Raw genomic sequence first — 288358 nt, forward strand, 5'->3', positions numbered from 1 at the left:
CCAGCTGTGACCAAAGGGCTTTAGGGGAGGTCTCAGTGTTCCAACTGCTGGAGGTGGGAGGACACGCACTCATTTTGGGCAGGGGTTTTCACTGACCTCTAGTGGTTCTGTCTGATTATAACAGGAAATAATGACTCAATGTCAAAAAATTTGTAAGAAATGGTAAGGCATATCTTTTTTGTGGGACTGAGGTTTGAACTCAGGGCTTTGTACTTGTACAGCAGGTGTTCTACTGCTTAAGCCACACTTCCAGTGTTTTGCTCTGGTTATTTTGGAGATGGGGTCTTATGAACTATTTGCCTGGACTGGCCTTCAACTGCAATCCTCCTGATCTCTGCCTCCCAATTAGCTAGGATTACAGGTGTGAACCACCAGTTCTTGACTGGTATGGCATTTTTGTACTTTGTACTGGGATTATCTCACACCAACAAGAATCTTTGCTTGCTGAATGAACTATTACTTAAATGCATTTGGTGGAACAAACTTTCTTAAAGTTGGTCCACAAAAAACAGTGCTGCTGTTGTTGGGTGGTCGAGCTTGATGTTGAGAAGAACTGAGTAGCACAGTAAGCTGGGATTCTCGAACTGGGCTAAGACCTCGATTACAACATCTTTGATCTGTTTTCCTTCTGAGAGGAACAAGGCTGCAAATGTCTTGGTTTCTACGCCACCTCTGTCTGCAATTTCTGAGAACAAAAAAGTGTAGAAGCACTTAAAAATCAGAACGGATTTCTCAGTGTGAACACATTTCTTTCTGAAGTTAAGTCAAATCTCTCTAGTGAACAGGATTATACTTTTGAAAGAAGCAGATGAAAGAAACATGACAGCTCAAGTTTTAGATCCTATTTTGTTCTTAACATCTGAAGCAAAAGTACTTGGATTAGTCCACCCTTACTAGGCCTTTGCCAAACAGCTGAGAAAAAAATGCTGTATGTCTATTTTCAGGCCACTTAATTTTCAAACAATAATAATAAGATTGAATTTTGTGATTAAAAGCATTAAAATTTTTTATTTAATAAAAGATTATCGTTTAGTGGGGAACAGGGCTTCAAGAGAGCAAAGCAAAAGTGAAAAAGGGACACTGTCTCTTTAAAGACAGAACAGAGACTGCACTGATGCTAGTGACACAGAAACCCATCCGGGAGAATCTCTGGTGTCATGTTTTGTCCTGTTTGTCAGGTATTCATTTCCCAAATAAGTCCACTCTAAAGAGGGGAAAAAAGGAGATACTAAAATACAAATTTAGGACTGGGTATGGTGGTTCCTGCCTGTAATCCCAGCTACTCAGAAGTCAGAAATGGGGAAGATCATGGTCCCAGGCCAGCCTGAGCAAAAAGCAGTAGACCCTGTTTGAAAAATAACTAAAGCAAAAAAAAAAAGAAAAAGGGCTGAGGGGGCATGCCTTGAGTGGCAAGGGGCCTGTTGTGTGAGGACCTGAGTTCAAACCCCAGTTCCACCAAAAAAAAAAAAGAAAAATAGAAAAGCCAGTTCAAGGTGACAAAGGCAAAGATATTCTCACCTGAAGTTTTGTTTCAGTCTCTTCTGTCAAAGAGAATGATTACCAGGCTTCAGGGATAGAATATAACCATAGTTAAGAGGAAATAAAAACCCAAAGCTTTAAAACATATTCCTACGTATGCATATAAGTATTCCCAAATATGGAAGTATATGTAATCACAAGAATATTCATGACACAGTTGACATCAAAAGTGTCCTCAAATAGGGCATGGAGTAAATAAGTTACATCTTATAAAACAGAACATTATTATGAAGCCATCAAAATATTTAAAAACTGTAGCGTTCATGCCTTAAAGAGCAAGAAGTGGGTGGCTGGTGGAGGTGGACAAAATTTCACCCTTCCTGCTCCAATACACATACGTGTGTATATGATGTTGAAAAGAGCTAAGTAGCACAGTAAGCTAAGATTCCAAAACCCGGGGCTAAGACCTTGCTTGTACATCTTTGAAGCCATTTTCCTTCTGAGAGAAATGCGACCATGAATGAAAGGGTCTCTATGGCTTCCTCTGTCTGTAGGAGGCTTCAAACCTCCATCCTCCTGATCTCCGCCTCCCGAGTAGCTAGGATTACAGGTATGAAATCCTGTAAGCCACCAGTGTCTAGAAAAAATCTTTTTTGTGGGCCTGGGATTTGAACTCCGGGCTTCATCCTTACAAAGCAGGTGCTCTACCACTTGAACCACACCTCCAGTCCTGTTTGTTTTCTTGATGACTGACATTCTGTCTTGGGTGAGATGGATTCCCTGTGTCGTTTTGATTTTCATTTCCTCTGTGGCTAAAGATGCTCAACATTTTTTCATGTATTAATTGGCTTCATACTTCTTTTGGTAATTATTTGTTCTTTTGGTGTTAAATTTTTGGAGCTCTTTATGAATTCTGGATGTTAATCCCTTGTCCAATGAATAAGTGGCAAGGGTTTTCTACCATCTTGTAAGTTTTCTCTTGATTCTGGTGATTGTTTCCTTTTTACAGAAGCTTTTAGATTTGATACAATCCCATTTGTCAATTCTTGGTTTTATTTCCTGAGCAACTGGAGTCCTATTTAGAAAGATGTTACCTATGCCTATGTCTTCAGGGTCTTCACCTATATTTCCTTGGGTGGTTTCAAAGCTTCAAGCCTTACAGTAAGGTCTTTGATCCATTTTGAATTGACTTTTGTGCAGGGTTAGATACAGCAGTCTAGTTTTAGTCTTCTACATGTGGATGTCCAGTTTTCCCAACACCATTGTTGAAGAAGCTGCCTTTTCTCCAACATACAGGGAGCCTTTGTATAAAAAAAAATCAGATGACTATAGCTGTGTGGGCTTATTTCTGAATTTTTTATTCTATTGATCTACATCTCTTTTTGTGCCAGTACTGTTCTGTTTTGTTATTCGGCTATATGGTATAATTTGAAGTCAGATATTATGATACCTTGAACATTGCTCTTTTTGCTCAGGATTGCGTTAGATGTTCAGAGGCTTTTGTGCTTCCATATGAATTTTAGATTTGATTTCTCTATTTCTGTGAAAAATGACATTGGAATTTTTATGATGGCATTGAATATGTAGCTTGCTTTTGATAGTGTAGCAATTTTCACAATATTAATTATGCTGATCCATGAACATGAGAGGTTTTTCCATCTTTTAGTGTCTTCTTTAAGTTCTTTCTTTAGTGTTTCATAGTTTTCAGTGTAAGAGGTCTTTCACCTCCTTTGTTAGGTTTATTCCTTGGTATTTAGTTTTTTTTGAGGGTTTGGTGAATGGGATTGTTTTCCTGATTTCTTTCTCTACCTGTTCATTATTGGTATATTGCAAATTTTTAATTTTGATTTTGTGCCCTGCTACTTTGCCAAGAAAAGCATTTATCAGATCTAGGAGTTTTTTTGGTGGAGTCATTAGGGTCTTTTAAGTATAGGATTATGTTATCTGCAGACAAGGATAATTTGACTTCTTCTGTCCTTTTTGTATCCCTCTTATTTCTTCCTCTTGCTTTATTGCTCCAGCTTAGGTATTCTAGTACTATATTGAATGGTAGTAGTACTAACTGAATGAGACCCTTGTCTCATTCCTGACTTTTGAGGAATAGATTTCAGTTTTCCTTGTCTAGTATAGGTTTGTCATACTTAGACTTTATTATGTTGAAATATGTTTCTTCTATTCCTAGTTGTTTCAGAGCATTTTTCATGAACAATGTTAAATTTTGTCAAAGGCTTATTTTTTTTTTGCATCTATTGAGATGTTCATGTGATTTGTGTCTTTATTCTGTTTATGTGCTGTATTACATTTATTGATTTGTATAGGTTAAACCATCCTATATCCCTGGAATGAAACCAGCTTGATCATGGTATATGATCTTTTAATGTGTTGCTGAGTTTGTTTTGCAAGTATTTTACTGCAACTTTTTTTGTTTTTATTCATCAAGGAAATTGATCTATGATTTTCTTTTTTTGTCATGTTCTTACCTGGTTTTGGTATCAGGTTGATACTGTCTTCATAGAATGAGTTTGGTAGTGCTCCTTCCCTTTCTATTTTAGATTTGAGGAGCCTTGGTGTTAGTTTTTCTTTAAAGACCATCTAGAATACATCTGGTCCTGGGCTTTTCTTTGTTGGGTGCTTCAATTTCATTGCTTATTATAGATTTGTTTAGGTGGTTTATATCTTCCTGGTTCAATTACGATATGTCATATGCATCTAGAAATTATTCTTCTAAGTTTTCCAGTTTACTAGAATATAAGTTTTTGAAGTATTCACTAATGATCCTCTGAATTTCATTTTGTTGCAATATCCCCTTACTTTAATTTTATTAATTTGGGTCCTCCCCCTCTTTATTTTGGTTATTTTGGCTAAGAGTTTGTCAATATTATTTTTTTGTTTAATTCTTGTCTTGTTCTTTCAGTCTTTATTTTCTTAATTTCTGCTCTGCTCTTTTATTTTTTCTGCCTACTGCTTTTGGGTTGTTCATGTTTTTTACCACTCTTTCCTTCTTTTTGGCAGTACTGGGGTTTGAATTCAGCGCCCTGTGCTTGCTAGGCAGGCACCCTACCACTTGAGCCAAACCCCAACATTTTTTTTTAAGAGCTTGAGGTGCATTGTTAGGTTATTTACTTGAGATTGCTCTGATTTTTTTTGTGTGTGTTTTCTATTTTTAGTTTATTTTATTCATATGTGCAGTTCTGATTTTTTAAGAAAGGCACACATGGCTATAAACTTCCCTCTTAGCACCGTCTTTTCTGTGCCCCAAAGGTTCTGGTAAATTGTATTTTCATTTTTGATTCTAGAATTTAAAAATTTTCCCTTTGCTTATTAGATAATGCACTGATAATTCAAGAGTGACTTGTTCAGTCTTCATGTTGGAGTAAGTTCCATGGGCTGCTGAAAAGAATGTGTTTTCTGTGGCTGTTGGTTGGAATATTGTGTGTCTGTGAAGTCCATTTGATCTATAGTGTCATTTAATTCTGAACTTTCCTTAGTGATATTTTGTTGGGATGATATGCCTTTTGGTGAGAGTGGGGTATTAAATTATCCACCATTATTGTTTTGGGGTCTATTTATCTTTATGTCCAGTAGTGTTTGTGTTATGTAATTAGGTGAACCAATGCTCTGTGCATATGTGTTTACAATTATTATCTCCTCCTGTCAATTATTCCCTTTATCAATGTGAAGTGACCTTCTTTGTCTCATCTGATTAACTTTGGCTTGAAGCCTGCTTTATGACATGCGAATATGGCTACTCCTGCTTGTCTTCAGGCTCCATTTGCTTAGAAAATCTTTTTCCATCTTTTCATTCTAAGTGTACATTTGTCTTGGCCAGAGAGGTGTTTCTTGTAGACAACAAATGGTTGGGCTTGCACTGTTTCTGACAAGAAGCTGGCCATTATTCTTATCTTCATTCCTCTTTGTATAATGTCTTCACACCACTCCCAAGCTGGTTCAATTTTAATCACCACTTTGAAACAACATGTGATATGAAAACCTAACAGTTTTCTTAATTAGTGTTTGTTAAACTTTTTGGTTCTGTGGGCTTATGGTTTCTGGCAAAACCCTGGCCACCACATCTTTAAATGGCTTTTGCTCCCCATCTGCATTCATAGGTCAGGTTGCTCAAGGTTGTCACACAGCTTTGGATGCACTATTCACCTTTTTTTTTTTCAGCTATTTTTTGTTCTCTACTTCATTTTGGATACAGTTTTTAGTGTTGTCTTCAAGTACACTATTTTTTCTTCTGCTCTGACCTACTAATTCCACTGAGCATGTCCTTTCAGAAATTGTAATTTCCATTTCTTGATGTCTGAATTGTTTTTTATACTACTCACTTCTCCACTTAACATACTTAAATCTTACTTTTTTGAACATATGTAGTAATGATAATTGTTTTAATGTCCTTTACCATCTCTGCAATTTCTGTGTACCAATTAATAACCCCCTCTTCATCATGAATTGTATTTTCCTGCATACAGGAAAAGGTTATCTTGCATGCAGGATAACCTTGAATGGATGCTAGATATGGCATTACCTTGTTGCATGAAGTACATTTTGTATTCTTAAAAATGTTCTTGAGCTTTACTCTGGGATATAAAGTTACTTACAAACATTAATGCCTCTAGATATTCCTTTGGTAAGCAGGACCAAGGCAGTATTAAATCTAGGGCTACTGAGCTCCCATTACTGGGGCAAACTCTTTTCTCACCACCTCATGGTTTTTCTACTAGTGGCTGGTTGGAGCAGGTGCTACTCTTGCATAAAAGTTGATTATTCCCTCTAATACTTTCATGTTCCTCTGACTGGCCTCAGGTAAGTTTTTCAGTGCATGGGCTGATCTCTGCAGACTCTGTCTTTGCCTTTCTACTCTCTCAGTTCTTTTTTTTAATTTTTAATTTTTTTATTATTCATATGTGCATACAATGCTTTGGTCATTTCTCCCCCCTGCCCCCACCCCCTCCCTTACCACCCACTCCACCCCCTCCCTCTCCCCCCCTCGATACCTGGCAGAAACTATCTTGCCCTTATCTCTAATTTTGTTGAAGAGAGAGTATAAGCAGTAATAGGAAGGAACACAGGTTTTTGCTAGTTGAGATAAGGATAGCTATACAGGGAGTTGACTCACATTAATTTCCTGTGCATGTGTGTTACCTTCTAGGTTAATTCTTTTTGATCTAACCTTTTCTCTAGTTCCTGGTCCCCTTTTCCTATTGGCCTCAGTTGCTTTTAAGGTATCTGCTTTAGTTTCTCTGCGTTAAGGGCAACAAATGCTAATTTTTTAGGTGTCTTACCTATCCTCATATCTCCCTTGTGTGCACTGGCTTTTATCTTGTGATCAAAGTTCAATCCCCTTGTTGTGTGTGCCCTTGATCTAATGTCCTGATAAGGGAGAATGCCAGGCTTCACTAGGGCTCCATGCCACAGTGGGTATTTTCTCAAGGTAGGAAGCTGGGTCAATCATAGGACTCACTGCATTTCATGGACTGATATAAAACATTGCTTTCATTTTGACAAGTGTATTACACTGTTATTTCATATATCTTGCCTCTTCATTTCTTTGGGGGGGCCTGGTATTTGTTATTCCATGTCAGATGAAAGCAGAAGTCTTGATATACATGTTGAAAACCTGAATCAGGAAGCTTCCTCTGCCATCCTGATCTCTTTTATAGCTCACAAGTCCCACTCATGCTACCTTGATTCATTTTTGAAATGTCCCTCAAATATAGTCCTTTTCACTCTTTTCCACTGTGTTAACCACTCCTACTGAGCTACTTCACGCATTTTTTCTTTTTTACTAATAACCCCTGGAAGGATCTTCCTGACTAGTCTTAAGCTAGTCTCTAAATTTCTATTAGATGCAGTTTTTTTAAAACTGTTTCCCTAGAACTTAGAATCTGATGTATATTCACACTCAATGAGCTTGCTGAACCAATGAATTATTCTTTAATACTGATGAATGGGGTACTTAGCTTTAAAAAATCTTGGTGAGCCAGGCACCAGTGGCTCACACCTGTAATCCTAGCTACTTGGGAGGCTGAGGGAGGATCACACTTCAAGGCCAGCCCAGGCAAATAATTCAAGACTCCATCTCTAAAATAACCAGAGCAAAATGGACTGGAGCTAAGGCTCAAGCAGTACAGTGTCTGCTTTGCAAGCATGAAGCCCTGAGTTCAAAACCCCAGTATTACCAAAAACAACAAAAAAACCCCAAAATCTTATTGCTCTCCTCTCTACATCCATTAAGCTTAAGCTGAGGTTCCAATTTGTGCTTTGGATAATCTTTTATTTACCTATGTGAACTGGGCTACTGCCTAGAACTTGTGGCTCATTCCTAACTCGTGTCGTACAGCTATTACTAACTTTACTTGTTCTCACATGTCCCTTCCATTTGGAGGGTTTTCATTCTAAGAGGTTTCCTTTTTGGTGTCCATACAGAGCTCACTCTTTCCTGAATTTCCATACTATCCATCGTCTTTTTTTTTCTGAACACTTTATATCTGACAGTGTCTTTTTAGTTGTGCACATTCTGTCCTCCCAAATGGAACAAAATCTTGGGAAGGTAGGAATTCTCTTTTACAATACCCTTATATATCTTAAGATACAGTAGTACCTTGATAGATGTTTAAAAAGGAAGGCAGAGATCATTGTGATTACTTTATACAGGCTGACAGAATCACTTATTTATAGCAAACTGGTGCTTCACTTGCCACATTAGTTTTGTTGTTCCCAATGTGAAATGGTACTTTTGGTGAAAAATCACCTCATAATAAAGCCCTTTAGGTCTTAAATCAAATTATACCTTACAGACTATAACTGGGTCAAGGTTCTGGGGTATACCTTATTATTTTTATCAAACAAAATACTGTGGCCCAGTTTCTACAAAATAATTGTTTTAATATAAGGGATGTCATATGAAATAGTATTTCCACAGAAGCCAAGGAAATCCTGATTTCATGTAGCCAGTGAATATAAACTGGTATTTATTTATGCAAACATATTTAAAATTTCTCTAAGTCTTCAAAAATATTTATGTTGTCATAAACACATAAAATGGGAAATATAAAGTGAATACCAAGATTTCATTTTTGTTCACAAGAAATATTGAAGTAAAATTCTTTTCTACAAAACAGAAGAGTTGACCAGAGTGAAAAAACATAAACATCAGCTTCTACTTTGGAAACAGCATGAAGTCTATTTTTTAAAAAAGTATTTCAATGACTGGAATTACTATAAAAAGATTTAAGTTTTCTTATCATAATGACATCTTAGAAACCTACACAGCTTTATTCCTTGTCAACTAAATTTGGAACACAGAAAATAAACTCCCCATACAGAATACTTTTATTCTAGAAAACAGGTAATTCACATTCTGATAAAGAGAAAAAGACAAGTGCTTTATTATGAGAACTGTTCAAGTAAAATTTCAGTGTGCACCAGTGAAAGTGAATAAAGATTTGCATCAATCATTTTGAATGAACACTAGGTTAAAAAGGGGCTACACAGTTTTTTTTTTTCCCCAAACACCACCCTTTGCTAAGGCAAGAATACACTTCATTTTAGAACAGAATGTTACAGAAGAACGCTACATCACAGTACAGTACAGAATGTAAAATCAACTTAGTCTGGAAGCCATTATGGAATGGCATATCCCTACACTTAGAGCTTTCCAACACAGGTTAGAGTTACAGCATTTATCACAGCTTTATTTTTCTTTAAACTGATAAAATTTGAATACACTTTCTATTTCTTAGGAGTGTGCAGATGGGGCCCATATGTTGATATTACAGTAATTACAACATTAAATAACATTGCACAGTCAACCTCCAAGGCTAATTCAGTATAAAATAACAAGTATTAAAATGTACCTTCACTAGTGGGCTTTACATAGCATGTATCAATAATTATGAAAGGAAAGTAGGCGAATGCCCAATTACAAAGCTGCACATTATAGGCATGATGTAGAATAAATACAAGAAATCTGGAAAGATACTTAAAACAAATGGGCTATATGGGAACAAACACGTAAGCATAAACCAATAGTAAACTGTCATAAATAGTATGTTTGCTCACAAGTCTTTTAAGTACTTACAGATATTACAGTGGCAGGGGTGGATAAAGAGACCGGAGGAGAATGAGGCAAATGCTCCCAATGCCAGTGAGTTCCTGAGGTGGCATTATTTCTTAACTGATGTATTGATCAACACTGTAAAGATGAGTTTGTGCTATGAAACAGTCCCAATATTGTATTTCCACAGTTGTAGTATTCTGAAGGCGCAAACCTAAGTGACAGTTTACATTATAACAGCCAGATGAAATATTAATTCTTTTCAATTTTGCTGCTACAATCAGCAGTGGGTCAGAAAACATTTCAAAGCTCAAAAGAAACCTGGTACATTTTTAATTTTTCTCTCAGTATTTCTTAATTAGCTCAAGGCAAAGCTATTATTTATTTTCACAAACCTTATTTTAAAAAGTCTAAGTGCTAACACTGTAAACATTTTGTATCTTCTCAACTAAACCTTGTATGATGACAAGGCTAAGAGCAAAGATAAGCAGGGTTAATTCTGTGTATAATAAACCTGATCTATTTATCAGCTTCTTGTTTAAATTTAAATATGATTTAAAATAATTTTATAAAGTTCATGCTACAATTGTAAAGAATATTTCTGTGCATTTTTAATCCTGGACACAATTTTCAAAATTGCATGATGAAGGTAAGAATTTAAAAAACCCACCAGAATGTAAATAACAGGGAAAAAGATTTTCAACTCAAAACATTAAATGTACATTTATGTGCAGAAATCTAGACAACTATACAAATTTTAAGCAATCATATTTTATTATACAACTCTATGAACAGAAAATGAACAGAAATACACAATATACTTACCTGTACATGTGAACCTACTTTTTTAAGCTACAGATATTTATCATAGTTCATACTGACTTCAATTTTACAGTTCATAACTATGTATAACCTTATTGCATTAAGGGCAAATTCTACACGAGGAGATTCACAGGCGGACCACATTAGGCTTCACCAGTACATTCGAAAACTGCGCCTCATATATGGGTGTATCTTCCCTGATCCTGTAAATTTAGATATATTTACAGCTTAAGCTCATTTGCTATTTTGGATGCAATGTTCTTGAAGGCAATTGACGTTCCAGATATTCGCTTGAAACGAACCCCATTAAGTGACAGCCGTGGCAATTTGCAGACTTCCATCTCCCATTGCACAAGGCTATCCTGTCTGGCATCTCCGTGGACACAGAAAAGCAAAAACCTCTCTTTTTGTTCATAATCACAGTTATTTGCATCTAACACTTTCCGGATTTCTCTCATCATGTCATTAGGGTCCATTGAACTAGTGGTCTTCATACTCCACGTGAACCGCAAAGAACGCGGCTTGGACTCTTTGCTCTCTTCCTTGTCTCTTTCTTTTGGTTCCCCTGATGTAGTTCTGGAAGAAGAGGGCACAGGGAAAGAATGAAAACAAAAACTCCATTCAGCAAAGAAATCAAGCATAAAATCTGAGTGATCATAATTCAGTGCCCAATGAAAGTACCCCCAAATAGACACAAAGACTTATGTTATCTTGCTGTGGCAAAAACAGACCTAAAGATGTGATCTGTTTTGACTTTCAAGTTATCTTTAGTTTAAAGTAGCATATTTTCTTAAATGCTTCTGTTTGTAGGAAATGAATAGAAGCTGGAAGTAAAGAACCTAGTACTTTTTTTAGTTCCTTACATATTTCCCTGTTCCCGTGTGCAAAAATACTCTTTATTTTCTACACACACACACACACCAGGTACTATTAGTAGTATGCCTGTAAAACACAGTTTTGAAATACAAAGAAAAAAAATTCCCTTTTCTGTCCTTTTTCAGCAGAAAGAATGCAATGACTATACAGGGAAAGAAAATTGTTTTTAGCTGATAATGATGAGAAAGGCGGTGCGTGCAATGCAGTCTATATAAAGAAGACACATTACTGATATGCTCTTGATGTTCTCCAATAGTTTTCCATTTCACTAAATACATTCTTAAAATAGTCTACAGGGCTGCACATGAACTCCCCTTCAACTTCTACTCCCACCCTCATCTCCTATTATTTACCTCCTCGCTCACTCCTACTGGGACACACAGGCCTCCATGCCATTCCCTGACCACACTGGTATGGTCTTGTCTCCAAGAACAGGCAGCCCCTCTGCCAGGAATGACTTCCCCTCACATGGCTGCAGAGCTGTTACTTTGTTCAAATTTCTCCTTACTTCTTCATGAAGCCTGCCCTGACCATCCTCCTGCACTAACTCCTCTTTTAGCATGGCCAACCCCATTTACTGTAGTCTATATTTTTCCTATATGCATGACATTTTAATATGTTCTTTAACCCATTTAATAGGTTTATTATTTATAACCTGAATCTGTAACTAGATTGTAAGCTCCAGTAGCACTGTCTATTTCATTTCCTGACTTGTCTCAGGCAGTTACAACTATGCTGGGCACATAATAGATGATCAATATATATTTGTTAAGTGAATCTCACTAAATTTTGCTTATGTAGGTATCTCACAAATAATACAGAACCAGAAAACCTACTTCAAATAATCATAAGGTAAAATTAATAATTATTCATGATACAGAATTCCATATAATTAAGTTTATTGAGCAATTATCCAAATATAGATACATGTTGCAATTTTAACTTATAAATCTATCTCACTTATCTGTAACTTAAGAAAGAAATTATATCCGGAAGTATTTTTGGCAGTATGGGGATTTGAACTTGTGAGGCAGGTGCTCTACCACTTGAACCTCACCTTCAGCCAAGAAAGCAGTTTACACAGTTTAAACAGAGTATGTAATCTATAATATTAATACCTTCTATTAAGATACATAAACATTTTACACAACTACTGTAATGTGTGTGTAAAAAAAAATATATATATATATTTTTGTGGTACTGGGGTTTGAACTCAAGACTTGTGCTTGCTAGGCAGATATTTCTACCACTTGAGCCACACCTCCAGCCATGTAATGTAGATGTATACATTTACATGTATACAACTTAAAAAAATATTGTCCCTTTCACTCTTAGGTATCTGAGATCCCAAAGCTCTTATCAACTATGCAAACTTGAAAAAATAGAAAGGAGTAAGAAGCAAAATATGTGTGGAAAGAAGCATTAAATATGTGTGGAAAATATTTATTTCATTGTCTTCTCTATTTTTTCTTTTTTTCTCACTGCAAAAAAGAAAGCCATTGCATAATAGGCCTACTTGGGCTGGCAGAGCCAATCAGAGTATTTACCAGGACCATACATATGACTCCTGTTCTGTTACGGAATCAGCTCCCTGGAGATCACTTGACTGAGTACTCATTTTAAAGGCAGAATTGATGGCAAGGAAATTTAAATTACTTTTCTAAGATTATAAGGAATTGAAAAGTGAAGACTATAAACCAAATATTCAGTTTTCCTTCCATTTGACCTTAAGATAATAGGCAGATACCATATGTTTTTTACATATAGCTCACAGGTGGTACCACTGGTAATGTTAACAGTAGGAAGCTCCCTGAAGTGCTGATATTGTAGAATACCAGCCAACATTGAGAACTTCCTGGATGCAGGAGCTGTTCAAAGTGCCTAATCATATTATTCACTCATTTACCCTTCCAACAACCTTACAAGGCAGTCAGGATGAGGAAATGTAGCCACAAAGAACTGAAGTCACGTCCCCCAAGTCACACAAGTCAGTGGCTAATCACAGCTCCAACATACTGGATCACACCTTCTCTCTGAAGTGACAGAACCTTATTAGAACTGGTGTGATCCCACCTGTGCTTATCATTGCTTCTTCATCTGTAAAACGGTATTTTTTTAGCTGGTTGTTGTGCGGATTAAATGGCTGGCAAGTACTTAATAGATAGTAGGTATTCAGTAAGTCTTTGTTCAAACGCAAAAAAGAAAACAAAATCCAACAATAATTAAGCAAAAGGAAAGGAAAAATGCCTTGCAAACATTTCTAAAAGATTAGTTATTAAATTCTTGTGTTAATAAAATTAGGTAGCCATTACAAGGACAAAAGTGCATGCAGATATACTCCAATATTATTTGTGGTTACTTGTGACACTATATAATAGTTAATGTGTCAGAGGGAAATTTTTTAGAAATACAGGATGAGAAGAAAGGAAGGAGCTCAAAAGTAAAGACTAAATGAGGGAGGGGCTAAAAAGTACTCCATGTTTATTTAACAGGCAGGAAGAAGTTAAAAATATTTGCCTTGCCTCCCCTTTTGGCTCCCTATTATGGTAACTGAGGTACCTAATCCTGCAAAGGAACATGTTACTAATCATTAGTAAACATAAATACAGCACAGTCTGTAAAGAAGACTCTCTGGGAATGCTAAATAGAGTCTCCCCAAAGTTACTTATGTTTTATATTTTGAATAATTTAACAAGTAGAGATTAAATCAGAGGCTTATGTTCAGCTGGTCAAAAATAATTCCTGAATAAAGCCAAACACTTTTCGTATGTGGAATACTTGTTGATTTGAGAGTTACATTGCACCCATAATATTTGAGTTTGCTCAAAGTAATTTAATGTCTTTAGTTCAAAGATTTCTCCAAACTTATAAAATATGAATGTAAGTAAGTACTAACTTGTATATTAGGTGGTCCCCAGGGCAATGCAGATACTGCTGGTGAAAACTTGTTAGAAACAGAAATAAATTCTCATCCCTTGTCCCCAGTGAATGAGAAATCGTGGGGAGAAACCTTTCATCAAGTCCTCCTTGTGACTCTGATAGTGCTTGAGCTTGAGCTCCATTACCAGCAAGAATACCCACGTAGTATTAATGTCAAAATCCCATAGAGCATGCAAGGATAGAGGTTTTTTTTTTTTTTGTGATACTGGGGCTTGAACTCCAGGTCTTCACCTTGAGCCACTCTACCAGCCCTAATTTTGTGAAGGGTTCTTTGAGATAGGGTCTCACCAACTATTTGCCCAGGCTGGTTTTGAACCGTGATCTCCTGATGTCTGCCTCCTGAGTAGATAGGATTACAGGCGTGAGCCACGGGCGCCTGGCTCAGGATAGAATTTTAAAATGTGGCTTAAGATTCAATATTCAACTGATATATTACCAATATCAAATATTTTTACATGCTTAGCTACCTCAATGTTCTGTGCTATTTGACTTAAGATTAATTTTAGTTACACCATATTATTGAGAAAAGGAACAGTACATGTTAATCTACTAATTTTTCTGCTATAACGTATCTTACAGAACATTATTTCTTTAACAAGTAAACAATTCAAAGAAATGTCAGGTAACTTAATGTTAGAAAAACACACACCAATATAAAGATTTACAGCCTATGTAGTTACGAGTTCTACTCATGATCATTCAGTGTTAGAAGTACTCTAATGCATGTTTCTCTCAGAGTCCCAGCAGTCAAGGATTAACAGTGGCTCCTCACCTTGAGGTGTCAGTTCTGCCACTGGCTTCGCCTTCACTTGGATCCCTCAAAACAAAGCAAAGGTGGAGATTTAATGATAAAAGTGAAAATGTATATAAAGAAAATCTTTGTCTAAAATGATTTTGAAGTTAACCTGTTGAATAACTTGTATCATGACAGTTCTGTATTACTAGTCAACTGGTCTAATCTATTTCTGTTTTTCATCATAACCACATTACTATCATTTATTGGCTACTGGGTATTGTCAAGAAGAGATACCAAATGAAAATTTAGGATTTTTTTTACAAAGTCTTCCAATTTGTATTTAATGTGGTAATTTATCTTTTGGTTTAATTTAGTATAAGCTAAGGTTAAAACTATTTAATAATTATTAACAGTAAGATTAAACTTCGTATTTCTTACTACATATGATTCTAGTAGTTGCTCAATTGAGAAAATATATAAATTAATCTTGTAATTAAAATAAATACAAATTTTTAAATAATCAATGTACTTCAGCAGTTATGCTAACAGTTCATGCACAGTAAGTCAATATCCTGTTTGAGCAAGTGAGTCTAAAAACATGGACTCAATCTTATACAAAACCATTAATCATAGGGCTAACCACCTGTGAAATAAACTCAGGAAAATACTGCTTGTGTTAAAGGTAATTAGTATTTTTAGTCTTCCAAAATTTTAAAAGGTAATTAAATACATACATAGGAGTTACAAATCAATTTAAAAATACTAATAGTTTGTGACAGAGAGGAAAATACTTTTAAATAGCTAGGAAAGTCACCAACTTGAACTTATAATGTTTTAGCCATTCTAGAAACATTTATAGAATAAAATCACTCTTACTTCAAATTAATAAAGCACTTCTACACAGCAAGCCCTGAAACTGGACTAGTTATTAAAAATAAGAGTATCTCATGTCTCTTGGGACCTTTTTTGATAAACAAATTGCATAAAAACCATTTTTCTGTCAAAACTGAAAAGGATAATAAAGTGTTTTCTCATATTCAAATGGAGTTTCTTAAATTTCTATTTTTAATAACTGACATTTCCATTGGGAAGCATAATAAACATTTAATGCCATCTATACATACCTATTTTTATCATAGCAAACTGAAATAAGCAGCCCTTTCCTGCAGGTTCAAAATGAAATGCACATTCTCAGTTACATGTGGACGCCATGCTAGACTACAAAGAGGGGCAGCGCTCCACTCAGCAAGACAGACAGCGACGCTGCTGGGTCCTGCTGCTAAGATAAAAGACAATGTCTTTTCTATGAAGGGACATAGTTCTCACTGGTCTTTTCTGCCCTATTCATATTTTGCCTTACAACACACTATTTATAGACAAATACTCCACTGTGGCTGAACCTCAAGCATTAGAAGTGAAATCTTTTAAAACCTCTACTTTCTCTGCTATAGTTAGTTGAAACCGCATCAGTGCCAGTACGAACAATGGAAGAATTTTTGCTACTTGGCAATTGTTTCAAATAGCTTTTAAGTCTGCTTTAAGTAATCCTGTTGGGAGGCAGATACAGAAGGTGCAGTTGACTTTCTAACAATTAAAACTTAAAAACAAATACCTTACATATATTCAGCTGAACAAAAAGGTTATCCCTTACATAAGAATAAGCTACAATTAGAAATTATAAAGCTTGGTACAGACTCTTCTAAGTAGGTAGGTATTTATGGCAGAGGATTCCAAGGAGAATGAATACAAGTACAAGATCTTGGAGCAGGTGTGCCCAGTATGCTTGAGGACAGTGAGGTGCTTGCATGGCAATGTGTAACCAGCAAGGAAGGGGAAGAATGAGAGAAGAGGGCAGAGCAGGAATGGGCAGCCAGACTACATAGGGCTTCATAGGCCACTGTAAGGGCTTTGAATTGTATTCTGAGTGAGATGAAAGCTAGTTGAGGGTCTTCTGTCCCTCCACCTTTGTGTTGGTGCTGGGGATCAAACCCAGGGCCTCACACATACTCAGCAAGCACTCTACCACTGAGCTACAATGCATACTTAACTGATGGCTTTAAATTGAGATGTGATTGATCAGACTTGCATTGCTGAAAACAGAATCGAAGGACAAGGACAGAAGCTAGGAGACCTGCTTGGAGGTGAAGCATTAATGGTGGTTTAGGTTATGAAGGCAGTGGTAGGAGCAATGGAAGCAGTAACTCTGGAGATACTGTGAACACACAGCCAACACAATGAGCAAATGGCTTTGATGTGCAGTAAGAGAAAAAGCAACTGGAAAGATGGTATTGTCATTTCTTAAAAGGGTGAAGAATGAGGAAGGGACATGTTTTGGGGAGGGGAGCAGGAGTTGAACTTTAGACACATTTTTTGAGAATGTGGAGAGGCTGACCAGGCAAATGGATCATGGATCTATGGGGCTGCAGTTGTGGGAACAGATGTGGCATAAAGATATACACTTGGAAGCTGTTAATGTTCCATGAGCTCACCAAGAGTGCAGAAAACCAGAAGAGAGAACATGTGCCCTGCCCTGTCTGATATTTAGAGGTCAGGGAGAAAGGCAAGGGAATATGAAAAGAACCAGGAAAGTAATCTGAGAAGGGGCAGCTAGTTTGTGAGGCAGGAAAAAAACCCAAGTGAAGTGAGGAAAATGTTTCAGCTGCGAGAAATATTTCAATAAAATAAGTAGCTCACAGGAAGGCAGGATTGCACCAGTCTCACTCACTGCTCTATCACTTGCCCCTAGTGAAATGCCTTGCACATAGCAGGTCTCCAAATATTTACTAAATGACAATAGGGCAATCCTCATCTGAAATTTCCAACAGATCAGCTCTTAGGCACTTCTTGCTCTGACATTCTGTTTCTTGACTTCATGTCTACGGTATTCTTTATGATGTTTCCTCTAGAATCTAAATTTTTATTGCAAGATAAAGAAAAATATTTTGCACAATGACTACTGCACAATTAGCAATTAAGAACTGAACTCAAAATCATTTATGTTTATTGAGGAGAAAGTACTGGCTTTAAAAAATAGCCTTATGTAGTCGGCCAAATTCCAGAAGTAGAAAGTACTGATAATGAGCAGTACCCTGCAAATGGTCAGCCAATACTGTCCTCTTAACTTTCCTGCTGCCTCATTCCTGTTGGTGAGCTTTAGGTCTTTCTCTAACAAGGTTTCATGCTGCACAATAATTGTCCAAATAGCACAAAAAATCATTGACAGATATGGTAAGAAACTATTCTGAATTCAAGGACTTAAAATTTTGAATTCAGCTGTGTGATCCTAGACAAAAGAATCTATGAACTGAGTCCATAAATATCTCTACAAGGCAGGAGACTAAAGCTGCTGCATCTCTTTTCCACAGCCACTCTGTGAAATCCCAGGAACACCAAAGATTAAAAGTTAATACCCTTTGCAAGTATAATAAATTCTTACCCACACATCATTTAAGGCTTAGCTATGATGAAACACGGTATACAGCCCCTAGACAGAACAGCTATGCCTTCCTCTGGATTCTTTTGGCATGTTGTATACACTTTTTTTTTTAAAGGCCAATCCTGCTTTGCAACAAAGCTAGTTGTTCACATATCTGCTGTTCCAGGACTCCAAGCTCTTGGAGGGCACAGATGCCATCTTATTCACCTTTACATCCCACTCTGTACCTAGCACAGTGCTTTTACATAACGGGGCTCAAGCAGGCGTTACGTGGGATGTGGTAACTGGTCAGATTTATAACAGCCTGTTCTGTGTTCTGCACCTGTTTACTTTTAGGTAGCACAACAGTACTGTTTCATTAGATCAGAATTTTATTATAGATGTATTCATTTTGCGATTATTATATTTTGATGTCAAGTAGTCAAGTATTTATGAGGTTAAATTACCTAAGTAATCTATGTGTTTCTAGACTTTTTATACAAAAAGTAAAAAGGTAAATGATATACATATATGTGAACAACTTAAAAGTATTTTAAGGTAAATATTATTTGAAATATATATGCAACCTTACATTTAATTCCTGTCTCTAAGTAAAAGCTTTTAAACAGGAGATAGTTTTTTGTTAAGACACATTTTTGAGGTCAAATTTCTGTTCTTTCTACTCTATTTTTACAGACATTTTAAATTCTCATTTTGTCCAGTTCTCTTTCTTGCTTTTAAGGCCAAAGACTTTATGTCTAGTTGGATTTTTTCCTCAAACTTCTATAAAAGAGCACTCAAATGAAGTTACGAAATTATTTTGGAAGAAACACTGAGATTAATGAAAAAAATTGTGTCCTTTATAATTCCTAGAGGAAACAAAACATGGTGGGAGGTTGGTACTAACCTGCGAACGAATTTGGATGTGATTTTGCTTATTATACCAGTTGATGTCCCCCTTCTGGTATGTGCAAATGCACCAGTTTCATGGGATGGTGAAGCAGGTGGCCCATTATAAGCAGCACTGCGTCGCTCCCGGAGTTGTTCCCCATGAAAAGTGCTGCGGCTTGAGCTCCCTCGGGGAAAACGAGTCCGGTCTGGAGTGGTGGCACTAATGCTATGAGCAGATGGGGAAGCAGCAGGCACTCTCTGGGTTGTACTGTTGGGACAGATTAAGACGTCTATTCAGAATAATTAACAGGGAAAGCTTTCACTCATGCTAAAAACTGGGGGAAAGTAGCTATGAACTACTTCCTTCAGTCCAGTTTTATTTGTTCACATTAGAGATGAGACACATGAGGTAACATTATCATTACAGAACGACAAAATTTGGTCACTAAAGATTAAGAAATTATTGAAACAGAGACACAAAGACAAATACTTTTCACTGTCAGGAATGCCCAACCAGGGTGCTGCATATATATATCTACAGTTTTTAAAAAATTTATTTGGTGGTGGTGTACTGGAGTTTTGAACTCAGGGCCTCATGCTTGCTAGGCAAGTACTCAACCACTTGAGCCCCACAGCTTCAGTCCCACAACTAAAGGTTGCGTATATTTTATACCATAGAATTTGAAAATCTGACATCTAAAATGCTCCAAAATGTAAAACTTTTTGAGTGCTGACATTATGCCACAAAATTTCATAGCTGACCTCATGTGACAGGTCTCAGTCAAAATGAAGGCACACTGAAAATATTGTATAAAATCACCTTCAGGCTGTAAGGTATACAAGAAACATATATGAATTTTATGTTTAAAATTAGGCCACATCCCCAAGATATCTCATTATGCAGATGCAATTATTAAAAAAATGTGAGAAAGGCAGAAATCCAAAATGCATCTGTTAAGAATTTCAGATAAGGGATATTAAGTTTAAGTTCTCTAAAACTACTTAATAATGTGGAATTTTATCATTTATCAAAAAGCCTTTGAATAAAATGATTTCCTATTTCTAACTCAGGCTCCACTGATGGCACAGTGCTACATGGTACTACCAATCTGATGAATATAACTTAATTATCAAAGGATTAAAATGCTCAGATGTTTTGAATTGAGAAATTCTAAAACATAAATACTAGAAAAACAGACATATAATTTTATACCTGAATAGGCTCTGAGTTCATCTGTTTGATTGATAATAACAGCAAGTAACTGGCAGGAGCTACAGGTCTCAACTCCTAGTCTAGTGTTTATTTTTGTGTGTTTATGTAGCAAAACCCTCAGTTTACTTAAATGATAAATTAGGCAGCAATACTTTAATGGATTTTAAATAAAAAACTCCTCTAGAAAATGATTTAAATTATAAAGCAACATTGTTGGTAACAGCTAAAGTACATCACAAGTGTATATTACAATTCCATATTTCCTCTGCCACAAACACTGAATCTTTTTAGAAAGCTTTAAAAAAAAAAGACGCGGTTTGAACTCAGGGCCTTGTATTTGCTAGGCAGCCACTCTACCCGTCTTGTTTTAAGACAGTCTCTCACTATTCAGGCTACCTTTGAACTCATGATCCTCCTCCTCCTCCATCTGTCCTGAGTGCTGGGATTACAGCTATGAACCACCATGCCAGCTCAGAAGCTCTTAATGTGATGGTGACTATCATATGTTTTCAAATGGCACTATATTTTCTAAAACAACAAAGAAAATAAAATGTAACCAGGATGTTACCTAGGCCGGTAAGCTTCAGAGCTGTCTTTAATGGTTGGCAGTGTAACTTTAATAGGATGACCAGAAGTGGACATAGACTTCTGGTGGCGGGGTCGAGCTGAGGGGACAGCAGAGGCCACAGCAGAGCCTGTAGAAGATACACTACTCGCAGACATCTCTGTAAGACTTTCAATATAAAAGACACAAAGTACGGTTTACTAACATTTAAGAAATACTTTTAAAAACCTGAAATAACTAATACTTTTCATTGCTAAAAGACCTGACACAAAGTAACACTCATGGCATTAATAGTAACAGAACAATTCATATTCTTGTTGAAGGTACACAGGGAGAAATCATCCCTATTTTCCATTGAAAAGATCTCACATATGCTTGTTCTATATATGTGAATCTAAGAAAGTTTGAAATTATTTTTGTGGATGTGTGACATTTTCAGATAAGACGATTATGACGGGAGATGCTATTCATTTCCTCCAAATCGCAGTTTAGTGTGATGTGATGGTGTGGTGCACTGTCCTAAATTATTTATATACTAAGAATCTATAATTATACTAAAATTACTATTTAGAAACATGATCAAAATACTTAGTTAATATCATGAAGCAAAGATTAACTGTTACACACTTAAGGAGCTATGTGTAGATAAGCATGTAGTATAGGAAAAACATCAAGTCAGAAATCAACTTTCAACCATCTACCCTACAGGATCTATTTTCAAGGAAGGTGCATTTGTCTTCATATGCCTTACAATAACAATTATTTTATATGCTTATTGAGAAGAAATAAATGTGAAAATGGTCTGTCTACTCCACTGAAATGATGAGAGGTGAAACTAAGAATAGAATTTTATTAAAACAGGTTCCATATTCTTTTGAGCTATATTGAATAGTCCTTTCAACTCATGAATAAAAGTTAAATTTCTTAAAATAATATGATATATCATTATTTAAAATAAATACTTTAAGAACTTCATGGTTCTGACTGATCATTTGCGATGGCTACATTAGAGGAAGGAAACTACTAAGCCTTTATTATTTGGAAAGGGGAAAGGGAAGGAGGAAAGGAAGAAGCAGCAGGCACATAAGAGAGTAAGATTCAATTATGAGGATCAGATTAGGACTACAGTGAAATATTCACTATCATATTTTATTCAGAAATTCACCTCGTGCTTTCCCTAAATACGTTCTACCCTTCCATCCTGGTACAAAAGAGAAATGCCTTAGTGAAAAAGTTTGGGATGCGATCTTACTGTTTTGTATTTCCTTTCCTCTGACTTATTTTTCTAAAGGCACTTCAGCAAGAGCACTGACACAGAACAAAGGTATTAGTACTTGGCACCATGACCATCACCTGCTGTCTCTTCCATTCTGCAACGCTGTGTACCGATCAGTGGTCCTTTCACAGACATATGTATTCCTTCTTGCCATGCTGCCTCCAGGATATGCATTGTTCTTTAAGAAGGAAAAAAAGTAATTTTAAAATTCCAGATATAGCTTTAGAAAGTCAAAGAAATTGACTTTCTTAAGCTGCTAATGATTTGAAAAAAATTCAGAACAGAATTTTAATTGACAAGAATTTTATATTAACAAGATCTACTCTCCCTTTCTTTCTCATATTTAGATTTTAAGAGTAAAAGGCAAAACATAAAAACAAACTCAGCATAGTTGTAGCTTAGAGTTATGTAGCAGCAGCCAGCAGCCACTGAGAAGCAACAAAAAGGGGCTTCTGTTCAGCACCCTTTGTGAGCTGGCGGTGGAAAAAGGACAGAGGGCTGGTAAAGTCACGCAGAGTGCTCAGGGGCGCTCAGAGCGAGTCAATTCCACACCAAGACACCCTCAGGAACGGGGCTCGCAGCAGTGAAGCCTCTTCTATCAACTCTCACCTAAGTTTTGGATGAACTAATTGTTTTTCATGCATTTTACTTCATAAAGAGTCCTAAATTTTCTTACAAAGAGTAATGCTACTGTCAAAATGGCAGCAGTAATGGTTGTGGATGATGAGCACGAAACAGATAACTAACCAACAAATGTTACTTACCCTTAATCTACTGAATGTTTAACTCAGGACTCTCCTCATTGCTGTCTATAAATTCTCAGTGTTAAATATCACCTGCTGATATCACCCTTACATCAACGAATGAGACTAATGTCAAATAAAACTGTCAACAGAATAATGTATAAACAAGAGCTTTAAAAACGTCAGCTGTTATAAATAATGAACACACTATTGAACTATTACCTACGGAATTATCTATGCACATTGTGAGTATGGTTTCTTTTCCTTTGGAAAGTAAGAAGACTTATATTATTTGAGTGGATTAGATATTTTTTATTATACTCCATTTTAAGCAATAGACTCAGATAAAAAATATTCATTTGATAATTCAACATTTTATATGGATTATAAGTGCTCAAGTTCCTTCTACCTGAGAAACTGCCTCAAAGAAAAAGAATCAAAACAGGTATTTTGGCTTTAAAGCAGGAGGTATACAAATTTTTCTGTAAAGAGACAGATAATGAACATTTTAAGGTTACAGGCTATATGATCAATGTAACCGGCAGTCAGAGAAACACAAATTTTTAAAAAAGAGTATTTGTTTTTGCTCTTCAGATTGGCAAAAATTTTAAAGATGGATAAAATCCAATTGTTGGTGAGCTTGCAGAAAAATAATTACTCTGTAAATTACCCCACCATTTGGAAGATTGTTCTGGTGGCATCTACTAAAAATTTTAATGTGTGTGTTGCAAGGAAACAGACAGCAGCTATTAGGACACATCAGAGCTGGCGCTTAGGTGAGGCGCATGGGAGTGAGGACAGGGCCTGCACAGACTCAAGGCAACTGTGACAGAGACTGAGGGGCACAATGTGTCTGACTCTGCAGCTGAGTTTAAAAAGAAGTCATACAGACCCAGAGATTGAACTTCTGAGAATGCGTTTAACAGAAATACAGTAATATAAAAAACATACAAGGATGAATATTCTGGGAAATGTAAAACTCTGAACACCATACCAAAAGAAAGGTTGAATAAATTATAATATAATAAATTGATACAACTCTCTGTCAATGCTGATGAAATAGTGTGCACTATTAAAAAGATCTGCATATTCTGATTTAGGACCCTATACCATCATGAGTATAAAAACTAAAATGTAATAGATATGTAGGACCTCATTTTTATAAAAAGAAAAATAATCCTAACGTTCATTGATGTTTCCTTTAACAAAGGAAGACCTATTTAAGAATACAACCCAAAACATTAGCCCTAATTATTTTAAGACTTGAGAGTAGAAGGTAATGGATAGGAAAGAGACGACTATTAATTTTACTTTGGAAACTTCTGAACTGCTAAAATTAAGCAAAATATATTACTTTGGTTTTTCTAGTTACTGGAATTAAAACAGTAAACAAAAAAATTCTAGTATTAAGTAGCTAAGAACAGAATTTCTCCACCAGAATCTTTTGGCTTATATTTTAAAAACATGATGAAAAATAAGTGTAGCATAATTAGTCTTTAATGCTTTAAATTTTCTGCCCTCTTTAAATTAATAAATATGGCCCAAACACACACTCTGCATGTCAGCATAATGACTCTGAGGAAGCTGCTGTTCTGAGCTGTGGTAGATTATAAACATGAGGAGACAAGGATCATATGGGAAACAACAAGATGGCATCTAACCAAGGACTAAATAACCTGACACAGCAATGGGGAAGGGTGGCAAGATGTGGAGTAGTCAGTCCTTCAGGAGACAGGACTTGAAGTGATCTGTGGCAATGAGGTTAGGTAAGAGCACTACACAAAAAACAGGAAAAACTGCATGTGTCCACAGCAAACTAAGACCAATCTAAGTTTGGTCTTAGCAAACTAAGACACAGGATAACACAAGGGATTGGCAGAAATATGGAACCAAACTTTTTCTTTCTGCTATGTGGGGGATGACACTAGAAGCTGTCCTCTAGCTGACAGGGAAATAATGGCTGCCTTGGAAAATTACTTTAAAAAAATTAAACCCTTTTATAATTAAATCACTTCCAAGCAAATCAGTTGGGAGGTAAGCAATTATATTCACTAACTTTTGAGGTGGTTATACACATCTATTTCATAGACTGGGAAGAGATAATCTAATTACACAATTTTAAAAAGGCATGGTTTCAATTAACTAAATAAAACAGGCATTAGGGCATTTAGCCCACTTGTGATAAAATACTCTGGGCTTTTGGTACATCGTTTCATGTTTTCTATTTAAAGTCCTCCCCTCCTTACCCTGCTTCGCATATGCTAGATCAAGTTATTTTTTCTTTCTGTTGGCTTAAAAGTTATAATTCTATTTTTTGTTCTTATATTGTTCACCCTTAAGTTCCTGAACTCATGTTTGTTTACCACTGCTGATTTCCTAAACTTAAGCACATGCTTTCCTTTAATCTCTATTCCCATCCTTATCCCCTGGACACTATAGAATTTTGGTTCTCCCTTATTTTGTGTGTGTGTGTGTGTGTGTGTGTGTGTATGTGTGTGTGTGTGTGTGTGTGTGTGTGTGTGTGTGTACATGTTACTACATATATACTTTAATAAGTGATTTGACTACCTTCAACTCCCATATATTTTATTTTTTATTAGGATATATTATTATACAGGGGGGATTCGAAGTGACAATTCCAATCAGACTTATATATGTACATTATTTACATTTCCCCCATCATCTCTCCCCCTCAGCCCCCTCCCTACTCCACCCAAAGCAGCTGCAAGAGGTTTTTCAGTTGTTTCATACAGGTATATAAAGTCCATCAACCATATACTGTCACCTTAATCACCTTCATTCCCCCTTCCACTAGTACACTGTCCCCCACCCTTGGCACACACTGTGACTATTTTACAGTCCTGGTTTTTATTATTAATATTTTAAGATGACGTTCAAAGGGGTGTCTCAATGTATGCCCACTGTGGGTGTGCTTTACTTTGGGCAGTTTAATCCCTTTGATTGCTCTTCCTTAGCCCTTTACCTCCCATCCTGTTTTTCAACACTCTCAGTACACACGCTTATATCCTCTACCTTCACATCTTATGTGTTATTACTGATGCCCTATCATTCTCTTTTCCTTTCCCTCTTTCCACAAGTTCCATAGAGTATTTCCACTGTTAAAAACATGTTCTACTTCTGAGTAGAAGTAGATCATGCTTCTGAGTAGTAAATGATCATACTTGTTTTTGTGTACATGTTTATCTATCTTTGGATCTATCTTTCACGCATGAGAGAAAACATCCAGCTATTGTGCTTCTGATCCTGGCTAACTTCACTTAACATGGTGTTCTCCAATTGCATCCATTTACCTTCAAACCACATGGCATTATTCTTTGTGGCTGAGTAAAACTCCATTGTGTATATATACCACAATTTCATGATCCATTGATCAGTTGTAGGGCATCTGAGTTTTTTCCATAGCTTGGCTATTGTGAACAGTGCTGCTATGAACATTGGTGTACAGGTGTCTCTACTGTATCCTGTCTTACATTCTTTTGGGTAGATGCCCAGGAGCAGTATCACTGGGTCATATGGCAGTTTTATCTCTAGTTTTTTGAGAAATCACCATACTGCTTTCCATAGTGGTTGTATTAATTTCCTTTCCCACCAGCAGTGTGTGTGGGTTCCTGTTTCACCACATCCTCGCCAGCATTTGTTGATGTTATTGCCCTTGATTATAGCCATTTCTCACTGGGATGAGATGAAATCTAAGTGTTGTTGCTTAGATTTGCATCTCTTAGTGTTGAGTCTCTTTTATAACAAAGAAGTTGAACACTTCTTCATGTATTTACTGGCCATTTGTACCTCTTCCTTTGAGAATTCCCTGTGTAATTCATGGGCCTGTTTCTTCATTGGGATGCTGATTCTTTGGGGACTGAGTTTTTTTTTTTTTTTTGCCCCAGGGGAAAGCGCAAACGCAGTCCCCCACTACCACAAATTATGCAGTTGAGTTTCTCACATTTGGGGAAATTGCAGGAGTCAGCACATCCGGAGTGCAATGGATAAGCCTTGCCCTGGGAAAACCACTTTCGTGATCATGGTATTGCCCCTGCCAGGTAAGTATGGGGACCGAGTTTTTTGAGCTCCCTGTAGATTATGGATATTAGTCCCTTTTCAGATGAGCAGATAGCAAAGATTTTCTCCCATTCTGTAGGCTGTCTCTTAAGTCTGATGGCTATTTCCTTTGCTGTGCAGAAGCTCTTTAGGTTGATGTAGTCCCATTTATTCATTGTTTCTCTTAGATGCTGAGCCTTCTGAGTTCTATTTAGGAAGTCATTACCTGTACCTATCTGTTCCAGTGTATTTCCTACTGCTTCCTGGAGTTGTTTCAAAGTTTCTGGCCTTATATTAAGGTCTTTGATCCACTCTGAGTTGATTTTGGTATAGGGTGAAAGACAGGGATCTAGTTTGCCCAGCAGTATTTGTTGAAGAGGCTGTCTTTTCTTCACTATGTGAACTGGGCTCCTTTGTTGAAGATCAGTTGGCTACAGATAAATGGTTTTATGGTCTAGATCTTCTATTCTGAGCTGTGGGTCTTCCTGTCTGTTTTTGTGCCAATACCATGCTGTTTTTATTGTTATGGCTCTGTAGTATAGTTTGAAGTTGGGTATTGTGACTTACAGCATTGGACTTTTTGCTCAGAATTGCTTTGGCTATTCAAGGTTCTTTGTTTCCATATGTATTTCAGGATTGATTTTTCTATTTCTGTGCAGAACATCATTGGAATTTTGATAGGGACTGCACTGAACATGTAGATTACTATTGGTAATATGGCCATTTTCACAAAGTTGATTCTACCGATCCACAAGCACGGAAGGTCTTTCCATCTTATGACGTCTTCTTTGTATCTCTCTTCAGTGGTTTACAGTTGTCATTAAAAAGGTCTTTGGTTTCTTTTGTTAAATTTATTCTAAGGTGCTTTATTGTTTTTGAAGCTTATTGTAAATGGGATTGTTTCCCTAATTTCTTTTTCAGTCTGTGTGTTGTTGGTATATAGAAAGGCTACTGATTTCTATATGTTAATTTTGTATCCTGCTACTTTGCCAAAAGAGTTTATGATTTCTAACATTTTTTGGTGGAGTTTTTGGGGTGTCTTAGGTATAGGATCATGTCATCTGCAAATAGGGACAGTTTGACTTATTCCTTCCCTATTTGAATCCCTTTTATTTCTTGCTCCTGTCTTATTGCTCTGGATAGGAATTCTAAAACTATATTGAATAGGAGTGGAGAAAATGAACAGCCCTGTCTTGTTCCTGACTTCAAGGGGAACAGTTTCTGTTGTTCTCTATTTAGTATGATGTTGGCTCTAGGTTTGTCATATATAGCCTTTATTGTGTTGAGGAAAATTCCTTTGATTCCTAGTTTCTTCAGAGCTTTTATTATGAAAGGTTGTTGGATTTTGCCAAAGGCTTTTTTCTGCGTCTATTGAGGGGATCATGTGGTTTTTGTCCTTGCTTCTTTTTATACACTGTATTATGTTTATGGATTTATGTATGTTGAACCATCCTTGCATCCCTGGAATGAAACTGACTTGGAAATGGTGTTATGATTTTTTTGATGTGTTGTTGGGTTCTGTTTGCCAGTATTTTGTTGAGAATCTTTGCATCTATATTCATTAAAGATATTGGTCCATAATTCTCTTTTCTGGTTATGTCTTTATTGGGTTTTGGACTGAATGTAATGCTGGCTTCATACAATGAGTTTGGTAGTGTTCCTTCTCTTTCTATTTCCTGGAAAAGTTTGAGGATTGTTGGTGTTAGTTCTTCCTTAAAGGTTTGGTAAATTTGGCCATGAATTCATCAGGTCCTGAGCTCTTCTTTGTAGGGAGATTCTTTATTACTGCTTCAATTTCACTGCATGTTATAGGATTATTTAGGTGGTTAATATCTTCTTGGTTCAATTTTGGTTAGATATATACATCTAGGAATTTATCCATTTCATCTGGATTTTCCAGTTTACTCGAAAATAAGTTTTCAAAGTACTCTCTAATGATTCTCTGGATTTTGTTAGTACTTGTGGTTATGTCCCCTTTTTCATCTCTGATTTCATTAATTTGGATCATCTTCCTCCTCCATTTTGTCATGTTGGCTAAGGGTTTGTCAATCTTGTTAATCTTTTCAAAGGACCAACTTTCTGTTTCATTGATTCTTTGTATAGTTTGTTTGGTTTCAATCTCATTGATCTCAGCACTGATCTTATTTTTTCTGTCTGCTGGTTTTGGGTTTGGTTTGTTTTTTTTCCCTAGGAGTTTAAGGTATATCATTAGATTGTTTATTTGAGAAGTCTGTTTTTTTTTTAATGTAGACACTTATAGCTATAAACTTTCCCCTTAGCATGGCCTTTGCTGTGTCCCACAGATTCTTGTAGATTGTATTTTAGGAACTTTTTGATTTCTTCTCTTATTACTTTGGTCACCCATTGGTTTTTCAGCAGTGTACTGTTCAGTCTCCATGTGTTTGAATATTTCCTGGGGTTTCTTTGGTTGCTGAGATCTAGTTTTATTCTGATGAGATCTGATATGATGCAGGGGTTTATTTTGATTTTCTTGAATTTGTTGAGACTTGCTTTATGTCCTAAAATATGATCTATTTTGTAGAAAGTTCCATGAGCTGCAGAAAAGAATGTGTATTGCCTAGTTGTTGGGTGAAATACTCTGTAGGTATCAACCATGTCTATTTGGTCTAGTGTGTGGAGTAGCTCTGAAGTTTCTTTGTTAATCTTTTGTCTGGATGACCTATCTATTTGTGACAGTGAGGTATTTAAGTCACCCACTACCAATGTATTAGCATCTATCTGTGTTCTTAGGCCATTACAGTTTTTTTTTTTTAAATGTAGATGGGTGCCTCTGTGTTTGGTGCATATATGATAAGGATTAATATTTCCTCTTGATGAATTGTTCCTTTAATTAATATGAAGTGACTTTCATTGTTTCTTCTATTAATTTTAGTCTGAAGTCTACTTTGTCAGATATGAGAATGACTACTCCTGCCAGGTTATGAGGTTCATTTGCTTGGAAAAATTTTTCTACCCTTTGACTCTAAGTCAGTGTTTATTTTTTTCAGTGAGATGAGTTTCTTGTAAGCAACATATGGTTGGGTCTTGTTTTTTTTTTAACCCAATTTGCTATTCTATGTCTTTTGATTGGGGCATTGAGGTAATTTACATTCAATGTTAAAACTGAGAGGTGCCTGTTGTTTCTAGTCATTTTTATTGCTCTGTTGTTTAGTTTTACCTATTCCTTGTTTATTGATCTGCTTGCTCAAAAGGGTTTATTCTTTCTTGAGTCTTCCTGTCTCACTCTACTTTTTTCTTCTATATGTAAAAGTCCTTTAAGTATCTTCTGTAGTGTTGGCTCAGTAGTAGAAAATTCCTTTAGTTTTTCTTTGTTGTGGATGGTTTTGATTTCTCCTTTAATTAGGAAGGATAGTTTTGCTGGTAGACTAGTCTAGGTTAACAGCTGCTTTCTTTCAGGGCTGAATGATGTCTTTTCATGACCTTCTTGCACTTAGAATCTGAGTTGAGAAATCTCTTATTCTAATGTGTTTACCTTTATATGTAACTTGTCTGTTTTGCAGCTTTCAGAATTCTTTCTTTGTTCTGTATGTTGAGTGTTCTGATTATGATATGTCTGCGGTGTTTCCTTTTTGGTCCTGATGGTTTGGTGTTTTGTAAACTTCCTGCACCTGGGTGATTCTTTCTTGAGGTTAGGGAATTTTTCAGCTATTATTCTATTGAACAGGTTGTCAATGCCTTTACACTTCTTCTACACCCATGATTCATAGGTTTGGTCTTTTCATAGTGTCCCAGGTATCTTGCATGTTCCATTTGTATTTTCTTAGCATTCTTTCATGGTCTTTCTAATTCTTCTACTTTGTCTTCCGTTCCTAATACTCTATTTTCAACTTGTTCCACTCTGTTCACCAAGCCTTTGATTGAGATATTTATTTGGGATATTGAGTTATTTATTTTGGATTATTTTTAAGGTTTCCCTATCTTTATTGATTTCCTCTTTCATGTCTTGGAGTTCCTGCTCTTTGATGGGGTCACAGGGGCTATCCTGCAGTCACAGTGGGGATCTCTGGGTCTCTGTGCACTAGGGTGGCAGACCTCCTAGCATCAGCAGAGTAGCAAGGTGCCACTCAGTGGAGGGGCTGGGATTGCAGCTCTTGGACAGGAGAGATGTGGCTGTCTTGCAGGGAGGCGCAGTGTTAAATGCTAGGCATTTGTGTACCTTGTGGAAACAGGGCTTCTGGTGCCACCTGCAGAGTAGCAGGTTATAGCTTTCCTCCCCTCAGTGGGGAATCTGCTGTTCTTGGTCTTTGACAGAGAAGCGAGGGCTCTCTTGTTGTCAGGGACAGTGGGTGAGTGTTGGGCCTCCGTGGCCTGTGGGGTGGGAAGCCTTCTGGTACCAGCAGAATAGCAAAACCTGGAGCCTGGGGTTCACTAAGGTGTGTGGTAGCAGGCTCTTGGCACTGAGTAGCAAGTTGAGGGTGCCCTTGGGGCAGCAAAGCCAGTGGGCTTGAATCATCTGATGCCCACAAGGCAGTGGAGGCCCTGGGGTCTACTTGCATTGGGGCATGGGATTCCAGGAGCCACGGCAGCTGCTGCAGGCACGGAGGCCCAAGTCTGCAGGCAGCGAGAGCCCTAAGGACTGCTTGGTGGCACTAGGGCACCAGGAGACACCACAGCTCCTGCTGGCTTGGGGGAACCAAGCCTGCAGGCAGCAGGAGTTCTGGGGCCTGATTGCTGGCATGGGCTTCTGGGAGCTCAGTTTAGTGGCGCTGCTGCCAGCTTGGGAAAAACCAAGCCTGCTAGCAGTGGGAGTTCTGGTCCTATTGCCAGCGTGGGGGAATGAAGCCTGCTGGCTTGTACCTTCTGTTACCCATGGAGCAGTGGGAGCCATGGGTCCTGCTTACACAGGAGAGCCAGTTTCCCTGGTATTTTTGAGTGAAGGTAGCAGGTCATGTAGCGGGAGGGAGCACGAAGCTCCGAGTTCCGGTGTGGGCCAGGAAGCAGAACTTACTGCTGGGCACACAGAGTAATGGAGCCTGGAGCCAGGGAGACTTCAGGGATAGGGGATCCTGAGAATGAGCTGCGAGTCATTCTTCCCATTCTTCCTGTGGTTAGTTGCTTCTCTCTTTGCAGATTTGGAGAGGGCTTTGCTTCTTGCTGGTTATGGGACCCCATGGGTGCTTTTTGGGGTCCTCTGATCTTCCTTTTTCAGGGTAGTTAGTCACCGCTAGGTATTGTGATGTCAACAATCCACCATCTTGCTCCTTGCCCCCAACTCCCATATGTTTTATAGCAACTCCCATATGTTTTATAGATTTATCTCTCTTCCTGAAAGAATACTTCCTTAAATGAAATGGTTATTTTCAAATCCTCATGTGGAACTAAGAATATGGTTATCAGAATTCACATTTAAATGGCAATTTTACTAGATGTAAACTTGTAGGACCAAAGTGCTTTTCTTTAAATGCTTAAAAAATATCACTCAATTATCTTTTGCCATCCATGTTACTGTTGAGGAATCTGATGTCAATCTAATTTTATTCCTCTTAAGGTCATCTGTTCTCCCACTGGTAGCTTTTAAAAATTTTTTTACTTTGTTTTTGGAGTCTACACATTCCACTTTAATGAGTCCAGGGGTGGGTTTTCCCTCTGGCTTGTGTTTGCCATTCTGAGTCTTCTCTCTCTTTCTCTTATTATCATTTCTTTGAATATTTCCTCCCCTTCATTTGCTCCTTTTTCTTTTAAAACACCTATTATTTAAATGTTACCAACTCTACTCTATCTTTCAATCTGTTTTTTTTTCTACTTTCTCTCTCTTTATTCTTTCCTGCTGCCTTACAGAAGAGCCTAACAACCATCCATTGTATGGTTTCTATAGTGACTAACAGGAGGTAACTTCATAAATTTATTATTAACTAAGTCTGCCCTCATCGAGCAGTTTATTTGTAAATGTAAAATTAAATGCATCAATATAACAAGTCAATATTTCAAATGGGAAAAATGGAACTGGACAGTTTAATGTACCATTTTATGGTAAGACTGTTACTTTAAGAATTCTTTTTTTTTGGTTTTTTTCTTAAACACTTTGTGCATTTTTTATGTTCTTCAAATTATTAATTGCTCCGAAACACTTAAAAAGACAAAAGGTAAAGGTGTTACAAAAAATTGTGACAACAAATCAGTTCAAAAAATTGCAACATATCAGAATATTTACTCACACTTGGAATAGTTGAAGATTTTTTCCTCTCTGGACCCACAAGAGGGCTTGTAGTCATCTCGCTTTTTGATCCAACCATAGTACTGCCAAGTTTACGAGTTACATCTTTGTCCCACTCCTCTTTCTGTTCACTTTCCACACTGTTAGCCTGGGGTCTTTTGGTATAGGATACAGCAGGGGGAATGGATGGACCAGCTGTAATTCAAAAAAATAGCACAATCAACTGAAAAACAACTGATACTTTCTCATCACAAAACTGTATTAATATCCCTATTTACATGTTTTATGCTCTGAGCTAAGATTAAACTATTTGATTACAAAAATCAGGTCAGTCTCTGCAGAGATCACGCTTATCATTCAATAATGTGAGTCTGTGAGAACTGGATGTGGGGAGCATATGGGGGTGTAGGGGCACACGGAGATGTGAACTCATGCCTAACACACAGGTTTGGGCAGAACCAGTCTGTCTTTTCACTTATTAGACTTGTTCCCCCACCATGATCACTAAAACGTCGCTGCTTCTGGTTGGCTGAGATGCTTCGCTGGACCTTCAGGTGAGCAGGGGACTGAAGAGTGCTGTTGTTTAGGTCACTACTGGGCCGGGACCTCTGACACAAATTTCCACTGGATAGCGACTCACCGCCTTCAAACTGCAAGAAGAAGAAAGACCACCAGGATGTTTAAACAAACAAAATGTACTCTCAATTTTCTGAATGATTCAAAGCTATACAATGAGTAATCAGAACTAAAAACCAGGTAATTTTAGATACACAACTTCAGGTTGGCAAGAAGTGAGGGAACTGGGTGTAATGTGCTCCCCTGAGTACTTGTAATATTCTGCTATTTTGTACAAATCTGTAGTTTTGTCAAAACACCAAAGAACAGCTACAAATTATTGGATAATAATTATATACTAGACATTGTCCTAAGCTTTTTATATATATTTTTTGTCTAACCATTACAACACAACAAACCTACCATGCATTAACCTGCACTTTAGAGGTGGAAAAACTGAGGTTAAGACTCAAGGACATCACTGGGATACACAATTAGGATAAAATCTAAAATTGTAAACACACACATAGTTGTGTATATACTCAAGTACATGCTTGCATATAAACAAATAAGAACTCTGTATTAAAATACTACATTTGCATATTTTATGCTCTGAACTAAGATTGTTTTGCTTATTCTGTCTACATTTACAAACAAAATTTGCTTTATCAGCTCTGATCAAGAAATCACATCTCACACTTAAAACTAAGCATAGTAAACTGGGGTTGATACACCACCCCTCTCTCTGTAATACAAAAGTTGTTTATTGCCAGCAAACTTGTGACTCAATCTCTGGCATTTAATGGGAAATCCAAATTCACATATTGGTGGTGACACTAATAACAAATAGCAGACTAGGCCTGATGATGGCAGTTGCAGTTATAACAGATATTAGCTAAGAGAGCACATAGTAAACTGTCAGCCATTATTCTAAGAATGTTACAGGCATGAATTTATTTAGCCCTTTCAATGACCCTAAGAGATAAGTACTACTATTATCCTCATTATATAGATAAGGAAACTGAGGCACAAAAATTAAATACATAGCTAGCTGGCTGTGTTGGGTGGAGGAGGGGCAGTGAACCCTGTACTAAAACTCATGCTCTTACCATTTACAGCAGCTTCATTAGTTTATATCAAATTCAATTCCTACTTCATTTTAACTCATGGGGATGGGCTATATGTTTATAAAATTAGTGCTTTATTTGTATTTAAATTAATAGGAAAATTAAAGATCTCAGGAGTGAAATTTAAAATCTAAGTAGAAATAGTTAAAAGATGTTAGAAATAACCACTTGTGTCATTCCCACTTAAAATTCTCGTGATTTGGCTTCTTTGATACCACCTTTCCAGGTATCAGTGCTCCCACTGAAGATTCCTCTCCTCCACTATGATAGTTCTCCTCCTACTACATAGTTCATTGACAGGATTAGATGAATTAATACCTATAAAGCCCTTGGAACAGGTCCAAGACTTCTAAATGTGTTAATTCTATTCGAGTCTTTCCCTCCAAATACAGAACTTTATATTCAAATATCTAGTAGATAGTGCCATCCCAAAGGAACCTCCAATTTAACCATCCCAAATTGAACTTCCCATCTTCCCCCTGAAATCCACACCTTTCCTACCTGGCAAATGCAATGCATACAAAAGGCATCCATGCAAGAAGCCTGAGGAACTCTTATCCTGTGTTGCAGCTGGTCACCAAGTACTATTTACTCTCCATCTTACACATCACATAGAACACCTTGGTGGCTCATGTGTCCTCCTGTAAGCTCCCTGAGTGTCCATTACATATACCACACTGCACCTTACTGTCGGCTGCTTAGCTCTATTCTGAGGGCTCCTTGAGAGGACAGACTCCTTTGTTTTTCTGCTCACAGTACTTAGCATGGTTTCTGATATAAGAAAGGTTCAATAATTGTCAGCTGACATGTCCTGCTTCACTCATAGTTACTGCTCACAAATAACTTCAGCCTTTTCTATGAAGCAGCTTGCCACAGCAGATGTTTAATTTTCAACAAACTATCAATGTTGTGGTCTCTATTTCTCCTCTCAATTTATACTGTTTATAATAACCTTTCTCAAAGGATCATTACTTTTATGGTTTGCCATTTGTACACAGTTATTTCCTGAGTCTATCTCCTTATCATGGATCTCTCCTGGCCTTGAGCATTCCCAACTGAATGCATGAAAGCTACTAGACTCCACAAGGCAAAATATCATGAAACAACCTTTCCCTGGGTTCTCACTTATATAAATCATTTCAGATTTACATTTTTTTTTTTTTTTTTTGCAATACTGGGGTTGGGCCTTAGGGTCTTCTACCTGCTTTACTGCTTAAGCCATTGCCCAGCTCTTTTTGGCTTTATTGTTTTTGGGGTGTAGGGTCTTACGGTTTTTGCACCGGCAGGCCTCTGAAAGTGATCCTTCTACTTATAGCTAGTTGGGATCACAGGTGCATATCAACACACCTAGCTTTATTGTTGAGACGGGGTTCTTGTTAATTTTTTGCCTGGACTGGCCTCGAACTGAGATCCTTCCAACTTTCACCTCTTGAGTAACTGGGATTATAGCTGTGAGCCACCATGCCTGGCCTACAATTTGTTTATATGCAGTTATTTCCTTTGGTTTCAGGCATTGTCTTTTCCGCACACTCAGAATAGTCATATTGCCTTTGGCAGGGACACTGCACTTGGATGCACAAGCTGTGCACTGCATAACTCTGGGGAGACCATTCTCAAAGACAGGACTATGAGTGGAAGCTTGAGAGCCATGCAGAGCTGCAGGCCTGTACTTCCCTAAAATCTCTCTAGTACCCAGAAATGAAATTATTTTATACTTTAGCACCATGATTTTTGAATTCTAATAAATAAGAATGTTAGGATCTTTTGTTTTTTTGTGATTTTTTTTTTTTTAACTTGGGGCTTCATGCTTGCAAACAGGCGCTCTACTGCTTGAGCTGCACCTCCAGTCCATTTTGCTCTGGATATTTTTTGGAGATGTGGTTTCACAAACTATTTGTCCAAGCTAGCCTCCAACTGCAATCCTCCTGATCTCAGCCTCTCAAGTAGCTGGATTACAAGTGTAAGTCACCAGGGCCTGGCTGTATTTTAAATTTTTTTTGATATCACAAAGAATAGAATACATTTACTAACATATCTTATACTTAGCTGTCATTGAACTCAAGAAGTAATTCACATTAATCAAAAAAGGTAAAAAACTTACTTCAGGTGGTTTTCTACCCAGAAGAATATAAGTAGCCATAACTTCATCATATTTCTGATTTATTAAGGCATCATTTATTTCGTCTCGTATAAAACCCATGGTGATCATAATGTCTAGGAAAAAATGCAAATTTTCTGAAAATGGGTTTATTTTCATAAATAAATCAGCAAAAATGGGCAAGTATGCCAAAACTGTATGTGAAAACTAAGTCTTAAAGCTTAAAGTATAGTTTTAACTTTAAAAACTTCTGGATTATTAACCAACTGGTATATTTTCACAGATACTATAAATTCATAATGTATCATGAATCATATATGCATGGGTCCACTCAATTTCTCATTGCCTAGTCCACTCCTGAGCTGACTTTGTCCAGTGAGAGACTGTGTCAGTCTGAGTCGCAAATCTCTCTTCTCTCTTTCTGTTGCTGTCTCTCTCAACTCATCCTCAGTTACACATGGAATGGTCTCTCTCATCTTAACAATTTCTGCTTTCTTTCTGATCTGCAGTAGATCAATTCTTCCTTGAAAGCCTTGATTCCCATAACTATACTTCTGATCATGTTCTTAATGCTCTCCCCTGCCATGCTGTCCTCAACTGGATAGGTGCCCAGTTGAGATAACTCAGTTGTGATGACTTTGGGTGGGGACAGAGAAATGAAGAGAAATAACTGGATACAGAGTGCTGTCTGAAGAAGAACAGTAGCAGTACTAGGGGACAGAGAGGATGGAAAGTGGAAAACAGAAAGGGAGAGTACTTTTAATTCAGTGCTTCTAAATTTGTGGTAAAAATACAAGCTATATTTACTGAGACTCATCAGTCTGATCAGTGCTAATAGTAATATCAGCCATTGGGAGGGATTTTGGAAAGGTAAGAATTATGTTTATATACACTAATTTTTATATTAGCTACCAACAATTGAACTCGAACTACTGAGAACAAAGCAAGAAACTTGAAATTTTTAATGTTTTGTGTTTATCATTAAGATGATAATGCAAATATTTTTCAAATAAAAATTATTCCTATTTCTATTTTAAAACACTATTTTGATAAACTAAAAGATTCTTACTTGTAGTCTATGGTGGCATCTCTCAAGATATTTAAATACTTACCTATTCTTTTGATATCACTGAAATCTGGTTCAGGCTCAGTATATGGCTTTAGTTCTTCTTCTTCATGGCCAACATTCATCCATCGATCTTTCATTATTTGCTAGGAAATAAACTTTACATTATGTCTGGCAAACCATATTTCAGTAAACGTGAAATCTATTGGTTCAATCAACAAGAATCATGTGACACTTTCAACTAAAGTTACTGTGCCTAGTTTCATTAGAAGTTTAAGTCATGTGGGACTTTGAGATACACACGCAATGTCTTATGAAAACTGACTTTCATCTATTACTCACCATAAGTAATGATTCAAAATAGTCTTTTCCCCATATTCTCTTAAAAGGAATATTTTCAAATTGGAAAGTTTTAACATAGAACCTACTGATTTTATCCTTTGCTTCACATGTTTTTACACTTAATATCAATGAAAAGATTACAATTTTTTTCTGGTCTCCTACTAAATACTTGCCTGTATTTTAAAATTACCACTTATAAAACATTAGGAAAGATGAGATCATGGGGACTGGAAATCAGGGTTAGTTAATCTGTACTAATGTTAGTTAGTACAGATAACTCAAAAATTATGTAAAGGAACAGTGGTTAAAATTTAAGTCCAGAATCAAAAGTTAGGTAAAAATAAGGGTAAAAACAGGTGTTGCTATGAATTGTCAGAGTCAGATTTAAGCTGAGGCTGTGGAGTAACAGCCAGTACTAGACTATTAAAAGACAATCTAGTGGGAGTTACCAATGGAAAGAAAGGAAATATTTGTAAACCATGTACTGATTTAGGGGTCAACATCTAGAAAAATGTAAAGAACCCCTACAACTCAATAACATAAAAACAACCTTATTTTAAAAATGGGCAAAGAAATTAAGTATTTCTCCAAAGCAGAGATACAAACATCTTGCTTACACAAATATTAATCATCAAGGAAGATCAAAACCACAATCAGATATACCTTCACATCGTTTAGAATAGCCACTATTAAAAACTCCAACAATGAAAGTGTTGGTAAGGATGTAGAGTAATTGGAACCTTGAGTACCACTGTTGGGATTGTAAAAATGATTCAGCTTCTATGGAAAAAAGTATAAAGGTTCCTCAAAAAGTTAATAGAACTACCATATGATCCAGTAATCCCATTCCTGGATATTTATCCAACAGAACTAAAAATAGGATATCCAACAGATATTTGCACACATGTAGCATTAGCCCCAATACCCAAGATGTGGAAGTAACTTAAATGCCCACTGACAGATGAATGCACAAAGAGAATGCAAAGGAATGTTACTTAACCTTATAGAAGAGATTGTGCCACATGCCACAACATGGATGAACCATAAGGACATGATGCAAAGTACATACGGTATTTACAACAGTCAACTCAGAGAATCATAAAGTAGAATGTTGGTTGCTAGCGGCTGAGAGGAAGATATAAGCAAGCTGTTTAATGGGATTAGTTTTAGTCACAAGATGATAAAGTCCTGAAGAGCTATTTTATAACAATGTGCATAATTAACCATACTATAATATACATACAAAGACTGTTAAGAAGGTAAATTTGAATTATATGTAAAAAAAGGACAACCTTGTGGGAGAATTATTAGATTCACAGATTCATAGTCAGACAATGGGGAACTGAGAGTGAGGGATTCATGGGTAAAATTACCATGCATATGATGGAAAATCAAAACTTTAATATTTAAGGAGAAAATCTGAATAATTCTGTATTAATTAAAAATTATCAACTTTTTATTACTATAGAACATTAGATTTTCATTCTATTGTACTGTATATTATTTTTCTTTAAGTCCTAAAAAATACATCCTCTAACTCTATGCTTTATTTCCCTTCTAATTAGGAAAATGACCTTTTGAAGTTGACTCCTTGCTTACCTAGGCACCTTCTCCTCATTTATTCATATTGCCCAAAGTCAATCCCTGGAAGACAAGAACTCCAGAGCAGATTCCATACAACTGGGATCTATAAGAATAGTACTGCACTGGGTGATTTTTCTAAAAGTCTTGGTCATGTGATACATATTTAAATTAAAATTTATAGATAATTCACATATTTAAAAATATATTTATGCAGACCCATAACTCTTAAAAGATTGCCACTAACTTGGTTTCTTACAACCCCTCTGAGCAATGATAAAATAAAAGTATACTCACTATAAAATTTAAAATAATAATCCTACCTATAACTTTTTAGTAGCTATTCATCAATAAAGAACAAGTGTTGGGGAGGTTGCACACCAGAAAAAAAAAAAAGAACAAAGCAGAGTTGCAAATTTTGGCCACATAATTTCCCCCAGATCCTTCCTGTTCTTGATCTCTTTTCTCTCAAACAGTATGTGTGAAAGAAGCTTAGGCAAGAATCAGGCACTAGCATTAACAGAAATAAAATTTTGTTGTTGGCAGAATTTCCTAGTCTTCCTTTACCTGTGGCTCACTTTCCATAGTCACTCACAGTCCAGAAATATGAAATAGAATCCTCCAGAAATAATTCATAAGTTTTAAGTTTGCTTGAATTCAAGCACTAGGATACTCCAATAGTCAACAGAATATCCTAGACAGCTAGGTGGCTAGCATATGGGTAGTATATATAGTGTGGATGAGCTGGACAAATGGATGACTCATACTCCACTAGGACAAAACAGGACAGCATGAGATTACAACAGAATGTACTCTGAACGACTTGTTGGGGCTCAACTGTGAAGGCTGACAGTGACCTAATGCTACCTTGTTATGCTTATGTTACTCATTTCACTTCATCTTCTCAGAAGGCATTGTATCATCTCATGTCCTATCATCACAATAAGGGTGAGTACAACACAGTAAGATATTTTGAAAGAGAAAAGAAGAAAAGAGAAGAGCAGAGGGGAGAGAGAGATTATTTATTATATTACATTATAAGTATTCTATTCTATTCTATTAGAATAGAATATTAGTTATTGTTAATCTCTTACTGGAATCAATTTATAAATTCAACTTTATTATAGGTATGTATGTGCAGGGAAAAATGGTATATATAGGGTTTGTTACTTTTTGAGGCTATAGGCATCTACTGTTTCTGTACATAAAAACTCTCAGAGATTAAGGATGGTTACTGGGTACATGCAATAGCCCCTTGCATTTACCAAGCTCTAATTCAGCCCATCCAGTCCTGAACCCCTTTATTCACAACTACAGCTAGACTGCACAAGCATAGTAGCTAAGAAAAGCATTTGGAGGTAGTAGTGCAAGTGACATTTCAAAAATGGAAACCTTTGAACATACAAAACAAGTACACAGAGAATCCCACTCTTCCACACACAAACAAAGGAATCTAACTGTCCTTTTATCAATAGGTGAGTTTTCAATGAGTAGAACCCTTTGGGCATTTGCTGTTATTATGAGGAACTACACTAAGCAAAAATGAAAAATAACAAACATGAGGTAGATACCACTATTCCTGGTTCTTCAAATCAACTAAGATTAGTCCTTAGTGATGTTTTCAAATTTATGATTACAATGTTAAGAGTTTCAAAATAATATGTAATAGAATGAGATTTATAAATAGTGGATCCTATGTGGAAAATTAGGTTCAGGAAGAAAAAGAAAAGGTTAATAATGAAGAATTGGAAGGGAGGCAAAAGAACTTGAGGACCAAGGAGAAGAAATGATAGGTGTACAAAGGCTTTCAACAAAGTCAGCAAGGTGTCTGGGGACCCACAAGTTCAATATGACTGGACAGTAGGGTATGAGATACCAGGGAAGTGGAGCAAGGCGAGACAGAAAATTAATAGGGATCAAGCCGGGATGGTTTCCTTCAGGTATTGGGTGACCTTTAAAGGATCTGATTTTAAAAGGTCTCTCCAGTCAGGGTATGGAGAGTAGACTGGGGGCCTCAAGACTGAAGGAACATAAATCAACTGAGAGGGTTTAGCTGGACTCTAAGAGAAGTCATGACACCTGGAATTAAAGGGAGGCAGTGGCAACATAAAAATAAAGACATTTTCAATGTCTGTCATGTAAAACTTAACAAAACTTTGTGACTGGAAATAGGCAGAGAAGTAGAAATGGAAAGTAGTGCCCAAGTTTCTGAATCAGGCAAATGAATAGGGATACTATTCAATGAGAAACCAAATGGGAAGAGAAACTGGACTGGGTGGGGAAAGATGTAACTGTTTTGAACAAGTTGTCTGAGGTATTATATGGGATATTCAAATAGACATGTTTTGTAAACTCTCTGATATTCTGTTATGAAGCTCAAGAGAAATGTGGGCTAGAGATCAGGATTTGGGAATCATTAGACTATAGATGATGACACAAGACGTGGGGGTGAGTGGATTCTTCAGGAAGAATGACAAAAGTAGGAATGAACAGAAGAGGACCTCAAGGAACACCAATGTTTAATGGTTAAAAGAAACGTAACCCAGAGAGCAAACGGAGAAGAAAACTTGCAGCATGACATGGAGGGCAAGGAAGGAGCTTTTCACAGAGGAGGAAATGGTGCTCTGTCAAACATGTCCAAATGGCCAAATAAGGTGATGACCGGCCAACACAGATAACTCTACTGAGTGACATTTCAGCAGAGTACTGACATTAGGAACTAGATGGTAATACGAATGGAGGCAAATGGATAGGCAAGGAATGGGTGACAGAAAATGCAAGTATGTTTCAAAAAGTCTGTCTAGAAATGGAAAAACAAGAAGGCAGCAATGAAAGGGAACTGCAGGGTTGAGGATGCCCTTTCTAAGTGAAAGATATATAAGCAGGCTGAAAGGATTCAGTAGAGAGGTATGGATGATACAGAAGACAGAGGAGAACTGAGGTCTGGGACACAAGAAAACATATCTCTCAACCACAACAGGGCAGCAGCAGGGCGACATGACTGGTGATAGTAATATTAAAGGGAAGGGAGCATGAAAGGAAAGCGAGTTTATATCCACTGGTTTCTGTTTTCTTAGTAAAGCGAAAGGCCAGAATATCTGTCTAGTTGGCAAAATTCCTCTTTATCTTTGTATAACCACATAAATCCTGGGCCCCCTTTTTTTACTCTAACAGCACCTACAATTTAATGCAGCTTGTCATTATTTAAATCTTTCACTTGTCAATCTTCTACCTCCATCATTAGACCATAAACCTAAACAAAGAATGACCAAAGAATGATATGATAATATTGCACATCTAGCACCTAAAAGTAACTAGCACTTATGTGCTTGATACATATTTATAGACTGAATGTATAAAACCTTGTCTGAATCATTCATCTGTCCTACTTCTGTGTTCCTATGGAACTCTGTTATATCCTATTGTTACTATTACACTCTACCTTTTCTTACAGCTAGTTGTCCATAGGTTTATCTCCTTCACTATACTGAAAGTCAAAGACTGTCCCTTGTATTGTCTTTTTGAGCAAAAATGTTTGTTGTTTCTGAACAGGGCAATTAAAACAAAACAAAGCTGCTGCAGGAGCCCAGGGTAAGACAGAATGCCGAGATCAGCAGCAAAAAGACACCTTAGGAAGCTGTTAAAACATGCAGGAGAGACAACAGCGGACTGACCTGGATATGTGTAAATGAAAGAAAGAAAACAGAACAGCATCAATAGCACTTGATGACAAATGCAGCGATAAGAAAAGGCAATTGGACAGCTACCAGTAATATTTTCCTTCCTCATTTGTCTAGCAAATGGGAATCACCAAGAGTCTCCTTAGCAGTTTGTCTCACAATAGTTTCATTTCAAAGCAGAATAACAATAATCTGAGAGCTAGGTGTGGTGGAGCACATTAGCAATCTCAGCACTCAGAGGCAGAAGCAGGAGTCATGGGCTATATAGTGAGATCCTGTCTCACAAAACCAAGGGATAGGGGCATAGCTTAGTGGTAGAGGGCTTGTCTAGCATACGCAGCCCCTAGTTTCTATCCTCAGTACTGCAAAAAATTAAAAAATAAAAATCTACATATGAAAGGGAAAGATGAGAAGGAAGAAGATTAAAGGAATATGTGTTTTTAACTCTTAATTCTAAAGCTAAAGGTCTTTCTTTTCCAAGATCAAGGCTCGAAAGAAACAAAATACAGATAGATGAAAGAAAACAGAGATACTGAAGTACCTGTCCTAGGCTAAGTGAACCTTACCCTGCACAAAATTCTTTCATAGTAACCACAAGAATTAACATTAAAAGTCATAAAATAAATGTCCATAGGAGACAGAGATACTGTGTAACAGGAGAGTTCATGTACCCTGGTCTGGTGGTCACAAGCAGGGCATAAGGAACTAGGCCAACATACTCCAGTAGACATAGGAACCAGCCAGATAAACTAACCTGCTTCGGATATCATTTCAGGTTACCTCATGAGAAATGAAAACAACTAATTCCAAACTTAGGAAGGTTTACTCTTGTCAACTGCCAAAGAACACAAATGACTATTTGCTGACTGTAACAGAGTGATACTAACTAAATAATTGCTTCAGATGCGTTATACAGAATTAACTGTGGGAAATAAACACCCTATACTCAGGTGCACATTTTAAAAACTATGGAATTTGCGATGGCCAGGTGGAAATAATTTTACAAAAGTGGTTTCAACCTTCATAAAGTACAACATATATTCGAATTTATACTTAGATAGCTTTCCCTTTCTCTTTTAAAATTAGGCTACATTCATTATACAGGGGAGGACTCATAGTGACAATTCTGATTAGACTTATACTAATTAGTTACACTGCCCCCATCATTTCTCCCCCAGCCCCATCTTTCCTTTCCTTTTAAAAAAGGTTATTATTGATTTTTGCTTTACCATCCCTTATACTGTACAGAAATAAATGAGACTTTAAAGATTATATTAACACCTGAAAAGTGTTAAAAGTCAAAATAAACACTTTTTGTGGGTAGGCCAAAGATGACAGAGAGAGTGGAACAGAGATTTACTTCAAGCTCAAATTTTGCATTAGTTTGGAAAGTAATACAGTCCATCTTGGCTAAGAACTGGAAAAGTGAGGTCTGGAGATGTAGCTCAGTGGAAGGGCACTTGCCTAGCTGGTGTGAGGCCCTAGGTTAAATCCCCAGCAGTCTCCCCTACAGGAAACCCTCAAGAAAACAAAAACTGGAAAAAATTGAACAACATGTATACAGAAGGGAAAATAGAAAGGATTTTGTTTCTTTCTATTTAAAAAACCTAGACATAAATCCAATAAATCAGGTGGAGGGAAATTCCAGTATAAAACACAAATCCTTTCAAAGTCATATATGATACTGTCCCTCCCACTATTAGTGTAATTAGGAAGAGCTGACAGCATTCAATGTGCAACCTGCAAAGTTTACTTAACTGACTGTTTAGATCTAGAAACAACTATAGGTCAAGCAAGTAGAATGTGAAACTATCTCATTAACTTTATTTTTATGAAGTATAAATAAGATATAAAAGTCTTTAAGAAATTGTTTAATAAAATATACAGGTCAGGAATAGAAGGTGTGTAAGTTGAATAAGCTTAATAAGACATTAAGCAGCCGTAAAGATACTCTAAATAAAACTTCAATGTTAGCAAAGTAATAGTGAGGAATGATTAGAGGTTATTCTAATCAATAATTCGTGATATTCAAAATAACACTGAGAAGAAATATGAAAGTTCCATTTTTAAAAAAGTATGGGAATCAACAGGGGAAATGTTTCATATCAAAATGTACAAAAGCTAATACAAAGCTATAGAACTGATTAATCAGACTCTTTTAGACAAGTAGTTATGAGACATTGAATGCCTACACATGAAGAAGCACAGTCAACCTATAATTAAAAATACACAACTTTATCAATACAAGAAATGCAAGTTAAAGCGATTATAACTATATTACTAACATAAAGGCATCAAATACTAGCACTTATTATGTTCAATACTGGATCAAGCATAGAGAACAGACACATTCAAAATCCTTGGGTCATACCCATCTTTCGGTGAAGACAGTAAGAGCTATCAGACTGTTTCTGCCCTTTGACACAGTAATTCCACTCTGGATAATTTACTAAGCATATATCTCAACAGGAAAAATAAAGCATACCACATTATTTTTTTAACAAAGGTAATGGAAACAACTGTGCAATAAGCAGGAATTAGTTTAATAAATTATGACATATAGCCCAAGAAGAATGACACAGCTATTATAAAGAAGGAGCTCATTCTTATGATAAAGAAGTACACACCACAAACTTTTACTAATGGATAAAAAGTTATTTTCATATATCAAAGAAAAATATTTGAAAACAGATTTTTTTAAATTTGCAGATTTTTTCACAATAAAGCTGGTATGAAAAATAAAGACAATCTAATATAGTTTTTGAAGTCATTGATACTTCAAGGAAAGTTTCTCAAGGTTTAATAAATCCTTTTTAAAAAAAATGGAATCAGGTTTCCCTGGAAAGTCATTTCTGGCAATCATGAAGCAGGCCAATTTATATATAGTTAAAATCTGCACTATTGTGATAGTATTTCCATTATAAATTCATGGTTCTGTGACTGAAAAACTTATTTCTGATAATGGGAACAGAAAGGTTCCAGACTATATTCAAATACATCAACTTGAACTTCTGAAGACTGAATGTCTTTTAAATGTCTAATCACTCTTGGTTCTGATTATTGGTGTATATTAATTATACAAAATAATGGGTTTCATTGTGGTAATATCAAATGTTTTTATTAAAACATAATAATTTGGCTTTTTAATTCAACTCAAAGTACCATAACACTTTAATCCTTAGCATTTTTTTTTCAGGCCCTGGTTTTATGTGCCTTTAATATTTTTTTCCCCCCTTTCCTTTGTGTTCATTAAACAAGAAAAAAAATTTTGTAAGCTTACTTTTTGTAGCTTTTTGTTTGCCCTTTATATTTATCATGTTTTTAATTTCTTCTCTGAGGAGAAATTCTCTGAATCTGTGTCCTCCAATTCAACTCAGTGCCTTTTGAGGCCACTGTGGCCATAGACAGCCCTGCTGTTATCTCTGGCAACCCTCAGCATTTTGATGTTAAGGTTGGAAGACTAAATATTTGGCTACTATAAACTAATCATACACTAATCATCTTTAAAAAAAGAAGGACACACACATTTGTAAGCTCTATTATCCCCAAATAATTTTTGTGTGTTCCTTTTAGTTTGCCATTTAGCTGAGCTGCTGCTTCAACTCTGTGCATCTGTCACACTCAGGTAAAGTAGGTTCCTAAGATAAAAATGGGTAGAGAAGCAGGAATAAGAGAGATTTATGTTCTCTAAAGTTCTAGAGTTTTAGAACTGAGAGTCAATAATACTAACTTTTAAACTATTTCACATAATTTTCTATGAATGATGGTTGAAAACAAGCTTAGAAGAGCAATGATATAAAAATGGGATTTTTTACTTCAGATGTATTAACCTTTCTTTCACCCACAAAAACCTTAAGCCTAGAACTAATCACTCTAAACAATTCAGTAAGTAAGTGATCCACTACTATGAAGCATTTAAAATAATTTCCCTTTAGCACTCACCACCCTTGACTTCCATTAAAACATATTTTACCTTTTGGCAAAAAATATTTGTGGAAATAAAATTACAAAGCCCAGACTAACCTGACAGCTCTGTATATGAGGATGATTCACTATAAGGCTGTCTCCTAACCAGCATAAGGTCCATGCCAAAAAGCCCCATTGCTATACTAAAAAAGTACAGTTAAATGAGGTTAATTCTCTGAATTTCCTATCCTCCCAATTAAGGTAAATAAAAGGAGACAAAAAAGCCCAAGTACATAATGCCTGCTGAATCCCTGAAATTACCTTAGAACAGTCCAAAATATCATTCTTAAAGACAGATGGACAAAATACTTGAGAAATGATTTATCCTAATTGTAGTATCAGAAGGAAAAAAAATGAATGTCTTGTTATATGGACTTCTGATATTATTTGGCTGTACAAAAGCACATATGAAATGTGTGTAGGCAACATAGCAGCGTATTAAGAAATAAAAACACCCATTTCCAGTATGTTCTACTTAAATATTAGTAAATTTTCTGCATTGATGTTGAGAGGTTTCTACTACAATTTTTGACATCAGATACTAATCTCAAATATAGTTTGAGTATGCACTGGATCAGAATTGTCACAATCTTTTTTCATGCTTGAAATATTTGTTGAGTCCTTCCTAAGATCAGGTTTTTGTTTTGGACCAAGTACTATCTGACATAGGCTAGGTTTTCCTCCTTCTCCAATTAAAAGTCAATTTTATCCCTATTTTTGTGTAATTTTAATTTAATACTTTCAGAAATAAGCCTTTAGAGAAACCTACCATAACAAATTTTGAATAAAGACTCTTTCCCTACGTCAAAACAAAAGGTAAATTAGATGATATGGCAATTTTCCTAAGGAGACATAAGAAACTAGTGGTCTAGTGCTTCTAGAATACCTTAATTATTAAACTTTAAATATGGAGTACCAAAAAAGTCACTTACTTCCAAGCTGCCTCTCTTTACTGGATTCAGCACTAGTAACTTCTTCAGAAGGTTTTCACAGTCTGTGGACATGTAGAAGGGAATACGATACTTCCCTCGTAAGACTCGCTCTCGCAGTTCCTTAAAAGGAAAGCAAGCCCTTAAAACTAGTTTGTGCGATTATCATGTCTGGAGATAAAAACATTGACATCAAGTCTAGCTGATACCTTTAAGTTCTGTCCATCAAAAGGCAAGGAGCCACTGACTAACGTATAGAGAATGACACCGAGACTCCACACATCCACTTCAGGCCCATCATACTTCTTTCCTTGGAAAAGCTCAGGAGCAGCATATGGTGGGCTTCCACAAAATGTGTCCAACTTGTTCCCAACTGTGAATTCATTACTAAAACCAAAGTCAGCAATTTTAATATTCATATCAGCATCAAGGAGAAGGTTTTCAGCCTGAGAGGAAAATAATAAAAAGGACAATGTAAAAAGCCTACATAAAATAAAAAACCTTCATTGTATTTATTTCAGATCCCATACTTGTCTCATTTTAAATGTAGTATGAAATTTAAAGCCCAGCATGGTACCTCAATGAGTAGCTGCTAAAATGACATCTATATAAGACTGAATTTTAACACTAGAAAAGGAAAGCTCTCATTTATATGCATATGTGCAACTATGTTTAAAACCCATTTCCTTCCACAGGTTATTTTAAATCCACTTTCATAATTAGAAACATCTTGGAACTATACCTTAATAAGACCTGTTCTAAAGAATACAAGTCAATATAACTATTTCACCTTGGACTTAAACCAAATTTACCCAAAGGAGTTCTATTTTTAACAGGACAAGGGTCAACGGTATATCTAAAATGTCTGCCAGTCAGGGTTCTAGGACTACTGTATTCATTCCTTTGTCCTCTCTTAACATGCCTTTTGTAAATGGAAGCAGTTTAATAAAGGACTTGCTTTCGTACATGTTTGTTTGTTTGTTTCAAATTCCATATTTCAGTTGATGAATAGATTAACAAAGTCATAGATTACTTTATAAATGTGTTTCACCAAAATAAAAACCAGAAAAAGGAGTAAAATTTCACCAAAATGAAAACCAGAAAAACTTCTGCTCTATCCTTAGAGGATTCAGTAATCATCAGAGCCTGGTACTCTGCCCATCACATCTCTCTTTCCTGACCCATACCCCTTTCCTTCTTTTTTTTAAAAATAGTATACTAGCTTAGGATATTTGTTTTCATTTTGTCTTGGAAAATGGAAAAACAGCTAGCACCCAAAAGTATGTAATAAAAAATGAGGCATCACTGGAGTGACACATGCCTGTAATCCCAGCACTCAAGAGGCTGAGGCAGGAAGATCTTGAGTTCCAGGCCAGCCTGGGCTATATGATGGGACTCTGCCTCAAAATAAATTGCAAAACAATAACTAACAAATAAACAAAAGTGTTATCATGAGGGAAGTGATCTTGTTCAAAGTGGACTCTATACATATATGTAATCATCACCCTTGTAATATTAATTAATGCTAATAAAAATTTCTAAAAAGTGTGTTTTATGACATAAATATTATAAAAGCAAGTAAGTTTGGGATATTTATATTAGATCATAACATTTACTGGCTATGTGATTATGTGACCAAAAGATGATTTTCTGAAGTAAGGGCCTGGACTTTTCCATTTCTCTAGAACTGTCTGGATGGAGACCAAAGTACCAACATAGCCTCAGAAGAGAGGTCTCCTTCCAGGAGTGTATAGGAAAACTCTACTTGACTAGAAGGAAAACACACATGTTGGAACATGGATTTATTGGCAGATTTTTTGTTTTGGTTTGTGGGACTGGGGTTTGAACTCAGGGCTTTGCATTTGCAAAACAGGTACTCTACCACTTGAGTCACACCTCTAGTCCATTTTGCTCTGGTTTATTTTGAAGATGTGAGTCTTGTGAACTACTTGCCCAGGTTGGCATGAATCACAATCCTCCTGATCGCAGCCTCTCAAACAGCTAGGATTACAGGTGCGAGCCAATGGCATCCTGATGGCAGATTTGTTTTTATACAAGAAATAAGATCATAAGCTGGGAGTCAAACACAGAAGCAGGGAAACAGTCCTCCTCTTTCTGTTGTGTGGAAGTGATTTCCTTAAAATACCCAAGGGAAAAAACTGAGAAATAGAAACATTTGTAACAGTAGAAAATTTGTAGACTCAGAAAAGTGGAGCCAAAATACAGGATTAGACTTTTGACAACTATTCAGAACAGTATATTCAAATACAATTCAAATTGATAAAGTGAAAATGGCAGACTCCTAGGAAAAGAAAAATGTAAGTTAGATTTGGAAGAAGGAAGAGAAAAGGAAATAAAAAGACTGAAACATTTAAGCACAGGGAATTTCTATCCTTACTTTTTCCTAAACTTTTTTGACCACAACCATTTTTTTGACTATCATAGATTTTTTTAAATTCCAAAGTATGGTACTTTATACTCATCACATATATTTAGTGTTCACAAAAACATTCATAAGCTTTTGTTATTTTGAACTCTAATGCAGACAATGAACACTAACTCTTATATCAGGCAAACATGGATCTGTACCCTGACCTTGCTTCTATCTGAATGGGACCTTGGGCATTTTAGTTTGGGACAAAGTTATACAATTATCTATTTAAAATAAGCTAGTTAAGTTTAGGGTGAAAGGCTGGAAGAAGATTTACCAAGCCAATGGCCCTCGAAAACAGGCAGGAGTAGCAATATTTGTATCAGACAAAGTAGACTTCAAACCTACATTGGTCAAACAACATAAATAAGGATACTTCATACTAATAAATGGGGAAATACATCAAAAGGAAACAACAATTATCAACCTATATGTACCCAATGTCAGTGCACCCAATTTCATCGAAGATACACTAAAGGACTTAAAAGTACATATAGACTCCAACACAATGGTAGTGGGAGACTTTAATACCCCTCTATCACCAACAGATAGGTCATCAAAAAAAAATCAACAAAGAAATCCTAGAATTAAATGATACCATAAACCAAATGGACCTAACTGATGCCTACAGAATATTTCATCCAACAATGATGAAATACATTCTTCTCATCAGCCCATGGAACTTTCTCCAAAATAGATCATATCTTAGGGCACAAATATAAGAAAACAGAAATAACCTCCTGTATTCTATCTGATCACAATACATTAAAACTACAACTCAACAACAAAAACAACAAAAAGCAACAGCAGAAAACATGCAAAAAACTGGAAGCTGAATAACACACTGCTCAACAATCAGGTCACAGAGGAAATAAGAGAGGAAATCAAAAGGTTCCTGGAAGCTAATGAAAATGAAAACACCACCTTCCAGAACCTATGGGACACAGCCTCTTAGGCCGTCCTAAGAGGAAAGTTTATGGGCAAATTTCAAGATAATTATGACCAACCAAAACTGAACAAAGAGGATATTAACCACCTAAACAGATCTATAACATGAATGAAACTGAAGGAGCAATAGTCTCCCAAAAAAGAAAAGTCCAGGACCTGATGGATTCTCAGCTGCGTTTTACCAGACCTTCAAAGAAGAACTAATGCCAACACTACTTAAACTTTTCCACAAAATAGAAAGGCAAGGAACACTGCCGAACTTATTCTAGGAAGCCAGCATTATAATCATCCCAAAACTGGACAAGGACAAAAAGGAAAACTACAGGCTAATCTCCTGAGTGAACATTGATGGAAAAGTCCTCAATAAAATAATGGCAAACTGAATCCAACAACATATCAGAAAGATCATTCACCATGACCAAGTCGGCTTCATCCCAGGGATGCTGGGATGGTTCGACATATGCAAATCTGTAAGTCTAATACAGCACATTAATAGAAGCAAAGACAAAAGCCACTTGATCATCTCAACAGATCCAGAAAAATCCTTTGGTAAGATTCAACACCACTTCATGATAAAAGCGCTAAGAAAACTAGAAATAGAAGGAATGTACTTCAACATTATATAGGCTATATATGACAAACCTATAGCCAACATCATACTTAATGGGGAAAAACTCAAACCATTTCCCCTAAAGTCAGGAATGAGACAAGGATACCCACTCTCTCCATTCCTATTCAACATAGTACTGGAATTCCTAGCCAGAGCAATAAGATAAGAAGAAGAAATAAAAGGAATAAAATAGGTAAAGAAATAGTCAAAGTATCTCTATTTGCAGATGACAGGATCCTATATCTCAAAGACCAAAAAACTCCCAGACGCCATAAACAGCTTTCAGCAATGTAGCAGGATACAAAATCAACTTACAAAAAGTCAGTAGCCTCTCTATACATCAACATGAACAAACGAAGAAAGAATATATGAAAACAATTCCATTTACAATAGCCTCAAAAAATACCTAGGAATAGACTTAACAAAGGATGTAAATGACCTCTACAAGGGGAACTACAAACCACTGAAGAAAGAGATCGAGAAAGACCACAGAAGATGGAAAGATTTCCCATGCTCATGGATTGGTAGCATCAACATAGCAAAAATGACTATACTACCAAAAGTACTCTACATGTTCAATGAAATTCCCATCAAAATCCCAATGACATTCACCACGGAGATAGAAAAATCTATGCCAAAGTTTATTTGGAAACAAAACATCACGATTAGCCACAAGGCAATACTGAGCAAAAAGAGCAATGCTGGAGGTATCACAACACCTGACTTCAAACTACAGAGCCATAGCAATAAAAACAGCATTGTACTGGCACAAAAACAGATATGAAGACCACTGGAACAGAATAGAGGACCCAGATATGAATCCACACAGCTATGCCCGCCTTATTTTTGACAAAGGTGCCAAAAACTACAATGTAGAATAGAAAGCCTCTTCAACAAATGTTGCTGGGAAAAGTGGTTATCTGCCTGCAGAAAACTGAAATTAGATTCATGCCTGTCACCCTATACTACTATCGACTCAAAGTGGATTAAGGACCTCAGTATCAAACCCAAAACTTTGCAGGTAGTACACAAAAGAGCAGGGAATACCCTGGAAACAATAGTTATAGGTAAGCATTTCCTCAGTAGAACCCCAGCAGCCCAGCAACTAAGAGAAAGGATGGACAAATGGGACTACATGAAATTAAAAAGCTTCTGCACAATGAAAGAAATGGTCTCTAAACTGAAGAGACCACCCAGAGAGCAGGAGAAAATATTTGCTGGCTGTACATCAGACAAAGGATTGATAACCAGAATATACAAAAAACTAAACTCCCCCCCAAATTAATGAACCAATAAAGAAGTGGCTAACTGAACTAAACAGAACTTCTTCAAAGGAAGAAGTCCAAGTGGCCAAAAAAACACATGAAAAAATGTTCAACATCCCTGGCCATAAAGGCAATGCAAATCAAAACCATACTAAGATTCCATCTTACTCCTGTTAGAATAGCTATTATCAAGAATACCACCAACAACAAATGTTGGCAAGGATGTGGGGAAAAAGGAACCCTCATACACTGCTGGTGGGAATGTAAACTAGTACAACCGCTTTGAAAAACAATATGGAGGCTTCTTGAAAAACTAAACATAGATCTGCCATATGATCCAGCAATATCATTCCTAGGAATATACCTAAAGGAATGTGACTCAGGATATTACAAAGACACGTGCACACCCATGTTTATTGCAGCACTATTCACAATAGCCAAGCTATGGAAACAGCCAAGATGCCCCACTATCGATGAATGGATTAAAAAAATGTGTTATTTATACACAATGGAATTTTACTCAGCCACAAAGAAGAGAGAAATTTTGTCATTTGCAAGTAAATGGGTGGAACTGGAGAACATCATATTAAGTGAAGTTAGCCAGGCTCAGCAGGCCAAAAATAGTATGTTCTCCCTCATATGCAGATTATAGAACTAAAACAAATGCAGCAATATATTGTACATGGTCACACACTAAGGGGAGGCCATGAATGGGAGGAATAGGGAAAGGGAAGGGAACCTAAAACTTGAATATGGTTGATATGCTCACTGTCCACAAGTGAATATAGTAATCTTAAACTGGCACAGGTCACATGGGAAGGCAACTAGAAAGCAGTGAAGAGGACTGGTAGAGATGAACCAATATGGGTTGTAATATACATATGCATGTTAATAACAGGAATCTCTCTGTATATCTCTCTTTATCTCAAACTAGCGAAAATTATGTCTTTCTTATTATCTCCTGTGTTTTCTCAGGAGAAGAAGAAGGCAGAACAGGTTCTTCCCAGAAGCTGGAGGGGAAGGGGGGAAGGGGGGAACGGGGAGGTGGGGGTAAGAGGAGGAGGTGGCCCAAACCATGTATACACATGTAAGTAAATGTAAAAATGATAAAATAAAATAAAGAAAAAAATAAGCTAGTTAAATTTTGAATCCAATCCTCTATCCTTTGATGCTAAATAACTTCATGGCCATATTTTCTTCATTTGCTCAATACAAATATTGTCTTTCATAAACTTGCTATAATAATTATATAAAAACTGATTTCTTATTACAATGCCTGGAACAGTTAGGTAACCAAAGAGATGATTCTAATTTTATTATTAAATATCTTAGCAATTAATACTTGTATTATAAAATCAGTAGCTTACCTTAAGATCACGGTGAACAATGCACTTTTGATGACAATATTGTACGGCAGATACAATCTGAAATAAGTATTTGGATAAAAAAGTGTTATTTTATGGTAAAAACACTGTAATTTTCCCACAATTATCACCTCCAATTTAGATAAACTACTAACACATATTTCAAAGTAGTATTTAGTAACTTCTTTAACCCTTTAATTCAGAAATCTATCATTTTAAAGTGATGAAACTTTTGCTCTTGAGTACAAAATGTATGGAAAAGTAATATTAACTTGCTAAAACATACATTTTGTCAAGAGCCCAGGAAGATTTTGTATGGTGGTTATATTTCTCTGTTTACATGGTTAAAAGTATACAATTTGTAATTTTGGCCAAATGATTTATAACAATGCTGAAATAAGCTTTGGGACACATAAATTAGTATTTCATTTTAAAAAGTAAAACTCTATTTTAGGAATTACATCAAATTTGTTCAAGGTATGTTCCCTCAATTTACTAAGAACTTATCAATGAGATATTTAATAATATCTCAGATTTATTTATTCAAATATAAGGAAATAGGGAAAAATTTTAATTTTAAAAGGAAACCAAAATAATAAAAAGAAAACAGGAAAGATGAAATTTAATCTTACACTAGTCACAAATTCTGTCAAGCAAAGTATTCTACACCTGTAATTGCCTTTGGTATGCAATCATAACTTTTAACCACTGCATAGGGCTCTTAGGGGACAAGGGTCAAACAGGGAAGAACTCTACAGTATAAATGCCAAAACTATAAATGAGAAATAGATTATAAAGAATTCTATGGTACTTCTTTATTACAAAAAACACAGAAATGGAAAGAATCTGATAGCAATTGATAAAGGGTTATTTTGCATATAAAATTATATCTGATGTCTAAGAGTATGACCATTTTAATGCACCGAAGAACATCTAATTTGCTGGATTCAGTTAAATGTAAACACAGTTTGAAGGCTGAAGTCGGTGAGTCATTTACAAATAGAGGCAGAAATGAGATTTTTAAAGTCTAAAGGTGCTAATGAAGATGACCATGCTAACAGGAATATGGCTGAATAAAAAGACTTCAAAGTGAGTGAAACTGATAATTCAGTATTAGAAAATCATTTAATATATATTAAAATGGTTCAAAGACAAAGAAGATGTGGAGTCAAAACAAAATCAGCATGTAATGAATAACACATAATGCAATTACATTCATTTCATTGAAGTCAGTTTATTGAGTACCTGCTATATGCAAGAGAATGTGCTGGCTGCTAGGGAAGTATGAAAATGAACACTACATGGACTTTGCCCTTAATGAGCTTACATGTGATGAAGAAGGGAAAATGTACATGTGAGTAACTATAGTGTAAGGTAGAACATAGAAGCAGAGATACAAAGAAGTGAGAGCATCTTAAAGTATAAAGAGTAATTTTAGTTGGAAATGCTTCCCAGATGAGGTGCTATTTGATCCAAACCATCCTTGAAGGATGAGAATATTTTAAAATCTCAAGATTTTAGTATGGAGCAGAGGTAAGATGGTAAAATGCACTAATGATGAGGGAACACAATGTATTTGAAAAGTTGATGAGAAAATGGTGACAGTGGGAAACAAACTTTTTTTTGGGGGGGAGTATCAATGATTGATCCTAGGGTCCTATGTGGTAAACATACTCTTTTACCACTAAAGTATATCCCCAGCCTATGAGTTAAACCTTGATAGGTTGGTAAAAGTTCGTGAATTCCAAACAAGCAAGTACTACAGAATCGCTAAATGTTTTTGGGCAGGATGACTGTGAAGGCTTATAATCATTTTGAAGTATGAATTCATAAAACACAGCAGAGCCTAACCACAAATATTTGTAATATTAGATATTTCAAGCAATATGCTCAAAATTCTAATACCCAACTTTCACTTATGTTTATTAGTGACAAGACATATATTTCCATGTATATTCTATTGAATATACTAGTAGATAAGTGATAGTTTGTTCACATGACAGGTGATAGAAATTTGCTGGTAATATTATCTTTTACAAGTCACACACATATGATATAGTGAAGGTGTTTACAGGTAATGATTTGATTATCAAACATAATCAGAGGCCATGCATTTCATATCAGACAGAATGGTCTTGATGAAAGCAATTCTACACATATTCCTAGAATCAAAAATTACCTAAGCCTTAAAGCTCTAATGGTAGAAAGATAAAAAGAATGCTCTATATTAAGCATGCCTTTTCCCTCACAGAGAATGACCTCTGAGTAGCATTCACATATAGTAGCTCATATACTACCAGACTTGCCAAGCAGTGTGTAATTTCTGCCATGAAAGAAGTTTTGGCTTCAGACACCCCAAGAATCCCTACCCACAAGCCCAAGTTTTACTGCATTATCCTATGGCTAGACTCTCCTATCTCAAAACATTCTGTACTGCCGTAAACAGGATGTAGGCAACTTCTCTCTATGATCCTTGAGGACAAAATTTACAACCAGCCCCGCTCTCACCTTAAGGCTACAAATGTCAGTATTTTTTGCTAAGGTACAGTGGCTGGGGTTACTTTGTGATTACTTTATAAGTGGGGCAGGAATTCCTAAGCTTTAAGTAGTAGCCTTGATCTTAGAATCAATACTGTGACTTTTTTTTTTTTTACAGCTTCTCATATCTTATGAGATGCAGAGGCAATGGTGTAGGCAGTAGTTGCTAAAATGGCCTTAAACTGTTGTATTGTCTTTGCTTCGTAAACCTAATAGCAGGGTCAAGGGCATGTATCTGTATATTCTTGCTAGTATAGTATATTCTTTCACTGTTAATTATTTTAAATCTCCCTCTCTCTCAGCAGTACTCAGGGAGTTGTACTTGCTCAGCAGTTGCTCCACTACTTAAGCCATGCCCCAGCCCCAGAATTTCTTTAATGCAAGAATCAGTATTAATGTTCATAGAAGAGATATTTTGAGCCATTTTAAAATGAAAATTCAAGTTTCTAATATAGTAAGGTGTCTGCTAAAACCTTACTTCTGTGCATTTTATGATTTATAATTTCTACAGTAATTTATAAAGTATGCTTATTTTAATTATTTCAATACTAAAAATTAAAAATAAAGGCCTAGATGAGCTAAGTTACTTTTTTTCTTACCATTTTTATAACAAGTCACATTGAAGTTGAACTGAAAATATGAATATCTTACCATAGTCTTCTGTCACATTTCCAAGGTTCCTTGACTACAAGGCTAAATAAAATTAACCATACTCTTAAGTATATAAAATAAGTTTTAATACCAACATATCTTTAATTGTAAAAGAAAACAATACAGTAATTTCTTGTAACAATACATATATATGATATATAAGTAAAGCTAATAATCTTTGATAACTGATATTGGATTCAGGTGTCAAAGGATTAAGTATTTCTTTTCCATTTCAGTCTGGTATTTCCAAGACACAAAGAGTTAAACAAGGTGAGTCTCACTTATAAAAATTTACTATTTATGACCATATAAAATAACCATCTGCAACTATTTTAAATTTAAATTCAGGAAAAATAGGCTTCTTCTCCAGGAATTTCCCATTCTTAAAAAAATATGAGAAAATAGGAATTTTTCTTTTGAAAATGCCATGTACTCTTGAAGTCCACTTAGGGATACTGTACATTGTATACCACTAAAATATCAGCAAAATAAATTGAAAACTACTTCCATACCTGCCTAAATTTTGCACGGGCCTCTTTTTCTTTCATTCTTCCGTGGGCAACTAAGTAATCAAATACTTCACCTGAATCAGAAAGGTAAAGCAGGTAGTAAAACATACACAGATTTTTGGTTAACAGTATATGCAACTGTCAAGTTTTTGCCTTGTTTTTTAAAGAAACTTTGGCCCACTATTTTCTGCTGTATGTATGTAAGCCACAAACTAATACATGAATACAGAAAAAAGAAAAAATTGCATATAGAAGTGAGTATCTGCAGCAATTTATGTTTTAGCAAAACTCTAAAAATAAATCATAAAAATAACCAGGAAAACTTGTTTTCTGCATTCAAATATTACATAAAAATACAGTCAACTCTTTATTATCCACTCTTATAAAGAGAAACTAGAACATGGGGATCAAAAATTACATTTAGCTTTGTATTGGGGCCTCCATTAAAAAAAAAACACAGTTGTATTATAATGAATCTGTCCTGGACTCTTGATCAAATCCCATTTCACACTGACTTCTTTCTTTCCTTCCTATATTCTGAGTATGCTTATTCTTGCTCTACTTATAATACTTTGAAAGTTAACTACAAATTATACAGAAATAAGTCATTCTTCTATGCATCTGCTACCCCAAATGAACTGCAAACCACCTGAGCAGCATGGTCATAACTGTGTTTTATTTGTATCTTCATCTCCATAACAGAACATAAAAGTGGATAGGTAATAAATACATGTTGAAATAATGTAAAAATAGCTAGAAGTTGTAGACATTTCCTATTGGATCCATTACTTTATATGTCTACAGGTTTTTAAATTTCTCTAGTCAGTAATAGTTTAGAAAAAATATTTAGTTACAATCTTAAAAATAAAATATTATCTCAATGTAAGGGAGAAATTTATTTTCTGTGCCCTTATAATTTACATCACAAAGATAGATATGTATATTAAAAACCCACAAAATGGTTTAAAAAGCTCACAGTCAACTAGTTATGAACTAAAGCTTTAGAATCAGTCCAATTTTCCTTTGAGTACCTATTGAAAGACATTATAAGATGACTTTTTTGGGGGAGGGTACTGTGGGGGTTTTAGCTCAGAGCTTCACATTTACTAGGTTTGAGCCATGCCCCTAGCCCTTTTTGCTCTGGTTATTTTGGAGGTAGATCTTGCTTTTTGCCCAGACCATCCCAGACTGTGATCATCCTATTTTTTTCAACTGAGATGGGGTCTTACAAACTTTTTTGCCTAGGTTGACATGGAATAGTGATCCTCTTGATCTCGACCTCCCACATATCTTGGAATAACAGGCACAGGCAACTGTAACCAAATATTGGTTGAGATAGGAATCTCACTAACTTTTTGCCTTGGCTGGCTTCGAACTGCAGTTCTTCAGATCTCAAGCCTCCTAAGTAGCTAAGATTACAGGTGTGAGTCAGCAGTGCCCAGCTAAGAAGTTTTTAAAACTCCATTAAGACTCACTTTTTACCTAGTGTCTACTTACATGGCTGTTGTGAAGATTAAACGAAACAATGCATGTGCTTGGCACAGCAACTAGCATATAGTAAGCACTCAATAAATGATATATTTGTACTTAGGTATACAGATATATTACATATATAAATATGCAATATCAATCTGAGAATATAAGCAAAGTATTAAAAATCAAATATGCAATGGATGTATGCGAGATGAAACTAATACATCTACAATGCTGAGTAGTAATACAGCATCAAGCATATGTTAAGTGATTAAATGGGATGATGAAAACAGAAATGAATGGATGCTCTAGTTGACTCATCAGAGCAGTTAATTCTAGATACATGTTAATAGCTGCTAACTCCATTTAACCTGCCATAGTAGTTAATTCTAGAAATGTGAGTTTAGGCTAGGTAAGATATATGTAAGGGTTTAAAACTGTGTATCTGTTCTGAGATTACACCTAGAATGTGCAGACTCCAGATATTTTCATGACTCAGTCCTTCACTTGTGCTTATTGTTTGTGTATGGTTTCTTTCCCCAACTACAATGTAATCTGGAGGGTAGAGACTTTATCTTTGTTCACCTGTGCATTTCCTGGTAAGCATTTAATATTGTTTGCATGAATGAAAGAAGTAAACATGCCATAACTTTTAATTGGTTCTTTTTGATTAAACATGGCTGAAAAATCATAAAGGATTTCCCTGACTTTCTAATAACTGCAGATTAGTGAACAGAATCAGCTGTTCAACTCCTGGCTAAAGTGGCAGGTATGGTGTCTGACCCACAGTTCCCCTTAATGCAAGATTTCTAGTGTATGTATCACATTCAATCTTGAACTATATAGAAATATCAAAGGAAATTTACTGTTTTATTTTCTAGAGTCACCTTCCTATTTTTGGATTAAAAAGGTGAAAAAATGATTTCAGATTTACTGCCACAGAGCCATGGTGGGTTTTTTTTTATTACTATTATTACAGAATCACTGATTGACAAGACCCAAAGAAAACCAACTGCCAGGAGCTAGAACTGAATGGGAACCAGCTGGTTTGGGCTTTAAAAATATATATAAATCTTGAATCTTCTTCTCTACTTCTCTATACTACTTTCTTCTGCCTCTCTCAACTATGCTATTGAAGCAGAGCAGTGATGACTCTGTGCTGGTCCTCTAGCCATCTCTCCCCTTCTTTAGCACCAATAGAGAGTTGACTGTACTCGCCATCAATTGTTAAATCAGTTCATATATTAATATTAACACAGCCTTGAGGTGGAACTTTATGAAAGGTGAAAGGTGCCCACAGATTTTCAGTTGTCTGTAATTTCTAAACTTTAGATCAATAAAACAAACAAAAAAGAGTCTAACTAGATGAAAATTAACATTGAGGATTTCCATCCTGACAGATTGGTATGGAAATTTAACTAACAGATAGAAAAATAAATAGTTTATTATGCGGTATTCTCAAGTTTATTAGTTTTATTATAAGCCTACATTTTATCCAAATTTACACAGCTATATAAATATAATTTTAAAAATTCAATAATGAACATTAATGATCCAGGCTTTTGGATCACGTCAAAAAACCTACATTGAAATATTTTCAGGGTAAAAAAAGTTTTGCAAAGGATGAATTTATTAAAACATTTAATCTGCATAAACAACTGAAGAAATAACTACATATTCAATATTTAAAGTAAAATTTTTAGAACTCTGGGGAGAAACCTTATAAAATATATAGTTTAGATGCTATAGACTGAATAAATCCTCTTTATTCCAGTTTACATAATATCTTTATCACCATAAAAAAATCTATAAACTTTATTAGTTAAAAGGGCTCAATATTAAATTCAACACTTTTTCTATTAATAAAAAGTTAATAAAATTAGCCAAATCATTTCAGCTGCCTTATTTCTTTTTCATTGGTGAAATTCTCTGACCCTTTAGAGTATTTTTAAGTATTCTTTTAAACTTTTAAAAGATCTATTTCCATAAATTTAAAATACCTTTTTGAGAAGTCCTAACGGAATAATAATTTTGAGTCAACAGATCTTTAAGAGAAAGCATAGAAGATGAAAGTGGTTTTCTATTACATATCAGTATTTAAAATCATTCCTATCATTCAAAATATACATATATCCTACTACAAATGTACCTTGTTATATTTTTGTTAACTCAGTCCTCTAATTTTATATCATTAATTTACAACACATAAATGTCATAATGAACCATTAGGCATTATTGATTCTATGTCTCATCAAAGAGAACATTCCAAAACTGCTCATTCTTACCCCCACTTGCATATTCCATGACTAAATAGAGGGTCTTCTCTGTTTCAATAACTTCAAACAATTTCACTAAAAAAGAAATGAGAGATATAACTCTACACTCATTAGCATAGAATGGACATGCTTCAACAGTAAATCTTAGGCAGCAGTAAGCCAAGGGAAAATGTGAAAATTTGCTAAAAAATGATTAATAATAATTTTAAATTAAAAAGAATTATTACTGCTATAGAAGAAAACTACTTACCACCTACCACAAATTTGGAACCAATTTTTGAGTTAAAAAATATTTCTGAGATTAAAAAATCATCAACTTTTTAAAAAGAGAAATCTTAAAATCAAAAAAATAGAATTTTAGTCAAAGCTTAAAATGAGACTTCAGAAATAAGGAATAACAAAGTGTTAAATAATTTTTGGCATAGAAACATACATATATATTATGCTGAGGGAAATCAGAACTTACTGAATGAAACAGGCTTGCTAAAATTGTAATCAACTCTTTACTTCCTTTAAAATGCAAATAGTTGTCTTGTCTAGAAACTATGATCAAACTCAAATGCGTATTATTAAAATATCAAATCCTTTTTAATAAATAGTTAACTAGTATATAACCTCTACAGAGAGATACAAGAAATTAATTAAAATTAAAAATCCTTTTTAATAAATAGTTAACTAGTATATAACCTCTACAGGAGATACAAGAAATTTATCTGTATGAATAACTCCAAATTGTATCAGCCATTTTAGTAGAAATAGAAAAGTAGAAAACAGAAATGTGTAGCCATCGGTTAACTTCCTTATAATCTGTTTTTACCCAAAGCATCGTTTTCTCGAAAGTAGAACTTTCTTCAGTTTATATAAGGTATTCTTAAAATTGTATCCTTTCCCATACCTTCAAATTAAAGCAGATACTTTGTTACTAACTATATATACATATATATATGTATATATAAATGTCATACCTATATTAGGATGATTCAGTATCTTCATTATTCGTACTTCTCGAAACAACTGTTAAAAAAAAAAAAAACAATACTCAAGCAAAGAGTCAATTAAGATACTCATCTGAAAAGAGTCAGCTGCTTACAAGACCCTGTAGGATTCTGGCAATGAACCTCCCGGTAGATTTGTTTCTCAGCCCCAATCCTGCACAACAAGCTATGTAACTTAGACCAATACAATTAAATTCACAGAAACTGGGTTTCTAAAAGAATTTCGACTAGGTGAATTCAAATGGTTCTGTGCCTGTGTAGTGTGGGAACTGCTGTATATAATAAAACTTACACTTTACTCAACAACTCTTTATAACTAGAGACAAAAGAAAAGCACTGTGGCAATGCAACTGAATGATATTCATCAGAAACAATGCTCCTTGGGGTCCAGTTCTTTAAAGCCATCTTTTTTGGCTGATCAGATATTTTACTGAAAGATTTGGGAGCATTTTTGGATAGATCTGTAGAATAATTATTAAATAAAAACAGCTGGGTATGGTGGTTCATGCCTATAATCTTAGCACTTTAGAGGTTGAGGCAGGAGGAGTGTGAGTTTGAGGCCAGCTTGGGTTACATAGCAAGACCCTATTTCAAAACACTAGAAATAACAAGTCACTTAAAACAAGAATGTTAAAATTCCTTTCCTTCTAATTTTTAACATGGCACATACACAGTTTTCAAAAGCATGATCTGACATTTTTCCCCTTTATATTATCTTTGAGTAGGTGTTAAGATTCAAAATCAAGCAATTTGTTTAAGAAGAAAGAAGAACCAAGAATTGGTGGTATTCCATAAAGTACATATTAAGATATGTATTTTATTAGAATAAAATCTAAAATTAGTTTTTCCTGAGGCCAAAGATATATAAATGGCCAAAAAGAAGATGGAAAGATGCTCAATATTACTAATTGTTAGGGAAACACAAATTAAATCCACAATGAGATACCACTGCCCACCCATTAGGATGACCACTACCAAACAAAACAAGTGTTGGATGTGGTGCAAATAGAACCCTTTGGCACTGTTGATGGGAATGTCAAATGATAAAGCTTCTATTGGAGGTTATTGTTTGATGGTAGAGTTTCAGTTTGAGAAGATGAAAAAAGTTCTTGAAACAAACTGTGTTGTTTGCACCACTGAACGCCACAAAACTACTATTTTAACAATTTTGTTGAAACAATAAATTTTATGTTATGTATATTTTTCCAATGGTAAAAGGCACTTAAAGGTAAAAGGCTAAGCTATCCTCAATAATTCCTATATGAGATCCAGGAAGAATACGTCTGTATGTATGTACATATATACATTTGTATAAATTTTTACAAAGCCTGTAACACTTAAAACTTAATTAAAAATTACACACCAGTAAGTGGAATATAAAGGCAAATCCATTCACGGTTAAGACAGTACCTTTCCATAACTGTGAAGTATATTGTTGGTTTAAATTTGGGACAAAGAGCACAGAGCTTCACATCCCAGTGGCCTTCAGCACACTTGGGATCTCTTCCCCTGACTCTAACAGTGCATCTTCTCAACTGTCTACTTGCTGTTTTCCTTCCTGCTACCTTGCTGGCTGCACAGTCTTCCACAAGATCCTCTCCCCTGCACCTGAGTCTTTACACGGAGCTCCTCAGCATTCAGCAGCATTCAGTGCTTAGTCCCTTGTCTTCTTGTTCCTCATGCTCTTCCTGGGTGCTTTATCATGGCTTCAAATATCATTAGTATGCTGCTGACAACTTAAATTTCTCATCCAAATTACTTTTTGTCCTAAAGTTTATGTATAAGTACCTACTCATATTTTCACTTGACTGTCTCACAGGAGTTCAAACCCAACACTTGATTTCTCACACCAAATGGGGTTTTATCAATGCCACTTGAAAAAAATCCATAATCTTTAACATGTACAATCAAACCCTAAAAATCAAGATTCTGTTTGCCCCTTCATCCTCATCTCAGGACACTCTTACTCCCAGATGGACTGCACTCCAGCCATCAGCATCTCCCTCAGTTTCTTGAACCCACTGAGGTCCTTACCAACTCAGGTCCTGGAACAATCTGTCCCTCTGACAGGAATGAATGTTCTTCTCCCCACCATTTTTAGGGTTATAAAATATTTCAAATCTGTTGAAAAGTACAAAAACCAATGTAGAGCCTCTGAATCTACCTCCAAGGTTAAACAGATGTTAATATTTTGTATTATGATACTACATTTGCATCCTTTCTATTTTTAAGAAAATTATGAATTTTTAGTTAATTTATTAACCCTTACAAACATAAGGAGAAACTCACCCCACCTCTTTTTCTTCCTTCTTATCCTAGAGATAATCATTACTTTTTATACATACATACATATATATATGTGTGTATATGTTATATGTATGTAGCAATACATACATGGAATCATATTGAGTATATCTTTCTAATTTTCTTTCATTTGATATCCTGTGTAGAGATTTAATCCATATAGATATAGATCTGGTTTATCTATCTTAATTGCTGAGCTAACATGTTACATGAAGAACCACAGTTTACCAATGATGCAAACAGTAACATTGCTGACGAGTTCCCTAGGTACATACCTAGAATAATTGTTTGATAGTGACTACATACATCTTTTTGCTTGTTTGTTTGTTTCCTTTTTTGTGTGTGGTACTGGGAATTGAACTCAGAGCCTCACGCTATTTATCTTCAATTTTATTAGGTGTTGCCAAATTGCTACCCCCATCCTTGCCCCATTCTTCACTTGAAGGCCTAGCACTGAAGAACTATTGATTGCCTATCTGTGTCTAGACTGCTGTACCTCCAGCTGTACCACAGCCCTAAATAATGACTCATTTGAGCTCCAAGTAATTGATGGTTTACTGATTTCTCTGACAAAGGGAGGTGGCTTCCATCCCAGAAGGTCCCATGGTGTTTTGGACTCCTCACCTCCTAAACAGGGCTAAGAGGTTTAGAAAAACAGCTATTTGCATGGATCAAAGACCTTAATATAAGGCCTGAAACTGTGAAACTACTGCAGGAAAGAGTAAGGAATACACCGGAATATATAGGCAATATGTATATATATGTACATATGTTGGCAATAACCTCTGAAATAGAACCCTAATGGCTCAGCAATTAAGAGAAAGAAGTGACAAATGGGACCATATGAAACTAAAAAGCTTCTAAGATAGCCAAGGAATGGGAGAAAAGTTTTGCCAGCTATACATCTAACAAGGGATTAATAATCAGATTTTACAGGGAGCTCAAAAAACTAAACTCCCAAAGAATCAATGATCCAATGGAGAAATGGGCACATGAACTGCACAGAAATTTTTCAAAGGAAGAAATCAAATGACCAAAAACACATGAAGAACTGTACAACATCACTGGCCATAAAGGAAATGTAAATCAAAACCACAGTAAGATTCTACTTCACTCCTGTTAGAACGTCTATTATCAAGAACACCACAAATGTTGGTGAGGTGCAAGGAAAAAGGAACTTATATGTTGGTGGGAATGTGAGTTAGTACAACCACTATGGAAAGCAGTATGGAGGCTCCCCCCAAAATTAAAAATAGAACTGCCATATGACCCAGCAATACCACTGCTAAGCATATATCCAAAGGAACTTAAGAGACAGTAAAGACAAAATTGCACACCCATGTTTATTGCACCATTATTCACAATGTCAAGCTATGGAAATAGCCAAAGATGCCCTACAACTGATGAATGCATTAAGAAGATGTGGTACATACATACAATGGGATATTATTCAGCCATAAAGAAGAATGAAATTTTGTCATTTGCAGGTAAATGGATGGAAATGGAGAACATCATGTTAAGTGAAGTAAGCCAGGTTCAGAAAGACAAAGGTTGCATCTTTTCTCTCATATGTAGAAAACAGATCTAAATACAAACCCAGCATTATCATATATATCATATACAGATATATATGATATGTATTTGTATATATAGAACATGCTTCCAAAAGTAAGATTGTTAGAAGAGACTAAGGGAAGAGGAAAAGAATGATAGGGAGTGAATGATATTGAAGCCCATCATGTCTATGTAGGAACAAAACACAGTAGAATACACTGAAAACTGTTGAATACAGGGTGGGGGAAAAATTTAAAAAGAGTAATAGAGAGGGTATGATTAACTAAAAGTACAATATATTAAAATTAAGATGCCAAGGCAAAACCCCACCGAACAATGAAGGACAGAAATGTAATATAGGTCATGTTAAGGAGAGAGTAACAGGCAAAGGGAAAGGGTAAGCAAAAAGAGTAAAGGAGGATAGTTATGATTGAGATATTTTCTACACATGTATGAATGTGGAACATTGAAACTTGTCTAAGTCATTTTAAGAAGAGAAGCAGGGAAAGAGGGAGAGTAATAGAGGGGATGAACCAAGTTGGGACACAATATATGTATATATGGAAATATCACAATGAAAGTCTCTGCAAAATATTTAAGATTAAAAAGAACCATAGTTATGTAGTTCAGCTACAGATGGGGAATCCAAGGCCCAAAGAGGTAAAGTGACTTGCTCAAAGTCAGTCAACTTGTGTGAATTTGAATGCTCATGTATGATGATTCCTAACCCACTACTCTTTGTACTATGCAATTCTGAAAAATAAATATGATTGTCTTCTTTGACTTTAAAAAACTGGATCCTAATGCAGATAATGGGCTTTAGGTGATAATAATGTATCACTGTAGACTGATCAACTGTGATAAACATACCTTTCTGGTGCAAGATGTTTATAGTAGGAATGGTTGTGCATGTTTCAGGGGAGAGGGTACATGTATACTCTACTTTCTGTTCAATTTGCTGTGAACATAAAACTAAAGTGTATTATTTAAAAAAAGAAAAAAGAAATGTTAACTCTCATACTACCAAAAAAACCAAACAAACAACTATTTGCATGCTACTTGGCTCTTGTCAAAATTGACTACCTGAAACACAGAGGAATACCCACATTCACTGACCAAATTGCTTTCCTTAGGTATCCAAAGCAGGAAAAGGTGAGGAAGGCAACAGCAGAAGGTTTATACACACACACACACACGCCCTACTTTATTTTTTAGAGTAGTTTTAGGTTCACAGCCCCTTCCAAACATGTAAAGTCTCCCATCTCCATCAAATCCTGAACCAGAGTGGTATGTATGTTATTATTAATGAACCTGCATTGACAAACCATTACTACTCAAAGCCTCTACTTCACATTAAGGTTCACTCTTGGTGTTATACATTCTAAGAGTTTGGAGGAGTGTGTAAAACAGGTAGCACTATTTTTAGCACTGTGCTAAAAATACACTATGCTCCACTTTTCTCCTCCCTAAGCCCTTTGTTTCACTGTCTCCATAGCTATAGCTTTGCCTTTTCCAGAGTGTCATATACTTGGAATCATATAGTAGGTAGCCTTTTCAGACAAGCTTCTTTCACTTAGTAGTATGCATCTAAGGTTTCTGTGTGTCTTTTTGTGGCTTGATAACTCGTTTCCTCTCAGTGCTGAGTAATATTCCGCAGTCTAAATGTACCACATTTTATTTACCTATCCACCTACTAAAAAGTAACTTGGTTGCTTCCAAGTTTTGCCAATTATGAATAAAGCAGATGTGTGCAGGTCTCTGTATGAACACAAAATCCTTTGGTAAATACCAAGGAGCACAACTGCTGGGTCATACAGTAAGAGTATGTTTAGTTTTGTAGGAAACTGCCAAGCTGTCTCCTATAGTGACTATGCCGTTTTACATTTCCACCAGTAATGAATGAATTACTCTACATTCTCACTAGCATTTGGTGCTGTCCATGTTTGGGTTTTCACCACTTTAATAGGTGTGTAGTAGTAATTCATTGTTTTAATTTCATTTCCCTGATGACATGTGAGGTGAGACATCTTTTTGTATATTTATTTGTCATCTATGTAATTTCTTCAATGAACTGTCTGTTTAGAAAATCATTTGCCCATATTTTAATCACTGGTTCATTTTCAATAGTTCTAAGTCAATTTTTGAGGCACCTGTCCCAATCCTCAACATCACCAGATGCCTGTGGATAGTGAGGAGCATGGAATATATGTCAGATATCCTGTTGATTCTTATTTGCCACATGAGAGAATGGGTCCATACACTGGGTAGACCTGGAGGCTCTAGGCAGAGGGAGCCAGAAGTCACAGGTCCTCACTTCCTCACTTCTTGGAAGTCTCAGGGAGGCAAGGTCTTCAGTCTGAGTGGTATATCCTCAAGCCTGCAGAAGAGAAGTGCCTGGAGTCTGGGCGGTATCCAGAGTGAAGGGCTGAGGGGATCACCCACCCTAAGACAGAGGGAATGCCATCCCTGCCTGGGGCTTCCTAGGACTGACTTTGGGAGTGAAGCTTTATGGGGTCCCCTGTGCTCTGGGTGAGTAGTCTCCTCACAAAGCACTCAAGGTTTTTACAATGGCTTCTTACTCCACCTGGGCCTCATTTCTTACCTACTTGATGTCCCCCTCAGATTAAGGCTCTCATCTCCCTGAAAAACCCAAAGAGGAGGTGAGGGGAAGCTCATCAGGTGTCCATTGCCCATGGACTCCCAGGGTTGAAGTTAGGGGAAGTACTCCATGAGTTAGGTTTTCAGAGGATCTAGACTTCTGTTTTCTACCTCTTTTTTCTTACTATGGCACATGAGCAGATAAAATGTACATATAAGATCAAACATATTAGGGAAGAGGAAGGGGATAAGGAGCAGGGGATCAGGGGAAAAAGGATAATGGAAGTGAATATGATCAAAACATGTCATATACATGTAGGAAAATGTCATAATGCAGCTCATTATTCTGTACTATATGTGTGTATATAGTACACATATAAATAAGTAAATAAATGTACATATATATATACACACACATATATACATTTTGGTTGGACTGGGGTTTGATATCAGGGCCTCAAGCTTGCTAGGCAGATGCTCTACCACTTGAACTATTCCTTCAGCCCTTGTATAATTAATATATGCTTTAAAAAAAAAAACGCAAGCTTCACAAATCTGGTGATTGATTCTCCAGTCCCCTACACTGAACCTCTACCCCAAATCCCAAAAATGTGTTATAAGCATGAATAGTTCTTATTTTGGCTTTCTACATACCTATGCTATACAGATTTGAAAGTTTGTAAACTTTTAATTAATACAAGTAACATGTAAGTTTCAATGGCATTATCACTATTATGTACTTCTAACAGAAATATCCTGATATCAGATCTTGCTCTCCAATACTTACATGGAAATGAATTAATATCCTGCTTTCTTCATCTATTCTTTCTTTCTTATTAAAATTCTATTTATCTGATCAGTTGTAGGAAACAGTTACAAAACACAACTCACAAGCACTGGAGCAGAGCAGAAGTCTTCATAACTGGCCTCCATCTGCCAGAGCCCTTGCTCTACAGTCCCTCTGTAGAACACATGAGTGACATCTCTGTACCCAAAATGTGCACAGCTGGTGGTGCCACATCTTTACATTATGCTGCTTACCAAAGATTACCTAGGACCATAACATGCTTGCCAGTTCTAACTGCAAACAGGTAATTTAACTAATGTATTAGTTAAACTGAGTGACAAATCACACCCTAGCAACTCCTAACAACACACATTTATCATTTCAAGGTTTCCGTGGCTTACTATTCTACTCTGATTAAAATCATACAAGACTAAAATTAAGGTACTATCCAGTTGTATTCTCATCTGAAGCTGTACTAAGGAATAATTTTCTTCCAAGCTAACCCAAGTTATTGGCAGAATGCATCTCCTTTTAGCTGTAGGTTCCTGATGTCAGCAAGAGACCATCCTTTCCTCTACAGAAAGATAAAGATTCTGGTTCTTGCCAAATGGGCTTTGCCAACATGGTCATTTACTTTCTGAAGTCAGCACTGATAATCTCTAGAATATCTAGTAGCAAGAAGGGCTTATTATAACATAATACAATCATGGGAGTGAAATCCCATGACCTTTCCCCTATTTATTGGTTAGAAACAAGTCACAGGTCTTGCTTGAAAGGATTATACAAAGGTGTGAACACCAGGAAGCACAGGTTACTGGGGGTTGCCTTAGAGTCTGTCTAACACAATTAAATTTTACATAACCAATGAGTAACAAGTTTGTTGAATGGGATTCTTTGAAAATATCAGATAAAAATTTCTAATGAAATTACCATTCCAACTTGGAGTGACTGAAATAAATGTAAAAGGTTAAAATTCAATCTAGGATTCTGCCTCAGATTGCTTCCTGAGTGTCATTACATTCTCCTTTCATGAATTCAGATAAAACTGGAAAGAGTAGCAAATGTACTATGAATTTATGAATGTGATTTGTGCAAGATAAACAGGGAGAATTCCAATCAGCAGACACATAAAATTGTAAAATACTAAGGACAACACTGCCATGTGGGTAATACTAACTAATTTTAATGAAATTATTGGCAAATTTAGTAGTGTTCTCTTAGCGCTAAACTGGCTTTGACATCTCAAAACTAAATGAAACAGACCAGTGTCTCGTGGTAGCCCCATGTTTGAGAATAACTTACCTGAAGGGATACAATTAGCTGATTAGCTGCATGTCCTTCAGGCACTCCTCCATAAGCAATGATTTTTTTGTTTATTTAGTTGTATTCTAAGCTGGGCTTTTGAGCAATGCTGTGTTCATGAGTTTAGTACCTGACTGGTATCTAGAATTTAGATATTTCATTCTAGCAAGAACAAAGAACTGGGGATAAAATTAAAATAATCTTGTGAAAATTGAGGTATCCAACAAAAAAAGTACCTAAACAGAAGGCCACATCCCATTTATCTGGAGATGAATCACAGGAAATAGTTATATATGGTCTCATCAGAAAGTAATATTTTATTCCAGTTAAAACAAAATGCACAGTCATTGGGGTTCCTCCATCTCAAAGATGTCTTAAACATACTGTTCTAGTCTTAGTTTCCTTTCCTCCAGCAGTTTTTGACAACAAGTGAGAACAACCATCACAAGTGAGAACATAAAGGTGTGTGTGAGTTGTGAGTATATTGGCTAAAAATGATGGTTACTGCTGGAAGAAGTGATGAGGATGTTTCATATGGCACGTTGATTAAGAATAATGAAATGCCAAAATTCTGCCCCACCAACCATCCCTCCACTCAAAGAAAACTTAAATTATCAGCTGGATTTGGGTCACTGTTAAGGACTGAACTGTGTGCCCCCAAATTCCTATGTTGTGCTAACCCCCATTGTGATTGTTCTTGGAGACAGGGCCTTTAAGGAGATAATTAAGATTAAATGAAAATGCCAGTATGAGTGGCATCCTCATAAGAGGAAGAGATACCAGAGATGAAGTGCAATAGAGAAAAGGAGAAAGGCCTCAGGAGAAGCTAACCCTTCTAATACACCTTTATCTTAGACTTTTCAGCCTTCAGAACAATGACAAAAGTTCTGTACTTTAAGTTGCCCAGTTTGTGGTATTTTGTTTGACTTTTTTTTTTTTTGTATTGTGAGACAGGGGCTCACTATGTAGCCCAGGATGGCTTACAACTGTTTTTTTTTAATGGTACTGGGGTGTGAACTCAGGGTTTTCCGCTTGCTAGGCAAGTCCTCTACTGCTTAAGCAACAACTCCAGCCCTGCAGTTATTTGTTTGTTTGTTTGTTTATTTATTTATGGACACTCAAGCAGACTAATATATTAACCTTCCAAATCTAGAGGATTCTGACCAGTTGAACAGAAGCACATGGCTTCAGCAAAGGTCTGAGATGATTCTTCTTAGCCCCAATAAAACCTTTTTATTTTCCAGTTGGCGACAAAGAAGACATGGGAACTAATGTCACTCTTCTCTGAATGAACTGTGTAAGTCAGAGGGAGCATGAAGAGGAGATGGTGAGCCATACGCACACACCAGTGATCTTCTAACCCAGAGTGGATCCTGACCAGCAAGGGTGCCAATCTTAACACTGCTTGTCCTTCCTGAGGAAGGTGGGGAGGGCTGAGTGGCAAAGCAGAGTAGAGCATTTAAAACATGATAAGAAGTGTTTCCCCAAATGGAGAGTTACTGTTAAAATGGTCAATTACTGCATGTGTCTGTGTTGAAAGCTTAAGTAAGGAAAACATAAGTGCTTACAAGTGTATCAGTCCCACATTAGTATTTGAGTTTCTGATTCTAATTTTTCGTTACATTTTTTCTTTCTTATTTTCAATCTGGTTGTTTTGATGCTTCTAGCATGCATAAAATTTAGTAAGAATGTTCTGAGTTCACTAATCCCTCTCAAACTTATTGTTTGAGGTTTTTCTATGAGCGGGAACTTGAAGCCAAACTTTGTTAAAATTGTGTCCTATGAGGAACACACTGAGTGGGCTCGAGATGGGTCTTAGACGACTAAAAGGCAAGGCTTTTCTATTTAGACTCTACGACAGCTATGGTTCACGGCCCTTACGTCTTCCTTCAGGGTTCTTGGCTTTGTTCCACAGAAGTGAAGTAGCAAACAATCTTCAATTTTATGGAGAGATATTTGCTTTTCAATTTTGTCCTTCCTGATTAGGGCTGAGGTAAGGATTAACTAAGCCCCATTAGTGTCAATCAATATTTGCCTCAGCTATGATTATTTTTCTTTTCTCTTTTCAATTACTTTCTGTTTCTTCCTATCTCTTTCATTCCTTCTGTCTACTATTCTTTCTTTAATGGTGGGAAAACCTATTATATTTAGAACTAGTCGACTGGACGTGGATTAGTTAATTGTCACTCTAGTTATACTCAAAGCATCAGAGCCACGGGCTAGTCAAATGCACATCACCTCCTCCCCACCAGAACTGTTCACCATGTTGCCGACAGCCGTATCAGTTTCACTGAACTTCCTTATAGCTTGCTTATCTTGAGCCAGATGGAGGATGACTTGTACAAATGGAGAACTAGAAAAAGGCAGTATTCAAGCTGTCCCAATGGGAGAGCTCTTCCAGGCTGTCTTCAGAGTCACAGTAAGTGAGCCTTGTACAAGGAGGGTGACATGCAGATCTTCTTGTGCCTTTCAGCACAGTTTTTTTGGTCTTTCAAGTATTTTGCTCCGATTAGGGTTTTAGGAGGGATAGGAGGCCTTCTTTGCCTTCATTGCAGTCTTTGTAACAATTCTATCTATATCTGTGGCAGCAGTTTACCTGCCCATTAATGTGAGCATGGGCACTACCTTCACCCTCCATGTGATATTCAGTTCCTAGAGACTGCCAGTCCTCATCCAGATTCCTGCAGAGGTGTCAATCAGCCACTGATGTGACTATGCTAACAGAGCCCTATAGATTAAACCTTTAGCTTTTTAATTTCTAGGATTATCTTGTCACCCTTTTTTTGTCTTCAAACATCTTACTGGAACATTAAATATTATATAATACATTGTTAATTTCTTAAGTTCTTCACATAAAATAGTAGCACAGAAAAAGACATCTAAATATAATTAAACAAATATATATTCAATTCACTCCTAAACATGAGAATATATAGTCAGTTGTTCATTAGAATGAAATAGAAATAAATACTTTTTAAATAGTAAGCTGTGCCAGTTTCCCAAGTTTTGTCTTCATAGATTGTGAGATTCTTATTTTTTATGGACTGGTATCAATTTTGTATTACTTGAATCTCTCTTATGGTCTTGAACAACTTTGGGTACAAGTTGCTGCTCTGAAAACGCAACTGTTTAAGATAGGAAATTAAACAATTTCAGAAAGAAGATATTAGCTTACAAATATATTTGAAAAGACAGTGATCTCATTACTAATCATGAAAACTCAGGTTAAAACTAGATAAACTTTACATCCATAAAGTTGGCAAAAATAAAAGAAATATGAAAACTTAAGCAAATGGAGTAAAAGAAAATCTCACAAAGTATTGGCAGAAGCAAAAACAGTACAGCCACCTTGGAAAAACAATGTGACATTATTAGATAATGATGAGAACAGGCATGCCTTTCAACCAAGTACTTCCATTTGGTAAGAGATAAGTTCTCTACACCTCTGCACAGGAAAACATACACAATAATGATTATTACAATACTGTGGTATCAAAAAACAGAAAGCTAACTAACTAGAAATACAAAATGAAACACAAACACAGAATGATCTGAAATGCACCAACAGGATATTGGATAAACTGTAGGATATTAATGGAAGAAAGGACAACTGAATGTTGCCAACTACCTCACAATGGAATGTAAAAGTAGTAGTGAAAATAAGTAATAATCTAGACTATAAAACTAACACGAATACAACTATAACACAATATTAAATGAAAAAAACAAGTTACAGAAAGAGGGTTAAAAATAAATATATAGTATTTTCTATACAGGCACATGTAAAGTATTTTTAAAAAATCAAAATGGGACTAAGAAAGAGCCAATTCAGAATAGTAGTTGTTTCTAGGAAGAGACAGGGATGGAAACAAGAAAATGCACACAGGGCTTAGGCTGCATCTTTAAGGTTTTACATTTTTTTAAAGAAAAAGATTGGAAATGAAACACTTTAGTAAAACAAATAAACTTTGTGAGAAAGTCATCTTTTAATGAAAAAGACATTTGGAAATCCTTAACCAAAGATTAAAATTAGGCTACTTCACTGTATCAATAAACTTCCCAACTTGGGAAAAAATAGAAGCCGGATTCTCAAAATAAATAAATGAGGCCATGACTTTTTTTTTTTTCCAAGTACTGGAGTTTGAACTCAGGGCAGGCAACCTACCACCTGAACCACATCCCCATCCCTTTTTGCTCTGGTTGTTTTGGAGATACTGTCTTACTTTATGCCCAAGCTGGCCCGGACTGTGATCTTCCTATTTTACAGTTCCTCCACACCAGTGGGATGACAGGTGCACACCACAGTGCCTAGCTATTGGTTGAGATGAGGTCTCACAAATTTTTTGACTGGCTGGCTTGAAACTGAGATCTTCCTGATCTCAGCCTTCCACGTAGCTAGGATTACAGTGTGAGCCACCAGCACTGGGCCTCTCAAGTCACACACCCCACCTCTTTTGTTCATACACATTTTTTTGAGATAGGGTCTCTACTAACTGCCCTGGAATGACCTTGAACTTGCAATCCTTCTACTTCTAACTCCAGGGTAGTTAGGATTACAGATGTGCACCATTACATCTGGCTGAGGTCATGACTTCTGAAATAGTCAGATGGTTAGGCTAAAATTCATAGATGATTTAAAGATTCCTAGCTTCTTTTTCTTCAAGAGAAAATTCTTCCATAGTAAATCTTAAATAGTTTCATAAGAATGCAGAAATGAATGTATGCTTTTAGTCAATAAAAGCCAAGAAATTAGAATAGAGGTTTTAAGAGTCAGAGGCAAAATACTGAAATAAAATCAAAACAAAGAATAAAATGGAAGGAAGGAAGGAAGGAAGGAAGGAAGGAAGGAGGGAAGGAAGGAAGGAAGGCAGGGAGGGAGGGAGGGAGGAAGGAAGGGGAGGAAGGGGAAAGGGGAGGGAAGGGGAAGGGGAACGGAGGAATCCAGCATGTACCTGCAATCCTAGCTACTCAGGAGGCAGAGATCAGGAGGATCATGGTTCAAAGCCAGCCCAGTCAAATAGTTCATAAGAGACCCTATCTCAAAAAACCCAACACAAAACAGGACTGGCAGAGTGGCTCAAGTGGTAGAACATCTGCCTAGCAAGCCTAGTATGTGTGAGGCCCTGGGTTCAAATCCTGGTACCACCACAAAAAAAAAAAACCAAACTAATATGAAAATAGAAAAATGAAACCTGTTGAAACTATTCTAAGAAGGGGGGCGGATAAAGAAGAATGATGGAGGGGGTGAATTTGACGAAGATATATTGTAAGCATTTTTATAAATGTCACAATGTATCCCTAACACTACAATAATATAATAATAATAAAAAACTAAGCAAACAGAAAAGAAACTAATACCAAACCAAAACAATGAGCTCTCAATTATGAGCACTTGATTGTAAGGGGGGTAAGGGAATTTAACAGTGTTGTGGAGAACACGAAAAATGTTCCTGATGAAGTGACTTCAGCTGAAATGTGAGGGTTGAGTGAGGACTAATTATGTGAAGAAGGGGAGCTAGCTTTACGCAGAGGGTGAGGTGAACAGAAAGTCTGAACCAGAGAAGGTGAAAGTAAGTCACAGAGGCTGGAGGAATGGTCATGAGGAAATGTGGGGAAGAGCTGTGGAACTGGTGATCTGGGAAGAGGATAGAGCCTTATGTACCATGTTAGTGAATTTGACTTTTAGACTACTAAAAATGGAACAACTTCTAAAAGCTTAAAGAAAGGATGGCATATTCAGAGATGTGCTTTGTATCTAACTTTTTAAACTCTGTGTATGTGCGCACATGGAGGCATGTGCACAAGCACATTTGGAAGGATGTAAAGTGAATGCAGAAAGACCAATTCAAAGGCAATGAGGATAGTCCACCAGAGAGATAGTAGAAGCTGTGTCTACAGTGGTCACGATGAAAAAAAGATGAAAGAGCAGCCATCCTCAAAAGATACATAAAAATAAAAAAGCATTCGAGGATGGATTAGATGGTGAGCATGAAAGTGAGGGAGAAGTCAAGGATGATTCTAATGGTTTCTGGCTTGCACAGCTTTGGGACAGTGCCATTCACTGAGAGAGGACACCTGCACAGGTGGAATTACAGGCATGTATCATCATGCCTGACCCTTGTTTTTATTTTCATTACAAGCTTTGCCACTCAGGAAAACACTGAGCCATTTTTGTGAACTGGGAGTAGAAAATGTAAATCAACAAGCAATAATAATTAACCTTACATTTGAAACTTATTAATTATTAAAAAACTGTTTCATTGTTTTGCTTTTCCCTCAACATTACAAGGTTGCCCTAAAACAGCCCCAGGGATCACCAGTATGAGCCACACACCATTCTCAAAAAACATGCATATTCAAGTTATAGAAATAGCCAAGATGCCCCAATACTGACGAATGGATCAAGAAAATGTGGTATCTATACACAATGGAATTTTATGCAGCCACGAAAAAGAACGAAATGTTATCATTCACTGGTAAATGGATGGAATTGGAGAACATCATTCTGAGTGAGGTTAGCCTGGCCCAAAAGACCAAAAATCGTATGTTCTCCCTCATATGCGGACATTAGATCAAGGGCAAACACAACAAGGGGATTGAACTTTGATCACAAGATAAAAGAGAGAGCACACAAGGGAGATATGAGGATAGGTAAGACACCTAAATATTAGTTAGCATTTGTTGCCCTCAATGCAGAGAAACTAAAGCAGATACCTTAAAAGCAACTGAGACCAATAGGAGAAGGGGACCAGGAACTAGAGAAAAGGTTAGATCAAGAAGAATTAACCTAGAAGGTAACACACATGCACAGGAAATTAATGTGAGTCAATTCCCTGTATAGCTATCCTTATCTCAACTAGCAAAAACCCTTGTTCCTTCCTATTATTGCTTATACTCTCTCTTCAACAAAATTAGAGATAAGGGAAAATAGTTTCTGCTGGGTATCGAGGGGGTGGGGGGAGAGGGAGGGGGTGGGATGGGTGGTAAGGGAGGGGGTGGGGGCAGGGGGGAGAAATGACCAAAGCATTGTATGCACATATGAATAACAAAAAAAAAAAAAAAAAAGAAGTCCACAGAAAGAAAAGTGGTGTTGAAAATGACCTGTACACTCATCTTCTCAAGTTCAAAATTTGGTAGGGTCAAATTGTAATTTCTATATGTGAATAAAGTCTGTGAAAGTCAGGTTTAGAGAAAGACTCATAGAATCAGGCTCATGATCAAATGAATTTAGGAATATGATACTTTCTTTGCTTTGGAACTTCAAAGTCACTCCTTGTGAGAGTCCCTCTGTTAACTATTAACATATTGAAGCAGGGAGTATTACTACCAAGCTAGGAAGAGGGGAGAGCAGGCATGTTGAGGCCCCAGAGTTAAACCCTTAAGTGTCCCTTCCTCAGCATCAGACACTGTTGCTCTGTGGGGCACCGTTTCAGTGTCAGTGTGGCTCTCAAGCTTGGGCATATTTGGTACCTTCTGAATGTTGGTTGTCATTTTAACTTTGTGTCTAATAGTGTGCTTTTCTGAACTATTTCAAAGCATTTTTTGTACATTTATGAGTGTTTATTCTTCACTCTTGAATCATTATTGTTTTGAAAATCACAATTTCTCCTTGCAATTAAAAAAAAAACCTGAAAAACATGCATATTAGATGAGTGAGACTAATGCTTCAAAAAAAGTAGGAATAAATGTAGAATCTACCTCAATACTGAACAGAACTATGAATATCCATCAAATTGAAATACATTAATTTAAAATATGTGGTACAAATAATAGCATGTTATGTGAATAATTTTGAAGATAGGTAACAATTCCAAAAACCAAACTGTTTTTAGAACTTTATATTTTAGCAGTTTTAAACAGTTGGCATCTCAAATTTAGATTCTTATTATTGATGTTGGCAAAGGAAGGCAGTAATTCCTATACATATAATACGTGTATAAGAGGATAAGAGGGGGACCAGCTTAAATTCAGATTATACCAGAAAAAGACTTAGCCAAACACTTCTGAAGATGAGATTAAAATGCATTCTTAGTATCCTTATCAGTTCCTGCCTTTTAGGCACACCTAAGATAATGAGGCATATTTTACCATTTTTTAAGTACCTTTTGGACAAAACTGGCAATGCTAAGGAAAACAGAATGCATTTCATTTCACTACCTACTTTTCAAGATATGACTGGCTGGAAGATGCTACTAACCAAATGGGTAAGGCCAAACATGGAATGTTCTATAATAATGAGAACTAATCAAACCATGATCTGTTTTCTTCTCCCAAAACTTTTAAGAGAAAGCAAATCTATGAATATAAATGCAAATTATTTAAACAATAACAACATATACATGGTGTACTAGTTACATTTAATGAACCTTATCTTTGCATTTATTTTGTACCTTTCTTTATCTGTTTGGAAAAGCAACCCTTATCAGCAAAGACTGGTAACATCTTTAACAAACATCAAAAGGCAAATCTCTTAGCTACCCAGATAAACAAAGCAACATTCAGTTTCATGTTCACATATTTCAACACACAAACTGTGGTTACAGGGTTTTCTCTGGGCCCTTTGGGACAGAGCACAGGTTACAATTTATCAGGGTAATCAAATGCTTATTCTAGGAAAAGTAGAAAAGCAAGGTTGGCTATGGACAGGAACCCTCAGTTCAGTTAGGCAGGGTGTGTGTTTAAGATTCCTCTTTTTTGGGGAGCTGGCACTCAGGTTTGAACTCAGGGCCCTCATGCTTGCTAGGCAGGTGTTCTATCAAGTGACAGAGTCATTCCACCAACCGAGGTTATGGGTTTTAAAGTGTTCTAGCACATGAGTGAGTAAAATTCTGTCCCACTGTGGCTCCAGCCCCATAAAAAATAATGGGCATCTTTGGATAATTCATCAGCTGGGGGAGAATGTCTTTTAGTTATAGTGTCACACAAATGCATCATGATTAGCTAAAAGACTGATACTGGAGGGAGTTTCTCCCAAAAGAAATCCATATTATCTTATATTCACAGGAAAAGAAGAATCCAGAAAACATTTCATGTTCTCACTAAGCAGAAATATCAATGCTATGAATAGTTTTGTTAGTCCTCAAATTTAAAGGGAATCTTATATAAGCACAGAGATAGATCTGTAAGGAGAAATAAACAAAAACATACTGAGTTACCTGGCACTGAGCCAAGAGGGAAGAAAGTTCTGATATCACAAACACAAATTTTTTTTTTTAAGATCTAAAGCAGTCATTTTTAATGATTAAGCTTATCAAATAAATTAAAAGCACTTAATAGAAATTATGCTGCTTATACAGTTTTGCATTTTTAGTCTTGCTACTAGGGTATTATTGAGATGTAAATTCTAATGAAAATTTCACTATGCAAATTCATTTTTTTTCTTCTACATTTTCTTACCATAATCAGGTTAACTCAAGATTTTTTTCCCTCATTTTTTAAACTGTTGTGTCTTATTTTGCATAATATGTCAGTTAATTTCAATTAGCTAGAACTTGTTTAATAGAATAATTTTTTTAAATTATTCATTTATTCACATGTGCATACATTGTTGGGGTCATTTCTCCCCCATTCCCCTCCCCTCCCTCTCCCCCTCCCCCCTCACATCCAGGCAGATCCCTGTTCTGCCCTTATCACTAATTTTGTTGAAGAAAAGACATAAGCATAAAAAGGAAGACAAAGCATTTTTGCTAGTTGAGTTAAGGATAGCTATACAGAAATATAAAATTTTAATGTAATGTTAGAATTGTGGCAAGTATAGTCAAACATACCAGACTAAAATTTTTCTTATGAGATTCTCATTTATGTCACATTTACATATGTGATTATGATCTGGTTACATTCTAATAAAATCATAATGTATATTACTTCACTATATACACTTAGCATATGTGACTTAAATGCTAAATTACTTGCTTCATTTTTAAAGTACTAAAAATGTGTATCTCAGAAGTTTTTCCCATTGAAGTAATTAATGCAGTAACAAGAAATGATTTTGATTTACCAAGACAATCCCCATCCTAACTGCTTTTCTCCCCATGCTGTTTTATTCTTCTCCCTTACAAGAAATATTTACTGTGAGCTATCTTGTGAAAGAAGGACAAAGAGCCAACTGAAGAAAACCTACATGTGGACAATATTAACTCATAACTAGATTTTTAACTAAAAAGAATCCTATGTACTTAAAATGATGCAATACTTTATTCTACTGAATTGATAGACAAATTCCTTTCATATGGTGCATACATCCTGATAAAATCTACGCAAATATTCCAAAATCAGAAATTCCAAATCTGAAACAGTTCTGGTCCCAAGCATTTTGGGTAAAAGATACTAAACTTAAAGTTGACATTCTTCAAACAACTTCTTCATTAGTCATAAACATTACATGTTATTTCATGTCTTTTCTTTATATATTGATAAAATGTAGCATTGTACCTAATAAATTCAGATGACTGCCTTTGTAGAACATTACATAGTAACAATAAACTCACACTTAAATTACTTATTAATTAAATACCTTTTGTAGACTGGTAGGATTTAGCTGAGTTTTGTCTATTATTTTCACAGCAACCTAAAAAAAAGAGAACCGTTATTTGAGGTACATATTCCAATGAATAAAAACTTAACCAAGAAAGCATCTTTTGTTCCATTCCTGATCATGTACTATTGAGATCTACTGAAGTGCTCCCACGAGTGGCAGGTAAAATTTGGGTAATTTGGCAGCCTTACAGCACACTCAATTGACCCGTCTTTAACCTATCTGATTCTGTGTCAGTGAAATGAAGCCTTTGCTATTTCTTCAAAATTTCCTCTTTTAATATAAAAAATAATTCTGTATTTTACTCACGATCTTGATAAGCAACAAATGTAAGGAAGAATGCATTCTAAACTTGCAGTTCATGTGAATAAAATGTGCAGGTAGAAATTGGATACCCAAGCTTACTTATAACAAACTAACAAAAGGTATTTTAATATTCTTGAAGGCTCTTACTAGTGTAGTCTGTGACTGAACAGTTCCTGGGGGCAGTGAGGGGGGCAGAATGGATAGAAAGGGCTAAATGATAATAATAATACATACAGAACAAGTGAAAACTTATTAAAAGATGTTTTTATGGTTGAGATTATTAAAAAATAATGTACTAATCAGATCCTAGTACAAAATGTTGGATATTTATGTCTTTAACTACAATGTACAAACATAAATTTACAATGCACATATGCGCAAATATATAAATTTTTACTATGTAAATACAATTGTTTAAAACACACAAGATACACAGGAGGCAGAGATGGAAGTATATGCTCCATTCATATCTGTGCCTACTAGGTTGCAACCACCATTTATTCCATAAGGAAACTTACCACAAAATTCTGGAGGGGTCAAGGCAAATATTAAAACACTTACCTCTCTACCAGTTAGAACATGTCTAGCCAATTTCACTTTGGCAAAGTTTCCCTTTCCTATAGTTTTTTGTAAGCGGTAATTTCCAATGTGAGGCTGTTCATCTGTTGCTGACGTCATGGAGTTTCTACTCCGGGGGATGTTCTGTCTGCTGCTTGATTTGGTAGGCTGAATGTGTGCTTCAGTGTATCCATCCACAGATGTGTGCTAAGAAACAGGTTACAAGATTTCACAGTTAATCATGTTCAAGCAGACATTATCAGTTCATCTTCAGTGCTTCTTGGCACTACAATTTAAAAATTTCAGCACTCTATAATTTCTCCTTAATTTTAACTCCCTTTACCAGGGGGTACAACACAGAAAATGAAATGTTCTCCATAGTTTTATGCTTTTAAAATGTAAATGGGTAATTAGGTGGATACTCCAGACATCACTAATCTGAAAGGGTATTACCCTTTCAGATTGAGTGACAGGGTAGTCCAGGATTGCTTCTTCAGAAGAACAGAATGTCTTTACCGCCAAGACAAAAAAACCTCATAAGTGTTGTTCATTTCTCTAAGCTAGCCTAGCCACTTGGGCTGATCACTTTATGTTCTCCTATATTTGCTGGGCATATAAATGCACCAAGTGACAAACCTGCTTCAAGTATACCTCTAATCAATTCCTGCCCAACCAATGGTCATGTGAGAGGGATATACAGCATTCCACCTCATTCCTACTTAGCGCTGTTCTTGAGGCAAAGGAATGCCTTTCTCTGGTAGTCTCACACTAGCCTACAATCGCACCTGATGTTGGAGCCTGTTCACTCGTGGGCTCAGCCCCTGCACTCTTTTGGTCCAGCTGCCTTATCAGCTCCTACTCCTCTTGCTCTAACTGCTCCCGCTTCCGTCTTGTTTTGTATGCATTCCACCACACATAAAATCTCTAGTAGTTTTTCTTTTAAAATGGAATAATACATAGTAAACATAACATAGCTGTTTACAAACATTCTCTGGCTTCGTTAAAAATAGCAGAAGATGAGCTGTAGGTGTGGCTCAAGTGTTAGAGTGTCTGCCTACCAAGCACAATACCCTGAGTTCAAACCCCAGTACCACCAAATTAACTAATTAAATAATTAAAAATTGAAGACAAGTAGAATAAATTAGCAAAAGAAGGGACATCTTTCATTTGCAAAGTAATTCAGTCTCATGTCCTAACCTATACGAGCAAAAGTCTATCTAAAATAGTTTGGTCAGAAATTAAAGATGAATGAACCTATTTACCAGTTATATGCAAAGCTTGATTCATGTTCATTTGTATTTATTACTTCTGGTATATAATTTTTTTTACTTTGTTTTAATTCAGCTCAGGATTAAGTGTTTTCTCTGGATCTTGGCCTCACTATGAATTAGATGCACTTTTTGGTGTATTCTCAGAACAACCTGCACTGCCATTTAATGTGGCCTCCACTCCATTGTTATTATCATTGTGCACTTACTTGTCTGTCATTAGCCCTGTACCATGAATAATTTTGGGGAAAGGATGTTTTCTTTTCATTTTTATATGCTCACCACATTGCATAGTGACAGGTACATAGGAAAGTTTCAATAAATCAATAGTTCTCAAAGTATTATCCCTGAACCAGCATCATCCGGAAACTTGTCAGAAATGCAAATTCCTCAATCCTGCTCCAGATTTAGTGGCTAAGAAACTTTGTGGGTAGGATGCAGCAATCTGTTTTAGCAAGATATCCAGGTAATTCTGGTGCAGGTCAAAGTTTGAGAGCTATGCAATCAATAATGTAAGAAGGAGGTAAATATGAAGCTGTTCACTGACTCTTGGAGGTTTCTATTGTCTGGGTAACAAGAGATTTACATTTTAGTTAGTTTCTAAGAGTTAACAGACTGCTATGATATTTTCCACAAACAATCCTTTTCTATCTGAACTTGCTCTAAGAGAGCTGACTTGTCATTTTCAAGATTTAATATGAATGTCTCCTCTTCCTAAAAAGCTTTCAATGTCTTTTCACAAAGCACAGTTGATTATTCCTCTCTTCTGTTACTACCTTTATCTCCAGTAAATACTTCTATTATTGGACTACCACACAACTTTCTAAATATTTGTCCAAGGTCCATTTTTGCAGGAAATCTAAAGCTCATGAAGCCCCATATTAACTAGACACCAAAAAGCCCCCTCAATCTGAGCATATTAACTGAATTGAAGAGGTTTAAGAGCCTCATACTCTTGGCACCCTTACAGAATGACTTCTGAGGAATGATTCCTTGCTATTCAGATCTATAATGTGTACAGCAGCAGTATGAGTTAAGGTAATTGAGATGTAACCTGCTCCTAATGCTGGTTGTAGGTTAAATCCTGATACTAAACTAACCTGTGACAGACTGCATTATTAGTTACAAATCTCTACACCTTTTGCCAGGTTACAACTTTTCAGTGCTCTGCTATGTGGGTAGGGCACAGCTCACCACTCTTTGGGTTTGTCATGCGTCTGAGTTGGAAGTAACACTGTGCAAGACACAAGCAAGTCTTCAAGAGACTTTGCTATGTTTTAGCTTGCTGTCACCACCTACACAAGAACTTTTCCAGGATACCAGGAGGAGGAGCCCACATTAAATAACCTGACTCCCAGCTAGCCCTCTGACTTACGAGAAATAATAAATGGCTATTGATTTAGGGCACTAAGCATTGGGATATTTGTTATGCAGCAATGTCACCTAATACGTAAATGTACTGTTATTTTTAATTAATTAATTTTTTCAGTGCTGGGGGCCGAACCCAGGAACTTGAGTGTACTAGGCAAGTGCTTGCTCTACCAATGAGCTATCTGCCTAGCTTCCATTACTATTTTTAAATTACAAAGTAAATTTAAGGGAAATACTTATGAAAACTTGGGGAAAAAAAGAGGCATGTATATAATGAATTCCCTAAGAAGAAACCCTTCATTATAAGTAAGCTGTAAAGGGGCAGAACCCTTGGCTATTTTGAATCCTTAGCACCAAGTAGTGTAATAGAGGGATGAGCAAAAGATTTTGGAGAATATACTACCCATGGACTCAAGAACTGTATTTGGTCAATCCCAAATGTAATGTATAACATTTGGGGAAGCAGGATTTAGTTGTTTCAAGTTGATTTTTTATTTAAAAATATCCAGCTCTCAACATTAAATATGGTTCTTATATGAATTATCCAACTTATACAGAAACAATTATATGAGTCTCAAAGGACAAATCATAATATACAGCACATATTTTATACTATATAGTTGTAACTATAAGACATTCATTGAAACAAAACATTTCAAAACATTTTCTCTTTCCTTAGGATTGCCACAGCAATAAGGGTAAGGGGAGAGGTCTGGGCTAGAAATATTAATCTGCAGTAATTCTTTGGTAAAAGAAGCATTTCATACTCAGTTTCCCTTAGATACATCTAAGTTGTAAAAATTAAATTACTTTAATTTATGCTCTTTTCTTTGATGTATGTGTACTCAGACAACAAAACCCTACCTAATCTTGTTCCTTCTAACATTGTTTTAAGTTGAAGGTACTGAGTATCTAACAAGATGGCAAACCAAACACATACCAGAGGATAAAGAAATCTTTTAATTCTCAAAATAGAGTCAGATTTTCTATTTTGTGAAGATTACTGGCCACACTTGAAATGATGATACTGCCCAAAAGAAATAGTAACAAGAGAAAGAAAATACTGCAAAATATACAAGAGTGAATAGACATGGCTCATCAGCCTCTACTGTGGTGCAATCACACCAATTACATGAAGTCACATCAAAAGTTATTCAAATATTGAATGTAAGCTGTGACGTTTTATGACAGCCATTAGAGTATCTGCTTAGTGACTGAATATTCAAGTGCTCCTGAAGAGGGAGACTGCCTGGTATCAGACCTGAAAGTAGGGCTGTCACAGCTCTGCCCCCAGGACTCAACAATATACCAATTTTGCCCCACCTCAGCCACTCTTTAGTCAAATGACATCAACACCAATACAGCCCCTGGCAACTTAGAAACAATAACAAATCTTTCATTTTTCAAAGTTATTCTAGTAAGAGTACAGAAGTTCTGCTTCAATAACAGATGAATGCCTTGTATCTGACTAAAACCCCAGAGCAGATAAAAATATATAATCTCTAAACAAAACACTTAAAAACAATTCTTTGAAGGCCCTGAAAAGCCACAGATAGCAGGCAAAATCTGGAAAGAAGTTGAGGATGTAAGAACGGAAATTTTACAGGGTAAAATTGTTTTCTGAGACAGGGTCTTGCAATGTAGCTGAGGGTACCCTCAAACTTCTGATTCTCCTGCCTCAGCTTTCTGAGTATCGGATTACCAATGTGTACACCATGCCCAGTAAAAATGCATTTTTTACAGTTTCCATCCTGGGGCAAACCACGGTCCACCTAGTTCCAAATAACTTCAATTCAAGCAGAAACCAACAGTTTTACTAGCTAAAGGAGTCTGGGGCTGGAGCTGAAGACTCACAGTGGTTGGAAAGTGAGAGAAAATCTTAAGAAAAATAAGTCACAAACAACTGTATTTTTTGTACCAATTACAAGTGTCCTGAACTTCTGAAGCAGATACAATCAACAGAACCTCCAAGACACATGTCAAAAGGAGACATGTTAAAAGGTTAAGGAGAAAAATGGAGGAAATTCAGGCTGCTGCACACTACCCAGGAAACTGAACTTGAAGTGTGAGAAAAAGTTTGAAACAGCAAATGCAACTTAAAAATTTTCATCCAATGAAAACAGTCCTTACAAAAGCAAGAAAAACAAAGACAATTTTAGGGAAACAAGAACTAAAAGAATTTGTTGCCAGCATACATACACTGTAAGAAATACTAAAAAAAAGTGACAGTCAGGGTAAACAAAATCTATACAAAGGAATAAAGAGCTATAGATATAGCAAATATGTGGGTAAATACAAAAGAGTACATAGTTTCCCCCACCTCTCAATTTGCTTAAAAGATACTTACCCATGAAAGAAAAGCATTTTAACACCCCACATTGAACTCAAAAAAAGTACTGTATGTGAAAACAAATGTACAGAGGTCAGAGGAATTATAAGACTATTACACTCGTTCCAAACTGCTATAATATTAACTCTGTAGACTGTAATAAGCTGTAGATGAATTCTGTAATGTCTATCACTCTTAATAATGGAAAAGATGTACCAAATACAAAGGGATAGGTAAAAAGTAAGAAAAGATTTAAAATGGCACACCAAGAAAATGTTTGGTTAACTCAAAAACAGACAATAGAAGTGATCGATACCAATAACACCAACAGAAAATGGGACAAAAGAAAAAGAGCCAAATCCAAACATATCAATAACTGTATTTGATATAAATAACTAAAATTCAGAAAAGGGTTTAATGTAAATAGTCTAAAAAATTTTGAAACCAAGAGATTCTCAAATGAATTTTTAAATTAAAAAACCCCATCCTAACAAAATAATTACAGAAAATTTCCCAAATCTAGAAAAATCTATGCCATACAGATGCAAGAGGCCTCCAGAACACCAAACACACCAGACCAAAATAGAACTACTCCCCGGCATATTATCATTAAAACAAATACAGAGACTCAAGAAAGAATATTGAAGGCTGTAAGAGAGAAAAAACAAATAACATACAAAGGTAAACCCATCAAAATCAGAGCCGACTTCTCAACAGAAACATTAAAAGCAAGAAGAGCATGGGGTGAGGTCTTCTGGGCATTGAATGAAAATAACGTCAACCCTAGAATACTCTATCGAGCAAAACTATCATTCAAAATAGATGGAGCAATAAAAGTCTTCCATGATAAGCAGAAACTAAAACAATATGTGACCACAAAGCCACCACTACAAAAGATTCTTCAGGGGATTCTACACACAGAAAGTGAAACACAACATAACCATGAAAGGGCAGGCAGCACCAAACTACAGGAAAAGAAAAAGCAAGAAAGTAGAGAGTAACATTGATTTAGCTACACACAATCAAAACCTCAAACAACTAAGACAACTAAGGGACAGGAATTCCCATACCTATCAGTACTAACACTTCATGTTAATGGACTTAATTCCCCCATCAAAAGGCACCTTTTGATGAACTGGATTAAAAAGGAAGATCCAACAATTTGTGCTTTGCTTACAGGAGACCCATCTCACTGACAGAAATAAGCATAGGCTTAGGATGACAGGCTGGAAGAAGATTTACCAAGCCAATGGCCCCCGAAAACAGGCAGGAGTAGCAATATTTAACTCGGACAAAGTAGACTTCAAACCTACATTGATCAAACAAGATAAAGAAGGACATTCCATACTAATAAAAGGGGAAATAGACCAAAAGGAAATAACAATTATCAACCTATATGCACCCAATGTCAATGCACCCAATTTCATCAAACATACCATGAAGGACCTAAAGCATATATTAACTCCAACACAGTGGCCGTGGGAGACTTTAACACCCCATTATCATCAATATATAGGTCATCCAAACAAAAAATCAATAAAGAAATCCTAGATCTAAAATATACCATAGATCAAATGGACCTAGTTGATGTCTACAGAACATTCCATCCAACTTCTACACAATATACATTCTTCTCAGCAGCCCATGGAACCTTCTCCAAAATAGATCATATCCTAGGGCCTAAAGTGAGCCTCAGAAAACATAAGAAAATAGAAATTATACCATGCATTCTATCTGATCACAATGCAATAGAACTAGAACTCAACAACAAAAATAAAAACAAAACATGAACACAGCTACAAACTGAATAATTAATTGCTTAATGAACAATGGATCATTGATGAAATAAAAGAGGAAATAAAAAGTTCCTGTAAGTCAATGAAAATGAAAACACAACCTACCAGAACCTATGTGACACAGCAAAGGCAGTCCTCAGAGGAAAGTTTATAGCCATGAGTGCATATATTAAAAAGACTGAAAGATCCCAAATCAATGACCTAATGATACATCTCAAACTCCTAGAAAAACAAGAACAAGCAAATCCCAAAACAAACAGGAGAGAAATAATAAAAATAAGAGCTGAAATCAATGAAATAGAAACCAAAAAAACCATACAAAGAATTAATGAAACAAAAAGTTGGTTCTTTGAAAAAATAAACAAGATCAACAGACCCCTGGCAAACCTGACTAAAATGAGGAGAGAAAAAACCCAAATTAGTAGAATCAGGAATGCAAAAGGGAAGATAACAACAAACACCATGGAAGTCCAGGAAACCATCAGAGACTACTTCAAGAACCTATATTCAAATAAATTCAAAAATCTTAAAGAAATGGACAGATTTCTAGATACATATGATCATCCAAAACTGAACCAAGAGCATATTAATCACCTGAATAGATCTATAACACAAAATGAAATTGAAGCAGCAATCAAGAGTCTCCCTAAAAAAGAAAAGTCCAGGATCTGATGGATTCTCTGCTGAATTCTATCAGACTTTTAAAGAAGAACTGATAACAACCCTCCTTAAACTGTTCCACGAAATAGAAAGAGAAGGAAAACTGCCTAACACATTTTATGAAGCCAGTATTACATGTATCCCAAAACCAGGCAAAGACACCTCCAAAAAGGAGAACTATAGGCCAATCTCCTTAATGAACATTGATGCAAAAATCCTCAATAAAATAATAGCAAACCAAATTCAACAACACATCAAAAAGATCATTCACCACAACCAAGTAGGGTTCATCCCAGGAATGCAGGAGTGGTTCAACATACAAAAATCAATAAACGTAATAAACCACATTAACAGAAGCAAAGACAAAAACCTCTTGATAAGATCTAACACCATTTCATGATAAAAGCTCTAAGAAAACTAGGAATAGAAGGAAAGTACTTCAACATCATAAAAAAAGCTATATATGACAAACCTACAGCCAGCATTATACTTAACGGCGAAAAACTGAAAGCATTCCCTCTAAAATCAGGAACTAGACAAGGATGCCCACTATCTTCACTCCTATTCAACATAGTACTGGAATTCTTAGTCAGAGCAATTAGGCAAGAAGAAGGAATAAAAGGAATACAAATACGTAAAGAAACAGTCAAAATATCCCTATTTGCAGATGGTATGATTCTATACCTTAAAGACCCAAAAAACTCTACTCAAAAGCTCCTAGATACCATCAATAGCTATAGCAAGGTAGCAGGATATAAAATCAACATAGAAAAATCATTAGCATTTCTATACATTAATAATGAACAAACTGAGAAAGAATATATGCAAACCATTCCATTTACAATAGCCTCAAAAAAAAAATCAAATACCTAGGTGTAAACTTAACAAAGGATGTGAACGACCTCTACAAGGAAAACTATAAACTTCTGAAGAAAGAGACTGAGGAAGACTATGGAAAGTTGAGAGATCTCCCATGCTCATGGATTGGTAGAATCAACATAGTAAAAATGTCTATACTCCCAAAAGTAATCTACATGTTTAATGCCATTCCCATCAAAATCCCAATGACATTCATTAAAAAGATTGAAAAATCTACCGTTAAATTTATATGGAAACACAAGAGGCCACGAATAGCCAAGGCAATACTCAGTAAAAAGAACAACACTGGAGGTATCACGATATCCGACTTCAAACTATATTACAAAGCAGTAACAATAAAAACAGCATGGTACTGGCACAAAAACAGACATGAAGACCAGTGGAACAGAATAGAGGACCCAGATATGAAGCCACACAACTATAACCAACTTGTCTTTGACAAAGGCACTACAAATATACAATGGAGAAAAGACAGTCTCTTCAACAAAAACTGCTGGGAAAACTGGTTTTCAGTCTGCAAAAAACTGAAACTAGATCCATGTTTATCACCCTATACCAGTATTAACCCAAAATGGATCAAGGACTTTAATATCAGACCCCAAACTCTAAAGTTGGTACAGGAAAGAGTAGGAAATACTCTGGAATTAATAGGTATAGGCAAGAACTTTCTCAATGGAACCGCAGCAGCACAGCAACTAAAAGATGGCATAGATAAATGGGACTTCATAAAACTAAAACGCTTTTGTTCAACAAAAGAAATGGTCTCTAAACTGAAGAGACCACCCACAGAGTGGGAGAAAATATTTGCCAGCTATACATCAGACAAAGGACTGATAACCAGAATATATAGGGAACTCAAAAAACTAAATTCTCCCAAAATTAATGAACCAATAAAGAAATAGGCAAGTGAACTAAACAGAACTTTCTCAAAAGAAGAAATTCAAATGGCCAAAAAAACACATGAAAAAATGTTCACCATCCCTAGCAATAAAGGAAATGCAAATTAAAACCACACTAAGATTCCACTTCACCCATTAGAACAGCCATGATTAGCAACACCACTAACAACAGGTGTTGGCGAGGATGCAGGGAAAAAGGAACCCTCTTACACTGCTGGTGGGAATGTAAACTAGTACAACCACTCTGGAAAAAAATTTGGAGGCTACTTAAAAAGCTAAACATTGATCTACCATATGATCCAGCAATACCACTCTTGGGGATATACCCAAAAGACTGTGACACAGGTTACTCCAGAGGCATCTGCATACCCATGTTTACTGCCGCACTATTCACAATAGGCAAGTTATAGAAACAGCCAACATGCCCCACTAGTGACGAACGGATCAAGAAAATGTGGTATTTATACACAATGGAATTTTATGCAGCCATGAAGAAGAATGAAATGTTATCATTCGCAGATAAATGGGTGGAATTGGAGAACATCATTCTGAGTGAGGTCAGCCTGGCCCAAAATCGTATGTTCTCCCTCATATGCGGTCATTAGATCAAGGGCAAACACAACAAGGGATTAGACTGTGATCACATGATAAAGTGAGAACACACAAGGGAGATATGAGGATAGGTAAGACATCCCAAAAACTAGATAGCATTTGTTGCCCTTAACGCAGAGAAACTAAAGCAGATACCTTAAAAGCAACTGAGGCCAATAGGAAAAGGGGACCAGGAAGTAGAGAAAAGGTTCGTTTGAAAAGAATTAACTTAGAAGGTAACACACATGTACAGGAAATCAATGTGAGTCAACTCCTGTATAGCTATCCTTATCTCAACTAGCAAAAACCCTTGTTCCTTCCTATTATTGCTAATACTCTCTCTTCAACAAAATTAGAGATAAGGGCAGAATAGTTTCTGCCCAGTAGCGAGGGGTAAGGGGAGGGTAAGAGAGGGGGCGGGGGGAAGGGGGGAGAAATGACCCAAACAATGTATGCACATATGAATAAAAAAAAAAAAAACCCATCCTCAGGATACCTCTCATCTACACCACCCAAATTCTATCTGTAGCTGTTACAGTTCTTGAAGACTTACTTGATTTTTCTAGCCAACACAAGTGACTTCATTTCTGAAATCTGTCAAGCTATTATTATTAAAGTTTTAGTAATAAATGTTTTATTTAGTAAAATAAATAAATAAAAACCAAATATATGCTGTTACTAAGAGACACATTTTCTGTAACAAGACATAGATTGTAAATAATATGCTAAAAAAGATATGCTATGCAAACTGTAAACACAAGACAGCTGGAAAAGCTGTAATACCAGGCAGGACAGACTTCAACACAAAGATTACACAAAGGTAATCTTCACATTTCACAATGACACAAGGCCATCAGGAAGACATAACAATCCTATATATGTGCCTAATAACTGGGCTTCAGTAAGCAAACACTGACAGAAAAAAGAAACAAACACAGATCTATAACCAAGACTGGAGATTTTAAAATCACTCAACAGATGAAGGAACAACTATACATGAAAAAACCAGTAAGGATCCTGAGAATCCAAACAACACTATCAATTTAAGGAAGGTTAGATTTCTAGAAGCACATGGCTTTACAGACTCCAAGTCACGGATTCCTTTGACTCTGCACATAGACATTATTTTAGCTCTCTTTAGCATGCTACCTTGGCTTTTTTCCTCCCCAGAAGAGAACTTAAAGAGCAAATCGAGACTGGTAACATCATTTATAGTAATCAATGCCTATGTCATAAGAATCCAAGCAAAAATATACCCAAATTTGGTTGTCAAAATTATTTCTCTCATCTGGTATGCTTCCTTTATAACATTATGATAATCATATAATGCCTCCCTCTTTTACACATTTTAGTGCTTCAAGGAAAATTTTCATTTTTAATAGTACAATAGTGGGTGGTGTCACTGAAAATAGTTTATGAGTGTGAAAAATTTTAAACAGCCAGAAAGCAATATTTATTGAGAATGGAAGACCTATGATTCTCCTCTTCTGTGTTCCTACAGCATATAGTAGTTTTTTAAAAAATATTTAAAAACTTCCAATGCAACTATTTTTTTAACACCCATTCCTATAAAACCATGAGTTTTTAAGTTGTCAAGTACTATTATCTTTTACATTTCTTTCTAATTCAACAAGTGAGTACTACATGAATGGACCCACTAAGTATGTTATCTTTTATTATACGTACTCCACCGAAATCCTTTCAGAAATTGACCAATAATTATTTTATTTGATTCCTGAAACTCAACAGAACTGGGTTGGACTGTAGCTCAGTGGTAGAACACTTGTATAGCATGCAGCCTGGGCTATGAGCAAATTCCAGGTTGGTGTGGGTTACACAGCGAGACCCTGTTTCAAAAAAAAGTCAACAAATTTAACATTCAAATAGAAAAAAATTATTTTAAATATTATATAGTTAGTGAGATAGTCATATACCTATTGCCAGAAGTATAAAACACAAAAACTAAAGCTTACCAATGAAAAATAAGCTATTATAAAATGACATTAAAACCTGACAGTTACCATACTATGTACTACATAAAGAGAAGCTGCATACTATGGCAATCTTGCCTGTCCTTAATGAGTAAGTATATAGTTTTCCAAACTTTCATATTACAAGTAAGTAGTCTTTTACCTGATATGTTTTAAGGAACCAGAAATGGATTTGATTTTAAAACCTAAATAGTATACCAATAAGAAAAGTGGCCAGTATAGTTTATTTACAGAGAGAGCCACAGGACCTAAAGAAACTCTTAGCTGGTATGACTCAACAACATATTAAGGAATTATTACAGAAAGTTAGCTGCAAGAGACAGGAAACATCCTTAATCAGTTCTAATCTGAGAGAATTCTTTTGTTAACACTTAAGTCATCTCATATTCAGCTTAGACATTCCCTTCCCCCAAGCCCCCATGGAAAAGCTTACATCAGGTCAGAGCATCTACCTCTCCACCTAAGTCAGGCTCAATGAACATTTTTGGTCTTTCTACTGTTATTTTTAGCAATGCACTGCCCCAAATTTAAAATTAATTTTTAAAAAATGGTATAGACACATGCTCAAAAATGTCAAGTAACTCTTATCCATAAGCTATTAATAACAAAAATTAGCCCTTTCCAAACTTCAAGCCCATTCCCCAGAACTTTTTCCTTTAGCTTTTTATTCTAATATTTGCTTAGATATTTCTAGGCAAAATACTTCATAAATAACTCATCAGTTTTACACCTTCTCTGAATTTTCTACTATGGTCATCTAAGATTAAGATATGTTATCCCTCCCCTTCCCTTCCTCTTATCCTCCTAATGCAATATAATCATTACTTGGCATAAGGATTTTGAGAAGCATCCATGTTTTGCATGTATTATTAGTCCAATCCTTTTTGTTACTGAATAGTATTCCATTGTATGGAAACTTCACAATTTTTTTACAGTTAAAAAGTATTGTGATTTATTACAAAGTATTTTGTGTTCACATCATTATGACTTGTAAGTTCTAATTCACTAGTAGCCAAGTAGTATATTATTAGGCTTCTTATTAAACTTTCTTTTCATCAATTTCATTGTGGTATAATTAACATACCAAATTTAGATATATACCTAGATGAAAGGTGATAAATATTTTCACATAAAACACTTCAACAATTAATATGTAAAACATCTTCACCATCCCCAAAAGTTACCTTCTTTGCTGTCAATGACATCTTCTTTCAGATCTGATTTTAAGATACTTTTGCCCCTTCTGCACTGGTGCACATACATTATCCCATATACACTGCTTCATACCTGTCTTCTTTTACTTGACAAAATGATTTTCAGATGCATCCATGTTTTGCATGTATTATTAGTCCATTCCTTTTTGTTACTGAATAGTATTTCATCATATGGAAACCTCACAATTTTTTTTTATCCATTCCATCAGCTGGATAGTTTTCTAGCTTTTTTTTTCTCCCCCCTCAACTCCCTTCAGTGCTGGGGATTGAACCCAGGGTCTTCTACATGCCAGGCAAATACTCTAGGAAGAAAGGGAGGGAGAAAGGAGGAGGGAGGGAGGAAGACAACTTCAGTAGAATAGAAGCCCTCCCTCAAGAAAGGCCTCACCTTCCCTCAGTCCCCTCTGTACCATGCTCTTCTGGTGACAGTGGAAAGTGCTCCTCTCCTCTCTGAGACCATGGGTGCCATGCATCTTCCTCTCACCATTTAAGAATAATCTGAACTCTTAAGATGCCCTGCCTTCTGGACCATCAGCAGTTTTTCTCTGAAATAGATCACTTCACTTGCCTCTAGTGCAGCCAAATAATAATAATGATAATAATAATAACAACAACAGGAGGGAAGCTGGGTGCAGTGGCTCATGCCTATAATCCTAGCTACTCAGGAGGGAGAGATCAGAAGACCACAGTTGGAGCCAGCCCAGGCAAAAAGTTCATGAGACACCAGCTTAACCAATAAAAGCTGGGTTTGGTGGTGCTTACACTAGAAGCATAAATAGGAGGATCATATTCCAGGCCAGTCCAGGCATATACATTAGATCTTATTCAAAAAATAACTAAAGCAAAAAGGGCTGGGAGCTTTGCTTAAGTGCCTAGCAAGCATGAGGCCCTGAGTTCAACCTTCAGTGGGGGCAGGGGGTGTAATTATCATCTCTCTTCCAAAAAAGCAACAGGTTCAAATAGTTTCATGGAAAAACCATTTCTAACATTCAAAGAAAAAAGTTTCCATGCCATATGATGTATTCTGGAGCACACAAAAAAAAGGGAGCCAGCATGGTAGTACACTCTATAATCCCAGCACTTGGGAGGCTAAGACAAAAGGATTGTGAGTTCTAGGCCAGCCCAGGCTACATAGCAAGAACCTGTCTCAAAAAAAGCAAGCAAATAGCTGGGCATGGTAGCACATCCCTGTAATCCTGGTTACTAGGGAGGCTGAGGCCAGAGGATGACAGATTGGGACTAGGCTGTATAAAGTTAGTAAAAGCCTATCTCAGAAACAAAATAAAAACAAGAGGATTAGGGACATGGCTCAAGTAGTAGAGCATATGCACAATCCCCACTATTACAAGAAAAAGGTGTGGGGGGGTGTGGAGGGCGGGGGGGACTTCCCAATTCATTTAATGAGAGTATTTTGATAGAAGAGATATGTACCACTAAGGTATACCCTCTAGCTTTTTACTATTTTGAGTAAAGCTTCCATGAATATTTCTGCAGACAGGTATTTTCATTTTTATATTTGTATAAAAATATATTTTCATTTTTCTTGGCTAAAAAAGTATGAAATTTCTGGGCCATGTGATAAACATTATTCTTGTTAAATTTTTAATTTTCTCCTAAAGCTAGTAACTGCATCAAATTTCTTCTGTTTGCTTAGTTTCCTCTGAGCTTATATCAAAAACTTTATCTTGAGACATCTCTTTCACATAAGTGCTAGACTCATGTTTTCTGAGTGAAATGTGGCTATTTGACTAAGTTCTGGCCAATGAGATATAAACATAAGTACTATGTGAGTCTCTAGAAACAGCTAACACACTTGTTCTTTCTTGTTACTTATTTCTGGGAGGTTTCCTTTCTGAGAGTTATCCCCAAAGTCTAGAATCGGAGCTGAAAAAAGAAGTACTCAATGAACATTTGCACTTGTGGGGAAGAAGAGATTACCTTTATTTATTCATGGTGGTACTGGGGTTTGAACTCAGGGCCTCATGCTTGCTAGGCAGGCACTCTTACTACTTGAATCCGTGTGCCAATGCTTTTTTAAAATTTTAACTTTTATTATTGTTCATTCATTTATTCATATGTGCATACACTGTTTGGGTCATCTCTCCCCTCTACATCCCCACCCTCTCCCTCTCCCCAGTACTCCCCCTTGCTTCCAGGGAGAACCTGTTCTGCCCTCTTCTCCAATTTTGTTGAAGAGAAGACATAAGCAATAATAAGAAAGACATAGCATTTTTGCTAGTTTGAGATAAAGATAGCTATACAGAGAGATTCCTAGCACTGCTTCCATGCATGTGTGTATTGAAACCCACATTGGTTCATCTCTACCAGACCTCTTCAGTACTTCCTGGTCATCTTCCCATAGTGGCCTGTGTCAGTTTAAGATTACTTTATTTGCTCCTCTACAGTAGGTATATCAAACACTTTCAAGTTTTAGGTTTCCCACTTTACCCTATTCCTCCTGTACACATTCTCCCCTTAGTGTGTGACTCATATCCAATAACATTACTGCATTTGCTTTAGGTCTAGAGTCTACATATGAGGGAGAACATATGATTTTTGGCCTGCTGAGCTTGGCTAACTTCTGTTAAGAGGATGTTCTCCAGTTCCATCCATTACGTGCGAATCAGAAGACTTCACCCTTCTTTGTGGCTGAGTAAAATTCCATTGTGTATAAATAGTACATTTTCTTAATCCATACGTTGGTAGTGGGGCATCTTGGCTGTTTCAATAGCTTGGCTATTGTGAATAGTGCTGCAATAAACATGAGTATGCAGGTCTCTTTGGAATAACCTGAGTCGCATTCCTTCAGGTATATCCTTAGGAGTGGTATTGCTGGATCATATGGCAGATCTATGTTTAGTTTTTCAAGAAGCCTCCATTTTGTTTTTCAAAGTGGTTGTACTAGCTTACATTCCCACCAGCAGTGTATGAAGGTACCTCCTACCCCCCACCCCCGCCCCGTATCCTCACCAACTTTTGTTGTTAGTGGTATTCTTGATGATAGCTATTCTAACAGGAGTGAGGTGGAATCTTAGTGTGGTTTTGACTTGCGTTTCCTTTATGGTCAGGGATGGGAGAGCCTTTTTTCATGTGTTTTTTTGCCAGCCCTTTTTTGTGATGGGCTTTTTTCAACAGGGGATCTCCTGAACTATCTGCCCGGGCTGGCTTCAAACTGCGATCCTCCTGATCTCTTAGTAGCTAGGATTACAGGTGTGAGCCACCAGTACACAGAAAAGGGATTACCTTTAAAGTTCAAAATGACCATAGTTATGCTCCAATGGCATTCTGTTAACAGACTGCACAAAGTCGGAGCCATCCCTTTTTGTCATTCTATTTTCATATTAATACTGCTATTCCTAATTTTGATTTGCCTGCCATATCTTCTCCTGTCATTTAGTTCCCATCTTTATTTTACATTTTGCTTTAGGTCACATACCTCAATTTCACTAGGCAATTAATCTCAATCTTGAAAGCAAATAATCTCAATCATTTAAAAATTGAGTTTAACATATTACATTCATTGTAATTACTGAAATATTTGGACTCATTTCTGTATTTTGTTTTATGTTTTAAGTTGTTTTTTCTCTTTTCTTTCTTTTTTCTTTATTCATTGGATTTTCTTTGTTCCTTTTTCTACCTTTTGTTTCTATGTGATTGATGATTATTTCAACATTTTTAGGGAAGAAAGTCAAACTGCAGCGGGCTGAGAAAAAGTAGGAAGTAGGGACATGGGAGAAGCTACACAGATAACACCCCTGAGCAGTATGCCTTTGAAGAAGCAATGGTATGGCAGCTGGGAAAAAAGAGGGGGTTCAAAGTGAGGGATGTTACTACATGTTTGCTTCTCCTAAGAAGGGAGAGACTTGAGTATGTTTACAGTATGATGCAGTGGAGAAAAAGAGGTTGAAGAGACAGAGAAGGTAAGCAAGTTCCTGGGAAGGTAGAAAGTGAAAAGATTCAGAATCGTGATGAAGAGATTGCCCATAAACTAGGAGAAAGACATCTCTTCTGTAACAAGCAGAAAGAAGGAAAAATCAGGTCTAGGTATAAAAAGTGCATACATTTGACTGTGGGAAGTTGAGGAAATTTCGATCTGCTAGTTCCTTCTTTCCCTATATGGATGGAGGTAAGGTTACCTGCTAAGAGTGGGGACAGGCCAAGAGTAGAAAAGTCTTGAAATAAGCTCTTAGAGAGAGGGAAAATGAGTTAACCAAAGAAGTCAAACAAGGCTGCTAAGCAGGGTTGATACTCTAGCTGAACCTGATGATAATGAATTTACTGCAGCTCTAATCTATCAAGTTATATTATTTCCTTCAGTAATACACAGATACCCACAGGCAGTGACAGGATTTCATCTTGTACTGAAGTTTGTTAAAGAGTACCAACAAAGAGAAAGTAGCCAAATATGTATAGTTACTGGAATAATGGATGACAAAATCTATGCTGATTAGGAAAGAATGTGAAGACAAAACAAGAAAGGGGACAGTACAGTGGGATGTCCAATGAGAACAAGAGTTGTAAGACTGGTTGAGAAAGCAGTTAAAAAGCCAGGTGCTTAAGGGAGAGGTAGGGGTATGGGCTTAAGAGAAGGGCAGCAGGTCAGGATTCTACCACTAACAATGCTTGTTAAAAAAAACAAGAAATGTTCTAGATTTTTTGCGGGTTTTTAAAACACACGCACGCTCTACCTTATGAACGTCACAGCCACATTACTGGAAATTACTCTAAGTTTGCATGATTTTCACTGGCCATACATTTAGGATAACGTATTACATTACTACATTTCCCTTTCGTAGAGATTCACTTTCTTCAGTTTGTCAAATTTTCAGATTGAAGAAGTGGGTGACATATTTTCTGAATCTCTGCAGTTATTAATTTTTCTTCATTTTAACTTCACATATAAGCAATAATATAGTTGAACATAGAGTACATACAAAGGAACACTTTTCCACTTATTTCTGGATTTTTTTCTGGATGGCTGATCTTTAACAGAAACGACTTACTGATAACTAGAATATCATCACAACTAAATTGTGACCTATGAATGCTAAAACAATAAAAGAAGAATTTATAAACTTTCCAGGTGACAAAATTTTTACAAAACATTGTCTAAAGAATAGAACCAAATGCACAGGAAAATTCATGATACTTTAATGTAAAAGTCTGTGTTTCATTTCAATGGGGGAAATTATTTAACAACCGATACTGGCACAATCAGAAACAAAGTTGGATCCCTAGGAGTGAAGTATTATTCCTCACATCAAAACAAATATACAGTGGGTTAAGGATAGAAATGTAAAAATAAAAATACAAAAATGAAGAAACCCTATAAGTAACTATTAGAGGAACTAAATAGCCAGAATTGGTTTTGTTGTTGTTGTTTGTCTCTGCTTGGAAATGCCTAAGTATTTTGAAATAAACAGAAGTAAAAAAAATTTGATAAATTTAACATCATAAAACTTAAAAAACACTGGGATTTTTGTTGTTGTTGTTGTTTACTTGTTGATACAGGGTCTAGAGATATAGCTAAGGCTGGCCTCAAACTCACAATCCTCCTCTATCTCAACATCCCGAGTGCGACAGTTATAAGCATGCACCATCATGGTCAGCTCTGGGTGTCTTTTTGCTTTGCTTTTTTTTTTAACTCCTTAAATTAAAGTAAAAGGATAAACAATAAACTGAGAGAAATATTTGTAACACGTATCAGGCAAATGATTTATTTTTAATACTAAAACCTTCAACAAATCAATATAAAGGAAACACTGTGAAAATGAGAATGAGTAAAGGATATGTACAAATAATTTACAGAAAAGAACATAGACATCACTTAAACATACGAAGACAGTCAATCATAACAAGGAAAATACAAATTAAAGCTACAATAAAATACTATTTTTCTTCTAATAGATAGCATTAGTTGATGAAGTGACAGTATAATTAGGTGCACTCATTTATCACTGGTCAGATTGATAAATTGATGCAAATTTTATGTAGGGCAATTAGAAGAAAGTTGGGCAAGGAACATGACTCAGTGGAAGAGCACACACTTAGCATGCACAAGGTTCAATCCCCAATACCCATCCCTCCCAGAAAAATTCGTTCTATCCTTGAATTAAAAATTTTACTTCCAGTAATTTACATTACAGACACAGTCACAGCTCAGATGAGCCTAAAGATGAATGCATACAGATAGTTACTACAGCACTGTTTGTAATAGCAAAAGATACAAACAAGCATAAATGTTATCAATAGGGAACTGGTTATGTATGTATGTATCTTTGTAAATGCATGTATATGTGTGCACAAATCATTGCACATGCTTCGATAAGCACAGAATATATCCAGAAGGTTACAAAAGAGACAAAAGTTTAAGTATTGATTCCTAGGGAGGGGAGCTAGGAGACAGGGAATACAAGAACACTTTTTTTTCTGATGTATCTTTCAAAATATGTATAATGTTGTTCTGAAAGCACATATATTAACTAATCAATGTAATGAAAAAAGTGATTTTAAAAAAACAAAGAGAAAACCAGTATTTACTAAGGTCCACTATATTCTACACATTGTGTTAGACATGCTGAATTATTTATCCAAATTCAATCCAATAATTAGTTACTTTATTTGGATTCAAATTCCAAAGTCAGAGGCAGCTGGAAATATGTTCTTAAAAATTAAAATTTGACCAAGTATGGTGGTGTACATCTGTAATACTAGAACTAGGGAAGCTAAGGCACAAGGATAGCAAGTTCAAGGCCAGCCTGGGTTATATAATGAGTTTCGGGCCAACCTAGGCTACAATAGTGAAAACTTGTCTCACCCCCTACCTCCAAAATTAAGAATTTGAAGTACAGCTTTGGGGGCAAATGATAGAATGCTAACTCATTTGCATTAACTTCCTTAGAACTCAAAATCTTAATATTAAGTTGGGGAAAAACAAGACCCGGTGTAATGAAGAATGTGACTCATTCTTCAAATTCTAAGTTGAATAAAAAGTGATAGGGGAATAGTTTGCAAGAATTCTCACAAATAACTCCTGAGTAGGAGAAAGGATAATGAGGTACACAGACAGACCACAGGAGAAATGAAGCAGGCTAACTGGGATCCCAAAAGAAGAACCACTTGGTAAGATCATCTTATTTTGTTCCAATTCAACTTCCTAACTAGTACAAAGGAATGCAAGTCTGCCCCTCTGGATAAAAATAATGGCCAGGAGCATTTCTCTATGGTCTAGATGTGACTTAACATTTAATGAAACATACCTTAACTGAGATTTCTGGGGCCTTCTATTCCAACCACCACAGTCTCTTTCTAGCCCCTTACCACTCTTCATTTTCATCAAGTTGCTGAAAAACAGAAAAGAGACTAGGTCTCTTTAACACTTACATTCGCTGTCAGTTCAAGTTCTGTTTCCCCTTAATGAGGAGGTAAATCAAGGAGAATCCACCCACACCATTCTTGAGCAAAAAGTAAATCTAAACTAAATTCCTAATTCAAGGGATGAATTGCATAGAAAATATTCCAACCTGGTACCTGTACATGGACACTGAGTGGTGGAGAGAGAGAAGACTGGATGAAAAAATCATCATGGAAGAAGAATTACTTCAGGAAACAAATACTTTAGATAAACCTTCTTTACAACATATACAAACTGTTTGTTTGTATTTGCAAAGACACTAGAAAGATAAGCTGAAAAACTAATGAAAATGGTTACCTGTAGGGGAGTGAGGGAACTGGATGAGAGACAGAAGTCAGACTTCCCTGAATGCCCCTTGTGTATTGCTTCAACTTAGAAACCCTATAAATGTTTCAAACATTCTAATAATAAAATAAAAACTAAAGAAAAAAAATAAGATAAAGCAAATTAAATAGATATCAAATTGGTATAATCAGAAGGAAAAAATATTTTAAGTAACTTTGAAACTGTATTTTAAATGTACTAGTAGAATATATTTTTAGGCAAAGAAAACTTATTCAGTAGCCTTATTAGTGGTATTATTATTTTGAGACTATATTTTTGTGTGCATGTGTATAGATATGTATATAGGTAAGATAAAGCAAATAATTATACCATGATATAAAAACTGTTAGTATAAAGTAAAAATCCTGTGATATTAAATTGGAAGTACAAATGAGTATGTGTTTTTTTTTTTTTTTTTTGGTACTGGGAAGGCCTCACGCTTGCTAAACAAGTGCTCTACCACTTGAACAAAATGTTCATTTTCTACTTATAATGACCTGTAAAACACTAGGATAACTAAGGTAGACAACAATTAATTGCACATTACAAACTAGCTAACAGAGGATTTTGAATATTCTCTACTCAAAGAAATTACAAATGTTTAAGATATTGGATATATCAATTACCATCATATGATCATACATACATATATACATATATATACACACATATATATAGAAATATCAAACTATACCTAATAATAAAGAAATCAGTATGTCTAAAAATTTAAACATATTTTTAAAAAATATTTCCTGACTTATGAAAAAGGCTAGAAACACAACATAGTAATGACACCACTCTCTTTAGAGAAATGGTTGATTTCAAGACTAGGGGCAGGAGGGGGCATGAGATGCATAAGATCAACCTGGAACATCTTGTGCCGGGAGCAGTAACACAAGAGTCAGCCTGAAAGGTCTCCCAATATCATTCTGCTAGTTATAAAACAACAAATCTTGGATTAAAACCCAGGAGTGTACTTCCAGGATTCATACTCTTAACGTCTATTCTAGACTACCTCTCACACAGAGAAATTAAATAAAAAGGGGAAAAGGAGATGAAAACCAGAGAGCAGAATAGAAGTAAAATATCTTCTTGACTTACATGCATCTTTCAACAGGTGATTCTTCCTCTGTACTTTAAACACTCTTTTTTTGGCTTTCATGTTTTCTTTCTGTCTGATCTCAGCTTCTTAGACCTTGCTTGCTTCCCTTCTCCCTAGACTCCTGCTACTGAAGGATTCTAGGGACTTAGACTTTGGTATCCTTGTTTTCTCTGTCCACACTACACCAACTGCCTTGGTGACCTCACTCAGTCTCAAAGCTTTAAATAACATATGCAGACAATTTCCAAAATTCTATCTCCGCCCATCTCTTTTGAATTCTAGGCTGTTACATCTAGCTGCCATCTTGACATCTCCAACTTAGATATTTGTCAATATCTCAACCTTACCAGATCTCAACTTCAAGTCCCAACTTTATCTCCATCCCAAACTCTCCCTTTCTTCTCATTCTACATTCAATCTGCCAGGAAATCCTATTCGTTTTACCTTAAAAATATACCCACAAACTAGCCACTTTCACTATCCCTACTGCTACCATCCCCATCTGAGCTACCTGGATTATTGCACTGGCCTCTTTCTTAACAGGGCACCTTGCCTCTCACCATTTCCCTCTCCTCAGTTTATTCTTTTTTTTTTTTTGGTGGGAATGGGGTTTGAATTTGGGGCTTCACACAAAGCAGGCACTCTACTGCTTAAGCCACACCTTGAGTCCCTTTTTGCTTTAGTTATTTTGAGGACAGGGTCTCTTGAGCTACTTGCTCAGGCTGGCATGGAACCATAATCCTCCTGATGTCAGCCTCCAAGTAGCTAAGATTACAGTAGTGAGCCACTGGTGCCTGGCTCCTCAGTTTATTCTTAACACAACAGACAGTATTTCTTTAAAGCATGTATCATGACATTCTTCTGTTAAAAATTCTGAATCAGATCCCATTTTACTCAGTATAAAATCAAAGTCCAAAGCCAATAAATTAGACCCATCAAAATCCAGCTTCTTAAACCTTCTATCCTATCCTCTCAGGAAGTTGAAGCAGGAGGATTCCTTGAGCCCAGGAGTTTGAGTCCAGCCTGGACAACATTGTTACACTTTATTTCAAAACAAAAATTAAAAACCAAAACACCAAAATCTGGCCCCTATTACCTCTCTGATCTAATTTACTATTGTTCCCTTCTCACTTTGCTCCAGCCAAACTTGTCTCCGTGTCTTCAAACATGTCTGGCACCCTTATCCAAAAGGACATTAGCTCTAGCTGTTCCCTTTGCCTAGATTGTTCTTCTCTAAAGGGTCCATCTATCCAACTCTCAGCCCCTTCACGGCTTTCCTCAAATCTCACCTTCGCAGTAAGGCTTACCCTGAACTAGCTAATACCGTAACTTCCCCTGTGTCTTACTGATTTATTGTTTGCTAGTGTTCACCAATGTCCCTCATGCTCCTAACAACAGAGATACTTGTTTCATTTACTGTTGCATCCCTGATGCCTGAGAAAGTGAAAACGAAGACGCATTAAAAAGGTTCAAATAATTTAACAAAACTAAGAATATCTATTGTATTACTGAGCATAAACGGGTGACACTAACCTATTAAAGAGAGAGATTTCTAAATTCAACTATATGATACCTGTTAGAGACTCATCTAAAACAAATGGAGAAGTAATAGAATGGTTGAGGCCAGCTCCAGCAGGGAGTTTGTGAGACTCCATCTCAATCAATAACTGGGCATGGTGGCACGCACCATCCCAAGCTACACTAGAGGATGGAGGATCACAGTCTCAGGTAAGCCTGGGTAAAAGAGTTTGTGAGACTCCCCCTACCCCTCCTCCCCAATTTCAACTGAAAAAAGCTGCACATGGTGGCATATGCCTGTCATCCCCGCAATGGCAGAAAGCTTAAAACAAGAGGATCACAGCCCAGACCAGCCTGGGCATAAAGCAAGACTCTTACCTCAAAAATAACCCAGAGCAAAAAGGGCTGGAGGCATGGCTCAAGCAGCAGAGTGCCTACCTAGCAAGCTTGAAGCCCTGAGTTCAAAATTCAGTACTCCCCCACTCCCCAAAAAAACCAAGTGTTTAAAAAAAGTATTTTAAAGTTAGGCAGACCTAGGATTAAATAGTGCTATTCCACTTAGTTGTGTGATCTTTGGGAAGTTCTCTCTCTGAACCTTGGTTTACTAATCTATAAAACAGTGACTATATATCAAAGCATTTTTAATGAGAATTATATTTATATGAAAGATAACATTTCACAGTGTCTAGCACATGCTCAACACTGGACCCATTATAATTAACATTCCTGTCTATGCCAAAATGGGGCAAATGTCCTTTAACATCTCCTTCCCGTCTCCCTTCCTACCTCTCTCCCCTCTTACTGGTATTGGGTATTGGGTTTGAACTCAGTTTCATGTGCTTTTTAGGAACCACTCTACCACTTGAGCCACACACCCAGCCCTGTTTTGCTTTAGTGCTTTTTGGGTAGGGTCTCACTTTTGTCTGGGGCTGGCTAGGGCCTCCCAAGTAGCTGGGATTAGAGACATGAGCCCTTGTACCTGACCTTAATATTTCTGATGTCAGAAAAAGTCCTAATCAGAGTTGATTTAAAATAAAGGAGAAAACCAAAGTAGCATAGCAATCTAGCTTCTAAATAATCTATTCAGATTTCTAAAGATACCAGAAGAAGACTTTTATGCTAAAAGGATTATTATATAGCTGGTAACTGTCCTATGTTTTTCCTTTTCTCTGAGGCAAAACACAAATCCTTATTATGTCCTATATGAGGCTTCTTAAGTATTTACTCTATGAGCCAGAAACTTTAAAAAATTTAGCCTACAAATAAACTAGAGAAAAGGTTAGATCAAAAAGAATTAACCTAGAAGGTAACACACACGCACAGAAAATTAATGTGAGTCAACTCCCTGTATAGCTATCCTTATCTCAACCAGCAAAAACACTTGTTCCTTCCTATTATTGCTTATACTCTCTCTTCAACAAAATTAGAGATAAGGGCAAAACAGTTTCTGCTGGGAACTGAGGGGGTGGGGGGGCGAGGGAGGGGGCGGAGTGGGTGGTAAGGGAGGGGATGGGGGCAGGGGGGAGAAATGACCCAAGCCTTGTATGCACATATGTATAATAAAACAATAAAAACAATAAAAAAAATAAATTAAATTATTCCATATAATAATAGTATGCTTGAATATTTATATTTTAAAAATAAAACAGATATTTAAGTTTAAAATAAAAAAAAAAGAATGGATTCCTTTATACTCCAATTTTAAATTCTTACACAGGATTCTAAAAAAAAAAAAAATTTAGCCTACAAATAAACTCCCACACATGCAAATGTAAAATGATATACAAATAAGTCAGACTTATTCACTACAACAAAATATTTATAATTACAAAAGGCCAAAAACAACCTAAATAGCCATTAGGAAGAAACTTGGTTAAACATACCCATAGATTAGCTCTTAAAAAAATAAGATCTTTAGTGATATGGAATCTCTAAAACATATTCTTCAAGGAAACAAATCAAGGGAATAAAATATCATATGCTGCCATTTGTGTAAGGGATATCTACATTTTCTTGTATAGTCATCCCTTGTTATCTACGTGGAGAATGATTCCAGAACCCTCTGCAGATACCAAAGCCAGTGGATGTTCACGTTGTTTTGTAGCAGGGAGGAGGCCCCCCACCCCCAAAAGAAACAAGCAATTCTGTGTTCTGATAATGTAGCAGGGGGAGGATATGGCATAACAGGAAATAAAACTTAAAAATCAAAATGGGAAGGTCGGGGTGGGGGTGGGTAAAGTAGCCAACAGTTACATGCAACCATATACGAGCTAAACCTTGCTTTTTGCTTCTATAACCAGCCTTTGGATGTGAATCTGCTGAGCTGCTGCTGCACACTAATAAATATTGCTTCCTGAATAGACTTGGTGTCCTGTGTCTCTGTTTGAGATTCCCGTAATACCTTGTCAGAAGGACTTGGCATCCCAAGCTCGTTGGGAGAGCGTCCCACCAGATGCCAGAGGACCTGCTGATCCAATAGGACTTCACCTCTCCTGTTACACAAAGGAACCAGAGAAGGCTCAAGAACCAATTGGGAGCCCCGCCCGTCAGACTGGTAAGAACCTGGGTTTGAGTAATAGGCCTGCCTTAAGGAGGCAGAAAGGGAGACTGACCACCTCCCAGAAGACACCTAGTAATCCTGTCTGGGGTGAAACGATGTCTCTCAGGTTTAGGGAGCAGGGCAAAAGTGTGTGACACCTCTGGGAATGAGGAAGGTTGAGCACCTACCAGGTTTTCTCACCAGCAAGACAGCAGGATGAGGAACAACCCAAGTAAAAATAAAACACTTTGGGTAAAATACAAGAAACCTCCAGTACTGGGTGGGGTGGGGTGAGGCGGAGTGGGGAGGGGAGTTGAGCTCTTCCCAGGAAATAGACACAACCAAGGTTAAGGGACAGGTAATTCAGTTCCAAAGAGGAAGACTCACAAGAGAACACGTCCACCATTCCACTGGAAAGCCCGCTAGTTATGGTTTAAAAAGGTTTTTCTAAGACAGCACCCTAATTTTGTGTGTGTGTGTGTGTGTGTGTGTGTGTGTGTATGTGAATTTGTTTACAGCACTGGGCAAAATTTAATTTGTTCCTGGAATTCCAGCTCTTCTTATGTGTGTTTAAATTGACATTTTTTTCTGGCATGCTTAATCTATAAAACTTGTGTGTGTGTGTGTGTGTGTGTGAGCAAGCATCTTCAAAATGGCTCTTTAACTACTGTTATAAAGTTAATGTGATATTCAAGGTAACAAAAAAGATTTCTGCTATGAACTGCTTAAGTGTTTTACATAGGAATATGTAAAAATCTTGAGGATGGTTCTTATTACAGAGTCAATGTTACTCTGTTCTACTGCTACTTTAAAGAAAACCAGTTTTCAAAATTTATTTCAATCAGGTCTCACTAGGATGCAGGCATTCAGGGGTTAACACTCTGGCTCAGACCAGAGGAGAAAAAAGAAAAAAAGTGGGAGGGGGACCCACAAATCTTAAAATTTGTGTAGTTAAAAAATGACCTTAGTCTGTTTCATTCTGCCATAAGTAAAGTCAGGGATTTAATTCTCCCTTATAATTAGGCCCTTATACATGGATCTATTAACAAATGGGCCTTCTATAAATTGTTTTTATACAAAAATTATTTTAAGGTTGCTTTATTTCTGGGGTTTTTTTTCATACAAATATAAGGCTCTAAATTTAAAGGGTTTATGAGTTATTTTCAACAAGTAACAAAAACATACATATAAGGAATTAAGGATATGGTTTTTAAAAATAAAAAGTTTTTAAAACAGTATTTTAAAAAATACTTCTAAATAAAAATAAGGATAAAGACAAGCTCCCCCAAAAGATACAAAATAAGTTGACATAAAGGTACAGAGTAAGTTGTCATAAAAAGATGGTGCTTACAAATGCTTCGGTAAGTGATAAAGTTGACTAAAATCCAGTTATATTAAAGGTTTTGTTAGGTCAAAATTTAATGTACTGATGTTAAACTAAAACTTAATTCTCTAAGCTCATAACAAGGCTATCTTAAAAATATTATATTGTTCTTGATAACATTTATTAAAAAACTGTCCTAAAAATGGTTTTTGTTTTGTGAAGATAGCTGTCAGGAATTTTTGGTGCTACAGGTTAATCCACAAATTTATCAAGACAACAAGAGTTTATTAAAACATAGAGAGGCAAGAGGCAGCTGAGCACAGGGAGTGCTGCTGCACTGATATGAGCGTTGAGACAGATTTACTTATGTAAAGCAAAGTAAAACAAAACAACAACAAAGCCAAAGTGCACCCTCCAGATAGGATAAAGGAAAGAAAAAAAAAAAAACAACTCAAAAAGGAACACTACACTAGAGGTCAAGACCTCCAGTTTTGATTGGAGTCAACAGAGTTGAGATGTTAGTCCTACTCCTTCCACATGTCAGGCAGAGGGAATTTTTAGCTTAGGATGGCCAGATTGGCCCAGTTATGGCCAGATTGGCCCAGTTATTTTAGGGGGGGCTCCATGGTCTACAGGTTGGTGGGATCCTGCTGTTATGTCATGAGCCAACTGTTAGTGTCAACAATTGGGATATGATTCCTTATAAACATCTGAGCCATGATTCTTGGCCATTAGGTTTCCTAACTCCACACTTGGTCCCCATAAATACTTACTGTGTTCTCTGCTGATTGTTGTCAGGGTTTTGACTACTGAGGTAACTGAGTCATAACTAAATAAAAGTTCATTTGAAAGTTGGTTTATGTAAAATTTTCTAGATGACTCATGGTTAAACAACTATTGTCTTGAGTGATTCTAATGCAGCTGATACCCTACATGTGTCTGTAACTGGGCTGTTTATGGTCACTGACACTGCCTCCACCTCCCCCAACTGATGAGAAAATCTAAGGCTTTACTTCAAGAGCAACAACTAAACTAACGTATTTATGTAACCTCTATAGAGCTGTAATGCTGGTGCTGGTTCCAACATATATCAAGCCTTCTAAAACATAAAATTTAGATAAACATAGTAACAAAAAGTTAATGGTACTGATATACTGTTCTGTTAGTTGCTAAATAGTCCATCAAAATTTTAACCATGGCTCTTTTAAGTTTTTGTCATTTCAGCTCAGATTCTTCTGGGGCATTTATAATCAAGTCCATAAAAAATGACTCTAATAAGTACTTACGTGTCAACTAGGTTAGCTTTTTATTAGATTTTGTTTTGCACTGTTCATGTCTAGAAGCCCACTGCCTAAGAGCCACTTCTTCTAAGCCTCTTTGTTGCTTAAATTTGGCCAAAAGGGTCTAGTTGGCATTGACTCCCACCTGATCTGCTTGTTACTGCCCCTCTCCCCATGTGGGACCAAAACCAACCAAACAAAAAAAACCCAGGAAACAACAAATCCTCACAATAAGAAAAGAAAATAACCAATTGAGAAAGATCTTCAGTCTATGGCCATACCACCCTGAATACACCCAATCTCATTTGGTCTCAGAAGCTAAGCAGGGTCGGGCCTGGTTAGTACTTGGATTGGAGAAAGATCTTCAGAGGGGACTGCTCAGAGACAAGCAGTTTAGAGACAAGGGGGGAATGTGTCAAAGTTCAAATGGAGTCATTCGTGCCAGATCTCTCAAAAATAACCAAAGCCAAGAGGACTGAGTAAATGGTTCTTATACATGTGTGGCTATCTGGCATTAAAGCCCTTCCAGACACAAACTCGTATTTTTTAGACAGGGTCTTCTACTTAAGTAGAGACAAAAGGACTATTTTTACTGGCTCTAAACATGTCCTTTAATACTTAAAGATGGTGGCTTTAACTTTTTAAAAACAAAACATTTTCTTGGGCATATATACTGATAATACATTGTTGCCATGGTAATTCTACTCATTAAAAAAAAAAAAAGATACAATCTGGGTAAAAGAATAAAGCCCCATGTGAGAGGCCCTTTTGTTTTTATCTTGTCTATCCCCACTGCAGTTAAAGTAGCAAAAATTGCTCCCTGGATCCACCATAGTGGGGTAAAGCCAGCCTCTCCTGAGTAGGAGTGCATCCCTAACCCAGTCTCACCATGCAAGATCACTCTCCAGAAGCCTGCGGCCCTTCCTCAGCTGGACCATGCTTCCCAGGAGACAACACGGGACCATGAGCAAAGGGACAACAGCCCTGCTCTAGTCACTCTGGAAGCTGACTAATCTATGCACAGTGGAAGCTTGATCATGGGATGCACACCTGCTCTCCTCTACAACCTTTTGGGTTGGCCCTTGCAAGGTTTCCCCCATGTACTAGTGTTACAAAAGAGCCACTGTTGGGACCTCCACACAGCCATACTTTGTATCATTCCCCCACCAGCAGGTCGGGTCTTACATTGGCTCATATACTCCCCAGGTCTGCGAGGTTGCTGGTAAGCAATGCTGGTAAGCAATACTAAAAGTACCAGAGTGAAAAAACAATACAGACTACATCTGTCATGAAAAGCGGGGCAATGGGTCTTGTCTTGGGAGCAAGTTTGACGTTACCCTGCCTGGTTCCCCTGGTATTGCAGTCCATCAGGCCATTATAGGGGCCACTATAGAGAGAAACACAGCTGCCCATGTAATGTGCTATAAAAATACAAACCCCTAAATCAAGATGATGCTCTTTGACCATAGGTGGGTCCAATCACCGGGGAATAATGTAGCAGGGAGGAAAGCCAAAAAAAAAAAGAAAGAAAGAAAAAAGAAAAGAAAAGAAAGAAACAAGGCTGAGGGAGATAAAACTAAAAAATCTAAACATGAAGAAGGTCACGTAGCACTGGAGGTGAAGCAGCAACCATATATGGGTTAAACCTTGCTTCCTGCTTCTGTAACCTGCTTGCAAGGGTGTGTAAGGTGAGACCCCTTTATTCTTGGGGCTCGGCCTTTGGATGTGAGTCTGCTGAGCCGCTGACAGCACGCTCATAAATACTGCTTCCTGAAAAGCCTTGGTGTCCCGTGTCTCTGTTCAAGATTCCCATAACAGTTTATATAAAAGAGTAAAGTATTTGCATATAACCTGTGCACACCCTCCCATATACTTCAAATCATCAGTAGATTACTTATAATACCTAATACATTGTTAATACCGTGTAAATAAGCTATTATACTGTTATTGTCCAGGAAATAATAACAAGAAAACAAATCTGTAGGTGTTCAGTGCAGATGCATTTTTTAAAAAAAATTCTCCACTGGCATTTGGTTGAATACAAGAGTGCATAAACCACAGATACAGAGGGAAGGTATATACACAAAATACCTCTTCCCAACAACTCTAGATTGGGGAAAAAAACTTTTCATTGGGTTACCTTTTTGAGCATTTAAATTTTTCACCTATTTGAATATATTGGCTGTCACAAAAAAATAACTAAATAAAATATAAGACTGTTAGGTAGTTGGTTTCTATCGACTAAGTACTTACTTTCTAGGCAAATCTAGTAGATTATGCTTGAATTTATTCACTAAATGCTAATTGAATAATTATAGTATACTGACATTTTAGTCTTCAATTTCATGATTTATTTATTAATGACTGTTGTCATTAGGGAACTACATACATGCACATGCAAATCACATTTATTAAGCCTGGCAAGGACAGAACATCTATGTCCACTCATATTATCATCTCCTTTTAAAAATAAAACCAAAAGATCCTAGCAATGACTTTCTCTCAGTAAACTGCTTGATCATTAACAGTTGAAGCACAAATAAATGTCTTTTGGTCTGCAGATGGAGAGCCAAACCAGAAAACTTTAGTGGAGATACAGTGAAATGGTTCAACTCAGTAATAGTCATTAATAGATCACTCAAGACTAATTAGCACATATTTATGTTGGTAGTGGTGGTTCTCTCCCACTCTGTCTAAACTACTGTAAGCAGAATACTGTCAACTACATATAATCCCTAAAAACAGGAGTAATGTTATTATTGGACAGGTATTCCTGTCTAATAACAATAACCACAAGAGTGATCATTTGCTCAAACTGTCAATATCTTCTGTGTTGAGTGTTTTTAAACATAATTTTATTTAATCCTCATTCTAAACTTGAGATACTGAAACCTTATCCAATTTAAACACGAGCTATCAGAAGCCTGAAAGTAAAATAAAATGTCAGTGGTCACACAGCTAGTAAACAGCAGTTCCAGGAGCTAATCCCAGATTATTCTCACTATAAAAAGCCTATGCTCTTCACCAGAATGCTAAACTACCTCCCAAGCCTTCCTCCTATCCCAACATTAACAGTTAGACATTCTGAAACGAATTGGTCAGGACTTCTTTCATAGTTGAGTATCCACAGAGAACACAAATTTTATCAGCTTTCTTCCATGTGATAAGTTTTGTAGGGCAGGCTCTGCCCCTGTTGTCAGAGGCTCATGGTTGCTCAGCCTTACGAATAACTTAAAGCAATATGGTGAGAGGAAGAGATGGGGGGAAAATGACCCAAATAATGTATGCACATGTGAATACATTAATAATAATAATAAAAGATCTGATAGAGTTCTTCAACGCGTTGTTACAGTTTACATCTAGAATGTCTTCCAAAGGCAGGGATGATGGTTTGGTGAAGGGGGCGCTCCCTCCCTTGCTGGAGCAAGGTTTTCTCTCTTGCACCTTGGTCATTATTGGACTTAACTGGGCTTAACTGGGGGTGCGACTGGAGATTCAGAAAAGACAAAGGATAGACAGACAGAAAGTTGGGGTGAGCTGCGTTGTACACTCGGCTGGAGATGCACAATCCTTATTGCTTCTTTTCTCTATCTTGATTCTTTAAGGCCTTATTCCTCACAGTTCTTTAAAACCTTGCTTAAACCTCTTTCCTTAGCTCGCACTGTCCTATGTTTGCTCCTAGCTTATCTTTAGCTTAATTGCTCTTAAAGTCTTTTGCCCCCAGGCTTGCACAGTTCCGTCTCTCTTTAGCTTTCTCTTAAAGCCTCGGTGCTCACACTTGCAACCCAGCACAACCTCCAAATGCATAACCTTTAAAGTCTCGGTCCTTAGACTCTCACTGTCCCGTGTTCCCTTTGGCTTTTCTTTAGCTTTAGCTTTCCTAAGGCCTATGTATGAAGTTTTCTCAGCTTTGCTTTCTGAAGCCTATGTTAAAGTTCTCCATGCAGACTTTCTATCAATCCCTCTTTAGCATTTTCCCTTCAACAATTCTTTTCCCTTCAGCAATTTTTCCCTTCAGTAATTCTTTACCCTTCCAAAAGCTTCTTCCCAATATTCAAAGGCAAAAAGCCTCCCAAAGCAAAAAGCCAAAAGCCAAGCAGAAAGTCCAAAAGCCTGAAGTAAAGTCCCAAAAGGCAAAAGCCCCTCTTCCTCCTTCAGGGGTCTTTTATAGCAGCACAAGGAGACACAAGGAGGGGTGTGACATTATAACAGGAGAAACTTCCATTCCTGCTTCTCTGAACACAATTTAGGAGACAAAGCTGTTCTACGTTTCCCTGTTTAGTGGCCGGGGGCTGTGCCTATCTCAGTCTATAGGTAAAAGCAATTAACTGCATCTCACCTTGCTTGTGTCCAGTTCTCACAGCCTTAAATCTGCTCCCTATAGTTTGGTCCCCAGTTGGTGGCACTAGTGAGAGGTGGTGGAAATGAGGAAGTGGGGCCTACTTAGATGAAGTAGGTCATACTGGGACTCTAAAGGACATACTGGGACTCTGGTCCCTTCTGCTCTCTTTTTGTTTCTTGGCTGCCATGAGGTATGCAGCTTTTCTCCACCATACCCTTTCCACCATGATGCTCTACCTCACCACAGGCCCGGAAACTACAGTGACCACAGACTGAAACTGTGAGCCAAAATAAAACTCTCCTTCTTTAAGTTGATTAAAAGCTGACTAACAACACAAGCATGGACAAGGAAAAATCCTACTGTTATCTCTGACTGGCTGCCATAACATGGACAGTTTCCTCTGGTTGCATCTACAACCACAGCATTTGGGAGTCTGTACCTACCGCCCCACTCCCAGTTACACCTCACTGCCCCACATGTCCCTGTCTGTAGTAGATCCAACACCAGAGACTCACCAAGGGCACAGAACAGTGCCAATCCTCACATACAAGGACATAGTCACACCTCGCATTTTACTCTGTTCCTCCAAAACAATAAAAACAACTTCAATAACTGGAGATTATGGACTACTTTACCAAAGCAAATATTAAAGTGGAATTCTCTGGATTTTTACCATAGGGATATTGGTAGCTATCTGAAGAATTGCCATATTTCAGCATGATCTGAAATAAGTTGTTAACTGATCAAAGATACTCATGGGCTCCAAGTGACGGTCACTGATGAGAATTTAAGTCATCTAAATTATAGCTTAAATGTACAGTAAGAGAGAAATGAAAAAATACCTGATGGGTATGATTAAAATATGGTTATTTCCTCCTTAAGTTCTATTCATTTTTCACACCTTCTATTCTATTCTTAATGAAGAGCTGTTGCAAACAATGCCTGACTGACTTATAAAAGGATTATGGTATGCACTTGGGATTTTATAAACTTTTGCATAAAATAGGTAGCTTTGTAATGTCTTCAAGTACAAAATAAGTAGGCATGCCTCTCAAAAAAATAGAATGAGGGAAAAAAGGAGAAATGTAAGAGGACAAGAAAAAAAAAGAAGAATAAATTATACTGGAAAATTACTTCTTTGGTGCTTGAATAAACTGCCTTAAAGAATCAGAATAAGATGAAGCTCCTAAACTTCAATATCATATTGTTTAGACTAACAAATAAACAAATACTAATTGACAAATTATACTTGCTGAAGGAATAAGCATGATTATATGAATGGCCCCAAATAATAAAGGTTAGTGGAAGAAACACAAACACAGGTTCTTTATGATATAGTAATTAATAAGATACATATTTTTCTGTCAGCTGGAGTTGGTTCCCAGCATTAAACAATTATTCTCAGGCCACGTGGGTTATAACTTTTAGATCTTCTTTTACGAACCTGTACCATAAGAGACCTATTTAAATAACATATATAGGAAACAATCTGCACATACATTTGGCTTGTACCTTCTTAGCCATCCTTTCTACAGTTAAAGATAACTATGTATCTCCAAAGGGCACAAAGAGTGCTGACTCATTTGACCCCACCAAGCAAATACCTAGGCATGAGATTCCCAGCCTACAGCAGGTTCTCATGTGTGGAACGAATAATTGAATACCCCAAAACATAAATACTTATGACTAGATTTTGCAGTGCAATATCTCATAATCATCAGATCATACACAGCCTTTAATTAATAAATATCATTTCAATCCAAGCCACAAGAAGAAATTACAGATGAAACAAACAAAACGAAAACTTCTCAATTATTTGTATTAAATGAAAAGCATAGAAAACACAGAAATTAAATCCACAGGTTATTTAAAAGCCCTTTAATGCAATGGTTTCTACTCTGACTCTCATTAAACAATGTTTTTAATGAGTAAGTAATGTTTTTTAATGAGTTGCCATTTTTCTTGGCAACCCTTCTCTTTCCCCTGCTATCCTCTAATAAGAGTGCTGATTTACAATGAAATGCCCAAAAGGAAGAAAACACAATAAAGAGGCTCTCTGGGTATAAAATCAGTTGTTTTGTTTTTTTAACATGGACAGGATGTAGGATTTATTTGGTGAGCATGATCAAGGAGGGAGCAGCACAGTAGAAACCTTCATGAGTACAGAGCCCACCACATGACCAGAGACCACAATTAGATATATGTTTGACTCCACAGCAATCTAGGATAAGCCATTTCTCAGCTACCATATCTTCAAATTCATTTGCATTAAACTTGCTAAAGTTCTACTTCTTTGAGATATGGATGTGGAGGCCAAGGAACTTGAATTTGGCTATGTGTGGGGCCACAATCACATGTTGCTTTTTCTGCAGCTTAGTGCAGATGGACATGATTACTGGCCAACATGAACCCTGGCCACTATGCCCTGGTGCTTACCAAAGCATTCCAAATACCTGTCTGGAGACACAAGGGACAGCATGAGATCAGAGGCAAGAACATCCACTGGAAAACTCTGTCTCCAAGGTCCCACTGGGCAACCCATACAAGTAATAGGATGCATGCACTGCCAAGGAAGCTGCTGTTTATTGTCACCACACATCAGCTGATTATCAGCTTTTTGAAGTAAAAAATGGATGGGTTGAGATAAAATATTTCCATCAAAATATGTTTTGATTATTCATTTCCATAGACTCTAGCTTAAGAGAAATGGGTCTGGTATTCAGCCATCTAGTTGAATTTGGTTCTGCAACTTTTTAGGTGTGTGGCCTTGGATAAATAATTTAATCTAGGTATTCCTAGGTTACCACAAGTGGAAATGTACAACAATGCCAACTTCAAATAGCGTGAGCTAAACTGCCATCCAAGTGCAAAGCACTAGTCTTTTCTAACCACCTTTTTTTTCCTTTCTTTTTTATTTATTTATTTATTTATTTTTTTGTGGTGTTGGGGCTTGAACTCAGGTCCTACACCTTGAGCCACTCCACCAGCCATTTTTTGTGCTGAGTTTTTTCGAGATGGGATCTCATGAACTATTTGCCTGGGCTGGCTTTGAAACATGACCCTTCTGATCTCTGCCTCCTGAGTAGACAGGATTATAGGCATGAGCCACTGGTGCCCAGCAAACACTTCCTATGTCAGAGCCATAAACAGAAATATGAGAACACAGAGGCTCTGACCATCATTTTTAAAAGAGCCTCCCAACAGCTTCTCTTTACCCTTTAACTCTTGATTGTTTTCACATAACTTTAGCACTATCTTATTTTTATGACTTAACTCTGTAAGAATAAAACACTTGTCTACATCCCTAATGCCAAGGAACAATGCCCAATACATGTAAGTAGAAACTCAAGTATTTGTTGAGAACATTGTAAGGATTTTTCACTTCAAGACTAGGAGTTGGCATTAGGATAGATTATTTCATTGAAGTTCACCTCAGACATTTATTGAAGCCCATGATAATAACTACACTCGGTAGATATAGCAATTAAAGACAGTTACAGTCAGCTAAGAGACTGTGTCTTAGTTTAGTGCCTACATTGGGCCAAGCCATCTACTTCACTGCAGCATGAAGAGGAATATAAAAATGTACAGAATGTTACTGAGTTGAGGGAATGCAGGAATTTGTAAAGGATCCTGAGCATTTAATGGAAATCTTCATAAATTACATGATTCTTTGGAAATCTTTAAATTCCTTAGCTCATGTGACTAAGACATTATATCTTACCTATTTTTTTTTTTTTGTCAGTACTAAGATTTGCACTTGCTAGGCAGGTGTTCCACCACATGAGCTGCCCCACCAGCCTAAGTTTATTTTCTTTTTCTGGTTTTCTTTTCTTTCTTTTCAGTTGTAGGGTTTGAATTCAGGGCCTCACACGTGCTAGGAAGGTGCTTTACAGTTGAGCCTTGCCCCACAGCCCTTAGCTATTTTTGTCAATAATAACACCAAAGGTAAACTAGTTACCATCTAGGTTCTCGCATAAGCAAGCTAAGTATCTCCAAAACAATACCAAGAAGGTGGAAGTTTACACAGGTCCTCAGCAATAGAAGAAGAATATATTTGTGTGGATGGTATTAAGCTGTCCTTTTAAGTAATCTGATAGTTCATGGTGAGTTTTTACCTATTTAACAAACAAAAACTTGACAATGCCATCCCACAGCCAAAAGATTTTTATTTTATTTATTTTTTACAAATCTTATAGTTCATTCCAAAATCTAGAGCATACACAAGTAAAAAGGATACAACAGCTACCTGTCCAAACTCCAAATGCAGAATATTTCTTCATATACCCAAGCCTAATTTTCTTTAACCTAGTAGTCCAACAGATCTTAATTATAACTCACACAGCATGTGTTTGAAAATGGCATGGACCTTTCCAGAAAGTGCTTAAATCTTGTCATGTATTACTAAAAACACTATTATCAAACTATACTTGACTATGTTTTTTCTAACTTTTCACCTTCATATATACCCCCTCTAAATGAATCTTGTCATCAAGAAGCTGAGAGCATTTTTGAATGGTTAGCAAAATTTAATGTTTATTAAGCATCAAACATTAAGTTAAGAGCATACAAGTGGAGAAATATTTAATTAAGACAATCAACTAGGTCCCCCAAATAGTTGGTGACATTCCATACATACAGCTCAGCATGAAAGACGCACTGCCCCAGGCCAGAGCAGTCAAAAATTCAGGGAATCCACTTCCCCCTGCTCTCAGACTGGAGCTGCAGAATCCCAAGGGGGCCAGACCACCAGCATTTCTCTTTTTTCCCCCAACTCCAGTTTTATGTTGCAGAACGTCCATTCCAGGTAAGAGCATCTGAAAGCCTAGAGCTACCATTTCTCTACCCTCCATTCATATAGCAGAAGCCCTACTTCAGGAATGAGAGTCATGGACCCAAACACCCTGATCCCTACTCCTCTGTGGCAGAGAGGCCATGCCAGGAAAGGCAAGCTGAGAAGGCCACGGGCAGCCTGCTCATCCAGCAAAGCTGTCACACAAGAAAAGTGGGCCTATGTCCCTGACCCCAGCCCAGGATCAGTAAAATAGAAGTTTTCCTAGGGGTGTGAAACAGGATATAAGGACTAAAACCTTAGCATCTCCCCTCAAAGTGATGATCAAATGTGGAAGAGAGGAAGGTGACAGCATTTAGAGTATTTAGTTGATGTGTTTAACTCATGTCCACCGTATATTACACTGGAATATTCAAAGCTTTCTCAGTCTCAAAACCTCCAATTCACAGTGCCTTCCATTTTCACTGCTATTCATCTCTTCACCCATTTCCTTATTCATTATATGTATGCCAGAATCCTTATAATAACCACTTCCTTGCAAACATCTCTAACTCCCCTGCTTTTTACTCCTGCCTTTCATATTTGCTTGGCAAATTGCTACCATTCTGAACCCTATTCTGCTATAGCACATCTGCACCTGAAAGCTCAATACTGTAAGGCACATATACAAATCAATTACCTAACTTCATTTTACTTTTGACCACAAATCCCAAACAAGAACTCAACACCACTTTATAATCCTCTGCACTTGAAGTATGCCCACTTTATCCTTCTCTAAAACTTCCATTTCATGCGCTCTCTTTTCTAACATCCTCTAACATCTCCCCTTGCCAAATGATGTCTTTGCAGTCTAGTTCATTAATAACCCAGAAAATATTACAGAGCCACTCAGTCAGCAAACCACATCAAAACTACAGCCTACCCAGAACCTCCATATTTTTGGCCTCCATGAAATGTCCCTGCTATTATCAAAATCTGGGGAGTGCGGTGCTGCAGACACGAAGAGAATAAGGAATTGCTGATTTTTTTGGCAAAGATTAACTGGTGACCTTGATGAGCCTAATTGGGAATGGTGGAGACAAACCTGTTAAGAGTGGGCTGAGCACACTCTGAGAAGTGATGATAGCAACTTACAAACAACTCCAAAAATTTCTTTAAAAAACATATAGGCAAGCAGACATACAGGCCATAGTTGGAAGGGAACATGTAGTCCCTTAGGAGAATTTTCTCTTTCAACATGACATATAGGGGCATATTTATATGCTACTAGATAAAGTCCATTTGAGAGGGGGCAATTGGTGATGCAGGTAAGACTAAGTGCAAGAGCAAAAGCCCTTGAAAAGGTGAGAATGGCTGAGATCCTTAGCATGGGAGGTGGTGCCAAAGCTGAATACTGACTATACACACTCATTTGTTCTAAATACACATGCAATACAAATGTATGCACCTCTATTCACATAGAGACTTTTGCTATTTTTTAGGAGGAGGGGTATACTATATATTCAGATGCATTTCACTTGCCAAAATTATTTTGAACACTGCCCAAAATTTACAGCAAAAAAATCCTGTGTGTTATCTAAACAAAAGTTGCACAATATGACTTCCTTGTGTGAATAGTTATCAAAAGTCACCTCCTCTAAAGTACACATTTGTTAATAATTTGATGAAAAAGATCTCAACTCCTCAGAAACCAGGAATACCTTCATCATGTGTTGGTCACACACAGTTGCATTTTAATCCTAGTTAGGCTGCTACGTTGTACAACTCCAGGGCAAACCTGTCATATTTTTATCTACATGAATGGTAACCCCCTGGACTTATATAAATGCAGTCACTCCATGCCCCTGATCACCTCTGTTCCACATGGGTAAACTGAAGTAGTAACTGATACAACAAAACATAAGTAACAAGATCAGTTTGAAAAGCTAAGTTATCCATAGTCAGGGCCAGGCATGATGGTTCAATCCTCTAATCCCAGCTACCTGAGAGGCAGAGATTGGGAGGATCACATTTTGAGGCCAACCCCAGGCAAAATGTTTGTGAAACACCCATCTCAACCAGTGAGCTGGGTATAATGGCACGCATCTGTAATCTCAGCTATGCAAGAGGCTTAGGTAGGAGGACTGTGGTCTGATGTGCATGATGCCCCTGGGCAAAACTCATGAGATCTTATTTTTCATGAGATCATGAAAAATAATAAAGCAAAAAGGGTTGGGGGGAGTAGAACAAAAAGTGCTAAGGGCCTGCCTAGTAAGTACAAGGTTCTGACTTCAAACCATAGTACTACTCATCCCCAAATTATACATTAATCCATATGAATAGTAATAACTTCTTTGTACTCAGCGTAACTGTGGTAGTTACTTGTACTGTCAATTTAGCTAAGCTGTGAGTTCCCTTCCCTACATGATTCCGTGTTGTCACTTGCCACAAGTGAAATGTGTGTAAGACTTGGAAGACAAGCATTATGCTGTAAGTTTAGGTCAGGTGCTTTTGCAGCCCACACTGTGACTTAAATAAAAACGTAGAGTTACACCCCCTTAAACAACTCTCAGACTTGAATTATGCCAAAGATCCAGTGTTCCTTGAATGAAGTGGAGGGGAGGGTATCCTTGAACAAGGATACTACTATATACCTCAAAATGTATATTATAAAATTTCCTCCTGGCTTTCCCAAAAAGGAATGTGACAACTTACTAGGATGATTATGCATTAGGGATGTAAGGGACCTAAAAAGTCCTTATGTTCTACCAGTTAGAAAAGAGACTTATGGAAAAAATCAGTATCGATGAACTCTCAGACCAGATCTAGTTCACAGTGAAACCAGTGGTTCCCCAAACCCAACCTGTGTTACTTCTCCAGTTCTGGAACACACAAGTAGAACACACATACTTATCACTTACCAGAAGCCATACAATCATCCCTGGCCTATGAATTAAGGGCTTTTATATAAGGAAAGGGTAGTAGAAGCCATTAGAACTTCTAGGGCTTACCAAAAGAGTACATCAAAAGCAGTATTGGCAGTATTGGGAGACTGCAGATCAGTGCCACCATGAAGAGTTTAACAGATGCAGGGATGATAATTCCTACCACATCTTCATCCCACTCACCTATATGGTTTTTGCAGAAGACAGATGAATCTTGTATAATATGCTATCAAAACCTAATCAGCTGGTAATTCCCATGACAACTGCTATCATAGATGTGGTTTCCTTCCTGGATCAAATTAACACATCCCCTGGCACTTAATACACAGCTAGGTGAATGCTCCTCCTCCAGAAACCCCCACCCATACCTGTTAGTAAAGAACATATTAAGCAGTTTGTTACTTCATTCATTATTTTACTTCAGGGCTATTTCAAAGCTCTAGCCTTATTGTACAATTTGGACCAGGGTTACTCAATCTCAGCACTGCAGACATTTTGAGCCAGATCATTCTTTCTTACAGGAGATTGTTTTGTGTATAATAGGATGTTTAACAGTATCTTTGGCCTCTGCCCACTAGCTGCCAACAGTTCCCCAACCCCCACTTGTAATAGCCAAAAATGTCTCCAGACACTGGCAAATGTCTCCTGGGAGATAAAACTGTCCCACAACTGAGAACCACTTATTTATTCCACAGAGACTTTAATCACTTCTCCTTTTATAGGAAATCACAATAGTCCATTATGTTGATGATACTATGCTGACTGGACCTGGTGAGCAGGAAGCTGTGATCATCTAGACTCTCTGATGAGACACAAGTATGCCAGAGGGAGGGGAAATATACCCCACAAAACTTCAGGGGCCTGTCTCCTCAATGAAATTTCTAAAAGTCCAGCGGTCTTGCACATATTGAAATATGTCTTTCTTGGATGAAAAACAAAGTGCGACCTCTGGGCCCTTACAGTCTTAAGAAAGAGACATCCTGTTGGTTGGTTTTTGAAGGTAATAAAACTTAATTACCATTAGAAGTAATTAAAAAGCCTGTCAGTTTTGAATGAGGACTAAAACAACATTCTGTGAATAAGAGTCACAGGAACAAGGGACAGACTATACTCTAAAGAGAGAAAGAGAGGAAGAGCACTGAAGACAATGAAAATCACAAGACAGCTGAAAAGCATGGAAAAACAGAAAGGCTACCCACAGGAAAATAAGAAACAGTCACAGCTCCAAGTCACAACCACAGGATGTCAGTCAGCCCTAGTGACAACAGATTGGCAGTTTTAGCCTCAGGATAAGTCCACAGGTCTCACAGCCTTAAATCTACTGTGGGGATTTGGTGTGACAGTCCTGTGTAGCAAGCCAGCACTGGAGGGGAAAAAAATCTGTTTGTCATTCCCCACATCTCAGAGTTATAGCCAGGCACGATCTTGAAAGAAGGCCAATTATTTGAGACTAAGATACTCTGGGGACCTGAAAACAAGGAACATTCACAAGTCATGGATCCTGGGGACACCTGCCACAGTGCAGGAGATAGCCATGAGAAGCAATCATGGAAAGAGGAGGGTTGGACACAGACCTGCAAAGTTTAAGCAGCAGGGAACTCAGGCTGGGGAGCACATGGCAGTTCACAGCCCCATCTTCTCTTACAAGGAGTAAGTCCCAGTGCTTGTGGATCATTAGTGAGACTAAGAGCTATGAGTCCAAGCCCACTTGAGTGTGTGTGTGTGTGTATGTGTGTGTGTGTGTGTGTGTCTGTCTGTCTGTCTGTCTGTCTGGTTTATTGCCAGGCAGGCTAGGAGAATAAACAAATGATAAGAAGGAAAAAATTAAGAATTACTAAGTCAGTAAACCATCAAACCTCGAAGATGAAGAAAGGAAAAGTTAGTACATAGCTCTCAATAATAGCCTCAATACAAATGATCTTACCTCTCCAACTAAAAGACGTAGACGGGCTGAATGAAAAAAAAAAACCACAATAATTCAACTGTTTGCTATCTACAAGAAACTCACTTCACTGGCAAAGACACAAATAGACTGAAAAAATTAATGAACAGAAAATGATATTCAAAACAAATGGCATCCAAAAACAAGCAAGAGTAGCTATACTCATATTTGACAAAGCAGATTTCAAGCCAAAATTAGTCAGAAGGGACACAGAAGGTCACTACATGTTAATAAATGAAACAATGCACCAGAAGATATAAAGACTGTAAATACATTGGCATCAAACTTTGGTGCCCCAAATTCATGAAACAGTTATTATTGACATACAAGGATAGATAAGTCTAGAAACAATAATAGTGTATGACTTCCTTACCTACTCTTATCAAAAGCTGTATCACCTAGACAAAGTGAACAAAAAAAAAAAAAAAAACAACAAAGAAACTTCAGAGATAAACTGCACTAGAGATCAAATGGACTTAACAGACAACTGCAGAATATTTCACTTAAGAGTTGCAAAATACACATTTTCCTCAGCAGCCCCCTCCCAAATAGATAATATTTTAGGCCATAAAGCAAAACTTAATAAATACCAAAAAATTCAAATATTTTCTTGTACCTTATATCATAAAGGAATGAAATTAGAAATCAACAGTAAGAGAAACTACTAAAACTACACAAACATATGGAGACTGAACAACACACTTGAATGATCAGTGGATCATTAAAGAAATCAGGGAGGAAATTAAGAAATGCTTACAACCAAATGAAAATACAACTTATCAGAACATTTGGGAATACAGCAAAGGCAGTTCTAAGAGGGAAGTCTAGAGCTATGAGTGCCTATATTAAAAAATTAGAGATCTCAAGTGAATAACCTAATTATGCACTTCAACGTCTTATAGAGAAACAAAAGATGCCAACTCCCAACTTAGTAGACGTAAGGAAATAATAAAGATTGGGGCAGAAATTTGGTTTGTTGGAGAGATAAACAATACTGACAAACCCTTAGAACAGACTAACCAAAAGAAAGAGACAAGACCCATATTAAAGAAATTAGAGATGGAAAGGTGAATATTATAACAGATATCATTCAAATCCAGAAAATCATAAGCAAGTATTTTGAAAACTTGTATTCCAATTAATTGGAAATCTGTAAGAAATGGATAAATTTCTAGACACACATGACCTACCAAAACTGAACTAAGAAAACAGATCTATAATGGGCAATGAAATTGAACTAGAAATGAAGAATTTCCCAACAAGGAAAAGCCCAGGAGTGGATAGATTCACTGCTGAATTCTACCAGACCTTTAAAAAAGAATATACACCAATACTTCTCAAACTATTCTATAAAATAGAAAAGAATGTTTTCAAACTCATTCTATGAGGCCAAAATTACCCTGATACCAAAACTGGATAAGGACACATCAAAAAAGAAAACTACAGACCAATTTTCCTGATGAACTTAGATGCAAAAAATCCTCAATAAAATGCTTGCAAACAGAATTGAAAGGACCGTACATCATAATCAAGTTGGCTTCATTTTGGGGATGCAAGGATTGTTTGATATATGCTAACCAGTAAGTGTAATACAGCTCAAAAACAGAATAATGAACAAAAATCACATGGTAATCTTGATACAGAAAGAGACTGACAAAAATTCAACTTCCTTTCATGATAAAAAGTTCTGAAGAAACTAGAAATAGAAAGATCAGGGCTGAGCATAATAAAGGTTATATATGACAAACCTATGGTCAACATTGTAACATTATACTGTATGAGGAAAAACTGAAAACATTTCCTCTAAAAGCAGGAACAAGAAAAGGGTGTTCACTTTCTCCACTCTTATTTAATACAGTGCTTGAATTCTTAGTTTGAGAAATAAAAGGGACATAAACAGGAAAGGAAGAACTCAACTCATCCCTATGTGCAGACAATACCTTAAAAGATCTTAAAGGACACCCAAAGGAATATAAGTCAGCATACAATAGAGATACCTGCACACTCATGTTTACTGCAGCACTATTCATAATAGCCAAGTTATGGAATCAGCCAAGGTGCTCATAAACTGATGGATAGATAAGAAAATGTGGTATATATACACAGTGAAGTTTTAGTCAGCTATGAATCAGAATGACATTAGGTTATTTGTAAGAGATAGAAGGAATTGGAGATCAACATATTAAAAGAAATAAGCCAGCTTCCGAAAGACAATATTGAATGTTTTTGCTCATACAGGAACCTAGAATATATATATATATATATATATATATATATATATATATATATATACACACACACACACATATATATATATTTTTTTTAAAGACATGAACATAGAAGGGGGATTATATGGAAGAGCAAGGGGACCTGTAAGAGAGGACAACAGAGGGCTTGGGAGGGAGTGAATATGTACACCATACACATGCATGAAAAAGTCATTATTTTGTACAATTAATATATACTAATTAAAAAGACAAAAAGTAAAGCAAAAAACAAAAGATAAAACAGAGACTGCAACAGGCCTAGGCTATCATGGAAGAAGCTCTGCCACCTGAACACAGAAGACTCAATGGTGCTTCAAATGAGTGTGTATGGGACAGAAATCCAGTTTTGAGCCTTTGCCAGGGTCTTCTATTGCATCACAGCACAAACCTTCAGAATTCTGGAGCAAAGGTATGCCATCCTTTACACTCTTCTGGACAAACAGTACTGAGGTATGAGCCATAACCCCCAAAAACACAATCCCAAATGCCATAACCCAGAATGTTGAAATACTGAAAGATCAAAACCCCTAAAGTCTAAATTTCCTAAAGATCAAAACCCCAGTAATATAAGTCTTGAAAAGATACTTTAAAAAATTTTATAAGACATTTACTTATATATAAAGGCAAATTATTTGAGAAACATCTAAAAAATAACATTTCATAGACCACAATACACAAAAAATAGACAATATTAACATATGTATTTTTACAAACATAAAAATTCTAGCATACTAAAGGCAGTTTCAAAGGTATAACAGTATGAGTAGATGAATCATATTCTAAAGAAGTAGGTCAAAAAAGCAAAGTGTATAAATACATCACTATGATTGGTAACTGTGATATAAAGCTTTATAATTAGATTCATTTGAAATACTGTGACAGGCAACCTGCTTCTTTTGATGAGATCTATCAAAACCCACAATGGGTCATTACCACATATGCAGTTGCTCAAAGAGCTGAGATCTCAGGAAATTTTATTTTTACAGATGTAGATGTACAAAAAAGGATATCTCTTCATTTCTTGAGAAAGTGTCAACGTTTTATGTACACACCCAGTGCTTATACAAAGCTAACATTGTGAAATGTCATATTTGCAAAAAATGTATGAAACAATTTAGAATTCCAGGAAACTCTTTATACAATCTATAACTCCAGCACTGGAAATGATATGAAGATGAACTAATAGCATAGCATCTTGTAAAAAATATAATCCTGACAAATGTAAAAAAAACTACAAAGAGAAAACAAAAGCTAAAAAGAACCTTGAGCTGGGGCCATGGCTTAAATGGTAGAGTGCCTGCATTGTAAGCACAGGGCCCTGATTTCAAACCCCAGTGCTCAAATAAAACAACAATAACAACAAAAACTCAAAAAACAAACGTTGACATAATGAAAAAGTATATTACAGGAATCAATTATGGGCAACTGCAGAGGTGGCCCACAGAGCTGACTGGTTTTCACAATCATTAACTATATCTTAAAGTGTTGCATTTAGCTGAATAATAGCTTTTTCTTTCATTTTAGAGGCAGATACTACATTCACAGATCCTCAAATACTACATTCCATTCATTTTTTACATGGCACTATTCTTTTGAAATTCTTTTGTGATTCCATATACAACAAAATGGGCAGCCCCTATTAAATTTTCCCATCTTCTCTGCCACCTTCTGAGTTGTTTTAGGTACTGGGAAATCCATTTGACATATACTCATATACAGACCACAAATTTGGTGGGAATGATACTGATGACCAAGCAACACCACTTGTGTGTCTTTTTATTATTTTTCAACCAGTCAGTAACTATGTTATCTTCTTCAAGACATATGTGGCTTTAATTCATTAAATGCTCATGAATTTCATTAGCTGAAAGGAATGCCAAGGCAGAAAAATGATACATATTTATAGTGCACCAGGTTTATAGGCATTCATTCCACCTAGCTTAATGCAACTATCCTACACACAACAAATTTTTTTCTGCTATCAGACTCTAATAAAGACTGAACAGATGACCATAGGCTGCCAAGTTACCATCCAACATGAGCTTCCCATTATGACCTAGGTGTTGTCTGACTCATTAAGCCAAAAACCTGAGCATTGTAGCAACAGTCCACTGACAAATGGAAGTGGTATGTATTAGATAAGCCTTGAGTGGGTCCTGAAGGCATGTGTTGTTAGATGAGATGCTCCTGACCTACTCTCATGCTATCCTACTGCATTCCTTACTGTCAAAATCCATACTTGTGGCCTCACTGGGAGTTTTCCTATGATCAAGCGATGAAAGAAGAAAAATTTAAACCTTGTTTACAGTTAGTTTTGCACATCCACTAATACCACCCAGAAGTAGCTAGGTAGAACACTGTAGGCACACACAGAGGGAGAATAGTGAAAAAATAATTCTCCAGTGACCAGAACTTTGAGCAGTGCACTTGGTTGTTTAATTTCAGAGAGAATGTGAAGTATGTACCTATAGGAATTCAGGTTGGTGCTTATACCTTGGCTGAATGATAAAGGACTTAGAACATTAAAATTATTTGGAAATTAATGACAAAGAAGTATGCAAATAAATCTCTCTGAATGAGTGTACCATGTGCAGACAGTTGTGCCCTATGTGAACTGGTACTCAACATAGAAGACTTATGCTGTTTCTTATAAGCCAGCCTCCTCAGCCATATTAGCAGGGATAAGGGTTATATGTAGGCCCAACAAGATGGAGTAACATTCACCAAGGCTAATCTGTCAAATGTACATATAACAATACTGAGTTCTCAGAATGGCACCATTCCTGGGGTGAGGTGGGGGAGTGCTAACCAGTAACCTTGTGGGATGTTGGTCACAATGAACTGCTTTCATCACTGAAGGGACAGTGTTTTGTCTATTCTCATTTTTTATTCTCACTGGAGTAGACACTTGTACATATGAATTTGCCTTCTCTGTCCACAATACTTTCCAAAACCTCCACTGATAGACTTATGGGATAAAGTTTCCCATCATGATACGTTTTCACTATCATGGTATTCCATATAATATAGTTTCTAAGCAAGGAATGCATTTTATTGCAAAAGAAGCATGAAAATGGGCTCCTGCTTGGAGAATTCAGCACTCTTACTATATTCCCCAATACTCTGATGCAGCTGGCTTCATCAGCACTGGAATGGCCTTCTGAAGATTTGTCACAGTGCCAGTTGAGTGACAACACCTTGCAGAGCTGGAGTAACATCTTCCAGGATGTAATATGCACCCTAAACTAGTGACTAATACATGGTTCTATTTCTCCCACAGCCAGGATTCACTATTACCCTTATAGATCCACTAGTGAAAATTCTTTTCTAGTCTCGAAACTTTGGGTTTTGCTGTTTCTAGGAGACTTGGTATCTAGAGAGGGGTGCTTCTAGCAAGTGTCAAAGTAATGGTCCATTAAATTGCAAGTTGTGCTGGGTGCCGGTGGCTCATGGCTGTAGTCCTACCTACTCAGGAAGCAGAGATCAAGAGGATCATGGTTCAAAGTCAGCCCAGGCAAATAGTTCCACGAGACCCTATCTTGAAAAAAACCTTCACAAAAAAAGGACTGATGGAGTGGCTCAAGGTGTAGGCCCTGAGTTAAATTCCCAATACTGCAATAAATAAATAAACTGCAAGTTGAGATTTCTTCATGACAGTGAATCAATAGGCAAATAACGTTACTGTACTGTCTGGGGTGACTGATCCTGACTATCAAGGGAAAAAAATGGATCACTATTACATAATGACTGTAAAGAGGAGTGTGTCTAAAATGCAGGAGCTCCTCTGGGGCACCTTTCTTACTCTCATGTCCTGAGTTAAACCAACAGAAAATTACACTGACCCAATATAGGCAAGACTTCTGATGGCCCACATTCCAGAGGAATGAAGGTTTGGGTTACTTCACCAAGCAAGAAACTATAATCAGTTGAAGTATTTGCTGACGTGAAAGGGAGTATGGAATTAGTAGTGGAAGAAGGTAATTAGAAATACCATTTATGACCACGTGACCAGCTGCAGAAACAAGGTCTTCAATACCTAAGAGCACTTCTTCTTATTTTGTTAGGACTATATTTGGGTACATAATAGCTAATTCTTCTCTTCCTTTTCATTCTCCTTCCCATTACCCTATCATCCAAAAATTAAGTGATAACTTTTTAATGTTAACATTTAAGTTACAGCACATAAAAAGGAGAATGTGACTGAGGAGAGAAATGAACATCACCCAAAAATGGATAAAGAGATTCTGTATCTTCTTCTTTTGCAGAGAGAATTAGTTTGGTTTTGGTATACCTAGGATAGCTTCCATGTTAGGCAAAAAAATAATTTTTCTATTATATTATTTGGAAGTTAAACATAGTTAAGAGAAGTATGGATACATTCCATACTTTAAGGGACAATCAAGCTAATAAAAGATGGGCTGTCGTTTCCCAGAATTCCCTTCTCCCTGTCCTGGGTGAGAGTTGGTCACAAGAGAAATGTGCACAAGACTTAGAAGGCAGAAATGAGAATAGTGGCCACTTATGTCCTGTGAAGGTCAGTGCAGGGCCAGCCACAGCTGCAGCTCATATCTGACATAGCTGATGTGCTGGCACATCTTATGGGAACAGAGCAGTAGCCAGGCCCACAGTGCTTTCAGTTCCAACTGGATCACCTGCTCTAGCTGTTCTGAATCCTAGTCAACGTGCCTGGGTAAACTTCTAATAAAGGGTACCAGACCATTCTGCAGATCACTTATCTTACAATATGGAAAGCAGTGAAACAGGAGTTCCGGTTTGTCCCTGCAGATTCTAATTTGTACTTCCTCTCCTTCACATTACATTCATCCTTCCTTTCTGTCTACTGACCCTACAGATTTCAGCCACTTAATGCCAAACTCTGAAGCAGCAACCACACACACTGTTGCTCAACCAGTCCCCACAACTGTGGAAATATAATCTCTCAGTAAAAGCCTTATTCTGTATAGGACTCTGCTTCCCTGCCTGAACCTTTGAAGCAATACTAAGTTAAAATGGCAATGATGTTACTTTTAAAAGGTAGTTGAACATGGACTTGTGAACATGGACTTGTATTTCTAATTTAAGTCACTATTATGTAAATTTGACTAAGGTGAAATTAATTCATCTGAATAAAAAATACCTATCAAGCAATATTTTCAGAAAGTTAAGAGAAACAGCTTTCCTTAAAGAGAAGCACAACAAATATGGGATACAAATAATATCATAATTCCTCCAAAACTTTGCTCATTACTTTATTACCCATAATTTCTAAGGGAAAATGTAAGTATTGTAATTCAGAAAAGACAACAATAGAAAAAAATTAGATTCTAGCCTACAAAATGACATTATCGAAATTATCTTTAATCTGTAACTTCCTGACTTAAGACTTCTCTTCATATTTGGGCTCAGTAAAACCAATGCAGTCTTAAGAGAGAGACTTCATTAGAAGTTTAAAGTAGTAGTCAATTCAAATATACTTAGACTCAGTCTCAAGAATGAAGGTATTAGCATGAAAAAAATGGTAAGAATGGGAAAAAAGGGAAAGACCCCCCCCACACACATATAAGTTTGTGCATTTTCATCACTGGGGGTAAGAAGAAGATATTCTGATCAGCAACAGTGAATTTTTTTCTTTACCTTGGTTTTGATTCCTTCTTTCTTAGAAGAAATGCTTACTATTGCAAAGTACATTAAATAAACCCAATGACTTAAACCTGGCAACTACCTAGCTAGATATTGATTATCCTCATTTTAGATAAGGAAACATGCCCAAAGTTATATACTTTATAAATGGATGAAACGGGAATAAATCCCATGGACGTCTGGTCTATAAAGTTGGGGCTCTTAAACATTATACAATACCACAGGTATATCAATTGCCACAGAAGACATCATGTCACTGAAGAATTACCCCCTCTATATTGTTCTCTAATTTCCTGTTCATCAAGCCAACTGTAGATAATTCAGTTTCCAACCTGCTCTCTTACACTTAACGTAAGCACCTACTAAACATTAAATTACTACATTGTAAATTTAATGTATTTCCTTGACATGAAAAGAAATAGAGTATAAGCCTGTAAATTAAAATACAGAAAATTTTTTAAATGAAGATCCTATATAATCCAGTAATCCTAATACAGACTTAAAACCCTGGCATATTTACATCTTCCAATATTTATCTAAGTATAATAATACCATCAGCACCTAGCATTTACGTAACTTCTACTAGGTGCCAGATCCTACAAGGTAGGCACTTTTGTAATTCAGAAGGAAGGAAGGGAAGGAGGGAGGGAGGGAGGAAAGGAAGGAAAGGAAGAAAGGAAGGAAAAGGAACCTGAAGCAAAATGAAGTTAAGCAGTTTCACAAGGTCACAAATGATAGACAGAACTGGGACCTGAACCCAGGGTCTGGCTTAAGAGCCTATGCTCCTAACCAATCAGTTACAGAAAGTCATTTACTCCCTCCCATTCCTCACACAACCTGGCCTTTTGTTTAGAAGCAGACACAGAGTCGCTGAGGCTGGGTTTTTATTTTAGAAGCACTCCTCCTTACAATACTCCACTACCCTCCAAAAAGGTACTCCGAGAAGGCCTTCACTGCAGCTTGCCAGAAGACATCATAAGCTAATGCAACTGAATTCCCAGAGAACAAAAGAAAACATCTGCCTAAATTATATCTAAAAATATGATACTAAATTATTTTCCAAATTTCCTACTTTCATTCCCACAAGTATAAAAGTGTTATTAAAAAAAAAAACTCATGCCAGAAGTTACAATAGATATTTGTTCTTTAAATCATTACATTTGATTTAACACTCTGGTAATGAAGCTTTATTCTAAGACCTTCAGTTCAGTTATATTAAATAAATCTAACCAAATCCAATAATTATTCCCTAACATAATTTAAGGTAATAGTCTTATGAACTTAAATGTCAATACACTTTCTAAATTATTTTTGAAGTGCATTGAAATTTTAGCCGATGACTTTAACTTATAAACATGAACACAGGATGAGGAATCTCTTATCCACATTATAATATACCTTATAAGTTCACAAACATGACCAAAATTTAGAAAGAAAATATTGTGACTACTTAGGACCATTTCACATTTTAAAAATACTTCATTATTTCCAGAAAGTGAGTGAATCTTAATTCTATATATTTACTAGACATCCACTAAATTGCTACTATGTGCACAGCACTGTGCTAAAATACTGCAGGAAGGGGAATATATTTTACTTACACATTCTTGGTATTTTAAATTCAGCACAGCAAGCAGTTCTGCAAATTCCAGGCACCACTGCTTGCTTGATAGGGCAATCAGTAAGAGTTCTTGGTCTCAAGGAGTTTTCAGTATTAATATGTGGGACAGGCTTAAGAAAACCATAGTACGGTTTTAAAATGCTGCCATAAAGTTCATACAAAACAAATGAAATATGGATTCTGAAAGAAAGATGAGTAAAGTCCCCTCCTTGACATACTCTTTCCTTACTTTGGTTTTTCTCACCTCCTGGAGAAGAAGGTAGGAGAAAAGGTGGAAGTGATCGACCATTAGGGACCAACTTTATTACAGACATTCCTCCTTAGGATCCATGTTGGGCACTGGTAGCTGAGGGTTTATTAGAGAGCGAGGGTGTAGCTCAGAGGTAGAACATTCGCCTACCATGTGTCAGGCCCTGGATTCCACCCCTAGAATCAATTCCTCAAGTTTATCAAGTGGCCACCGGTGCATACTTTCTTTCCTTCTCATTTATATTTAAGCAGTAAACAGAAGGAATTTATAGCTTCCAGAGGCACTAATGGCATGATTTAGTAATGTTACTCACTTAATAAATAATTTCTGTGAAGTATGCAAGACAGTTTATCAGTACCAAAATGAGATGCACCAGTAAGAGTCACAAAGAGGAAAGGTTAAGTGACTTATCCAAGATAAACTAGATAGCAACTTATTAGCATCATCGTTTTCTCATTTCTATCCCTAGGCTCTTGCTCTTTTCAGTGTTACAAACAGGTTGGAAATCATTAAAAAGCAATAATACTCCTCTTAAAGTAACTGAAATTAAGAGATAGTAATACAAAGATAAATCTTGATCAGAATAAAGCAGTAGCTAAAGAGTCTTCCATTGCAGCCCACTATATTTACCACTGATTAAAACCACAAAAATAAACGCCATTAAAGGACAATGAATTGCCAATTCTAGCATTTGCTATATCCTTCTCCTAGCTCCTACAGAGAAACTCTACTTTCTGGTCTACTAAGTGATGGTTTGATGGTTATCATGGGTTTCTCTAACCTTATTCTCAGTACATACCACCACCGTGATATGTATACAGGATTTCATCATGAAATGTGAACTTTTTCTTAACCACTGTCATAGAAAAATTTTATTCTGACACTTGTTAAAACAGCAAGGAAGACTTTATTCAACACTATTGTAATAGGGGTATTATAATAAGAGAGACCAGGTTCAATTCCGAATATGGCAAAGACAGATGGGAATTTATAGGCAAGGAACACTGTGAGGAGGGGCAGTAGAGTGAAAATTACTAAGGAGAGACACTAAAGGTGAGGGATGGAAACTGGGTGAGGTGTCGAGGGTAGTCAGATACCAAGTGTGGTATCTCATACCTCACCAAAATGAATTAGAAAGATCCTCTGCCAAGACTGGGGTGTGCAGGGCCAGCAAGGACAGGATAGATAGAAGACCAAGATCAAGGCCTAGATGAGAAGAAAGCTCGGGAGAGCCTAACTATAATTTAGTCAAGAGTCTCTGTCACTACCGCTGGCACCTCCCCTTTACCAAACCCTTCTTCCAGTATACCAAATAAACTGTTTATAAATGCTGTGTTAATAGCTCTTTGACAAAGCAGACCACTGAATTTAAAACTCGGAATGTTTCTAAAACATGCAGACTCAGAGTCTGCTTAATCCTCCAAGGGCTACAGCAGACCCCAGGACCAATTCTTGCTAAGGCAGGCAGAGCTGTGCCTACTCTCCTGTAGTCCTCTTACTAAATGTTGCCCTTCTTCAACTTCACTTGGGACCTTCATGAATATTGCTTCTTCCCACCAACTCAACTTTCTGCACAGCAGATTGGTAAAGGAGTCCTTCTCTTTCAAGCCTTAGTCTACGTCTTGAGTATCCCATCTTGCCTCCCCTACCTTCATTGTTCAGTGTTCTGATCAGTCAGATGACAAGGAACTGTAACACTACTGCATTCATCTCTATGTCTATCTCCCTCTTCAGGCTCTGAATCACTCAGAGCAGGGAACAGGTTTCATTTGCCTTTGTACCCCTATCGTCTTCAACTGTAATCAAACAAACAGAAAGGAAATAAAAGTAAACCTCTTTTCAAGTTGTGAAAGCTGCACTGTGGATCCCAGAAGGAAAGGTAGCCATACTAGGCCTGTTAGCATATCCTTTAACAGCAGGTCACCAAAATTTTGGACTGCTTCTCAGCTTGTTTACTCCCCATACTAAACTAATAAGGTGGTCAAAACAGTATTAAGTAATACTGTCTCAGAAGGAAGAGTCAGCCCATAACCAAAGCACCATACACTGGACTTCTTTTTTGCTGCATCTCCCCTCTTCTGATATGGTCATCCAAATAAAGCTGGGAAAAACCTGAAATTCCTTATTAGCCCCTTCCATCTTAGACCTACAGACAATTCCAAGCCAAACAATTTCCTAGAATTTTCTTTGACTATGCCCAGTGACAAAAGCATTGATTTATCATGACTCACTGTACTTTATAGCCAACACCTTTGTGATCCTCTTTACCTTTTAATCAAAAGATGAGCCTTATTAAATTGTAATCATCATCATCATCACATAAACCAGTGTCTTCCAAAGTCTAGTCAGTGGATGCCTGCATTACAAGGTTCAGGGAAACAGAGATTCCTGAACCTTACTCTAGAGGAATTGTATACAAACATGTGATAGGTGGAAGAGGTTAGGTAATGTAAATTTGAAACAATTTCCCTGATAAACTCACTTATTTGAGAATAAGTGAATAAAATAAACCTTGATTTATTAAATCACTAGTACCAAAAATATAGCAAATACTATACTAGGTAATACAGGATATATAGAAGCAATGCTGGAAGCACTGTGTGGCCTCAAAGTATTTTCAATTTAGTTAGGAAGAAAAGTTTTATATAAAAAATTACATTACAATGCCAAATTCTGTGGTATAGAATAATCTCTAAACTTTAGACCAAGTACCTCTATATTTAAACATGTTAATTATGAACTCTCCATAGGAATCTGACATAAATTACATATGAATTTGCTTATAAATAAATTATACACATTAAAAAGCAATATTATAACTTTTCAGTGATTGGTGAAACATTAATATTACGTAATTTGAAATGACTATTTCTTAATGTTTGAAATCTTGGCCTAATGAATTGTGTTTCAGAAAATTAAAGGACTGATTTTATGTTCAGTTTATGTTGATACTTGATTCAATGATTGTCATGGCTAAAGAAGGCACCTCACACAAGTGGAGGTTAGCAGATCATCTCAATTATACATTGAAGTATGATGTTCCTATTTTAATCCATCTATCAACTATGTGAAATTTTTTGTAAAAGTTATACTAGAAAAATTCTACCTTTCCTGATGACAATCAGCTGTTCTTGAAAACTAATCATTTTAATAATTATAACAAACAACAAATGATTTCCAAAATCAATTCAGATTTTTGAAATGGAAGACAAATAAACAGAAAATTGTGCACATTTTTTAAGTGGAGGTATGAGAATCTCAGAAATGATACACTGTTTAGGGTAATAAAATCACATTTTACTTAATTTGAAATTTTTGAGCATCTATTTTCAAAATGCGTATTTCAGTCTTTCTGGGGTAATCAAGATATTAGAGGGACCCTCTGGGGGAAACACTTTTTAGTGCATTGTGAAACTGAAAGTAAGAGAAATAGCTAAAGCAAAGCAAAAGCAAACAAACAAACACCAAAAACAAAGAAACAAATACCAGCTGAAAGTGACCACAAAAGCCAAGAGTTGCTCTGGGATCAAATTCTAAACCTTGGAAGCACTACAAGGTAAGAGAGCTCAACTCAGAGCTACACCATTGAGCCAGGATCACCACAGCTTACTAAATTGTCCCAGTAAAGATGTTCCCAGTAGTAGGAAACATAAATCCTCTTTGCAGGAAGTCAACCTCAAATTAGACCCCCAAATTTCAAACAGACAAAATTAGGCAAATGGGAGTTCACCATCAAAGATTAGCACAAAAAAGGAACCACAATGAGAGAAAGTGGTGGGTACAAATGATAAATTAAGCCTCCAGGAACTTCAGATAATAGAATTACCAGAACAGTGTAAGTAACTATATTAAATGTTTAAGAAAATTAAAATGAAATCATATGAAAAAGGCAAAGACCAAAAGATTATTTTAAAGACATAATGGTTTGAGGAAAATCTTAGAGAACTTTTAACAATCAAAAAAGAATTGATGAAAATAAAAATTCAACAGAGGGGAAGAAGAGTGGAGCATATTTTCAATGATCCAATTTGGGGGCAGAACTGCAGGACGGACTGGGTTTGGATGCTGACAGAACCTGGCATATACTCTAAATGCCACCACAAAAATCAGTGAAACACACCAAAGAAAACAAGAAAGAGAAGTACAGACAAAAGAACAAGACAAACAATAAAATTAACAAAATGGCAATAAGTTTTGCAGTATCAATAATTACATTAAATGCAAAGGATTAAACACCCCAATCAAAAGAGAGTGATTAAATAAAAGATAATATTCAACTAAATGCTATCTATAAAAGATTCATTTTAGATTTAAGGACATATGCATGCTGAAAGTGAAAGGACAGAAAAAGATACTCCATGCAACAGTAAGTGAAAGAGTACAGCTAGTCCTATTTATATCAGATAAAACAGAGTTTAAGTAAAAAACTGTCACAAAAGATAAATGACATCACATAATGACGAAAGGGTTACAATTCATAAGGAAGATATAACAATTATAAACATATATGCACATAAAACAGAGTACCTAAATATATAAAGCAAGCATCGACAAAGCCAAAGGCAGGAATAGACAACAACACAATAGTAACAGATTTCAATACTCTATATTTGATAATGAATAGGTCATCCAGACAGAAGATCATTAAGTAAACAGAAGGACCTGAACAACGCTATAGATCAAACCTAACAGACAACAGAGAAAACATTTCATACACAGAATAATAGAATATGAATTCTGCTCCAGTACACAGAGAACATTATTCCTGACAGATAACATGTTTTGTCTCACACACACACACACACAAATATTAACAAATTAAAGATTGAAATCATACCAAGTATCTTTTCCAGCTACAATGGAATGAAACTAAAAATAGATGGCAGAAGGAAAACTGAAAAATCTACAAATATGTTGAAATTAAACACACTCTTGAACAACCAATGGCTCAAAGAAGGAATCAAATGTGAAATTAGAAAATATCTAATTTGTGTTTTGAAAACAAAAACACAACATACCAAAACTTATGAGTTGTATGAAAGTAGTACTAAGAAGGAAGTTTATAAGTACTTCATTTTAAAACATCTGTATTAAAAAGAAAGAACTCAAATGAATAACTTAATCTATACCTCAAGAACTAAAAATTGAAGAAACTAAGCCCAAAGTAACAAAAAGAAGGAAATAATAAAGATTAGAGCAAAAACAGAGAATGGAAAGTAGAAAAAAACTGAGGGCTTTCTTTTAAGATCAATAAAAATTAACAAACCTTTACCTAGACTAAGAAAAAACAGAGAAGGTGCAAATAAATACAATCAGAAATCAAACAAGAGATATTATAATTGATAAGAGAGAAATAAAAGGATTATAAAAGACACTACCATGAATAATTATATGCCAATAAATTTGATGCCATAGTAGAAATGGATAAATGCCTACAAGCATAACCTTTTTAATGTTAGTTCATACTGCTGATAAAACATTCTTTCTGAGTGTGTCTATGAGAGTATTTCTAGAAGAGCTCTCACTTCTATTAGTAGATTGAATAAAGAATACTTCCTCATCAATTTGGCCAACACCAGCCAATCCACTGACAGTCCAAACAGAACAAAAAGGCAAAGGGAAGAGAGAATGTTCTCTCTCTTCTTGAATTTGGACATTTATGTTTTCCTGCTGGTGAACAAGGGAGTTCCAGTTCTCCAAACTCTAAACTTGTAATAAATTATGCCACCAGCTTTCCTGGCTCTCTGAGTAGCAGAGATTCTCTAGCAAACATATTGATGAAATTCTCAACCTCCATAATTTAATGAGCCAATTCCTACAATTAATTTTCACTTATATATCTCTTTATTGGTTACATTTCTCTGGATAACCCCAATAAACCTACCAAGACTGAATTATAAATATAAAATCTAAATACACAAATAACTAGAAACCCCCGAAATAAACCATGCAAATATGACAAAATTATTTTCATCAAGGGTATCAAGAAAACACAATAGAGAAAACAGTCTCCTCAACAAATGGCCTTGGGAAAATGGAATATATAAACACAAAAGAATAAAACTGGACTCTTATCTTACACAAAATCAACTCAAAATAAAGACTTAAATGTAAAACCTGAACTATAGAACTACTAGAAGAAACCAGGAGAAAAGCTTCATGACAATGTCTTGGCAACAATTTCTTGGATATAACACTAAAAGCTCAGGCAACCAAAGAGAAAATAAATGAGGAAGACCACATCAAGTTAAAAGCTTCTGTACAGCTAAGAAAACAAAAGAGTAAAATCGCATCCTACAGAAAAGAAGAAAATATTTGCAAACCATATATATGATGAGTTAATATCAAAAATATATAGGAACACCCACATTTCAATAGCAAATAAAAAATCTGATTTAAAAATGTGCAAAGGACTGAAACAGACATTTCTCCAAAGATGACAAACAAATGGGTAACAGGTATATGAAAAGATGGTCAACATCACTAATCATGAGGGAAAAGCAAATCAAAACCACAATGTAGTATCACTTAACATCTGTTACAATGGCTATTATAAATAAAAAATAACAAAATACCAAGAGTTGACAGAACTTTTAAGTCAATGTGGGAATCTGAAACCCTGTGCACTACTGTTGAAAATGTAAAATGGCACAGCTGCTTTGGAAAACAATATACAGGTTCCTCAACAAATTAAAATATATAACCCAGCAATTCCAATTTTTGGTATTCATCCAAAAGGATAGAAATCAGGATCTCTAAGAGATATTTGCCCTCTCATGCTCACTGCAGCATTATTTACAATAGCTAAGAAGTATAAACAATCCAAATTTCATCAATACATGATTGGATAAACAAAATGTGGTACATGAATATTATTCATGCATAAAGAAGAAAGGAATACTCTCATATATTAACACTTGAAGAAACCTTGAGAATACTATGCTAAAATGAAATAAGCCAGCCACAAAAGGATAAATACTATATGACTCCACCTACATTAGATATCTAAAGTAGTCAAAATCATCAAAGCAGAAAGTAATAATGATGGTTGCCAGAGGCTGATAGGAAGGGGAAATGGAAAGTTACTGTTCAACAGTGTACGGTTTCAGTCATGCAATGTGAAAAATTTCTAGACATCTGTTGTGTAACACTGTACCTACAGTTAACAATACAGTACTACACACCTAAGATTTAAGAGGACCAATCTGATGTGATGTATTTTTCACAACACTAAAAAAATTCAACAGATGGACTGAGAGAGATTTAAATACAAATGAAAGAAGACAGATTAAACATTATCTCACAGAATACTGTAGTGCAAACTGCACTACAAAAAAAAAAAACGACACAGGAAAAACAAGAACGAGAGGTTAAGACATATGGAGGACAGAATGAGAAATTGTTTAACATCTAATCAGAGTGCCAGAAACACTAGAGAGAATGGAGGGAAGCAAGATTCAAAGAGACAAGGGCTGGAGCATTTCCAGAACTGATGAAAAGGATAAATCCAGGGGATGATATGATCAAAGCATTTCATAAGCATGTATGAAAACAGAATAATGAAGACCATTAAAAGTTGTTTTAAAAGGGGAGGTGAGCAAGAGTAAGAGATGGGTGAATTTGATCAAAATAAATTGTATTTTCATATCACAGTGAAATCCTTTTGTACAATTGATATATGGTAATAAAAAAAGTATTGAGAAATAAAAATAAATAAAATGCTATTCATAGTCAATTATGCATTTGTGAGTCAAAAATATGAACTGAACGTGGTGGCTCACACCTACAATCTTAGCTACTTGGGAGCCACAGATCAGGTAACACTTGAAGGCCAGCTGGGGCAAAAAGTCAGCACAATCCCATCTCAACCAATAAAAATGTGGGTGTAGTGTTGGAAGCCTGTCATCCCAGCCACATGGGAGGCAGGAATAGGATTGTGGTCCAGGCCAATCCAGGCATAAAAGTGAGACCCTATCTCAAAAATAAATAAAGCAAAATGGACTGAAGGCATAGCTCAAGTGGTAGAATGCCTACCCAGCAAGTGCAATGGTGAGTTCAAACTCTAGGACCAAAAAAAAAAAAAAAAAAAAAGATGAATCCACAGAAGATAGATCTAAGTAAATTATACAGCTCATCATTTAAAGACAATGAGCTAGTCAGAAAAATTAAGGTGAAGTTAAAGCATATGGAGGAGTTAAGATGTAACATAACTTAAAAGTACAAAAAAGAAAAACACTAGAGATACCAAAAGCAAGGAAATAACCAAAAAGATAATAGTTAAAGAAGTTATGAAATATGAACTCACAAAAGAGAAAGCAGACAGGATGAAAAGAAACCCACATCTAAATGCAGTACAGTGGAACTAAAACAAGGACAAAATAAACAAGAGACAAAAACATCATCTGCCAGTTTGCAGACGACTTTTGAACAAAATCAATGGAGTCATTAGACAATGGAATACTATCTTCTGAAAACTTGTTTTCAGATTTTTAAGTTTATGACTGACAACCCTTCGCCAAAAGAAACTTTATTTTGTTTTTTGAAACAGGGTGTCACTAGGCAGCCCATACTGGCCTTGAACTCAATCATCTTGCCTCAGCCTCCTGAGTGCTGAGATTACAGGCACTGACTTCATCAAAAAAAGGTAAAAAAAAAATGACTTTCAAAATAAAAGTGTCAGATGGAAAAAGAAATAATAATAATAGTTACTATTACACATAGATCAGAGAGAAGTGATAGATGGTAAAGATATTTCTTTTCCTGATGGACTGTTCTGAACATCCACTTTGGAGACCACTAGGAGAGAGCACAATGCTGACTGCAACCTCAGGAGTCTTGTTAAAACCACAAGGTAAGTCACAATTTACTTGTAAGTTTGGGATAAGGAGAAAGGACAGGGCACTCCAGACAGAGGAAATAGTAAAGTTTCAGAAAAAAAGAGTTAAGGAACACACACATTGTTCGTCCTCTCATAAAGTATATTATATCACTGGGTATGTTCTTTTAAAATCTCTAAGCCAAAAACAAAACATGCAAACTACCTATAGAAGCAACAGCATCAGGACAGTTAACAGTGGCAGGTGTGAGAGATTGCTTATAACCTTGGGGCAGGTCACTTAACTTTGTGAAGGCTCTGGCCTTAAGTTGTAATGTCTACCCTTGCGTATGTCACTAACACGTTTTGATGATAAATGAAACAATTCAAAGGAGAATGTGATAGGCATTTATCTCTTATACACTAACAGTCACTGAGGTAGGCAACTGGCAATACAGACAAAGCCAGCTGGCAATAGAGTGTGGCACTATGGTACTGTGGCATGTGAGGGATGCACAGGACACTGAGCTAAGCTGAGGCAGTGGCAGATGTATGCTGTCCTCTTGCCTTTCCACTCTATTAACGATAATTCACACTGGACAAACCACTGATGGCAACCTTACTTAACTCAAGTACTTGCGATAGGTATCACCACAGAGTTCAGATCTATCAAGACTCACCAAGAGTTGTTTTTTTTTTTTAAAGGTTTTTGAACCTAACCAAATTCAATTTTAGAACATCTCAAGAAGCAGTTAGTCAACTTTTTCATGTTGATCATAATTTCACCACAAAAAGCTTGCCAGGCCACTGTTGATACATAAAACAATAACCACAATTTTTCCAAAACATTAATTATTTTTATTTCATTGAAAAGCATTTAGAGAAATAGTAATATATTATCTATATCCATGAGTAATCTAACAGAAGAAAAAAGAGACCTTTCAAGTAAGTATTCTTTTTCTGAACTTATCGCTTACAACATAAAATCAAACACATTTTGTAAAGAGTCTATAATCTGCAACATGTCTTTTCTACTTCACTACCAAGTCTTTATTACCTAAAAGTTAATCATTGGTTGTTCTGTTGTATTTAGCCTATGTACAAGGCACACACAAATCCTTTATCAAAGAAAAATACTCCTGAAAAAATACACACAGAATATTCTCAAAGAAAAGTAATTCTTTCTCACTCCACTAAACACAGCAGTAATATAAAAGAGATCAGAGCTATACCATTCTCCTTTTGAATTTTAAATTTATCCTGAATATGTACTAGTGGCACTGGAAAGAGTATATATTCCCAAGGACACAAAATCCAAATATATTGTAGGCATGTGGTATGAATAAAAATTTTTACATTAATTGCAAATGTCAAATACCAAGGTATTTTTTAATTATATTTATTGATTTTAATGTCTAAGAGTAATAAAGTGAATTAAGTTACTGTCTTTGTATTCCAAAAGACCTAGAAGTCTTTAATCATACAAACATAAATTTTTCCCATGTATTTGTTAAAATGCCACTTAAAAAAATGTACTGCCATACCGGCAGTGACAGATGAGCTAACGAGCAGGTTACTTCACTGCATAGATGAGAGGTAAGTAAGAATGAATAATGCCATGGACTACTAACCAGAGAGGAAAGACAGAGTTCAATAGTAATTTGATAGCCACCAGTGGTGGCCCCTTTGATAAACACCTGCAACACTTATAAATCAATTTAGCCCTATTTACACTGCCTCCTACTGTACATTTGGGATTACATTTATCTCTTCTGTAAACTCTTTGAGGTGAGAAGCCTTGTCTTAAATACTCCTGCATCCCCTTCCAGCTCAAAAACAGAGTTGAATGCATTCTTGTTGATAATTAACAATCATAATATGATAGCTACTTTCCATGACAATTAGGAGGTAATTAGGATATGGGTAACGTAAGCTAAATGGAGACACAGTTGTGACCAACACAGTAAGGAACAAGACCATAAAAGTGACTTTGAAATAACAGGTTCAGAAAAAGCAAATAAGTTTATCCAGCATAATCATTTTCAGAAGGTGCCCATAACAAATTTATCACGCTACTATCATTTAGCTTTAAAACCTTTTTGTTGTTGTTGTTGTGGTTTGGTCTGACATGTGATGCTGCATTTTGTACTATTCCTTGAAGCATATTTCTGTAATACTATCTTATGTCTGTGTACTGTATCTTAATTCACACAAGTAGAAGAACTGTACTATTCAAAATCCAAGACAAAATAAAAACAATGTATTCTTCCACTCCTGGGTTAACACACACAGAATTTTGCTAATAAAAACAAAGGTCATTATCTGTTTTACTTTTCATTCACACTCCTGAAAGACAGGAATTTTTTTTAGAATTCCTGTCAGAAAAATCCTGTACCAACCAACTCGGCTTATCATCAACTTTAACAAAATTCTTCATCTTTTTCTCTGACCTTTTTCAAACACTCAACCAAAATTATGCACCAATTATATTTTTTGAACAACAGTTATGATGCAATTAAAGTTCTAACGTATGGTAGTGGCAGCCTTACAGTATCTTTATCTGTTTAAACGCATGACACAGGAGAGGACAAAAGCATACTCAAACATCTTTCCGGGTCTTCTAACAATGGTTTCTTACTAGAATTTCTTCTCCTCATAAATAATTATATTAATTTTCTGCACTCTCCTACTCTCCAAGATTAAATAAGATGTTTCTACCCCATTCAACCTTTCAAGAAGTGAGCTTGTGTGTCCTCTCTCTCCTATCTTTTGTCTAACAACACCAAAGCACTTCATTATTTTTATTTTACCAGCCCTATGAAGTCAATGGTACATCAAGCACGGGAGGGCTGATGAGTTAACCAGACAACCAGAGAGCTCTGGACAGCCAAGCAAAATTTAGCACCCATCTAGATCTTTAAAACTAGTCAGAAAATTAGTCAAGACCCTGTGAGGCCTTGGGGTCCCTTTACAGGTCATGGAGATTTTTTTTATTTTTTTAAATACTGATGCACAAAAAAAAAAAACCTTTCCCACAAAGGAACCTGCGCACACACACACACACAACTGTACTTTTCAGAAGGTGGAAATGCAACTGATCTGGTTCCTTTTCAGTTTGCAAGAGTTCAAACACCAGGGACATCTGCATCTTGATAAAAACTCGAGGGCAATTTGATCAGACACAGAAAATCCTTCCCTTCAAACAAACGCACCTTGTGTCACTTGAAGAGGAGGAGAGAGATTTGAAGTAAAACCTGCCCTGAATCATTACCACTGACTGGAGGAAGAGAAGAAGAAGGCGGGGATAGGGGGGAGGGGGCGCCTTGGAACATTATGCTCTAATCTCAGGACCCCCAGAAACTGCTGGTGAAATTCTTCTACACAGTCTGTACTGAAGAGTGTCACAGCAGTATAAACTCCTACATTCACGCGCCGTCCTTCCCCCTTTGGTGCCCATGACCCAAAATGTGAACACCCCGTTACAAAAAGCAAAGTCATGGGGCAATGCGGGGCGGGGGGGTGCAAAGGATTGAAAGCAAGACACAGGTAAGAGGGAGCTAGCTCGTGGGCTCCGGGAAAGCCACGGCCACATGCACTCGGGCGGGGACAGGAATAAAGCGATCCTGAGCCCACTGTGCCACCTCCCCTGCCCTCCATCACTCCATCGTCCCCAGGAGGACCACCTCCGAGCAGAGGGCGCCCCTTACCGTCCCCACCTGCACCCTGGCGGGGAAGGGAGCCAAATGGGTTTGGAATGAGCCGGGGCTGAGCAGTGGGTGAGGGTGGAAACCCTGCGGCGGGAGGACCCTAGCTAGACCCGGCCACGGGGGTGGGGGCTGCAGTCACTCACATTCTCAGTGTCCCGCTCGTTCACCGTCGGCAATGGCGTCCGGGCCGACATCTTGTGCGGGCGCCGGGGTCGGGCCGGGGTCTCGCGGGTCGGGCTGGGGCGCGGGCCCCGGAGGGCGCGGACGTGAGCACAAGGCCGAGCCGGGCCGGGCGGCAACGGCAGGCCGCGGCGCGGTGCAACAAGCGGCCCGGCGGGGGCGACGGGGACGAGGACGCGGAGGAAGGGGAGGGGGAGTCGCTTCCCGCGGCGGCGCCGCCGGGGGGACGCGGGCCGGAGCGAAGGCGGTTGCCCCGCGCGGGCCAGCAGGAGGCGGAGGGCTAGGGGTGCGGCGTCGGGGCCCCGCTAGGCTGCCTGAGCCATGGCTGAAGGTGAACCCAGTCGGCGCCTCAAATCACTGCCAGGCTCGTCCCGGAGCCGCGGCCCTGACAGCGCCGCCCGCGCCGCGCTCCGCGCCCCGCCTCAGGTGTGCGGCGCCGCCCGGCCCCGCCGCATCCACGCGCCCGGGCCCAGCAGCAGCAGCAGCAGCAGCAGCGGCAGAGGCGGCGGCGGCGCCCCGACTCCGGCGCGCGCGTCCCGGTCGGCCCGCGCGGTCCGCGCCGCCGCCGCGCCTCAGCCTGACGAGCCGCCCGAGCCGGCTGCGCGCGGAGCGGCGGGCGCGGCACGCAGCGCCCAGAGGCTCTTGGCGGCCGCCGCCGGGTGGGCGGGCGCCAGCCGAGGGGCCTCCATTCATTCCCTCATTAGGATGCGGGCCGCCCCCTCCCCGGCCGCGCGCTCCGCCCGCCCGCACCGCCAGGGGTTATTTTTGTTTCTCGCCCCGCCCGCCGGGTTTACGGTCGGCCGGGAGCCTCTGCTGCCTTAGTTTTTATTCCTCTTCGAGGTTTGCGGGCTGGGGAGACGGGGAGCCGATGCAAATAAGTGCCCCCCCACCTCTGTCTCTGTGTCTTTCTGTGTGTTTCTCTCTCTCTCTCTCTCTCTCTCTCTCTCCCCCTCCCTCCCTTTCTCCATCCCTCCCTTCTTTTTCTGCCCCCTCTCTCTTCTCTCTGTTCTTTCTCTGCTTTCCTTTTCTCTCTCTCTAGATCCCTTGTTCTCTCTCCCTCCCTTTCTCTTCTCTTCTTTCTCTGCTTTCCTCTTCTCTCTCTCTCTCTATCTCTCCCTATTCTTTTTCTGCCTCCCTCCCTTTCTTGTCTCTCTCGTCTCTCTCTCGTCTCTCTCTCCCTCCCTCCCTTTGTCCATCCCTCCCTTCCTCTTCATTTTCTGCCCCCTCTCTCTTCTCTATTCTTTCTCTGCTTTCCTCTTCTCTCTTTCGCTCCTTTTTTCTCCCTCCCTCCCTTTCTCTTCTCTCTCTTCTTTCTCTGCTTTCCTCTTCTCTCTCTGCTTTCTCTCTCTGCTGTCTCCTCTCTCCCCCCCTCCCCTCCCATCCTACACCTTTTCTCTCGGGACTCTTTCTATTCTTAAATTCTCCCCCGCCCCCATTGTTCGACTCCTGGCTTCCCCTGAGCCCTCTTTCAGTCCACTTTCACGGAGCCTTTGGGTTCAGGGTCACCCTCACAGTTGGACAAAGGGCACAAAGGCCCCCGAAAAGCCAGCACTCTTGGAGGGACAACAGAAGAACCCTTTAACGCGAGGAGCTCAGTCCCCGACGGCGCGTCCTGCCTTGCGAATGAACAGGTGGACGAGGTCCCCGCACCCGCAGCACCCCGGGAGTGGGTGAGACCCTGGAATCACGACTTCTGCCGTCCGAGCGTCACTTCCTGGGACACGAGGAAGTGCCACTTAGGCGAGCTTGTTTAGGGAGGGCAGAGAGCTGCCTTTGATTTGGCTCCTGTCCTATCCCTTCCAAGTGGCTTCCTCATCCTTCCATCCACCTGCCACTCGCGTCCTACAGACATCCTGCATGTAGTGAGTGCATTGTTCCAGAACACATTAGCCCTTTAGTAAGCAGTGCTGCTGTCCCCAAGCTTAATTCAAGAGCTTGCAATTTGCACACTCAGCCTCTAGGACAAAAGCCTTACCATCTTTCTATTTCTCTTTTTTCCAGTATTTCTTTTTCACATCCTTTCATGGATGCACAGGAAGCTAAAAGGAGCAATAGGCGAGGATAGATGCGTTTTATTGAGCAACTTTCATAAGACTCCAGTGGGACTCTTAATGATGGTGGGAAAATCCTCCTCTCTCCTGAATTCATCCATTCGAAAGAAGAAATCCTGCACCGGGTGGTTTTTATCCTGACTCATTAAAGGTTGTTTCTGAAAAGTTAACACTTGACCCTTAAAGCATGGGCCCCAGAACCTAAAAGTAGCAAACAAATCCCTAAGAAAATAAAAATTCTCACTCAGTGAACAGTCACTCCTAGAACACCATCTGTGTGTTTATTTCTCTAGCATTTTATATTGTAAACACCTCTGAGTTTCACAAAGCAAATGAAAATCACAAGACCCCTTTGGTGGTCATTGCCACTGCTCAAATAGCATTCAGGCTTTGGAACTGCAAGGCTGCCTCTTGAATTATGGAGTGTCACGTTTTTGTAGTCCTTCTTCAGAGATCCTGAATCACCAAGACATATTGAAGTCCAACTCAAACTGGCACTTTTCTGGTAACTGGAGCCACTGCTGCCTACAGGGGCTGGTCACACAGTGTCCATTGACCACTACTGCCATGCCAGAGTGCCTTAAACCTTACATTACAATAGCACCTGTGTTAACCTGAGAATAAACAAGTTTCTCTGAAAAGGAGGTTCACCTCTGGAATATGAATCATTTCTTCAGCTGGTAGCTTGGCTTGCACTCTTCGAAATGTATTCGCACTCTCCGCTATTTCTTAATCCTGTGGTGCCCCTGGTAGACATATTTATTTCTATTTTACAAAATTCTTCTGAGTTAACCTTTTCAAGATCATGGATATGTCAGGTTAATGCGATACAGAAGATAACAGAACTATGTGCTAGTGTTCAGTTTGCACCAGTCATGAGACCCAGAAGCCCACCCCTGTAAGGCATGAAGTTTAGAGACAGAGCTCAAAGAAAAGCCTGGATTCTAACACAGTGGTTTCCACGTGTCTGACTCTCATAGCAGTATTGGCCACACTGTGCTCATATATTGAACTTTTCTGAGCGTTATATAATAATATGAAGGGATACTTATCTTTTAAGTCAATGCCCCAAACAATTTTATAACAATGGAAATGCATTCAAAGGAAATCATTATTGTGTAACTCAAATCCATAATTCTGCCTAACAAAATAGTCAAGAAACAACTATATCTAAAGAAAATTGGGCATTCAAACAATCCTATTAATACAGTCTTAGACTTGGTATATGATGAAAATGTACTTTGCATAGGTTAAAAAAAACTCTGTTTAAAAAAAAAAGTTATGTACCCTTATGTGATTTCCCTGAAAATGGCACTGGGCAGTATTGTGATGGAATCAAAACTATCTAGTCCCTAACGAAAATGCTCATAAACAAAATGTTCCTGGGTAACTTCTCATGGCAGTGACTACGGAGAAATGATAAGAGGAATATTTTAAGGCTTTGAGTAATTTTCTCTAGGGTTATCAACCAAAAACAGCATTGTCTATCATCATCTGTATGATGGAATACTTTTTAAAAACTATACTATCCAGCAGATAGGCATAAGCTACCTGTGGCTCTTGAGCATTTCAAATGTTGCTTGAATGTTTGATTTACTTTTCAATAATTTAAACTCAAAAGCTGATTTATTTTGAAAATCTTATGTTGTTTGAAAAAAACAAAACAGAATCTACCTTTACAACTGTATATTTTCTAAAATCTAATACAGACCAAATATGTCTAAAGAAAATTTATCACTGACTTAGTGTCTGTCTTGAAAGTACAAAGCACAAAACAGATTTTCAAAGACTTAGTAGAGAAAAAAGAATGTGAGATATGTCACCAATAAATACTCCAGATTAAAATGCTACTATTTTGATATACTGAGCTAAATAAAATATATTAAAATTAATTTCAACTTTCTTTTTCTTATTTTTTTCAAGTGTAAATCCTAAAATTAAAAAAATGAACTTACAGCATATGTCTGTTAGATAACATTTCACTATGAGGTTAGATTGAGAATAAAGATGTTTAGTTCCTGAAAAATCAAAGGCCTTGATTAGAAGTTATTAATAATTTGTTCTGTGGAAGAGTGGTACCCAACAGACATTTACTAGGAACCACTCTACCACATGCCAAGCTGTGCTGTTCAAAGAGAATATTCTTCACCTGGTGATTACCAGCATTAGCTTACAATCTTTCTAAAGAGCTAAGTGGAAAACATATTGAAATCATACAAATGAATATTAACAGACAGCAGTCATTTGTAAGCAAAGACTATCAAACGAGACCAATGCCGCTGTTAACAGGAAATTCCCAAAATTCACATTTACTATATTGTGTGCTTTATGCTCATCTAGTGTCTAGTAGACTTGGCCAGTCAATAGCTATTTATTGAGAGCATACTTAGTTTCAGGTAACATAGGCTTTTTTTCTTTTTTTAGTGTTACTGGGGTTTGAACTCAGGGCCCCACACCAGGTGTTTGAGCCAAGCCTCCAGTCCCTTTTTGCTTCAGGCATTTTTCATATAGGGTCTCATGTTTTCGCTTAAGATGGGCCTCAAACCACAATCCTCCTACCTACTTGTTCTGCATAGCTGGTATCACAGGAAGCTTGTTTGTTAACTTTTTGCCTGGACTGGCTTTGAACTGTGATACTTCCATTGTCTACCTTCCAATTAGCTGGGATTATAGGAGTGAACTACTATACCCAGCACTATAGACCATTTGTAATTTTGTATTGAACCATTCAAGGAAAGTACAGAATAGGCAGTTCTGTATGGTAACAGAGTGGACCCAGCTAAGAGAAACATGGTTGATGCACATCAGGGAAGAACCCCATTTCCTTTCATAAATAAACTAGGTCCTGATTACATTCTTGTGGTTAGTTAGAACACATTTTTTATTGTGTGTCAACATACACTACTCAAAATGTGGACTCACTGAAATTTACAGGGGTCCCAAGAGAAAAAGATATATTTTGCAAGCTAAAAGGCTGCTGCCTCTTGCATAGTATATAAGGTCATAGAGGATAGAAAAGTCCTTGTAATTATTTAAATGACACTAGTCTTCATAGCCATCAGTAGATACAGAGACATGCCAGCCGAAGAGTCAGCTCAATGTGCTTTTTATACTGTCCCACTCAGCATTCACTAACACAGTCTATGTCCAGGTGACATGAACTGTCTTCCATTCTCCACAAGTTCTCTAGGCTCAGCAGTCTTGGTCTGTTAGGAGCTCCCAGCCCTTGGTGTCATCTGTTCTCTCTTCCTTGAATATCCTGATTCCTCCCTCCCCTTGCCCCTTTACCTCAGAGTTCTTTAAAAGTCTTCTTCTGGAAGCCTTCCCTTACACCCTTCTTCTTTTTTTTTTTTTCTTATTGGACTGGTGTTTGAACTCGGGCTTCACACTTGCAAAGCAGGCACTCTACCACTGAGCCATATCCTCAGTTCATTTTGCTGTGGTTATGTTCAAGACAGAATATCACAAACTATTTGCCCAGGCTGACCTCGAACTGCAATCCTACTATCTCAGCCTCCCAAGTAGCTAGGAATAAAGGAGTGAGCCATTGGCGCCCCACAAACAGTAGTTGTATGTGTGTGTGTGTGTGTGTGTGTGTGTGTGTGATTGGTGGTATGGGATTTGAACTCAGGGCAGGTGCTCTATCACTTGAGCCATGCCTCCAACCCCTGACACACCTATTCTTCCCACATCCACAGAGCTAAAACACGCCCCATGCACTAGCTCTGTACCTTGGATATTCTTCTACTGTTGTTCTCCTTGAACTCTGTACTGACTGGTCCTCTACCCACTCTGTGATAGGTAATAAGTCTTTTTTTCTAGGGCTTAGCATAGCACTAGCAATTTACTAATTGCCCAGTTTCCTAAATGACCTTTATTGACTTGTTCCGTGTTGTAGTCTCCCACCCTTCCATGTTGTCTTGAATTTCTAAGAAGTATCATGTGAGAATTGAAAACATATTATAAAAGAATAAAGTTCACAACCAGTGGGTAGGAGTAGATAAGAATTTACACAACATATAGAATATCTTCCCAATAAATGTTATTATCTGGATAGAAAAGTGACTCTGTTCTGTCTCCTACAGAGAAGTAGCCTAACATAGTGCTGCAAATTTTACTACTTTGTAATTTTATTGTGTTCATTCATTTTATCCACACAGAGTAATTGCTAATCACTGACATTTCAACAAAACAGTCTTTTAAGAGTATAGCTATATAAATGAAGATGAACTGACAGCAAGCATTTGGTCAGGGAAAAGCCCTTTAAAAGAATGCTGAACAATTTAAAATGGAAATACATGACAAGGGCATACTAGAAGTAAATAGAACTGGTAGATCAATCCCAGAGAGTAGTCATCAAAAACTGAGTGGCTTGGGCTGGGGATATAGCCTTGTGGTACAGCACTTGCATAGAGTCTCTGGTATGAGCCCCAGCACCAAACACACATACACAGTTGGGTGACTCCTCCTAAGCAAAAAGCATTCAACAGACTGAGCATCACAGTATCACTTGGCAGTGCAAAATAGGGACAGAAAAACAAAGGACAAGGCATATGGAAGTGACATTTGGTGATGAGTTACATACCGGTCTTTAGCAATGCTGGAAAAATGCAGGTGAAAATCAACATGAATAGCCTCATCTTCAAATAAAGGGAAAATGGTTGCACACATTCATGAATTTATAGGCGTGAATACACTACATTATTATAGCTTCTAAACTGTAGTTTTGTACTGTCACATCAAAAGCAAAACAATCCTTTGAAAGTCCCATGGTAGCCACCCAAAGGAGGTTGGTTATCTTTCATTTGGCATTTGTGACTACAAATGGAACATAACGTATTACAATACCCCCTTGAAACAGCCTTGCAGTTTGAACGTTTGATTTCCTGGATAACATACTGAGTGAACTGCTCCCTCATATTTTTATACAAATTTTCCTGCTATGAAATATCATCTTTGTAGTTTCCTGTCATAAACTTAGTTTATTCAAATTATTTTTTCTATGTTAAAAATTGCATCTCTTACGTTTTGATGGTTTTCTTCCTTTCCCATATAAATATTGACACTATTTGTTAGTGTGCTTTTCATTCATTTGTTTAAAGTATTAAGCCCTGCCAATGTGAGACACTACTCTTCAGAAGGAACAGAAGAGGAAATCAACAAAAATCCCCCCACGTGAACTTCTCATTTTCATAGGCTCTTTCGATGTCTAGACACTTCCAAACCTGAGACTCCCATAGTGTAAATAACATCTTATGTTATGAATTAATCATTTTTGCTTTTCACAAACACAAGCACCCACGTTAAATTTTTTTAATTAATGAAATGCTGTAGTTAGATCTTTTCTCCAGTTCAAATGTACCTGCAATTGTTTTCTCTCTTAATAGTCTGGCCTTTTTCCAATAAGCTTTGGTATAAACAGCTTTAACTGGTTCCACCAGTCGCTTGGGTAGTTTAAAACCATAATAAAGAAGACTTCCTGAGCCAGTGACTTATATTTGATCTACATTTTGTAATATTACCCCAGTTTTATTAGATTGACCAGTATACTTACTACATTTCTTCATTATGAACTGCTTTATCTTTAATCACTGGTAGTTTTCTTCCTATTTCTGTTAGTTCCAGATAAAACCCTTATTAGTTTAGTTCAGTAAGAATCATACAGTAAATTAGAGATTATGTTTATAGCCATTTTAGCGGTACTTTTTTTCAGATAAAGGAACAGTTCTTCCGTAACCACCCTGGAAAAGTTAAACCTCCTATTATTCACTTTAGTATGAAGTAGTGTATTCCACTTTTCCTCCATGGCTCTTATAATAATGACACAGGAGGCACAGGAAGTGTTCTGTCTGGCCCTGAATCTCCGGTGCCTATACTTTCTAGCACATGGGAATTCCTTGATTAGAGGAAAGAATAGTAGATTTAATCATTTTCTGGAAGTTGAACATGTTTTTCAGATCCTAGACTTCTTTCAGATTACCTAGTATATTGACAAGTATAAATGAAGAACCCTTAATCTTTCCAAAAGAGCCCTCCAGAGTCACCTATTGATCGTTTGCCAGCCATTGCTTAAGAGCTCACTCGCCAAGGCTCCCAGAGTAACTTTTCCACTTTCGCCAGTATCTTCCTTTGCTAGCTCTAAAACAAGGATTGAAAGTCCTGTAGTTATAGAAGTCTCTTTTTGAAAGCATTAAAATTGTAGTCTATGCATCTCAGAGGGTTGCCATGGTTACACATGTGAAAATGTATTGCCTTTGATATATATATATGTGTGTATATCGGGTTACAGAAATATATATATATATTCAATATATATATACATATTTTGAATTCAGGGTTTTTTGCTTTCTAGGCAAGTTCTGCACCACTTCAGTAACACACCTAGCCTTTTTTGCACTGATTATTTTTGAGATGGAGTATCACTTTTTACCCCCACCACAATGAACTGTGAGTCTCCTATTTGTGCTTTTTACAATAGCTATGAGGACAGACATATGCTACCATGCCCAACTTTTTCTGTTGAGACAGAGTCTAGCGAACTTTTTGCCTGGGCAGAACTGGAAACATGATCTCTTGGATCTTAACCTCCTGAGTAGCTAGGATTACAGGTGTGAGCCATGGGCGCCTGGCTCCTCTGTAATATTTTTAACCATTCTTTTTCTATTTCTTTAAATCCAATAAAATTCTTAATGCAAGCCACAGTTGATTGCATACCTCCTTATTTGCTCAGGTCTAGTCTAAGAGAAACTAGATATAATACATGATCCTAACACGTTGAATTAATTTTTACATAAATATGATAAAACTTACATAACAAAAACTGAGCTGAACCTTTAAAATTGATCATTCTGAGGAAGTATGTATTTCTATATATGATATTCTCAGTGATGGAATGCTCTTAGGAACTCCTCTTTTGCAAGTGCCTCTTGACCTGTAGCATAATCTCATGTATTCTCAGTGGTGGAAGATCTTTGTCTTTTAACAATTAACTTTTAATGAAGAGTCATTCAGACACATCTTTGGTGAGTTCCATGGATGGTTAAGTTGCATGACCCCACATTAGATCAAGAAACAGGAATAGTGTGAACAATTCCTCAATCTGGATGACTCTTTAAAGAAACATTTAAAACATTAAAAAGAGATTACCTCTTTTCTAGCATAACTCTAAAAAAGTGACCATTGTAGGAAGAGAACTCACTTCTAATCACTTCTGCATTTGGTCCTATGGCTCATCCACCTGTGGAAAATCCATCTTAATAGAGTGACATGAAAAATTAAAGAACAAAATGTAATGTTAATTGCTAAGAACCCAAAGAGCACTAGACACAAAGGAGGGTGAAGAGAAGGCTTCAGAGGGGAACATCAAGTTATATCATCTTCATTGACAGCTGATGTTTATGTGGGTTTTGTCAAGTCTTTTATTACCTTACCTCTAGCCACCCAGAAGTCATATGAACATACAAAAATTCTTAGTCCATTCCCCTCAAATTTATGTGGTCAGTCCTGCTTGTGGGGTTGTTCTGAATTTAAGCAAATCAGTACACATAGAATGTATAAAATGGTTCCAGGTAGAATAATTAGCTGTCAGTGTTGTTAGTTATTCTTGTTGCTCATTATTATTACTACTGTTATTATATTATTAGTCATGCTGCATGACTTCAGAGCATGGGAAAAGAAAGCAGGTGATGGCCTCAGTCCATGGAAGCTTCACTAATCTCATAGCCACCAGCCCAAGGACGGTAAGTAGTGAAAGACAAGATGTGTCCTAAATGCTGTCATCAGTTTTAATGACCATCTATCTCAGAAGAATAAATGTGGGCTATTTCTATTAAGTACCAAAACAGCATGGCAATAAAAGCAGCCAGCAAATGCTAAGCTTTGTGCTACAATCACATACCATTTTCTACCATGTGCAAAGTCCTGGGTTCAGTCTCCAGCACTGTTAAAAAAAAAGAATCACACAAAAATAGAAGGTTCCTATTCTGAACACTTCCTGAGTGCCCCGCAGTTTGGGTTTATCATCTTACTTAATCCCCTCAGCAATCCTAGGGCAGTTGCTCAAAGTCACACAAACTTAAGGAATTGGACTCCACCACACCCTGATGCTACTAGAGGGATTTGTCCCTGCTCTCAAGGAGCATGAAACCTAGTGAGACCAAACGCCTATGAATGATACCTAAAGTACTCACCACCAGGACACAAGCACACACACACACACTCATACTCACACACAGTCACAACCCCCTGAGACAAAAGTACCACCAAAGCAAAATAATGGCTTAGAAATATAGAGTTAAAATACATAGATTGAGGCCACAAGGAGACAATTTGAGTCAGAGTTATATAGGGCTTGTTAGAAAAGACTTTCTGGGGGAGAAGAACTTTAAGACATGTTTTAAAAGACAAAAAGGACAAATGTACATGTAGCGAATCAGCATTCTCTGAAGAAAATGTGACAGGCAGAGACATGGAGGCGCAAATGAGCACTCAGCAGACAGGAGACAATAAGGAGCTCTCCTTGACCAGAACAGAGCTTTAAGTAGTCCAGAAGGATAGACCATTCATGAGAAAAAACATTTAAGGACTCCTTCCTAAGTGGAACATCACTACTGGCTGTAGAACCAGTAAGTGTCAACTGAGATGGCTTTAAAGTGACTCGGACGAGGTGGGATGTGCTGGGATGTAGCTCAGTGGTAAAGTGCTTGTCTAGTATGCACAAGGCCCTGAGTTTAATCCCCAGAACCACAAAAAAATTAATTCATTTTTCAAAATGATACTGGGAACCAGCATTTGCTCTTTTCACTTCCTGAATTATTTTCTCCGAATGGGGACTGTTTAATTCTCCTTGTCTTTGAGTGTCTCTTTGTTCTAGCAGCATTCACTCTCTTGAGTCTGTAGATACCAGTTTCAAAAAAAAAAAATAGTCATCACAAACTTTCTATTTTCTCAAGTTCAGAATACAATCTTTATTTATAAGTTGAAATATGTTATTGTGTATTTTCTGACATTCTTTCCCAACAAAGGACCACAACTATTTGTAGGGAAAGAATATTTTGTAGTTCAACATGTTGAAACTTGTTTTTATAAGATACTTTAATGTATTACCAAAGAAATATGTTTGCTTTGCTTTGCTGTCTGTTATTTTTACAGACCACTATTTGTGAGTCTAAGAGCTTTAAACAATAAACTAACACAATCCCAGCCCCCCAGCCTCTCCTCTGGGGGAGGAAGTGGGGTCTGGATGTTAAACTGTACCAGATGATAGAATCATGGGAACTCTCAGTTTCATGGTTTTCATATGTTTTGGTTATGTTCATTTGCTGTGCCTCAGTTTCTTTACCTATTAAATGGAGATGGCCATTCTTACTTCATACCAAATTGTTTTGAAAATATGTTCAGATCCCCAGGGAAGTATAAACACAGGTTTGAGAGTAGTTACTTCCTCCTATTGATGATAAAAATATAAGATCTATGTGAAATAATAAGAGAATTTCCCAGAATTGATCATTCGCCTCAAACCTCTCAGATAGTGGCCAAAAATTCACAGAAACATTGCATTAGTTTATATATGGCCCATTTCTGAGGGAGAGACTCATAGCTCTCGTCCTTGAATGACTTTCTTAGGCTTCTAAACATATACAAGTTGTTCTAGAATAGTGCTTTTCAAACTGCTGAAGGGCCAACTTTTCTCCTCCCAAATTTTAAATCTTTCAAAGACTAATACTTTTTTATACCGTGCACTAACAATTAAGTTATTTTAAAAATGTAATGTAAACATACCAAATAAAGAAAATTGATTATTAGATTCAACAGACAAAGGCTGACCGTCTAGCTTACTGGTAGAGTGCTTGCCTAGTATGGACAGGCCCTGGGTTCCATCTCTGGCAATGCAAAAAAAAATTGTTTAAAAGATTCAATAGACAAAAAAATTACTCTGTCAAATTCCATAGATTTCTAAACACTATCAATGTGTTTTCGGTCCATCACTGAATAGCAGTGAATGATTCAGGTTAGGCACAGGTGTGTGGACTGACTGTGAGTAGCACTGCACTGAAGCACCCTCCTGAGTTCTTTCCCATCATTTCTTGTATGTCCTCTCCCTGATCATAGGACTCTGCACAGGGCAGTCTGCATGCCTGGGGCACAGGTAATGCTGGGAGATTTAGAAATGTCTTCTCTTCTCTCTGCACCTACAACATCTTCTCTGTTTTGTCTCCATTTCAAGGCCAGAAAGGAATCTGAGTAGTTCTTTTACCACTGGGAATAGGCACAGCCTTCTTGTAAGTAGGCTAAATAGAAACAGATGTACCCTATGATGGTTAGACTTACGATTTTTCAACTTTATGATGACACAAAGTGATGCACATTCAGTAGAAACCGTACCTTAATAGGCACTAACCATTCATTAATAGTGAGTACTCAAATGACCATTTTGTTTTCACAAAATGTAGTACAATAAATTACATGAGATAGTCAATGTTTTATTCTAAAATATGCTTTGTGCTAGATGATTTTTGCCCAACTGTAGGCTCATATAAGTGTTCTGAGCATCTTTTAGGTAGACTAGGCTAAACTATGCTGTTAAGTAAGTTAGACGCATTAATGCATTTTCAACCTAAAGCATTTCAATCAATGCATGATGGGTTTATCAGGATGTAATACCATATCATGTTGAGGATCACCCATATTCTAGATCTGCCCAAACAAGTCCAAAATTGTATACCACTTCTGGGTTTTCTAGTGGGAATTCCTGAGGCCTGCTGTGACTATTTGCTAAACATATCCAAGTGGAATGCCAGGACCTCAACACCCCAATGCCTAGTCCAGAGACTGGGAGACCAAGAGTCAGGGACTACAAAAGTACACTTGTCCTTCCTTCCAACCTTTCTTTGACCTCTGCTGCCCCTATTAATGATACTGGCCTCCTCAAGCACAACTTCCAAGCAGAACAGCTATCCTTCCTTATCATCTGGCAAGATTTCTTTCTACTGACTGCATTCCTGTGATTTCAGATAAACAGAAAATAAAGAAGAACAACCAATGGTGTCTTTATTTATGACTTTAAAAGAAAAAAATACTTCCTGAAACTTCAATAAAATTCATTTATCCTCTTCTCTCCCAACTCTTGTCCCATGATGTAATGGTATAATGAACTTGCCTGCTCTTAGCTACTGCTTCTACATAGAACTATCATTAAATTACGGATTACTTATCTGGAAACTGAAAGAGGAGATAGAGAAGCCCTCTGAAAAGTATAAGAAACAGTGCATTTTGTGATTTTTTTTCTGTAAAATGAGCTCTTAGTTTTAGTCAGATCTTCAAAAGAGCTCCATTTCTTTAACGAGTTCAAAACCTCTACTTTAAGCAATCCAAAATGGAAGAGTAGCTTTCTTTCTGTATTCTTACCCTTAGTTTTCCTCCATATTAGACTCAAGCCTTATTTTTCTCTTCATCTAGACACTATGTTTTTAAAATTATATTTCTGATTCATACCATGAATCATTATAGGCTTTCAAAAATTGAATTAGAATAGAATGAAATACTCACTAGTGTCTTCTGATACTAAAAGTAAGCACTATTTCCTATGACTTTTGTCATGTGTATGTACAGGGTCTTGCTATAAACTAGATTTCTTATCTGGGTTGTGGCCAAAAAAGGTTGAAAGCTATTGATGTAGAACTTGAGTTTGCAGACTTGAGTGCATACAAAAATCACCAAGACAGTGAATTAGAATGCAGTTCCCAGGCCCTGCTCAAAGAACTTGCCGATTGGAAACCTGCATGTGTACAGCTCCTCCTGATGGGATGCAGGAAGTCTATGACCACATGGGGCAGAACACTCACCTTGAAGCACCAACTGAGAGCATAGGCTCAGGAGTTGCACAGACCAGAATGGAAAGACCAACTCAGGTGCATCTAGGATGCTGGCAACTTACTCTGTGAGCCCCATTTTCCTTATCTGCAAAATGGTATGGGGTGTCCTACCATACGGAGTAGTTGAAAGCATTACAAGAAATAGCCTGTGTGCAAAGCCAGTTACATAATTTGTGGGGCACAGTACAAAATGAAAATGAATGAACACTTGTTCAAAACTTACTCTGAAATTCAAGGTGGCAACAGCAGAATTTAAACCGAGTGCAGAGATCTGCTGAGCCCAGTGTACTGTCCACCTGCATAAGTGCACACCCATGAAGCCAGTCTTGTGAGCAAAAAGCATCTAACTCAGTGTTTAACGTATACAAAGTGCTCAAAAAGGCAGTTTTGCCTACCAAGAGCATAGATAAGTAAAATATGAGGCAGTCTATGCACACGCATTTTAAACAAAAGCACTCAACTATAAATAGACCAAGGTATTAGTAACAGTTGAAGCTAACTATTATGACGCTGATCTGAGCTGACTTGAACTTTCTTAATTAGAATCAGGGAGGCTGTGTTGTACAGTGGTTCTCTGAAAGAAGAGTCATTATGCAGGAACAGCTACTGAATTGTTTCCACCGTGCCCAATACTGGCCACTCCCACCAGTGCCCTTCAGTGGGGGTCATAGTGCTGCCCCCTTCCCCATTCCCCTCTATTAAAACCTCCTAGGAACTTCTCAGTAGACTGGTGAAAGCCCACCCTCTCTCTCAATCAGTACAAGTTAAATAAAGCACTTACAAGATTTGAGAATAACTCTCTGAACTTAATGTGAAGAGGAAATCAAGTATTACTATTTTTTTTCCTTTTTCTTTTATTATTCATATGTGCACACAAGGCTTGGGTCATTTCTCCCCCCTGCCCCCACCCCCTCCCTTACCACCCACTCCACCCCCTCCCTCTCCCCCTCAATACCCAGCAAAAATTATTTTGCCCTTATTTCTAATTTTGTTGTAGAGAGAGTATAAGCCATAATAGGAAGGAACAAGGGTTTTTGCTGGTTGAGACAAGGATAGCTATACAGGGCATTGACTCACATTGATTTCCTGTGCGTGGGTGTTACCTTCTAGGTTAATTCTTTTTGATCTCACCTTTTCTCTAGTTCCTGGTCCCCTTTTCCTATTGGCCTCAGTTGCTTTTAAGGTATCTGCTTTAGTTTCTCTGCGTTAAGGGCAACAAATGCTAGCTAGTTTTTTAGGTGTCTTACCTATCCTCACCCCTCCCTTGTGTGCTCTCGCTTTATCATGTGCTCATAGTCCAATCCCCTTGTTGTGTTTGCCCTTGATCTAATGTCCACATATGAGGGAGAACATACGATTTTTGGTCTTTTGGGCCAGGCTAACCTCACTCAGAATGATGTTCTCCAATTCCATCCATTTACCAGCGAATGATAACACTTCGTTCTTCTTCATGGCTGCATAAAATTCCATTGTGTATAGATACCACATTTTCTTAATCCATTCGTCAGTGGTGGGGCATCTTGGCTGTTTCCATAACTTGGCTATTGTGAATAGTGCCGCAATAAACATGGGTGTGCAGGTGCCTCTGGAGTAACCTGTGTCACAGTCTTTTGGGTATATCCCCAAGAGTGGTATTACTGGATCAAATGGTAGATCAATGTCTAGCTTTTTAAGTAGCCTCCAAATTTTGGAAATCAAGTATTATTAACACTAGTACAGAGATATAAAACAACTCATAGGAAAACTCACTTATAATCCCCAGGCAACTTATCTACATGCTGCAGTTGCTACTTCTATGTCCCCAACTCTCTAAAGTGTATTCCCACCAAAACCATTCAGTGTTAGCCAAGGCAATACTCAGTCAAAAGAACAATGCAGGAGGTATCACAATACCTGACTTCAAACTATATTACAAAGCAATAACAATAAAAACAGCATGGTACTGGCACAAAAACAGACATGAAGACCAGTGGAACAGAATAGAGGACCCAGATATGAAGCCACACAACTATAACCAACTTGTCTTTGACAAAGGAGCTAAAAACATACGATGGAGAAATAGCAGCTTCTTCAACAAAAACTGCTGGGAAAACTGGTTAGCAGTCTGCAAAAAACTGAAACTAGATCCGTGTATATCACCCTATTCCAATATTAACTCAAAATGGATCAAGGATCTTAATACAGACCACAAACTCCAAAGTTGACACAAGAAAGAGTAGGAAATACTCTGGAGTTAGTAGGTATAGGTAAGAACTTTCTCAACGAAACCCCAGCAGCACAGCAACTAAGAGATAGCATAGATAAATAGGACCTCATAAAGCTAAAAAGCTTCTGTTCATCAAAAGAAATGGTCTCTAAAGTGAAGAGAACACCCACAGAGTGGGAGAAAATATTTGCCAACTATACATCAGACAAAGGACTGATAACCAGAATATACAGGGAACTTAAAAAACTAAATTATCCCAAAACTAATGAACCAATAAAGAAATGGGCACGTGAACTAAACAGAACTTTCCCAAAAGAAGAAATTCAAATGGCCGAAAAACACATGAAAAAATGCTCATGATCTCTAGCAATAAAGGAAATGCAAATTAAAACCACACTAAGATTCCACCTCACCCCTGTTAGAACAGCCATCATCAGCAACACCAGTAACAACAGGTGTTGGCGAGGATGCGGGGAAAAAGGAACCCTCTTACACTGTTGGTGGGAATGTAAACTAGTACAACCACTCTGGAGAAAAATTTGGAGGCTACTTAAAAAGCTAAACATTGATCTACCATTTGATCCAGCAATACCACTCTTGGGGATGTACCCAAAAGACTGTGACACAGGTTACTCCAGAGGCACCTGCACACCCATGTTTATTGCGGCACTATTCACAATAGCCAAGTTATGGAAACAGCCAAGATGCCCCACCACCGACGAATGGATTAAGAAAATGTGGTATCTATACACAATGGAATTTTATGCAGCCATGAAGAAGAACGAAATGTTATCATTCGCTGGTAAATGGATGGAATTGGAGAACATCATTCTGAGTGAGGTTAGCCTGGCCCAAAAGACCAAAAATCGTATGTTCTCCCTCATATGTGGACATTAGATCAAGGGCAAACACAACAAGGGGATTGGACTATGAGCACATGATAAAAGCGAGAGCACACAAGGGAGGGGTGAGGATAGGTAAGACACCTAAAAAACTAGCTAGCATTTGTTGCCCTTAACGCAGAGAAACTAAAGCAGATACCTTAAAAGCAACTGAGGGCAATAGGAAAAGGGGACCAGGAACTAGAGAAAAGGTAATCAAAAAGAATTAACCTAGAAGGTAACACACACGCACAGGAAATCAATGCGAGTCAACTCTCTGTATAGCTATCCTTATCTCAACCAGCAAAAACTCTTGTTCCTTCCTATTATTGCTTATACTCTCTCTACAGCAAAATTAGAAATAAGGGCAAAAAAGTTTCTGCTGGGTATTGAAGGGGTGGGGGGGAGAGGGAGGGGCGGAGTGGGTGGTAAGGGAGGGGGTGGGGGCAGGGGGGAGAAATGACCCAAGCCTTGTATGCACATATGAATAATAAAATAAAAAAAAGACCATTCAGTGTTGATCTAATCTCAATGTAATTAAATATATTTCTACTTTACCTTTAAAAGGGCTTAAATGTTGCATCTATGCACTTGACAATGGCTCTTACTCTTGATGTTTCATCTTGTTGCAGTATCCTAGAACAAGCCTTTGGAGTTTTCTAAAGTTTATCCTTACATACATACATGCACTTATATCACCTAACATGCACTGTTCTATTTTATAGTTATTTCTATACTGTCCTCTACTGCTCTTACTAGATTTGCTCTTTCCTGGTCCAGGGAGCAGGAACTGTGAGTAGTTCTTTGATGCATGTCCTATCAGCAACTAAACTTGTTCCACCCTTCGTTTGCTTAGTAATAGTGGATGGGGTTTACAGCCTACCCTTAGTATGTTTCAACATCAGTTCAAATTTCTCTCTTTCTGCTTACTGTATGCCTAGGTTGCAGAGTGCAGTTCCAATCATCTGGTAATTGCAAAAGCAAATGCCCACCAACACTTGGTACATAAAACAAATTTGACAGTTTTCAATTCTTGGGTTCCTATCAGAAAATATTTGCCTGGGGGGAGGGGGATGTAACCCAGTGGTAGAGTGCCTGCTTATCATATGTGAGGCCCTGGGTTCAATTCCCAGCACTGTGAAAGAAAGGAAAATAAGAAAGGAGGGAAGGAAGGAAGGAAGGAAGGAAGGAAGGAAGGAAGGAAGGAAGGAAGGAAGGAAGGAAGGAAGGAAGGAAGGAAGGAAAGGAAGGAGGGAGGGAAGGAGGGAGGGAGGAAACCATAAAGGAAGGAGGGAGGAAGGGGGGGAATATTTGCCTGGAATAAGGTTGAGATATACAGGAATTCTATTTATTCCACTGAGTAACAAGGTAAGTAACACTAAAGTTTAAAAGTACTTTAAGTACCTTAAATCATTCTTATATGACTTTTTTTATGTTTTAATACCTGGGACTATTTCTCTGTATATCAATCTAGCAACAGGCTTAAGAATAGCGTATCAATCAATGGAACATGCTAGGTCTTGTTCCAATACACTATCATGAGAACTAATTTTCAACTTCAGGCATCTGAAAGTTGAGTGGAGGATACTGTCTATGAAATTAGCAATAAATCAAAGAGTGTTAATATTGTATAACTGACTATAAATTTCAGAGGTGGTTATAAAGTTACCAAATGAATATGGACATGAATGACTAAAAGAAGGCTTCATAGGAGATGGGCCTAGGTCTTCAGCTTTGGAGGAGAAAAAGGTTTGGATGAATAGAAGGGAAATAGGGAAGACAGTTGGGAGAAATTATTAATAGTAAATGAAGCAAATCTGACTTCAGAATATATAAATGATTAGTAAGAATATCAGCCTTTCTACAGATAGAAGTTTACATGTGGAAATGGCAGGTACCAGAGTCTGCATATTTAGTTAAGCCTGGAACATGAAAGGACTTTGAACTTAATCCTATATGCAATAGAACATAATTGCAAATTTTTTTCAAGGAAGTGATGGAGAGCTTGTCATTGGTTCATATGATGATTTGGAAGGATGAGGACTAAGGGGTGGTCAGAGAGATACAGGTTTCACTGTGATCTATATGCGACATTATAAGAAGAAACTGTGCGTCTATAGATGTAGTAGAGTAGAGGGGAAAGAAGGCAAGTATTTTGGGTATTATGGCTTAGATCTCTTTTTTCATTATTCATATGTGCATACATTGTTTGAGCCATTTCTCCCCCCTCCCGTCCCCTGCCCCCTCCGTCTTCCCCTCACCCCCTTGCTTCCAGGCAGAACCTGTTTTGCCCTTTTCTCCAATTTTGTTGAAGAGACGACATAAGCAATAATAAGAAAGACATAGCATTTTTGCTAGTTGACATAAGGATAGCTATACAGAGAGATTCCATGCACAAGTGTATTACATCCCGAATTGATTCATCTCTACCTGACCTCTTCACTACTTCCTGGTCACCTTCCCATATCGACCTCTGTCATTTTAAGGTTACTGTATTAGCTTCTTTGCAGTGGGGACATCAAACACGTTCAAATTTGGGGTTTCCTACCTATCCCCATTCCTCCCATATGTGCTCTCCCCTTAGTGTGAGACCCAAGTCCAACAACATTGCTGCATTTGCTCTAGATGTAAAGTCCACATATGAGGGAGAACGTATGATTTTTGGTCTCTGAGCCTGGGTAACCTTGCTCAGAATGATGTTCTCCAGTTCCATCCATTTACTTGTGAATGATAAGATTTCATTCTTCTTCATGGCTGAGTAAAATTCCATGGTGTACAAATACCACATTTTCTTGATCCATTCATCAGTAGTGGGGCATCTTGGTTGTTTCTATAACTTGGCTATTGTGAATGGTGCTGCAATAAACATGGGTGCAGGTGTCTCTGGAGTAACCTGAGTCATATTCCTCTGAGTATATACATCCCTAGGAGTGGGATTGCTGGATCATATGGCAGATGTATGTTTAGTTTTTTAAGAAGTATGGCTTAGATCTTAATGTTTCCCAAAAGTTTGCCTGTTGAAGGCTTTGTCCCCAACCTGTGGCACTATTGGAGGTGGTGGAACTTTTAAGAGATAGGGTCTAGTTGGAGGAAGTAAGTCATGGTATATGTGCCCTTGGTGAGGATATTTGGACCCTGGACCCTTCGCTCTTGCTCTCTTTGCTTTGTGGCCACCATGCACTCCCCATCATGATGTGTTGCCTTGCCACGGGTCCAAAGAGACATGGTTAAGTGTTCATAGATTGAACTGTTGAAACCATGAACCAAAATAAACTTTTCCTCATTTAAGTTGCTTATTGTGTATATTTTGTCATGGTGGTAGAAAGCTGGATAACACTGGGAATTACTGAAAAGGCTTAATTCAATCCATAAGTATACACTGAGTAACAGTTAAACACAAGAGCTTTTGCCATACCTAGGGAAATCAATGGTGGATAAGATACTCATGGCCCTGACGCCCCAGAGTTTGCCTTCTAGTGAAGATGGCAGATAATTACAGAAGTACTCTGTACAATTTCATGGGTACTCTGATAAGAAAAGTGGGAATTATTCTCCATGGACATGTACACAATGATTTCCAACCCAAGAGCAAGAGCAAAGAGTCGGGGAAGATACCTAAATACAGTGACAGCTAGCATAAGTGGACAGAGTCAAAGAAAGAAAAGTATTTTGTGCATGCAATAAAATGGAAAAAAAGATATCACAAATACAATACATAAAACAGAAAGCAAACATACCTTAGAACTCTCGACCTTCAAAACATTTCTTCTCAGCAAATGGCAGAGCCTTGGATTTAAGTCTTCTTTTAGAGATAAAAAAGCTGGTCAGGTTTGAATTCTCATTTTTTTTTAATCTTCAAACTGGGAATATAGTTTTAAAGTGTAGGAGGAAGGTGTCAAGATCCTTGCTTTAGGCAGCTTCCAGCTGAAACAAGAGCATGCTACACTTCAAAATATGTATAGGGCCAAAAAAGCTTTGGAGAGCAAAACATGCTTATCTTTTGTACCTGCAGTCATATCACATTATCTGCTTAAGTTAATAAAATTGCCTCTCCATTTACAAAGATCCACTTAAAAGGGCAAAGAGGAAGACAAGAGCACCATCCAGTGCATTCATGAGCTTCATGATAGAGGTCAGGTAGAGCTCACAAAACAAGTTGATACATCACTGGCAATGATGACAACCTCCTTTAATAAAGGGAATACAGGAAGAGAATCAGAGGGGGAGGTTAACAGATCAGTTGTTAACACAATGAATTTGATGTCCCTGTGGGAGAATCTGGAGGTGAATCTGGAGCTCAGAGGAGAAGACAAGATACCCTGTATGGACACTTTCTTTAAAAAGAGAAAAAGATCCAAAGAAAATACTGGAAAATTTTAACATCTCCGAAGTCTTATTAGTGGAAAAATAGGAGTTTGAATCCTCTACAGAACCATCTTCTTGAGCTAATGTTTTTACAGGACTATCTTTTTATTAAGTGAAATATCCTAAACAAAGAATGTTAAGGAAATCATTTAACAAGTACATCTGTCAATCAACAGCACTCCTGAGCCTTTAAATCAACTTACCCAAAGACCTGCAGGGATCCCAAAAGCCTGCAGGCAATAAAATCTGTTCCCCCACCTCTGATTCTCATCCCATTTCTCTATCTCCTTTCCATTTTGTCATTCTCTTCACTCTACCTTACCTTTCCTTTCTTCTTGACCATTACATCATCATCATTATTCACTAAACATCTTAGAAGATACTACCTTTCCCTGCCACAAAATTAAGTTCACCATGTCTTCTTCTGTATCATCCCGGTTTCCCATAGCCCACAATGGCTCCTTAGAATAGTATAACTGACCTCCACAAAACTCCTTCCTCCCTCCTACCCTAAAGACAATCAGCCTCCAAAAACAATTTATGAGTGAGGTAGTCTCTCTTTGTTGAGGTTTTGCTCCCATAATTTCAGTTACTTGTGGTCAGCTGTGGCATTATGTCATCTCACATTGGGGCTGGGGATGTTGCTCTGGTTATTTTGTGTATGCTTAACATGTACATGGCCTGAGTTTAATCCCCAGCACTACAAATAAATAAATATCTAAAAAGAAAAGTGAGTACAGTACAATCAGATTTTGTGAGAGGGAGAAACCACAGTCATACAATTTTTTACCGTATATTGCTATAATTGTTCTAATTTATTATTAGATATTCTTATTGTGCCTTTGTCATACATTGAACTTTATCATAGGATGTATATCTAGGAAAAATGTGGTCATGTAGGGATGGTACTATTTGCTGCGGTTTCAGACATCCATTAGGGGGTTTAGAATGTATCTGTCACAGATATGAGGGAAGTGATGTACCAACAATATTTCCAATAGAAAACAGTACCCCTAGACCAATCAAGTATCATTATGCAGCTGTTTTGCTGTGCTCTCCATGCTGAGCTGTCTTACAATTCTCCTCAACTCCCACTTTCCTCTTTTGCTTCAAACCTACATTGAAGTCACTTTTTTGTGGTCTTAAGAGATCAAACATTATTGTTCATGGTTGAATCCCTCAACAATGAAAAACTTGGGATAAAGATTTTAATCCCCAATAGCCAGAAACAATGTGACCTAGGAACACTGGATTTGGAGTTCTACATTTTCAAAATTTATTAGCATATGACTGTTGTACAGGAGGATACATTGTGATATTTATATATGTGCTTACAATATATCATAGTTAGAGTTACCCCCTCCATCATTCTCCCTCTTCCCCTCTCTCTCCCTCTTCTTAAACAATTTCAACAGGTTTCATTCTTCTATTTTCACATATGGATACAAAATACACCCACCATATTCAGCCTCCTTCACCCTTTCCTCATGCCCGCCCCTTCTACTGGTACTTACCCTCAAAAAAGACTTATTTGACCCTCCTGCCCATCATTTTTTAAAGTGTATATTGATACACATTTCAGGCCTGTATATATTGTGCTTTAACTAAATTAACTCCCCCTGTTACTTACTCATTCTCTACCACCATGCTCCCTAATAGTCAATAGCTTACTCTACAGTACATTATATTATATTCATATGTCAATGGGTTGTTTCAATATTTTTCATGCTATAACATTTTCTTTCCTTCTCCTGCCTTCTGTAGTCCCCTCAGACAGATTAACGAATACACTTTTGTGCTCTCTCTCACTATACATATGTATGTATATATAAGATCATATACGTATCTATGTATACACTTAGTTTATAGGTCTAGCTTCCACATATGAAGGAAAACACACAACTTTTGACCTTTTGAACCTGGCTTACTTCACTTAACATGAAGTTGGAGTTCTATATTTTAATCCCCATTTACCTTTTAAGTTATTTTTCCTAACTCTCCATCCTAACTACACTTGAAATCCAACCCCTTTCTAAAATCTTCTCAGGCTACTATAATCTTATTACTTCTCTTTTCCCAACCACTTTAGCATTACTATTAAATCAACACTGCAAGAATTAATCTAATCTTATACTTACTTGTGATTAAGTTATTTCGTGAAGACTTTTTCATCCTTTTCTAGTCCTGGCGTGGTGTGAACCAAATTACAGTTTGGTTGAAATAAATATGAATCTATGCTCATAGCCATGTTGAGGATGGAGAGAAGAAAAGTGGAACATGATAGAGGCCAGCTAAAATGCCAGAATGCTTTTATGTGGGCACCAGGCTATGACAAGACAATTGCTTAGTTCCCACTAGCCTGCCCTTGCATTTCACTGCTACCACACAACTACAGTGTCAATTACACATATTCTAGGTCATCTAATCCTTAGAAAGGACATGGACCGGAACACAGTAAGGGCAGGGTAGTGCACCTAGGCACATCCTCTCTGCAGTTGCCTTAAAAATTCAATGTTCCTGCTTTTACAATACATCTCCCCAAGAGATTCTCATTCCTCACAGCAGAAAAGGTCATAAAACATGCAAGTAGCCATATCTTCTGCCTAATAAAGTTTATTTTAATAATTTCCCCGAGGCTTCAAGATAACTTCAATGAGAATAAGTGTGAATTTAAGTAAAAGACTAGGAATTGTAGATGGTCCAGCTGACTGTTCAGGATGGGGTGAGGAAAGGAATTTATGTAAGTAGAATAGATAGCTGTTGGTTGATTAGATTAGATAGATAAATAGATAGATGATAGATACATAGATGATAGACAGATAAACACATAGTATAATTCATTGACCATGCACCAGGTACTATGTTAAGTCTGTTACAAAGATTATCCCATGGGATGGATATACTATTACTCCCTATTTTAGAGATGATGAAACTGAGGATAATAGACATTAAGTAATTTGCTTATGGTCAACGCCTGGAATCGGGATTTGATAGACTCTTTCACTCCAGAGTCCACATTCCTGACTCAATGCTTATTTTTCTCCTAGATGTAAAGAGGAAATTCAAGAGGCCTGAACCTTTTCTATATGCTGTAGTTTGAATTTGGAATGTCTCTTAAAGGCCTATATGTTGAAGATGTGGTCCCCAGTGTGGCACTGTTGGAGCCTTTAGGAGGTGGAGCCAAACGGGAGCTCTTATGTCATTGGGGAACATGCCCTTGAAGGGAATTATGGGATACTGGTCTCTTCCTCTTCCTCTCTCTTTGGCATTCCAGCCATGAGAAGAATGGTTTTACTATCATATACTATCACCATTATGTGTTGCTTCACCATGAGCTCAAGAGCAATGAGGCCAACTGATCACAGACTGGAACCTTTAAAACTAGGAGGCAAAATGAACCATTTATTATTTTTTTATTATTTAAGGTATTTTTTTACAGTAACAGAAAGTCAACTAACATACTGCATTTTTACTTAGCTCTTTGTCATTGTTTTCTGCTTCCTTTCCTTTCCTTCCCTTCTCATCCACCCCTAATACTTATACACACATATTCAAGGGGCTAATTTCATTTTCTTCCTCAAAAACCTCTGCTCAAATAGAGGGGAGTAATCTGATCAAAGTACAACATATACATGTTGGAAATACCACAGTGAAACCCTTTTGTACCATTACTGCACTCTAATTTAAAATATCTCCGCTCAAAGACTGCCTTCTCTAGGAATCTGTCTCTGACCTCTCCCACCTGGAAGTCTCTTGTCCATGTACATTCAATGCAAGTCTTTGTCATAGAAGTCATTATTTGTTTGTTGGTGGTATTGAGGTTTGAACTCAGGGCCTCATGTTTGCTAGGTAAGCACTCTGTCACCCGAGCCATTCAACCAGTCCCTGCCATAGAATTCATTACACTGTCCTATAAACTTTGATTTTCTTGTCATTGCCCCCTATTGAATGGCATGTGTCTTAGGAAATTGTGAGCATGCCATCTTTGTAGAGTACAGTCTGTCTCATGGCACTGAAAAGACACTTAGTATTTTCTCATAATGAATTAGTAAATAAACCATGGCAGCATAGAGCCTGTAAGTCTGAGGGAAGGACCCTCATCCCTACCTCAGGGAGATGCTGGCTGAAGCCTGCTCACAACACATTTCCGAAGTGTGAACAAGGATAGCCTGTGGAAAAGCCCAGGACCATCAGAAATGTCCCCAAGTTGCAAACCCTTATGGTTTCTAGGGTAGAAGACCTCAGAGAACAATTGTTCTTGCTTGCCATTTCGAATATAAAAAACATCACTAGATTCCCAGGAGTGGCTGCAATTGACAGTCACCATGGGGAGCAGCTCTTCTCTGAGTTTCCTTGCTTGCCAGAGGGGTCCAAGGACAGAAAGTGCTGAGGCAGGAGTGTGACCTTGCTTTTCACTATGCTCTTGCATATGATTTTCTTGCTATGTATTTTTTTTAGAGTGAGAGATTATAGTCCAAGGTCACATGTGTGACTTTGCAAGATGCAGAACTCAGCTTTTCTGCCTCTGGGATGATTACCTTCCTACCAGCTGACTCCAACTTTGCCTTCAAAATAAGCTCAAGACCCACCTCCTCCAAGAAGCCTTCAAAGGCCAGCTTCCCCCAACCCATCTAAATGATTTCCTTCGTGTTCTTATTGCTATGTGTATGTGTTGCTATAGTGCTTATCATCCTGGTCAGGGGAGGGGATGATGAGTTTGTCTATTTTCTACCAGGTTGAGAGCTGTAGAGGGTCAGAACCATGTCACACAAATGAACCCTTATGTGGCTTCTCTCCCTGTTTCTTCCTGGTGGCAGTGGTGGTGGAGGTGGTAGTGATCAGGAGATATCCTTTGATGTCCTTCTGTGTTCTAATGATGATCTGTATTTCAAGTGAGGCCTGTGTTTGTGTGTCCCACTGCTATAGGCAACAGGGAGAAAGACTAGTGTGGCTTTACCATGTTAATATGAATATTCACAGTAAAGGCAGCCTAAATAAATTCCAAGAGTGTGCCCAGTTCCAAAAATCTGAAATGTCATTCCATCTGATGCCACCTTCCTTTCTCCATTCTGTACAAAACCCTGTTCCTGCCTCCACCCCTCCCACTGGTCAACCAACATTAGAGAAAATGGGATTGTTCTGAACTGATCAGCTATTAGATGGCCGGTATAAACACTACCTGGGACTTACAAATGGTTGGGAGGATTCAAAGCTGCATCCAGCTGCTATCCTGGGATGACGAATCACAGGGAGAAGATGCCGAAACAACCATTATAGATTTTCCCGGCAGTAGCTTTCAACAGACTGGAATCGCAATGATAATTGGTGCATCCGTCATAGAGGTCACTGGTGAGTAGGAGAAAGCTCTCTGGCTCTCTATAATAGCAGTCTCTGCCTGAACAAGATAATAACCTTGAGTATGTAGCTCAAAAGATGAATTCACATGGGGAGAAAGTCTAGAAACACTTCTAAATAGCAGCTGATGGCCTTTCAGAAACAAGTGCTAAAGTGAGAGGGAAAGAGTTCTCTTTCAAAGATTCTTTGCTACCAATTAAGGTAGCCAAGTAACTGCACCCATGTTTTTTTTCAGGAAATAAACTTTGTAAATTAACAAATAAGCCAGAGTCATTGGTGGATATTTTCAGTAATGAACATATGTTTCTTAGTGAAGTAGAGAGAGGAGAGGTTTTAGCTTCTCTTTCTTGGCTGCAAACAATCTTAAAAGACACTGTTAAATAATAAATGTCCATTAACTAGTCTTGAAATAATTGAATTTAAGCCAATTTTATGATCATATAGAACCGCATTTTACATCAAAGTGCAGCAAGATAAAATAATGCAGACATTAACTGATAGCAACGGGAGGCTTAGGAGAAGAAATCGTTTTCAGAGCAGCCAAAGACCTGTGGTGTCCCCTAAATAAGGTTTCACCAGACTGTGGCCGCAATCTCCACCAATTTCCCACCAAGAGATGAGCCAAGAACCTGATCTTAAAGGTGAAAAATGCTCAAAATGTCACTCTTAAAAGGCAAACTTGTGACCTGATGGAGAATACTCCACCACAAATGTAGGTAAGTTTTTCCAATTGGGTATTTATCACCCCAGAAGGTAGAGGGAATCTGCTAATATTTATCAGCCCTCTAGAGAGGTCAGGAAAGTGAGCTGTAGAGATGCAGGGTATCATTTTCTCACTGACAGGCTGCTTGCATCTTCTCTTTGCAAGTGACCTACCATGTTTATCATAGTTTCCTGAGTTTTCATTTAGCTATCAAAGTTTTCAATACACTGATGGAGCTTCAAATGAAGAACTAGATAGGGAAGCCTATCCTTTACCTTCACCTCTGTCCTCCAAGGAAAGCCGGAGGGAGGGGAGAGAGACAGAGAGAGAGAGAGAGAGAGAGAGAGAGAGAGAGAGAAAGATTTTCTCAAAATAAGGAATTTATATTACAGGTATTCAGTAATAGAGTGTGTATCATTTTTTAGAAGAAACAAGGAGAAACTAGCATGCCATAATACCACAGTCCTACATAAAGCATTTAAAACGAAGGGCTTATGGCAGGCATCCCAAACAGGAGCGAAGTTTAACAGCATTGACTGCCTTGGCAATACTCTGCTGGGTGTAGAGTGCTGTCTGCTACCTGATGCTCTATCTTAATGCATTGCACTAGGGCAAGTGCTCCCTGAGTGTCTTGTTAGGCACATGATAAAGGTACATTTTATGCAAAGGGCACAAATGCTTTGAAAGAAAATACACTCCTTACTTTAATGAGGATGGTCTTTCACCTTGGTCAATAATTTTGAACTTTCAGAAGCAATTAGGGAAGGTGGATGACCAACTAGGGGCCAAACCAAGAAAATCAAATCTGTCAGTAACTTTCCAGTTAAATGACCTCCTTACCCCTACAGACTTAAAAAAAAGGATGTATAGACTTATCAGCTGTGAATGTGCACTCCTAATACTTACTATAATTTCAAGAAAGAGGTTTTAAATAATAACAGCAAAGCACTGATAAACTGATAAATGAACAATTTGTCCAGCAATACTTATAAAGCAGCAATACCAATGAGTAGGATTTAGACTGTGTGTATGAGTTGATGAGAAAAGGGAATGGAAACACTTTCCCACTTTACCTCCTGTGTTAGTCAGCTTTCCATCACTATAGCAAAATACCTGAGACAAACAACTGATAAAGAAAAAAGATTTATTTTGGCCAAGTTTTGGAGGTTCCTGTCCTTGATTAGTTGTCACTGTTGCTTTGGGCCTGTGGTGAGGCAGCACATCATGGCGGGAGTGCATGGCAGAGCACAACCACTAACTTCGTGAGCCAGGGAATAGAGAAGAGAGAAGAAAGGGTCCAGGGCCCCATAACCCCCTCCAGTGGCATGTCCCAATGACCTCTCACCAGGTCCCACCTCTTAAAGGTCCCATCACTTCCCACTAGTGCCACCCTAGGGACCACACCTTCAACAGATGGACCTTTGAGGGGCACTCCAAACCATAGCAGCCCCTCAGTCCTCTGTGTGCCTCTGCTACTTACCACCATGCTGGATATAAAAGGGAAGGGAAGGAGCAGGTTGCACCTGACCAGCACTTCTCCCTCCAAGTCCAGCCGTAGTCCCCATGCTGCATTGTCTGTGTTTGGAAGAGCTAAAATGATTGTAAGCAGTCAACAGACCAGCAATTCTTTCTTTACAGCAGCATAACTGGAGAAAGCTGTGAGCTTTCCTAAGCTCTCCTTCAGTGAACTGCTGCTGACAACAGGTTTAAATTCACACAGTCGTGGTTTCTGCACAGGGAGACCAACTTGGACTTTCAGCTCCCAGTCTTCTCAGATCTGTTGCCCAAGGAGTTCTCAGGATGGTTATTTGATTTAACTGAGGAGATTTTTCAAAATACAGTTTCCTGAGCTTCTTTACTGCATAGATTTGGTTCAGTATACTTTGAAAAGCGGAAACTACAATACTTACATCAGGTTAGGAACAACTAACTATCCAGGAAGGTATCAGACTTCAGTAACAAGTGACCCAGGGCCAGGTATAGTGGCTCACACCTATAGTCCCACCTACTTGGGATGAGGAAATAGGAGAAGCCTGGGCAAAAAGTGAGACTCTATCTCAAATAACAAGTCAGGTATGGTGGTGCACATCTGTAATTCAAGCTACACAAGAGGCAGAGGAAGGAGGATCACAGTCCAAGGATGGACTTTGGCAAAAACACATGAGACCTTATGTGGAAAATAACTAAAGAAAAAAGGTCTGGGAGCATGGCTCAAAGGGTAAACTATTTCTTTAACAGGCATGAGGCCCTGGTTCAATTCCCAGTACTGTTGGAAGAAAAAAAAAAAGTGACCAGAGCTATGAGTGAGTCAGTATATGCTGGGCTACTGGGGTGGCTGGATCAGTGGACATAACTAGGATGGGGAGAGTCACTTATTTACCTTAGTATCTCAGTCTTCACATCTGTAAAATGGAGATAGTAATAGCATCTTCCTCACGGAATTGCCATGGGCATTCAATGGATCAGAACCTGGAGTCTGTGTATTCTTGAGAAATATTAACTGCTATTATCTTTCTTTGACTTGAAAGCTGCCTAAGCAGAAATTAGAGAATTCTAGAAGGCTGTTGATGGGCCAGTGCGAAAAGGGGCTGGGGAAAGTACAAAGGAAGTAAGTTTCTTGCTCCTCTAAAAGTCCAGAGAAGATGGATGCTCTCCTGTGGTCAGTCTTTGAGGATTAGTTTCTTGTTTTATCTTACTTCAAAAGGATTAACTTAATGTAGGATCACTTAGCATCTATAACTTATCAATTTATGTCACCCAAAGCAACCACCATTTACTCAATGGGAAAAAAGAGAAAAGGAAAATATCTTATCAGTAATTAATATTTTACTCAGAAGCCCTAGCTTAAGAACATTCTTAACAAAAGTATAAAATTCTCAGTATTAATGTTCAAGATCTGACTTACAGCTCAGATAGGGCAGTGTTCTGGTTTGGATGTGGTTTTAGTGTGTCCCCTCCAAGGATTCCTGTGTTGCAGCTTTGGTCCTTAGTGTGGTGGTGTTGAGGTGGTAGGACCTTTAGAATATAGAGCCTAGAGGGAGATGGTTAGGCTATTGGGAGCACTGCCTTTGGATGGGATTAAGGTAGTTTTCATGAGACCCCAGTTAGATCCGGAGAGAGTGAGCTGTTATTAAAAATAATAAGGATGACCTCTGAATCTCTCTCTGGCTTCCTGTCATGCTGTGGAATCTCTCCCTCTCTCACGTGCTCCATTATGATGTGATGTAGCCAAGGTGGCCCTCTCCAAAACTATGAGCTTAATGAACCTTTTTTTCTTCATAAAGTATCCAGGGTCTCAAGTATTTTGTTTATAGCAGTGGAAACAGACTAATACAGGCAATGTGTTTGTATTACAGAGTGTATTACTCTGCAACAAATAGCCACAAACCTAGTGGCTTTTAACAACACAACACCTATCTATTATCTCATAGTTTCTGTGGACTAAGAATCCAGGTGCAGCCTGTTTGAGACCTCTGCTTCAAAATGTCTTGTAGGCTACAATCAAGATGTGTGTCAAAGCTGGGGTCTTATATGAAGATTCAACCAAAGAAGGTTGTTGGTCAGATTCAGTTCCTTGTCGGCTCTCCTCTGTCCTTACCATTTGGACCTCTTCATCATGGCAATTTTCTTATTAGAGCAAGCAAGAAAGCAGGCCTGAAGTCACTACGTCATGTAACATCTTCTCACTTTTGGCATTCTCCATTGGCTAGAAATAAGTCACAAATCTCCCTTCAGTGCACTGAAGGGGAAGGGATTATACAAGGCATGAATACAGGAAGAAGGATCACTGAGGTCCATCTTAGAGTTGGCTTGACACAGGCAGCAGCTCTCAAATGGAGTTCCCTGAAACATGACTGTCGTAGCTTCAGAACACTAACTGATACTCTAGAAAATTTAGTCAGTAATTGTTTTCATCTACATGTTCGTAGAGAGATGCAAAATGTACTTTTATATAATGGCATAAATATTATGTGACAATCTCCTATACCCAGGAAGACTTTCCTTAGAAGACTACTATTTGATATAAGAATGCAGTCTTTGCCCTCTACAGGAATACATAAATAGCATTGATATCAGGCTGATCCATATAATTTACTCAATGATTGCTGCTGTATGTTATATATTTTGTCTTACAATTTCAACATAAATTAAAATTTAATGTTTCTTTTACATTACATATTTATACTATACAATCCCATTCTCCACAGATCTGTGACTCAAAGAAGGATGTTTACACATAAAAAAAGTCTTGAGATTCTCAAACTGTGTTTCAATCAAATAAGCAAAAGTTGATCCAATAACCTCATCAACGAGAAAGTTAAATCTTTGCCTTATAAAAATGCCTGGGAGTTAACTGTCCAAAGTGAAACAATGAATTATTGTGGCATAATCTAAGTTAAGAGTACTAAGATTTTGCAAAACACAATTTGTGCTCTTTTTTTTTCCCTTCAACTTGTCTTTTCAACATGGAAATTCTCATAGTAGTTTGCAATGAAAGGAAAATGTAGAATAGACTTAATGTTGTACTTCACATTTTGATTTTGGCTTAAAAATATCACTCCCAAAATTAAGATCTATGAAAAAGGACACAAAAATTCTGTTAATTGACCATTTTTGATGTCATATTTTATATAACATGTAAAATAAGATTTTATGTTACCTTTAAAAATATTCCATTCATATAATTTTTGTTTAAATAAAACTTTAGGAAAAGGACAATAAGTATTAAACCTTCAATAGTGTATCTTTTCATTTTCATTAAAACAACATTTTAATGAGTAGTCTATTTTTAATTTAGTGGTATTAATGGAATTTAAGATGATTAGACATTGGGAAGAACTACAAGAAGGTCAAAAATGACAAAGAAAAGAATGACACAGAAACATGGAAGTAGAGAGAGAGGTTGTCTGCGTTTTGGAAACACAGGTAAGGGGACAAGAAGTGGCGTCTGTGAACAGGGTAGGCTGGTATTGAGAAGGGTGGAAAAGCCACTTTTTTTCTTGTGCTCTGTAGTAGAATTCTCTCCTCCACTGTTTCCTCAAGATAACATTACAGAATCATCATAACTAATCTGTAAGGTTTTTGAGTCCACATCTGTGTTTCTTCTGTATGTGTTGAGGTGGGCCTTCCCAGGGGCACTCAGAGGTGCCTGCTTAGCACAGCTTTCTCTGTCCTGTACTAATTCTGACAGTTCTCCCAATTCCATAATAGGAAATCCATTCTATAGAGCACTAACATGCAAGGTAGATTTTGCCCAGTTTCACAGTGGAGATAAAGGAACTATTTCTTTCACATCATGGATGACCTTGTCACAGTTTCTCTTGTGTCATGACTCCCCATATTCCTTTCCAGTCTGTGAACTGCCAGGTCCGCTTGTCCCTGATTTTTTAAATCTCCCTTTCCCTCTTTCTCCCACTGATATACTTTCCAAGTCCTCCAGGTCTTCATAACTACACGTACATAACTACACCTAAGCTCACCATCCCACACGGCAAACCACATACTCTCCCTAGACACCCAAGGAGGGCTATGTATAAATGCTTTTTACTGATAGGTGAAGTTCAAGAAAATAAAAAAGAAAAGTGATCCCATTTTAATCATTCATGATAGTGATTGTTTTATCTGTCATTTTTTTGGCATGAATATAAACCAAGTCCCTACTACATTTCTGGACCATCTGTCAATGCTCTATCAGTGCATTCTAATTTTAAAGAGGCTTTGTTTCAAAATAGTTTGGGAAATTTTGCAGGAAGATGTATGGCCTGGCAGTGGCACCCCTAATTCCAAATTAGACAGGAGGGTCCAGGCACAAAGCCCTAGTTAAGGGGAGAGGCTGGAAGTTTATCCACTAAGTGTTTGTTGTTTTCCTACCAAGAGCCAAACACTGAGCTGGGTATTGGGGCTGCAGTGGGAAACAAACTGGACAAGGTCTTTGTCCTCATGAAGTTGGTCATCTGTTGGAGGTGGCAAACAATTAAATAAGCAACTTGAACGTCGTGTGCTAGTGGCAGGAGAGGTGCAGACTAGAAAAGGATAGTATTTCAAAATTCCCTAACCCATTGATTCATTTATCCAGGATAACTAGAGAAGGAAAGATATTTTTTAAAATTATTTTTATTAGCATACATTAATTGTATGAAATAATGGGTTTTATTATGACATTTTTATACAGTTATATAATGTACTTTGATCAGGAAGGAGGCAGACATAACAGCAAGAGCAGAGGTGAGAAAGTAGAGAAAACATGAGCAGTTTGAGGGATGTCAAGAAAGGAACTTAGGCTGTGAGTGGTGGTTCATGCCTGTAATCCCAGCACTTGGAACCTAAGGCAGGAGGGTTGAGAATTCAAAGTCAGCCTGGGCTACACAACAAGGCCTATCTCAAAAAGAAACAGTTCAAAAAAAGAAGAAAAGAAGAAACAAAGAGGCAGGAAGGAAGAAAGGAAAGAAGGAAGGAAGAAGAGATGGAGGGACAGGGGAAGCAGGGAAGGAGAGAGGGAAGAAGGAAAAGAAAGGAACTCATGTGGACTGGCACATGGAATCTGGGAGGAGGAGGGCAGGTATAGCCCAGGAGGCTGGAGAGGAAAGAGGAAGGTTCCACATTTGGCTCCCATGTCCTCAGGCTTCTAACCTTCAGCAAGGCATCCAGTTTCCTTCTTGTCCTTACGCACAGTCCCAGCTTGCAGCTGGACTGCATTTCTTTCTCCCTGGAGGAAGCCAGAGTCTCTGCACCAGGTAACTCTGCAGCATCACAAAGGCTCCCCTCAGCCTCTGACCCCAACCCTCTGAAGTTGGAACTTGAGGTCAAGCTAGAGTTTCACTTTGTCCCTCACCTTAGATTGTCTATGAGAAAAAGTTTAACAAAATCTAGCTTTTAACTGATATAAATAATCTTACTTTAAGAACTTTTTGAAGAACTTCTTGACCCACCTTCACAATAATAGTAGCATGTTGGTACATTATAAATTGTGTTTGATATCCTTTTCCTGAAATCTGAATATTACACATTTTGGAGACAACTATAATACATACATCAATTATTAATTAATTAACTGATTGAATAACTGATAATAGCCATGTCCAGGAGTTACATAAATAAGAAAATAGCTCTCCAAAGTGCATGCAGTCAGGGGAACATGTGAAGGAACACTATCCAGTCCTGTGACAAGAGATGTAAGGACATTATTAGAACCCAGTCCAAGAGAATGGGGTTAAGACAGTGAGGAGCTGGGTAAAGCTCCCTGAGGAGGCATTGGTTCATATCAGAGGAAATTATTTGTATTTGCCCTTTCCCTCTTTTCCCCTATTGCCTGATTATTGCTATTCACCCAGGCTTTCCAGGACTGTGTGCCCATTTATCAAACCAATGTAGTAACTAGGTAAAAAGACTCCCCAGTGAAAGCACACTGGACATAGAAGTCTTGAGTTTGAAGGATGAGAGTTTGCTCCTGATTATAACAGACTTCTCTGTCTCAAGTTCCTCCTCACTGTCATGGCTCTCCCTAACTGGGCCACCATCTGGCCATGGGTGTCTCCTCTAATCAGTAGGCAACTAGATGTTCCTCCCCAGCACTCCCCTCCCTGAATTAATGATTAGCTGACAGAATATGTAATTAGAAAAGACTCACAGAAAGAAATGGAGCAGAGATCAGTAGATACAGAACTTAGAGACATGGAAAGGAAGTCCACACAAATTACAGAAGAGAGAAGTGCCATTTCAAGCATCATGGGTCCTAAATTTCTCCACTGATTTTTTTTTTAAACTTGGCATCCTACTGGAAACAGACAACAAATACTTGGGGTTGTCAGGTAGAACCAAATGTTGCATTTTTCTACTTATACACCTTGCAGTGAATACCCAAGGGCCCACAATGTTGACTAGGAAATCTGAGTGTTGAATAGGAAAATCTGTATATTACAGGTAGACTTAGTTATTAGTTATCTTTTCCATGTGTTTTTTTAATTTATAGGATTCCTACTATGTGCCGTGTATTTTGGATTCAGAATATGAACAAGGTCAGTCTAGTAATGGAACCAGCCAAGTGCAGTACAATGATTAGAGCACAGTCTGTTAGAGAAAACGCAGTCATCACACAGAGCAGGGGCATATCTGCCATGCAGAACCCCACCCTAGCACTTCATGCAACACCTGATGTGTAAAAGAATCTCATTAAGTACATGCTAAATGACACGTACAAGTGTCAAATGCACATCGTGCTATGATAGCATGGGAACAGGACACATAATTCGACAGAGTTGAGGGTGAGGAATGTCCAGCTGAGTTTGGTGTCCAGTTTAGAGTGTCACCATTCTGCCCAATGGTGTGATTTTTCTGCAGCTCTGAGTGGAATCGTTGAAAGATTTTGATGATTAAAAAAATAGGTTCCAGAAGGCAAAATATATAGGAGTAGGAAAGCAATGAGAATGACTGGAATAATTAACCATGGAGTCTATGATGGATAGGAAAGGAGGGAGCTCAAAGGGCACAAAAAATAGAGTGGTCCAAGCACCAGAGATCTCACTGAAGTTTGAAGACTAGAGAGCCAAGAAAGGAATGAGGAAGTAGTGACAAGACTGGCATGTTGATATAGATAAGATTAGGATATTGACGTTTAAAATTTCAGAAGTGCCACTGTGCAGGGAAATATTAATCTCTAGTGGGGATGCTGAAGTGGAATGGAGGCCACTGAATTAGAGAAGATCAAAGCAATCTGTAATGCTTAGGTAGTGTTTGGGTTCTATTTGCTGTGCTATGCAGTGGCAGGCATAGCGCTGGAGTGAATAGCCAAAAGTCAAAGACCTCAATGGATCAGTCAGTGACAGGCACATTGTTAAGTGACAGCATTAGGAAGTGGTAGCCCAAATGAGATGAGTTTCCAAGGTGAGCCTTAGCCAGAATTCTTCCAGAAAGGAGAGTCTGAGTCAATGGCTTGAATGTAATTAATTGATTTGGGGATAAGATCCAAAGAAATAGGAGTGAGGGATGGAGGAGGGAGAAAAAGCCAATGTAATCACCACTATGGCTGAAAAGGGCTCTATACTGATTTCAGAGACTTCTGAGAATCTGTGTAGAGTGAACCTCAGAATGGATCCATTTTCTTCTTCCCCCATTAGGTGGGGGCGGGTTGCCTTGTAGAGTGTGAACTCCTCTTCTGGTAGCTGCAGCAGCATTGCCAGGCAGGTTTCTGCAAGGATCTACTTAAGGCCTCTCAGAAGCCCCAGGTAGAAATCAAATGATAAGACAGTGTAGCTGAGGTAATATGATGCCAGGTTTATACCTGCCTGGGACTGCTTGTCATGGCAGGAAATGTTGTAAAAGGTGGGCAGAGAAAATGTGAGGTAGGGCACAAGAAGTGTCTGCTACAAAGGAGTCATTGTCAGTAGATGAGAGCAAATAAAAAGCCAATGCTGATCATATATATATGTATATATGTGCGTGTGTGTATGTATATATGTATGTATGTACATATATATATAGTCAGAGACAGAACGAAATTGTATTAGTGAGTCTGTCTGAGGGAGCTATGAGAGGTGGGAGAGAGAAAGAAAATGTTAGAGAATGGAAAATATTGAAACAACCCATTATATATGAATATAATATAATGTACTGTACTGTAAGCTGTTGAATATTAGGGGAGCATGGTGATAGAGAATGAGTACGTAACAGGGGAAGGGAGTTAATTTGATTAAAGAATGATATATACAGATCTGAAGTACCAAGGTGAACTCCCCTTGGGCTATCAATATACACTCAATTTAAAAAAATGAAGGGCAGGAGGGAAAAATAAGTCTTTTCTAGAGGTGGGTACCAGCGGGAGAGGAGAGGACAGAGGAAGAGGGGAATGAGGGTGAATATGGTGGATGTATTTTGTATCCACATATGAAAATAGACATGAAACCTGTCGAAGTTGTTCTGAGAAGGGGAAGAGGAAAGAAGGCTGAGAATGATGGAACAGGTAAATCCAACTAAGATATGGTGTAAGCACATATGTAAATATCACAATGTATCCCCCTGTACAACTTTTATATGCTAATAAAATTATTTTGAAGAAGCCAGTGTTGCTGTGTGTGGCATGTTGCATGTGGCTATGTTTCCAGTGTTTAGGAGGCAGAGGCGAGAGGATCATCTGTTGGAGGCCAGCCTGGGCTACATAGTGAGACCCTCTTCACAAAACTAAAACCAAACAAGCAAAAACAGTGTACAACTGGGCATCAAGGGTACTGCAAGTGAGTGGCATTAGTGACCAAAGGTCCAGTTATAGCTTTACCTAGGACTCCTAAAGAATGTGAGTAAAAAGTCATCTAGCACCTGAGCAAGACTAGATTCTAGAGGAGGAGCCAGATGGGAAGATCCACACTCACCCCGGCTTCCAGGTGTCCATCAGGACCAAGCAGGTTTAACCAGATTCAGAAATCTAATGAAGGCACAGCTGACTAGGAAAGCAAGCTGTGGCCTCATCAATGGTGACAATGTGCCAAGAGAAATAATGTCCATGAATATGGAAGTCTAGACTGAATGTGAAAAGTTGCAACGTGTGTACATTTTCTAGGGAGAGACTAGAAGAAAAGCATTTAACTGAATCTTAAAACACTCTAATTTATAAAGGTATAATTTGTTGGATCCCCTTAACATTTTTACTTAACAAAGTGAATTATTGGATTAGCATTTCGATTTAGATATAACTCTTTTGAGAGGCTATTTAGCTGGTTAGCTCCCTTGAGCTTGACCAGCTCTGGGTTTGGTAATAAATCATGTCTACGGACCTCCTTGTCACATGGGCCCCTTTAACATAGAAACTTGAATCATCAATGCTTGGAAGTTAGAGTCTGCTAGCAAGAGGGAAATTGCAATCTTTTGGAACTTAATCCCAACAGTAACATCCCATCATCTTTGCCACATTCTTTTGTTCAGAAGAGTCACTGAGCAAGCCCATGTTGAGGAGGAGGGGATTAAACGAAGGTGTACATTACAGAAGGGAGGGGTCCTGAGGACCATCTTAGCAGCTACCTAGATCACCATGATAGGTGATCATGATAGGGAACAACTGGGCTGTGACTCAATAAAGAGTACAAGATAAGTTGCTTGAACAAAGAAGTCCAAATAAAAATGACTCAGGGTTAGAAGTCTAATTTTCTCTCTTTCTCAACATACTAGGAGTCAGCACACAGTCCAGGATGGAGAGGTGGGGGCAACTCTCTAGGAACCAGGATCCATGTTATTTTTATCCTCGTGCTCAGTCCTCCTCCAGGATGAGGACTGTGCCCCTTAGTTAGACAGTCACATGGACCTCAATGCCACCACCACTATGCAATCTTAGAAAGAGATCCTTGCCCAGTCGAACCTTAAGATGCCTACCTCTCAGGTGATACCTGGCCTGCAGTCTGTTAGTAACCCTGAAGTACAAGGGACCAGCTAAGGCAGACCGAAGTCCTGAGCTACAAAAACTGTGAGGGAATAAAAATAGGTTGTCTCAGGTCCTCCAGAGGTGGAGATCAGAGGATTGTGATTTGAGGCTAGCCTGGCAAAAAAAATTTAGTGTGACTTCCTCTCAACCAACAAACCAGGCATGGTGTTTGTCATCCCAGGTATGCAGGAGGCAGAGGTAGGAGAATCATGGTCCAAGTCCAAACCTGGGCAACAATGTAATATATTTTTTGTATATATGTTTATATTTTTGTATATAATTTTATATACAAAAAAATAACTAAAGCAAAAAGTACTGGGGGTGCTCAAATGGTAGAGCACCTGCTTAGCAAGTATAAGACCCTTGAAGTTGAACCCCAGTACTGCCAAAAATAAATGTGGTTGTCTTAAGTTTGGGAGGAACTTATTATATAGCAGTGGTATAATAAATTATAGTTCTAACCCCCATGGTTAAAACTCTAATACCTTGGAATGAAAGAGAGGAATAAGAAATTAGTCAAGTGTCTTTAAGGATGTAATGCAATAGGGAGGCTGTGTACATGGCTCACACTCCCATCTCACTGATGTGAACTTGGGTGCATGACCGTAGAGAGCTATAAGCAGTTTGAAAACAGTGGTCTTTTGCCAGTCAGCCATGTATCTTGTCAAAACTGGACAGGGGAGGGGGTCTTACAAGCAAAGATGAGAGAATGAAAATGGAGAGTAGTCAGTGAATCCCACCCCAGTGGCCAAGGATGGAAGGAGAGTTGACTGTTTAATTTTTTTACTTTCTGATCATACAATAGATGTTTTTTTGTCCCAACTCTGTTATGCTCTGTATAGCTGTAATGACTACCTAGGAAATACTGCCTGCTGGCAGACCTGGTGGCCAATCCTAAGTGAACAATTTTCTGCTTGATTTATGTTAATTCCAAGGGACTAGTGGAGTAATGCAAGTGGTAGAGCACATGCCTAGCAAGCATGAGGCCCTGAGTCTAGCACTGTCAAAAAAAGACAAAAGGGTAATTCCAGTTCTAAGGAGGGTCTTCTTAGAACTTAGTTCTAAGTGTGATGTCTTCTTAAACTGGAAAGAAAAGTTAAGTGCATTATGGGTTGCCTCAACACTGTACCACTGTACTTTGTTATTAAACACTTAAATGTTAAACCCTAAATTTCTAAAATATCCAAATTGCTGAATAATTGCTAAGATAACAGAGAGCTCTTCACTTTTTATACAATTCATCACCACAATCTATCAAATCAAGAGAGCTCTTAGGGCATTTAGCTTAAGAGATTAATTTATTGAAAAAGAAAAACTCCATATTCCCTATTAACATAAAACAAACTGATGCCTGATGAGCTGTAGTAGAACTATTAGCACTGATTAGGTTTTGATGGCTATGTTGTCATTCTGTGAGATACTTCCAGCCACTGGCAGTGGGTCTCAGCCAACAGGAGAAGACTAAGATGAAGCCCAGTGTTTTGAGTACTTTTGAATGTATGTGTTATCTTTCAGCAACACACTGTCTGTCATGTGTGTGATTTCTTCTCTGTTTTAAGTAAGAAAGACTTCAGGCTTTTTAAAAAGGTTCTTAAATTTAAAACCTTCTACTGAATTATTTGACAGTGCTAATTAAGGTAACTCTATAGCTAGAGAATTCCCAGTGACTTTATCCATCTTGAAACCTGTTAGCAACACCACTAGCCAGAACATAATTAATGAGCATGTAGAATCCAAGAGGAAGAGGATAACTTGTTGGGATGAATTTTCCAAGTCTATTAAGCTTTTTCTTCACCTAGTATCCTAGTTCAAGGAATTATTTCTTATTGTTATTATTATTGTGGTACTGGATTTCAAGGCCTCGTGCTTGCTAGACAGGCACTCTATCACTTGAGTCACCTCCCTCAGCCCTTTTTTCTTTAGTTGTTTTTCAGATAGGGACATGTATTTTTGTTTAGAGATAGGCTTGGACTGTGATCCTCTGACCTATGTCTCCCTGTTAGATGGAATTATAGGCATGTACCACCACAACCAGCTTGATCTTTGAGATAAGGTCTCAGTAACTTTTTGCCCAGGCTGGTCTAGAACCACCGTCCTCCTGCTTTTTCCTCCTAGTAGCTGGAATTTTAGGTGTGAGTCATCATGCCCTGTCTAATGGCATTCGTGATTATAAGAAGTAGAAGAAATTCAGATGTACCTGTTTTCTTTCACCTAGTTATAGGCAATTTATGAGTATATTTCACATCTTTTCAATTTTATAGTAAAATACAAATCGAACCAATCTTTGCTTCTTCTACCTACAGGTAGGAAGTCTCAACATGGATTCCATGGAACTGCTTTGGGAATTCCCTGCCACTCAGAAATTCCAATGTTTGTTGCTATGTGTACAGACTCTTACAAGGATATTTGACACTTAAAAGGTTGAGAACAATTACTCCAGTGAATGAATGACACAATTGTGAAATAAAACCTAAAAATAAGAGAAACAATAATTAATATACTGAGCAATTTCTATGTGCCAGTTATTACACTGAGTACTTTATATGAAAGACATCATTTCATCCTCACGACAGCTCTATGAAGTGATATCCCCATTTAATCTAAAGCAAGAAAACTTGGCTTGTTTTAGGAAAGTTCTATAAATAAGAAGTTGGGCTGCTAAGAAGAATCAAAGAGGGCTACAATTGCAAGGCTGAACTGAAGTTCATAGAAAGCAGAAGCTCATGCAGTTTCACTGTCACATGGCTGATGAATGGTAGAATTCAGATTCCAATTCGGGGTGTTCTCAAGGGGGCTTAAAAGTTAGTGAGGACATAGGCCCTCTAGTTCACTATGACAGCAGACTGTGAAGGAGCTGCAGTGAAATTGTAAAACACTATAGTAGGAACCTAGGAAAAAGGGTACTTATACTCCTTGGTTTAGTCAGAGATGATCTAGAAAATGAGAAACCTTGAAATGAAAATGTAGAAGGGAGCAGTTTTTAAGAAGATAAATGGGAAGGTACAGATGAAGGAGAGAGAGGGAGAGAAGAACAAACATGGTAAGTTCAGGGAGCGTCACATGGTTTGACATTATAAGCATGAAGAGTGGGTGGGAGGCAGAGATGTGCTGGGGTAAAATTGTACAGCTGCACAGCACAGCGTGACTGTGAAGAGCTTAGCATGCCAGGTAACACAGGTGATGGGGCCCCTGACAAGTGTGCAGCAGATGTGACTCATTTCTGAGTTAGAAGGTCTGCCCCAGAAGCACTGGGGAGGAGGGACAGCAGAGGGCTCTGACTAGTGGCTGGTTTGTCTTCCAGGAAGCTGTGAAATGATCTATGTAACCAGATGATGTTGTCCTAGACTAGTACAGTGGCAATGGAGAAAGCTTCAAGAGACAATTAGGGTATTGACTCTGTAAGTTGATGGGAAGCCATCAATGGGCGGTGGGTGGGGAAAGCCAGATGACTTCCTCTGTGCAGCTTATATAACTAGTAGATGATAGTGACAGTCATCTGTTGGTAAGAGGAACATCTGAGTTCAGTTGTGAACATGTTGCATGTGAGATGCATGTTTCCAATGGACACATCCACAGAGCAATTCCCTCCGGACCTCAAGATGCTCAATTTCATGGGAGTCTGAGGTAGATTTAGAGAGAAAGAGCCTCCCTTCTATTCTGTGTCCTCCTTTCTCTCCAAGGCCACTAAAACAAAGCTGCTTTTGCTCTGAGTTTCAGAATTTTAAGAGAATTAGCCCCTTTTGTATCTGATTCTTTGTAACTCCCTTGTCTCACAGAGTTTAGAACAATTTAGTGGGACCCAGCTAAGCACACCCCAAGCCACACTCTCTATTTCTTTCCTCAACTATCCATGTATAATCCCTTTTCTCTGTTGTCATCCAGAATGCTACAGTTCCTATGCATATGGACAACAAAACACAAATATACGTCTGGATGAAGGCGAGAAGATGTCCACATATGCAGTCTTATTTAGGGATCACCATCTTTGCTACCCCTGTAAATGGAACAAATTCTAGAGCATAAACAAGAATATCGACAATATTATCTCTTTTGTAATGGGAGGATAGAGGGTTTTTATGTCTTTTTGCTTATCTTTATTTTAAAAGATTTCCATTTGTATAACAACAAAACTTTTGAAAGATGAAGACTTTAAAATCTCCTCTCACTTGCCCTTAATGCCTGAGTTATCTCAGTGGTAATGAGTTGAACTTCCCCCAGTGCCACCTCTTAATCCTGCACACCTCAGTTTTCATTCTGCCCAGCCCCTGCTCCAAGCTCAACTGGAAATCACATGTCCAATAAAGGCAGACCCATGCAAGAAAGAACTGACTGCTGTGAGCTTTCTTTGTGTTATGGGGAGTGAAAAGACAAGTGATGCAGACTGTAATCAGAATAAAAAGAAAGCTCTCTTCCTCATCAGCTCTGACATCATCACACACCAAAAGAAACCATGGCAATGAGTTAATAATGGGAAATCAGAGTCATCTGAATGCAGCAACTAGGAGGAGGGTAGAACAATGGAGAGGTAACAGGAAGGAATGGTACCATCCAGGACAAGTGTCAAACACTGGCTTCTGGTATAATTAAAACTGGGCCTGAGGGGGACATGGCAGAGGGTTATAATGGTGCTCCTGTCTAGCCTGAATAGAAATATTGCCTGACACCATGGAACAGCTGTCCTCTGATCCAGTACTCACCAAAGGGGAAGTTAAAAATTAACCTTGGCTTTATACCAGCCCTACTCAGGCACGCCTTCAGACTTTAGAAATGTCTCCTGGCAGAGGCCTCTTTGGCCTGCTGGCACTGTACCCTGAATGCCTATTTTTTATTGTTTCATAGCAGACAGCAACACAAGTTCTGAACTGTGACTTTCTGTAGACATGCCCACTAGGAGGGCCATGGTTGTCTGGTGCCCAGTGTCCTGGGACTCTGGTGTGTTGTGACAGCCCTGAGCAGTGAGCAGCCCTCAGTGACTCAACTTCTACAATTTGTCTCACCTGCTCTCTAACTTCCCTGACCCTCTTCTGACCAGGGTTTGCTTCCCCGGTTTTACTTCTAGATGAGTTCTCCATCTTGATTTGGGGGACACCAGGAAAGTGTCTCCAATTCTCTAAACACTCCTATTATGAACTAAATCAGTACTAAAATTCTATAGTTCAATTCATTCTCATCCTTTGGTCATGGTTAAAATACAATGAGCTACAATCAGAGTACAAAAAGGTGAGTGATGGCAATATTGTCACCTTCTCAATCTGGAGTTGCAGGTTCTGCTTTTGGCATGGGGTTCAGATTGCATGGCCTCCATGGTTCCCCCACTCTTGAATCCCTGCAGTATCTGCCATGAGCACTAAGCACTCTGATTCAGACACACGAGGGAAGAGCAGCTACAATATAGTATACCATATTTTATTGTTCTCTAGTCCATAAGTTTTCTACTTAGGGTAATTGTGTCTCCCAAAATATATTTTTTCAATGTCTGAGTACATTTTTGTTTTTCACAACTTGGGAAGATATTACTGTCATAATGACAGGTAGAAACCTGGACTGCCCTTGTGATAAAGAATTAGCCACCCCAACACGTCAACAATGCCAAGATTGAGAAACCCTGTTCTAGTAAATGGATGTCTCCCCCACATTTTCATCTACTACTTCAAAGGAAAAAAACTCAATTAGCCTGAAAATGAGAGTAAACATTAAGCCTTATGGGTCATCTCAATGGCTTTGGAGATCCTCAGTGAGAGCAGTTTTAATGGGTAGAAGTGGACTGTTTGGATATGGGGGGGTATGAGAGTAGGTAGAGAACATTTAAAATTGAATCTACACAGGGAAATTTCACCTTTGCTGGAATAGGTGCTACCGGTATTTGCTCTTCTTACACAAGTGATTAATTTATCAGAATCCCTTAGGGAGTTTTTTCAAAATAGATATGCTTAACCCCATCCCTAAAATGTGTTAGAGGTAGGCCTGGTCATGTGTGTTGAAAGAACTTCACAGATGACTATGATGTGTATCCCTGGTTTCCAGCCAGTGTACCAAAGGCAATTAATTAGCCAGTATGGACACCATGCTACATTTTCCTTCCCAAACATGGAGTTCCCATTTTAAAAGAACTAACCATGATTGTTTGGTATATGGCCACTGTAAATTAAGGTAGAAAGGCCCTTCTTGCCCTGGCTTGCACCCCTTGTCTTGAGAGATAACAACCACCCCAGGGCCAACCCCCCTAAATTTCCATTACCAGGCCCAGAAGCAGAGGCAGTGTTAACTTGAAATACAGCTTCTATTTGGAACAGTTCCTGACTATGGAAGATTAGACACACATGAGCGAAAGAGTGACTACAAAACCCTCTCAGAAGCTTTTTCATTATGTAAGGACTTGAAATTTCAAAACAACTTTCTTGTCCCTTAAAAAATGTATTCTGTTATTTATTTGCTCACTGGTTCCATCATGTTAGCCAAAGCCGTATTTGAAACTGTCTGTCCATGTATATTTGAAATAGTGATATCACAAAAATAGCTTCCTTGGGGAAGTTTACAGTCTATTAGAGGCATGAAACAAAAAAAGCAAGATGAAAAACAAACAGGATAAAGAAGAAAATACTGTGGACTCTATCCAATAAGTCATTTATCTTCTTTTTGTCCCAATTTCTTTGTCTGTCTGACAAGAAGGTTGAATTAAATAGTCTTCAAAACCCCTACCAGTTTCAAATTCTCTATCATGCTGTAAGCATGTGACCCAAGTGTCTGTGTTTTCCATGATGTCAAATGAAACTACATTCAAGGAGATAGTTCCAAAGATCACTTCTAGTCACAGTTTAGCTCTGTCTGGTCCTGGCCTTTGAGCCCTACCCAAAACTCTTCTTTGTTGACCAGGATTCTGCTGTGAAGGAATAAATACCAAGAACCTTGTGGCCAGGACTCTGGCTGCCTCATCTGTGATTTGAACCTCTCTGCTGATAAGGACATCTTTCCACATCTCACACTAGTGTACTCCCTTCCCTCCCCTTCCCTTCCCTCCCCTTGCCTTCCCTTCCCTTCCCTTCCCTCCCCTCACCTTCCCTCCCCTTGCCTTCCCTCCCCTTCCCTTCCCTTGCCTTGCCTTCCCTCCCCTTCCCTTCCCTTCCCTTTCTTTCCCTTGCCTTCCCTTGCCTTGCCTTGCCTTCCCTTCCTTTCCCTTGCCTTCCCTTCTTCCTTTCCCTTGCCTTTCCTTCTTAACCTTCTGCATGAGCCTCCCCATCTCAATGTAGCCAACTGACCTCTCTCCACTCTGGGTCCTGTCTGTTCTTGAAATGCCATTTGTGTCCAATTCCTTCTAAGTAATGACAGAATGGAAGAATCAAGTCACCCTCCCCCAGTCATTCATAATCCAGAACATTCAATATGCTCTTAAGTATCTTGCTTGAGATGGGTCCCTATTAAAAACAGGACCCTTTAAAACAGATGGTTGCACGGTTAATATGGTCAGTGAGCATTAATTGCACTGAAGTGATAGCTAAGACAGTTTCCCACCAAACACAAGCATCAACAGCCATATTTTGCAAAAACTGCTTAATGGGAAGTGTGTTGCCAAGACTTATCAGTTTGCTCTTTCTCTGCAGTTGTGCTGCCAGTACAAGGATGATGCCAGTGACAGGAAAGCCCAGCTTTCCTTGGAAACATCAATGCAGAGGTTGTTATCTGTCCCTCTGCTTTCCCCTCCAGCAGGAGTTTAATATGCAGCACATATGAGCTTCCCTTTGGCTGGGGTTTTGCTCTGGAACCTGTAAGACTGCCTTGCAAGCATATGGGCAAATCCTCCCTCTCCAGCCTCCTCTAAACCCAGAGCATGGAGATGGAAGGCAACACAGGCCCACGCCACAATATGGAGATGTTTATCCAGAATCAGTAGCCCAGTCTCCACCCTAACCCACTAAACACACTGTCAGCAAAAGGTCAGGCTTGGTTTTCTTTAAGAAAGGAAATTTGGAAACTGTTGTTTTTCAACCCAAAAAATTCCAAAGGAAAGTTGCAATGGAAATTACTGTGACCAACACAGCGAGCTATAAATAACATTCTAAAGTCATCAAGCATGTCGTCACCTGCTCTCATATCATTTCTTTAGAACCCCACATTCCCACCCCCTGCCAGATGGGTAGAATCTCAAGTCCTGAGCTGATAACTGATGTTTCCTTCCTGTTGCGGAAGGTTACAACAGAGTCATGCAAACTGTTAAAGAGGCTCCACAAAATCTCCTCCTCCAGCTCCCAAAGTCTATTCTAGATTCCCGGGGACGCCTTGGCATCCTAGAGAGAGAGCAAGCTGTAAGCATAGCTAAACAGCTACCCTCTTAATAGAATTGAGCCAGCCACATCTCTTTTTGCCCCACTGGCAAAATGAGGATACTTTATAGCTGGCTGTCAATCATAACTAAGATTTGAGAAGTACTTGGAGATCCACAGAAGGGCAGAGCTAACACTTAGGAGCCCTTCTGCAGGCTGGTCTTCATTGGCACTCCCCCTGGGATGTGCTTTGCCTATAGGAACTACCAGTCTCTATACCTAGTAACTTAGATATCATCTCCAATTTTCAATGAGGAAATTACATTTCAAAGAGGCCAACCATTTGGGGCTGGGATTCTAACCTTGAATCTTCTGACTTCAAAGGCTAATAGCTAAAATAGTTGAATTTCCTGTAAAATCCAGATAGGGACTTTTATAAAAAGTCCATATCTTGAGCAACTATGCGCCAGATGTTTGGGATACTTCAATAAAGCAATTAAGCGAAATTTCTTGATCTCATGGAGGGAAGACACTATGAAAAAAATGCTCTATGAAGAATGCAAAATTCCAGCCCTTTGCCAGTGGCTCACACCTGTAATTCTAGCTACTCAGGAGGCAGAGGTCAGGAGGAAGCCAGCCCAAACAAATATTTATCTCGAAAAAACCCATCACAAAAACGGGCTGGCAGAGTGGCTCAAGCAGTAAGAGCGCACCTGCCTAGCAAGTCTGAGATCCTGAGTTCAAACCCCAGTGTCAGACAAAAAGAAAAAAAAAAAAAGCAAAATTCCTAAAAGAATCTGAATTGATTACAATGATCAAACCCAGGAAATTCAAGTAGTACAAAATTACATTAGTAAAGAAATGGCTCTCCATTTCTACAGTGGGCCACTGACAGTTGCTGAACTTCTGTATTACCAATCAACTGTGGCACACTGTGCATGCCTAAGTATTTATTAAAAGGATTAGATGTCTGCCAGCTGATGATTTTTTGCTGTAACATGCAAAGATCTGCATTTCTATATCATTGCATAGATAAGGAACCTCCCCAGGGGATGAATTTCTCAATGACATTTAAATGTCATTCCCATAATGGCAGAGGGCAGCCCTGAATGGAAAGTTACACTATTTACCAGCACCAGTGTGAAGAAATGTAATGAATACTGTAAGACTTTCTTTTAACTTTCTATGCTTCAAGCAATAGGAGTTAGCATAGGTGCACATACATGAGGATCTGTAGAAGTCAGACTTTCCCTTGTAAAGCCATGGCTTTCCCATTACAAAGGACAGTTCTGGCAATAGATTCCTAGAAGGTGAACCTACCTACTATTTCTCTACTGGCATAGCAAACACAAATGACTCAGTGCTTGGAATATGGATTTGTGTTACACACGTGGGGTGAAGTGAAACACTGGCCCCATTACATTGACTACATAGTTCTACTTTACCAAAGCACCTAGGGATCCACAAAGCGGTAGATGATTTTTCCCATGATCCTTCACTGTGGACAGTTGAAGCGAGTGTTTGCAAGTGGCACCAATATTGGTTCAAATCCTGACTCTGTCACTTACCAGCTGTGTCATTTTGGATAAATTACTTAACTTCTGTGTATTTCAGTTTTCCCATCTGTAAACTGGAGCTAAAAATAGACCCTACCTCACCTGGGGTCATTGTAAGAGTTTACTGAGTTAGTACACATGAAAGCATTGAGTTGGTTCATGTCTGGAAGCATAATAAACGCTCTAGAATGAGAGATATTATTATTTAGGATTGTGTGTCTATTGGAGTAATGGAGTAACATTCTAGCACAATCCATTTGCTCTAATAGCATTTGAGAGTTCTTTTTTCTTTAGTGATGGTTAAAGTCATGGGGAAACAACTTCACATGTCAGAAAGGTCATAACTGACAAAGCTTTTTTGTCAATCTCAACAACAAAATATGGTTTTGTTTTGTTTCATGGTCCTGGGGATCAAACCTAGGGCTCTGTTCATGTTAGACAAGCAACGCTGAGCTACAGCCCCAGTTCCTCAACAAAAAAATCTGAATCAGAGCCTGTCATGATAATACACCCTTGTAATCCCCCAAAAAATTCTGAATCAAACTATCACACAATCCATCAAGTTACCAGGTGAACAGTCAATCACTTAGATGACTGAATACTGAATTTACCGTGGAAGGTTTGATTTCCCTTTATACACCTGACCTATGAACAGCTGACATCCCACCATGGCACAGACCAGGAAGTCATGATGCTTCAAAATGAACGAAAGTGCTGGATGTAGTGGCATGTACCTACAGTGCCAGGTAGCTTGAGCCAGCCTGGGCAACATAGAGAGATCCCTATCACAGAAAAGAAAGAAAAGAAAGAAAGGAAGGAAGGAAGGAAGGAAGGAAGGAAGGAAGGAAGGAAGGAAAAAAGAAAGAAAAAAAGGAAAGAAGGAAGAGAGAAAGAAAGACAGAAAGAGAAAGAAAGAAAGGAAAGAGAAAGAAAGAGAGAAAGAAAGGAAGAGAGAAAGAGGGAGGGAGGAAAACAGAAAGAGAGAAAGAGGGAAAGGGAGGGAAAGAGGGAGACGGAGGAAAGGAAAAGAAGGAGGCTGAGTGAGGGAGGAAGAAAAGAAAAAAGGAAAGAAGCACAGAAAGAAAGGGAGAGAGAGGAAGGAAAGGAGGAAGGAAGAAGAGAGGGAGAAAGGAGGAAGGGATAAAGGGAGGGAGGAAGAAAAAGAGCAAAAGAACTAAGGGCTGATGAGAGGAAATCTATGCTAATATGAAAGCAACTTCTAAAGCTTTGTTTCTATTAATATATGTATTAACTTTTAGAGGTAGAGTTAGGAAAAGACATTACACCAAGCTATAATGGTCCGGACTTTCAGTTTGAGAAGAAAGCAACAGTATGAAATATTTGTTTCCTCAAGGGGGATTATTATCTCTGGCAGCCTTCTGAATGATTTGTCAAAATGGAACACAAACCAAAAGATGAGACCAATGAGACTTCATAGCTGTTACAAATGTGACAAGATATAAATTGTGAGACTGACTGGCTTTTTTCCCACATATACTTGGGCAATAGCATGGGTGTCCTCAAGGCAAAGAAGGAAATAGATTGATGATATTAAAGGAATATCTTCTTTTTTAATGTCATAGCCTGGGTTCCACCTTGATGTTCACTTGCTGCAAAGAGGAAAAAATGTCTACCGAACTATTTCACCTTGAACTTCCAGTTTTGAAAACAAATCTTCACAAGGCTCTGAGAAAGACCTCTTTCCACCTGGAATTCCATGTGGACAGCTACTTCACCAACATGCTTTCTTATAGCCATAAAAAAAGATCAATACATTCTAGGGAGAAGAAGTGGCTGCCCTACTGCCTCCACAGGGAAGGGAAACCACAGTTTTAGTTCCTTAGGTCACCAATAAAGGAGTCTTTCAAAGTGGTTATGGTATTATCTTACGGGAAGAATGGTGAACTAAATGTCTAGTAGTAAAACTTAGTAGACAAAAAAGCTCATGTACATGCTATTATATAAACTAAAATTAAAACAACCTCTTAATTTTAGCAGAACATATGCATTTCTTTAGGTATTTGAATATTTCAGTTAAAAAATTCTTGAGGTCTGTCTTATCCACAAAATATCATCAGTAAGCACCTCCATCTTGTTAAGAGAGAGCCTGGTCTCAAAATGTATGGATAAATTCCTAGATTTATTCTCTCTCTCTCTCATTTTTTGCTATGGATTTGCCCATAACTTTCTTGGATGCTAAAGAAATTTAAATATTCATTGAAGGCTTAATACTCAAAAGGTACCTACAGATCTCATTAAATGTTTGACTGGATAGTATTTGCTTATAGCTTTTAAACATAAAGAGTCTGTCATATTTAAAATTATTCATAGTAACAACTACTATTAGTAATGCTACTAGTAGGAAAAGTATATTTATTTAACCAAGTATATTTTCAGGGAGTAAAGTTTTCACCTTAAAAAAATAACTGGACAGCAGGGCACCAGTGGCTCATGCCTATAATCCTAGCTACTTGGGAGGTTGAGTTTGGGAAGATCATAGTTTGAGGCCAGCCCAGACAAAAAGTTCAAGAAACCCCATCTCAATTAATGGCATCCCAGCTACTGTGCAAAGCACAAAATAGGACCACAGTCCTGGCTCAGCCTAGGTAAAAAGTGAGACCTATCTCCAAAATAACTAGAGCAAAAAAGGACTGGAGATGTGGCTCAAGTGGTGGAAGAGCACCTGCCTAGCAAGCACAAAGCCCTGAGTTCTGTAACACACACACACACACACACACACACACACACACACACACACAAAGCAAAAACAAAAACAAAGTGAGGAAGAAACTGAGGTCCTGTGACCCGCTTTGAAGGCACCACCCGTCCCAAGAACTCCAAAACTTCCCACTAGGCCCCACCTCTTAAAGGTTCCACCATCTCCCAACAGCACCAAGGTGGGGAGGAAGGCTTTGGTGGACACTCTGGATCTAAACTACAGCAATAACTATAAGCAATGCATGGAAGTGAGAGGAGCATGCCAGGACAAAGGCTGGAGAATGCTTGGAAAAATAACAGTATAAAAATAGATCTTAGAGCACAAATTACACTCGGTACAAGCCTGTCCAAAGAGTTGGAGAGCTCCCCTGAGAGCTTCTTTTGTACACACAGGATGGGAGATGGAGCAGCATAGTGCACACTCCAAACCCGCCTCCTGGAGACCCAGGGGCTGGGCTTTGCAGAAGTGAGACATGAACTGACTGATACTGTCTCAGAAATATCTTCCTGTCACCAGGACAGCAGGCTGAATGAACTGTCTTGACCAAATAACTAGTTAATTTGATAGAAAAATGTCAATTGGTTGTTTGAAATTCATAAATCAATTCATTCAAAGTGAAGGGAACTATAGCCAGTATAAACAGTTATAAATACATTGTAGGTCTAGTAATCATGGTAAAAGAGCTATAAAATTTATTTCAAAGGTAATAAAGCACATACAAACGTCAGATATCATTACCATGCCACTGTTTTCATAAACCTCTATCATTGGATTCATCTATCGGTAGACTCACACTTCCAGTTTCAACATGAAAGCTAAATTGCTGTATTTTAGAAAATGTACATTTTGGGACTCACAGTGAATTGTTTTAGCATGCAAATAAGCCATGTGAATTGCACTGTTGGCAGAGCTGGGTATATCATAATATTTTTTTAAATCTGCAACCAAACTAATTGGCCTTGAATCCATTCTGACAGTGTTTTAATTATTCACTAGTTAATAATTGTCAAAAGCAATGTCAACATTAAAATGTCTGTAAGAGCATATACAGAGTCCTTCAATACCATATAGTAACTTCATCCAATGTTCATATCAACCTAAATTTTCTCTGAGATCTTTATAGATGTGTATAACATATTTTCATATTCAGATGATAACCTTAAAATTCTGTGATTATATACATCCTTTGTATGATAAGTATGCATGTTCTCCAAACATTTTGTTTTTTCACTAGTTTCAGCCTGTGTAATGTCAGATTTTAAAAATCAATAGAGAAGATAACTAAAAAAGAAAAAGGTTAGTCCCTACCATGTGTAAAACTATATAGCATGAGGAGCATGAAGAAGTGTGAGAAGTGCTCTGGATCGGACCTCTGCTCATGTCCCCATGGAAACCTTTACTGCAACAATTGAACACAGAAAAATAATTGAAAATAAGGAGAAAAATAGCACTCAACAATAGTAGAGTGGGTTTCTATGTTACGTTGGGCTCTTCAGATGAGGATTTGGGTGAAAGTGTTTTGGGTGAGAGTGGAAAAGTATGGCCAGGAAAAGAAATTCAATAGAATTTTTGCAGAGAAATATTGGAGACTGTCCTGTCAGGGGCAAGGGCCCTGAGGTATTGATACCTTCCACCCATGCTCGTATGAGGCATCCTCAGAGCCTCATATGGGTATAGGGGTGCCTATATACGTCAAGCACTCCTTGCAATCTGTGCTGGCAGGCAAGGCAGGTTACAGCTGCTTAAGAGCAGCCTTCCAACAGAGATGGAGGTGCTGGCTCTTGGGAGTAAGAGCACAGGAACATGCACTGTGCACATTGTGCTCAGTGTGCCTGGGAATGACTGAGTGTACTAACGGAATATGAGTGGGACACTGATAGCACCTCATCCCTTCTACTATGGTGGCACTGGGTTGGATGAATTTGATTGCCAAATTGATTATATAGGTAACTATCCCTGCCAGTGCAGATCAGAAAAAGAATAGGTCCCCTGAGCATCTGTACTGCTTCCCTTACTATAAAATACACAGGAACAGAACTGCCCCAGTTCATTGTCACCTGTGACTAGGTAAGTTCATCCACTTCTGGGGCTCTTTACAAGGAAGTCACTTTTCCAGAGTCTAAATGGCACTCTACGTACGATAAAGCATTACTTGTAACAAAGGTCATATTTTGATCTCTATTTTAGTCCTTTAATATCTCTTAATTAGTTCAGCACTCAAGTAAAGAAACAAGGTGTTACTTATGGGGCTTCCTTGAACTACAATAAATAATACTTAACATTTATTGAGTGCTGTGTACCAGAGATAAGTCTAAGCAGTTTACACAAGTGATCATCCTGCCATTTCAACAGCTTATGGTGTAGTCTGTTTTCACTCTTTCCATTGTAAGAGCTGAGGCACTGCCGATGGAATGATCTGCTTTGTAGTGATTTTTATCAAATTCACCTGTCACGCTACCTGGTCCTGTTGCTTTGTGGAGGTGGAGGGGTGGGGGTAAGAGTGGCCATGCTTTGAAATTTTTCTCTATTTCTTCTACAAAAATCAGGCTGTTTAGAACTTCTAATTTTGGGGGAGTCATTTAGAACACATTTGGTACATTTCTAGAAAGTAATTCATTTGTATCTAAGTTTCCAAATGATTTGCATATTAAATCTACAGTTTCCAACAGGGCTGTCTGATGGTTCTTTTAATGTGATTATTTCACATTTTTTTGTATATCTGTGCTTTCTCCAAAAACAAAAACATGAGCCACGTGTGGTGTTGCACACCTATGATGCCAGCACCTGGTAGCTGAGGCACAAAGATCTCAAGTTTGAGGCCAGCCTGGGCTACATAGACCCTGCCTCAAAAGAAAAAAAAAAACCATATCACAACATCTACCTCAAATTATACTCTAGAGCCATGGTAATGAAAACAGACATGTAGACCAACATAATATAAGAGAGGACCTGGAAATAAAGCCATGTAGCTGCAGCCATCTGATTCTCAACAAAGGTTCCAAAAACACACATTGGAGAAAAAAGACAGCCTCTGTATAATTTGGTGCTGAAAAAATTAGATATCCACATGTAGAAAACTGAAACTGAGATCTTTGTCTCTCACACTATACAAACAACTTGAAGTGGATCAAAGACCCCAATGTAAAACCCAAAAATTTACTACAGGAAAGTCAAGAGAAAGGTATCAGCAATGACTTTCTGAACAGGATTCCAGTAGCTCAAGAAATAATATCAAGAATAGACAAATTGGATTGCATCAAATTAAAAAGCTTCTGTACAGCAAAGAAAACAATGAATGAGTAGAGAGGCAGCCTACAGAATGGGAAAAAACCCTTTGCTAGTCCTTCATCTAACAGGGGATTAATATAAGAATATATAAAGAACCAAAAAATTAACACCAGAAACACAGATAATTCAATCAACAAATTGGCAAATGAAATGAATAGACAGTTCTCAAAAGAAGTACAAATGGCTACCAAATACATGAAAAAATGCTTAACATCTTTGGCCATGAGGGAAATGAAAATCAAAGCTAAATTGAGATTCTATCTCACTCCAGTCAGAATGGTTGTCATCAAGAAAACAAACAACACAAGCTGTCGAGGGTGCAGAGCAGGGAGAGAGTAGGAGAAAGGCCCCTTGTACACTGTTAGTGAGACTATAAATTAGTGCAGACACTATGGAAATCAATATGGAGTTCCCTCAAAAAACTAAAAATTGACCCTCCATATGGTCTTGCTATACCACTGTGGTATACATCTGAAGGAATCAAAGTTGGCCCACAATAGAGATATCTGCACACCCGTGTTTATCACAGCACTAGTCACAATAATTAAGTCATGGGAACATTTTTAAAAGCAGTAAATGTAAACAAAAATGCAACCATTGGCATGGACCTGCCAACACGATTGTTGACCCTCTGGCTCTAGCCCTTCCCCCACACTGCTCAACAAAATCAACCAGAGAGCAAAGTGTGGTGGCTTTGTGATCCTAACTACTTGGGAGATAAAGGTAGGAAGACTGAAGTCTCATGCTACCTGAAAAACAAGCTAAAAGCAAAAGGGCTGGGGGTATGGCTCAAATCGAAGGGTGCTTGCTCAGCAAGTGCGAGGCTGTAAGTTCAGTCTCCAATACAAAAAAAAAAAAAGAGAGAACCAGAGACGATGTAAATACAAAACAACAGCAAAAAGAGAAGCAGCAAAGAAGATGTAAATACATACACATATTATAAATACACATCTATACACACACATACATGGCAAGTACAATGAGAACTGATTATAGATGACTCCTTTACACTTCATTAGAAGATGCGTCCATATTTCAGTGAAATACTTCATAGTACAGATCAGGTCTTTCAAAAAGGAAGAGCTATAATTAAACCCTTTCTGTCTGTCTATATCTCACATACATACATACACAAAGACACATGCTAATTTATTCCCCACGTGTGTCTGTTGTCTGCGAACCTAATTATAATTCTGCTGTAAGTGTAAAGTGGTAACACTTTTCTCATCATCCCGTGTAGGTAAAAATATGCATTTTGTCAGGCTTTCTGGGTCACCATGCCAGCTATTAGGATCGCATTGATCTGCTGTGGTTGTTGATGGTTAATGATTTCAGGCAATTTAAAACAAGTTCTTTTTCCCCACTCTACACCCATCTCAGTCTGCAACTGCTTATATAGTGCTAACAAGCAGATGTTGGGGTGAGGAAGGTTTTAGGAGTATCTGTACAAAAATGTGTGGAGTATAGCCTTCCATTTTAGCTGGAGGAAAGAACTAGCCTAGACACCTGTTGATGAATTCATTCGTTTGGGTGGTAAGGGATTGTCATAAGAAGGAAATAGAACATGGAACCAATAGATTCACAGGGGTGTTTGCAGCTTCTATAGGGAAAGCAGTGGACATGATACTAAAAATGGAGGCAAAGATGGAATGAATCAAGAAAAGCAGAACTTGGGAAAGCAGCAGCAGAGCTGGTCCATCGCCTCTGGTCAATGGAAAGAGGCTAGTTGAAGGAAATCTGGGTGTATGACCCACAGAAACACAATAAAACACTCCAGCAATCACATAAGTAAAGAGGAACACAGATTCAAGAAGGAACTTGCTTATGTTAACAAGCTCAACATACCCTCATACCATACCTTAACAATGGCTGCTGCTTTATTCCAGGCCTCTGCCCATCCCAAATTGGGGACACTCAGAATGGCACCCCTGATATAACACAGCACATACAGTGGCATTGCCTACCACTTCCTTGTGCTTACTCATTTCCCATTTTTCAGATGTGGACTCTCAAACTTTTCTCCATTATATTGAGCCCTGACACGTGTCTCCTTCTTGCCAACAGTCGTCTTTTAGATAACAAAGTCCTGGCTTGACTCCAGCTCACAAACCATTGAAATATCAAACTAAAACACACATTTATGATGGTAAATTATTTAAGTCAGTAATAAAACTTACTTGTATTTGTTATATTTGTAATTTCAGAAAATTATTTTGAAGACTTTGGAATTCATTACTACTATAGTTTGGATCTTGGACATCCCTCAAACTCCCATGGGTTAAAGACTTGGTTTTCAGGGTGGTGCCATTGGGATGTGGTATGGTAGAATCATTGACCATTGGTTGGTCTTTAGGTCACTAGAGGGGATTTTTGGGATCTTGGCCCCTTCCTCTTCTCTTTGCTTCTCAGCCATGAAGCGAGCACTTTTGTTGCACAATGCATCCTGGCCACAAAGCCCAAAGGTATGGGCAAAATGTCCATAGACTGGGACCTCTAAAGCTGTGAACCAAAATAACCTTTTCTCTTTATATGTTGATTATCTCAGTATTTTGTTAGAATGAAGGAAATGTGACTGACACAATTACCCTCACACAAAGTTCTGCTCTTTTTATTGGCTCAATTTGATGGATTTTAGTTCAAAAGCAAGCCATATCTCTGCATTGGGACAGGTTCATTCTCCAACTACAAAAGGATTATTCTACTCTCAAGTGGCTTCTATATCTGCCAATGTGCCTTACTTTGTAGGACGGTCATATACTGCTTGAATTTCAGGGAGAAAAGCCTTTCTACTGTCACTTTCATTTAATCACTCTGAGTATTAGAAAAAGAACATTGAAAGTTTCCATAATGGAAACTCTATCTCAGAGGTCAAAATTTCAAGGTAGTCTTTAAGAGGGAACAGTGTTTGCAGAATAACATACCTTTGCCATTCCGACTAAAGGCAGGATAACCAACTCAATTCTAGCAATCAAAGCAGAACAGTACTGACTATACATTCTTAGAAGAGGTTTGTTGTTTCCCTGAGGTACTGGACATGCAATGTCCAGTGCCATTTACCAATGGCTGGGATAAAGTCTTTTCCCTTTATATTCCATCTCATTCATTCAACGAGTATTTATGACATACATTTCTGTTGTAGAAATGAGGCATACAACAATGAACAAAGCAAAGATTTTTGTTCTTATGAAGTTTACCTTAGCCTAGCAAGATAAGCAATAAATAATCCAATAGATTATGTAAATATGTATATATATATATATATATATAATATCTTTGAAAATGACATGTGCTATGGAAAACCTGGTAAAGTATTTCCTAAATAAGATGCATATGAATGCAGCTTCTTAAAACAAGACTGCTAGAGAGCCAGGAAACATACCTTTCAACTGGAACCACAGAACTGGTGACATTAAAAAAAAAGTCATTTCATTCCTAAGATGTAGGCATAAAAAAAGACATAAAAGAGAATAAGTGAGGACAAAGAGAGAAACTTGGAAAGACATGCTCTGTTTCAGCAGTTCTTAGGGTTCCAAAGCATTTTAACAGTACACTTAAATCAGCCCTTGGGTAATCTGAGTGGGGCATTGTTTAATCATTGACTACAGTTACTGTCCTTTATACCAAAATAAATGATTTTTTCTTTCAAATGAGAGCCAGACAGCTTTAACCAGATCTGAGTTTAAAATCTAGACCACTTTGCCAAACTCAAAAAAGGCTAGTTTCAACTTGTTGAATGCAATGTTGGCAGAAATGAAAAAAGTTCCCTTTTCACACCTTATATCCATTTAATAAAGTATTTTCCTTATCTCTAATGAACCCAGTAGCCAGCATTCATTCCATGGTTCTAACTTACCTGTCTCCTCCACCAGATGCAAACCCCTCAAAAGCAGAAACTGTATTTTACTTTTTGAATTCTTAGAATCTGGCTCATGGGCTAAATGAAAGTAAATTCAAAAATATTTAAAGAAGGAATAAATGAATGAAAGTTCTATAGTGTTGCTGGAACTATATTCATTGCCATAGGTAGAAGAATTTCAGGGGCTAATAAGGAGTTGGATATTCCTATTTAAATAGAAATATGTAAACAACTTATGTGGTCTCTGCATATCAGCTATTTAAATGTTTTTTCTAAAGTGAGTCTTTGTTACAAGTGGAATCCTGACTAATACTGGCATCTCATTTGCATCGCCAAGTGTGCTTGCATGTTGATATGGGATGGAGTGGAGTGAATGGAGTCAGTCAGGATGCTGCTACCTGATGTGATCAGGGTGAACTAAGGCAGCTATCTGTCCACCAAGATAGCATCTGCCTAGTTCATGGAGCTAGATTTCTGACTTTGAAACTATAGAGGATGCTATTGTGTGCCACCCACATTCTCCCTTCACAAATTGCCCTCAACTAAAGTAAGCTGCCTTGCCCAGGGTTACAATACTTCTTTTAGGGGTAGCCCATATCTAAGAGCTGATCCATGTGGAGGCCAAAGCTGAGGCCTTGCCTTATTTGGACATCTTTGAAAGGCTGTTAAAATTTCAAAGCGCCCTTTGGGATTGATAAGGAGTTGTGCTTTCATGTTTTAAAAAGGTATATTATTTTTTACCTCTCTAATAATGACATTGAAACTTCTCCCTCTGCCAAACCATGCTTCCCTCATATTCTTGCAGATGTTATTTGAAAGACCACTCCCCAGTGAACTTCCTGCAGCTCAGTGTTCTGGAAACTTGTCCCATGGCAGAGAGCTGCCTATGCTCCCGGCCCACTCCTGTGTCTACTGATCAGAACCCTCATGAAAACCTTATCTGTCCGCTCCCTCAATAGTTGGATCCGACTCCCCTCTCCGTTAGTAGATGGACTAACAGACTTTTTTTTTGGCAGTGCTGGAGATGGAATCCAGAGCCTTGCCCATGCTAGACAAGTATTCTACCACTGAGCTATATCCCCAGATAGACCATTTTTATAAACAACATCATCATCTAGAAGGTTCTGAAGACTCCACTTGCCTAAAAATGCCACCACTGAAACCCATTTAGTAACAGAATTATACAATCAAGCTTTCAGACATAGATTTGTTCTACTGGCTACAAATTTTGGGTTTGATCAACATTCTGGATTAACACAAACTATAACTGAATCTACAGTAATTATTTGGCTCATTCCAAGACTTTTTCCCTCCTTCTTTAATGACTACATTCTTTGACTGAGCCCACCAAATGGTGAATCCAACTTTCTTTACTATGATGCATCAATAAGTATTCATATATGGCATTTCGATATAACACAGTGTCTCTAATTTTCTTCTAATAAACTATTCCCAAAAGTTTAGGGAATAAAGGTTCTGAAGAGTTCTCACTCTGTCAAATAAGATGTGAAGTATTCATTTTAGAATATATATATATATATATATATATACATATACACACATATAAACATACATACATATATATGAGATCTAAGATATCAAAGTTTTCCCATTTACAAATTTTGCTCGGTAAATACAATGTCAGGTTAAATCTTTGACTCAATTCTAATTTTAGGAACTTATGAGATAAGAGCACAAAGATAATATGGATGATAATACTTGTTACCACATTGTTTTATGTTAACATTTTTTAAAAACAAAGAAAATAACTTATAGAGACTGGTTCAGTAATCTACGACTGTATAGATAAATTATGGTACATTGGTAATAGTATGCAGCTATTGAAATGAGGGCACAAAAGTATACTTTTAATATGGAAAGAGGTTTACAAAATAAAGCTTAATGTTTTAAAAAATCAAGTTATTAGATGATATGCTAACCATGGTCCATTTGCTGGAAATATATTTGGCATGGATACAGAGACATCTAGAAAGATCATCGACTTGTTACCAATGAATTTTTTCTATTGGTAGAATTCAGAGTGACACATTTTTCAGAATTGCTTAAAATTTAAGATATACATTCACAAAGAAGAAAATTATTAAATTTTGAACTTTCCCTTGCAACAATCCTTCTACCCCTCTGCCATTTTTCTATTCTCACGTTCCTGTTTTACATCCTCTCAAAAGAATTTCCAAGACCATGTTGATAGCAGTAGCTACAATCACCAAAAGGCAGAAGTAACCCAAGTATCAATCAACAGATTAACAATAAACAAAATGTGGGATATATTCACAGTTGAATATGATTCAACTCTAAAAAGGAAGAAAATTCTGACAAATGCTACAAAATGGATAAACCTTGAGAATATTATACTAAGTGAAATAAGCCAGTCACAAACAGACACATTCTGTGTAATTATATGAGGTACACAGTGGATTCAAAATTGCAGAGACAGAAAGTAGAGTGGTGGTTGCCAGAGGCTGGGAGGAGGAGTTACTCTTAATGGGTACAGATTTTTAGTTCTGTGAAATAAAAAGAGTTTCAGGGACAGATGGTGGTGGTGGTTGGTGAATATACTAATGCCACTGAACTGTACACTAAAAATGGATAAAATGGTAAATTTTATGTTATGTGTATTTTAACACAATTTAAAACTAAAGAACTTCAACAAAAAAATAAAAAGAACCTGAGTTTTTAAATTTTAATCTCACTGGAATATCCAAAGATCATTGGAGCACTATATTCCTGGGGTGGTAGAGGAGAGAAGATGGTAACTTGACCTTTTGTGTTTCAAAAAGGAAACATCAGTTGGCATTCTGAGTTCCCAGAAAAAGTAAGAACAAAGACAGCTTTGTTACTTGGGCAGAGAGCAGAAGGATAACAGGGAGAAAAGGAAAAAGGTAAAAATCAATGTAGGAAAGTAAAAGGTGACGTTAATTCACAAACATTGGATCACTATCTTTGGTATTTCTCCTGTACAGGTGAGGAAGTACAAACACCTCTCGCCCACAGAACATAGATGATGGTGATAGCTCAGAGAAATACTCCTGACCTAAGGGCAATTTCCCACTTTGAATTAACACAGGATGGTGATCAAACCCAACAGACGTGCAAGATCTGTAGAGATTTTCATGATGTTGGTGATGTTCTTGGGGTTTGTGTCCAACAGGACAAGTTTTACACGCAAGGAGACTGATGGGAAAATGGAGCGTAAAAACTGCCCCTTGTGCAAAGGGAGGCGATCCAATCACTTAGCCTAAATGTTAGAAAAAGGCACTTGATTGCAAATGCCAACATGCTGGCATGAAGACCTGGAATAAAGGAGATGACAAAAACTAAGCCTGGTAGTCTAATGAGGGCCTGGCCACCAAGAAGATGCCAGCTCATGGAACTGTCACCTTCTCTTACCCATGGTTTTGGAAGAATCATCCAAATGGCTGTCCTGGCTCTTCTTTCATCACACTACTTTTAAATCAAAGCTCTGTTCTGAACCTCAAGAATATTTTGAATTTACTGAACCTGAATGATTATAATTTCCCTGAATCATTGGTGCTCCCCATTGGTTGGACCAGGGAGCACATGGTTAGGCAATTTTGGTGTTTCCCAATGTGATAGGCACTCTATGTGAAGATGTCGTCTCATTGCATAGGAGACCAGAATTGTTCATGATGAATTTTAGAGACAAATATAAATACAATAGCTTTTTTTTTTTTAATAAAGGAGGTCATTTTCCCAGGTTGGTACTCAAAGGTACTCAGGAAGTTTGAAGTTTGAGTGGTCAAAATTCCTTTCTTTTGGGCTGATGATACAGCTCTGTGGGAGAGTACTTGCCTAGCATAAGCGAGGCCCTGGGTTCAATCCTCAGCATCAGACACACACACACACACACACACACATACACACACACACACACAAATCCAAATAAAATGAAAACCCCCAAAACCACCAACAGCAATAATACCCTTTGTTTGGATTCTATGTGGTGGTAAGAGTAAATGAGATTATGCTGGGTCAAGCTATAAAGCCTCTGCTGTAATATCTCAGTGTTATGAAGATGTGAGAGTAGTGCATAAAACTCAGTTAATGTGTGTCACTACAGACGTTACAGACCTATGCCTTTGCTACAACAGATTGTAAGTAAAAATAGATATTTAATAGCCACAACTGAACAAATTGTAATATTCAGACCTAAATTTAAAATATGCAAGTCACTGTGAATTATCAAGTGGGAAAAATTTACCAAATGACATAAAGCCATTAAGCTTTTGTTTTATTCATTTAATCCTTCTAAATTCTTGATATTATTTCTATAAAAATTTGACTCAGTTTCTGTTTCAAATTTTAGTACCTGTTCATGACTTGTTCAAAAATTTAGCAGTTAAACCAGTCATGGTGGAGTAGCCCAGAATCCCAGCTACTCAGAGGAGGCAGAAGCATGAGAATCGTGAGTTCAAGGCCAGCCTGGACAAAATTAGCAAAACCTTATCTCAAAAACAAAATACAAGCAAAGGGTCTAGGAGTATGGTTCAAGTAGTAGAATCCTTGCCTAGCATATGTGAAGCTCTGTGTTCAATCCCTAATAACACACACACACACACACACACACACACACCAAACAAACCACAAAAAACACTAGCAGTTTTGTTGCTGCTTTAATTAATTCTCCTTTTCTCAAAAGAAGAGCCATCACTTGCCTTTTCTAAATCAAAAGGATTCTCTACCACTTCTGACTGAGGAACATTTCTCTCATAAAAATATTTTGTATTTTGGAACTATGACTTAGCTCACATCTAAAGTGATTTGGCCAATTCATCTTAGTTCCTTATATTTGGTTTGGGAATGTCTTACTGTAACTCTGACCATTGTTAACTGCTTATTTAATAACTTTTTAAAAGTTCTTCCAAATGCAACTTTCCATCTACTTAATGAGAGCAGTTCGGCACAGTTTAGATGGATTGATGTATCCCTGGAGATGAGGGCCTGCTAGGGCCAGGCTGTTGGAGAGGTCAAAGGAGCAGTGTCTCATCCTTGCTTAATGCTTAAGCATTGCTTAATGCTTTCTACAGACATGCCAACAGGACAAGTGCAGAACAGACGGTGATGAGGTCTCAGTGGAGGAAAAGACCACACCTGTGCAGAAATTGGAGTAGGCTTCAGACAAGAGGTGACCCTGAGCTAAGTCCTCAAGGATGAACAGGACTTCAACAAGCAGAGATGGAGAGAAGGGCTTTCTGACTATAGAAAAGCTTAAGTAAAGAAGAACAGGCAGAAACCAAGGTGTGCACGAGTACAGCTAATAGCTGAGTTTGGCTGGAATGCAGAATATTTGTGGGACATCAGTGAAAGAAATGGCAAGAAAGGAAGGAAAAACAGGTTGATGGTGTAGATTACCTGTAAGTGAGTTCTGAAGAGAATGAGAACTCCCAAAGTGAAGTGATCTTTGGAAGAGAAAATTAAAATGTGACAACTAATCAAGTGGTTTGAACCATGTTTATAAAAAGATGGGATAAGAGAAAGGTGATTGGCAAAAATTATCAGCTGAGGGCTGGAAATGTAGCTCAGTGGTACAGTGCTTGCCTAGCATGTGCAAAGCCCTGAATTCCATACCCATAACTGCAACAAAAAAAAAGAAAAATGAGAGAAAGAGAAAAAAGAGAGAGAAAGGAAGGAAGGAAGGAAAAGAAGGAAAGAAAATTAGCAACTCCTGTCCAAATACTGAGCAGAGAAGAGCTGGTTCTTCATGCTAGTTGGAGGTTCTGTTGACCGGAGTGAGACACATGCCTCTATGGTGCAGACAAAGCCCCAGGCTACTAATGCCCTCTGACTGTAAAATCATAACCCCTTGTTCTAACACCATGCTCACAAATTTTACCATGTCATTTTTATAATGTTTATTCATTTCCTGTAAAACAACTTACAAACTCTATAGCAAGGTGCATGAAGTCATGCACACAGATTTAAATCTGGCCTATTTTTCCATTTCTACCTTTCTTGATCATTGCAGAGATGAAGGAGGTAAAATCTTACAATTGACCTGGGCTGGGACTTGGCTGAGATATTCCAGCTGAGATGAGTTTGACTTGGAAGCTACAGAGCCAAGGGAATGCTAACGACAGTGTTAGAAGTAAGAATCATATCCAACCAACACATCCATCCACAAGGCTGCTCAGAGACAGCAGCCAGATAAGGAAATCAAAATCATCCAGCAGACAAGATTATGTACTACCATGTGTAGGAAGCAGATCCTGGAGAAATGCCAAGGTCTGGAGCATTGTCCCAGGGACTTATTTATATGGGTATATCAAAACAGCTCACAGAGATGTGTGAGGCTCCCATGAATTAATGTCTGTGACTTCATCTATGGATGGGGAGGAAACTATTTACGCAGAACGATGCTCTTCCAAGAATCTTTTCTCTTGCATTTCCCTACCATGCAGATATCCACGCCTCTTCACCTGCTTATAAAGTTCCTTTTACCTTTCCTGACCACACATCAGTGTATTTTCTCCTTGTAGTATTGTCTGACTTTCCCTAGTAGAAAGGGATTTTCCTCTCCTACGTTTGCAAGGTACTTCTTATACTTATAGCCAAAGAGACCATCTCTTCCAAAGCGGAAGGTAGTGCATATATTTTGGCAAGTATGGGAAGTAGAATTATTTCAAATGGATACTGCTTAGGAAAACCAGATTCATGAGCTCACGAGATTTTGAGCATTCTGTCTTAGGTATCTTGGTTTTGTGTCCTTCTCCCTGACTCAGTTCCATGATTCTGAGGAACAGGAACTTTGTCATCTAGCTTTGCAGCTGTTCTTGCAAAAACCACATGCTCAACAGATGACAGCTTATTGGCTTCTCAGATGATAAATATTTACAAAACAAATGATCTATTAGGTTCATTAAAGAAATAGAAATCTATTATTCCACTTCCTACTTTGGGTTTAATACATATCTAGTATACAAAATAAAAATAAATATTTTTAAATTAAAAATAACAAATCTGTTATGCCAGAATATCTTGAAATCTCTTTTCTTCATTCACCAAGTGTTTGATGCTCTTCCATTTTATTTTTTTCCCTAATGGTAATCAAAGTATACAATCGTACCTTGTATCAACCTCTATGTTTAAAAATGTATTAACTTCTGCTAACCAGCAAAGTTAGCTTTCAAGAGGCAGAAGTGGGATGGGAGAAGGAACTAAGATGAATTGGTCAATCACTTCAGAGGTGAACCAAGGTCATACATTCAGAAATGGATCTCAGTTTAAGCTTCAAATACAAGAAGAGAAAGAGAAAAAACAAACAGTGGGGGTTGACAGCAGGAGGAAGTTGAGAAACAGGAGCCAATGAAATGACAAGACCTGGGAGGGAGATGGTTCAGAAATTAATGCCATGGCCTCAGCTGTGTGCCGAATGCCTTCTCTTCTGGAGTATTTCATGTTTGGCAAGAGGGAGGGCTGTGGTGACATAAAAGAGCTTTGTAGGCCTGGACCATCATCCCATTGATCTGAAATCATCGTTAGGCTGCTATTCCCCCTCAAGAATCTATAGGATACACCAGGCAGTGAATCCATAATTGCTCTGCACAGTTGGAGGCCAGCTTGGGTTAATTTTCCTCTTGAGGATGCTTTAGTGGTTTGAGGAACCAAGTCCTGTATTAGTTGGGATACCAGTTAATCAGGGGAGCAAGGGACAAAGTAATAGTTGAAAATAAGAGAGGTTCAGGTCTCTCTGGGACAGTCTGAGTGAACAGCCCAGAATTGACAAGGAGCAGGGATCCTGGCTACGTCCATCTGTGTAGCTCTTCCTCTTCAACACACAGCTTTTGTTCTAGCTCCCTTGCACTGAATTCATATTTTACCCACAGGAAGATGAAAAGCAACGAGGGAATGTACGCACTCTTCATTTTAGAGGTTGTACGTACCACTTCTGCTGATATGCCATTTATTATTCAGTCATATGTTCTGCCCACCTTCAAGGGAAGCAAAGTGGCCCACAGAGAGTGAGAACAGGTAGCAGAAGGACTCGGTCTCTGTCACCGAGGCATTCAGTTTCTTCTCTGGTGTATCTAACACTGTCCATTTACACCCAGAGCTAAAAGCATTTTATTTTTTTCTGATTATTTGATTCAAATAAAATATTTATTTGCATTTAAAAACTTTGCTTCCTGATTTACTTAGAGACTATTCAGTTCTAAAACCAAAAATTCACCCAGATTTATTCTTTTTGTTTTTTGCTGTTGTGCTGGGGGTACACTGTGGCATTTACAAAAGTTCTTACAATATATCAAATATATCATACTTGAAGCCAGATGCTAGTGGCTCACGTCTGTAATCCTAGCTACTCAGAAGGCAGAGATTAAGAAGATCGCAGTTCAAAGCCAGCCTGGGCAAATAGTTCACAAGACCCTATCTCAAAAAACCCATCACAAAAAAGGGCTAGTGGAATGACTCAAGGTGTAGGCCCCGAGTTCAAGCCCCAGTACCACTATATAGATAGATAGATAGATAGATAGATAGACAGATAGATAGATAGATAGACAGATAGACAGATAGATAGATAGACAGACAGATAGATAGATATAGATATAGATATCATATTTGAATTTACCCCCTCCATCATTTTCCTTTATTCCCCCTCCCCCCATTACTGGAATAGCTTCAGTAGGTCTCATTTTTCCATTTATATACATGTGTACACAGTATTTGCACCATATTCACCTTTCTACACCCTTTCTCTACCTCTTCACCCCCCGTTCGTACCAACCCCCCAGATAGAATCTGTTCTGCTCTGCTATTCTCCGATTTTGTAATAGAAAAAAATGACATTTTTGTTTGTTCAGGATAGCTATACAGGGAGTTTCCTTATGACATTTCCACATATGTATGAATTATAACCCAAATTGGTTCATCTCCTCTATTTTTCTTCTTTCTGCCTTAGCCCTTTTCTTGTGGTAATTTCAACTGGTTTAAACATTTTATATTTATTTTTGTATAGATAGTACACCATCCGTATTCACCTTTTTAAGTTCCTTCTTTTATCCTCCCTCTCTCATATGTGACCTCCCCTTAGTGTGACCTGTTTTTCATAATATTGCTGTATTTGTATAGGTCTGTATTCCACATATAAACCTATACATGTGATGTTTGGCCTTCTGAACCTGGTTAACTTCACTTAAGATGATGTTTTCAGTTCCATCCATTTACCTGCAAATGACAAAATTTCATTCTTCTTTGTGACTGAATAAAATTCCATTGTGTATAGATACCACATTTTCTTAATCCATCCATCGGTAGTGGGGCATCATGGCTGTTTCCATAGCTTGGCTATTGTGAATAGTGCTGCAATAAACATGGGTGTGCAGGTGCCTTTATTGTAACCTGATTCACATTCCTTTGGGTATATCCCTAGGAGTAGAATTGCTGGATCATATAGCAGTTCTATTTTTAGAACTCCTCAAAAGGAGCCTTCCTACTGTTTTCCTTGGTGGTTGTACTAATTTACATTCCCAGCAGCAGTGTATGAGGGTTCCTTTTTCCCCACATCCTCGCCAACATTTGTTGTTGTTTGTGTTTTTGATGGTAGCCATTCTAACAGGAACAAGGTAGAATTTTAACATGGTTTTGATTTGTGTTTCCTTTATGGCCAGGGATATTGAGCATTTCTTCATGTGTGTTTGGTTATTTGGATGTCTTCCTTTGAAAAAGTCTGTTCAGTTCATTTGCCCATTTCTTCATTTGTCACTGATTTTGGTGAGTTTAGTTTTTTGAGCTCCCTGTATATTCTGGTTATTAATTCCTTGTCAGATGTATAGCTAGCAAAGATTTTCTCCCATTCTGTGAGCAGCCTCTTCAATTGACAGACCATTTCTTTTGTTGTGTAGAAGTTCTAAAAGCACTTTAGAGAGTGAGGAAGTATGCAATGGAAAGCTCTGGCCTGTGTAGGGCTAAATATTTCCTAAAGTACATACTATGGGCCAGGCATAAAGGGAGATTAATAAATTTTGAGAAAGGCTGGATTAAACAAAATAAGAAAGATTTTTTTACACACCATTGTCAGTTCTAAAAGTACTATTAAACTTTATAAATCTCCAAGAGGGTTAAATGTGACCTTGAGACCATTTTTTGTATTTTCCATATTTTGCTAAAAATCATCTCATGAGTTCTGTTCCCTAGAATGGAAGTAGCCAGACATCATTCTAATTGTTTCACCAGAGTCCACCTTCCTGCCCCCTCCTTTTCCAAGTGTCACAAACTTGCTGGCTATTGTCCTTCTTTTCTACCCAAATAGAAACTGTGGGTGGGCAAGGAGAAGTTCCTTCAGTTATTCTGGGCCCTTGGCAAGAGTTTGCAAGGAGTGTCAGTGGATGACAGTGGGCAGCAGCAGTCAGCCCTGGGTGTTTGACAGCTAGGATGGCAGCCTGGGGTTCCCAGCTTCAGTGGTTGGGCCCAAGGTCTGAGTGTTACAGATCCTCTGGGCCTCCAGCAGGGACTTCCATTGGGAGGGGTCTCTCTGCTGTTGGTCCCTATCCACTGATTTCAGCTTCACTTGCACTCTTGCTGCTGATGACTTTTGCCACTCCTGTCAGTTTCACCCCAGTGCTTCAGCCAACTCACCTCTGCTCTCTGTTGCCACTTCTACTACTGCTTCTTTTCTTTGTGTTACCCACTTAGGTGCTTTACTAATGATAAGAATCAAAAATAGACAGGACTACTCAAGAGATGTCTTTACTGGACCTGCTGTTGCAATCCCAGGGGACAACATAGAGGGATGTCTCCTGGCTGCTCACAAGTTCAACGGCATGTTTACATAGCCAGAAAGGGGAGGGGACAAGAGTATCTCACCAATCATGGCAGTCTTTCATGCAAAGGAAGGATTGTGTTTGCACCAATCATGGCACAGTCCCTGTGACCTATCACAGGTCTTCTGCTGGGCAAGCAGGGAAGGCTCCTTCTCTAGCCTGGATGGAAGTGATTGCTGTAGTGGCATGATTCCAGTGTAAGCTGCTGGCTAAGGCAGTCCCTCTGGAGCTTCTTCTCATGCTTTGGGTTCAAAGCAGCTGGTGCTGGCTTGAGGGCAGTCCATTGCCTGGCTGGCATCCTTGGCTCCAGGCAGCGGGGGCCCAGGGAAAAGCCTGGCAGCTGTGTATTAGGGAGTTAAATCTCTCCAATCCAAACGTCTCAGCATATTTAAAGGGAAAATAAACTTTCAAAAGGGTGCTTACAACAAAGTCTTATTAGTGACAGTACTTTAACAGTATTTAGCAGTAATCTACCAATGTATAACTCCTGCCCCAGTGTCCCAAGGGAAAGGTGGGTCACAACCATCTGCTTCATAGGGTCCAAACCTTTTTCTGATATTTGCTGCCTGACTTGCGTACCTGATTCCAAACTGTTCTGCATACACACTCAGCAGCTCAGCTTCATCCTCTCACCAATTCACCCCTGCCCTTTTCACCTCTGTTCTACTGCCTTCTCCACCACCCTGGGAATTCTCAGAACTTCCTGGGCCAAGAATAGCTTTTCATGGCCCTATGTGAATTTGGTCACTGTTCGTTGGTGCTTTCTCTGAGACCATTGTTCCTGTCCACTTTTACCCACCCTCTTGAAGGTAGAGCTCAGAAATACAATACAGATCTGAATCTCTAATCTAAGTATAAAAATTTCTAAGCCAGTTCTGTCCTTTAAAAACTGACCAATCAATTTAGGCAGGAGGGGAACTTCTGAACTTCCTGTTTTAATAAACTAAAACAATTGTTTGAAATTTCCACTGCTTTTTCTGTTACTGTAGCACCATCAAACCAATAAACATTAATTAAGCTCTTACTGAAACATAATGATACACTTTGAAGAAAATAAAAAAATTATAAAACAAGGTCTCTAGACTCCAGGAGATTGTTGTCTAGATTAGGAGAAAAAAAAAAAAAAGATCTCCTACTAACTCTTGAGTTCCTACAATGAAAAACCCAGTTGATTATATGACCATCAAACCCACAAAAGATAATCCCTGCTCCCACCATAGGGCTTTCAATCAATATTTTAATGCTGTACTTGTAAATACTAAAGATCACTGCTCATTTGAAGAAAATTTCCAATGTGGAAGAGAGAACACAAATGTTTTTGAAAAGACAGAAAGTAAACACACAGAAACTTTGAAGAGAACAGAGGGCGATGTCAAAAACTACTTAAAAGTTAAGAAAATAGACTGCTCTCCTAAAATAAAAATATGATGTTATGAAAAGAAGCAATCAGAACCCCATCAAGGATGCTTGAAAAGTAAATCACGATGATAAATTTTTAAACTCCAATACAAGGATATTACGTAATATCTATTTATGATGTAAATGAATCTCCCATAAAGTAGACCAGAAAGGAAAAAAGCTAAAAAAAATAGGAGAGAAAAGAAATCTAACATCAGAAATTTTAAAGAATTTTAAAAAATGGAAGTGAGTAGTTATCAAAGAAATAGTCCAAGAAAAAGTTCCCGAAATAGGCCTTACCAAGTACCCATCAGAGTGAATAATAATTTTTAAAAGACACGGAAAAAAATCTTTATCATGTAATTTCCCAATACTAAGTTAAAATTTTCCAAAAAAATTAAATAGATAAGTCACTTTCATAGGAGCAGGAGTCAGAAGAGCAACAGGTGTCACAGGACAACACTGGTAGTTCTTTAGAAGGCAGTGGGCAGATATGGCCAATTTATTTTTAACAATGGTGCCAAAACTACTGAATAGGGACAGGACAACTTTTGCGTAAATGGTAATTTATGCAACATATAAAAGGATGAATTGGGACCCTTGCTTTCTACTGTATACAAAAATAACACAAAACAAATCAAAGATCTAAATGTGAGAGTTAAAACTATAAAATCCTTAGAAGAAAATATAGGGGATAATCTTTAAGATACTGGATTTGGCCAAGATTTATGGGGATGACGCCAAAAGTACAGACAATCAAAAAACACATACATTAGACTTCATCAAAATAAAAACTTTTGGGTGTCAAATGATATGCTGTAAAGCATGAAAAGACAATGACAAAATAATAACTACAAAAACCTTCTACAGGCTCATGCCTGTAGTCTGGGCTACTTGGGAGGAAGAAGCAAAGAGGATTGCAGTTCAAAGTCAGTCTAGGCAAAAAAGTTAGCAAGCTCCCCTTCTCAACAAGTAAATCAGGCACAGTGGTAAACTATGTAATCCCAGAATCATGGGAAACATAGGTAGGATTCGCAGTCCAAGGCCAGCTCTGGAAAAACTGCAAGACCCTATTTGAAAAATAACAAAAGCAAAAAGGTCTGATGGTGTGGCTCAAGGGCCTAGCAAGAATGAGGTCCTAGGTTCAAATCCTATAGCACAAAATAAATAAATAAATACAACCACAGAATAGGAGAAACTGTTTGCAAATCATACATTAGATATGAGATTAATATCCAGATATATATGGAATTCCTGCAACTCAACAACAAAAGCCAATCTGATTAAACAATGGGTATTGAACTTGAATAGACATTTCTCCAAGGAAAGCACACAGATGCCCAAGAGGCATAGGAACAAAATCAAAACCACAATGATATGCCATTGTGGGCCTGTTAGAATGACTGTTAGTTTTAAGAAAGGAAATCAAATGTTTATGAGGCTGTACAGAAATGAAACCTTAGTGCATTGCTGTAAAACTAGGTGGTCATTGCGGAAAACAGTTTGGCAGTTCTTCCAAAAGGTAAACGTGGGATTACCATATGATTCAGCAATTGTACCTCCAGGTGTACTCTCCAAAGAAATAAAAGCAAGAACTCGGATCGTGTACAGAGATGTTCATAGCAGCAGTTGTCACAAAATAGCCAAACTGTGGAAGCAATCGAACATTTCCAACACATGAATGGGTAGATAAAATACAGCGTGATGACACGGAATATGACTCAGCCTTGGAAAGAAATGAAATTCTGACGTACATCACAACACGGGTGAACCTTGGAAACATTACGCTAACTGAAATAAGCCACACCCAAGAGGGTGAATAATGTACGATTCCAGAACAGATGAATTCCTAGAGGCAGAATGGACAGTGGTTACCACGGTCAAAGAATGGGGGAGTGAATTATTGTACAGCAGGCACGGAGTTTCTGTTTGGGATGATGGAAGTGTTCTGGAAGTGTTAGTGGTGACAGTTGCCTTGCAATGTGAATGCACATAATGCTACTGAATTGCACACAGAAAATGGCTAAAATAGTAAATTTCGTGACATGTGCATTTTACCACAATAAGAAAGGGAGAAGTTTTTAAAAAGCAAATGAGGGTCAAAAATATTTTATCATTTGAGTCAAGTTCTCACTCAAAGATGAGTGTAGACTAAGGACATTTATAGTCACGCAAAGATTTTAAAAGTGTATCTCCCGTAACCACCTTCTTGGGAAGCTTCTGGAATGTGCACTGGCACAAAGTTAGTTCTGTCTTCTTTCATAAATAGAAAGGAACAGCAGGGACAACCCATTTAATCTTATATACGTGCTATCAAGAAGCAGCATGGGTGCATAGACAGACACACAAAAACAGACTCTTCAAAGACACAGACAGTCCATGGAACAGAAAAGAACACCCACAAAAACCCACTTAATATAGTCAGGGATTTGAAAAGTAATTCTACAATATCTATGAAAAACATTCTATAGTAAGTATAAATAATAAAAAATATAAATATAAATAATAAAACACTGAAAAAGGGATAATATATATTTTTTTTCTGTATAAGAACTGGGTATAAAATCAAGAAAATCCCTTAGAACAAGTAGGAGGACAATCAGATCTGGTCAGACATATATGAATGTAAGGAAAAAAGTGTAAGAAAACAAATGAAAGAAAGGAAATCTTTAAAAGACCAATAAATTTAAATTTTCAAAGGTGAAGAAAGACATGCTCATTTAGAAGGAAAGGGCCCGCCCACTGCCAGCTTAGCTAATAGGAATGACGAAAATCCTTATGCCTTAGGATGACAGAGAGGAAAGATATTAAAACTTTCAGAGAAAAAAACAAGTCACTTAGAAAAGAATAAAAATGAACCTACCATCGTGTTTCTCCAGCAACACTAGGTATTCAAATAATTGTCTTGAAAATAGTTTTTAACCTAGAGTTCTGTACTCAGCACATTATCAGGTAAGTAGTTGAGCAAGAACAAAGTGTTCTCAAAGTGACAGTACTTCATCTCTTTTAAGAAATGTTAACAGGAAAACTTCTTAGACCAATTCAAAGTAGTAGCATTTATCCTAGCAAAGAAAAACAAAACAATACAAAAACACAATTTGCTTATTGGGCAGCTCCCTATAACAGAGCAGGCGCTGGGAACTTCAGTGTGCTCAGAAGCATTTATAGAAATGCAGAACTGAGGTACAGAAAGCAACTTAATTGATTACCTCAGTCTATCAGCTAATCAATTTGTTACTGATTTGTTACTGGTCACAGGGGGCCTCCTACAACCAATCATAACTCAGTTATGGTGATTGGTTTGGTCTATTGGGTCCAGTGTAGAAGACTAGTCTAAATCATTGGCCTCTTACAATTTTATTTAACAGAAACTATGTAATGATAGACACAAAAAAAGAGGTGAATCAAGAAAGACATGACACAGAATCCACAGGGCCAGACTCAGGAAAGGAAAAAGAAGAATTCTCAGATGTCAGCTGGGAAGCTAGCCTAACCTGGACCAAGGACTCAAGGAGGAGGCTGGACTCTGGGAGAGAGGTTATGAAGTGGACACAATGAGATAAAGATTGGGAAAATGTGAAGATATGATACATTATGAGAACACAAAACAGAAAATGAGCAACTCCAGGAAAAACAGAAAGATATCCAAGAACAACACAGATTAAATATTAAGCAAACAAAAACATCATGAGATTTTAACTAACTGATGCAACACAAAAAGAACATCCATTTGACCTTGAAGCTAGGAACATTTTATTTTAATTAGCCCATGGATCTTTCCACTGGACTCCCAGGAAAGAAAGTAATCCTAGCCCTCAGCATAGCATAAAACAATTAAAATAATTTAAGCATTAGTTTGTTTTTTAACTTTTAGTCAACAATGAACTCAGCATAGAAGATTTTGTTGTTGCAGAAGCAAGTGTAAACATGAATTTAACACAATGTAAAAGGCAGAAGTATTTTCCCAGAACATGGGATGAAATGGGGGAGAGATAAAATAAAGCAAATACCTTCATTTTATGAAATAGAGAATCAAGTGATTCTGTACAAAGTTTATATGACAAGAAATAAAGATCTTAGACTATTAAAGTTTCCAGGTAACTAATAGAAGAACTAAAACTGAAACAAACATTGGGAGAAAGATAGGGAAAACTGGTGGAGTGCAAGCAAGTTAAATATTCAATGTCTGTTTCAAGGAGTCAACAGACATAAAATGTACATAAATAAAAAGAATAGGAGCCAGACATGGTGGTGCATGCCTGTACTTCCAGCACATAGGAGGCTGAGACAGGAGGAATGGGAGTTCAGGGGCAACCTGGGCTACACAGAAAGATCCTGTCTCTCTCTCTCTCTCTCTCTCTCTCTCTCTCTCTCTATATATATATATATAATGTATAGTCCTGAGTTGCTTAATGATGGGGCTACATTCTGAAAAAATGCATCATTGAGCAATTTCATCATTGTGCAAACATCATAGCGCATTCTTACACAAACCTATCCGGTACAGCCTATGCACACCTATGCTACTTAAGATAGCCTATTGCTCATGAAGTCCCAAGGGACAAAATAACTCAGGATTAAATTAAGTATGAGAGAAAATGACACGATCGAGAGATACAATGAACACGAGGTGTATGAGGCTGCTGCCAGTGTAACAGGGCAGACGGTTCTACAGGAGACTTTTTCAATTTATAAGCAGAAGTACACACCATGAAGAGAATAATAAACGCCTAAATCAGTAACATAGTCATTTCCTAGCATTACCACGCACTATGCACGAGACTTACTTATATGTGCTATACTTTTACACCACGAGGGGCACGGAAGGTTTACACCAGCCTCACAGCAAACATGTGACTAAAGTGTTGAGCAATGATGTTGCCATGGCTACGATGCCACGAGAAAATTTTCAGCTCCATTATAATTTTATGGGACCACTGTCACACGTGCACTCCATTGTTGAGCAAAACCTTGTTATGTGATGCGCGGTTTTATAAACACATATTTAGATATTTGGATGTACCCAAAGAACTAAAAGCAGAAACACTTGAAAGAACTTGCTTCCAGGAAGTGGGATCATGGCTCAGGGCGGGGGAGGGGAAAGGAAGAGGATCACAGTGTTGCTTTTCACCAAAAGCTCTTTCTTTCAGTTTTCAGATGTGGAAAAGTAGTTTTGATCCCAAAGTGATGGCTATACTGAACACCTTGGCTTCTTACTTTTTTTCTGGTTGCTAATGCTTCTCTAGTATTCAGAAGGCTTTTAGCACTCCAAATTAACTCACCTGTCAGAGGTCGTGGAGAAAGACTGCCCTTTGAAAATGAGGGTGTGGAATTGCTCATAAAAAGGAAGGATATAAAAACCCTAACTTCCCCATCTTATGAACCTAATTCTGTTTCTTTCAGACCCAGCCATACCCAGACTTTTATTTTGATTGAGGCTGTAACTCTATTTCTTTTAGATTAGTGTCTTTAAAATGGCTATTTTCCCAAACATTTGATCCCGATCCATTTTCTTGGAACTTACCCATCCAAATTTTGCTTGGGTCCATGAACTTGGTCTCCTAGTGGTAAACAATTCTACTCAACCCTCCTTATCTTCAACACCTCACCTTCTTCCTGACACACATCAGCAACTTTCTTGGCACCATAGTTTCATGTCTTCTGCTGAGGATAAAAGAAAATGACAAATAATGTTTAGGTTCCTTTTGGGGGATGTATCATGGTTCCAAGAACCACTTCTTCTCCATCTCACTTGGCAGCTGGGCCATTCATCTGTGAGGTTACCCTGTGGCTTTTCTAGTGCCTACCTTTCCCATCTGTACCTTCCAGATGCTGTGTGAATTCTTTTCTCCCTTTCTTCCTATATCTTAAGAAGTAGCCTGAATTCAGCCTCAACTTCTCTTTCCCACAGGAAGAGCTCTGCTTGCTTAGTTATCCTTTCCCTGCTTCCCCCTGGGCTTAAAACCCCTCCTCTTTCTTCCTCTGGTTGTTCCATTGCTGGCCTCTCTTCTTCCTAGTTCTTAAATATAGCCCCAACAAAAAATGTAAATAGTATTCAGGCAAAGGAAGAAATGTCAAAGGCAAGACATGATTAATTGCCAGATGGAGATAATAATTGCCATAGGAGGTCAGAGGAGACACACAGTGAGCATGCTAACAAATAATTTCTTTGTCTCATTTGCCACTCTCCCTTGTCTATTGTCACTTTAATCATCCTAGTACTTCTCAAAGTATGGTTCCTGGGCCAGAAGCATCAACATCTCCTTGTTGGAATTTGTTAGAAATGCAAATGCTTCCATCCCACCCAGAGCAGCAGAATTAAAAGCTGTGTGAGTAAAATCCAAAAACCTGTTTTAACAAGCTCTTCCCGAAATCCTTATAAACACTTAAGTTTGGAACCACGGCATAGATATGAAGATTCTGATACAAACTCTTATTACAGTGGCTTAAGTAAAAGAAGTTGCAGTGATTTCTGTGAGCTAAAATAGGCCACAAATTATATAATACCTCTTAGCTTATATGTCTGTGTTTCATATCTTCTCAGAAGCTCCTCTTGCCACTCAAAGCTGACCACTTCCAGAGGCCTAAAGATAGCCTCTCCTCTTCCTCTTGCTCCGTTCTACAGGGAATTCCTTTCCCCTAGCTCTAAATATGTGAAGACAAAGTCAAACCCCGTGCCAAATCTTTTAGGGCAACAAACATCAAAGATAGAGCCAGGATTCCCCACTTCTCATGGGCTTCCCTTTCTTTCATTCTTCATGCAGGGTTAGCAATTGGAGGAGCTTGGTCCAGTAAGCTCTGAGTCAAGTGCTTTACCTGGCTGCAAATTTAGTCTTCATAACACCCCTATAGGGTAGGTACTGTCACCCTTTTTCACTCAGAGGAAGAAAGGCTCAGAATGGTTGAGTCATTTTCCTAAAAGTCACAGAGCTGGGAAGTGGCAGACTGAGGATCAGCTAGATTTCAAACCTGAGATTTCAACTGATTCACTGAGAGTTTTGGATCATTCGCTTAGTTACATGTTCCTTTGGAACTAACTGCTCATCCCTTTGATATATAGAGAGCTTTGCTCTCGTCAAACAGATTTCAGGCAAATCAAGTGCTGAGCCTGCCTCACTCCCCAGTTTTAGTCCCTATTCCCACAATACCAGTGGTTTCCCATAAATGGCTGAGGCATGAATACAGGAGAAGGTAGGATGCTTCTCTCCCGTGCTCTTACTACTCCATGCTCATTGGGGATCGTTTGTGTTTGCAGACCTGCTGGGGACCAGGTAGAACATTTGGCTCTCTGCTATCATCACACACTATTAAAGAATCAGGCTCATGTTCTCACCAATGCTTGACCCTTTAATCTTGTCTGTGTACTTGTACTAGGGGTCCCCAAGGGAAGAAAAGATGCAGCATTTCTCCTGATCATAGCTTACCATTTTATACTAATTTCTTGGTTCTATCTAAGTCCATACTTGTTTTCATATTCATCCTTCCAGTAAAGCAGGTAGCTACAATAGGGAATCTGGGAGACAAGTTTTGGATACATACTGGACTCAGTGACTCTGTCAGGAACCTGTATTAGTCAGGGTTCGCCAGAGAGACAGAACCAAAAGGAACTATGTATGTCTATATACATACATAGATATGTCTATAAATGTGTATGTACAGAAACAGATATTATAAGGAATTGGCTCACATGGTTATGCTGATTGGCAAGTCCAAAATTTACAGAATGGAGACCAAGGAGAACCCATGCTTCAGTTCCAGTCCAAGAACAAACTGCTCTTGAACCAGAAAGAGCTGATGTTGCAGATGATGTCCAAAAGTTGAGGGCTACAAAATTCTCTCATTCATGGGGGAAGCTAATCTTTTTGTTCTATGCAGGCTTTCAGCTGATTGGATGAGGCTCACTACATTAAGGAGAACAATGTGCTTTATTCAAAGTCCACCAATTTAAATTTTAACCTCATCCAAAACATTATCACAGGAACATCCAGAATAATGTTTGACTGTATCTGGGTACCCCATGACCAAGTCAAGTTGACACACAGAATTAATCATCACAGGAATATCCAAGATCAAGCTGGAATAGGAAAGGGGAAGCTCTCCCTTACACCCTATCTAAGCAACAATTAGTTTGTTTGTGAACTTGAAATCCATTCTTATCTCCCTAAGGTGTAATGAGACCTAGAGATGTAAATGGAGAAATCCAAGTGATTGGATGCTCTTTGCAAAATGGAAGCAAGAAACTTTTCTACCCTCCTATGCCTTGGTAACCAATCAGATCAGGTGCCACGATCCACAGTTGGGCTTCATTTGGTAAACTGGAGAAGACCTTAAACACATCATGCCACAAACAGAAGGAACCTGGATCTCTTACTGGCAAACTCTGTTAGCTTCAGAGAAGTATTGATAGATTGATGGATTGACTAGTTCCTCCTCCTGCATCAAATTACAACCACTATTTGATAACCTAATTAATCCCCCAACCACAGGAAACTGATTGTTAGAGACCCATTGCTTACAGCAGATGATCTCAAAAAATGGTCTGAAAGAATCACCTGGCACACCTGTTCAAACCACAGAGTTTTGGGCTTCACTGGCAGGTACTCAGTATACCTGGAATCAATCTGGATTTTTACCAAGCAGTCCCAGGAGATGCTGATGTATGAAGTGCAGGGTACACACACATACACACACCCCTGAAATAAAGGAAAATGATAGTCTTTTAGGGATCAGTTCATAAAGAAAATATTCACATATCCTAGGGAACTGACTTTTATTACCTGATACTATATACTATATGTTATATTTTATTAACACTAATACCATCTTTTGTGTGTGTGTATGTGTGTGTGTGTGTGTGTGTGTGTATGTGTGTGTGTGTGTTACTGGGATTTGAACTAAGATGCTCTAATACTTGAGCTACTCTTGAGCCACTTCACCAGCCCTTTGTTGTGATGGGTTTTTTTGAGATAGGGTCTTGCAAACTATTTCTCCAGCTGGCTTCAAACTGTACCTAAGATTACAGATGTGAGCTGTCAGCACACAGCCAAAGATTTTTCTGTTTCTGTAAGCACTACTTTTTACATATCACCTTGCCTGAACCTCCCAGTCATCCCTATGAGGTAGGGAGAGAGGGGTATAACACTCCCATAGGACTGAGAAACTAGGATTTAGAGAGCATGGGGAACTAGTGATGACAAATCATTTGAGAACACCAAAATTATTTTTGTACGGTTCCAACAGTGAAGATGAGCTGAACCCTGGCACTTCCTTTTCAGGCTCATGTTTCACTTCATTTGCATTCTGTAGGTACTTCTGGCACTCAGAGCTCGGGCACAGATCCTTTCTTGGAGCCCCTTTGGGGCTCTTGTCTGGCCCCCATCTGAATCTTAGCTCTGTTCTTTGCCTGTTCTAAGCTTCCATTGGTTTCAGTCATATTTGCTCCCACTATTTTCTGCTGCCTATATTGGCTCTTTAAGCCTTTGGTGATTCCCAGGTCTTTGTGAGCTGTTACAAATACTCTGGTTCTGTTTCTCCAACCTCTAAGACACTTGAGTTCCATTACACCAGCAAATTGGGGTTTCCCCTTAAGTCACCATCCAGAATTTAGCTTTGTCCTAGGTTGAAGGCCAGCTTGGTCTTACCCAGGTGGCAAACAGTACTCTGAAGAAAAAGTGACAATTCTCAACAAGATATAGCATTTTTTTTTAGTAGTAGAGAACAAAGCTGTCCTATCTTTTTCTCTCATGTGTAGGAGCTTTTATGTGCCAATTTGCCTGGGAAAGTCCTGTTTTATGCCTGATTTCTCAGTTTAATTATTAATAACTCCTCCTTTCACTTTCAGAAGTGTCTCAGATTGGACAATAAATTAGGTGACCATCCTATGCATTTGACATCTCTCCCCAGGAACTCAGCTTATGTGTTTTAGAATAACTGCTGGTATTTGGTGCCTCTCAACATCAAGTAGGCAGCAGAATTATCCAGGGAGCGTAAAAATAGACTTAAAGTCCCCCTTCCTCCCCTCCCCCAATAAACTATAGCAACAGCAGCATATTTGGATTGGAACTAAAGAATCTGTATTTTGAAAAAGCTCCCAAGTGATTCTGATCATGTTTTTCCATAGACTTAAGTTTGGGGCCTTCTCCTCAGTTGTGTTTCTGCTGTATCCCTTGATAGGTATATGACTTTGGTCAGATTAGTTAATCACTCTGAATCTGTTTCCATCTCTGAGGATAGACAAACTGCTACAGAAAGCACTGACAATCTCAGTGACCTAGCACAATAAACACATATTCCTCACTCAGGCTGCAGACGCATGCAGGCTGGAAGCGAATTCATGCGGCTCCTTTCATCTGCCTCCATCATGCCCTCAGCGTTCTCTGCTGGCTCCTCTGAGACAAGGTGGAAAGTGAAGAAAAAGAGAAGGGTAGAGAGTTTTGCAGAACATTTTATGGGGCAGGCCTGGAATAGCATACATGATATCTGGTTATAGTCCACTGGGTTAAAACTTAATGTCCCTACCAGAAGGAATGATAACTGTATGCTAAGAGGAAAAAGAATGGTTAGGTGAACAATTATTCAATCCCTGCCATACCCTTTCCCATCATTTAACATTTGTTTGACATTCACTCACAATCCACAGGAGACAACTCAACACCCCTTTAAGCTCCCCTACCCCAGTTTCTGTACCCAGCTTAAGTCTAGGGTCTCCAAGGGATGCAAGATCCTCTCCATCAAGTCCAGATATGGTCTCTTCTCATATAGAGATCTATGACTTTGGATTAAAAGCCAAATTACCTACACTCTTCCCCATATATACCCAATAAACAACTATGGGTTAGGGTTAGGGCATTGTCAATAGAAACTCCCATTTAGAAAGAGGTAGAAGCCATATTGGTCCATTACTAGAAGTCATTAAGAAGGCTTTCTCCCTGATTTCTTTCTTTCTTTCCTTCTTTGCCCCTATCATTCTCTCTCTCTCTCTCTCTCTCTCTCCCCTCTCCCCCCATCTCTCTCTTCTCTTTCTCTCAATAGTGGTTCCCATGAAGCCATGGTTGTAAAGGAAAGATATTGTCTCAATACATTTTTTGTTGTTGTATCAGAATATCATAGCCTGGGTAATTCATAAAGAAAAGTAATTTATTTCATTCAGTTCCAGCACCTAGGAAGTTCAAGATCAAGGGTTCATAAATTGCAAGGGCCTTGGTGCTGCACCATCCTGTGACAGAAGGCAAAATGGCAAGAGAACATGAGAGCGTAAGAGCAACAGAGGGATGAACTCACTTTTATAATAGCCTGCTCTTTTGACAATTAACCCACTCCCATGATAGCAACATGAATTCGTTCATGAGGACTCAGCCTTCTTGATCTTCACCTCTTACTAGGCACTACCTCCTTACACTGTTGAATTGGAGATTAATTTTCCCACACATGAGCTTTGGGGAACATATTCAAACCAGCAGATACACTCCTTATCTGACACTCAAGGCCTGCCTAAAACTCTTATCTTTTGGGATCAAGAAGCAGTTCATTTTTCCAACCCTGACATCCCCAATCCCTAAAACTGGTTAGTTCATTCCTGAGTTTATCTTGTTTTTGTTTCAGTTTGGTTTGGTTTGGTTTTCCAGCCATACCTTGACAAAGACAGAGAATATTAGTCACATTTTCACTAGCAGCTTGATATTTTTCAACTATAGTTGAACTATAGCTACAGTTTCAGTGCATGTAAACTCCCTTCCAAATTAAGGTAGGTGACAGTTTTACCAAATGTTTCACTACTGCAAAAGATGGGTTGCCACTTTTCCAGCCTTTACAGTCAGTTTCCTTACTGACTAATATTCACCAGGTAAGACAATGTTATATATTTTGGGGTTTTGTTTTGGTCAAGCCCACTTCAAGGCACCAGTGTAAGTAGAACTATCTAATATAAATTTTTATTTTTTGCTTATATTGTCAGCATGTGTTCTGTTCCACATTAAGGGACTCAGGCTCCATCTCCTAAGTGGACAATCCCTTAGTGCCTTGAAGTTTTCTGCTAGAATCATTTCATCCATTCAGTATCAGAGAGAAGAGAGAGATGTTGAAGGATTGGGTAAGAGGATTTTATGGTCTCATAGGATACACTACTTATGTCTATATTCCCCTAACCTTACAATCATGACAATCTAGATTATATAGTCAAGCTGTATGCCCAGAGAGAAAAGAGAAGTGACTTGATAACTAATAACTAACTAAGCAGTTTTTGCATACTTTGTCTATGAAATAGGAATAATAATATCTGCCTCATTGGATTGTAGCATGCACTACATGAAAAAATGAATGTGAAAAAAATTAGTTCAGCATTTAGCTCATAATTAATGACCAACACATGTTCTTATTTTTAATTATTATTATGCATATTTTCAGTGTTGGCTGAAATTCAATATTCTGCTTAAGATGCTTCTATCTCACTTGAAATGGTTGAGTTCTCAACTATTCAACTGTTCCTCTCAACTTTAAGATTGGGCTACTCTAGGAAGACATTAAGCTCTTTCAGTAGAGGTCACACTGGTCAGGACACCCATAGAAAGTTGTTTCATGAGATGAGTGAACACAACAGGAAACGGGCCACCCTGTGGTCAAGAGAAAGAAGGTGATGTCAGGAGGAGAGAATTATAAATGGCTGAAATCCTGAGCTACCAGTCGTCATCCCATGAAAAGTTCAGTCTTCATGAATCTGTGTCCCCAGAATGTGACTATGGGGGCACAAGAGAAGAGGAGGCATCCCACTGCTAGTATATATAAAAAGTCTGGGGGAAAGGCCATTTATTTGTAAGTTATTATTTGGAAAACAAATGGGTTTTTTTTCCATAGGCCCACACATGAAAGACTTTTTTGCTCTTCAAATAGTTAATTTAGAAAGGTTCTAATAAATGTATGATAAGAGTCTATAGCCTTGGTCTTCCAATTTTAACTTCTTTCACCTGCTAGCTATACATCATTTGAAAAATCATTTAACATTCAGATTCTAAGTTTATAATTCTAAATGGAGTAATGCTATGATGGAGTTGTAGTATGTCAACCTGCCTAAGTTGGGGCTGTGTTTTGTAGAATTTCCTTCTCTACAGAGTTCTAGATTGGCACAGGCCACAAGAGTTAATCTACACATGATTTGGAAGTGATGCAGGAACTTTATCCTCCCTAGGCTGAGAGTTTGAGGCCAGGCGATGGGTACTGTTACAGCTCATGCACTTTGTCTCTAATTTGATTGCTCACATCAATGGTATAGCACAGCAGCCAGGCTGTAGCTACTCCAGCTCCTGCTGAATCCTCCTTCAGCTTCCCCAGCTGCTGGGACAGTTGCATGTTTAGCTCTGTGATAAAAGGTTCCAGTCTCTCCCACAGGTCATTCATCATCAAAGATGAAGACTTAGAAGGAGCAGAAGACTAATACTAGTTCCAATTTATCCTTGGAGTTCCAGCTTATCTTGTAGGTTCCAAGTTGTCTCTGTTCTCCACTTCATATCCCTATTCCTGCTCTGTATTAGTAGGTAACAAAGGGCCCCAAACTACCAGCTAAAGACAATATCCTTCTGAGGATCATAAACATAGGAGAAACTTAGCTAGGATGGTTCTGACTCAAAGTCTCTTGTAAGTTCACAGTCAAATTATCGGACTTACCTAGGCCAGGAGAATTCACTTCCAAGCTCACCAATGTGTTTCTTTATTAGCTTCCCTTCACTCCTAACTGGCCAATGGCCAGGTTTCAGTTCCTTGCTATGTGGGCACTCCATCAGTTACTATAATGAGACAGGTAGCTTATCCTGGAATAAGTGATGAGGGGAGAGGGAGAAGGAGGATGAGAGAGAGAGAGAGAAATACCAGTTTCTTTTCTGAATCTCAGAAATGATACACATTACTTCTGCTATCTTCTGTTGGTCTGATATTGGTGCTATGTGAAATATACTACCCAAAAGTAGTGTATTTCTAGGATATACTGGGACCACCTTAAAGACTGGATATTACATTTCCCTACTTTTCCTGCTGACTTCAGGACCTAGCATCAGACACAAAAAAGGCAATCACACATAATTTTTTAACGAGCTCCTGTAATTACATAAGGCCAAGTTCCCATAGTAAATCCTTTATTATGGATCTATACCAGTGGTTCTATCTCAGATTTAACCACAACTGCTGTAAACACTTATTTTGCAAAGTTCTTAAGAAAATGAGTTGATAATGGGCATTCATATACTCTATAAATAATTACTGTTATTAGACTCTAGCCAACACTATCTGTGGGGAAATACATCAAAGGTTCCAACGTGGGAAGCTAGGAACACATCTCTTCATTTATCTATCTTAAGGGATCTCAAATCCTAACATGTTTGGCCATGAGAGTGGGGAAAACTTAAGGCCAGAACTCTATTTTTTTTTTTTGAGCTATGAGGCCCCTGGCTTATTCTGACAAACTCTAATGAAACATTTTCTTGGTCAGGCTAATTCAAACACATCTGCTTGATTTTTTAAAAATTACTTTCATCATTTGAAAAATAGGACATGGAAACCTTCAAAGCTTAGAGCTGGGGATGTGTGAAATCAAGTTCCACTCTGATTTTCCCATTCATGAAGCTCAGACAGGCCAGGTGGTGGGCTATATCTGATTATGGTGCTCAAGAGGGAAAATGGTATGGCAGTTCCTCAAAAAAATTAAACCTAGAACTATCGTATGATCCAATAATCTCATTTTGGGGCATTTATCCAAAAGAATGGGAAACAGTTGGGTGCAGTGGTATATATCTATAATCCCAGCTACTTGGGAGGCAGAGGTAAAGAGGCCAGTCCCAGGGAAAAGTATGAGACCCTACATGAAAACGTACTAAAGCAAAAAGGGCTGGGGACAATGGTAGAACACTTGCCTAGCAAGTGCAAGGCCCTTAATTCAAACCCCAACACTGCCAAAAAGAAAATTGAATTGGAAGTAGTATCTTGAAAAGACATATGTACTCTCATGTTCATTGCAGCCCTATTCCTAATAGCCAAGATGTGGAAACAAGCCAAATTCCCATCAACTGATAAATGAATAAAGAAATGTAGTATATACAGAAAATGGGATATTATTCAGCCTTATGTGTCAACATGGACAAACTGTGAGGACATTAATCTAAGTGAAATCAGATAGTCAGATAGAAAGACAAGTCAACTCAATTCTACATATGTGAGGTATCTAAAATATCCAAATTCATAAAATTAAAGTGTGGAATGATGGTTGTCAAAGGTTGCAGAGAGGGGAAGTGCGATTACTAGTCAGTGGACATAAAGTTTCAGTTAAACAAGATAAATAAGTTCCAGGAATTTTATGGATAACATTGTATACACTTAAAATTATGTCTTGCTAAAATAAAATAAAAAATGTTAAAGTCATGGGCTTCCTTCATTAAAAAAATCTATTAAATAAGAAAGGATGTAAATGGAGAGAATAACACTGAAACAATAAAAGTTAGTTTTTGTTGAGTACTTACTAAGGTCTAGTCACTATGCTAAATGTTTTATATATGTTATCATAACAACCAATTAAGTGGTTACTATCCTTGAGCCTTATTTTATAGCTAAGAATCTGATACTTGCCCTAAATCATACAGCAACTAAATGATATAAGGTTTGATTCAAGCCTAGCTGTTGCTTCTTCAGAGCCAGGCTCTAGCCCCTAAAAATTACTGTCTGCTGGTGGACTGCCTGAGGCATGTGAAACAGGCAAACTTCACTTAGACCATGAGAACTGTCTCCTACTGACCAACCCAAAATTATCCCAGGGCTAGACCTGCTAATAACCCTACACTCAACCAGTCCACTCCAATTTACTTTCCCATCTTTCCCCTATAAATACTCAGGACTACACTCAACTACCTCAATGTATAAAAGACAGTGATTCAGAATCCTGCTCAATAACCCACATTAAGTGTCAGAAACTGTCAGGAAATTCCTTGACATAACTCATCCTCCTTGAAACGCCATTCTTTGCAACGGAGATTGAAAGCAACCAAGAAACTATGATCCTCATTGCTTTCACATCTTTACAAAACAACAAACACACACATCCCTGAAATTTCTTTTTCTGAGTATTCTATTATCATAAGTATTCATTCTTAATCCTGGAAACAAGTTGGTATCTTCCAATATTTTCTGGTAAGTTGCTGTCTTTTTATTTTGTAACACCTTCCAATATTTATTTTAAACTCTGAGCCTCAAATGTTTTTCTTCCTTTACAGGCATTCTTGATTAATTGGTTAAAATTAGCATTCATAATGCATCTCCAAAGCATTTCTTTTACAACAGAAGACTTCATTAAGTATCAATATTAAAGTAAAAGAGCTCATCATGTGATAAAGAAATTGATTCATGTGTTCAGATCTCTGTCAGGTGCAGTCATTAATATCTGGAAAATCTGAAATGAAAGAATAATAATTCTCTTTCCATCTGGGGTCAATTAAAACCCAGTGACAGTTTCAACTTTCTGACTGACAAAGTCTTCCTATCCTGGGAGGACAATCGTTGTCAGTCTGCATCACAGTTGTGACTCTCATTGCTACTCATCCCCCAAAATTGTTTACTGCTATGATTACTCTGGCAATAGCTCAATCCTCCAAAATTCTCACTCTCATCATATGGAAACACCTTAGAAAGGATCTGAAGAGTTTAGGTTAATGGGAGCCACAGCTGAGATTTTGTATAGGTTGCATTTATCTTGCATCTATCCCTTCTAACCTTGATAACCAAGACTCCATTGTTTTCGATCTGTAGATAGAATCTTTCCTTTTGTAGTTTCTTCAGCATCAAGACTTTTTACTTTATTTTCAATGGACTGATTGAGTCAATTACTTTTATGTCTAGGTAATCCTTGATACATCTTCCTCATGTCAGTGGAAAAGGCTTTTGGGTGAGAAGAATTTCCAATATAAGAAGAGAGACCCTCAACTCAGGTTCCCAATTAACCTCTAGTTTTTAGGTTCTTAAATTTAATAATAAAAAAAATTTTGAGGTGATTCACAAAAGTAACTCACAAGGTAAGAAGCCAGCAAAAATTTATTTACCACAGCAAGGTTAAGCAGGAAAAAGTAGAAAGGGAAAAAGGCCCTCTGACATGCAGCGTTCTTACAAACAAAGGGTGGAAGCTAAGAGACTCAAAAGGTAAAGCAGGGGTTCTACTTTGAACTTTTATCTAGCTATGTGATCACCTGGTGATCTTCAATCATTTTGCTAAGTTCCTGTTTTGATGTTGTCTCCCAAACATGAAAACAATAGGTCCTGAGTAGCTTCCATATCAACTGGTCTTGTTACACAGGCATCTGCTTCTTGTGTTCTTGAGCACTCTTCTAGTCAAAGAATTACTTTGTCTTCTCAGACCAAATTACCTCTCTGCAGAACTTGTAACTTCAGGGGAGTGTAATGGAAGGAATGAAAATGATTTATCCAATTTTTGCCACTCTAATGATTTCCTTTTAAATCTTAGCACCTGACTCTGGTTTATTTTCAGATTTCTGATTTCCCTGTCACGTCCAATCTCTCCTGCCTCACTCACAATGGGTCCACAGGCAAGATTTTATAGGAAGGGGAATGAAATGAGTCCCTTTTGTTAGAAATATCTTTAAGATATTGTGGAGTCATAAAAGGGAGATGACACAACTCAGAAGTTAATAGGCAAGGCAAAACTTGCACCTGCAGAAGGGTGCGCCACAGACAGAGTAAGAACACCCAGCAGGGAGTTTCCTGAATTGAGCAGGTTTTGGGTTCACAGTCTAAGCGACTGGCTAATTGGAAAGAGGACATCAGGAAGGGGCTTTGAAGACAAAGCAGTTTAAAAGCCCGGGGAAGCAATAACTGTTTTAGTTTATCAGCTCCAGAACCAGGGCAAAAAACAGAATTTTGTTCAGCTGAGGATAACGACTTTTTTTCCTTAATAGAAACTTTTATCACATTAAGCAGAGTCCATGAAGCGAGCTATGGGAAATGAGTTAGTGAGACTAACAATTGTGAACAGTGGTGGTTACTGATTAAATCCTTTGACAGAAAAGACCCAACCTAAGTTGATTCACACACTTTCCTGCATGATTTCTTTTTTTTTTTAATTATTCATATGTGCATACAAGGCTTGGGTCATTTCTCGCCCCTGCCCCCACCCCCTCCCTTACCACCCACTCCGCCCCCTCCCTCTCCCCCCCATCCCCTCAATACCCAGCAGAAACTATTTTGCCCTTATTTCTAATTTTGTTGTAGACAGAGTATAAGCCATAATAGGAAGGAACAAGGGTTTTTGCTGGTTGAGATAAGGATAGCTATACAGGGAGTTGACTCACACTAATTTCCTGTGCGTGTGTGTTACCTTCTAGGTTAATTCTTTTTGATCTAACCTATTCTCTAGTTCCTGGTCTCCTTTTCCTATTGGCCTCAGTTGCTTTTAAGGTATCTGCTTTAGTTTCTCTGCGTTAAGGGCAACAAATGCTAGTTAATTTTTTAAGTGTCTTACCTATCCTCACCCCTCCCTTGTGTGCGCTCACTTTATCATGTGCTCAAAGTCCAATCCCATTGTTGTGTTTGCCCTTGATCTAATGTCCACATATGAGGGAGAATGTACGATTTTTGGTCTTTTGGGCCAGGCTAACCTCACTCAGAATGATGTTCTCTAATTCTATCCATTTACCAGCGAATGATAACATTTCGTTTTTCTTCATGGCTGCATAAAATTCCATTGTGTATAGATACCACATTTTCTTAATCCATTCGTCTGTGGTGGGGCATCTTGGCTGTTTCCATAACGTGGCTATTGTGAATAGTCATGCATGATTTCTTGAATCAAAGATGGGAATGGGTGGCAAAGGAGAGTAGGCAGTTATGCTCTGGAAGGAGATACAAATGTACTCTAAGAAACAAATTTATTACGAAGCTAACGAACTCAAGCTGGCAGGACCGTTCACTTGCATTGGCTACTTGCAAGATTCTGTGAGGAACCCAGCACTTTGTATTCATTCGTTTGTATCATTTGTCTTAGAGAAGAATTCTTCCATCACCAACGTTATAAGCCTTAGCCCTTTCCTAGAGTCTGTATTCATCCTTATATATTCTGCTGTACGTTAAAGAGAAAAAGGGATTCCTCTTAGAGAGGGAGTACTTGCCTTGTGTAATAAGAACTGGATTCAGATCATATAATCAGAGCCCTGGATGAGTAAGGTGAGAGATAAGGTAGTAGGTGGGATTGGGGTTATCCTAGAAAAACCTGACCTTCGCAAGGGAGGTCAAACCACATCCCAGGAAGTAATGGTCCCACCTATGGATGACAAATACAACAGATGACATCCTCATAACAGAGCACCTTATTAAAGCTTCATGGAGAGCAGTCAGTTACAAGATGACCTAAGGCATCAAAAACAGAGTAAGAGATCAAGATCTGTAGCAGTCAGGAGAGAGCCTTGTGTGGGTTGTCACACATCCTTTCACTCAAAGTCATCATCCTGAGTTTGGTTCTGAATTTTCCAGTAGATGCCTAAGGTGGAAGAGGCACGGCAGATGCTCTAACCCCCGCTTTTGCCTGGAAAGCACAGCTTTTATGTCATGTACTGGAGCTCTAAATAAAATTTGTTGGACTTCTTTAAAAGAAAATATCCAAAATCAATGACATCAGTGTAGTATTTCTCTGAGACTGTGTGAAAAACAGAGGCACACTGTAGAGCTCAGGTCTATCTGTGCAATTTTCTAGTTATTAAATCTCTTTCTCTAATACTATGTTAAGAGTCCTTACCAAGGGGAAACACTCAGTTGTTCTGGAGAGTGTATTTTCCCAGATTTCTGACTTTGGCAACGGTGATAACCTGCATAATGTAACCTGGGACCCTTCAACACATAGATGACACACACATGATGGAAATACGCAACAAGTAGAAGGAGACAATGTTAACAGCATCCAAAATCAAGATCATGAGGACAGTTTTCTCTGTCCATCCTCTTTCCTTCTCTCCCTAACACCTGCAAAAGCATTTGAGTCACTTATTTTACATTGCCTGCAATCATCACAGATTTGCAACATTACCAATTCTACACTCATTACTACAAGGTTATCATACTATAATAACATTTATTTTAATCAATGACCAATAAGCTTATTGTTTTAGTCTCTATCAAAGGGACTAGGATCTTTTTTCCCTGTTTCTAACCATGCTTCATTTTGTTTGCCTTTTAGTCATTGGAAACAACTTTTGAGAAATAAATAAGCAAACAACAGAACACATGGAGAAGAAATAATGAGGAAAATATGTTAACAAAAATGTGAGTGCATCTTAGAGGTTGAGGCTATATTTAAATATAGACTACTGATTAAGGTTGAGTTTTAGTTTAGTTTTTTTTTTTTTTGAGCAATTTGGACAGACGTTGCTAGTTACACAGATGTGCCAAAAGACTTCTCAAGTAAATATTGACTTCAGTCGACAAAGCCTGACATTTCCCCAGCTTTTTTTTTTTATTCATTTATTCATATGTGCATACATTGTTTGGGTCATTTCTTCCCCACTGCACCCCGCCCCCTTCTTCTCCCCTCCACCCCCTCGCTTCCAGGCAGAACCTGTTCTGCCCTTTTCTCCAGTTCCATTGAAGAGTAGAAATAAGCAATAATAAGAAAGACATAGCATTTTTGCTAGCTGGGATAAGGATAGCCATAAGAGAGATTCCTAGCATCGCTTCCGTGCACAAATGTGTTACAACCCAAATTGATTCATCTCTACTTGACCTCTTCACTACTTCCTGGTCACCTTCCCATATTGACCTCTGTCATTTTAAGGTTACTGTAATAGCTCCTCTGTAGTGGGGACATCAAACACTTTTAAGTTTTGGGTTTCCCCATTCCTCCTGTATGTGCTCTCCCCCTTAGCATGTGGCCCAAGTCCAACAACATTACTGCCTTTGCCCTAGATCTAAAGTCCACATATGAGGGAGAACATACGATTTTTGGTCTTCTGAGCCTGGCTAACCTCACTCAGGATGATGTTCTCCAGTTCCATCCATTTACTTGTGAATGATAAGATTTTATTCTTCTTCATGGCTGAGTAAAACTCCATTGTGTATAAATACCACATTTTCTTAATCCATTTGTCAGTAGCAGGGCATCTCAGCTGTTTCCATAACTTGGCTATTGTGAATAGTGCCGCAATAAACATGGGTGTGCAGGTGCCTCTGGCGTAACCTGAGTCACATTCCTTTGGGTATGTCCCTATGAGTGGGATTGCTGGATCATATAGCAGATCTACGTTTAGTTTTTTAAGAAGCCTCCATATTGTTTTCCAGAGTGGTTGTACTAGCCTGCACTCCCACCAGCAGTGTATGAGGGTTCCTTCTTCCCCACATCCTCACCAACACCTGTTGTTGGTGGTGTTTTTGATGCTAGCTATTCTAACAGGGGTGAGGTGGAATCTTAGTGTGGTTTTGATTTGCATTTCCTTTATTGCTAGAGATGGTGAGCATTTTTTCATATGTTTTTTGGCCATTTGAATTTCTTCTTTAGAGAAAGTTCTGTTTAGTTCAGTTGCCTATTTCTTTATTGGTTCATTGATTTTGGGAGTTTAGGTTTTTGAGTTCTCTGTATATTCTGGTTATCAGTCCTTTGTCTGATGTATAGCTGGCAAATATTTTCTCCCACTCTGTGGGTGGTCTCTTTAGTTTAGAGATCATTTCTTTTGTTGTGCAGAGGCTTTTTAATTTTATGAAGTCCCATTTGTCCATCCTTTCTCTTATCCCCAGATTTTCTGACACTAGTAAGACACTTGCTTCATAGTATGTGTGCGAAGGTGGAAGGGTAAATAAACAGACAGATGGCTGCTCACAGTATAGAGAAAAGTGGGCAAAGTCTGCAGAGGATAAAACTTGGGCTCAGTGCAGTGGTTCTAAGAACTGGGTGGCATTTAGAAAATACAGATTCCTGTCCAGGTTCTGATTCTGAAAGTCTGGTGGATTGCCCAGGAATCTATACATTGTTAAGACCCCAGGTGATCTTAATATACAAGCAGATTTGGAGAATAATAGCTCTAAAGATTCCTAGCACAATTACGACGGGGTCAGCCTAGCATCTACGTCAGCAAGGCTGGCAGGGGCTAAAGATGGAGTAAGACGTGAAGGGCGCATTAACCTTGTGTTCTACACTGGAGGTCTTTCAAGGTTAAGGTTGAGGCACATGGCCTCTGTGTCCATTTCTTGCATCAGTAGTGGAATTTTTCCTGCGGGCTGCCAATTTGGCACCCATTTGGAGCATTAAATTCACTTAGCAAGTCAGAAAGGGAGGGTTTAAGAAAACCCACCATTGTAGTTAGGGTAAACTTCAACTGACAATACCCATATCTCCTTATTGTAAACAGCTGTGATTGCTCAAATTCTAACAATAGTACATAACTACATCTTGCATTTTTAACATCAAAAATCAAAAGTTTCCTTTGAAAATCAATCACATTTGCCAGTTATAGTCAGAATAATACATAGACCACTGGAGTTAGTTGGACATGGTTTGAACACAGGTTTTACTCTTACTGGTAATGAACGTGGACACAACTTGTTAGTCTCTGTATTCATTAATCTTCAAGGCCATGCTCTGTGAACTAGAAGCAACAGTAGTACCTTCCATAAGGATTATGATCAATTACAATACCGTAATACAGGTAAATCCCCTACATCATTGCCTGGCACACAGCAAACAAAAGCATCAACTATTAGGGTTATTATTCTCACTATATTTGATGCACAACCAACACTCAATACATGATGAGAGTGACTATGATGGGGTCAACTGAACATATTCTTACAACCTACCATCATCACCACCTCAGAGGATTTTTTTCTAAAAAAGCCTACCAGACATGGTGCGTCTCAATGTCAAGTTTACAGAAGATCGTTTTGAAATAACTCAGGGAAGAGAGGGACTTAGTTCTCTCTCATCATCACAAAACTGATAAAAATATTTCATAAGAAAGAGAGTCAAGCCTAGCGCCAGTGGCTCATGCCTGTAATCCTAGCTACTCAGGAGGCAGAGATCAAGAAGATTGCAGTTCAAAGACATCCAGGGCAAACAGTTCAGGAGACCCTATCTCGAAAAAATCCATCACAAAAAAAGGCCTGGTGGAGTGGCTCGAGATGTAGACCTGAGTTCAAATCCCAGTACTGCAAAAAAAAAAAAAAAGGAGTTAAAGTTGTGTTAACAGAAGGAGTAACAATTTCTCTAATAGATCAAAAAAAAAGAAAGTTTGGAAGGAAATTGACCTTCATGGTTGTGTTTGATTCCCAGTATATTCAAGGCAACTAGCCGCAATCTAGGGAGAAAACCCTCTAGAGCTTCCAACTCCAACACATAGATCCTGAGTGACAGATTAGACACAGAGATAGCTCTCCACCCCCTCACTACTGACATTCAGTGATGAATGTGAAATTTACAAGACTTGAGAGATGACTTGGAACTTGATGATTTCCACAGTGAGGGCTTCCTAAGTCAAGTGAGAACAGTGGAAGTAGACAGGAGTGAAAGTGCAAGGGTTTTGAGAAGAGGGAGGGAAGTAGAGAGCTTAGGAACAAGAGAAGTGTATGAGAGACAACCTCAGGTAATCCTCTCCTAGAAAACCAAGGCAGTGAGCCTTTGACCCTTTTGTGATCCAGAAGAACCAAAGAAATAACCTTGGGGAAATGCCAATTCTTCTTTGATACTACTTACTCCCTGTTTTATGAGACTCTGGAATGACTACCTGAAGCTGTTTATTAAAAACATCTCATGTTTTTATTGAGGTTGAGTATGGGTAAACTTAGGGAAAGTTGCCAAGTGCAATGTTTCCTATCACTGTTCCATAGGTGTAACCCCCATTGTGGACTATGGGACAGGAAGAAGACAATAGCCACACCACCCATCCCCCCTCCCACACAACTTCCCTAACCCCTTAAAAGACAGACATACCTTAGTGACAGAAAAGGGAGAGGCTCATTCCCATCAGTACTTAATTGGTAGTCGTTTTGATAGATACTATAGAACCTAAATGTAGCAAACTAGGTAATGTGCAAAGTCTTTCCAGGATTTATATGAGTATATTTCCAAAGGCATGTGCAAATTTTCCATTTCTGGAAAACTTTCAGATAAACAGACAATCATCTTGTACAGTTTAGATTTCAGTCTTGCCTGACTTAAGAAGGTATACCAGTTGACTATTCAATTCTTCCTAGATTAAATTCTTCATGTCTATATATTACCAGTTGGGAAAAGGAAAAGTAAAAAAGGTTATGTAGCTGGTGACAATGTCCAAAGTAAGTTTACATATATAATAGTCTCATTTTATCTTCAAAACTTTTCTATCTTAACAAAACAAAGAAACCAAAGTTCATAGAGTTTAATTTGATGCAAGAGCCAAAGCTCTTTAACTTCATACCATTTGTTTGCCAGGAAGGCAAACAGAGACGTCATCAAAAGTCAAAATTGCTTCATTTCTTAGAGATGCTTCTGGGAGAAGAGAACACTGAAGTGAAATGGAGCACAGACCAGTGTTCTGTGTGGTTTTAACACATTTTAATTGAAACAAAATATTAAGGCCAGGCATAGTGCCTGGAATCCCAGCACTTAGGAGGTGGAAGGAGGAAGATCTTGAGTTTAAGGCCAGTCTGGCCTACGTAGCAAGGCCCTATTTCAAACAATAAACAAATAAAAATTCACTTATCACACCAATGGTTTTTAGGATTTTTTTTCACTCAAATGATTATTGGTAGCCATTATTTTTCCAAATACTCCCTGACTCCTTTCATTGCTAAGCATGGTGCTCATGTTATGAGATGGGGTGGAGGCAGCTGTTTCAGAGAAAATGGCTGAAAGTTGGGTTTTTGAGTAAGAACATGGAAGGTAAGTCAGTAGGTCAGAATTTATTTCATCTGGGATCCTTCTACCCTAGAAGAAAGGTGTGGTTAGTTAGGTAGGGAGTTTGTATCATGGTCAATGGTAGAACTCAAGCTATGATATCAAGATGATTTGAAAGACAGAGGGGTACTTCACAACTCAGCAAACAAAGATGGTCCCTCACTGAAGATTGGACAGTCTTTAGACTTGAGGAAGATGGAAACCATGTTGCTCTAATCCTGCCACAAGACTCAAGTCATGAGATCTGCTTGGTTAAATACTTTTTTTTTTTTTTTGGCAGTATTGAGAGTTGAACTCAGAGTCTCATGCTTCCTAGGCCCCCAGTTCTTTTTGCTTTCATTTATTTTTTAGATAGGGTCTGCACTTTTCCCTGCACTGGCCTCAAACCATGATCCTTTTATCTCTGCCTCCCAAGTAGCTGAGATTACAGGCATGAGCTATCACATCCAGCCTAAGGTATCCTTCAAAGTTGGACCAGCCTATCAACATCCTAAGATGTTGAACTAAGAACTTGTTCTTAGTTCACAGTATATTGGCATGCTGGAAAAATGTGTGGGGATCTCTGCTAGTGTGGGGTGTGTGTGTGTGTGTGTGTGTGATAGCTTCTCATGGGGTCCCCAATCTCTGCTGCTCCTCCAACCACAGAACCTGAGAAGCTCAGAAGATCCTTAAGTACAGACCTTGACTCCTTATCTTCACAAATGTCTTGTGCACATTGAAATGTTCATTCATTTATCTTGTAAGAAACAGACACGGAAGATTGTTAAAGGAAAACAAAGAGAAAGAAGCTTTGAAAGCTAAAGCTGGGGCCAAACTATGAGTACCCACAATTACAGGCCGAGGGAAGGTTTTGGGAAACATTTTGTTTTCTTTTCAAAAACACATTTTGAAAAAAAAATCTGGATGTTTCGCCTCTTGTAAAGCAAATTTATATGTAGCTAGACATTCTACAGCCAAAGATTTGTTATTGTTTAAACAGTCTTTGTACATGTGCCACAACTTATTCAAAGAATGTATTCCCCCAAGGTTGTGATCAAGTTGCATGTTGAAAATCAGATCATGTTTTAAATGTATTCTTACTACTTAAAGAACCCTTTATTAAACATTTATCAAGTGAGCACACATACATATTGGTGTGTGAGAGAGTTAAGTGTATGTATAATAAATTTATATTGGCTTAAAATTAAATACAATTGTGGTTTACTCACTCACTGCATTTACCATTTACTAAACTCTTAATTTGCTGTCTTTTCTAAGGATTTAATGGCTAAAAACCACTGCCCTAAATAGCTCCCTAATTTTCAGACAGGAAGACACCAGTTCACTGTCATCAACTTCATGCCCGCAATAATTCACTGTCAGTAAGATTTTTGACATGTAAGTGTCTGGTGAAAGTGTTTTATTTTTAAGAGCATAAGAGGGAGGAGGGAAAGAACTGCCTAGACTCTCCCAGGGTGTCTGTGTGAGATATTGTTTGTCTGTTTTGAAGGACTCAGTGAGCGGGTGAAATAGGGAGGGGAGAGAAAAGCTGTTCAAGGCAATGGGCTGCTGGTGGGAGGAGAAGCTTGCTAAACCCAGCTGGGAGAAACTTCACAGATCAAAGAACTATTCTGCTGAAGCTACGCTCCTAGGCCTTTCTGAAGTTCTCAGCTAAACCAGAAAAAAATGGGTCTGTTGCTTTAATTACCCAGCTCATTGCTCAGTTTTCTCATTTTGCTTTATCAGCAGAAACTCTACCCACGTATGTATAAGCACCACCCAAATTTGCAAACAAGAGCCATCTGTTTATTGTGCCTCGGGCACAGGCTGGCTAGGACCTTCTCTGAGTATCTTTCTGGTCACCTTGAACTTGACCTAGTCCTTAAACTGCTCCCATCTCAAGATTCTGTCTTGTAAGACTTTCTGTTCTGGAATAATTTGTCCCAGGGCACAGATTAGCACAATGCCAGGGAGATAAAAATGCTGCCAGAGCAAAGGTGGTGCCACCACACATCCCACCTGCACTGAGTCAGCTTGTGCACTGTCCCGCCTCATGCACACACCTCCCTCTGCATGCACATTCATCATCTATCACTAACTATGAACCAACCGCAGAGACGTGAGGTGCTTGGCTGGTAATAATTATACAGCTGAAGACTTTATCAAACCCGGAATGAACTAATGCCAAAGCTGAGGTTACACTGATGTTATGTTCAAATCCACATTGATTCAGTCTAATAACTGAAACATTCTATTAACTATCTAAAATTTTGTCTGTGGATCTGAGTTTTTCACAGTATTGACTGGCTGTTCGGTGCCATGTTGATATTTACTCTGAAGTGTCTGCCTCCCTTAAAGGCAGGACTGACATTTCCTTCCAAAACCCAACATGCTCTTAGAGAGTGCAGGGAACCCAAGAAAAGAACCTCGAGATTTTGGAAAGTTCAATTTGGAAGAAAAATGAATTACAAGAATGCTTTATTTTTAATTACTCTAATTTTTTGCATGTTTACATTTGGAATCATAGAGTTTAAGACTATGAAGAAGAGTGGGACTCCATGCACAAAACAGGAATAAATGTAATCTAAATTCCTTACTGAAGTAATTGTATTATCATGCTCCCTTTTTAACATTCATCCCATCATTAACGTTCAGTCAAATAGATCCCTGAATGAAATTTCCACACTGAAAGCCACTTCTACATAAGAACAGGAGACTGATCTTTGTTTTTCCTCTTTAGGTGCTAGGGATTGAACCCAGGGTCTTGCACATGATAGACAAGCACTATAGCACTGAACCATATCCTCAGCCCTGGAGCCTGATCTTTTAATAATGTGATGTCATATAATTCACAATATTCACAATAACAATGACTATAGCTATCAAACCTTGCACTACACATTTTTTTGTTTCTTTTAAATTGCTGAGGATTGAACTGAGCTACATCCCCAGCCTATCACAAATTGTTGCAAACATTTTTTTTTCAGTTTTCAAAACAAATCTTATGAGTTCTGTTTTATAGTAATTAATTAATTGATTTGTTATTCATGGTGCTAGGGATTAAACCAAGGACCTTGCACATGCTAGGCAAGCACTTTACCACTTAAGCCACACCTCTAGCCTAAGATCTGTATTTTCATTTCCATTTTCCTGTTGCGGTAACTAGAGGATAATACAGTCGGCATGACTCATTTTGGTCTGCTCAGCTTTCCTTCCTTTGAGAAACAACATTTCCTCTATACTGTAAGCTACTAGGGTTTATTTTCCAGTTTTGTCCAATCACAGGACACAGGGATAAGCATATATCCAGGACAGGTCAATTAGAATGTCTATCCTGATGACTTGCATTCTGAGTGGAGATGCATCCCAGGATTCAGGTTGAATATCATGGCCAAGACCACTGGAACATCCTACATCCTGTCCTTGACAAGGCCAGGGTTTCAGCTCGTCTTTTCATACTTTGAATGAGCTGTTCCTTCTAACAAATTCCTTTTGGGAGTGTTTATGTTAACCAGGGCTAGTTTCCTTACAATCCAAGAACAGCACCTGATATATTAAAACAGGTCTAGCAATTGCTTAGATCTCAGAGCTTCTAGGAGGCAAAGTTGGGGTTTGAACTCAGGTCTACATGGTTATGAAATTTCATGAATAACCATGAGTTATACTGATTCACAATCTTTGTTGCAGTCTCTCATGACTTTTATCATTCTTGTAGCAACAGGTTTTCTGCTAAAGGCTTTGGTCAGCTTCCTACTAATACAACACATCAGCTAATAACAGGGTTGTTTTGTCTTGTTTCTTTTTTTCTTCTTCTTCTTCTTTTTTTTTTTCAATGTGCTAGGGATTGAAACCAGAGCACCTGCATGCTAGACAGATGTTCTACCACTGAGCTACATCCGCAGCCCAGGTCTTGTTTCTTAATTTCTGCCAAAAAGCACATAAATATTTCTAGTCCTACAACGCCAGACAAGTTGCTTCACCTAGTTGGGTGTCTGCTTCCTCTTCCATCTGTGACATAAAAGCAGGGAAATATAATTACAGTGTCTTCCAAGGAAGAAGGATGATGGGAACTGGATTGTCCTGTTTTTACTGAGCATGAGTGATAGATGAGAAAGTCAGGTGAGTTAGAGTTGCTGAGACACAGCTAAACTGCCCAATGGCCTAGGAAAGGCCATCCCAGAGCCTGGATCTAAAAATGGGAGATAAATAAAGCCAACAGTTTTCAAACTCTTGTTCACAACCTAATGTCAGCAGATACCTTAAAAGCAACTGAGGCCAATAGGAAAAGGGGACCAGGAACTAGAGAAAAGGTTAGATCAAAAAGAATTAACCTAGAAGGTAACACCCACGCACAGGAAATCAATGTGAGTCAACTCCCTGTATAGCTATCCTTATCTCAACTAGCAAAAACCCTGTTCCTTCCTATTATTGCTTATATTCTCTCTTCAACAAAATTAGAGATAAGGGCAAAATAGTTTCTGCCAGGTATTGAGGGGGTGGGGGGGAGAGGGAGAGGGCAGAGGGGCAGTAAGGGAGGGGTGGGGGCAGGGGGGAGAAATGACCCAAGTATTGTATGCACATATGAACAATAAAAAAATTTTAAAAAAATCTTTTGAGCATGCAGCCTCGATAAAGTACATTATTTTAATGGTAAGCACTTACTGCTGAACCATTCTGTCTCTCTTCCTCTGTCTTTGACAGTACTAGCATTAGAACTCAGGGCTTTGTGCTTGTTGGGCAGCACTAAACCAGTTGAGTCCTACTCTCAGCCCATCCTCATTTGTTATAAAATGTGGGAGAAATAAAATATAAAAGATACATTAAAAAGCATAAACACAAGTTGTAATATTTTATTTCTGCATCTGCATGCTTATTTTATGCCTCTCCTAGGTATACACATCTATTTTGGATACCACTCAGTTAAAGGTCAGAAGGGGACTCCCTGTCATAACTCCAGATAAATTTCCTTTGGATCATGATTTTTGCTGGAGATCATGATTTTTGCTGGAGTTTCATTTAAAGTGGTGTCACTTAATTTTTATGTGTATTCTCCCATTGGATTGTAACACTCTTTTTTTTCCCCTTTTGAGACAGGGTCTCATTAGGTAGCCCAGCTAGCCTTGAACTTGCTATGTAGTCCAGGCTAACCTCAAACTCACAATCCTCCTGCCTCAGCCTCCAGACTGCTGGGATTACAAGTAAGTGTCATCGAACTCTAGATTCTAACATTCTTCAGGGCAAGGACTACATCTGATTTCATCTTTGCATCCCCATTGTATGGCTTCAACATAGTATGTGGCACAAGTAGTTGCCCAATATACACTTGTTTAATGAACCCCACTTCCCTGTAACCTTCCTTCCAGAGTTGCCAGCTTAGACATCCACTTTCCTTTGTAGTAGTCTGGCCTGGTCTTCCACTGTGACCATAACTGAGGCCTTCTGAATAGTTACCAAGGGTCTCCAAGCCCAATAGTTCTGCTCTTAGTCCAACTTTGTTGACCAAAATGACCCACACATTTTAAGAACAGACAAATGCAAATAATTGAATATCAAAAATTAGCTTTATGACTAGGCAAAGGAAATCTATCAAACAGCAATGACTTACAGCTATCTTTGCTTTAGATACAACCTTTGTTGGAATAACAGGCAAGGTTTTCAATATGGACTTTCTGATTTGTACTACAGTAGAAGAAACACCATTATGTGCCTCCAGGTTCCCCAGTAGCTATTGTAAATCTGAACCATGTGGTAGGAGGATCCCACTGTGGAGAATTAAATTTCCTGTGTCTGTAGTTCTTTGGTCTTGAGGCACTTATATTTTGCAATCAAGATCTTTGATTGTGCTCAGGTCAGGAAATAGAGCATATGTTTCTTGGTCTCTCTAATCCCCTGACTATATATTATCAGCACTCACATTTTTGTGAGATTATGCAATTCAGTCTTTCTTGGAGTCCCACAAGAAGCCTGGGAAAATTTACAATGTCAACCTTTCCTCCTTCCCTGAGAAGGAAGTGGAATTCCATTCCTTTGCTCTGCTACACGCCCCCCCCCCCCATAATAAAGAGTCTTGTAGGAGAATAATTTAGAGAACTCACAGAATAATCAGGCAGGACATTTGCATTCTCTGGGAGGGAAAAAATCAGTAGGATTCCCTGGCCAGAGAGATGTAATCTGTAAAACTTCAAGGACTCCTCCCCCCTCACACATTTTCCAGTGATGAAATAAAAGAATATAAGACCACATCCCCTGTCTGGTGAATGAAGTGAAACAAACCCAGTAGGAAGAGAGAGAACAGAAAGCAAATGGGGGAGGGGGGGCCACAGGGGAACTAAAATATATTGCAGTCCCTGGGTGAATAGGTTATTTTATCTATGCTGAAGCAATTTCTTGGGACAAGAGAAGTAGGTACTAAAACCACAAGTCTCTCTCCTGGAGGTAAAGTCCTCAGGCAGACAGCACTCAAGGATTTATTCAAGTTCTGGTTCCCAGGGCACAAATGCTGCCTCAGCTGTCTGTGGCTGGCACTTTCAGATGCAAATGTAATGTTGGTACTCCGTGCTAATCTCAGTTGCTGTTCTCAGGAGAGAAGTGGCTGGAAAGCAATACTGCCCTGTGACACACATTGTCACCTCTCGGTGCCTGCTACACTAGAAAGAAGGGAGGAAGGGGAAGAAAGGAAGGGAGGGAAGGAGGGAGGGAGGAGGGAGGGAGGGAGGGAAGAAAGGAAGGAAGGAAAAGAAAAAGTTGTGATACCGTTTCCCCTCCAACAGGGCCAATTAGTTACAGACTTTCTTTTGGTTCTGTGCTATTCAAGTGAAAATTAACCAAATAGAACCTCCCAGCAACCTCTATTCCCCCTTCCCCTGCCCTCCCCTCCTCCACTTAGCCAGAAGTTCTCTAAGAAATTCATAGTGTTCTAAAAGAAACCATGAGATAAGGAATGGTCTTTATTCTAAAAATGTTTCCTGATTGTATTGAAAAAGATTGTAAGTTTAAATTATAAGCAGTTCAAAACTACTCAATTAAATAAAAAGATACCAATAGCAAAAAAAAAAAAAAAGAAATTCATAGTGTAAAACCAAGAGTGTCTTTCCTGGGCTAGATTTTTTCTCTCTTTCTGATTCAGTGGACAAAAATATTACTATAGCATTTGTATTTGTATTTCTGGTCTGTCTTTCTCTCTGTCTTGCTCTCTTTCTCAAAAGACATTATATTTGTCCCACTGAGTTGGGAAGAGAAAATGTTCACCCTAGTTATGTTTTGAAATTCTCTCCATGAGCTGGGCTTGGTTCTGATCCTGGGGAGATTTGCAACATGAGATTGAGTGGTCTTCAAGGCTGTCAGCAGAATAATATCCTTCTTTTGTGAAGAGGTGACAGGCTCTACAAAGAATGTGGCTATTTTATCTGCTCATGCTGGCTGCCAACTTTATAAAAAAAACCATTTAAATATTTTCCCACAGAATATATGCTAATTGAAGAAAATGTACATAATACAGACCAGCCAAATAAAGAAAAGGATCGCCCTTGATTCCACTACTGAGGGGTAATCACTATTCACACTTGATGGGTGGACCATGCTTGTCATTTTTCTATACATGAATTTTTCTATTTGACTAAAATGTGCTGTTTTATATACTGCTTTTTACCAAGCAAAATGTTCTCTGTGTGTGTGTGTGTGTGTGTGTGTGTATATATATATATATATACATACATATATATATATACATATATATATAAAATAATAGATATTTTTTCTGAAAATTCACTTATGATATTTGTTTGTTTTACCTTGTGTGTATAACATAATTTCCTTAATGAATCCCTCCCATTCTAAGGACACAGTATTTTGAACACATTTATGATAATTTACTGAAGATCGGTTACTAGCAGTAGTAAACAAAATTCTAAGTCTTTTGACTCATCTCTAGATTCCATCCTAAAAAGATTATGCCAATTTATAAGGCCACCAGCTATGTTTAAAATTATTTTTAATTTCTGGTATTTTGACAGGCAACCACCAAAATGTGTCCTGCAATTGCTTTAGTTTGCATTTATTTGGATAACATGGTGAGCATTTTTTCATCTTTATTGCTATTCTCTTTGGTGCTACTTTTGTGAAAACTAATTTGTGAACACTTTTACCCAGAGTCCTCAGACAGACAGCATGTGAGTAAGGAACTAACCATTCCCCATTCATATTAACGTGTCAGAACTTTCTATATACTATATTCTAGAAGGCAAGTCTCCATTTGTTGCAATTCTTTTTACTCAATTTGCTATTTGATTTTTAATAGTGTTTGTTACATGAGGCATGTAAATAAGTTTTCTTTTTATATAGTTATGAAAAAACTTTAAAAACAAGTGAAGAAATAAAATAAGTGAACTATAAAATGTTAAAAAAGAGGGGGAAGACGAGAGGGTGGTTAAAAATAAGGAATATAAATGGGGTGAATTTGATCAAATTACATTAAATGCTTGTTGTGAATACCACAATGAAAACCCTTTGTAAACTAGTTTGTGATAATAAATTTTTTAAAAGATAAATGAACTATAGTTTCCTAAATATCCTACCCAGAGATAACAAAGACAGGTGGAAATTTGTATTCGCGTAATTCAACCATGTTTCAATATATATATATATATATATATTCTTTTATGCTTTTTCTTTCCTGTTATTCTTAGAAAGATCTTTCTTACTCTATAATGACCTATATTTTCTTCAATTCCTTTTTATTAGCATGTAAAACTTTATCTGGAATAGTTTTGGTATATAAGATAAAGATGTACCTTGATTATCTTTCTAAAAAGTATAGATACATAGATTTTTACTGTTCTTTACGTGTGGAAGAGTAAACGGAACTGAAAGCCAAGAAGTCCTACAAAAGCAAGGAACTGAGCCAACAATGATAGAAATTGTCACATCTAACAATCAACTAGTTGATTAGCTAGTTGGCTAGCTTATGTTAGCTTCCCTAACAAAGTGAAGGACTCAGGTCCGCCAACCTCTTCTCCTTGTCTCCCCATTAACCCACTGTTTGTTAACCCGCAGGTTTATTAACCTGTTTTGCTGCTTTACTAAGTAGCTTGTCTTTGCTGGATTGTAGAACACACTTTGCAACGCCCTTCTACCTAGAATCCATCCTGTCTGGTTGCCATCCCTCAACACCAACCCCAAGCTGCTTAATTGGAGATTGTATCCACTCCCTTCTCCTTCAGATAAACAGGAATCTCCAGCTCTGCCCTTGACCTCTCATCTGGACTTCAGTACTAACCCAACACAATCTGCTCTTGCCCTGTCAAGCACTCTCTCAGAGCATGTGCTGGGCCTGAAGCAAGTCCTTCTCTCCTGGCCACCCCAGCCGTCCAGATGCTACCACTGGTCTTTCCTCTCAACTTGTCTGTTACTGACGGTGAGATTTTCAAGTAAATTATAACAAAGCCTGAGTTTGTTTTCATCTTGGTAGAAGCAGACAACAATTTTTTTAAATGCTTATTGAACATTTTTTTACTTGGTTTGAAGTGTGTTCATATCTACCGCCATACCACCCTGAACACGCCTGATCTCGTCTGAAGTGTATTCATAATTGCTCACTGAAGCATTTTTTGGTGTCTGCTTTAAAATCTTTGTCAGATAATCCTTACATCTGTCATCTCACTGTTGGCATCTATTGATTGCCTTTTTTTCTTTTCATTCAGTTGAGAGCCTCTTAGTTTTAATGTGAAAGTGATTTTCAATTGCAACTGGCTATTTGGGGTGTTCTCTGAAGAACCTCTGGATCTTGTTTAAGTCTCTCTGCTGGTCTTCTCTGACACTGCTCCAACAGTCAAGTGGGGAAACCATCCTGTTACTTCTAGATGGAGGTGAGAGTCCAGATTCCCTCTTTGGCCACCTTTGGCAAAATTAGGTTCATCATTCCTCCACTGATTAGGGTAGATTTTACAACTGGGCAGTATAAACACCTAATTCCCTGATAGGCCTCTTCTGATGCTATCCCAGAGGACAGGGAAGGCTACCTCAGGACCACTCAGGAAGAAGGAAAGTTCCAGTTCCCATTAGATTTTTCTTGGACACAATCCCACTGTGGGGGGGCGGAAATGAGCACTTCATTACAGCCTGTTGGGGGCTGGGAATTTGGGCTTCACATTGGGGCCTTGCTGACAAAAGAAGGGTAGGATCACAGGGTTTTCTGTGGTGGTTGGAGGAGATCGATTTCTGTCTAAAAGTCTTCTGTCTTGCTAGGCTGCCCTTTTCCTGGTCCTTTGGCTAGGAGAGCAAGCATTCATTAGGGTTGGGTTTTTCTTTTTTCTTTGTCTGTGCCCATTGGCAGTTCTGGATTGCCCGCTTTTACAGCTCTAAGTCTGAGGTATTTGAAGCAGAAAAAAACAGGGAAATACCACTGTGTCATTCAAGTCCTGAGTTCTTCTGTCCGTCTGCCTTCTCTATACCTTTCAGAGTTATGTTTGTTTCGCAACATCCAGGGCTTTGAACTTGACATAGCAGGAGAAATATCAAAAAGTATGTTTTATTCATTCCTTTCTTCAGTCTTAAAAGCAGAAATTGCATACATTTAAAATGCATACCCATAAAAAATAAATAAAACACACACCCATTCACACACATTTTACTACCTTATCTACTTATCTGTCTGTCATCTATCTATCTGTCTACCTATCTTTCTGTCTATCTATCTATCTATTTAAATTCCTATCGTGGGATTACCAAAGCCCAGGCTTCCTTCATCTAGTTCAATTCGCCTCAGTATTTCTCATCAGAAAGAGTCAGAATCAGCTAAATGTGGATCATCACTCTCAACGTCTAATTAGACTTGTCACTGTCAGTCCTCTCTTGGTTACAAATCATCAGTAGTTCTTATAATTATATCTTTGTAATGAAAGGCAGGGCAATTCTCTCTGATGCCAGAAATTCTAAGCAATGTGAAAGCAACTCTAGGTTCTCATATAGAACTTTATAAAAGATATCCTCTGTGTGTGTGTACACATATGTATCTATGTGCATATATTAATAGAAAATGTTGAAAGCCATGGGTCACTTAAGAAAGAATCATAGTTAATATCTTTATGGAAACTAAGTTGCAAAATAAAATGTAAGCATGTCTGCCACCAAAGCATATTTGATCAGCATAGAGCTGGCCTGGAAGAGCAGATTGAGTGAAACAAGGACACACAGACACTACTCCCACACCCTGTCCCCTGGCTATTGGGATCACAGTTAAGTACATTTGAACAAACAGTTGTTGGACTGAACTGACTGAGCTGTTTAGCTTACTTAGTTCCTTCTGTGTCCTAGAACTGGCTTTTACATCACCCAGGGAAGGGAGTGGTGGCAGGGCAGTGACACAACTTCAAAGAAAAAGATGTGAGCAAAGAGAAAGACCCTGGATGTCCTCAAGACTGACTCACCAGACCTGAATTCTAAGAGCATTGGCCTCCAAGTGAAGTGGAATTCTCTACCTTCTGTTCACTACTAGGGAGGCTGTGCTCTGGAAGGGAGTGGGAAGTAGAGAAGTCCTCTGCAGCAGTCAGCACAAGTCCATCTCTGATGGAGGCAATGACAGCTTTGTCATCTTTTTAAAGAGTGTTAAGACACTAAGGAGACCAGACTTTCCCCCATATGGCAGATGGATCTTGTTTCAGTCCTTGACAGTTCTAAATCTAACTTCACACAGGACATGAAGGATGAATAAAGAAAGTTAGCTTGTGGGAGGCCACATTTCATGTCTGTCTCGATACGGGCTCTTTAATTCAACCTCACTCAATCACACACCCACTAGCCCATGCAAGCACACACTTGCATTCACAAAATTAGCCTAGGAAAGTCTATCCCCATCCCACCCCTAAGATAACCACCCGCCTTATCCCCCAAAATGCTATTATTTAGGTTCCAAGGCAGCCAATATAGCTTTGTCCTGTGGACTTGAGTTTTGCACATGGCTGTTGGGTTTAAAATGCAACTCTCTTTGAAACACTCTGACCAGGTTTGCCTTCCTGGCTCTCCATCTCCCACCACCCCAGTGCTGCTTCAGATAGGTCTTCACCACAGCTGACCCTCAGACCCAGCCACATGACCCACGTCCTGGCTGGGTCTGACCTTGAGCAAGTGGTTTACCCCCTATGAATTTTAACTTCTCATTTACAAATGGTACATTATGCCATATCGAAGGTTTGTTTAGGGCTTTGAGAGGTATTGTTTGCCTGGTATATATATCTCCCCATATTTGACACAGTATCGAGAGAAAGTTTAATTCTAGGCTCTGCTCACTGTTAGGACATTAATAATGTAGAGTATTCAAAGGAAAATCAGACTCAAGATGGAAATAATAATTACTGTTATTGAATATCAGTGTGCCAAACCATTATACTAATAAACTTATTTTTGTCGTTCTTGACAAAATCCCTAAAATATAGTTGCTATTATCGTTATTTTCCTAATAAAGTAGCTGAAGCTGGACAGGGCAAACTGCCCAATATCACAGACTTCTGAGGGGTCAAAAATGGAATTCAATCCTTAGTAAATTTGATTCTAATTAAGACAATAGTCCTTGTATTCCATGGTCCTGATTCCTGCCACCTGAGAACATCGAGAACATTTTCTGGGATATAGGATGTGAGGAGCAAGAGGGCAGCATTGAGAAATCTTTAGCAGCTCACCTGACTCTATGGTTCTATGGTTTAATGATCAGCAGGAAATGGAAATAAATTGGAGGATGCTATAATGTGTGACCCAGCTGCAGGTGAGCTCTAGTTCCAGAAACATATCTTTGGTGGTTTTCTTTTCTCACCACCTCTACTTCTCACTTCCTGCAATAAAAGAAGTTTCTTTTCCTCTCCCTGACACAGCTCAGTATATTTCTAAAGGGCTGATCTTCACAAGGAAGTCCCTACAGGTAGACATGCTGGTCAGACAGACTGAGGCTTCAAGAGCCACCTGACATGGCTCCAAACTAGTGGTGATGATGGCCAATGCTTGGTGAGCACTTCCCGTGTGTCTGTCCTGGCTCCACGTGCCCTTCCTATGCTGACTCAGATAGGCTTTTTCACATCTGAGGGGCAGTATCTAAATAACATTCTGTAATCCTGACATCATGTCTTCTGAAATTTTCTTGTCCAGGTTGTAAAATTTGATACTTTTAAGTGATTCTTCATGTTAAAACTAAGACTAATCTTTTAGAACGTATTTTTCAGTATAGCACAACATCTTTAATAGTGGTCTCTGGAGCTGGTGTTGCTTAACTGGCTTTGAATCTCAGCTCGACTTCCCACTGTGTAACTTGAAGATAATATGATAGTTACCAATAGAGTTGCTAAGAGATGAGGAAACTCAAGTAAATTGGGCAAGGTTCCTCAACTAGTGGAAGTGTGTAACCTTAGTACAGCTGCATCAATGCCTCTGTCCTACAAAGGGAGGGTTAGCCTGGTCTTTGCATTCATGTTTGCTCCACTCCAGATGTCCATGAAGAAAAACTATTCTCTGCCTAAAACCAAAGAGAAAGCAAATAGGACTTCCAGCAACCTGCCGGGCAAGTTCTCAGTACTATATTGACTAAAATAGACTTGACAAACATTGTCCAGAAAAACTACTATGTGCTGGGTACCATCTCAGAGATTGTGAATACATGAATGAAACACAGCCATCTCCTGTAAATTGCTGCAGTCTACCAAAGGAGGAAACCTGGAAACAAGTAAGCTAGTGCCACTCACTTCAGAGTAACATTTCTGAAATTTTTAGTATTTCACTTTTTGTTGGTACTTAGGTTTGAACTCAGAGCCTCCTGCTTTCGAGGCAGGTACTCCATCACTTGAGCCACTCTGCCAGCCCTGTTTTGTGTTAGATATTTTCAAGATAAGGTCTCCTGAACTATTTGCTTGGGCTGACTTCAAATCACAATCCTCCTGATCTCTGCCTCCCAAGTAGCTAGGGTTACAGGTGTGAGCCTCTGGCACTTGGCTCAAGTAATTTTATTTTTTAAAACACTATTATTTTTCTCCTTTGCCTTATCTTTATTTAAGCATGGAGGCCAAGTCATACCCAGTGCCACAGGAGTAAGGATGTGACAGCACAAAGCAGAAATGGAGGCTTCACAGCTAGCTTTATTGTATAAAAAGCCCTGAAGTAACAGGTCTAACCCTAAATTCTTAAGGACTGAGGTGAGGAATGAGGCCTATACCTAAATCATTGAGTTCAACATAATTGGACACAAGTTCCTGACTCACAGAAACATTTATTCATTTATTCCACTCGACATTCACTCACTTATTCATTTATTCAACTCATGTTTATTAAGTAACTACTATGTGCCTAGTACTGTTGTAGGCATTGCAAATACAGCAGTAAACAGAATGAATTTCCTGCACTCTGAGGAAATCATATAGGAGAGTGAAAATGAACAAGAGATTGAAAATAAGCAGATTAACAAATATGGGACATCAGATGGTGATGAGTGCTGTGGATAAAAATATAAAACAGTAAGGCCGAGGTGGGGAGATAGTGCTGGAGGTGTAGCGCTGGAGGTTGCTCTTTTGTATAGGGTGATCCAAGAACAGCCTCTTTGGTTAAGTGACTGAAAGGTGTAAGAGAGCAGAACAAGACTCTTCAGGGAAAGAACACTTCTTCATACAGGGCAAATAGCAATTCAAAGGTCCTAGGCAGAAGTATACCTCATATATTAATGGAGGCTGATGTGCATGGAGTAACTTAACTGAGTTGGAAATAGGTCAGAAAGAACGCTCTTTCTAGCAGTGAGATGAGAAGTCATTAGAGTGTTTTATGCAGAGGAGTGACATGATTTGACTTTTATTTTAAAAGAACATTCTGGTTCCTGTATCAGGAATTGGGAGTAGATTAAAAAGAGAAGGGAAAGAGCTGGGAAATATTATAATAATCATAGGAGGGATGATGTTTGCTCTGACCAAGGTAGTAGCAGTAATAACTGACCGGACTGATGTAGAGATCACAGGATATACTTACTGATAGGCAAAACATAGGATGAGTGGGAAAGAGAGCTGTCAAAAGATTGTCAGCCTGACCAAATGGAAGCCTAGAACATTAGGCCAAATGAGGTCTTAGCATGCATCCATCCCCAACCGCTCATTCACAGCGTTGTAAGAAAACAGAGAGACAGAGGAGCTGCCCCTAGTTATATGGGAAATTAGAGACTGGGGGGAGGTTTCCCAGGTTGGTCCAATGTCCTTCCTCTGTCTCTTTGGCTTCAGTGGAGATGACTTTTTTACTTTGGAAAAGTTGTCACAGGTTGTACTCACTGGTGTGCTGGATGAAGAGAAATGAATGTCTGCAAAATAAAATAAGAATTAGGAAACCAATGAACTGTGTTTTTTAAATGATGTCTTCATCTACTTTTTTAAATTTATAGAAAAATAGAGAGGTCCATACACCCCGCACCCAAATTTCCCTAGTGCTAGCATCTTACCTTAGTATGGCACATTTATTACACTCAGTAAAGCAATAGCAATGTATCATAATTATCAAGTAAAATTGATATTTTATTAAGTTTTTCTCATTTTTTCCTTGTCCTTTCCCTGTTCCAAGATTCCATCTAGGACACCAGATTATTCTCCTTTCACACATCTTGGCTGTGACATTTCCTCAGAATGCCCTAGTTTTGGATGACCTTGATAGTCTGAGGAGTGCTGTCAGGTATTTTGTAGAATGTCCCTCAACTGGAATTTGTCTGGTGTTTTTTCTCAGGATTAGACTTGGGTTATATATTCTCATAAGTATAGTATCATTCTGTCACTTCATATCAGGGATACATGCAGTAAATATGATCCATATTAAGCTTGATCACTTGGCTGGTGTAGTGCTTATAACTTAGATTTTTTTTTTGACCTTCACAAAACAACTTATAAAACAAATTAACACACAAATCTCATCCTCATTCCATGAAAGAGACAACAAGGGACCACCTAAAGCATGTCTCCATATTTCAATTTAACCATTTTTACAAGCTGGGCTTTCTCAGTGTCATTGGCTTTGCTAGCTGGGTAGCAATGGGCTTTCTGTTCCCCACCCCCAGGTTTCAGCTTAGCTCACCCTCCTCTTCTTCAGGTCTTGACTCAAATGTGACCTTTTTTTTTTACCCTTGGGTCATAATTTTTTTTAATTCATTTATTCACATGTGCATACATTGTTTGGGTCATTTCTCCCCCTGCCCCTTGCCCCACCCTCAGACCCCCCCCCCAACTACCAGGCAGAACCTGTTCTGCCCTTATCTCTACTTTTGTTGAAGAGAAGACATAAGCATAATAAGAAATACAAAGCATTTTTGCTAGTTGAGTTAAGGATAGCTATACAGAGAGATTCCTAGCATTGCTTCCATGCAGAAATGTGTTACAACCCAAGTTAATTCATCTCTAACTGATCTTTACACTGGTTCCTGATCCCTTCTCATGTTGACCTCTGTTGCTTTAGGGTTTCTGTATTAGTTCCTCTGGAGTGGGGAGATCAAACGCTTTCATGCTTTGGGTTTTCTACCTATCTCCATATCTCCCATATGTGTTCTCCCCTTGTCATGTGACCCAAGTCCAACCACATTGCTGCATTTATTGCTGTATTTGCCCTAGATCTAAAGTCCACATATGAGGGAGAACATACGATTTTTGGTCTTCTGAGCCTGGCTAACTTCACTCAGGATGATGTTCTCCAGTTCTATCCATTTATTTGAGAATGATAAGTTTTCATTCTTCTGCATAACCGAGTAAAATTCCATTGTGTACAAGCACCACATTTTCTTGATCCATTCATCAATAATGGGGAATCTTGGCTATTTCTATAACTTGGCTATTGTGAATAGAGCTGCAATAAACATGGGTGTGCAGGTGCCTCTGGAGTAACCTGAGTCACATTCTTTTGGGTATATCCCCAAGAGTGGTATTGCTGGATCATTTGGCAGATCTATGTTTAGATTTTTAAGAAGCTCCCAAAATTTTTTCCAGAGTGGTTGCACTAGCTTGCATTCCCACCAGCAGTGGATTAGGGTTCCTTTTTCTCCACATCCTTGCCAACACCTGTTGTTAGTGGTGTTGCTAATGATGGCTATTTAAACAGGGGTGAGGTGGAATCTTAGTGTGGTTTTAATTTGCATTTCCTTTATTGGTAGAGATGGTGAGCATTTTTTCATGTGTTTTTTGGCCATTTGAGTTTCTTCTTTTGAGAAAGTTCTGTTTAGTTCACATTTCTTTATTGGTTCATTGATTTTGGGAGAGTTTAGTTTCTTAAGTTCCCTATATATTCTGGTTATCAGTCTTTTGTCTGATGTATAACTGGCAAATATTTTCTCCCACTCTATGGGTGGTCTCTTTAGAGACCATTTCTTTTGTTGCGCAGAAGCTTTTTAATTTTATGAAGTCCCATTTGTTCATTCTTTCTCTTAGTTTCTGGGCTGCTGGGGTTCTAGTGAGGAAGTCCTTGCCTATACCTATTACTTCCAGAGTGTTTCCTGTTCCTTCCTGTACTAACTTCAGGGTTTCAGGTCTGATATTAAGGTCCTGAATCCATTTTGACTTGATACTAGTACAGGGTGACAAACATGGATCTAGTTTCAGTTTCTTGCAGATGGATAACCACTATTCCCAGCAACATTTGTTGAAAAGGCTCCATCGTATATTTTTGGCATCTATCTCAAAAATAAGGTGGGTATGGTTGTGTGGCTTCATATCCGGGTCCTCTATTCTGTTCCACTGGTCTTCATGTCTGTTTTTGTGCCAGTACCATGCTGTTTTTATTGCTATTGTTTTGTAATATAGTTTGAAGTCAGGTATTGTGATACCTCCAGCACTGCTCTTTTTGCTGAGTATTGCCTTGAGTATTCATGGTCTCATGTGTTTCCAAATGAATTTTAGGGTAGATTTTTCAATCTCTGTGATGAAAGTCATTGGGATTTTGATGGGAATTGCATTAAACATGTAGATTACTTTTGGGAGTATAGACATTTTTACTATGTTGATTCTACCAATCCATGAGCACAAGAGATCTTTCCATCTTCTGTAGTCTTCCTCCATCTCTTTCTTCAGGGGTTTGTAGTTCTCCTTATAGAGGTCATTCACATCCTTTGTTAAGTTTACTCCTAGGTGTTTGATTTTGTTTTTGAGGCTATTGTAAATGGTATTGTTTCCATATATTCCTTCTCAGTTTGTTCATTGTTGGTATATAGAAAAGCTAATGATTTTTGTAAGATGATTTTGTATCCTGCCACCTTGCTATAGCTGCTTATGTTGTCTAGGAGTTTTGGGATAGTTTTTTGGGTCTTTAAGGTATAGGATCATGTTATCTGCAAATACGGATATTTTGACAGTTTCTTTACCTATTTGTATTCCTTTTATTTCTTCTTCTTGCCTAATTGCTCTGGCTAGGAATTCCAGTACTATGTTGAATAGGAATGGGGTTAGTAGGCACACTTGTCTCATTCTTGATTTTAGGGGAAATGGTTTCAGTTTTTCTCCATTAAGTATGATGTTGGCTGTAGGTTTGTCATATATAGCCTTTACAATGTTGAGGTACTTTCCTTCTATTCCTAGTTTTCTTAGAGCTTTTATCATGAAGTGATGTTGGATTTTGTTGAAGGCTTTTTCTGCATCTATTGAGATGATCAAGTGGTTTTTGTCTTTGCTTCTGTTAATGTGGTTTATTACGTTTATTGATTTTCGTATGTTGAACCACCCCTGCATCCCTGGGATGAAGCCTACTTGGTCGTGGTGAATAATCTTTTTGATGTGTTGTTGAATTCGATTTGCCATTATTTTATTGAGGATTTTTGCATCAATGTTCATTAAGGAGATTGGCCTATAGTTCTCCTATTTGGAGGTGTCTTTGCCTGGTTTTGGGATAAGTGTAATACTGGCTTCATAAAATGTGTTAGACAGTTTTCCTTCCCTTTCTTTTTCATGGAACAGTTTAAGGAGGGTTGGTATCAGTTCTTCTTTAAAAGTCTGATAGAACTCAGCAGAGAATCCATCAGGTCCTGGACTTTTCTTCTTTGGGAGACTCTTTATTGCTGCTTCAATTTCATTTTGTGTTATAGATCTATTTAGGTGATTAATATGCTCTTGGTTCAGTTTTGGATGATCGTAAGTATCTAGAAATCTGTCCATTTCTTCAAGATTTTCAAATTTATTAGAATATAGGTTCTCAAAGTAGTCTCTTATGATTTCCTAGATTCCATGGTGTTTGTTGTTATCTCCCATTTTGCATTTCTGATTTTACTGATTTGGGTTTTTTTCTCTCCTCATTTTAGTCAGGTTTGCCAGGGGTTTGTCAATCTCAATTATTTTTTCAAAGAACCAGCTTTTTGTTTCATTGATTCTTTGTATTTTTTTTTGTTTCTATTTCTTTTATTTCAGCCCTTATTTTTATTATTTCTCTCCTTCTGCTTGTTTTGAGATTTTCTTGTTCTTGTTTTTCTAGGAGTTTGAGATGTATCATTAGGTCATTGATTTGAGATCTTTCTGTCTTTTTAATATATGCACTCATGGCTATAAACTTTCCTCTTAGGACTGCCTTTGCTGTGTCACATAGGTTCCAGTAGATCGTGTTTTCATTTTCATTAACTTCCAGGAGACTTTTAATTTCCTCTTTTATTTCATCAATGACCCATTGATCATTGAGCAATGTGTTGTTCAGCTTCCAATTGTTTGCATGTTTTTTTCTGTTATTTTTGTTGTTGATTTCTAGTTTTAACGCATTGTGATCAGATAGAATGCATGGGATATTTCTATTTTCTTACATTTGCTGAGGCTTGCTTTGTGCCCTAAGATATAATCAATTGTGGAGAAGGTTTCATGAGCTGCTGAGATGAATGTATATTGTGCAGAAGTTGGATGAAATGTTCTGTAGATATCAGCTAGGTCTATTTGCTCTATGGTATGATTTAGTTCTAGAATTTCTATATTGATTTTTTGTTTGGATGATCTATCTATTGGTGATAGGGGTGTATTAAAATCTCCCACTACCACTGGGTGGGAGTCTATATATGTTTTTAGGTGCTTAAGAGTATGTTTGATGAAACTGGGTGCATTGACGTTGGGTGCATTCAGGTTGATAATTGTTATTTCCTTTTGGTGTGTTTCCCCTTGTATTAGTATGGAGTGTCCTTCTTTATCTTGTTTGATCAATATAAGTTTGAAGTCTACTTTGTCTGAGATAAGTATGGATACCCCTGCCTGTTTTGGGGGGCCATTGGCATGGTAGGTCTTCTTCCAGCCTTTCACCCTCAGCCAGTGCTTGTTTCTGTTGATGAGATGGGTCTCCTGTAGGCAGCAGAATGTTGGATCTTCCTTCTTAATCCAGTTTGCCAATTGGTGTCTTTTGATGGGGGAATTAAGTCTGTTAACATTCAGTGTTAGTATTGATAGGTATGTGATGATTCCTGTCATTTAGTTGTCTTTGTTGTTTAAGAGTTTGATTGTGTGCAGCTGAATCAGTGTTACGCTCTACTTTCTTGCCTTTTCTTCTCCTGTGGTTTGGTATTGCCTGCCCTTTCATGGTTTTGTTTGCTTCCACTTTCTGTGTGCAGAATTCCTTGAAGAATGTTTTGTAGTGGTGGCTTGGTCCATCATATATTGTTTTAATTTCTGCTTATCATGGAAGACTTTTATTGCTCCATCTATTTTGAATGATAGTTTTGCTGGGTAGAGTATTCTAGGTTTGAAGTTATTTTCATTTAGTGCCTGGAATTACATCACTCCATGCTCTTCTTGCTTTTAAGGTTTCCGTTGAGAAATCTGCTATGATTTTGATGGGTTTACCTTTGTGTGTTATTTGTTTTTTCTCTCTTACAGGCTTCAATATTCTTTCTCTATTTTCTGTGCTTGTTGTTCTAATGATAATATGTCGTGGGGTTGTTCTATTTTGGTCAAGTCTGTTTGGTGTTCTGGAGGCTTCCTGTACCTGAATGGGTAGATTTTGGAAATTTTCTGTTATTGTTTTGTTGAATATATTATGAATTCCTTTTTCTTGCAACTCTTCTTCTTCAACGCTCATGATTTTCAGGTTTGGTATTTTGATGGAGTAGGTGAGTTCTTGCATATTCCTTTCACAGGTCTTGAGTTGTCTGACTAATAGTTCTTCAGTTTTTTCCTTTAAATACTATTTCATGTTCAAGTTCTGAGATTTTGTCTTCTGCTTGTTCTAGTCTGCTGGAGTGGCCTTCCATTTTGTTTTGTATTTCTGTTTCATTCTTTTTACTGAGGTTTTCCATATCATGGGTCACTTCCTCTTTACTATTGTCAGTTTTCATCCTTAATTCATTTATATCTCTATTTATGGTGTTCTCTGTTTCATTTTGGTGTTTATTCAGGGCTCCTATGATTTCATTTGTTTGTTTTTGTGTTTTCTCATATTCTTTAGTTTTGTTGTCTTAGAATTTCTTAAGTGCCTCCTGTACATTTTGTTTGACCATGTCTAGTATCATCTCTATGAAATTCTCATTGATTACTTGCAGGATTTTTTCTTTCAGATTGTTCTTGTGAGCTTTGTTGGGTTTCTTGGTATAGTTTATCTTTGTTTTGCTGGAGTCTGGATCTGGGTATCTGTTTTCTTCATTTCTCTCTGAATCCTGTACTAATTTATTTTTGGGGAGAGAATGGTTTCTATCCTTTTTTCATCTTCCCATGATTCTGCTTGGTACTGTTTCTGTCCCTGGTCTATGTGTAATGTAGTATTACCAAACTTACAATAGTAGAACTAACAGAACCAAGAAAGAAGGAGAAAAAAGGAAAAGAAGGAAAAGAAAAAAAAAAAAGGAGAACCAAAGAAATCAACAGGGAGATATGCAAGACAATCAGACAGCAAACAAGACAAACAAACACTTAAAGAAACGAGAAAAAAGAAAGAAAGAAAAATTCCTGGTTCAGGAACAGTAGAATTTCAGTCTTAGTAGTTCAGGTGTTACTCCTTTAGCATCCAGTCCTCTTTGTCTGCATCTTCTAGGCAGGTTTGGAGCCAGCGTCTGGTGGTGTTGGAGCCCTCCTGTGGCAGGCAGCAGTGGTGTGCTGGCAGGCTGGTGGGCATGTGGTGGCCTGGCAGGCCAGTGGGCCAGTGGGTGGGTAGCAGTCTGGCAGGCCTGTAGGGTGGGGGCTCAGTGGATGGCAGCAGCATGGGGGCCCACTTGTTCTTTCAGTGTATTGTGGGGTGGAGGAGCCTTCCATGGGTCAGGGGTTCAGGGTGCCGAAGTTTCAACTCTCCCTGGTGCTTTACCTCAGCCAAGTGTGTCTCCAGTGTCTCAGCAAGGTCCCTGATTCACAGAGCTAACACAGTCTGCTTCTGTGTCCCAGTTGCCATTTTGAATCCTCTTATAACTTAGAATTATATACTGTAAACTTACTCTTTTTTCCCTTCTGTATTATTTGGAAGGAAGTCACTATGTGTAGTCCACATCTAAAGGTGGGAAAGTGTCCACTTCCTTAAGGATGGAGTATCTACATATGTTATCTGGAATTCTTCTGCATTGATATGTCTTCTATCCTCTCCCTTCCCACACCCTGTGTACACTTTTGATTTATTTGATTACTTATTTAGTATTGACTGGGAAGGACACCAGCAATGTCCACTACATCTGATACAAAAAATAGATGAATGAGTGATTAAATGAATGAAGGCTCTATTACAGTTGACAATAGAAATTGTAATGGCAAGCATATGGTCATGTGAAAACCTGTACAAAAATATTCACAGTATCATTATTCATAACAGTCCTAAAGTGAAAACAACCCACATACATAAACTGACAAACAGATACACAAATTACATATAGAATACTATTCAGCCATAGAAAGGGATGAACTACTGATACATACTATGAAGACATAGATGAACCTTGAAAACATGCATAGTGAAAAACACCAGTCACAAAATGTCAGATATTATATGATTTCAGTTAGATGAAAGATCCATAAGAGAAAAAATTGATAGGGCTAGAAAGTAAATTCATGTGTATTTAGTGATGGGATGAGAGATAGGGGTTATTTAGTTGTTATTAAGGGTTGGGAGAGGATAGCTAAAAAGTAGAGCTTCCCTTTGATGGGAAGAAAATGTTCTAAAATGAGCTGTGGTGATGGTTGCACCTATCTGTAAATTTACTGAAAAACATTGAACTGTTCACTTAAAATGAGGGAATCATATGTGATGTGAATTATACGTTAATAGAGACATTTAAAAACAGTATGCAAGTTGAGAAATATAATTTGGTCTTTTATTTCAACATCAGACTAGTTTGCTAGTTGATTTGGATGCATGGTTTCTTTGATGTGGAAATGAAAAGAAACACTGCCCATTTCGCCATGTTGGGTATGCTGAAAACACTTATATTTGCTTCTAGGAAATATGACAGTGGTTTTGAGGATTCTCCTTTCTCATTATGTTTTACCTAGATCACAATGTAAATTTACCTCCCCTGAATTCATAAAGAAAAGACACATAGGAAGAGATCGACAAGAAATGTTCCAAGTGGAAAGCCAACTGAAGATGAAAACGGGCTTCCAGTAATTCACAAAGAGGAAGGGCAGCATGTGAGTAATGGGCTGCTGAGCATATATATGCACATACATGCCACACCACACGGTGTTTTATCCTTAAATTCAGTTCACACACTTTCTTTCCTTTTTTCCTTCCTTAGCTTGGTTACCACCTCAACTATGATTAAAAGACCCCATCATGTTCAGCCAACAAAATGGGCTATTTAAACACCAAATGGAGCCAGATAGACATAAGGGGAGATCCAGCTCTGAGCATATGAACTCGAACTTTTTGGCAGATTCTGACCGGCAAATACATAACACTCTTACTGAGCAGAAATTAGCTCATCGTTTGTCTGTACAGTTGGCCCAGGGCAATTATTTATTTCCAAGATCCATCTGCAGCCCTGTCATCCCTGTAAAATGGGGTTGGCACCCTCCCAGAAATATGTTTTCAAAGAAGAGTCAAGGAATTGCCTCCAGTGTTTGTCACAAACTGGCAGCTTGTTCCTTCCTGAAGGTAGGAAGGACTTAACCTAAAAACAACAAAAGTGTTCTGTGGGAGGAGGGAGACAGCTCCACTGACTGAGCCTTACAAGTGGGCGATAGAAGTGTGCCAAGGAAATATTCCATGGTGATGGGAGGAGAGAGCAGGAGCTGGTTGCAGGAGTAACACTGGGAACTGATGGGTGTTAAGACACTTGAGAAAATGGAGAAGAAAATCTTCCAAGTCAAACAGAGAATTTATGATTCCCTGAAAAGACTGGCAGCTGCTGGAAGCTGGTGTTTCCTTCCCTGTGGGACTATCTACTCTGGGATTGACACAGTGAAGAAATATAGAAAGCAGAGTTGTGAGGAGGACTTAGGAAATGAGTAGCTCCAGGCAAGCCTTTTCTAGTAATCTGGACCAAAATTCCCAACTTGGGTCTGTACTCCTGGTCAGAGTCTGTGGAGTTGGCTCCCTATGTTCTCCAGTCCTTCCTCCAAGCCACTTTTCCTGATCCTTGGCACCGTTGAAACTGTCTAGGTCAGTTCTATTTCCACACTCTTTCCTATGGCCCCATAAACAATCAAAGTTTCTGGAAATTCTAACCTTTTATTAACCAAACTACACCTTTCAGACTATTTCCTACACCTCAAAATGGATTATGTCTTAGTTTGGGCTGCTCTAGCAAATTACCATAGACTGGTTCATTTAAACTACAAATATTTATTTCTCATAGTTCTAGACACTGGAAGTTGAGATTAAGGTGCCAGCATGGGTGAGTTCTTGCAAGAGACCTTCTTTCTGGTGATGTTCTCACATGGCCTTTCCTTGGAGGGAGAGAGAGAGAGAGAGAGAGAGAGAGAGAGAGATTGATTGATTCTGTCTCTTCCTCTTTTTATCCCATGATGGAGACTGCACTCTCACAGTCTCATATAAACTTTAGTAACTTCCAAAGACCCTGCCTCCAAATACCATCACATTAGGGTTTAAGGTTTCAACATGTATATTTGGAGCAGGTCACAAACATTCATTCTGTGTCAGTAAAGAAGCCACCAACTATAGTTGCTCAGGTACAAATAAATCACCCAAAATTCACCCATTGAAACATAATCACCAATGTGGATAGTATGTATCAAGGATATCTAAGTCACAAGGTTAAAGCCTTTGGATCTTGGATAGGATTATGGTGCTTATATAAGGACTGGGGTGGATTTCTTCTCTTTAGCATTTCTGCTGTGTGAGGACATAGCATTCTTCCCTTTTGCCTTCTACTTTCCCCTATGTGAGGACACAGTGTTTGCACCTCCTGCCATGGAACGACTCATCAACCAGGCCTTCACCAAACACCAAAGCCCAGCACCTTGATCTTGGACTTTTCAGACTCCATAGCTATAGAAATAAGTTTCTATTGTTTATAAATTCCCCAGGCTGTGGTACTTAATTGTAGCAGAAGAGGGACTAAGACAATAGTTACTCTAGACTGAGAGAAGGGCAGAGCACATGAATGCATTTCCTCTCCTAAAAATTCTCCATAATTCTGCCATAATTTCCATACACTGAGTCATTAATGAGAGTAGTAGGGTGGAATAAAGAAAAGCAAATGTTAAGATGCAAGAACAATAGCTTCAGAGTTTTATAACTTCGGCAAAATCTGGAATGACTTTCTTCCTGCCACTCACCACACTCCAAAGTACTTGGAAAACTCCCAGAAGAAATTCCCACTTAAACTCACCTTTTCCATCCCATTCCCTTAAACCCAATATGACACCATCCACTGTATTAAATGGCACTTTCTAAGAGCTGGAAGGTGTTTGTTCTCACTCACCCCAGGAAATCCATCTGCCAAGTGCTGTGGTCTTACCAACAGAAGGTCTTATAGAACTTGTCATTGACATGGAAAATATCAGTCTAACAGAAAAAAAAAAAAACCCACAGGGTTACTCAATCTTCAGAACTGTTTTTGTAATCGAAGGGGTTTAATTCACAACTTTCTTCTTAGCAGAAAAGTTATGCAAATTCCTTGGCAGATATTCATGGCCCTCCATAACTGCCCCCCTTCTTACATCCCTAGCCATTCTCCCTGATGGCAACTCTGGCTTACCTGGGTGATTCAGCATCTCCTAAGCATGCTCACTTCATTCTCATTGCCACCCATCAGGAATGCGTGTCTCTCAAATTCCATTTGTTGAAGTCCTAACTATCCCTCAAAATCCAAGTCAAATTATAAGCTTAACAATGAAGTCCTGCCTGATCTGCACCCTCCAATTCATTTCACTGTTGTAATGAATCTTTTTCCTCTATGACCATATCGGTATTCATGACCATCAGATTTTGCCTAACAGTTATTAACTGCCAGTTATCAGAAAGTATTTCTCACACCTATGATCCTAGCTACTTGGGAGACTGAGATCAGGAGGTTCATGGCTCGAAGTCAGCCCAGAGAAAAAGTGAGACCCCATCTCAACCAATAGCTGGGCATGGTGGTGTGCATCTGTTATCCCAAGATATACAGGAAGCTGAGATCAGGAGGATTGTGGTTCTAGTTCAGCCTGGGCAAAAAAGTTCACAGGTCCTTATCTCATCAGAAAAAAAGCTGTGCATGTTGGCATACTCCTGTCATCCCAGTGATGGCAGGAAACATAACACAATATGATTGCCCAGGTGAGTGCCTAACTCCAAAATAACCAGAACCAAAAAGGTTAAAGGCATGGCAAACGGGTAGAGCACCTGCCTCGCAAGTGTAAAGCCCTGAGTTCAAATCCCAGTATGGCAAACAAAACACAAACATACATTTAAAGAACTTTAACTTGCAAGGAGAGGTGGTACACACCTGTGATCCCAGCAATCCAGAGGCAGAAGCAGGAGGATGGTGAGTTTGAGGCCAGCCTTGGGCTATATAACAATATCCTGCCTCAAAATACAAATAAATAAATAAATAAATAAATAAATTTGCTTTACCACTATTTAGTATGTGATAAACTGATGGTATACAGCACTAAATCTAGAACTCCAGGTTTCATGAATACCAAAATATAATTTGTATACAATAACGAATTTGATTTCAAACCAGCTAACCCAGGCTTTGAAAAATAGATGCTACACTTTTGTGTGGTTGACCTTTGAGAATCACAGGATCAGATCACATAATAGTGGATGGAGTTGAGGGATCCTTCAAAGAAGATACTTGTCTAGGTTGCTTAACAGAAAAGAGAGCAAAACAGTGTCAGGGAATTAAGACTCACAAGGTAGGCCTTAGTCTATCATGAGTAGAAGACCCTTTTTCTTCTTAAAACCAGGAGAGAGTAAGGCTTAGAGACATAGAGATGCCTATAGCAATGCTGGAAGTGTGAGGTGAGCTCTCCTGGGCCACATGGATGATAACTGCCTGTGAGGCAAAGAACAAGTGTAAGTCAGGACATCCTGACCTTGTGCATTATAGCTATTTTGTGTCTATTATCTCCCAACTTTGATAAATTCTGATTATCTATAGCAATCTTCTATATCAGGTAAAGTTCTCACATGTGAGAAGAAGAAGAAAACAGAGGAAGAGCAATACCCTTGTCCCTACATTCAGTAGGATTCCTAAATGGTGGTGCTGTAGCTTGATTTTGGAATGTACCCTAAAAGCCCATGTGTTAAAATCTTGGTCCTCAGCTTGGTGCTATTGGCAGGTGGTGGAATCTTTAAGAAACAGAGCTTAGATGGAAGTCTTCAGGTCATTAAGAGGGTGTGTTTGAAGGGATCCTGAGGTCCTAACCTGTTCATCTTCCTGGTTTTCAATTCCAGGCCATGAGATAAGTGGTTTTGCTCTATCACACGCTCCTGGCATGCTGGGTTGACTTGCCACACGCCTAAAAATAATGGGATCAACATCATGAACTGGAACCTCCAAAACTGAACCAAAACAAACCCTTCTCTTTATAAATTGAATTATCTCAGGTATTTGTTACAGTTATGGAAAGCTTACTAATACAGATGGTAACTCAGCATAGAGGTGATCAGAAAGGAGCTGAAGGAATCAACCAGAGTACACATTAATAATTTGGTGCTAAAAAGGATGTGATGTTAAACCCTTTGCAATTAGTCACTTCCTAATTCACAAGTGTACTGAACTTTTTGTCACTTATTTTCAATATGGTAGATAACTGTAATATGTTCAAGCTGTTGCAAACACACATCAGAAGTTAGAACAAGTTATAGTGGTGCCATTAAACACAACAGAAGTACAAGATGGTTTTCACACTGTTCTTTAGGGAATATGACACTTGAAAGAAAGCTGTCTCAGCAGTTAATACTAAATGAGGTTAAAGATAGTTACTTATAGTGTGTATACAAAAAATAGCTCAAATTTATTTATAAAATTTTTATGACAAAAGATTGATTTTTTTTGGAGGTGAAGTCCAGATTATTCTATGGATTAGGCACTATTAGCTCTTAAGGGCTCTTAGCATTGGGCTATTCTGAAAATATCTACAATATTCAACAATATTGAGGAGAATTTATTGAATACCTACTATGAACTCTGGTCATTCATTGAGAGACCACTTAGATTATTAAATACTACCCTTGGTTCAAGGAGTTCACAGTTTAGTGAAGAAGGTAGAACCATAAGGAGTTAATTAGAAAATAATTTCCTGATTCACTGATGGAGATATGTAAAAAATAATGTAAGAGTATCAAAAGGAGGTTCACTTATTGACCATTTTTATGACAGATTTAAAAAACTTCTTACTTGAAAACATTTCAAACTGAATAAATTTCTTTTTAAGTTATGTGAATAAACATGTAATTGCTTACAATTATTTTGTTATCATACCAACAAGTCATTCACCTGGTTTCTGTGGCTGGAATTTTCTTATAATTAATTTTAGTTCAACTGCCAAACAGAGGTTCTGAGAGATCTGACCACTTTCAGAATGGTGAAGAGAGGACCTGGGTAAATCTTCCATTAAAAAGCATTGACCAGGAGGATTCCAAGATGGCGGCTAGAGGGAGGAAGCAGAAAGTGAGCCTCCTATAGTGAAATCTTGGAGAGACGCCAGAGACACACTTTGCAGGCATAATCACTGAGAAGAGGCATAACTTTGACCCCTCCACACCTCCAGCCAGTGCAGAGAATCTCCACTTCACGTTAAACGGAGAAACCAGGAGGGCTCCCGGGCCACCAGTTGCCCATGCCCAGATGCTTGGGAAGACGCGGACCAGGTGAGCTTTGTAATACCGAGGTACTCCCACAGACAAGCCTGGGCCAGAGCAGCATAGCCCCCAGGACAGACTGACCTCCACCAGGGGAAAAAAAGAGAAACTGAGTAATAAGCAATAGGAACAAATAAGACACGCAGGAAAGAGGGTGGGGCGCCCTGAGCGCTGAAGATTGGGGGAAGGGAATCCTTCCCAGGATTGTAAATAAACAAGCCGGGCAGACCAGAGAGCCTCTGGCAGGAGTGGGGGCAGGGCGTGCGCCCAGCAACCAGGAGCGGGAAAGCTGGTGAGAGTGGCGGAGGGAGGAAAACTCCACAGGAGAGGAGGGAAGACCCACCTCCCACATGAACTGTAAATAAACACGCAGGCCTGACAATGCGGGTGCAGTGTTACCTTTCCCAGTGCTTGGAAAGGGGAAAGCTTGTAGCAGAGGCTCCCGCACAGGAGAACTCTGAACAAACAAAGCCCGCAGGGCCAGGTGAGTGCTAAGCTCACCCCAGAGATCTGCATAAACCACGCCTCCAGCAACAGCAGGCTGACAGCAGCGGGCAGGTAAGCCACAGCCGCAGATACCATTCTCAGAACTGTCTCCAGACTCTTTTTTGTCTTTTTCTCCCTACCTTTGATGAGAGAACAACCAAATTACACCTGCAAGCTGAAAAACTCACTGAAACTGTATTGCCTTTGAACTTGGGACACTTGGTGGGGTTTTATTTTGTTTTGTGTGTGTGTGTGCGTGTGTGTGTGTGTGTGTGTGTGTGTGTGTAGTATTGTTCTACTTTATGCATCCCCTTTGATGAGAAAATTACAGAACAACATCTGAGGCACCATCTCCAGGACTGGAGACTGAGATAGACACCCAAATTATTAAGACTGAAACTTCATTGCATTTGAACTTAGAGGTTTTTTGGTTTTCTTTTTTTTTTTTAATTTTCTATTTTCCATTTTATTTTAATTGATTTTTATATATAGATATTTCTTTCATCTACTTATTTTTTATTTTTATTCTTATCTTTTTTTTATTTGTGATTTTCAATCCTCTCTCTCTCTAATGTCTGTTCAGCTTACTGTCAATTAGTACACTAACACTCCTTGTTTATACCTTTGAAACTTTCTTGTCTGAAACTTTATTCTGCTTTCTCCCTCTTGTCTGTGTATTTGTTTTCCCCTTTTCTTTAACTCCTTGCTTTCCATCTAAGCTCACCCTTCCATTCTAAATATTACCATTGTTAATATTACAAGCTAGAAAATACTTAATTGCACACAGTACAGGGACAGTAACAACACCAAAGACAATGACGGGAAGACAGAAAAAACAGGGAAACCAGTTTTCCCACAGCAAAAAATTAGTACAGGAACCAGAGGGGAATGAAGAAAACAGAAACTCAGATTCAGACTCCAACAAAATGAAGATAAACTATGCCAAAGGACCCAATGAAGCCCACAAGAATAATTTAAAAGAAGACATACTACAGGTACTCAATGAGAATTTTATAGACATGATACTGGATAGGGCCAACCAAAATGTACAGGAGACACTCAAGAAATTCCAAGACAACAAAAATAGAGAATTTGAAGAAGCAAAAGAAGAAATAAAGGAAACCATAGAAGCACTGTATAAACACCAAAGTGAAACAGAGAACATGATGAATAAATGGATAAATGAACTCAGGACAAAAATACACAACATTAAAGAGGAAACCAGCCAGGATATGGAAAACCTCAGAAAAAAGAACGAAACAGAACTACAAAACAAAACGGAAGGCCAATCCAGCAGAATAGAACAAACAGAAGACAGAATCTCAGAACTTGAAGATGAAATGGTAATTAAAGGAAAAACCGAAGAACTATTAATTAAACAACTCAAGACCTGTGAAAAGAAAATGCAAGAACTCACCGACTCCATCAAAAGACCAAACTTGAGAATCATGGGCATCGAAGAAGGAGAAGAGGTACAGGCAAAGGGAATGCGTAATATATTTAACAAAATAATAACGAAAAATTTCCCAAATCTAGAGAAAGATATTCCCATCGAGATGCAAGAGGCCTCCAGGACACCAAACAGACCAGATCAAAATAGAACTACCCCACGACATATCATCATTAAAACAACAAGTTCAGAAACTAAGGAAAGAATACTGAAGGCTGTAAGAGAGAAAAAACAAGTAACATACAAAGGTAAACCCATCAAAATCACAGCAGACTTCTCAACAGAAACATTAAAAGCAAGAAGAGCGTGGGGTGAGATCTTCCGGGCACTGAATGAAAATACCTTCAACCCCAGAATACTCTACCCAGAAAAACTATCATTCAAAATAGATGGAGCAATAAAAGTCTTCCATGATAAGCAGAAACTAAAACAATATGTGACCACAAAGCCACCACTACAAAGGATTCTTCAAGGGATTCTGCACACAGAAAGTGAAACCCAACTTAACCATGAAAAGGCAGGCAGCACCAAACCACAGGAAAAGAAAAAGCAAGACAGTAGAGAGTAACCTCAACTTAGGTACACACAATCAAACCTTCAAACAACTAAGACAACTAAATGACAGGAATCACCACATACCTATCAGTACTAATGCTTAATGGTAACGGACTTAATTCACCCATCAAAAGGCACCGCTTGACGAAATGGATTAAAAAGGAAGATCCAACAATTTGTTGCTTACAGGAGACCCATCTCACTGACAGAAATAAGCATAGGCTTAGGATGAAAGGCTGGAAGAAGATTTACCAAGCCAATGGCCCCCGAAAACAGGCAGGAGTAGCAATACTTATCTCTGACAAAGTAGACTTCAAACCTACATTGATCAAACGAGATAAAGAAGGACATTCCATACTAATAAAAGGGGAAATAGACCAAAAGGAAATAATAATCATCAATCAGTAAGCACCCAATGTCAACGCACCCAATTTCATCAAACATACCCTGAAAGACCTAAAAGCACATATAAATGCCAACACAGTGGTTGTGAAAGATTTTAACACCCCATTATCATCAATAGATAGGTCATCCAAACAAAAAGTCAATAAAGAAATCCAAGATCTAAAATATGCAATAGATCAAATGGACCTAGTAGATGTCTACAGAACATTTCATCCAACCTTTACACAATATACATTGTTCCCAGCAGCCCATGGAACCTTCTCCAAAATAGATCATATCCTAGGGCACAAAGCAAGTCTCAGCAAATATAAGAAAATAGAAATTATACCGATACCGTGCATACTATCCGATCACAATGCAGTAAAAGTAGAACTCAACAACAAAAGTAAAGACAAAAAACATGCAAACAGCTGGAAACTAAATAACTCATTACTTAATGAAGAATGGATCATTGATGAAATAAAAGAGGAAATAAAAAAGTTCCTAGAAGTCAATGAAAATGAAAACACAACCTACTGGAACCTATGGAACACAGCTAAGGCAGTCCTGAGAGGAAAGTTTATAGCCATGAGTGTATATATTAAAAAGACTGAAAGACCCCAAATCAATGACCTAATGATACATCTCAAACTCCTAGAAAAACAAGAACAAGCAAATCCCAAAACAAATACAAGGAGAGAAATAATAAAAATAAGAGCTGAAATCAATGAAATAGAAACCAAAAAAACCATACAAAGAATTAATGAAACAAAAAGTTGGTTCTTTGAAAAAATAAACAAGATCAATAAACCCCTGGCAAACCTGACTAAAATGAGGAGAGAAAAAACCCAAATTAGTAGAATCAGGAATGCAAAAGGGAAGATAACAACAAACACCATGGAAGTCCAGGAAATCATCAGAGACTACTTTGAGAACCTATATTCAAATAAATTTGAAAATCTTAAAGAAATGGAGAGATTTCTTGATACATACGATCATCCAAAACTGAACCAAGAGGAAATTAATCACCTGAATAGACCTATAACACAAAATGAAATTGAAGCAGCAATCAAGAGTCTCCCCAAAAAGAAAAGTCCAGGACCTGATGGATTCTCTGCTGAATTCTATCAGACCTTTAAAGAACTGATACCAACCCTTCTTAAACTGTTCCATGAAATAGGAAAACTGCCAAACACATTTTATGAAGCCAGTATTACACTTATCCCAAAACCAGGCAAAGACACCTCCAAAAAGGAGAACTATAGGCCAATCTCCTTAATGAACATTGATGCAAAAATCCTCAACAAAATAATGGCAAACCGAATTCAACAACACATCAAAAAGATTATTCACCATGACCAAGTAGGCTTTATCCCAGGAATGCAGGGGTGGTTCAACATACGAAAATCAATAAACATAATAAACCACATTAACAAAAGCAAAGACAAAAACCACTTGATCATCTCAATAGATGCAGAAAAAACCATGATAAGATCCAACATCATTTCATGATAAAAGCTCTAAGAAAACTAGGAATAGAAGGAAAGTACCTCAACATTATAAAAGCTACATATGACAAACCTACAGCCAGAATTACACTTAACGGAGAAAAACTGAAACCATTCCCTCTAAAATCAGGAACCAGACAAGGATGCCCACTATCTCCACTCCTATTCAACATAGTACTGGAATTCCTAGCCAGAGCAATTAGGCAAGAAGAAGGAATAAAAGGAATACAAATAGGTGAAGAAACTGTCAAAATATCCTATTTGCAGACAACATGATCCTATACCTTAAAGACCCAAAAAACTCTACTCAGAAGCTTCTAGACTTCATCAATAGCTATAGCAAGGTAGCAGGATATAAAATCAACATAGAAAAATCATTAGCATTTCTATACACTAACAATGAGCAAACTGAAAAAGAATGTATGAAAACAATTCCATTTACAGTAGCCTCAAAAAAATCAAATACCTAGGTGTAAACCTAACAAAAGATGTGAAAGACATCTACAAGGAAAACTATACACTTCTGAAGAAAGAGATTGAGGAAGCCTATAGAAAGTGGAGAGATCTCCCATGCTCATGGATTGGTAGAATCAACATAGTAAAAATGTCGATACTCCCAAAAGTAATCTACATGTTTAATGCAATTCCCATCACAATTCCAATGGCATTCATTAAAGAGATTGAAAAATCTACTGTTAAATTTATATGGAAACACAAGAGGCCATGAACAGCCAAGGCAATAATCAGTCAAAAGAACAATGCAGGACGTATCACAATACCTGACTTCAAATTATATTACAAAGCAATAACAATAAAAACAGCATGGTACTGGCACAAAAACAGACATGAAGACCAGTGGAACAGAATAGAGGACCCAGATATGAAGCCACACAACTATAACCAACTTGTCTTTGACAAAGGAGCGAAAAATATACGATGGAGAAATAGCAGCCTCTTCAACAAAAACTGCTGGGAAAACTGGTTAGCAGTCTGCAAAAAACTGAAACTAGATCCATGTATATCACCCTATACCAAAATTAACTCAAATGGATCAAGGATCTTAATATCGGACCACAAACTCTAAAGTTGATACAGGAAAGAGTAGGAAATACTCTGGAGTTAGTAGGTATAGGTAAGAACTTTCTCAACAAAACCCTAGCAGCACAGCAACTAAGAGATAGCATAGATAAATGGGACCTCATAAAGCTAAAAAGCTTCTGTTCATCAAAAGAAATGGTCTCTAAAGTGAAGAGAACACCCACAGAGTGGGAGAAAATATTTGCCAACTATACATCAGACAAAGGACTGATAACCAGAATATATAGGGAACTTAAAAAACTAAATTCTCCCAAAACTAATGAACCAGTAAAGAAATGGGCAAGTGAACTATACAGAACTTTCTCAAAAGAAGAAATTCAAATGGCCAAAATACACATGAAAAAATGCTCACCATCTCTAGCAATAAAGGAAATGCAAATTAAAACCACACTAAGATTGCACTTCACCCGTTAGAATAGCCATCATCAGCAACACCACCAACAGTAGGTGTTGGCGAGGATTCAGGGAAAAAGGAACCCTCTTACACTGTTGGTGGGAATGTAAACTAGTACAACCACTCTGGAAAAAAATTTGGAGGCTACTTAAAAAGCTAAACATTGATCTACCATTTCATCCAGCAATACCACTCTTGGGGATATACTCAAAAGACTGTGACACAGGTTACTCCAGAGGCACCTGCATACCCATGTTTATTGCGGCACTATTCACAATAGCCAAGTTATGGAAACAGCCAAGATGCCCCACCACTGACGAATGGATCAAGAAAATGTGGTATCTATACACAATGGAATTTTATGCAGCCATGAAGAAGAATGAAATGTTATCATTCGCTGGTAAATGGATGGAATTGGAGAACATCATTCTGAGTGAGGTTAGCCTGGCCCAAAAGACCAAAAATCGTATGTTCTCCCTCATATGTGGACATTAGATCAAGGGCAAACACAACAATAGGATTAGACTATGAGCACATGATAAAAGTGAGAGCACACAAGGGAGGGGTGAGGATAGGTAAGACACTTAAAAAACTAGCTAGCATTTGTTGCCCTTAATGCAGAGAAACCAAAGCAGATACCTTAAAAGCAACTGAGGTCAATAGGAAAAGGGGACCAGGAACCAGAGAAAAGGTTAGATCTAAAAGAATTAACCTAGAAGGTAACACACACGCACAGGAAATCAATGTGAGTCAGTGCCCTGTATAGCTATCCTTATCTCAACCAGCAAAAACCCTTGTTCCTTCCTATTATTGCTTATACTCTGTCTACAACAAAATTAGAAATAAGGGCAAAATAGTTTCTGCTGGGTATTGAGGTGGTGGGTGGTAAGGGAGGGGGTGGGGGCAGGGGGATAAATGACCCAAGCCTTGTATGCACATATGAATAATAAAAGAAAAAAAAAGTATTGACCAAAATAGGCAAAATTTTCAAAACCAGTCATTCCAGAACTATGGAATTAATGAAGACATGTGATAAGTTGGAAAATATTAATTTAAGGAGAACAACTAAATGGCAGTGAGAATAGTGGGGTACATAGCATTTTAATCTGAAGTTGTTCCCATCCCTCTCCACTAAATCCATGGTAAAGTAGCCATGAAGACGGGCGGCCTCGTTGCAGTAGAGAGGGCAGATTTGATTTAAAGCTGTCCAGAAAAGACCTAGACCCAAAGCATTGTTAAATCAGCAATTAGTGGCAAATGGTTGGAGAGGCCAACAGCATACTGACTTTGGCTGCAGTACTAATACAGGCTAGCAGGAGATCATCCAGAAATTAATTAATTAATTTATTTATTTATTTAATTTTATTTATATGTGCATACAATGTTTGGGTCATTTCTCCCCTCTTCCCCTCACCCTCTACCTTACCACCCCCAGCCCCCTCCCTCTCCCCCTACCCCCTCACTACCTGGCAGAAACTATTTTGCCCTTATCTCTAATTTTGTTGTAGAGAGAGTATAAACAATAATAGGAAGGAACAAGGGTTTTTGCTGGTTGAGATAAGGATAGCTATACAGGGCATTGACTCACATTGATTTCCTGTGCGTGTGTGTTACCTTCTAGGTTAATTCTTTTTGATCTAACCTTTTCTCTAGTACCTGTTCCCCTTTTCCTATTGGCCTCAGTTGCTTTTAAGGTATCTGCTTTAGTTTCTCTGCATTAAGGGCAACAAATGCTAGCTAGTTTTTTAAGTGTCTTACCTATCCTCACCCCTCCCTTGTGTGCTCTCGCTTTTATCATGTGCTCATAGTCTATCTCATTGTTGTGTTTGCCCTTGATCTAATGTCCACATATGAGGGAGAACATACGATTTTTGGTCTTTTGGGCCAGGGTAACCTCACTCAGAATGATGTTCTCCAATTCCATCCATTTACCAGCGAATGATAACATTTCGTTCTTCTTCATGGCTGCATAAAATTCCATTGTGTATAGATACCACATTTTCTTGATCCATTCGTCAGTGGTGGGGCATCTTGGCTGTTTCCATAACTTGGCTATTGTGAATAGTGCTGCAATAAACATGGGTGTGCAGGTGCCTCTGGAGTAAACTGAGTCACATTCTTTTGGGTATATCCCCAAGAGTGGTATTGCTGGCTCATATGGTAGATCTACGTTTAGATTTTTAAGTAGCCTCCAAATTTTTTTCCAGAGTGGTTGTACTAGTTTACATTCCCACCAGCAGTGTAAAAGGGTTCCTTTTTCCCCACATCCTCACCAACACCTGTTGTTAGTGGTGTTGCTAATGATGGCTATTCTAATGGGTGATGTGGAATCTTAGTGTGGTTTTAATTTGCATTTCCTTTATTGCTAGAGATGGTGACTATTTTTTCATGTGCTTTTTGGCCATTTGAACAGAAATTTAAGAGAATTGTCTGGAAAAACAAGACTACCATGGAGATTTCAAAACCCTCCAATGTATACCCGGAGATCTAGAAAGTTATGCATGTGCACAGAATTACATTTGTACTCAGGAAAGACCAAAAGAGCTTCAGAGCCTCTGGCTGAACTATAAGACTTTGAGCAAGCAGAAAATGAAAACTAAAGTGGGATTAATAATTGTCTGGAACCACACATCTGTAAGAAACTGAGGAGGATCATGCATTCAAGGTCAGCTTGGGATACATAGCAAGTTCCAAGCTAACCTGGCTTACATAGTGAGACATTGTTTCAAAAAAATAAACAAAATATTGTCTGAACTTTGAATGTGTGCACTAACCCACTCATACATCCCTTAGCAACAGTGGACACCTTGTTGTTTCAAGATATTCAAGGTAAATGTCTGGCAAATGTTTGGACAGCCACTTAGCAATGTTGACCTACAAATGATCACTAGACAGCCTGGCTAAAAAATAAAAACAATGTAAATTGTTAGAAATGTAAAAAGTCTAAGTGGAGACCTAACGGGCCACACATTTAACACACTCTATCAATCCACACTGATAGAATCACCAAATTAACAAATAAGGAAACAACAAACAAATAAATAAATGAACAAAAACCCAAGCCTTTGGGAGGATCAAAATCCAGGGTTGCTACGACATATTATCTAAGATGACTCATTTTTTAAGGAATCAGAGAGATCTCAAATAAATAACCAAATGAAGTACCTTAAGTTCCTAGAAAAACAAGAACCAAACCACAAATCAGTAGATGGAAAAAAATAATAAAGATGAAGGCAGAAATGAATGAAATGGAGACTAAAAGAATCAATGAAAGAAAAGAGTTCCTTGAAACCAGAAAAAAGATTTACAAACCCTCAGCCAAACTAACCAAAAGAAAGAGAGAGAATACCTAAATTAATAAAATTAGAGAAAAAAAATGGGATATTACAGAAAATACCAATGAAATTCAGAGAACCATTAGGGAATATTTCAAAAACTTATATTCCAATAAACTAGAAAATCTGGAAGAAATTGATGAATTTCTAGATGCATATGATCTATCAAACTAGAAACAAGAAGATCTAAGCAACTTAAATAGATCTACAAAAAGCAATGGGATTGAGGTAGTAATGAAGAGTCTCCCAACAAAGGAATTCAGATTCACTGCTGAACTCAGATCTTTAAGGAAAAACTAATACCAATGCTCCTCAAACTAGTTCATTAACTAGAAAGGAAAGTAATGCTATCAGACTCATTCTATGACCCCAGCATGGCCCTGATACCAGTTCCAAAACTGTATAAATACAAGATGAAAAAAGGAAATTATAGAACAATTTCATCAATAAACATATATGTAAAAAGTCAATAAAGTACTTGCGAACTGAATTTAACATGCTAACAATCATACACTATGAACAAGTTGGTTTCATTCCAGGGCTGCAAGAATAGTTCAACATATAAAATCAATAAATGTAATACAGCTCATAAGCAGAATAAATGACAAAAATCACATGGGCATCTCAATAGATGTAGAAAAGCCTTTGACAAAATTCAACATCCCTTCATGATCCCTAAATATGATGGAACAGAGGGAATGAATCTCAACATAATAAAGGCTATCTGTGACAATCCTATGGCCAGCATCATATTAAATGTGGAAAAACTAAAAGCATTTCCTCCAAAGTGAAGAATGAGGCAAGGGTGTCCATTCTTTCCACTCTTATTCAATATAGTACTTGAATTATTAACAAGCACAATAAGGCAAGTAAAAGAAATAAAACAGATACAAATACAAAAGGAGGAAGTCAAATTATTCCTATTTGCAGATGATATGATCCTATACTTAATAGGATCATATTTTATACTCAAATAAAAACTCTTAAATCTGATGAACACTTTCAGCAAGGAGCAAAATACAAAAATCACACACACAAATAACTAGCAGGCTAAGAAAGAAATCAGTAAAAAAAATTCCATTCACAATAGCCTCAAAAAAATACAATACCTAGGAATAATTTAATAATAATTTAATTAATTTAAAATTTAATAAAACCTAAATAAGAAGGTGAAAGACTTCTACAATGGAGACTATAAAACACTAAAAAAAGAAACTAAGAAAGACTCTAGAAGATGGAAAGACATCCATGTCCATGGATTAACAGAATTAATTTTGTGGAAATGGCTATACTACCAAAAGCAATCTATAGATTCAATGAAATAACTATAAAAATTCCAATGTTAGAAACAGAAAAAACAATCCAAAAATTCATATGGAAGCATAAAAGACCCTAAACAGCTGAAAAATCTTGACCAAAAAAGCAATGCTAGAGGTGTTGCAATAACTGACTTAATTATAGTAGAGAGCCATAGTAACAAAATCAGCATGGTACTTTCATAAAAACAAACACTCGGACCCATGGAATAGAATAAAAGACCCTAAAATCAGCCCACACACCTACAATCATCTGATTTTGGATAAAGTGCTAAAGAAATACCTTGGAGAAAAAACAGCATCTTCAACAAATGGTGTTGGGAAAACTGGATATTCACACGTAGAAAACTGAAACTGGATCCCAATCTCTTACCATGTACAAATATCAATCAAAACCGATCAAGACCTTAATATAAAACCTGAAACTTTGAAACTATGACCGGGAGTTGTGAACTGTGTAGTTAAGACCATCCAGAAGAAGCAAACAGTGAAAACATCAAGAAGCATAGACCCTCTTCTCTGGGACCAAGCTTACCTACACTGCTGTCTACCCATGGTGTCCTCTGTTATCCCCTGGGACGTATCTGCCTCATTTTCCCCAGCAGAATTCTTTGGTTGGAAAAACATGCTTTTCTGAATCTACCCTGCATCTACAAATTAGGAGCTAGTATCATAACCTCAGACATTTTTGGCAAGCCTGGTTAGTTTGCTGCCCTTATTTTTATTTGATAGAGATTATATTAATTCCTTAAGGAACCAAAGCTTGGAGGGAGGAACAAGATGAAATACTTATATACTCTATAGGGCAAAACTAAAATACTGTGTAGTATGAGATCTTGTTCATCTTTTTCCTCTCTGTTTATCTGGCACAGTTATGCCAGTTAAATTGATGAATAAAAGTCAATGAAGTGGTTAGTTTGCTGCCCTTATTTTTATTTGATAGAGATTATATTAATTCCTTAAGGAACCAAAGCTTGGAGGGAGGAACAAGATGAAATACTTATATACTCTATAGGGCAAAACTAAAATACTGTGTAGTATGAGATCTTGTTCATCTTTTTCCTCTCTGTTTATCTGGCACAGTTATGCCAGTTAAATTGATGAATAAAAGTCAATGAAGAGGTCATGATGGTCTACAGCTCAGGGTTTTCTCAAAGAGATAAGTCACCAGGTTTCAGTGATTAGGTAAGTTTTGAGAGGCAGCAGTAAGTGGTAGTCTAAAACCATCTTTCTTCCCATTATTCTTTCCTGTATATCATCTGGCACCTTGCTCTTCTTTCTCCTATCAGTCATCAGTCAATGTCATCTTGATTTGTGAATATATCAGGAAAGAAGGGGAAAAAACAGGAAGGTTTGGAAGCTGAAAAAATTAAGAGGGAAGAAAAATTCTGGAGACTGCTGGTTCTTTGGAATCTGTTTCCTTCCTTCCTTCCTTCCTTCCTTCCTTCCTTCCTTCCTTCCTTCCTTCCTTCCTTCCTCCCTCCCTCCCTCCCTCCCTCCCTCCCTTCCTTCCTTTCTTTCTTTAACAGAAGGACCTATGACCTCTTGAAGAATCCTAACCTCCAGCTGGAGAAACATTATTCCAGAAGGCAATTGCCTTCTAGAAATTGGAATGCATTAAGAAGAAGATAGATCCTCTGGGACAGATGCCAAAAAGGAAAATAATATTCACCATCAAAGGTGAGGTAAAAATTAACCATTCAATTTGGATGTTGGTATTAAATAATTATTAGTGGTAAATTGCAATTCCTTTTAAATTCATGTGTTGAAAATTAGCCTCCTTTACCTTATGTTTCCTTTACCCATTTCATCTCTGCAATAGGTGGTGGCAGACTGGACATGTTACTCTGGTTGTCATGGAAACTGTTCATCAGAAGCTAGTGTGGATGGACCTGGGCAACAGGGTGGAAATGGATGGCCGGTGAAGGCTGCAAGCTCTGGTTACAGTCCAGATGAGCAGCTGGGAAAGGCTACACCCCAGGGAATGTACAGATACGCCCTCAGATTCTCACAGATCTTCGGTGTTTAAGTTTCCTCTTTGCCACTGGCTAAGAGAATTGACAAGTTAAAAAAAAAAAAAAGTAACTGTGAATGTAGAGCCAGAAGTCCATCTGAGAGGAAATGATTCCAACTTCCCTTTCAGATGGAAACTTCTTAGGAATTACTCTGCTGCAGCAACGTTCTCAAGAACACTCTGGGCTTGTTCCGACGCCCTCTGAAATGTGAGACATACATATGCAAGATATGTCAAGGACAGGGCTGTGCACTGTGCCCAGCCCCATCTGGAGGCATTAGCATGAGTGAATCCACTTGTCTTTTTTGTCCTTTTTGCTTATTCATTTTCCAAACTTATGTATCCTGTTTCAGGCTGTTCATATACAACAAACTTGACTTTTATAAAAATCTAAGACCATCAAAAACAGTAGTTTCCTCTCCACACATATCCAAGAAAGAAAAAAGTACTAAAATTTTATCTAATGAAACAGGCATTCTCTACATACATGACTGATCTGATCATCATAATAGTGAAGAAAATGGTTTGATGTGTGTTCTTAATCTATCACCTTTTTACAGAATTCTAATTGATGGATGAAAGTGTGTGTGTGTGTGTGTGCCCCTAATGACATCATTAAAGCCTTCTTCTGCATGTAACAACCCATGTGAACACCCCTTGTTGGTGTTCTTTCTGCACAAGGTGAAACATGCACTTCATTCACAATAAAGAATCCTCTGCGACAGATGGAAACCATGGGTTAAAGCAGTAAGTTTAACTGATAGGTGGTATAAATTGCTTGAAGATCCTTTCTATGCTTAGGAAGAGTCTGTATAACAAACTATCAGCCTCATCCCAAAAGGGATGGTACTCTGAATTCCTTCCACCATCTCTGTGTCTTTCCATAACCAAATGTTTATAAAGTACACTAGGTTCTGAGAAACAATGAAGTTTTGCCACTCTTCACTTTCCTCTGGCTATAGAAAGGTAGAGTATATTTTTGTGAACATTTTATATTCAACGAAATTTGAAGTTGTAGATTCGGGACCCTTCTTTGGGCCATCCAAAAATAAAATTAACAGATTCCTAGATATTTTACATCCATCAATGGGCATTTGTTTGGAATACACAGACTTAGATGTAAAACTCTGGTAGTCCTTTCTGTAGGTGGGTGACTTTAGAAAAGTTGCGTAATCTCTCTGAACCTCAATTTTCTGGTCTACAAAATGGAGATCAGAGTAGTATACACTTCATGGGGATATAATGAGAACTGAAAGACATGATCTTTATAAAACGTGCTGGACAACTGTTTACTGGTATGCAGGAACTTTTTTTAGCATAACTCTAATTCTGATTATCGACTCTTTTCAAGTTTGGTAGCTTGAAGTTGGCCATGGTGACAGTATTTACACCAGGGGATTTGGCAATGTCACAAACCAGGTGTTTGCTTTTAGCTTCACTGTAGCTGTTTATTACCACACCACTGTGTCCATCTTTCAGTAAGTGCTCATTAGTAGTTACTTATCATGTTTTACTGGATCATAGTTCTTTGTATTTCAAAAAAACCCAAAGTTCTGAATCATTTAGAGTGACCATAGAGAGAAAAGCAACTGTAAAGACATTTAATAAGCTTTCCCTTGTAACAGGTACTTAAACTGCTTTTGCTACAAAGCACTGACTCCTTACTTTGGTCCCATGAATTAACTAAAAGCAAGAGAAAAGCTTGGCTTCCATGCCTCCATTTTGTGTCTGTTTTTGCTCTAAGCCATTCACTTTGCAGTCACCCAGGAATCCAAAAAGGACAGGACTGAATGATAACACCTTTATGATGACAGACTGAAACTACTCTCAAGCAACAGTGAGCCTCACAGGACAGACCATCCCTGAAATATGGGCAATCGCCAGCATGTGTGAGCAGGTGTAATCATCTCATAGGAGCCAGATTGTTCCCCTCAAGTGATGACAGTGACTTCTCTGCAGCCCTTGGAGAACAAAGATTGAGATAATGGTCAACCAGGTCCCATCTGACCACTCCTGAGACAATGAGCTGCTAAACTACCTGCCACCACTTCTGACCACTGGAACGCACCTGTGTCTGGGACTGTTTAATAATCATGCATGCCTCTCCTCTTGCACCCACTTCTTCCTCTCATTTAAACTAAGGCAAATGTCTGGTGGAAGATGGCTGAAGATGAACCAAAATGCTGTCTTTCTGTGGCTCCCTGTGCCATGTAATAAACCTTCTTCTCTGCCCCTCATCATGTCTCTTTATTTGGCATAAAGAGGTGAGTAGCCAGACCTGATGTGTAGAATTCCAGGAGTTTGGGCTTGGGGCCTAAAACTCTGGTTTCACCTTGACCTTGGAGCTGGAATTGCAGAGTCGTGCTTTTCACTAATATTTCTAATGAGCACAAAGAAGATTGAAAGAAAGTTTTTGTTTCAGAAAATGATGAAATGTCCTAGGACAGAAGATCTCAAGAAATAGGTATCACCAAAGAATATAGATCCATAT

General features: G+C 38.0%; 1 protein-coding gene, 1 non-coding gene and 1 pseudogene across 3 annotated transcripts; all 3 read right to left on the bottom strand.

Annotated features, from left to right (window-relative positions):
* Positions 1 to 8849: 8849 nt before the first annotated feature.
* On the bottom strand, positions 8850 to 148716 carry Mark1 (microtubule affinity regulating kinase 1). 2 transcript variants are annotated; one of them, XM_074048287.1, is made up of 18 exons: positions 148542 to 148716; positions 83603 to 83806; positions 82715 to 82768; positions 63624 to 63672; positions 62668 to 62733; positions 58913 to 58983; positions 55215 to 55271; positions 48803 to 49039; positions 48597 to 48716; positions 38142 to 38241; positions 37033 to 37145; positions 33746 to 33899; positions 33251 to 33444; positions 22353 to 22453; positions 21003 to 21167; positions 19238 to 19489; positions 14952 to 14996; positions 8850 to 10939 (listed from the first exon to the last, which is right to left on the bottom strand). In XM_074048287.1, the coding sequence occupies exons 1-18, from the start codon at positions 148590 to 148592 to the stop codon at positions 10585 to 10587; spliced, it is 2388 nt and encodes a 795-aa protein (XP_073904388.1). In that variant the 5' UTR covers positions 148593 to 148716; the 3' UTR covers positions 8850 to 10584. The 2 variants fall into 2 exon arrangements, with proteins under 2 accessions (XP_073904388.1, XP_073904389.1); XM_074048288.1 differs by lacking the exon at positions 148542 to 148716 and adding an exon at positions 103857 to 104297.
* On the bottom strand, positions 26921 to 27084 carry LOC141414155 (U1 spliceosomal RNA). The gene has a single exon (XR_012439239.1). It is a non-coding gene; the product is annotated as a U1 spliceosomal RNA (small nuclear RNA).
* On the bottom strand, positions 118951 to 119068 carry LOC141414411 (small nucleolar RNA SNORA70; annotated as a pseudogene).
* Positions 148717 to 288358: the final 139642 nt, after the last annotated feature.

Source organism: Castor canadensis, chromosome 11 (genome assembly GCF_047511655.1).
Source record: "Castor canadensis chromosome 11, mCasCan1.hap1v2, whole genome shotgun sequence".
Classification (NCBI taxonomy): domain Eukaryota; kingdom Metazoa; phylum Chordata; class Mammalia; order Rodentia; family Castoridae; genus Castor; species Castor canadensis.

Coding starts and splice junctions, on each gene's coding strand:
- Mark1 (XM_074048287.1), bottom strand. CDS start 148,592: ATGTCGGCCCGGACGCCATTGCCGACGGTGAACGAGCGGGACACTGAG. Junction 48,717..48,802: donor TTGATGGACAGAACTTAAAG/GTATCAGCTAGA, acceptor TTTCCTTTTAAG/GAACTGCGAGAGCGAGTCTT. Junction 21,168..22,352: donor CAGAATGGAAGAGACAGCAG/GTGATGGTCATG, acceptor TTATATTGAAAG/TCTTACAGAGATGTCTGCGA.